Here is a 288,358-nt window from a genome sequence, read left to right on the forward strand (position 1 = left end):
CCCACCGCTGATTTAGGCCTTGGTTTTCACATTCACTGGACACATTGTGAAGTTTTAACTGAATTGCAATTGGTAATACATAAATGACTAGATTTCTCTCTACAGAGTAATAATCTTTATATATCCCGCAGGAATCCGATGAGGTATGAAGCTCTATTTCACAGATGACCAGTAAGGGGCCGTACATAAATGACGTCACGCGCTAACCACTACACCACCGCTCCCCCAACACACGCGCGCACGTGCGCAACGTTTGATGAGCAACACAGAAGCCGTGGTCCATGAGCAGTGCTGGGGTGGTACCCAGAGGAAGACGCCACGCCCCACGTCCACCTCCACACCACCGCCGTGTTTAAGGCGGTCGGTAGGGGCTGTTGTTGTTATGATGCGAGGTGGTCGTTGTGTCGTCCGACGTTCCGCTACGATGCAACTTGCTCCCCTCCGTTCACTTGGTGGCAGCCCGCAAATGGAATAAATCTTACGACGTTACATTCAAAGGGGCCGCGGTGGATTTCGTGAGCGTTGGGGAGTCGGATTTGCCTGTGACATGGGATGACATGGTTATGTTGGTGGCGGCCAGGACAAGTACAATCGCGGTGGGCTACGTAGCGGAGCGAAAGAAGTTCAACACTCGCGTCAAGATAATAATCGACGATCCGGGTCCGTTACCGAGGCCAGATTTTTTGTTTGTTTTTGTGTATGACAACGAAGGCGTTGCGCTACTTGACGAGATAGCAACGTCGCTTGCGGCGGATTTGGCCAAGTTTGCGTGATTTTGTTGTCTGCCTCTCCGTACGGACACTCACGATGCTCAAGCACTTATCTGCGCTCTCGACACCCACGGCAGCATGGTGAGAGCTGACGGTCATACACACACCACACACACCACACACACACACACCACACACACACACCACACACACCACACATACCCCACACACACCACACACACACACCACACACACACCACACACACACACCACACATACACACCACACATACCCCCCACACACACCATACACACCACACACACACACCACACACACATACCACACACACATACCACACACACCACACACACATACCACACACACCACACACACCATACACACACCACACACACACCACACACCACACACACACCACACACACCACACACCCCACACACACACACCACACACCCCACACACACACACCACACACACACCACACACACCACACACACACCACACACACACACACTACACACACACCACACACACACCACACACACACCACACACACACCACACACACCACACACACACCACACACACACTGCACACACCCCACACACACCACACACACACTAAACACCACACACACCACACACACCCCACACACCACACATACCACACACACCACACACCCCCACACCACACACCACACACACACCACACCACACACCACACACACCACACACACACCAAACACCACACACCCTACACACACTACACGCCACACACACACGCTGCACGCCACACACACACTACACATACACACCACACACACTACACACACACCACACACACACCACACACACACACCACACACACACACCACACACACTACACACACACCACACACACCACACACACTACACACACCACACACACTACACACACACCACACACACACCACACGCACACCACACACACACCACACACACCACACACACACCACACACACACTGCACACACCCCACACACACCACACACACACTACACACCACACACACCACACACACCCCACACACCACACATACCGCACACACCACACACCCCCACACCACACACCCCACACACACACCACACACACACACACCACACACACACACCACACATACACACCACACATACCCCCCACACACACCATACACACCACACACACACACCACACACACATACCACACACACATACCACACACACCACACACACATACCACACACACCACACACACCATACACACACCACACACACACCACACACCACACACACACCACACACACCACACACCCCACACACACACACCACACACCCCACACACACACACCACACACACACCACACACACCACACACACACCACACACACACACACCACACACACACCACACACACACCACACACACACCACACACACCACACACACACCACACACACACTGCACACACCCCACACACACCACACACACACTAAACACCACACACACCCCACACACCACACATACCACACACACCACACACCCCCACACCACACACCACACACACACCACACCACACACCACACACACCACACACACACCAAACACCACACACCCTACACACACTACACGCCACACACACACGCTACACGCCACACACACACTACACATACACACCACACACACTACACACACACCACACACACACCACACACACACACCACACACACACACCACACACACTACACACACACCACACACACCACACACACTACACACACCACACACACTACACACACACCACACACACACCACACGCACACCACACACACACCACACACACCACACACACACCACACACACACTGCACACACCCCACACACACCACACACACACTACACACCACACACACCACACACACCCCACACACCACACATACCGCACACACCACACACCCCCACACCACACACCCCACACACACACACCACACACACACACACCACACACACACACCACACACACACCAAACACCACACACCCTACACACACTACACGCCACACACACACACTACACGCCACACACACACACACTACACATACACACCACACACACACACCACACACACACCACACACACACCACACACACTACACACACACCACACACACTACACACACCACACACACTACACACACACCACACACACACCACACACATACACACCACACACACACCACACACCACACACATACACACCACACACACACCACACACCACACACATACACACCACACACACATACACCCCACACACACACCACACACACTACACACCACACACACACCACACATGTTTTTGTTGCGAAGCAGTTTGTCGGTCACCTTCACCCACCCACACAACCTCCCCCCACCCACCCACACAACCACCCACCTACACAACCACACAACCACCCCCCACCCACACAGTGCACACACAGTACACACACAGTATACACACAGTACACACACAGTATACACACAGTACACACACAGTATACACACAGTACACACACACAGTGCACACACACAGTATATACACACACAGTATACACACACAGTACAGGGGTTTAACTCTATGGGTCCGTAGTTTTTGTGTTGCATGACCAGTCGCACTGTGGCTTGTCTTCAATGCATCTTTATGGGGTTTTATGTATCTCTGTGTGTCTCTTGGTATCTCTGAGTATATGGGTCTCTATGAGCCTCTCTGTGTCTATGAGTATCTCTTATGTGGGTCTCTATGTGTCTCAATGCGTCTCTGTCTCTACGGTTTTACTATATGGTCCATAGTTTGTGTTGCGTGACCACAATTGCAGTGTGGCTTGTCTTCTTCAATGGGTCTCTGTATCTCTGTGTCTCTTTGTATTTCAATGAGTATATGAGTCTCTACGTATCTCTATGAGTCTTTCACTCTGTGAGTATGTCTGAGTGGGTCTTTATATATCGCTACGTGGGTCTCTGTATCTCTGTGTGTCTCTACGGGTTTGCTATATTGTGCAAAGTTTGGGGTGCATAACCACAATCGCATTGTGCCTTGTCTTTAATCCATCTCCTTGGGTCTCGATATCTCAATGCGTCTCTGTGTCTCTATGGATCCAGAGTGTTGGTGGTTGGGCATGGCCACAATCGCACTCATGTGGCTGTATCTTTAATTTTCCATTCATGAAGGAGATCTTGCGTTTTGACCTGTTGATGACGGGTACGATGCGGCTGGTGGTCGCAGCAGCATTGTTACTCGCTTTTGAACACATTCCTGCGGAGGGAGCTGGTAGGAACGTCGGGTTGCTCGGTCAATGGCCAGGGTCAACGGCGGCGTGGTGTATTCTGCAAATATGCCCGACTGTGAGGGCGGGCACAAGCCGGCGTGAGTAGGTTAAACGTTGAGTTTTATAAGGGCACCACGGGGTGACCAGCCCCTCCCTACCCAGCCCCACCCCTCCCACCCCCCACCCAGCCCCACCCTCCCCACCCAGCCCCTCCCCACCCTCTCCTCCCCACCCAGCCCCTCCCTCCCCACCCAGCCCCTCCCTGCACGACGGATGGCTGGTGGAACCAGGTGGTTCCTACCACTTAACTCATCACCATAAACATATTTGACGGTACATTAACATTTTCAGTTGTTGTAGACTGTACATGTAAGTCTGTAGAAGTGAAAAAGTTCTGATTTTTAAAAATGCCGTTTTTGTATGAGTTTCCTAAATATTAGCTTGGGGCTACATGGAATTGAATGTGTGGTGGTGGATTGTGTGGATTGTGGAACATGTAGGTGGTAAAACTTTCATGGCGTGGATCAATGTGGGTGAAGTGTATGGATGGTGGAGCATTGCCGATGATGGGTCGTGTAGGTGCACTACAATGCTGGTCGATTGTGATGACTGAATATCGTGTAGATCGGTACATTCCAATCTTTCTGGATCCGTGGACAACAGTTAGCACTCATCATGCACCAAGAACATTTTTCTAAATTAAAACAACTCCAGAACACTGTAAAATGTCAACTAAAGGGCCATGCAACTGAATTGCTTTCTAAAACTATACAACGTGAACAGCGGTGCAATTGCCAGTACAAAATGTTGTGTTTTGTCAAAAGATACCGGAGTATCTATAAAACCTCCGCGAACAGGTCCGACCACTTCCCACGGCCTTACGCAGGTTGGCGTGGCCGGTTGAACGTTCAACCGATGGATCGCGTGGAATGGTCAGTTGTGTGGATGCTGCATCGTTCGTCCGGTGTGATGTTGCCGGCAGGTGTCCTGTACCCAGGCTGGCGCTGGTGGCATGGCGAGGCCTCGCGAACATCTCCGCTGCCGACGTCACCAACGCCCTGCGTCCGTTCTACTTCGCCGTGCATCCAGACTTCTTCTGCCAGCACCCGCGAGAGAGGGCGAGCTCCCCCTTGATCATTTATATTTACGCGTCTGATGTTCGTCTTGAACTCGTAGGACACTACTGGTTAATGTTATACAGTTTCATTTCAGTTTCATTGATTAGGTATAACCCTGTGAGCCATGCGGCTCTTGACTCGGGTGCAATCGCAACAAAACAAAAACATGAACAAGAAACATCTCAAAGTGACTACACGCAACAGAAATATCCTGGAAAAAACGGCAAAGTCTTCCAGAAAAAACACCTTATTTCAACGCTGTGTGCAAAAATCCCAGCGGGATGCACGTCAAACAATAACAACCATAAGACGATGTAGATTAACGTTATCAGGCCAACTCTGTACTACAACAGACAAACATGGCTAAACCAAAACTTTTAAAAAACACAAAAATAAAGCTATAAAAACAATGTAACAGTGATCATAGGAACTGTGATTCAAATTTTACAATACATAACATGTACGACCAAACTTTGCAGCCATAGCTGGCTGCATGAGTCACTCCATAACAGCAGGAGTATCAGTAGCAGAATCAAACATTTTCAATACACCTTTAAAGATCAGCACATTATAATCAAAACTCAAGATCATACTTTGCAGCGGTCATCCGGAACGATACATATGTAGGCTTTTACGACCAGTATTATCATTCATAATTCGTTCCTCTTGGTTTAGGTCGTTTAGAGTAAAATCGTAGTTTTTAACTATTGATGTGAAAAATGTTGCTTGTCTTCAACATTCCAGTTTTGCTGGTAAAGCAAATCAGTTTGCATGTCTGCCCACGTGACACTTCAATTGTTCGGCTTTGTCAGGTGGTCGATGGTGATAGTTCAACATTTTCATTACACCCACACGATGATCTAACCCAAAAAGAACTAATTATGAATAGGGCCATTATATAACTGTTGTATGCAATGCTATATTTGGGATTTATTTCCCAAACTTTATTGTGTTTATGAAGCGTTTAGATGTCTTCATAGCGAGAAAGGCTCCGCTTTTCTCCGGTGTAAAAACTGGGGTGGTAACAGGCTGATCTGAGCACGGCGATGTTATCTTGAATTTTTAAGACGAATTATTTTCCCAAAGTTATTTCTATTGGTGCAATATAGCGGCAAATAAAATGCAAACTAAAATGCCACATGTCAACGTTTAACGTAATGCAACAACATTTATGGAGTCGAGCAGTGGGTGCAGTGGTTATTGCAGTGCCCTGTGAACCCAGTTGACCTTTCTTGGTGACAGCCTGAACCAGTGGCTTATTGTTACCTGAACAAGTCAGTGGTGACTGGTATCTATACCGGTCTTCCCTACACCGACCTGCGCCAACCAGCATTGCGAACAGACTAACGCCCCATGACGGGGGGTGCAGCAACCAAAAATAACAAGAAGAGACATTTTTTTTTCTTCCGAATTTGGTAAACAAAAAAAACCCTAGATATATCAAGAGACGAAGGTGCATGTCAATACGAGATGCGGCGGTCCTTCATAAATAATGTCGCGACGGTGTTAACTAGAACACCTTCACACATTATTACACCCGTTTTGACCTCCCTGCACTGGCTTCCAGTTTCACATAGAATACAGTTTAAAATCCTATGGTTCACTTACAAAGGAGTGAACCATCTTGCCCCAGCCTACATCATTGACATGCTGCACCCATATGTCACCTCAAGGTCCCTAAGATCTGGGCATGATGCAGATCTTCTCTGTATTCCCAGGTCGAGGTTTCGGTCTATGGGAGACCGAGAATTTCCCCGTGTAGCCCCTAGGCTATGGAACGCTCTTCCACGAGATATCAGGATTTCTGAGTTTGTAGATATTAAAAAAATGCACTTTGAAACTGATTTATACGCTTCCGCTTATTAAATGATTAAAAAAATATTTATAATATTTTCATACTGAGTGTCTGCTGCTGCTGTGTCATTTACAGCGCTTTCAGATACTTGATGAAAAGCGCTATATCCATATAATTATTATTACTACGACCAACACTGGCACTGGAGGTCTTCACGCAGTCGTGGAACTCCTGAGGGTTGTAAATGATTCATATGAATAACATTCATCACGTAAATCGGAAGAACTTGAGCACATGCTGTCAATTTGTTTCATTGTATCGTGCACAGGGGAGCGGTGGCGCAGTGGTTAGCCCTTTGTGTTATGAACATCGCAACCTGATTTAGATTCACAGCCACGTCGAACATCAGTGGCACGTGAACATCTGAAGCGGTCCTCCCAACATGCCCAATCCTCCCCTGAACTGACCAGCTTTGTGAAGTATGTTCAAACAATTCCCATGATGGATATGGCGTGTGGGAGGCCTTCATGCAGTCGTAGTACATTGACAAGGGTTGTCCATTATTACTACTACTACTACAGCATTTACATGTCATAATGTAAAGCATCTACTTGGGGGGCACAGAAGCGCACGAAGGGCTGCCTGTGCAGCGGGATAGAGGTGGGTGCAGCCGGTTCTGTAGGCTGACTGACGTTACGTCGCGTGGTGCCTTGTGCAGGCGGTGAACGAGAGCTCCCTGAAGCGGCTCAACGGGTACCTGGAGAGCCTGCAGAGGCCGGACACTCGTGCTCCACACCCGCTGCACGTCACGTTCTACGTGCGCACTACGCAGGCGCCTCCTGCCGCCATCAGCGCCGGTGAGGGACACACGCCTCGGCCGTCACCGCCTGCACCACCACCGCTTGCATCATCGCTGCCTCCGCTATCAATGCCGGCAATGTCACCGTGCTGTACCATCACTCTGGCAGTAATGCTTGCACCATCAATTGTATGCGCCATCATCGTGTGCAATCGCTGCACCATCACCATCACAGCCATCATCTGCGACATCTTTGCTAACATCATGCTGGCCTTCAGCATCACCAACTTCAGCGTCACTGCCTTCTTCGTGACCAGCTCCATCATATCCACCACTGTCCCGTTGGTAGGTCTGGTTAATAGATTTGGCAGCAGAAAACAGACTCGCAATTAAGCAACACAGTACATGGACACTAAAACCACTCTGAGGCAACCAGATAAAGCCTATAATCTAAATCAGAATACCAGTCGGTATTGCAGATCGAAACTTGGTACAACACAAAAGTTTCACGAAAGCCGACCGACCAATGCAAAGATGACAACACACGCACGGAGAAGACGAAGGTTATCCATACGTTCACGTAAGGGTGGCTCGATACAACTTGGCAGCAAGTCGGATTGAAAAATCGCGCCTCTGTTCCCACAAGTGCTGCTGGACGGGAGTTGATCGCCGTGGCTTGGTGATGCCATTGGCACCATCGTACCGGGTGGGGGGGGGCTTGTAAGGGTTTCGTTGTCTTCGTGAGGCAGGGTTTGGGGGGGGGGGATTGGCAGCGCTTTTAAATGATCCAGAATGATCGACCATAATACGATGTCGATCATTATTCATCAACTATTCATCATTTCCCTTACCTCCGATTAGCACAGTTGGCTACGTACGGTGCGAAAGACGTTCAACATACAAAGAACCTTGCTGTTCACAAGCGAGGACAGACGCACTCGCCATGTCGTTCGGTTGCCGATCCCACCCGCCAAGCTCCCCACCCTCCCCACCCTCCCCTCTCCATTGGTCATGGTGCAGTACGGCAGACCCGTCAGCCCCCACCCCCGTCAGCCCCCACCCCCGTCAGCCCCCACCCCCGTCAGCCCCCACCCCCGTCAGCCCCCACCCCCGTCAGCCCCCACCCCCGTCAGCCCCCACCCCCGGTCCACTCAACTGCCTCGGTCACGCATGTGCAGTTTGGCACTCGTTGAAAATGAAACATTATTTTCACGGATTTTGGCGCCACATGATTTCTTAGTGCTCAATAAAATAAGTATTAGCAAGGGATTGTGAATTGTCAGTCAGCTACAACGCATTTCCATCCACCCACCCAGGCCCACAGTGAGTTTTTGGTTTGCTGTGTCGTAGAGATCCAGCAAGCTCGTACGAGAGTGCCTTCGAGAGAAACCGGTAGCAGAGCGCGGCTCTCGAAGTGCCCTGTGGAGGCCCTTTTGCCAGGAGTTACGTTGACAAGCAAGCACATTTTTAAATCCTTTATTAAATCCTTTATATTAAGTTCACTTGCTTGCTTGCTTGCGCGCTTACGACCGTGCAAATCTTTCGGTCGTTTTTTAACCCACTTCCCGTGATCCAATCGAGCTGACATTTTGCACAGAGACTCGTTGTGCGTGACAATTAATTTTCGTGAAAAAATTTTTCCAAAATGTTCCACTTTTTAGGAATTTTTTTTTTTCATATTTAATTTAAAATACCAATGTGATAAAAATGAAACTCTTACTCAAGAAAAACAGAAATGAATAATAAAATAAATCCGATGCCACGCATATAAAGGATTTATAGTGAAAAACTTTGTTTTTACGGGTTAATTTTTTTACAATTTTGAAGAACGTTTCGCTGGAGATTATGATTCTGCTGATACCAGTGATAGTCCAAGTAATGTAATTTATCATGCTAGCAATGTTGTTGATGATGACGCCACTGGTTATGATAAAGATTACCTCGATATTAAACATTAGTATGGTGTTGATGATGCCAGAGAAGATATGGATGATGTTGATGATGCCGTTACTGCTGGTGATGCTAACAGATGACCGAGATGTTGACGATGCTGGTGTAGATGTTCAACAACGAGGATAGCGATGTTTGTGGCGATCCCTGCTGTGGCGCTGCAGGCTTCACACCGGTGAGCTTCACGCTTCTCTCGGGCGACCTCGTGGCCACCGTGCGAGACATCCTGAGCTCATGCCGCCTGCCCACGCAGCACCTAGCCGGCCTCAATGTGCGTCACTCTCCCGCTCCCGACAGGTGAGAGCTGGGCGGTCAGTTTTACTGACAGCAGTGGTTGCCTGATGAAGTTTGATGGGGGGGCCTCGTTGTAAATTAAATTCCTTCCCTTCACTGTGTTAGCCATACCTGTCAACCCCTTATCAGTGCCTACCTTATAACAGACCAATTCCGACCTCATTGGTCACCCCGTGCCCCCTTTAAAAACCCCAACGTTTATCCTACAAAGTCCCATCACAAGGGAGAAGCACAAACAAATAGGCGTTTTTTTTTGCCCGTATTAAAACGGCCGTGTGCCGTATGGACTTCAAAACTCAATTTTGAAGCATAATTGGTAGCAATACTGGCAGTGATGCTAAGGATTGGATTACCTCGTTGCTTGGTTTGCCATGGTATTTGTCACACGACTATATTACATGTCACGACATTACGATTATACTGGTAGGAACTCACTGGTTACACCAGCCCACAGGGGATTATTGTGTCCGTCCATCCATCGTGCAGGGAGGGGCTGGGTGGGGAGGGGAGGGTGCGAAGGGGCTGGGTGGGGAGGGTGGGGCTGGGTGGGGAGGGTGGGGCTGGGTGGGGAGGGGAGGGGAGGGGCTGGGTGGGGAGGGTGGGGAGGGGCTGGGTGGGGAGGGTGGGGCTGGGTAGGGAGGGGAGGGTGCGAAGGGGCTGGGTGTGGAGGGGAGGGTGGGGAGGGGCTGGGTGGGGAGGGTGGGGAGAGGCTGGGTGGGGAGGGGCTGGGTGGGGAGGGGCTGGGTGGGGAGGGGCTGGGTGGGGAGGGGCTGGGTGGGGAGGGGCTGGGTGGGGAGGGGCTGGTCACCCCGTGGTGCCCTTATAAAACTCAACGTTTAACCTACTCACGCCGGCTTGTGCCCGCCCTCACAGTCGGCCATATTTGCGGAATACACCACGCCGCCGTTGACCCTGGCCATTGACCGAGCAACCCAACGTTCCTACCAGCTCCCTCCGCAGGAATGTGTTTGTGATATCAGTTTTGCATAACTTTGTAGTTGTATTTTGCATTATCGTATTGTTTTTGTGTTTTGCTGGACTTCCAATAAGAATAGAACATTTAGTTCCAAGTTCTCCAATTGCAGTTCATTCAAATTAAGCCTATCACAAGGTTTCTCATCACTGCAACTTTCTATCAATGTATGATGCTTATAATAAAGCACATGCTGTTAGTTAAACAAAACTCATCAAATTGAAAGCGCTACGAAAAATGATGACAATCGTATAACCGCAGAGCCGTCAATTCCTTAAAAAGTATTGTAAATTACAGATATGATTGGTAATAACCCCATTATTTAGACATTTAATTAATGTATTTTTGTTATTTAATAAATATCTTGTCAGGGAATAAAATACACATGAGCACTAAATCACGACATCACGATATTTTATGAAAACTGGCAGTGCGTTTATTGCCAATATTACGCCGTACAAATAAATATCGGAGTACAATAGAACTCTTGATAATTTGCTAATCTCGGCATTGCATCTTCATAAATAGTCAATATTTCTGAGAATTAAACAGATGGGGCTAAAGCCTCTTGACGATGGATGGGGTATTTTTTGTTCAATAAATGTAAAAAGCAAGTGGTTGGTTATAAGGACCTGCTCAGGAGGATGACTCATGCAGCTATATTTTTCATACAGCTATTCTATGTGTACAGCTACTGTATATAATTCACACAGCTGCAAGGCACATAATAGGTGCAACATCATTAAACCATTCATACTATGTATAATTCTCACGGCTATATAATTCACACGGCCACGAAGCTATACTACTTATACCGCTATACTTTAACACAGCTGTATACAGGCACCCCTCTACTTACAAACGAGTTAGGTTCCAGAGGTCTGTTCGTAAGTCGATTTGTCCATAAGTTCAACTTTACTCCTGTCGATTCCAAACATATTTTACGGTATCTACACGAAACACGGGGAATGGGTTTAAAAGTTGTATAATCTCCTGTAGATGCCACTTGTTCGTCATGTTCTGCAGATGTAGATGCCACTGATTCTTCATGTTCTGCAGATTTTAGATGCCACTGATTCTTTATGTTCTGCAGATGTAGATGCCACTGATTCTTCATGTTCTGCAGATGTAGATGCCACTGATTCTTCATGTTCTGCAGATGTAGATGCCACTGATTCTTCATGTTCTGCAGATGTAGATGCCACTGATTCTTGACGTTCTGCAGATGTAGATGCCACTGATTCTTCATGTTTTGCAGACGTAGATGCCACTGGTTCTTTATGTTCTGCTGATGTAGATGCTAATTCCCTTTGGTGCTCGTGTTTCCTCTCTACTCTCTTGAAAAACTAACCAAGAAATGCCTGCACAGTTGCTCTCTTCTTATCTTCATAAATCAACTTGTTAACGGGCAACAGCTGCCGACACCTTAGACACCCTTTCAGTGTTTGGGTCCTGAGACTCGAAACAAGCCAGTGGTTGACACCGAACAACCACCGCCATCCATTGCGCGGCGGTTGAACTTACAACTCTTGGTCCGAAGAGGCAATTGGACATACGGACCTGCTTTTGTGCTTTTACCATCTACATGGCAGAGGCTCGGTCTCATTAGCAGCAGTTGCACTTTAACAACTCTGGCACCCCCCCCCCCCTCTCAGCCAGTCTACATAACAAAGGCTCAGTCCTTTGTTATGTAGACTAGCCGTAGTTTCAAGCCACACCAACCTTACCATAATAATAAAAAAGGGGGCCTGTCCTAGCCCACCCCCCCCCTCAACCAGTATATATACGGGGTAGTATCTCTTGGAATCTCTCATTTACTTGATACAGCAAGCGTGCTGTGACGGTTCCACCTGAAGACGGAAGCTTGTGTTGCCTCCGAAACGTCGTGATTTTTATTTTTATTTTATTTTACTTTCATTAATTTAAATTTTTTTACCTACGTGACTTTACCGAAAAAACCTAAGAATATGAATCCTTGCAGTCACGAAAGCTTCAAATCTAGAATTAACGGACAGGTTTGTTCTCTGAAAGTTTGTAAGTCAATCTTTGTAAGTAGAGTCGTCCTTGTAATTTGCACAGTTGTACCAATCGTGCCACGTACTAATCGCGTGGTGACGCTATTCCCACCAGCTCTACTCTTTAGCCAGCGATAACATTAACACAACTATGCTGTTAATTTGACTATACGGTACCATTCACAGAGCAATACTCTTAACACTGCTATGTAATTCATCCATGCTGTTAAGCCCGCTACGCCTATTCCGGTTGAGGCTCAAGACGTTCCGTTTCTCCTCTCTGTCTACGACTGACTGCCTCGTTCTCCACACAAAGCCCACTGCTTCTGTACAGCATCTCAAGACGTGGTCACATTTAGACGCAATGCTCACGGTCATTTTATTACTTTATCTCGTTTAACGAGGTGAGAATTCCAGAGACCACAATGAGTTTCATTTGCACGAGTGACCTGAGGCCGTTAGTCTGCCAGTAGGGGGCGATGATCGCCATTTACGATCCCAATTGAGTAATGTTGGGGTGTAACTTCCGAACGTGGAAAATTTGGACCCTGACGCCGGCATACGATGGCCTACTCTTGCGAATGACGTAATCAATAACTCTTTGTTAATCTACTGCTGGATGAGTGCCTTCCCACTGCCGTGCGATCGTGGAGTTTTTGGTTTTTATCATACTTCACCACACTGGTCATAGACGTGAGAGCATAGTGGTGCAGTACAACATCAATATTTTTCTGTAATCCCCTCTGCTCCCTCCAATGTTTCTCCGCCAGCCATAACACCTATCCATCCGAGCACTGTGCAGTCTCAGCCCTGCGTAGCTTTATTTTAAATGATTATGCTCGTTTCCTCACCGAATCCCAAGACTCTTGGGATATCTGACGAGGTTAGCTTCCGATATCTGAAAAGATCGGGCTCATTCCCCGTGGTATTGTTCATTTCAGTGTCGAGTTTATTTAATTTGTTACGCGGATGATCCCGTTTAGTCATTAGTCAGCATATTTTATAACCGAGATCCACGGTGTGTGAGCAGAGCAGCAGCAACAAAAACAAAAGTAAAAAACATGAATATTGCAGAGAACAAATACAGGGTCCTAGAGAAAATTGCACAACTCACAAACCCAGGTATTTAACGATCACAGACAAAATGCACGAATCGAAAAACAATGCATCGGCTAGGCCAGTTGCTGGCAAAGAAAATAACAGGCAGAGACATTTTTTTCATATTCGGTAAAAAAAAAAAACACCCTCACTACTTCAAGAGCCGCAATGCACATCAATACCTAGACACACACATAACGTCACAAGGCAGTCTGTAAAGCGCCACATGCTGCTCCGGAGCTGCAGGTTGCCGATCCCTGGGCTAGGCGCTGCATGAATCCCAGTGGCGTTGCGTCGCGTAGTATCGCACGTGGCCCGCTCGGCTGAGCTTGGCGCGTGGTCCGTTCGAGCGTTGGTGACGTGGCGGTGTCGTGCGCGCCCCGCGTGCTAGGCCGATCAAGTGGGACAAGACGTTCTACACCTTCACGGGACAGAAGGACCCCGACGAGGAGATGCGGAAGGCCAAGGTGGCTGAGCCAACGCTTGGGTAACGATTTTGCATTGACGTCTCGAGCCGCCAATCTGTGTTCGGCAGCACGTGGAGCTAGGTGACCTGTCTGAGGAGCATTACGCGTTTTATCGCTACTATTACTACGCTTCGTTTACTCAGGAGAGGCTCACCGAATCTCAACTCCTTCAGGAGGGTCCTGCCAATCTTTGCAGTCAGGGGCAATGCTGCAACCATTTAGTAATTTGCGGAGTAATTTTTCAGCTTTGGGATGTTTGGCCAATACCAGTCGCACTATGGGTGTGTGTTTTTTTTTATCTATGGGAGGAAGCTGCTGAAGCCAGATATAACAAATGCAGAACAGGGGGAGAACATTACAAACTGCACGCAGAAAGGCACCCGAGTTGGGAAATAAACACGGGTCCTTAAAGCTGTGAGGCACGAGTGTTTCTACTGCGCCACTCTCGCCGCCCAAATGTCATTGATTGAAACTCCTACCATCACGATGCATGCTTGCCATCGTTTGTGTAAGAATCGGGTACGTCTGATTGCGCGTGATCGGATCGGATCAGACGCGTGGACACTCTGAGCGAGCGAATGGAACGAAGGCTGAAATGTAGCAAAGAAGCATGGAGAGATGCATGCTGGGTATTAGACTTGAGAGAGAGAGGGAAAATAAATGTACGTATTGGAAAAAAACACGAATTCTAGACATCATATTGACTGTTAAGGAAAGTATGTTGTCTTGGGCAGGGACTGAATAAAGAATGCGTGAGAATGAATGAAGCACGTAGGCTTTCGCGACCAATATTGTTCATAATCAACGATTTTTGGGTTTAGATCGCGTTATTTATAAATGTGTCGTAACCCTCCACCACCCGACACGGCCAATCAGTAAAAAAAGTGTCACGTTGACAAAAGACAAATAGTTCACTGCTTTAGCCCACCGGTGTGTTGAAGCGTGAAACCACAACATTTACAATTTGAGTACGACGTTTCGCTGGTAATTGCATCCAGCATCATCGGGCAATTCGCCAGAATGGTGAGGCTCTGCTGTGTCTCCCGTTCTTATATAGAGCAGCAGCAGGGTGACGTCATCATTAACTCATTAACTCATCAGGTGCAAAGATTTGAGGGGGGGGGTTATTGTAATTATATACTTGATTAGTAATAAGGCTATTGTTACGATGCGAGTTGTAGATTAGTAATCATTTGGAATGTGTTCTATTGTGATTATGCTACATTAATAATCAGTTAGTGCTTGTTTCCCTTATAAGGAATTGTAATGCATCTTATTTAATAATACGCTTCCAGGCCGCACTAAGCCTGTAGCTGTCTGAGCGATTAAAGTTATTTCTGTTTCTCTCAATCTCAATGGATTCTCTAATTAGTCTTTGCCAGTAGTAACTAGTTTTACACAACACTTCAACGTTGTCAAAATCAATTGAGTGTCCCTGTTGACAAGCATGTTCTGCCACTGCCGACAGTTGTGTTTGCGATAGTTTAATATTTCTCTGGTGTTCTTTTAGTCTTACACTAACGTTACGCCCTGTCTGTCCAATATAGCATCTGCCACATACACAATTAATCCGATATACACCTTCTGTTGATAATTTAGGTAATTCGTCTTTAGTGCACGTTACTAGTTGTTGAATTTTGTGTACTGTACCAAATCTTACTGTAATGTTTTGCTTTTGCAAAACACGGGCTAATTTGTCAGTTACTCCTGAGATAAATGGTATTTTTATTGTTTTAATAATCTGATCGCTTTCAGCAGTGTTGCTTTGCGATCGTGATTTGGCATTTAGTGCTCTTAACAGAGCATTTAGTGCTCTTAACAGAGCACTAAATGCCAAATCACGATCGCAAAGCAACACTGCTGAAAGCGATCAGATTATTAAAACAATAAAAATACCATTTATCTCAGGAGTAACTGACAAATTAGCCCGTGTTTTGCAAAAGCAAAACATTACAGTAAGATTTGGTACAGTACACAAAATTCAACAACTAGTAACGTGCACTAAAGACGAATTACCTAAATTATCAACAGAAGGTGTATATCGGATTAATTGTGTATGTGGCAGATGCTATATTGGACAGACAGGGCGTAACGTTAGTGTAAGACTAAAAGAACACCAGAGAAATATTAAACTATCGCAAACACAACTGTCGGCAGTGGCAGAACATGCTTGTCAACAGGGACACTCAATTGATTTTGACAACGTTGAAGTGTTGTGTAAAACTAGTTACTACTGGCAAAGACTAATTAGAGAATCCATTGAGATTGAGAGAAACAGAAATAACTTTAATCGCTCAGACAGCTACAGGCTTAGTGCGGCCTGGAAGCGTATTATTAAATAAGATGCATTACAATTCCTTATAAGGGAAACAAGCACTAACTGATTATTAATGTAGCATAATTACAATAGAACACATTCCAAATGATTACTAATCTACAACTCGCATCGTAACAATAGCCTTATTACTAATCAAGTATATAATTACAATAACCCCCCCCCTCAAATCTTTGCACCTGATGAGTTAATGAGTTAATGATGACGTCACCCTGCTGCTGCTCTATATAAGAACGGGAGACACAGCAGAGCCTCACCATTCTGGCGAATTGCCCGATGATGCTGGATGCAATTACCAGCGAAACGTCGTACTCAAATTGTAAATGTTGTGGTTTCACGCTTCAACACACCGGTGGGCTAAAGCAGTGAACTATTTGTCTTTTGTCAACGTGACACTTTTTTTACTGATTGGCCGTGTCGGGTGGTGGAGGGTTACGACACATTTATAAATAACGCGATCTAAACCCAAAAATCGTTGATTATGATGAATGAAGCAGCAGAGCACATGGAGCGAAACTTCGAACATCGTGCCGAACGACGCGCGGTACGAAGCACATTTGAAAACGAATGAATGAGTGAATGAATCGTGCTCGAGCGTTGAGCCGGACCTCCTTGCGGTTCATCGCTGCCCTCCGCGGGGGTTGGGTGGTGATGGTGATGGTTGAGAAGTCACGCGTCGGGGTACGGGGGGCTCCGCGTGCCGCCCTCTCGCCAGGGCGTGGCTCCAGAGGCACGGGCCCACGGCGGCCGAGAGGCTGCAGAAGAGCCTGCCACTCCGCACGGCCGTGCAGAGGCTCAAGGAGGAGCTGTGTCAGCGCATGGGGCTGCAGGACATACGGTGAGTGAGGACACGCGGTCAGTGAAGATGCATGGTAAGGGCGTGCAGTTAGCATAATTGGTAAGGACACGAGATCAGTAAGGATACATGGGAAGGATATGTATTTTGTAAGGATACATGGCAAGGACACATGGTTAGTAGGGAGACGTTAAAAGAATATACGTTAATTCAGAATGTGCGGTGAGTATGCTCCGCACGGTAGGTACACGTCAATAAGCACACCCGGTGGTTGTTCCATAGTAAGGATACGTGGTCAGTGAGGAGCAGTCGCAGGGCACACATTGCATTAAAGCAAACGGCGTGTACGATTACTAACCAAGCAACTTGAGACTTTCCACAACATAAGCTCGGCGCTTATTTATCCGCTTCGTGAGCGTTGAGGCAGCGGCAAACCTCTCCGCCCACGCGCCGTTTGCGACCGCGATGTGTTCCGCCAAACAGAGGCGCAATTCACCTTGGCTTTCAAAATAGTTGCCACCCAATTCCACGTTTCGAAAATTATTTGTCAACCAATTCCACGTTTCCACCCTTCAGTGTGAAGTGGGAAGGCTTGCTGTCGAAGCGCGTGGCACGCGTCGCGTTCGGACGCTGATTCGGCACGGCTCATCACTGCACGCAGAGGGAGCGTTCTGGTCAGGAGTGATGCATGGTCGGGGTAGGGGGGGGGGCGGTTCGGCCGGCCACCCCAGATGGACAGAAAGATGGCCTTTATAACCAGTAAAGAGCTGATCGAAACTCGGCGCTGCCTGTCAAGGGAGGCTTGATTGAAACTACGATATTGCCATATGCTATTTGTTATTAGTCTGCGATCGATGTTTGCTCTTGAGGTATGGAACAGATGTATGATATTGGTTTATGCCATTGTTTGTTGTGCAAAATAGCTGAAGGACTCTGTACTCATTCTCTGCACTGTTGATGTTTTTGTCTTTTGTTGTTGTTGTTGTTGCCGCTCTGCTCATGCAGCATGATGGATCTCCCGTGAAAAATAGTCGGGCAGCTGGCTGAATGGGACCACCATCTGTGTAGCTAATAGAACAAAGGTTTTTTGGGTTAGATCGCGTAAATATATAAATGTGTCGTTAAACCCACCACCACCCGACACAGCCAATTAGTAAGGGTTGTCACGTGAGCAGAACGTGCCAATTCACCACTAGGGAGACAAAGGTGGCTGGGCGTGGTCCTGGCCACCCACCACCTCATGTTGCTGTTCCAAACTTCATAGGTACTCGCCAACAGCACTTGCCCAAAAAGTCTGTTAAGGCTATACAGGGGATCTTTGTCTTTGTACCACATGGTGTGTGGAATAACCTAGAATAAGCGTGAACTTGTGGTGTTGCGCTGTGTGTGCTTTGCCTTGTCTTTGCGTGGCGTGTGCTGCTTTTGGTGTGTTCAGCTGTGCGACGTATGCTTCGTGCCACAGCATGTAGTAGCGCACGGTCGGCCCCACGCGTGCACGGCACTTCCCCGTTATTTGCCGTCGTTATTTGCACGCAGGTGGCAAAGACAGTGGGGTGTGGCACACAAGAACAGCCAGCTGCACAGCCTGAGCCGAATGGGACAGCAGTTCCCGCAGCTGGCACAGCAACTGAAGGGTACGCACGCACACGTACGGGAGCGCATGCGCGCGCGCGCGTGTGGATACACCGGTGAAAAAGTGTTATTGATCATCGCGTGCAAAAACTATTTTTTAAAAATCTGTTACAGGACAATTCCTCTATTCGTTGCCCTATTATCCTATTATCACAATCTGTAAGGTCCATGGAAACTCCTATTAATCACACCTATAAGGTCCATGGAAACTCCTATTATTACAATCTGTAAGGTCCATGGAAACTCCTATTATCACAATCTGTAAGTTCCATGGAAACTCCTATTATCACAATCTGTAAGGTCCATGGAAACTCCTATTATCACAATCTGTAAGGTCCATGGAAACTCCTATTATCACAATCTGTAAGGTCCATGGAAACTCCTATTATCACAATCTGTAAGTTCCATGGAAACTCCTATTATCACAATCGGTAAGTTCCATGGAAACTCCTATTATCACAATCTGTAAGGTCCATGGAAACTCCTATTATCACAATCTGTAAGTTCCATGGAAACTCCTATTATCACAATCTGTAAGTTCCATGGAAACTCCTATTATCACAATCTGTAAGTTCCATGGAAACTCCTATTATCACAATCGGTAAGTTCCATGGAAACTCCTATTATCACAATCTGTAAGTTCCATGGAAACTCTTATTATCAAAATCTGTAAGTTCCATGGAAACTCCTATTATCACAATCTGTAAGTTGCATGGAAACTCCTATTATCCACATCTGTCAGATCCATGGGAACTCCTATTAATCACACCTATAAGGTCCATGGAAACTCCTATTATCCACATCTGTAAGTTCCATGGAAACTCCTATTATCACAATCTGTTATCCGCGGCTCCTATTCCTATTATCAGCAGCATTCCGCAATTTTTACTGACAATGCAGAACGAAGCAGCTGCGTTATGCTTCAGGAAATAATGTGTTGCTTCTATTTCAAGGGGAAATAAGCGAACACAAAGTACTTGGGCACTTAGATTTATTTTTATTTTATTGTATAAAATATTTTATTGTTTTATATTTGTATGAATTTTTTTATTGTTTCATATTTATTGTATTATATATTTTTAATTGTTTTACATTTATTGAATTATATTTTTTATTGTTTTACCCCCATTGCTGATGTTGGGACTGTGCCCTGTGCAGGGTGTATGGGGGCTAATCACTGCTGGAGCAATGTAATTCTCAAGCGTGGCGACACAGATGATTGTATGAGGGTGTAAGATTGCTACGTGCCGTGTCCTTTTTTCGGCCTTTCGTTTCCCTCGCCCCCGCCCCCCCTGGTATGTAGTGTGTCTGTTCTTTGGGTTTTCTACGGGATTCAAATAATGATGGTTGTTATGGCTTGGGTCAAAAAGGTAGTCTTGTGTTTTTCAACAGAAGAAATGTTACGTAATAGTCTTATTATGACTTAAAGCTTTCGTGACTGCAGGAATTCAAATTCTTTGGGTCTTTCGGTAAAGCCACGTAGATAGAATAAATAAATAAATAAATAGATAAATAAATAACTATCACGACGTTTCAATCGCAACACAAGCAATCGTCATCAGGTGAAAATATATATATTTTTTGGGGTATTTCGGTAAAGCCACGTAGATAAAAAAAGAAATATCTCGAGAAAAAAAAAAAATCAAAATATCAGGACCGCTTGTGTTGCGACCGAAACGTCGTGTTTTCTTTTCTTATTTTTTCTATCTACGTGACTTTACCGAAAGCACCAGAGAGTACGTGTGTGTTTATGTGACCGCTTGGCTTCTTCACGTTGCTCTACGTGTCGCCGTGCACATCTGTGCTGTCCGTCCGTTTGCTGTCGACGTCGCAAAAAACACAGTGGAACATTACATAAAAATACGATCTCCTTTACACGAGGGCATAATTTTTAATGTTTCTAGCATCACCAGCAAAGAAATAGATTAATATGATTGGGGTAAAGTGTGGGTACTGTCATCTCTTCCGAGATGGTCTGGCCAGCTTGAACGATGTAACAACAATACACTCTAGAGGGGCTCTTTAGAAGTGCCTCTGGTGGAGGCCCTTCTGCCAGCAGTGGCGTGAGCAAGCAGTTGCAGGGCTGCCCCTTTACATTCATGAAATCCCATACATCTCATCAGTAAACCACGTAATTCACATCCCGTGAAGCGTGACGCTATCGCGAATAGAAAGTGGGTGAGGCTACCTGTGCAGGTCATCAGTAATGCAATATTTAATGATAAGGCTGCTCTCTGCTGGTTAATGCCGCGCGTTATCCCTGCTGCAAATTCATTCTGCCACCCTCTCCTCCGCCGTGTTTGGCTGCGTCCAGGCCAGATGCTGCTGTTCACCGACCAGTCGGGAGTGAACGCCCTGGGGCACATCATGTTGGGCACCACGGACGTGCACCACCACTGGATAAAGGTACTGGGGATGGGGGGGCTGCTGGCACGTTTAGGGGCGCCACAGAGGCGAGATGTTGACACTCAGCTCCCCCACATTGCTGTGCTTCTGTCTCCTGCCCACCTCACAGCCAGCCCCAACTGATCTACGGTGGCGAGTTATTAACTACCTCGCCTGGTATGTAGTAGGAGGTCGGGGGTTTTATCCCGACCCTTGGCGATACCTGTATATTTGGAGTTTGCACGTTCTGCCTGTGGTCGCATGCATTATTCTCCGGGTCCTCCAGTTTTTCCTTCCACATTTTTAATCAACGTGTGCTTAAGAGTGTTTGGCTACTATACATTTCCACGCAATAAGTTACTTTTGTTGAGCTATCATTTGTGACCAGGTCACTGAAAAATAGCTGCATAGCTCAGTGGGCCTTAGCTGGTCAAATTTAAATGGTTTAGTTTAATTCACCGGCACCGCCTTCATCGTCCAGCCAACGCAACTACTCTGCCCTGCTGCACACGAAGACACAAAGATGTCCAGGACAAGACGACTTTCCTTCCCGCAGCGGCCAACGCTCGCTGAAACTTGGGTGTGTCACGTTCCGTGTGTCGCGGGTGTGCTCCGCCCTTTAGAGCTGCCCAGTTTCCAAAACAAGGTGAAACAATGTGATGCGTGCACGTGCACCTGCCTGCACGCGTCTTTGTACTTGTGAAGAGTTGATAGGGGGGGATCTTTGTCTTTTGTGGGGAGCGGCAGTGCAGCGGTTAGCGCATTGTGTTACAAACACCCCCGGTGACCCGAGTTCGATTCCCGCTCACGGCCACCACCGGTGACGATTATCTGAACCGGTTCTGGGCCTCCCGTCACTCGACTCAGTACCCGGTGCGGTGTGTAAACATCGCCACTCGGGAGAAAAAGGCGGCCGGGCATGGTGCGGGAAACCCCCCATCCCTCGTGTACCGTGCCGTCCTTCATAGCTGCTCGCGAACGGAACTTGCCCCCACCGTCTGTTCATGGCTATGGACGGGGTGGTGGGCGTTGGGATCTTTGTCTCGTGCGCGGTCCCAGGCAGTGGAGGAGCGCCCACGCCTGTCCATGGTGCTCGCCCAGCTGCGCGCCGCCGAGGAGCGCGCGCGCCGCATGCTAGGCGGCGCGTCGCTCACCCAGCGCGACCCCCACGTCTCGGGCCTGTCGGCGCAATGGGCCCTAGCTCGCCTCAACCTCATGCGGGAGTCGGCGCTGCGCGGGCCGCCCCTCTTCCTGCCGGGCAGCCTGCGTGACCTGAGGCTCATCCTGGAGGGGTGAGGAGAGAAGAAGGCGGAGCGGCGTTGCCGGCGTGGCGTTGCCGCCTCGGCGTTGCCGGCGCGGTGCCCAGCCTTCGTGGCCTACAGCCAGTCCTCAATCATTTGCCGCATATTCTAAAGCGTTGTAAGACGCACCGGAAAGTAAGATGCAGCCATGGGCGGAGTTTGGGGGGGCAATGCACCCCACATTGGACACCTTCATAAATGTATTTTCAGTAATTTACAATTAAGATAAAAAATAATAATATATGCATCCACGATTCCTAATGTGAAGGACAAAGCGAACCCCTGCCCCACCCCCTAAATATAGAAGTCAAAACTTCGCCTGTGGACCCAGCCCAAACTTGTGCTCGGTGTCAAATAAAGTTACACGAACCCAATCGCGCACACAAAGACACAGATCCCCTGTATAGCCTCGAACAGACTATTGGGTACAAGCACTGTTAGAGAGTTGCATCTATGAAGGCCGGCATGGCACATGAGGGGGTGGGTGGTCAGCAACCACAACCGGCCACCTTCGTCTCCCCAGCGCTGATGTTTTTATACACCACACAAGGTACTGATTTAAGGCCGAGCAGATCTAGGGGAGGCTCCGGACCAGTTTAAATAATCGTCTCACTGGTGTTGGCCGTGAGCGGGAGTCGGAACTCGGGTCGCCGGCTTTGTAGCGCGGTGTGCTACCGCTCCTCATAGACACGTGATCCGGGATAGCAGACGCACCCCCAACATTTGCTTGAAGATAAAGGAGGAAAAATGTGCTTCTTATGATTCAATTAATTTCGCGATGCTGCTACGCTGACATTGGTGTACAGTCGCGTTTTTACAAAAACAATTCAACAGATTCGTCAATAACGCTGCCTTTAAATAAAAATAACTTGTAATCTGTGATGTTACTGGGATTGGCCCCTTTCCATGGCACATAATTGGAAAGCATTTATGTGCTGTGAAGGACTATTGCTTTGAGTTTTTTGTTTCATAACCTGGAGAGTACGGTATAGCGCGGGATTCCGTTCTGTGTCTCCACATATAAATAACAAGACATGTGTTTTAGGCTGTCATAGGCCTCTTGGCTTTCAACACCCGTGTAATCCAGCAACATTAGTTTACAGTCCCCGTAGAGCAGTGGTTCTTAACCTGGGTTGCACGCACCCCCTGGGAGTTGCGAGATGCCCTTTCTGGGGGCGTGAGACGTTGCCAGATTTTTTTAGAATGTAAATCATCGAAACGCAAATTAAGCACGGACACGTAAGTACAACTACTTTGTTTCATCAAACCCTGTGTACTTTATTAGCATACATTTTTTTTACGATTGAGAACCACTGCTGTAGAGGGTACTTTAGCATATCCTTTGACACTGGCCGGTCAGGCTGTGGCACACCCATCTATACAGCTCGTTGAACGAAAGCGGCGAGATTTAAGAAACTTGCACCATTGTTGCACCTGTCATGGCAGGAGACCAAATCTATCCGGTGACCTCTGGGTTTCACCACGACTTTCAAGTGCCTTTTAAAGGCAACAGGTGACTGGAGTGTGCTTAACGTAGACAGAAGCAGATCAAGTGTGCTCACCGTTACACCACAGCATCGGTGGGGCTCATTTGGAGGTGGCTGGGTGGCTCAAGAGGTCAGAGCGCTGAGCTCGCACCACTGCGGTCCTGGGTTCGATTAAAGTGAGTTGATGATCTCAGCCCCGTCGCCAACGATTGAAAAAAAAATCACGGAAAATTTGGTTCCGTACTTAGTTTGGATCATTTACAGCTCTGAGAATTCAAATATGAGTTGGTTACATATTCTTGGTTCTTTCGGTAAAGTCACGTCGAAGGAAAACAATAAGAAAAATATAAAACAAGAAAATTCTCACGACTTTTCGACTGCAACACAAGCAGAGAATTGTATTGTTTTATATTTTTATTATTTTATTGTTTCCCTTCCACGTGACTTTACCTGAAAGAGCCAAGAATATGAATCCCTGCAGTCACGAAAACTTTAAATCTAAATTCATGAGTTGGTTGTCACGCAAAAAACCTCGCTCATCTGCACAGCAAGTGGGAAGTGTTACCATCAATCGCGTAGGTCAGAGGTCACCCGAAGAATCATTTTGTCTCATGACATAACCGCCGATGGCACGATCGGGATAAAAAAAATCTGGGAGAAAACAAAAATATCCCGGAAGAATGCAGGAATTTCATGGGACCTCCTTTGCCAGTACCAAAATATACTAATAGGGTTTTCCCCCTATTAGTATATTTTGGTACTGGTTTTCCCCCTATTAGTATATTTTGGTACTGGCAAAGGAGGTCCCATGATGTAGCTGCTCACCCCAAGCTCTCATTACTCTGGTAGTGCGTTGTCTTTGAACTGTGCGCCTTTTGGCGTCATCTGGTCGAACACCATATGAGACTAGGCTCTAAAGAAAGCTATCTCTGGTGTGGACCAATCAGTTTCAAGGACAATGCATAAATGATCAGAGTATTGTTTTTTGTTTGCATTTGACTGCAAGTATTGTGGTTAATGTAAACATGATTCCTTGCAAAAGGTCTCAGTTTTGTTGCCAGAAAAAAGGGGGAAAACCCTATTAATGCAGGAATTGTTTTGTGCGGCGCGAGCGAGTGAACGGGCATCTGGCTGTGGTTGACCGTGCAGGGCGTGGGTGCACGCTGTGTCCCAGCTCGGAGTGCAGCCTGCGGCTCCTGGAGTCCGGCATGTTCGAGGTCCCAGTCACGAGCTCGGCCGACGCCCTGCAGATGTTCATCGCGGGCAACGCCAGGGAGGCGCGCGCGCGCATGAACGCGACGCAGAGGTGCGCGCCGCGTGGTCGCGCCGGGAAGTCGATGGCATCACGTCTGCTCATTGGGCCCTAATCACCCCCGGCGCACACCGGTGTCATTTTTGTTTTACGATATGAGTGACGAAAATATTAATCAAGCAAGTGTTTTTCGTTATTTTATTTAGCGATAACTACGAGTGGACGACAACACGACGAGACAAAACAAGTCTGAATCGAGGCGCAGACTTAAGATGATTCCGCATCGTATTCGAGACGGGCAGGTGCACCGAGGACTCTCAAACCGCGGCACCGCCTCTCACTTGCCGCCCGCGCTCCTCGCAGGCTGGAGGCCGAGGCACTGGCACTGGCGAAGGAGTGCGCGGAGCGGCTGGGAGCCCACCGATTGCGCGGCGAGGCCGGCCTCCCCCCGGCCGCCCTGGCCGAGTGCTGCCGCCGCTTGCTGCTGCTGCCGCCGCCAACGACGGCGCCCCATCTCTCGGGGCTCCGGGGGATGCGCGTGTGCGTCTCGCGCTACTACGCGGTGTCGCAGGATGGCGAGGTCGTCATCCCGTGGCAGTGGCGCGGATGAGTGCCAGCCTTCTGCTTCGGAGCGCTCCCTCCGTGTCCCCCGTCGGGAGGAGGCGGGGAGGGGCGAATGACCAAGCCGCGCTGGGGCCGTGGCGAAACAGCCCGGCCCGGCGCGGGTCAGGAGTCGCCAGTTTTTTTTTCCCCCCAGTGCAGAACCGAGCTGTGCCGTGCAGTCGATGTCGCGTGCAATGGACGAGTCGAGTCGCGTGCAGACAATGCGCGTGACAAAAAATTCTAAACCGCCCCCATGGCCCTGCTTGGCACCCGAGCCAGATTCAGATGTCTTTTGAGGGCAGCACGTGACGGTTTGGTCCTGGCTCAGCTTGGCAAATAGCCAGTGGGAAACCACCCATGCGTACTGCGACAGCCCCGGACTGGCACTGCTCGTCTGAGCGAGTGGACAAGGGCACGAGAAGTATTCTCTAAACCAGGGACGGTGGAACCCTTTTCCTTCCCCAGGGCTAAACGGGGCATTCGCCTTTCGCGGTGATACTAAACTTTTGTCATGCTAGGACTTGTGCATTGACTGCTCACAACTACTTGAAAGGCAACATGACTTGACGCGGCGTTGTTGTTCAGCCCAGCATATTACCCTCGAGTCCCTGATTAGTGCGGTGAAGATTATGGCAGCGACTGGTAAACGTCGTTTGCTGTTCGTTTCAAAGTGTTAGGCCTCAACGTGGCCATGGGCCACGACTTAAGTCCCATTTTAAACTTTTTTTTGTTTTGTTTACTCCGGCCTATAATTGAGTTGACCTTGGTTTGGGCGTTGTGAGATGCAGTTTTTGCATGAACTACGCTATATGAAATTGTATTATTATGAAATGAAGTCGTGGGCTGTAGGTTTACCACCCCTGCTGTTCAAAGACCGAAAGCACTTCGCTTCCATCGATATTTGTGCTGCTGTACGATGATGATGTTAATGCAGCAGGCTAACGATTCGGACAGTAGACCCTGTTCAGACAGACTACATACGTCCAAGCTGGTATATCGCCATCATTCATAATTTAAAATTTCCTACACTTCTGATGGTTTTTGGCGAGGTCTGGCTTGGTTATTACTAAGTGCAATGGAGTTAGGGGTTTATCGTTGATGTTCTGTTCTCAAAGCCGTCGACGACTCCTTGATTTATGTACACAGACGTACATAATGTCACCTTATGTTTATATTTACTAGGGGAAGGATGTTACTCAGTGTGGCAAAAAGATGAAACGCATTGTGTATATTTGTACGTTGTTTTAATAACAGCGGGAATTTAATACCGTGGCTGTATTAATATAAACCGAATGTGTCAACTACCTAAATGTGATAACCGGATGTCAAAATGCTTCGCACAAAAGTGAGACCTGGATTTTTAGGTCATGGGCAATTTATATTTCCCAGCAACCCTGCGCTTTCCTTAATTTAAATGCTGAGCAAGAGATTTTGACAGATGGAATTGGGTCACTTACAGGCAGAGAAGAGAGCGATCTTAAAAGTCTGGAAGTGAAAAGAGGAATGTTATCGGCCGTGTGGATGACCAGAGTCAAGACTCCGGGAGCAGCAGCAGAGAAGAAGCACGCATTTTCCCCGCGTGTATTTCATACAGGCGAGTTCCCTTGTGTTCTGTCTCCGTCTTTCACTCGGTCGTGCATTACCTGAGGAGTGAAGCTGCACGGGTGCGAGAGACGAGAGGCCTTCCCATAGGGCACAATACAGGACAGACGTCACGGAACTCAAGGTCACTGAGAGTTCACACCGGAGCTGTGGACAAAGCGTTTATTGTCGGTTACAATGTGGTATTAAGACAACACCTTCCAAGGTATAGATCGCATTTAATCCCGAATCGTTCGCTACTTTAGCATTTAGTGGGCGTGTGCTCTTCAAAGTGGATCCTTCCAAAGCGTCCCTTGCCGAGTTTAACAGGTACACGGAGGTTAGCACGTGACCTATTGACTGCAGAATCAATCTCAGCCGAGAAAGTTCGTGATGCTGGCCCATCTCTGCAAATCCATTTTTCCCAATTTGGACAATTTTGATTGGGACAACCCCGACACCGAGGCAAGCGGGCAGGCAGGAGCAAGGAGCACGCCGTTTAACACTTTCCCAGGCGGAAAAAATTGGCGAGGTTAAACTGGCACGTCCGCGGTAGTAAACGGCACGGACGTGGCCTCACCAGTGCTCCCAGAAGTCATCTGCTTGGATCTGACTCGAGTCACGAACCGGCGGAACAGACAACTCCAGATCACGTGCGCACACTCACACTGCTGACAAGGCTGCAGCCTCCCTCCCAATGGGCTCGCGATCCTCTGTACCATCAGGGGGAAACTTTCACTGGGGAACTCTAATAACCTGGTATACCTACCATGGGAAGACATGCCGACCCACAGCCCGCAGCAGAACAATACTGGCCTCAAGTGCTGGCTGGCAATGTCGATCATTCGGAAAATCGTGGCGCAGCCCTTTCAGATTGACAACTAGCACGAGGCGCTGGTACTTGCCTGGGTGGTATTGCAGACGCCGTCATTTCAGGGAAACCTGTCACACGGACGTTGTAAGACGTCTACCGCCCAGCTGCGCTTCTGTCGCAATTGTGCGTGCAATTGGGTTGCCACGATATTGCGTTCTGCGATGTTGCCGTACAACGTGTAAGGTCCTCGATAACCACATCGTATCGCGGTTATAATTTTTTCACTTTATTTCCCGACCAAAATTATTTAAATAACAAGCACAAAAATTGTCGATGTAACCATTTCCCAGACTAATTGACGGCATGATGGTAATATGACAAAGTAACATTCATAGTTTATTTATGAATATTATAGGTTTTTTTGGGGGGGGTTAGATCGCGTAATTATAAATGTGTCGTTAAACCCGACACCACCCGACACAGCCAATTAGTAAGATTTTTCACGTAAACAGAACATGCCAATTAATTACTAGTACAGCACACTGGCGTGTTGGAGAGCAAATCCACAACATTAACACTCTGAGTACGACGTTCTGCCAGTAATTACAACTAGCTTCATCAGGCAACAGCCAGATTTGTGGAGAAATCCTGTTTCGTTCTTTAAATAGAGGGATAAATGTGATTATATGACTTGTGAGCCCTCCACGTGTGAGGGAGGGTGGGATTAATTGGGTATCCATTGGGTTTAACGACACATTTATATTTACGCGATCTAACAAAAAAAAAACCCATATTATGGATGATATTTGTCGCGAAAGCCTACGTGTTAAACTGAGTTTATGTATTAACTGTTCAAACCGACAGCATCTGCGTTACAAGCATTTTAAAATGTATAGTTGCAACGGTCGGATAAGTCTTGTGGCAGGTTTGCTTTGAGTGAAATGTGAGTTGACGTTTGAGTAATCTTTATCCCGACTGAAAGTGCAGCAGAAAAAACCTATAAAATCGTGAAATCTTTATCCCGACTGTAAGTGCAGCACAGCAGAAAAAACCTATAAAATCGTGAAATCTTTATCTCGACTGTAAGTGCAGCACAGCAGAAAAAACCTATAAAATCGTGAAATCTTTATCTCGACTGTAAGTGCAGCACAGCAGAAAAAACCTATAAAATCGTGAAATGCCATGTCGAGAGTTTCGGTTAAGAATGACGATAATCGTCATCTTGTGAAAATCTATTTCGTGTCGGATCGTGAACAACGAATATCGCGTCAATCCCAGTCCGGGTGGATTGCACAGTAACATTCACGGCAGTGAGCGTCAGTTGCCTGGTGGGCACAATGAGATTCCAATATTCGTTCAGTATTAGCCAACGCAGTACTTTGCAAGCTCGCGCTATTAGTCACAATTGAAGATTGCACACGTAGCAATATCAAGCCATGTGTTACGTAGTTAGTTTTTGTCATTTTCACGTTGTTTTTTTGTTATCGTGGTATCCATAATGTATTACTGAAGAAGTGTAAAGCGAAGCCGTAAATGGGGTCATGTTCTCGGTAAATGGAATGGAAGCTGATACCATTTTTTGAAGCTTGGGGTGTGTGTGTGTGGGGAGCGGTAGTGTAGCGGTTAGCACGCTGTGCTATGAACCTGGCGACCCGGGTTCGATTCCCACTCACGGCCAACACCACTGACGATTATCTGAACCGGTCCCGGGCCTCTCCTAGGTCGACTCAACCTCAAATGAGTACCTGGTGCAGTGTGTAAACATCGCCACTGGGGAGACAGGCGGTCGGGCGTGGTGCTGGCCACCCACCCCCTCGTGTACCGTTCCGGCCTTCATAGGTGCTCGCTAACAGCACTTGCCCCTACAGTCTGTTAATGCTATACGGGGGATCTTTGTCTTTGTTTTAGGAACGCAACAGGGCACCTCCAAGTGGGTCGAGCTTGTCCGTGCAATGTGTCACGTGATGGCTGCGGTGGCGGCTTCCTCAAGTTGTGCCCGCACGTGCAATACAAGCCAAGCATGCCACCAAAGACAAAGATCCCCCATATAGCCTTAACAGACAGTTGGGGCAAGTGCTGTTAGCGAGCACCTGTGAAGGCCGGCACGGCATACGAGGAGGCGATTGGCCAACACCACGCACGACCGCCTTTATCTGCCCAGTGGCGATGTTTATACACCACAACAGGTACTCATTTCAGGCTGAGTCGACCTATAAAAAGCTTAGGGCCAGTTCAGATAATCGTCACTGGTTTTGGCCGTGAGCGAGAATCGAACTCGGGCTGCCGGGTTCTCAGCGCAGTGCGTTAACCACTACACTACCGCTTCCCCAGTGTTCCACCACACACACACATATACATCGGCTGCGTGAGCAGGTGTGGAATCGTGGAAAAAAGTAACCCGTAAAAACAAAGTTTTTCACTATAAATCCTTGAGTAAGAGTTTCATTTTTATCACATTGGTATTTTTAATTAAATATGAAAAAAAAATTCCCTAAAAAGTGGAAAATTTTGGAAAAATTTTTTCATGAAAATAAATTGTCACGCACAACGAGTCTGTGTGCAAAATGTCAGCTCGATTGGATCACGGGAAGTGGGTTAAAAAACGACCGAAATATTTGCACGGTCGTAAGCGCGCAAGCAAGCAAGCAAGTGAACTTAATATAAAGGATTTAAAAATAATAGTTGTTCGTCCGGTTGAGAACGCAAGAGACCTTTATAACGGTCTAATTTGCAAGAGTGCCCTGGGTAAATCGAGGCCAAGTCCGCACGAAATAAAAACCTCCGTGAAATATTCTTCTCTCCATTCGTCTGGCTGATGTCGATGCAGATCAACAGCTTACAGTTTCACAAACCGCGTCAGGAGCAAGCGGAGTGCATCGCCGTGATGTCTCTTTCCTATTTGTGGCTTGGCCATTGCGTCGTTATATATGTTGTATATGGTCCGTTTTCCATGACCACAGTCGCACACTGGAGCAATTTTTTTTTCCATTCGTGCAAAAGGTATCCGCTTCTGCCATGGTTTAGGGTGGACCTTGAGCTTCGTGGAAGATAAAAACCCAGGTGGTGTTTTGTTTGTTCTTTTGATCTCCATTCAACTTTCCAAGCTTCATCAAAGTTGAATTCGCATTGTCTAAGGCAGGGGAGGGGAACGTCCGGCCCGCGGGCCGTATAACGCCCACAAAATCATTGGGTCTGGCCCTGTCAAAGCAACCGCAGGCGGGACTCGAAATTCAATTAATCTAGGAGCAAACCTGGAAAAGCAGTTGCGAGTAGCAACATCATCATCATCAATACCAGCTAACATCACACGCCTCGACAAAGAGAAGCAGTTCCAGCCATCACATTAGGGGTGAGTTAATTAAATGTTTGACCAAATATAACAGGCTAATTGTTAAGTTAATAATTTTGTATGACCCGCGAATGATGTTATAAATATCCAAATGGCCCTTGGCAGAAAAAAAGTTCCCCACCCCTGGTCTAAGGGTAAGCGAATGGGTCCAAAAGGGCTTGGCGTGACTTCAAGTGATGACGAGGGCCGTTATTGAGGTCCTGATGAGTGGGAAGGACTTCCCGAAGGGTTGGGGAGAGAGATGTGTGACGTGAAATGAACAGGAGGAAACCCTTTCATCCTTTGCCAAGGTAAACGGGCGGTGGCGGTTTAAATCAAGTGGCCTCCCTGGTTATTACTGTGGGTGTAACAACCGTAGATATACCGGGAAACACTCGCTTGGGGGTCTGCGCACGACATTCATGTCCCCCTCCTGAAAAACTCTTGCAAACGAGACCATCCTGAATTTCGATGTAAAGCTTTCGTGACTGCAGGGATTCATCTTGGTTATTTCGGTAAAGTCACGTAGAATGGGAATAATAAAAATAAAATAAAAAACATAATAAAATAATATAATAAAATAATATAAAAACATAATATTATTTTTGTATTTCCCTTCTACGTGACTTTACCGAAAGAACCAAGAAGATGAGACCATCCTGGTCTAATGGGTTTGCACCCTATTCATATTCTTAGGTTTTTTCGGTAAAGTCACGTAGGTAAAACATCAAAATTAATAAAAATAAAATAAAGATCACGACGTTTCGGAGGCAACACAAGTCTCCGTCATCAGGTGGGACCGTCACAGCCAGATTAGCTGCATCAAGTGAGGCAATGATTCAAGATGTAATCCCTTAAAAGCAAGTTGAGGGGGGAGGAGAGGGGGGGGAGCTCATCAGAATGTGGTAGCCAATGAATGGAACGTATCGGGAGGGAGGGGGGCGGGGCTCAAGGACGGCACGGAGTGCCACGGACAACGCATCGGGAGGGGGAGGGGGGCGGGGCCAAAAGGATGGGCGACGGCTTGGACGCGGTTGAGCGCAAGCGACTACTGCTGTACACGCCAACGCATTGGACAGAGAGGGGGGGAGGGGAGGCCTGATACACATGATAGAAAAGAACGAAAATGCCCATGTTTATACCAACGTAAAATCAACATAACTAAACAAAGTGAGAATGAGGACGAACCTCATCTGTCCCTGTGGAATCGTCGAGCCCGTTTACTCGGCACAATAACACGCCATCAACGTCATCTTAATGTTGTTTTGAACATTTTCTAAAGTTTTCAGTTTCGCGTAAATCCCAAAAACGGACAATCATCGCTCGGCAGAGAAGCAGTGCACCACTTGTTGGTGGTGTCAGCCGTTCCCCCCGCACCTCCGATTAGCAAGGTTGGCTACGTACGGTGCAAAAGGAGTTCAGCATACAAACATAACGAAACGACCGGGTCCACGCCGCTGCGTCGGTGTCTCCGGCCGAGCTGTGTGCGCGCTGCCCGCGTTGTTATCGCTCGCTCTGTCCGGCACGATGTCCCACATTTCTCTCCGCGTCGCACGTGGAGCGAAACGTTGAACATTCGCGCTGGACAGCACGCGGCGGTCTAACCCGGACCGCGTGTCGGCAAACCATCGCGGGGATGTCGCCGTGGCCTGACCGCGTGTCGGTTGCTGGGCGCCGCGAGGCAGAAGCGCGACTTGCAGGAGGCGGTCACGCTCACTCGACAAGCAGCCTCGTTCCCTCGACCCCCCTCCCCTCCCCGCTTGTGCTTATCTTATTTGAACCCGACTCGGTTCAGTTATTACACACCTGCTGCGAAACATACGACTATTTGAGCACCTGGACGGCACGGGTGTGTGCAATTCTGTGCCTTAGTCCCAAGTGTTTTTTTTTTATCGCTGGAGAAACAAAAATGTTGTACACGGAGCGCAAAAAGCACAGCGATAGCGAGCGTAGCGCGGTTGGCATGGCTCTTGGTACAATAAATAAAATTGCCCCCCCTCCCATCTACCCACTCCCCACATCCTTTCTCTGTCGAATTCCGCCCCCCTCCCCTCCCCCCACTTTATAGCCCTTTGCTTGGCCCCTCCAGACCGTGGGTCTCCACGCAATTTCCATCGCACTCGATACGGCTTGCGATGTCCGCCGCGCAAGTAGTGCCGGGGGAGCTCGTGTGTGAATTCAAATTATTCGTTGGCGCCAACGCTTCTCGTTTAAAGTGCGAATTTCCTTCGTGTCTCGCGATGTGTATGGCAACCTGCTTGTTCGGTGAAAAATGTGAACACTGGCTCAATAAAGGCGATCTGATGAAGACCTCTTATCACCAGATACGATTCCGTTACATTCACGTTTTGTGAACCGCGCTGTCAAGGTTCATGCACTTTACAAAAATAGCAGCAAAAAAATAGTTTTGTTAAAGAAGTTAACTTGTTACACGTCAGAGAGAGCAGCAGTTTGATATCACATCATCAACACATTTTCCCATCCCAAGAGATCGAATAGCTATCAGTGCAGTAACAACTCCTGGCATTAGCGCAGAGTCCATGGAAGTGGATCTCACCGAACAACCTCCAAAATCCTTTTGTTCAGCGCGTGGAACGAAACTTGAGTTTCTGCAGACACCCCCAGCACGCGGAGCGAAACGCCGGACAGCTTCACGCCGGACAACACGTGGCACAACCAGAAAACAAACCGGGGAGCTGTTCGAAGCAAACATGCAACAGGCGAGAGAGAGAGACAAAAGATGAGCAACAGCGAAGGATTTTACAGCCTCAAGAAAAGTTCTTACAGAACATCCATCCTGGGCCTTTCTCCTGCCGCCCGCCGCTGTGCCGTGCGGTGCGCAGTGGCGGTGCGGCGGCCGTGCCGTGCCGGTGCTGTGAAGCGGCGGAGGAGCAGGATGGGATCAGCCTGATTCACAACACCAGCTGCGGCACGGCACCAAGCGGCGGGGGCCGGGGGCCCGCTGAGCCGGCGCTTGCCGTGCCCTCCCTGGGCGGGCGGGCGGGCGGCCGCGCTGGAAAAGGCTTTTTGCGACGAGCTGGGGGGACACGAGCGGCGGGCCGTGACTACCGCGTGGGGCTGCTGGCGCCCCCGACGCTGCTGGCGCCCCCGACGCTGCTGGCGCCCCCGACGCTGCTGGCGCCCCCGACGCTGCTGGCGCCGCCGACGCTGCTGTCGCCTCTATGGAGCTACAAAAACAAAAAAAAGACACGGGACATGTCATGGCAAGAAGGAGGGAAAAGGGGGAAAAGGCACAGTCCTGCAAATTTCTTGCTCACGCCACAGCTGGCCTCCACTCTAAAATGGAGCGCAGAGAGAAAGCCCCTCTAACAGGGGTACGTTGGCCTACTCTTCCACGTTGGCCAGCTGTCTCGGAAGAGTTGGGAGTACCCACGCTTGAGCCCGCACCGCACGCAGCGAGCCGACGCGCTGTTCGTGAACCCACTAGCCACTGCTGGGTGGACATAGGCGGCGGAGGAGTTTTTGAAGAGAAAAACGGGCACTGTTATTTTCAACTGCAGCGCCATGGGAATCTAATTGAACGGGTGACTTCTGGGTTACAATTCCAGCGCTGTAACCAACACACCACGGCGGGCATCTGACTTGAGCGGCAGCTGCGACGAATGCCTCCCTCGCTCGCGAGTGCTGTGAACGGCGGCGTTCCTGAAACTCCCCCGGTGCTCCTGGCAACTCATTCCCGCGTTGGCCGACAGTGCCGAGCTGGGCAACGAGTTCATCTGGCACCACCGGACATGCCGAACCACAAGATAACAGTTGGCCTGTCTCCATTCATTGTTACGCTACAGCAGTGGTTCTTAACCTTTACTGCAGCATTGCACCCACCCCCCTTTGGTTCTCAATCGTAAAATCGTTTTAATGGTAATAACTACACAGGGTTTTATGAAACAGAGTAGTTGTATTCTTGGTTCTTTCGGTAAAGTCACGTAGAAGGGAAACAATAAAATAATAAAAATATAAAGCGATAAAATTCTCACGACGTTTCCACTGCAACACAGCAAGAACATTTGAAAAAAGTGGGGTTTTTTTCTTAACGTCAGCACCACTGACAGCGATTTGGCAGTTGGTCAGATGGACGAGTCCATCTATGTTCGGAAAAGAGGATGGGGGAGCAGAAAATGGAATGCGGTCTGAAAGTCACCGTAAGCGTGAACACAATCCATTAAGACCCGAAATGGTTTATAAAATCCTTCCAATGATTGCTAAGCCAGAATCCATCTTCTCGGTTGAAATTGTCTCTGGGTTTGTATATGTGGATAGCCTCATGAACGAGTCTCTCATGGTAGCCAGATGGCTTGCAGAGAACCTTTGTCTTGGAGAAGTCAATGTCATGTGAGCCCACTGAATTATAACAGTGATCTACCACGGCCGAGGTGTTGGTCCTTCCGTGTTTTAGGTCTGTTTTGTGCTCACGGATACGGTCTGAAACATGTCGTTTGGTTTTTCCAATGTAACTACTACCACAGAGGCAACTCAGTTTGTAAACGCCAGGGTACTGTATGTCTGGAATCACATCTTTTACAGACGGAACCAGATCACGGATTTTATGTAATGTGTTGAATCGGACCTGGATCTTGTGTTTATTCAAGATGTTGGAGATATTTTTTGTGATCCCCGCAATGTAGGGTAAGGTGATGGTTTTAAATGGCTCCTCAAGAGGGTATTTCTTCATGGTTGGAGTGATGGCTTTGTGGATTGTGTAGTCGGAGTAACCATTAGCCTTAAGAGCTTGGTGTACGTGCTTGAGTTCACTGGCAATGTGTTTCTGGTCAGGAAAACATTACCAAATCGCTGTCCGTGGTGCTGACGTTAAGAAAAAAACGCCACTTTTTTTCAAATTTTCTTGCTGTGGATTTCACACCTCATGACGATTGCTTGTGTTGCAGTCGAAACGTCGTGAGAATTGTATTGTTTTATATTTTTATTGTTTCCCTTCTACGTGACTTTACCGAAAGAACCAAGAATATGAATCCCTGCAGTGACGAAAGCTTTAAATGAAAATTTTGAGAAGTTGTACTTACGTGCCCGTGCTTAATTTGCGTTTCCATGATTAACCTTCCAAAAAGATCTGCCCGTGTCTCGCACCGCCAGAAAGGGCATCTCGCACCCCCAGGTTAAGAAGAATAACCACTGCGTCACGGCGTACTCGACACGCACGCACACACGCGCGCGCAGTCAGACACAAAGCACAACTCCCTTTCGGTAAGGGCCCTTCTGCCGCGGAGCACTCGAACCGCTCCGACACGTCTACACTGCGAGCTCACGAGATGTGCCGCGTGTGTCAATGTGTGTGGGGTGGAGGAGGCTCACCAAGGACGATCCTGGGCGACCATGGAGGGCGGAGGCGCGAAGCTCAACAGCCAAAGAGCGGAGCGCCGGGGCGGATACAACGCAGCGAGTTGGCACGGTGGGGAGCACAGGCGGTGCATCTGCCAGTCGGTTTAGCCAAGGCACCTTTGTCCGGTGACTTTCTGCCCGCGAGCTCTCGACACTTCACGTGGCCTCAAAAGTGCACCCAGTTTGCGGTGACATCGCCGCGAACTGAGGAATGTACGCGGGTGTCCGAATGTGCGTGCGCGTGCTTCTTAACGTGTGCGCACATACAATACGTGTGTGCCCGCCCCTGCATGAATGTGTGCGTACATTCGTGTGTGCATGTGAATGTGTGCGTCCAAGCAGGAGGAGCAATGGCACAGTGGTTGCAGCGCTGCCCAATCTGGTTTGATTCTCGGCCACGGCTAACATCAGTGGTGATATATCTGAGCCAGTTCCGGGCCTCCCCTATGTTGACTCAGCCTTAAAAGAGCACCTGGTGCAGTGTGTAGACATCGCCACGAGAAAGACAAAATTGGTTTGCCCTGGTGAAGGCCAGACCACCCTCCCATGCGCCGTACCGGCCTCCGTGGGTGCTCGCTCACAGCACTTGCCCCATCAACAGCCTGTGTGGGTTACACGGGGGAATCTTTGTTGTTTTGTCCAAGCAAAATTGATTTCATCGGACGCGATTACATTTTGTTCACCTGGTCGTAGGTGGTACAGAAAATGTGAGCCGCGCCTATTCCGTCTGTATGAGATAGAGCGTTGCCCCCTCGCACGCCCGTGGGTTTCCTCCGGGCGCTCCGGTTTACTCCCGCATGTAAATGCTCATTAATTGGCCGGTAACACCTTCATAGATATGTGTGTGTGTATATATAGAGGACCTCCAAAGCTTGGGGAGGAATTTGACACCGGCTCACCGCCCGGCTGCTTTTCCCGTTTGGGCGTGGGTCCTCGCATCTTTCCGAGTCGAATGCTGTGCACGTTACAAGTTGAGATGATTGTCATTCTCACGAGAAGGCCCCGGGTGCTGCATTGATAGTGTAAAAAAAAAAGAGTCAAGACGTTTCAGCTCACCTACCCAGGGCAGAGTTCAACTCCTTTCTGGCATGATCCTGGCAAAATCATCGGTGCACTTTCTGCATGCTCGTGGTCTTCTTATTTCCATTAAAATAGTGCCAGGTCTCCCTCGCGATGCGTCCATCTCCATTGGTGGGGGCCCTTCATTCTACTTGTTGAATGAAGGTCTAAATGCGCCTCACGTTTAATACTTCACCATTACTACGCAAGTCAAAACCTCGGACATTTTTCTTCAGTGACATTTGACAAATTAGAAAATGGTTTATTTGTAATGTCAATTATTTACCCGGGGGAAACGTCTCAGATTTCAAGACCATTTTTTTTTCAGTAGGGTCTTCCATTTGGCATGTTTTGCCAATTCCGCTAAGTGAGAGGAAACTGGAGTACCCGGAGAAAACCCCGAGACACGCACATCACGAGGGGGTTACACTCAGCACTGGCCAACTACCTGGCCACACCTCGCAGCTCCACGCCTACGCCACCTGGCAAGCCCTGGTGGTGGCAGTGGTCGCCCATCCAAATATGAACCCAGCTCAAACCCGACTTAGCTTCCAGCATCGGCACGATGCGGCGCACTCAGGGTGACTTGGGTTGTCGTAACATATGCTGGCGCATTAATTGGGGGGATGATTATTCCTGTGTATCAGCCGCTGAAAGGAGATAATAGGGAACGAGTGGGAGTGGGAAGAGGGTGGGGGGAGACACTGGATCAAAAAAAAAACAGAGGCAAAGCCATTTGACACGACTCGGCAGTTACGCAATTTACATTAAAATTTGGATGGAAGAGTAGGCCAAATACTCTCGAGGGGCTACACGCCGAGTGGAGGTCATACTGCTAGCAGCGGCGTGAGCAATAAATTGTCGGGCTGCGCGTTTTACCTTTAACACACAGCAACAACAAAAATAAATCAATTCGTTCAACAATTCTCTATTGAATTTGAATCAATGAAAACCATTGGTAAACAACAACAAAAAAGCATCCCGTTTCAAGCGACATCCTGACCGATTCAATCGCGAGCGCCTGTTCCCGCAAGCGCCACAGCGTCGAGGCCACAGCCGGTGTCGAGCATCAAGCTCAAGGCGCGACGGACACGGCTGCATGCTAATGCCATTTTTTTCCCCGCGTCGACGCCCCAGACCGTGGAGCGTTTCATTTTTTTCTTTACCGCGGTGCCATTCAGCGGGTCCGACTGCTGCAGGCGGCGAGCGCGCCGGATGATCCGCCCAACGGCGGCTGGGGCCAGAGGCGAGGGCGGCCCCCCCTTTTGTCTTCGTGGGCGGCCCGGCAAGGCGCGCGTTGACCCCCCTTTAATCAGCAGCTGCCACGCGGCGTCCGCGTAAGACAGTGGAGGATGGTGGGTGGTGGTGGTGGGGGGGATGCAGCGGCGTGGGTGGGTGGGTGGAGGGGAATGCGGCGCGTGGCATCTTTCAAGTGCATCCGAGACGCCCACGGCAGTGAAGGCTGTGACGGCACGCGCGGCGACAGGGACATTAAATTGGCCTTAGCCCCGGGCAGGCGGGCAGGTGATGCAAAAGGCGGCGGTGCCCAAGTTTGTGGGCTGGAACGACTTTTTTTTTTAATATCCCCTTGTTTTGGGGAGGATACTGCCACGGTGTCATCGTCAGGGGGCACTGGGACTTGGAATCCAGCGGTCGCCGATCTGATTCGATCTTCCGCCGCGGCAGTTGATGCCATGGGCAAGTTTCTTAAATCCAGTGTAAATCGGCGCACCGGTCAGCCGATTGGCAGGTGGTACACGGCGGGGTTAAAGCGGGGGTACTCTCACCTCTTTCAAGACGTCTGGCGAGTGGGCAAGAGTTGGCCAAACGCTCTCCCAATAGCGTAAGCGGCTCTCATACACCTCCCCTCCAGGTGAGGCCCATCTTGCCAGCAGTGGCGTGGGGCAAGCGATTGCAGGGCCGCACCTTTACCCTTTATTTTGAGAAGCCCCCCCCCCCCAAACCAAGCGATTGACATCGCCGTCACCACGGTGACACACAACGAGGGTTTACACTGCGTCTCAATCCTGGCGAACGCGGCTCAAGAGAACGCTCCGAACCGGTTGGACGGAGGCAGCTGTGCGAACGTTTAGCGTCGATCAGTCGCTGCCCCGGTAGGGGTCTCGACGCAGAGGCGCCCATCGTCGGGGGGTTTGGGGGGGGGGGCCACGTTCAAACTAACGACACGGCGGCATGGCAAGCGCGGCCGGTAAGGCCGACGGGGCGAGCGATGCGCGCCGAACCTCGATTGCCCCCCGTGATCTCTCTCCCGAGACGTTGCGCGGAGCGATCCGTACCGGGAGATGTTTCGGCGGAGCGAGCGCTGACGGGGGGCGAGAACGCGGCGGCCGCGGCGGTTGTGGGGGGCAACCCCCCCCGCCGTCCAGCTCCGTGGCGACATACACGGCGGCACGCGCAGCGACGGCAAGCGGTCGCGCACGCCCCGGGGTTGCGGGGGCTTTAAACCCCCAAACCCGTCCCAATTTCGCCTCGGGGGTCCCCTTCCTCCACGCGATGAGCCCCCTGTCCACCTGCACCGTTTGCACGCTCAGTGGCGATGCCGTTCGAGCGCACGTTCGTACACCGGTGCAGCGGCAGCACTGATGGGTGCGCCAAGGGCGTGTAATGAGAGCCACCGTTATTCAGCCAACACAGTCACTTTGCGAAAATAAATCAATGAAGCTGCAATCTGCGACTATTTTTGATACCCTAATCGAGATTCAGGATCACCATCTTTGTTCCTAAAAATATCAGATTAAAAAACAAATGTTAGGGTTTCATGTTATAATTTAAATAAGAAAAATATACATTCTCGTGAATATCACTAGCATCAATGCCTCAAATCATGCCATCGTGCAAGCAACCACAATTAATATTTGTGACATCTATATTAAAATTCTTGGTTCTTTCGGTAAAGCCACGTAGAAAGGAAATACTAAAATAATAAAAATAAAACTAAATTCTCACGACATTTCGATTGCAACAAAAGCAATCATTATCAGGTGTGAAAAGCACAGCAAGAAAATTTTACCGCGGTCTGGTTTTCACACCTGATGATGATTGCTTGTGTTGCAATCGAAACGTCGTGAGAATGTATTTGTTTTCTTTTTATTATTTTATTATGTCCCTTCTACGTGACTTTACCGAAAGAACCAAGAATACGAATTCCTGCAGCCACGAAAGCTTTAAATCGAAATCTATATTAAAGACGACGCTGCCATTCCAACGCCAACCGTTGCCGGCCGCGCAGTGCTGCTCAGACCCTCCAAGAGCGAGCCCGCCGACGCGGCCGCTCCCCCTACCTTAGCGCGCCACGACATCGCTTGGGGCCTGGGCCCCTTGCCGGTCCGCGAGCGAGGGCACGCCGGCCGGCAGCTCGAGAGAGAGCGAGCGAGCTGGCCATCGTGAACCTGTCCCTGCAAAAAATACAACCTCGAATGCCCGGTGCACCGGTTAAAGAGAGAAATCAAAGTAAAGAAGTTGAAATAAAAAAAGCAGGTGGTGGCGGGGGGGTGCCATCTCCCGCACCGAAGGGCTCGCACGCCTAGAAGCTCGCCCGCTTGCTCTCGTGCCGCTCTGCGGAGTGCCCGCTGGCACGGCAGTGGCACGAGCGGGAGGTCCACCTTCGTCACTGCAGTGCCGCTTGCTGCATTAGCCGGGCGTTTCCACGCAACACGTCGGCCGGGGCGTAGCCCCCCTTCTCTCCCAGCCCGTCTCGCATTTCCCTCCAAAAAAATAAATCGCCGCCGACTCATTACGGCATTAATTATGTCATTAGCGGGCAGCCGGGCAGTAGCCGAGGAGCCGGGCTTGGGAGGAGCACGGACGCACGGATGGCGGCTGCTGCTGCTGCTGCCTGTCGTGGCGGCTGTGAACGCAGAATGTTGTGGCGCTGACCGGGCGGGCGGGCGGGCGGGCGTACACGGTAGCATGGCGGCGCACCGCGGTTGTGTACAGACGGCGCGAGATCGCATCTCTGGTGACTTTGCGGCCGCTGCGCGGGACACGTACGCTGCGTCCGGCGGTGGCGGGCGGCGTCGTGCGCGCACGCCGCGGTGATGGATGCAGGCGAGCGCGCTCGCACACGGCTCGCTTGTGCGTACACACAAACTCACTCGTGCATGCACACGTGCAAACTGCACAGCACCCTCGCATCAAATGTGTCACTGTCATGACTGCCTTTTTACGATTCCATATTGGAGGGCGGGGGGGGGGGATAGATCCGTGCGTGGGTGAGAGATCTGTAAACTGCAAGGGCAGCATTTTGTCGACTGCTTGCTGCAATTAATGGAACGCATACTAAACTGCAGCGATAGAATTCAGATAATGGGCATTTAAAGGAAAAGCGATGTGGTCACGTCCCCTTTCAAGATGAATATCACACGCGACAGTTTAAAGCCTGTGGCAGAGATTGACGGAATGTAGGTGACGACTGAGAGTCAAGATCATGAATTTTCAAGGCGGTTATGGGAGTGCATCACTGTAAAGGAGTGACCGAGTATACGCTGCCGCACACACAAAGATCGAACAAAAACTGCCATTGCTAGGATAATCACAGTACATGCAGCAATTATAATGTGGCGAATTGCTATATAACTCCGGCTCCGCATATCCTTCAGGTTGCCGGCAAACACGACAATGGGAAAAATTACATCTTTATGCCAGTTACAGAATTTTAAATGCTTTTTCAAACATTAACTCGTTCTCACAAATATCAGCGGGGAACACACGCACACACATATATCTCGAGAGAAAATCGCAAGCTTATACTGCACCACAGAATATCAACGCCATATATATATTTTAAGCGCACTACAAACTCCAATAGTGTTGCATGTGCTCACGAGAGCTCCGAATCAGAATTTCTCTGCATTCAAACCTCGTCCTGCGTAACCAAATGGCGGCTTTTGCCATCGTGGGTTTTGGATATCCTCATGTCGAATTTTTCCCATCGCCACCTCCCTAACTTGCAAGAGTCCCTACACACGCAGAGACCTCTTATATTTCATAGAAAAAAAAATCGCACGTACAAATATTGCGTGCAAACACACCCATGCGTACGACCACACCGCACGTAATGTGTCTGGTGCTGTTCGTTTATTTCTTTTCCGCACACGTATACACACGTGCGTGCCCGACGATGAGCATAAATGCACACGCATCCACTGCAGTCGTCTTCCCATGCGCGCATGCAATGACGTTCTCTCTCGCACACGCAACATATTAGGCACACGCACCGCACGCACACACACATACGTACAGGCACAAAGGAATATATGCACGCGCACGCACACGCACGTACCGCTTGTCAAAATCCCCGTCACATCTGCGTACATTGCACACAGCTCGCGTGCACAGCAGTCGCGTGCACCAATTACCACTGGGCCTGCGATGTACGGCTATTATGCGCGCGCTCACTCGGAGGTACGGCAAACGCGAAGACAATCCGTGTGGGGAAACTGACATGGGCTGTACCAATGAGGCTGCATCCTCGGAGGGGAAATCGCATTATCTGCTCGGCCACCAATGCAATCCTCGAGTAACTAAATGTTTAAACCGCCTGTCCCGCTAACACTGGTGCGGCCCCATGCCAGTTCATCGTTTCGTTTCGCCACCCGGTTTGTCCCATCGACGCGATCGCCGCGCGCGCAACTTAACGCCGAGGGCTGCAGACCTTCGGCAGTGGTGCTGTGACGATGCCAAACCATCTCTCTGCCGCCGTGAGGCCGTTGCGGCTGCTAAAAACGAGCCGACACCTTGCACGGGCCACACTTGATCTTACGGTCGAACATGTTTCCGCCGAACATACTTGCAGGTTCATTTGCGACAGCGGGAGTGACGGGGTAGGGTGGGAAACCCTGACGAAATTAGCAACAACTTACAATCGCCCCCGTTTTCACAAGAAAATATAGAGGGCTCGATTAAAGATGTTGAGAGCACATGGAAAGGTCAGCAGTTTGTGTTTTTTAAATGCACATTTTAACTGCAGCCTATCGATGACACCTTAAGAGCCTAGAGCAGGAATGGGGGTGGCACAAACGAGGCTTTTAAATGGACCTGGGTGAAAATTATCCACATCCAAAGGTGAGGGCCAGGTGGCTCAGAGGTCAGAGCGCTGCGATAAAAACCGGGTACGATTCAATTGAACCGAGTTGATGGTTCTCGTTCCCGATCACTAAACGGCTGGACACACACCCAATGACAAAAAAAAAACCCATCGTAGTAAATTTCGTTCTGCTGCACTTAAATTTGACTAAATTTCATCCGTGAGAATTCACGAAAAAAATATCTGCGAGCCTTCATGCGAGGAGCATTTCCTCTCCGTAGCGGTAAGGGTGTGAAAGTTCTGCCCTCTAACTGTGCAGACCAGAGGTCACGTTAAAAGGACCGTGGTGTCCATTTGCACGGGGCCGTTCTCGTACACACTTTGGGTTTTGCGCTGCTCTGCCATAGTTCAAGGAGCACAACTGAATAATGTGTAAGCAATTTTTCTTCTGCTTCTTCATATAAATGTCTGAAGACAGCAAAGACCCACACGAGGAGCTTAGTTTAGTTCCTGGAAAAGGAAGTTGCGTATCAAAGTCATGTTTAACGGGACCATTTAAACCACCTTGGCTGCAATAATCGACGCGGTTGGCCTGCGTTCCTGGCCGAGTGCAACGCGCGATATGAGTGGAGGGTTTGCGATCATTTACATTTCTGTTTTTTTGTTTGCTTACGTTTTTATTCGCGACTCAACGCGAGCCCGGTACAATACGCCGATCGCCAAATGGAGGGCCGGGAGGTCGGTGGGAACAGAAACCCCGCGAACAACCCTATGTCGGCACGACAGGACGCCTTGCGAAGGCGGAAAATTGGGCTCGCTGCGATCATTTAAGTCTCAAAAATAAAATCGGCCACCACCACATGGCAAGTGAAAGTGCACACATCTTCCTTGTACTGCCTCCTCAACACAAGCTGAAAATAAAACATTCTGAATCCTAATTATAATCGTAGTGGTGGAGGCCTCTTCACCCACAACACCAAAAATACAGGCGATGTTTCTAAATATATCGACGAATATTTTTGAGCCAAATTTAAAGACAACTGAGTGGACAAGCAGGTGTTAGTCACGTACAAGGTGGATGATCGAGTGGGTGAAAGGTACATGCAGGCAATTTTTGCATTATGCAATAACACAGCTGTACGTTCCACACTCCACATTACCCAAATGTCACATTAATACAACGGTTTGATGTACACATTTCACTTGATTTCACTGCTCAGTGGCTACCACACGTGACGCCCCACTGAGGATATTTGACTCGTTCCACGCAACCACCCGCAAATTGAATTAGCTGACAATGTCGCATTTCTCCCGCCAATAAGGTCACGGGCATCACACATTGGTAATCATAGGTCATGAGGTACACGTGGGTCACACGATAGGGGCAGCTACCAGGGTCAGGTGGTACACTGGGGATACAGGTGAAGGGCAGCACAAGTCACGTGTTAGGACAACGGGGGGGGGGGGGGTTAATATGAAAGACGTTCACCGTTTCGCGCACTTTCAGGTGCTTCCGATATTAGGAAGCTATGCGCTTTTACATCATCTAGATCAGGGGTCGGCAACCAAAATAAGAAGAAGAGCCATTTCTTTCCAATTCGGTACAAAATTCAGTATTTGAAGAGCCGCAATGCATCTGAGTACATACTGTACATACGTACATATCGTCAAGAAGCAGCCCGTAAAGAGCCATATGCGGCTCCGGAGCCGTAGGTTGCCGACCCCTGATCTAGATCGAAAACTCATTTCTTTAGAGCAGCTTTTTGTTTCTAGTTTGTCGTTCTTCCCTCCGCATCTCCGATTATCACGGTTGGCTACGTATGGTACAAAAACACATTCCTGCGTTGGGAGCTGGTAGGAACCTGGTTCCAGCAGAACCACCTGGTGGAACCAGGTGGTTCTTACCAGTATAAGTTCAACATACACACACCAGGGGTCACATGGTGACGACAGCTACCAGATGCCACATGGTACACCAGGACGACATGGAAGGGGACTGCACCAGGGTAATTGGGAGGCAATTATTGCATCGTTTAGGAAATGCGTGGCAGTGCAAGGCGATTATTGATCCTGCAGGCGGCTTGTGTTTTAGAGCTGAGCGCTATCGATTCTCTGGGCCTTCCGGCCGGAAGGGATGTCCCACTGCAGTCCTCACGATATCGCCCAAACAAACCGACAAACACGGCAGGATACACAGGGCCTGGCAAATGCCACTTTAAATCACACCACCACAAAACAGTATCAGACAACCCAAACATCGCACGACTCTTATACGACACAATGTACTTTTGGTGTAATAAGAAAATAGAGCCCGTTTAACACGTCGGCTTTTGCGACCAATATCATCCATAATCCAGGCGTTTTCTTCGGTTAGATCCCTCCCCCCCCTCCTTTGCGCACAAGTATTGTCATGGCATCTACGCCTCTATTTAAGGAACGAAACGGGTGGACTTCTCCACAAATCTGGCTGTCGCCTGATGAAGCTAGTTGTAAATACTGGCGAAACGTCGTACTCGGATTGTAAATATTGTGGCTTGGCTCTCCAACACACCGGTTAGTGCTGTACTAGTGCCGAATTGGCCACATTCTGTTTACGTGACAACCCTTAGCTGTGTCGGGTGGTGGCGGGTTTAAAGACACATTTATATATTTACGCGATCTAATCCAAAAAAACCTGCATTAAAGAGCCTGTAAACACAAAAGACAGACCCACCCAGCACCACGCCCGACCACCTTTGTCTCCCCAGTGGCGATGTTTACCCACCGCACCAGGTACTCATGAGGCCGAGTCAACCTAGGGGAGGCCCAGGACCGGTTCAGATAATCGTCACCGACGTTTGCCGTGAGCGGGAATCGAACTCGGGACGCCGGGTTCGTAGAGCAGTGCGCTAACCGCTACACTACCACTCCCCACACACACACAAGTGTGCGATTCAAAACGTCAGCACGCAAGCGGACCGGTGCACGGTCTGGTTACGCAACCAAAATGATTCATCCAGCGGTGTAATTGCGATTGCATGTGGCAGCGGTTCACTCTCTGAAGGAGCCCATTCAAACCGTTGTCATTTTTACGACATTTCAAACCAGACACGCCAAGTTGCCTCTTGCGCGAGCGATACACCCACTGTGCGACGGCTTTTATGGAAGAGGGGCGGACAAGAGCACAATGCACACAAGCATCACGTGCAAACTATGAATTCTCACAGACGAAGAGACACTTAGCTCACACGCCGTATGGAAATGGCCAGAGGATTGACGGCACCTCTATTGCCGGAAGATGCTTTTGTGCAATTCATTGAGAGATTTTTTTCCCCACGACAAAGCATAATTCACACAGGCACTGAACACATGTCTCATGCAACTGCCCCTTGGTTCGCTTGAAATAAAAATTACATTTACCGCATCACGTTCGAGACTCAACCATTCAGCACCAAGACGAAAACATAATCAGAAAACACACACAAAAACAGAGTTGGAAGCTAACAATCCCAGAGGCACAAAAGAAAAAAAAGACACTTGCCACCATGAATGTATAATGCATTTTTGCTATATTTATTGACATGTACAAAATGATGGGGCCACCAAATTTCAAAGACACACAGACTGCCTTAACCAGGCATCACACAGACTCGGCCAGACGTTCGACTATATACACTCACACTACAAATTTTCCATGAAACTCCACGGTTACATGCAATAGATCTTGTTTATATTTCGACAGCCTACATTTGCGTTTAATTAGTTTAAATCTGGGTTTCTGGTCATGAAAATTAATGTGTCAATTGCATTTCCTACAAAACACAAGTTGAAAGTTTTAAAAAGACACACCTGCCCTACTGCCTTAAATTGTAACTACACTTTTTAAAATATATATGTGTGTGTATATTTGCAATATAAAAAAGGTACGTGATAATATTTTGGAAACGCCAGCTATTCAGGTGGAGGGGATTTAATGAAAATACGCCTGAACAACCACGCCACTTTCTCCGCCAACAATAACAACAACAACAAACCCATGTAACCTTTGTTTGCGTGAAAAGTTTTCTTACAAACTGCCTCGAGTCCACATACACAAACACCACTTTCCGTTTGTAGGGGGGGGGGGGATTCTGTTAAAGACGCACAAGACCACAGGACTACCCAGTGCTAGGCGAGGACTCAATAGGCCGACACGTTTTTTTTTTCTCTGTACAAAAATCACGCAGAAGGCCCCCGGCGTGAGGGCCAACGCATCCGTCCGTGTTTCCCCGATTACGTTTTTTTTTCCTACTTACGGCTTAAATAATACAATGGCTACACGTACATACAACGCGACCCCGCCGCCGCACACGCTCGGATAACGTTGCATTTGCGTCTCTGTAAACGTTAAATTATGGGGGGGAATTTTTTTTTGTTAAGAAGGTTAGTGGTAAAGTGTGCAAATCGATCCCTGGCACCAACGCCCCCCTCCCCCCTCTTCTCAGTGTTTTAGAAACAACTTCCAAAGTGACGTCAAGTTTTTTTGTTTGTCTGTTCTAGGTTTAGATTCAAATTATTTAATCGACGTATTTCATTGTACTGTGATGCAAAAGGTTGATAAACTGTGCAAATGCCCACCATTCTACAGAGCACCTATTCCTAGCAGTATAGGGCATATGCATCCTACTGCAGGTGGCTTTAACGTGTCAATTTGAAATGTAAAACATAAAGGCCTCTTATTTTTCTTACAAAGCATTAACGGAGGTAGTTCTACGACCGCCAGACCTGTCGGACCATGCGTAAAGAGCAATGCTTACACGACTGCGACGCAGAATTCACCTACAAGCAACACTCCCGTCTCGTCTCCAAGCAAACACAAAAGTTTAGAAACCAAAAATGTTAATGTTACAGGCTGGAAAAAAACGATAAACATTCTGTTCACGTGAAATAAAATTTGTTCCTGTGTGGCAGATATTTCAAGGTCAAACGCGGCAAAAATTTCAAGCATCTAAATAGGAGTGTGTTATCAATTCGATTGCGTTTTAATTAAATAGAGAGAGAAAAAACCCTCACTGGGAATTTTTACAGTGCGAATTAGCCCACGGAGCAACGCGACACTTTAAAAGGCACAGCCCCATGTAACTGAGTGCACTTTCCTTCTGTAATGTGGCAATTTTATTTCTGTAAATGCTCTCAAAAAAAATGTGTTAGGAAATATATATATTTTTTTCCGGTTCATTATATATTGGATGGTGCAACGTATGTATTTATTCTTCACACATGGAAGGGTAAATGGAGATAAATCATCCCCCGAATTACAGTTTTGGCCTGATTCCTGCATGGTTGTTTCTTCTCCGGCGTGCAATGGACAAGGATATTTAAGCGAAGCCACATCATTGTTGAAGAAAATGTGAAACCAAAAGTTAAAAACACCACCAGCTTCAGGAAATGTTTAGAAAATATCCAAGGGATGGAAATGACGTTCGGGAAAAAATGCATTCGCGACGACGTTGTTTGGTTCAACAGCTCTTTACCTTGATAGATCAAAGCACAAACTTGAAATGAATTTACTTACTTATAGTTTATAATTGTTTTGCCTCAATCCCTTATATTCTGATTATGGTCAGGAAATCTTGACACCGACTATAAATTCAGCTTCTGTATCTACAACGGGCGTCATACTTTCAAAGACTGGAAACAGATTCCCGCTTCAAAAACAACATACTTTACATTTTAAAGTTCAAAAATTTGGCCACAAGGACACCTCGGACAGCTTTTACATTTTCTGCCATTTCACTAAATATTTCGATAACGGACAATTGTCTCCACATGACACGACAGGAACGCGACCGGGGCTTGCTCGCTAGCACACACGCTGACGGGAGCACCCATCCTATATGTCGGTTGCTCATCACACTGCCTCTCGATAAAATCGGGCCCGTATCGGTATGAAAGCTCGATGGATAATAAATTACAGGGGGCAGTTCAGTATATGTCGCTGTCAGTGATGCACCAGCAACAGCCATACGGGGCAAATAGAGCACGTGTCATTTCCAACCGCAACATGGGACACATGGGGACTGGGGGGGGGGGTTTAAGGTAGTCGTGGTTTTGATTGGGGAGAAGTGGAGGGATTGGGGGGGGGGTCTGCCACCCGCCTTCGTGCTCCCCGCCTCGACCCCGCCGCAGAGAGCGGGCGGCAGGGCGGAGGTAAAGTGCGCGGTTAAGGCTCAAGTCGTGATGGAGGGTGGGTGGGGGAGCAAAATACTCAGAAAAAAATCAAAAGCCTCTCGTTTGATTGCTCTCAGGTCGCTCTCCCCGCGGCACGTGGGCTGGTGGTGATCAGGCCGCCACTGCACAGCAAAGCAGAGGTATGAGGTCACCATCGGGGGAGGGGGGGTCAAGACAATCACAGAGACAACTGCCCTCCTAGTATACACAAGCACATCTCGCTGCTGTTACAATAACGTGGATGAAGATTGGGGGTGAAACCAGTGAAGTGGGCGTATGTTGGCATTCCTCATTTTCTCGACAGACACGTGCTTTCAGTTTTAACCATGCTGCCACAAGCCCATGACGTTCAAGTTCAGAAGCACGCCCACATAACTTGCGTGTTTTAAATTATTTAAAGTGGAGGACAAAAAAGTTAAATAAAACTAAACGTAGGCATGGCTACTTTACACAACACAAAGTGTTAGTTTTGGCTCTGTTGCTACGTCTTTCACATGGTAATTATTAGAATTTTACCAGTACTTTTCTTTGGCACTCTCTTGACACACGGAAAAAAAAGTTCACATGCCATCTTCCTGCAGTGTTTGTAAATAATTTAAATAGCCAACAGTTTTGCTCTATTTATCGAGACTGTCAGTGCAGGTTTAAAGTGAGAGAGAATTGTGGCTAATAAACACTCATTGCAACGCACACCACTGACTCCAAGGGATAACAATCACAGAATATCCAACAGCGTTATGCATTCTGCACACATTCGCCGAGCAGATTTAACCCCATTATCAACAAAAACGTACGGGTTCAAAAAACCAGCTGAGCAACGTAACACGAAAGCATCGCCCACCATAGAAAACAAGCACCATGAGAATTAAAATGTATTCACCTGACATTCAACTATAAGCACCAACGTGCATTAACAGCTGCACAGCTGTAAACATCCAACTTATTAGGGGCCTTAGCATGACTTGCAACGACTTTACTTGAACATAAGGTGACATACGAGTTATCTGAGATGGACACACAACACACCTCTCCCCCCCCCCCCGCCCACACTCCTCAAAATGACCGGTCAGAATATGCCAATTCGGTAAGTTACCCGAGAAGCCTGGGTTACAACATCCCCCATGATCGAAAAGATCATGCCAATATGGCAATCATGCCAAGGCCGCCTTGCTCGATGTACTAAATTTACCAAGACTCAATTGCACATGTGCAATGGGACTTCCATCGGTCTAATAAGAAGACAAAAAACTAGAGCACAGGCCCAATGATGGCATGAGACAAAAATATAATTTGCCGTGAATTCGTCAAAACTAAAAATCAACACAGCCATTTGTCAATTCACTGCTGACTAAAGCCCCCGTGCGCCACCCCCCCACCAAACCAACACTGTCTGCCATTGAAGTTGTTCAAGCATAACTCAGTGCAGGTTTGGTGAACCTGGGTTTCTCCAGGACCGGCTGGAATATGACTTTGCCACTGATGCTAGCTGCAGGTGGGAATCGAACTTGTAGCGTCTCCGGGATTCGTAGCGCAATATTCGACAATACACTGCACCACCTGTTGAGCCCGTCAATTCATTTTGAGGCCACGTTTTCACTCAATTCGCTTCCAAGGGCCCCCCCCCCCTCCCCTGGGACCTGGAACTCTACCTGGGGCTGAAAGGTGCCTGTTCAAACGGGCCCAGTCATTATTAATAAAAACGCCGGTTCACTTTAACAAAAAAAAAGCAGCCGCATGTTTTACCTTTCTGGGCGGGTCTAGTCATGTTAGTCAGGCGGGTGCTCAGGACAGGAGCGGTTCACTTTAAACCACGAGTCAATACATCTGCAAGGAACACAGGTGAAGGTCCAAGGTCAGTCACAAGTTGATACACAGCACCGATAGTATTGAGTCACAAGAAAATCCATGTGTGTAGCGCTCAGTGTAGCTGTTTCTACATGCCTGCAATAAATTTACGTAAAAGGTATGCAGACTTTTTGTCAACCAACCAACTTCTGGACAGGGGGGGGGGGGGGGGGCTCCCCATACAGTGCAGGCCACGGGAAGTTTTTGACCTTACTTCACCACACTGGTCTGCGAGCTTCGGTGAATGCGGCGAACGTAGATGAGGGAGCAAAGTAGAGTACAACAATAGATTTTTCTGCACTTTATTCTGCTGCCCACCACGTAGCCCAAGGGAGGGGGAGCCTAAAACACCTGTGTTATGCACAGGTGTTTTAGGCTACTAGCAAAAAAGTCATATTTGTAGATGCTCATCCCCAAGCTAAAAATGCTCTGATAGTGGCAGTCTTTGTACTGTTCGTCTTTTTGCGTTCTCTGGTCTCACACTGGTAGTGAGAGTAGGCCCTAAAGAAGGCTGCCGTCTCTGGTGCAGCCGAATCGGTTTCAAACACAATGCATATCTTATCAGAGCATGTTTGTTTGCATGTTCACCACAAGTACGTGTGGTTAATGCAGACTTGATTCCTTGCAAAAGGTTTATATTTGATGTTTGAACAAATAATAAAGTGGCAACTTTTTTCAAAATTTTCTTGCTGTGGATTTCACACCTGATGATGATTGCTTGTGTTGCAGTCGAAACGTCGTGAGAATTTGTATTGTTTTATATGTGTATTATTTTATTATTTCCCTTCTACGTGACTTTACCGAAAGAACCAAGAATATGAATCCCTGCAGTCACGAAAGCTTTAAATCAAAATCTTAACACCTGTTTTATTGCCAGAAAGGGTAAAACCTATTCTTGTTTTTTTCATACCTAAGTTATGCGTGGTGATCGCCCATCCAATCACTATCTAAGTTGAACTCTTCTTAAGACTCCTGAGATCGGATGGGATCAGCTGCATTCCTGGTCTACTTGTGTATTTACAAATGTAATTAGCATTTTAAATAGATTGCCAACGCTCATTAGTACAATACCCACAAGGGTGTGGCATGGGTGAATCCTGTGCTCAAAAAATACTAATCCTTTGCACGGAATATTATTGTTCAGAAACATGCAAGCATCTTATCACATATGCCTGAACATATACATAAAATTTAAATGAACCAGCAACTTCAAAAGGCAACTTGGAAAATATTTATGAAAGATTAATGTGCTTCCAAGGGTGTCTATCACATCCAAGCTGGAGGTGGTGTCACTTTTTAGGTTGGTGTGGATACATTTCACTTTACATGTCTACCACGCTCTCCTCCGCCATGTGACTCGTGAAACATAATTCCTTAAGACAGTCGTGTAAATAAGTAAGCGGGATAATATGCTGAAGTCAGAGTTTGCAAGGAGACAAAAGTTAAGCTGGTTTAATGTTTACCTTTTTTTTTAGTTTGCAGTTGACAAATTAGCAAATCATAACCATGAACGTGTCAAGGACGACAGCAAGGCTGTGGCAACACAGAACGTCACAGCTGTTTGCTACTTTATGGTGAAACGGCCACCTCCAGTAACATTTTGGCCAAAAAACGCAAACGTCGGTTTCCTTTTAAGCACTGCACTACAAATTTAAAAAAAAAATTGTTTTTTTCCATTGTACCTTCAAAATAAATTAACAGACCGCTATTGAGGCACCACAAGAGCCAATTCACGTTATATTGTCATGACAACAGCAATTGCGCATGATTAGCGGCGTGAACGAGTGTCGAGTGTGCCGTGACACGGAAAACGCACCACAGCGCCGTTACTCACCCCTTATGATAAATACAGAGGCAGGGCAGCCGCGCAATTGTGTCTCCTTGATCCATCTCATCCAGGCAGATGGCACATTCGCCAGCGTCTTTCGTCAGTACGTCCTCTACGCCACCCAGACACAGGTAACCCCCACCCCCATAAACACCAGATGTCGTTCCCACACACAATCGAGGAATTGGGTATTGTGACAAATGCGTCGAATCAAATCTTAAGGCTCTTGATGCGTGCAGGAAATTGCACGAAAAGAGAATTTTGGTTTCGTGAAAATAAGCCTGGAGATTACAATGGGTTAGAGAATAAGTCTGTAACAGATCATTTTGAGAGTTAAGAAAAGTAAGTAGGGGGCTTGGACAGAACATGTCGCTAAAAGGTATGATGACCTGTGGGCGAGAATAACTCCATGCGTAGCAGCCAAAGGAACGTAACGCATCCGAGAGGACGTCCAACAAGTGGACAAGAGTTACGATTTAATCTCTTGTGCAGGTGGCTAGTAGGATTAGTGACATGACAGGATCGCGACGGATGGCGATTGCTCAGCGAGACCTTCGTCCGGCAGTGGTGATGACGAAAAAAGTACCGGAGTACAAACCAATCGCAGGCGGTGGAGGAGGCCTCACCGTTGTAGGAGACGCGAGGCTTGGTGAGACACATTACCAGGTGAACCTCCACCTCATCGGACGGCACGAACTTGGAGCAGATAGGGCACTTGAGCCCTGCGTGGGTTCAGGGATGGGGGTGAGGGACGCATGCAGGCGAGACGGGTCGAGTCAAATCAGGGTGTCGGAGAGCAAGGTAGGTGGTGGGGGTGGGAGAGTGTGAAGATAGGCACAAACTAACGCAAACAGTTTAAATGTAATTCTACGAATGACACTTAACACTGTAACTGCAATTAGTATAAGGCAAAGAGGTTATCACGCTGCACTATGAAGCCGACGGCACGAATGATTCCTGGCCATGGCTGTGAGGGCAGTTCCACAATTTCGGAAGTATGTTTCAGATACTTTAAAGAAAATTAGTACTGTACAATGATAAATTGTTTATTTTTTGCTGGGGCCAAGCTATCACTCAATTAGGACTATTATTCAGATACAAATAAGTTGTCCACCTTTTTAATAAAAGGAGAAATGCTCTTAAAATACCGAGGTGTGAGATGTACTTCGACAAAATAACTTTTTCATGCCTGTTGCCATGATGTTTATGCATGGCAAACCAATGACTTATTCCATAAACAGGCCACATTTTCTAAAACTAGAGATAAATTACCGTCAAAATTACACCATATTATGAGGATGATTTTTTTATTATTCTAATTAGTGAGGTTGTCTAATCAGTGGAAAGTGATATCTGAACCAATCTTAAATCCTCCTCTTTCACCAACAGCAGTAACTAGCATTGTGAATGCGGTCAACAAACAATCTCAAAAAGTGTGCTGAGTGAACGCAGTGGGACTGAGATAAAGGGCTATACAATTATTTGTATTATACTTAATTTCAATTTGCCTAACAGTTACTTATGCAGTCAAGAGCCAGTCTAGACACCCCACAACACAAACCAAATAAACACGACCAGCATGTTTAAATAGTTAACCATTTACTGTACTTTCTAATCACATTAGCCCCTTTGAGTAGTCAAACAGACCCTGAAAGCAAAGTTTGCATGACTAACTTTTCACTAAAAGACATGAAACAGTGAGCTAAAGCTTCCCATCAGTATTTTCTCTGCGCTGGAATGGATTTTTAATACATTGTGTCAACTTCAATTTAAGCTCAGTGTTTGCACAAAGCTGGTTCCACTTTGTCAGGTAATCCACTTTGTTAAACCCGTTACAGTAAAAGCAATGGCAGCAAACCATAGCCTGACGGTACCCGAGGTGAAATATGAAAGGGGGAAGAATGGCCTCCACACGGAAGGAGCTCCTTAGATCCCCTCTAGTATTTCCCCTACTCTTCCATATTGTTGAGACACCTTGGAACAGGTGGGAATTATTCACTTTGCTCCACCACACACGAACCAGCCGATCAACCTAATGTGGTGTGTGCCATATAGAACGATGGAATGACAGAGAACAGGGGGGGGGGGGCATTACAAAAATACCCCCGTGGTTTTAACTGCTGCGTTTGGGGGAAAAAACAGCGACCGGTGAGTTGCAAGTAAAGTGTGGTAACTGTTACACCACACAAGCCATAAGGAAATATTAATTCTATAAGGAAGTATAAACCCCTCCTGCCTGGAATGGCGAGCACGAGTGGTGAAACAAGGGAATGCCTTCAATGTCTGCTGACTTGGGATGCCAAAGCACAAATGAGTGCTGCTGCTCTGAGCAATGTGCCCTTCCGTAGGTTTGAACAAAGTACGCTACGAAATAAAAAAAAACATAAATTGTAGCACTTTCTCAATTCCCCTTATTGGTGAGAGCCACCCTAGGCCTGGCCTGTTGAGGTCACTGTTTGGACACAGTAATGTAGTTGCTGATGTCAATCAAGATACTCTTATATTGCACTGTCCCCCCACTTGAAACAAGTCCTAGTTAAGACAAACACTGACAATGTATAACTGAAAGCAGGACACAATTCTACCTTCTTCAGATAAGAAAAAGTAAATTCCTCTATCAAGGAAGCCTATATCACCAAATCGCCCGGAATGTGCCCAATCTTAAGATCTCAGAAACTATGTAGAAGGGTTGAGCCTGGACAATGTGGGTGACCACAGTGCACACAACAGGTATTATAGGCGGCTGCAATGCTACCTTGTGAGCCGCAGCGTACAGACAAATACATTGTTGTGCTGTACGTCTATGCTCCCCTCTCTTGGCCCACCAACATTGACGAGCGTAACGCAACGGTCAATGAAACAACTCGAAAGCCCCACGGCGCACACAGAAGGCCCTCATTCAGCGGCACCTACTCTCTGTGGAGCTCCTTGCCCCTCGAGGTCAGGGCTCCAAAGAGACACTTACAAAATCTTAAAATCTCGACTAAAAACGTATGCGTTTAAAATGTCTCTCTCTCTCTCTACAGTTATTTTCAAACGTCTTTCTCGCTTCTTCTCTACTTGGTTGCTGATAAACTATGTTCCGCCTTTTCATGCATAGCGCCCTGAGAAGGACTGTTTGAGTGCGATTTCGTTCGTTTTCCCAGGCCGCTTGTCCTGGTGAGGGTGGCGGCGGCAGCGTGTTAAGTAGTGGCGGTCCAGACCTCCCTTTTCCTGGCGACAGACTCTAACTCTTCCTGGGGAATTCCCAGGGGTTCCCAGGCCAAGCCATGCGACAGAGTCCCGCCAGCGTGTCCTGGGCGCTTTATACATTTAAATCATTATTATTACATTTTATCCAGAAAGGCATTCACCAATTCTTGAGACTTTTTTTAACAAGAGGGTGGTGGTTGGTGCTGCTGATGCACTGGGGGGGATATTTAATGGCCAATTCCCCCCCCCCCCCTGATTGTATTTAACCCCATCAGTTTGTGTTGCTTCAATAAAAAGATAAATCCTTGGGCCCTGGCCACGTGGGGTTGGTAATGAGCTCATGAGGCAGGCCCCGAGGATGAGCCTCCCCAATCCATCCCTCTGTATTAAGCGGCTTCCACGTGAGTTTAAACAAACAGCCAATTCAAGAGGCCAGAAACAAAGACATACTCGCAACATTCGTCAATAACACAGCCCTCCCTCTAGTTTGCCTGTTGCTTTTCCAAATGGCCCCGCGAAATAAGACCAATGCTATGTAAGGAATATATATACTGGATATATACAGGGTGCTTATTAAAAAAATGTTTATACTTAGATGGGACTATCGTTTTTTAATGGAAAAAGAACGGATAATACACCGTAACATAACGAATGTATGTTAATAGCTTGAATAAAAATATGAGTCTCCACTTGTTCACCATCGTTGTCAACGCTTGCCTGGAATCTTCTCCAGGTGGTCCCCCAGAGCCCGGAGGGTACACGTCTTGTGGTATTGTTGCAAATTCTCACAAATGTTAACAAAATGTTCAAGCATCCATCCTCTTCACAGGTGACAAAGAAAATATCCAGATTTTTTTTTATTGCTACTTAACGTCCCAAGGATCTAAGCACCCAAATCAGAATAAGCAGCAGGCAGTACCGGAAGTGCGTTGGTTTCGCAGGCAAGCTACTGTACAGATTCTCTATAAGTATACATCTGTGGAAGTATTCAATAGTAATTACATTAAAAAAACTCTCGCCACTACGATGGGCCATTGCCCGAAACGTCGCCTACTATCTCTCTTCCGTTAATGTTTTCTGACGCGTGTGTTGTTTTGTCATCTGCTCACCGCCGTGCCAACCCAGCACCAGCATATTTTTTCCCCGTTTAATTTTAACCGCACAGCAGTTACCCAATGCCACTTAAAATCCTTACACGTTGCCCTTGTCGTCTGCTAAAGCTGTCCGTACGTTGGTTCAACTCCTAGCCATGTACAACTATTTACATCATCACGAGACGGTGCTCGTGGGGGGGGGGGGGGTTCAGCGAGTGGCATCGTCCTGTGGCGTAGTGGACTTAGGTTAGGTAAGGTCAACCATGCCATGCCCACCGCTCACTTGACCATTTGGTGGAAAGCGACCTAATTCATGAAACAAAGAGACACGTGGGCTGACGAACACAGGACCGGAGCGGGATTCCCCACCACTAACGCCAAAAGTCAGCGGGTTTAAACAACCAAACGACACGCATCCCCGGCTGTTTATGACGGCGCACCGAAGATCGTCGTGGAAATTCCACGTTCCCGTGGCGGGGATGTGAGGACACGCGGCCGCGTTACAGTTAATTATTGCGAGCAGAGACAAAGAAAAACACGTGATGGGTGTGTGGGGGGTGGTTTGAGATAGGGCATGGGAAAGGAGAGCAGAGGTTGAGAGAGTGCGCAAGAAGGTAGGGAAAGAGGCAGAAACATATTGAAACGAGAGTGGGGACAGGTGAGAGATGGGAGATAAAAGAATGAGATGGAAGCGAATACAGGCGAGGCGAGCGAGAGGAAATAAAATTGAGCAGGTGAGCTGGGAGACAAAGGAGAACGAACAAGAGGTTTGAGGGATGATGGATACAGGTTAGAGGAAAGACGAAGACAGAAATGATTGAGAGTAAAGACAGACTGAAGATGTTAAGAGGCGGAATGGATGGTGTGGGTAAGAGATACACGTGGGGAGAGAATTCGGCGAGAGACGAAAGAGACAGCCAGAGGTTGCGAAGAGACACGGGGGAAAGGGAGACATTCTCGTGGCGATGGGGTGAAGACGACCACGATGTGTGAGGCGAAGACAAAGGCGGCAGGCTCTAGCTACTGAGGTGTGTGTGGGGTGTGTGGTGTGGGTGTGTGTGGTGTGTGTGTGGTGTGTGTGGGTGTGTGTGTGGTGTATGTGTGTGGTATGTGTGTGGTGTGTGTGTGTGGTGTGTGTGTGGTGTAAAGTGTGTGTGGTGTAAGGTGTGTGTGGTGTAAGGTGTGTGTGGTGTAAGGTGTGTGTGTGGGGTGTGTGTGTGTTGTGTGTGTGGTGTGTGTTGTGCGGTGTGTGTGTGCGGTGTGTGTGTGTTCCGCGTGTGTTCCGCGTGTAATCACCGCCGAAGAGATGCGGGGCGAAGCGCACGGGCAGGGAGCGCGGTATCCCCGCCAGGCCCAGGATGCCTCCCGCCGCTGACGCCGCCCCTGAGGCCGGCGCGTCGCCCTCGTCGGGGCTGCTCCCCTCCGAGTCGCCCGAGCCGCGAGACGAGGCCGGCGAACGTCTCCCGGGGACTCCCCCCAGGGCCCGCTCCCTCTCGCGCTCCCGCTCCCTCAGCCCCGCGGACCCGCGACTCGAGGCGGCGACGCCCGCTCGGTACGAGGCGGAGGCCGCGGCCGCTGCCGCCGTCGTGGGGGTCGCGGGCCCCGAACCTCGGGCTCCAGGGCCCTCAGCGCCGGCGAACGGACCCGCCTCGGCGTCCGAGCTCTGGTTGGCCCCCATTACTCCCCGTGTGTGTGTTTGTGTCTGTATATAGAAACTCGCGGTGCCTGTGATTGTCTTCTCTCTCTCCGGCTCGGTGTCGCTGTCTCGTCCCCCACCGCGGTGGGACCCACACCCCCCCCCCCTCACCAAAGGGCCTCCGTGCACCACCACAACCACCACAACCACCACGACCACCACGAGCTCAGAGTCAAACGCGGCCCTCCAGCGCCGCCGCCGCCGCCATGTCGCGCCGTGCGCGCAGCGACGCGACCCGTGCGACGTCACCGCAGCAACAGCCGTAAACGGAATGACGTCACGCGGGTCTCGGCGCGTGTGCTTGTTTGGGATTCTGTGCGCGGTGACGTCATCGGCGTGTGTTTGGTATTCTGTGCGCGGTGACGTCAGCGGCGCATGTTTGCTTGGGATTCTGTGCACGGTGACGTCATAGGCGCGTGTGTTTGCTTGGGATTCTGTGCGCGGTGACGTCATCGGCGCGTGTGTTTGTTTGGTATTCTGTGCGTGGGGACGTCATCGGCGCGTGTGTTTGTCTTGATACAGTAAATTTAGCTGTGACGGTCCCACCTGATGACGGAGACTTGTGTTGAATCCGAAACGCCGTGATTTATTATTTATTTCTATTATTATTTCTATTATTTTTATTATTTATTTTAAATTTTACCTACGTGACTTTACCGAAAAAACCTAAGAGTATGAATCCTTGCTGTCACGAAAGCTTCAAATCTAGAATGGTTTGGGATTCTGTGCGCGGTGACGTCATCGGCGCGTGTTTGCTTGGGATTCTGTGCGCGGTGACGTCATCGGCGTGTGTGTTTGTTTGGGATTATGTGCGCGGTGACGTCATCGGCGCGTGTTGAAGGTGGGTTATCTCCTGGAGGTGGGTGATGAGACGTCACCGCGCTGTGACGTGATGTTCATGCCGCTGTTTGTATACTAGCGTATAAATAGCAGCTATATAATCCTAGATTCGAAGCTTTCGTGACTGCAGGGATTCATACTCTTAGGTTTTTTCGGTAAAGTCACGTAGGTAAAATAATAATAAAATAAAATAATAAATCACTATTATATTTATTTTATTTTTTACCTCCGTGACTTTACCTAAAAAACTTCAGCTATATAATCATACCTGTCCAACGCCCTACCTTATTGCAGACCAATTCAGACCGTACTGGTCACCCCGCGCCATTATAAATCTTAACGTTCATCCGACAAAGTCCCATCACAAGAGGGAGAAACACAAATATGAAACTAAATGTGCCCGTATTAAAACGGCTGTACGCCGTATGGACCTGAAACACAAACAAAATTTCCCTGTACAATAATGCGGCGGGGGTTTAAACCGTATGTGTCGATGGGCATGGCAACACGTTCAGGAGATAAACGTCGAGGTCTGCTAGCCGCGACTAGGAGGCTGAGTTTGTGTAGTTTGTGTTTTTATTCATCATCCTCCGTCGAGGGAGCCCAGGAGCTCTGCGGTACGTGATTTTGGACCGCGTGTCCACAGCGGTGACTTTGGTGAGCTTTCTGGAGAATGTGTGGCAAAGTGACGTCATTGTGCGAAGGCGAACAGCGTGGGTGACGTAAAACCCGGGATGGTACGAGCGACATGACGTATTTGATGGGGGGGGGGTGTCGCGCCGTGCTGACATGACGTCACGTGCGAGTGTAGATGGAATTGCGTCACTATTCGCTGTTTTCGCCCCCCAACGGCTGGGCGTGATGTCGCCTGCAAGGCTCACGCGGAGATTACGTCATGGATGTCACGTGGTTGACGTCATGTGTGGCAAATTTGAATGACGTCATACTCTTAGGTTTTTTAGGTTAAATAATAATAACAAAATAAAAATAAATGAAAATAACTCAATAAAATCACGACGTTTCGGAGGCAACACAAATCTCCGTCTTCAGGTGGGACCGTCACAGCTAAATTTACTGTATCAAGTGAAGAGAAATCCAAGAGACAAGATCTTAAATACTGGTTAAGGGGAGGGGGGAGTAGCTTATCTGAATGTGGCAGTCAGGGACTTGGAAGATGTGGGGGCGGGTCTAGAAGGGAAGGTGGGTGGGGCTAGAAGGGGGGAGGTGGGCGGGGCTAGAAGAGAGGGTGGGCGGGGCTAGAAGGCAGGGTGGGCGGGACTAAAAGGGGAGGTGGGCGGGGCTAGAAGAGGGAGGTGGGCGGGGCTAGAAGAGGGAGGCGGGCGGGGCTAGAAGGGAGGGTGGGCGGGGCTAGAAGGGAGGGTGGGCGGAGCTAGAAGGGGGAGGTGGGCGGGGCTAGAAGGGAGGGTGGGCGGGGCTAGAAGGGAGGGTGGGCGGGGCTAGAAGGGGGAGGTGGGCGGGGCTAGAAGGGATGGTGAGCGGGGCTAGAAGGGGGAGGTGGGCGGGGCTAGAAGGGGAGGTGGGCGGGGCTAAAAGGGAGGGTAAGCGGGGCTAGAAGGGGTAGGTGGGCGGGGCTAGAAGGGGGAGGTGGGCGGGGCTAGAAGGGAGGGTGAGCGGGGCTAGAAGGGGGAGGTGGGCGGGGCTAGAAGGGGGAGGTGGGCGGGGCTAGAAGGGAGGGTACGGCCGATGTTGGCTGCCTAAACCAAAATAGCAGCACTGTTAAACGCTGGGGATGTCAACAACTCGGTAAAATAGGATGGTACAAATATGCGTAGTTAAATATTTTTTTACACGGTTAATAAGTTATTTTCATTTTTATTGTTTTTATTCATTTATTTTTTATATATTTTTTTTCCTACGTGACTTTACCGAAAAAACCTAAGCGTATGAATCTTTGCAGTCACGAAAGCTTAAAATCTAGAATTGAATGACGTCGTCTCTGAGTGCGAGTTTTTTTTGTCATTTTAAAAAATAAACGCGAGGCTTCTCTTTGCAAGGGTGCCCGTTGCAACGTGCAACATTGGCGAACAACAGTTGTGCTAGTTTAACACGTCGGCTTTCGCAACCGATATCATCCATAATAGAGGTTTTTTGGGAGGTTAGATCGCGAAAATATGTGTCGTTAAACCCGCCACCACCCGACACAGACAATTAGTAAAGTTTGTCACTTAAACAGAACATGCCAATGAGTTACTAGTACAGCACTAGTGTATAATGTAGTAGTGTAGTGTAGTATATAGTGTAGGGTATAATAGTGTAGTGTATAGTGTAGTATATAGTGTAGTAGTACAGCACTAGTGTATACTGTAGTAGTGTATAGTGTAGTAGTTTAGTGTAGTGTATAATAGTGTAGTGTATAGTAGTGTATAGTGTAGTGTATATTGTACTAGTACAGCACTAGTGTATATTGTAGTGTATACTGTAGTAATGTAGTGTATAGTGTAGTATATAGTGTAGTGTATACTGTAGTAGTGTAGTGTATAGTGTAGTGTAGTAGTGTAGTGTATAGTGTAGTATAGAGTGTAGTGTATAGTGTACGAGTACAGCACACCGGTGTGTTGGTGAGCCAAGCCACAACAGTTACAATCTGAGTACGACGTTTCGCCAGTAATCACAACTAGCTTCATCAGGTGACGAATCTGGCCATCGCCTGATGAAGCTGGTTGTAATTACTGGCGAAACGTCGTACTCAGATTGTAAATGTATTATGAACAGTTGTATTAGGAAAGTGAAAACGCGAGAAAAAATATTTAGTCTCTGACGTAATTTATTTATCTTTTGAAAAAAATAGGGAATTCATACACGGCCATCGTCATCATTATCAGCCACGGTCGATCAACAGCATCGGTAGAGAGACATGACGTCAGTAAAGAGACATGACGTCGGTAGAGACATGACGTCGGTAGAGAGCCATGACGTCAGTAGAGAGACATGACGTCAGTAGAGAGCCATGACGTCAGTAGAGAGACATGACGTCGGTGTTGGAGAGGGATGTCATCGCGCCTCCCTCCTCCCCACGTGCTTCCTGGATCCATCCACGGCGTTGAAGAAACACGTGGAGTGTACAGTGCAGTCTGCGTGTGGGCACTACACAGGTAACGAAGGTGTTGTAGAGTTGTGGTTATCTTCAGTCAAACTTAGATAATAACGCCGTTAACCTGGTCGTGTTAACAATTAAAACATGTGTTTTTTAAACGACAACGGCGATCGAATGTGCGGCATTGACGATCACGTTTAGGTGCGTTTAACATGCGAACCATATTCATAATAAGAGTTTTTGGGTTAGATCGCGAAAGTATAAATGCGTTGTAACCCTCCACCACACGACACAGCGGGTAAACGAAACGCGCCAGTAAAGTGACGCCTACAGCCCACCGGTGTGTTTGGAGAGTAAATCCACGACGTTTTACAATTTGAGGCCGACGTTTCGCTGGTAGTGACATCCAGCGTAGTCTTCTTGGTTCTTTCGGTAAAGTCACGTAGAAGGGAAGTAATAAAATAATAAAAATAAAACATAATAAAACAATTCTCACGACGTTTCGGCCACAACGCAAGCAGCCATCCTCAGGCGAAGAATGAAACACCCCAAGCTTGGAGCGTATATTTAAGCTGGGTTAGAGGGGGGGGAGGTGGGAAGAAGAGCGCCTAAACAAAATAATTTGCATATCAAGAGGAATTCAGCATATGGAAAATGCGTAGGAGGTGGGCGGGGGGGGTTCCAAATCAATACTATGCCCGTGCATTATGCAGGATTAGCAGCATCAAAGGGGGGGGGGAGGGGAGCATTAACAAAGGAAAGGAATGTTAATAGTATGTAGCTGTAGTTACTAAACAACCACGTAAAAAACTACAGTATAAACTGCATGACAAACTAAAGTATAAACTACATAGCATCATCAGTAAACTTACTATACTCTACAATAAGCTGAGTTACTAACAGTAAGTAATACATGAAAAATTCTACGTTGTAAAAAATTATATAATATGCTTCCATCTAAACTTTATTCTCTTACATCACACGCGTCTATACCGTACTATATACTTCCATAGGCAAAACCAACATTAAATTACATACTGTATTGCTATAAACCACCCTATACCTTATACATTTTTAATATAACACTATGTATTATTCTACCCACCCTAATGTGTATCAAAATGGTTTATTACGTCCTTCCAGTGATTGCTAAGCCAGAATCCATCTTCTCGGTTAAAATTGTCTCTGTGTTTGTAAATGTGGATCGCCTCATGTACGAATCTCTTATGATAGCCAGATGGCTTGCAGAGAACCTCTGTCTTGGAGAAGTCAATGTCATGTGAGCCCACTGAGTTGTAACAGTGATCTGCCACGGCTGAGGTGTTTGTCCTACAGTGTTTCAGGTCAGCTTTATGTTCACGGATGCGGTCCGAGACATGTCGTTTGGTTTCCCCAATGTAACTGCTACCACAGAGGCAACTTAGTTTGTAGACACCAGGGTACTGTATGTCTGGAACCACATCTTTTACAGACGGTACCAGATCACGGATTTTATGTACTGTGTTGAATCGGACCTGGATCTTGTGTTTAATCAGGATTTTGGAGATCTTTTTTGTGACCCCAGCAATGTAGGGTAAGGTGATGGTCTTGAAAGGCTCCTCAACAGGATCTTTCTTGGTGGTTGGAGTGATGGCTTTGCGGATTGTGTAGTCGGAGTAACCATTAGCCTTAAGAGCTTGGCGTACGTGTTTGAGTTCACTGGAAATGTGTTCATGGTCGGAGATGCATTGGGCTCTATGATATAGAGTCTTGATGAGAGAATTCTTCTGGGATGGATGGTGGTGGGAATCCGGTTTTAGATAAGCATCCGTGTGGGTGGCTTTCCTGTAGACAGAGTGGCTCATTGAACCATCAGGTCTCCTTTTGATTAGGACATCCAAAAAGGGTAGCTTGCCATCATTTTCGACTTCCATGGTGAATCTGATGGCTGGGTGTATGGAATTGATATGGTCGAGAAATTGGTCTAGAGCAGGCCGGCCATGTGGCCAGATGACAAAAGTGTCGTCTACGTACCTCTTCCATAAGGTCGGGCGTAGAGTCGCAGTCTGGATGGCGTCCGTCTCAAATTTCTCCATGAAGATGTTGGCTACAACCGGAGATAAGGGGGAGCCCATTTGAGACGGACGCCATCCAGACTGCGACTCTACGCCCGACCTTATGGAAGAGGTACGTAGACGACACTTTTGTCATCTGGCCACATGGCCGGCCTGCTCTAGACCAATTTCTCGACCATATCAATTCCATACACCCAGCCATCAGATTCACCATGGAAGTCGAAAATGATGGCAAGCTACCCTTTTTGGATGTCCTAATCAAAAGGAGACCTGATGGTTCAATGAGCCACTCTGTCTACAGGAAAGCCACCCACACGGATGCTTATCTAAAACCGGATTCCCACCACCATCCATCCCAGAAGAATTCTCTCATCAAGACTCTATATCATAGAGCCCAATGCATCTCCGACCATGAACACATTTCCAGTGAACTCAAACACGTACGCCAAGCTCTTAAGGCTAATGGTTACTCCGACTACACAATCCGCAAAGCCATCACTCCAACCACCAAGAAAGATCCTGTTGAGGAGCCTTTCAAGACCATCACCTTACCCTACATTGCTGGGGTCACAAAAAAGATCTCCAAAATCCTGATTAAACACAAGATCCAGGTCCGATTCAACACAGTACATAAAATCCGTGATCTGGTACCGTCTGTAAAAGATGTGGTTCCAGACATACAGTACCCTGGTGTCTACAAACTAAGTTGCCTCTGTGGTAGCAGTTACATTGGGGAAACCAAACGACATGTCTCGGACCGCATCCGTGAACATAAAGCTGACCTGAAACACTGTAGGACAAACACCTCAGCCGTGGCAGATCACTGTTACAACTCAGTGGGCTCACATGACATTGACTTCTCCAAGACAGAGGTTCTCTGCAAGCCATCTGGCTATCATGAGAGATTCGTACATGAGGCGATCCACATTTACAAACACAGAGACAATTTTAACCGAGAAGATGGATTCTGGCTTAGCAATCACTGGAAGGACGTAATAAACCATTTTGATACACATTAGGGTGGGTAGAATAATACATAGTGTTATATTAAAAATGTATAAGGTATAGGGTGGTTTATAGCAATACAGTATGTAATTTAATGTTGGTTTTGCCTATGGAAGTATATAGTACGGTATAGACGCGTGTGATGTAAGAGAATAAAGTTTAGATGGAAGCATATTATATAATTTTTTACAACGTAGAATTTTTCATGTATTACTTACTGTTAGTAACTCAGCTTATTGTAGAGTATAGTAAGTTTACTGATGATGCTATGTAGTTTATACTTTAGTTTGTCATGCAGTTTATACTGTAGTTTTTTACGTGGTTGTTTAGTAACTACAGCTACATACTATTAACATTCCTTTCCTTTGTTAATGCTCCCCCCCTTCCCCCCCCCCCCTTTGATGCTGCTAATCCTGCATAATGCACGGGCATAGTATTGATTTGGAACCCCCCCCGCCCACCTCCTACGCATTTTCCATATGCTGAATTCCTCTTGATATGCAAATTATTTTGTTTAGGCGCTCTTCTTCCCACCTCCCCCCCCTCTAACCCAGCTTAAATATACGCTCCAAGCTTGGGGTGTTTCATTCTTCGCCTGAGGATGGCTGCTTGCGTTGTGGCCGAAACGTCGTGAGAATTGTTTTATTATGTTTTATTTTTATTATTTTATTACTTCCCTTCTACGTGACTTTACCGAAAGAACCAAGAAGATGAATCCCTGCAGTCACGAAAGCTTTAAATCGAAATCCAGCGTAGTGTTATGTGCGCGGCGTGCTGTAAGCGAGGCCCGTCTAACGAGGAGGCTTTCATCGGCCATGGATATGCCCTCTCCCATGACTTATAACGATGTAACAATCCACCGAGACTCCCCCCCCCCGCCCACGGCAACACGAATTGGTGTCGCTCAAATGTACGCAGCGGATGGAGGTTTCTTTCACGGGCGCGTTTTCCGTGTCTGCCTGGGCTAGGCTACGGATTTATTCGTGTTAAGTTCGTTATGATCCAGTGGAGATCGCTAAACGGGGTCTAGACGTGATCCTCCCCACCCATACTCTCCTTCAAGACCACATTTCATACGGACCACGCGGCAAATGTCACGAAAATCCTTGCGATGTTTGGATTATGTTTCGGGGAAAATCGGCAAAAATAATTAGTAAATGTAACTAAATACGTCCTCGAGTCTCGACGACGTTACATAACAACGCGTCCTTAATGATCTAGTTAACTTTGACGGATATTCAAATAACGAATGCATCGTACGTTTGATTATCATCGACAATATTACATATTTTGTATTGTATATAATCGAGAACGTGCGAAATCAATCGGTGTCAATCGATAAACACGTTCAACGATCAAACGGAAATATTCTGAATTTTAGATGTTGTCGATTATCAAACGTAGATGCTGCATTTTAACGTGTCGTAGATTTTCAACAGCTGGTGCCGACTGAATGGAAAGCGTAATAAGTAATATTTAAAAAAATACTTTTTAAAAAACACGCTTTAATGAAATGTACCGTACTAGTAAATGGAAGTGTTCTTAATTTGAAGCTTTCGTGACTGCAAGGATTCAATGCTCTTAGGTTTTTTTCGGTGAAGTCACCTAGGTAAAAATAAAAAATAAAATAATAATAAATGAAAATAAATCAATTAAATCACGACGTTGATGAAGGAAGCTTGTGTTGCCTCCGAAACGTCGTGATTTAATAGATTTATTTTCATTTTATTTTTACCTACGTGACTTTACCGAAAAAACTTAGGAGTATGAATCCTTGCAGTCACGAAAGCTTCAAATCTAGAATTTTCTCCATAACCTCCGGGTTTTCCCTCCACGTTTCGAATCAACGTGCGTTTTAAAAACATTTGGCTGTTATTAATGTCCACGATGATAAGTCACTTGGTTGAGCTATCACATTTGTGGCCAAGTCGCTTCTGAAAAAGAGCCGTATAGCTCAGTGGGCCTTTGCCTGGTAAAATAAAAAAAAATAGTTTAATAGTTTGGGCTTTCTATCTGGATCCTAAGAAGAAACTTCCATTTGTGGCAATTTAAAAACAGCTTGGGCTGATTTTGTCAACGTGAGTGTGGGCTGACCAGTGTTAGCACAAATAATGTGACAAATGCTGCTTCCGGGAACGTAAACAGTGAGAATTACCGGCTAAATAAATTAACATGTTAATTAAAAGCATTGTTTTTTATTGTGTCTAATTGTTTTTAACTTGATACTTGTTGCTATGAGATAGCCAAGCTTTGTTCTTATGACCAAATCCTTCCGGAATGCGCGCCTGATCTTGTCAGATCTGCGAAGCCCTAAGCAGGGCTTAGCCTGGATAACGCGCTGTGCCACCAGGCATACGGCAGCAGGTGTTAGGCCCAGGACAGAGCGACGAAATCCATTGGTGGCACTATACTTCTATGCGCCACGTCTACAGTATACACAAGGGGTTGTTTGTTCAACCGGTTGTTTTTCTTAGCATGAGCGGTAACCGCTTTGGGTAAGAACGGTTACCGGTTTTGCAGCTCGTATGTCTGAAATAAATGTCACACATTTCCATTTTATTTACTGAGAAATTATGGCAAATGTACCATGGGGTTATTTTGACCGCCGTGTCGTTTGGGAGTCTCCGTGTGCCAATCGGTGCACTCGTTACTGACACCGCACTGGAAACAGTCCACTGGATAACAAAGAAAATGGTTGCTGGTTTCCCAGTTATCATTTAACGATCCTCATCTACACCCTTCGCCGAAACCAACCGCACGCACCGGCGTGGTGACGTATGGTCAAATAAACTCAGTCCTTGTGAATGTCGTGGGGAGGCCCCTCATCTCGTGGTGGGTTGTCAAAGTGGTTTCATGCGACCACGTACTCGTGTTTGCTACTTGAAGTTGATGCTGTTGACCTTGAGTGTTATTATGTCCGTGGCACAGCGGGCCGGCGAGATGGGCAAGAACAAGAGTCGGCCGCCTTCACAGAAGCAGAATGGCCTCTTCAAAGTGGCCAATTCAAAGCGCCTGAAAGTGAAGAACAAACCCAAAGCCGTGATGACCAACCTGAAAAAGGCAAGGCAGGGATGACATCGATCTGTTGATAACCCCGGAGCAGAGAGTAAACACCACATGTCACCAGCTCCACATGTCTTTCATTGTGAACAACACTGATTCGATTTTAATTGTCTACTCATTTCATGTTAGTCGTAATGATTATAAAGCCACACCTATGACCAAATAATCTGGGACACGACCAGTCTCGTGAGATCTGGGAATCCAAAGCAGGATTTGAGCGTCGATAGTGCGTTTAATGGATGACTGCCATGCATAGCAGGTGTCATAGTCGGCTCCGCTATGTGATGGGCAGCAGAGGGCATGGCAGAAAAACCCATATCCCTGTACAGTAAAACCTTGGATTGCGAGCATAATTCGTTCCGGAAACGTGTTTGTAATCAAAAGCACTCGTATATCAGTTGTGATCACGTGGCGCTCGGCAGACAAAGCGTATACACGTACTACTCGTATTGCAAGACCTCGTTCGTTTATCAAATTAATATTTATTTCAAAAATTTGCTCGTCTTGCAAAACACTCGCAGACCAAGTTACTCGCAATCCAAGGTTTTACTGTACTTTTTTATGCTACCACATCTGTGCTCCCTGCCTTCAACCCACGATCACTAGCCTGGTGAAGTAAGGTCAGATAACACCTGCAGGACCCGCACAGCTTAAGGGATTGACAGAAGAGAGACATGTACGTACGCACGTGCACACACATGGGGTTCGGTTTACATGCACACCGGTGCGGCGCCTGGTTTAGCGTTCGCTTGGGTTGTACTTGAACACCGTTCTTCCTCTTTGTGCTGCGCCGCAGATCAACATCAAAAACAAGGAGAGGGTGAGCGACAGCGACAAGAACTTCAGCGAGGTGCACGCACAGGTGGCCAACCCCGCCGAAAGCGGCACAAAGGTGGCCGAGCCGACAAAGGTAACGCCCCAACGCTTGCGTGCCGTGAAGACTGGGGGACATTATCCAAAACGTCACCTATTGTATACATTTTCCTTTTATGAGGGCAGTGTTAGTGATGGACGTGTTGAGTTGTTTTGTGTTATTTTTATTTGTCCCGAAAAAAATGTGTTTCATTTTGAAAAACGCTTTGGGGCCCTTTGTGCATCAGTTAAGGGATGTGGGGGGGGAGCCACTGTGGTTCAGATAGGTCCACACCCAAGCGTGTCAATCAGTAGGGGGAAACTAAAATCGCTATTGAAATCACGCAACTTAAATCGTTGCCTGCGACTGCTTTGTCCAAATGTGATCCCGGATAGTTGTACAGCAAGGAAATCAAATGGCATATATCGAGTTAAAATCTTGATTTGGTCGTTACTGTGAGGCCAAGACACCTACAGTTGATCATCGATTGTCCGGTTTCCAACATGTGGCAGTCTCGGGCTGATCCGGCGAAACCGTCAAAACAGCTCCAAAGTCTGTACCATTCGTACTATCAGCACCATGTGCGTGACAAAACAGTCGCCATGCCTGATTTCAGTGTTAAATATTACATACAGTATATTGTACACTACATACGTAATGAAAATACTGACGTAGATACATCACCCCATGCAGAGTATTTTTAAAGTAGGATATTTGTTCGTCTCTTTTGTTCGTTTATGCCAATTTCAAAGAGGAAACAAATTTAAAACAGCAAAAATATGTAATACCTAAAAACGTCATACAAGAATGTGCAAAAATAAGCTTTTTAATTATGAAATTATCCGGCGTTTTCGAAAATCTGGATAATTGATTATCTACTGTATTTAAGAATCTGGCTCAGCTGACACCGTGATTCTGATTTTCCGGATTGTTATTCTTCCCGATGAGGTTTGATGTAATTTTGAACGAAAGTCTCCTAATTGCTCATTTTATTCGTGAGAATTTGTCAACCTTCCAGTGAGCCGAAAAACGTTTAACGGGCGATTCATTTATTTGACCGAGTTAGGTGGTGGATGGTTTATGTAACCTTGGCCACATTACGTGACCGAACACACAAAAAAGTCTATTATGAATCAATATTCGCTGCCAAAACCTACGAGATGAATTAAACGGCGTGTTCAGGATTTTAGTAGCGAGTCATAGATTTCAAAGGTCCATGTGACTAAAATGCATCGCTGTCATTCTCCTCTGTAAGCAAACCAGTTATGCAACTGATTGTATAGACGTCCACGTGAAAGCCATTCAATTGCATGTGAATACGTTGCGCAACCGATTGTTCAGTTGTGGACCTGATTTTAGAAGGCCATTCGAGTTAGCTGTTAAAACAGCTTGAGTGGGAAGAGCCAAATGCAACTGTCAGTTTTTACAGATTTTAAAACAAATACTTGTTCCACTGCTGTGTAGGATGGTGTTGGGCCCTTAAAAATTATTATTTAATTGAGTGACCAGCAGACGGCCCATCTGTGAGGCCTGTTATCACTTTTAAATGTAATGAGACTGGCTGCAGGGAAGAGCTTGTGGGCTTTTTTACAGCAAATTTTATCAAAGTGGCCCAATACAGATTGGCTTGGAGTTGTGCCAGCAGTACTGACCACAAGCATGTAACTAACGCGGTGGCTAGGAGATGTTAACTACCACGCCTGGTATACAGGAGGTCGTGGGTTCGATCCCGACCCTGACGCCTGTACATTTGGAGTTTGCATGTTCTGCCGTGGTCTCTTGGATTTTTCTCTGGGTCCTTCGGTTTTTCCTTCCACATTCAGAAACATGTACTTACAGTATTTAGCTGTTATACATTTCCACGTGATAAGCTACTTCTTTCAGCTATTATTTGTGGTCAGGTCTCTTTGGTGAATGATTTGTATAGCTCAGTGGGCCATGCCTGGTAACAAAAAAGTTGTAGTTCATGGTTTTGAAAATAGATGAATAACCAGTGGCAAAATATAGTCATATGTTTTTACCCTTAAAACTGGTACAAAAACTGACACCTTTATACAAGGCATCATGTGTAAATGCTTACCCCGAGCTCTCAATACTCTGATAGTGCGCTGTTTTTGAGTTGTATGCCTTTTGGCGTCATCTGGTCCAACACCAATGGAGACTAGGCTCTAAGAAAAGCTGTCTCGGGTGTGGACCAATCAACTTCAAGGACAGTGCATATCATTATCAGAGTTGTTTATTTTTTTTTGCATTTTGACTGCTTGTGTTGTGGTTATTTCAAACATGCCTTGTATAAAGGTGTCAGTTTTTGTACCAGGTGAAAGGGTAAAAACCTATCACTAGGATATGAATTGTGTGCATGCTCAGCTAACAGCCTCAAGCAGGGACAGGTGTCACCCAGCACCTTCATGAACAGTGTGCACGTGGTGGTGGTGGTTGTTGTTGTAGATCACGCGGCAGAGGGCGGCTCCTGTGCAGGCACCCAATGTGGAGGATGCTGCTCAGCTCTTCTCGCAGCTGTGACGAGGTGGATGTGTGGCCGCGACCACGATGGGACCCGCAGCCCCAATCAGGTTCGTTTGACACACTTGGGAAATAACCCCCGCGATTTGATTCGATGGACATGAAATTAACTCTTAATTTCGAGCAGTTATATCGGTGCAAATATATAAATGTAGTTTGTGGGTGTGTGGCAGATTTGCTAACAAAAAATACAAAAGCTTAATTTTATGCACGTAGGTGCCCAAGCAGTCAAGTTTATTTTGTTTAACTTGGTGAGAATTCAAGAGGCCAGGATAGTCTCATTTGCAAGTAACCTGGAGCGTTTATTTGCCAGTCGGGGAAAATGATTGATGTGTAGTCACAATTTAGTAACTGGCAGTTAAATTGCGAATTTTGACCCTAACGACAACACACGACTCTTGCGAACAACGTCACAGGGTCTGTAACGTCCATTGTGGACGTGGAGTAGACTGAGCGTAATATTAGTGGTTATTACACCCACACAGTAATCAGGGCGGCCGCTGGATCTGAACCGTGAACTTCTGCAACAAACGGTGAACGTGCTACTGCTAGGCCATGTTTAGAATGTAAAGGTTTTTGTTAAAAAGGCATTAGACTAAAGTGGTTTATCAGTCTTTTAAATGACATATATAGAACTTACAGGTATGAAATCTATAAAAAATGTTTCTACTTAAAGTGAAACCTTGTTACATGGTAACAATGGTGCTTATAAAATAAGGATATAAATGTGAAATGTAACCAACTTACAAGTCAAAAGATACAGGGAACGTCAATTAAATTAATCGCACCATCTGCGTTACATTCGAAGTTAAAAGCGGGTTTCATTTTAAGATTCCTTCAGCAAAATAAGAACCTAAATGAATGTGTGCAGTCACCAAGGTAGTGAAACGAACCATCATCAGAGCTACACACGAGTGAGTAACTTAACGCTTTTTAATACTTGTTGACAAAAAGGCAAACAAGAAACACACGAGTCAACAAATATACCGTCACGTAAACAAAAGCAACCGTTATCAGCTGCAGGGAGGGGGCATTGCCTGCGTGCTAGCGAGCGCTGGGCTCGCTATGAGACTGTGTCCAACCACCCTCCACGCCTTACCTCAAGGAGTGAGCTGTTATTAATAAAAGGTACATCAGTGCATCATTAAAAAAAAACCACTCGTACAATTAAAATTATATTCCAAGTAAAATATACATCGAGATGTAGTGGCCACGTGGGTGGTGGGTTCTGTGCTCTCCATTGCCTACAGTGTGAGTGTCAGGGGTCCCCCCCTTCCTGCTCAGGATTTCCATTGAAGGTAATTAATTCTCCAATTTGTATTCAGGTTGTACCTCATGTTGTTTACCCTCGTCTGCACGGTGAACTTTCTCTGGGTAACTGGGTTTCCTCCCAGACGTAGCAAAGGTAACATCAGCTGGCCTCTGTCAGAGAGTTGAGCGAAACGGCGTCAATCGGCTACACCACCAGCAGCCGCCAGCAATGCTGTATCATGGTACGAAAGCGAGCTGCTTGTGTTCCTGAAGCTCCCAGTACGTGGAACAGAATGTTATACAATGCCGAACAACACTCGGTACAATCTGAAAACGTTGGAAAGTTATACAGCATGGCCGTGAAAACCTACAGTGGTATGAGGGATTAAGTTTAGTTGTGAACAGGCACAGAAGTAATTGTGACAGGCAATTGAGTTCCAGTAGCAGGATACAAACACTGGCTTTTTCTTTCACACAACAGGCAAAGTTGTAGGCCAGCAAAAGTCCACGGAATGACTTAAGGTTTAAGTTCAAGGAAAATGTGTGTTACTTCCTTGCCTGGATCACGACATAGTGTGTTCAGGGGTAACTAATACAGCACCAGGTGTGACAAGTCACAGATTTACACTTGCGCAGGTATGTGTAGTGGTGGATGGGTTGGGAGTGGTTGCAGTGTTTAGCACACTGGTGCTACGAACCCGGCCACCCCTGTTTGATTCCCGCTCACCGATATCATCAGTGGCAAATATCTAAACTCATCTTGGTCCCTTCATCACTGCAACATGCCCTGAGTAATGGGGTGGTTGTTTCGCGAGGAGAGGATTTCCCTTACCTCATGTGACCAGCTGTGGCTTGGCAGTAGACATTTCACTACAAACCAGTTGAGCTGGTCCTGGACCTCCCCTAGGTTGACTCGGCCTCAAGTGAATACCTGGTATGTTGTGTAAACAATGGCATTGGGGAGACAAAGGTGGCCGGGGTGTGGTGCGTGCTAAATCACCCCTTCAATGTCAGCCTTCATAGTAGCTCGCTAGCAGCGCACGCCCCAAAAGTTTTGTGCAGGCTTTCAGGTGTAGTGTGGCAGTGTGTGGGACTGTAAATTGGCAGTGTTGTCCATGAGGTGTAAGTGTGTGTGTGTTTGTTTCAGGCAGTCAGCAGCACCCATCACTGCCACCTGTCGACCCAGCTGGCCGACCCTGCCCGCCGCTGGGTGTAGCTCCAAGCTGCTGTGGCCCAATCTTTATCCCGTTTGCCTGAAGCATAGCCAGGTGCAACACGCGCACACACACACAGGCAAGAAGCATATACACACTCTCAAGATGAGGTGCCTACGCTGCACAAGATGTGGCAGTGCTAGGGATGTAATGACAATACGAATTTCAGCTTAAATGGGATCTAAATACCATCACATGTCTAGACATATTAAACAAATGGAAGGAATACTACAGAGTAGGATGTGGGGAGCATGGACATCCGTTTAGCCTGTGGCTGTATTGATACTGTGCAATAGATATGGTTGTGTGACGGACTTGTATCTCGGGCAGTGACTCTACCTCCATAGATGTCAATGTTGCTGCTCACAGCTAGCCACGTTCATATAGCTGTTACTGTACTTTCCAGATTATAAGACACGTTCTTGTAACACAGCCAACCTTGCCAATTGCAGGTGCTGGGGTAAGGAGTAACACCCACACCAAATCTTTGATGTACTTTTATCCTTGAAAAAATTACTGAGTCCTCTACGTTTGACTATACCAGTGCCAACGAATTCGGGGAAAATGGATGAATTCACTCCCAAGGTTGTTTGAGAAATATTTTACGAAAATAACGCAAGAATCTGAGCAGGGCAAGCGACGAGGCGGGGCACCACGGTGTCTACAGCATTACCCCACCCCACAGCAGGCCTCCAAATATCATCTCTGCTATCATTTCTAATGAGTACTGTGTTAACTAATGTAACTTGTTATACAACACCTTCTAGGGTATCTTTTGTCAGATTGTTACTTTTTTTAATTTACCAAATTTTTTTTATCCCCAGGAACGTATCCTAACTTTATATTGTCAAGCCAATTGTAAAATAGGCTTCGATTTAAATTGTTTTGCCTAACATTGCGTTTTCCAGGGATGTATCCCAAACGTAAATAAGAGGACTTGCCCCACATACATTCTAGAACAAAAGCGAGAAAATTGTTTAAATTAGAAATTTACGACAGAGCAGATTCTGGGATACAAACGCTGGTCTTATAATCTCTGGAGGATATAACAGTGGAATTAAAGTTGTTGAATATAACCAATGCCAATTAGGTTATTCAAATCTGGCTTTTCATGTGGAAGTGGAGGCAATAGAATAGAGGATCCGATTCGTGATTATTTTTCTCACAGGAATCGTTCCAATGATGATTACAGGCATGCAACTTGCTCGATATCGTCAGTGGTGTATCCTTTTCTCTAAACACGTTCGCTACATGAAAATCAAAGTTGGTGGCCAAACTTCCGTATCCAGCCTGACCAACACTCGGGCAAATTCAGGCTCGCATGGGGTGATATATAGTAACTGGTGCGTGGTTTAAATCTTCCGGCTGTGAGAAGTCACAAATGCATATGATGGGTAACTAAAAAAAAAGCGGCAATTCTGACCTCAAAAAGTCTAAAAGTTTGAGAGGTTACCTCATTGTTGACGTCAAACACGCCTTCCTGGATCTTCTCGTAGATTTCCCGCGCCGTGTTGATGAAGGCCTGCAGTAACAGGAACACAGGTGCATAAGATTAACTTTGTATTATACTGCGCGTGTTAAAAGATTGTAAGTAATCATTGTTGTTTCCCTTTATGCCGTCAATGACGCTTTACGTCAGGGGTGGGGAAACCTTGTCTATACTGAGGGCTGAATAGGACTTTCAGAGACACCACACACCTCTACTGGTATCCCTACTGATGAGGCAAAAATTAATGCAATCAGTAGGCCCTTTGCGGTGAACTGCTACCTATTGGTGCCGATAAGATGTTTGCTAAATTTCGATTTAAAGCTTTCGTGACTGCAGAGATTCATCTTCTTGGTTCTTTCGGTAAAGTCACGTAGAAGGGAAGTAATAACATAATAAAAATAAAACTTAATAAAATTATTCTCACGACGTTTCGGCCACAACGCAAGCAGGTGAGGACGGCTGCTTGCGTTGTGGCCGAAACGTCGTGAGCATTATTTTATGTTTTATTTCTATTATTTTATTACTTCCCTTCTACTTGACTTTACCAAAAGAACCAAGATGTTTGCTAAATTTAACATGTAGGTTTTCTTGAGCAATATAATTTTTAAGTTATTTTTGTGGGTGCACGTTGATGACATCACACCGCCCCCCGGTCTTAAGTCCCAAGGCTGGAGGACATTTTCACAATTCTGGTTGTAACTAGCAGCGAAACGTCATACCCAGCTGTTAAATGTTGTGTATTGCTTTCCAACATAAGTGTGCTGAAGCAGAAATGATTTGGCATGTCTGGTCAAGTGACAACCTTAATGTGCTGTGTCAGGTGGAGGAAGGTTAACGCCACACATTTTATTGGCGCAATGTGAAGACTGAATATAATTTGTGAGCAGTAGGTTTCCCCACCCTCGTTTTACTTTTCTGTTTGGAGATTTGTTCAAATAAACGCAATTTAAAGCATTTATACACGAGTCAACTGGCATGTGAACACGTGCCTGGCTTGCATGGAAGGAGAGCCTGTGTGTGCGCGTGGGTCCTTCGGTTGACTCAGCCTCATGAGTAGCTGGTGCAGTGTGTAAACATTGCCGCTGCTAGGGAGACAGGCTATGCCGGGCGTGGTGCTGGCCACCCACCCCGTCATGTGCCACAGTGCACAGCCTTCATCGGTGCTACTCGCTAACAGCACTTGCCCCCACAGTCTGTTAAGGCTATAAAGAGGGGGGGATCTTTGTCATTGTGGGTCCTTACCTCCTCAACGTTCGTCGCCGTCTTGGCCGATGTCTCCATGAAGACGAGGCCGTGCTCGCGCGCAAACGCCTCCCCTTCCTCGCGCTTCACCTCGCGGCGCGACTCCAGGTCACTGGGCAAGCAAAGGCGGTGGCGCCGTTAAATGCAGCTCAATCAATGCACATTCATGTAAATTGTTGTCGCTAATGCAAGTTTTTTTTTGTTCTAGCTCAGGGAAGGTACAGTCCCTGCAATTACAAGTTCATGCCACTGCTGGTTCAAAGGCTGCTATAACTGGAAACTTAAGAGAACACCTGTAGATGGTATTTGGCCTACTCTTCCTAGTTGGATAGTTTATTTTTCAAGTACTTAATTACTGAATAGGATCACCTTTTAGCCATGATCAATGCAATGTCTGCTTTATCCAGGCCACAACTTGCTGCCATCACCCCCACATAATTGAGTCGAGTAATTGTGGTAATCAGCTTTCACATGCTAGAGAGTGCAGGTCAAACATGCGGCCCCCCTCCCCCCCACATGTCCTGCCCACGTGCCCCATTCTGCAGTCACCTCTTGTTGCCGATGAGCATGATGACCATGTTGGAGTTGGAGTGCTGCCGGGCGTCCTCCAGCCACGCTGTCAGGTGGTTGAACGTGTCTCTCCTGCACCCCGAAGTAACAGCCGTGGCAAAATAGATTCATAAAAAAACTGTTCGGGGAAAAATGCATAAGCATGGATTGTGTGATACAGCAATCGTGCTGTGACGGTTCCACCTGAAGACGGAAGCTTGTGTTGCCTCCGAAACGTCGTGATTTTTAAATTTATTTATTTTTTATTAATTTTCATTTTTTACAGACGTGACTTCACCAAAAAAACCTAAGAACATGGATTGTGTGTTCCGCTGTCCAACATGCGTTTGTCTGAAGTGGTATTTAATTACCATTAGGGAAGCCAATGGGTAGCTGTTGAGGGAAAATACCTTTGTACATTTCCTTTCTGCTCTGGTTTTGGTGTCAAAACGCTTTCAGCAACCCTGTAATCTATTTAACCAGTTTTCAATTGGGCAAGTTGCAAAAATACTTTATGCTACCGTTTGATATTGGATCATATTTTGAGAATTCTTATGCCTCCCCCGTTTCAAGTGAATGCACATAGCCAATGCATCAACACTTTCTTCCGTAGTTGGAAAGCCTCAAAAAAAGGATCAACAGATAAGCAGTTAGCTCTCACGCGGTCATGAGTGAAGGTTACCCACATGCCTTGAAATGGAAATTTTTTCGAGAAAAAAAGTTAGGCCCTTTCTGGCAGGCCGGGCTGTGTTGGAGTGTCACACCTGGTGATGTCATAGACGAGCAGGGCCCCGGCTGCTCCGCGGTAGTACGAGCGCGTGATGGAGCGGAATGACTCCTGCCCGGCCTACACACCACCACGTGCGCGTCACACAAACAGCTTCATGATTTAAACAGCTTCACGATTCAAGCAGCTGCACGTTACAGCGCAATCAGCAGCTCCTGACTGCCCGCTGCTGCCCATGACAAGAAATGGCTTCTATGGTGTGTGATTGCGTTCAAGTGGACCCCTCGCCATAACCACGGGTTAATATTAACAGTATCTTTAGGAGCTGGGCATACCATGCGCTAGTTTGCCTCTCGCTATGGCTACTAGTTTCATACCTACGTGCCTACTTTGGTAATCCAGGAAAATATTTCCTAGAAAAATTAAGCTGCCCTTAACCATTGAGAATTCCTCTCGTGTGTATCCCGCTACCTTTAAAGTGGTAGATTGCCACGACCGCTGTCGTAATGGCCATAAATGATTTAAGTAAAACCTCTATAGCCGACTTAATGTTGAGCGCCATAGTGGAGGCCGCAGAGAGCACTCTATTCATTAGGCAAACAGAATCGAGAGACATACCGTGTCCCAGATCTGCAGCTTGACTTGCTTGCCGCCGATGGCGATCATGCGGGCCCCAAACTCGACACCTGGCAGGCACATCAACGCACATCACCACCACACGCTGAGAAAAATAGCCACGCCGGTCTTCCGGAGGGACGTTATAAGCCCAGATTTTAATGTTTCCAAACTCCTGGCAAAAAGCATGCGGGGGTGTGTGTGTGTGTGTCTTGCTGTCAAAGATAAAGTGCTTGGCACTTAAAATGAGCGAGGCTTTTTATTTATTCATATAGGCTGTGCAATGAAAGCATCTGTAAATGAAATCAACCCTACAATTGCTGCAATGTTGACAGAATTGTTAATTATAATGTAGATATGGTAGTCTATATCACTCACCAACATTTACAGCAGAGGCTTTATTTCCCAAAATGTTAACTTTGTCCGTTTGTTTTGTGCAAGGTGAATTTAAAGGTAAATGATCAACGTGTTCTGACCAGCGTGGTGAAGTTTGGTCAAACAACCCCCATGATTGGCAAGGAGGCCCTAATCCAGCAATCGATTGACAGGAGATTTTTATGTTTTCATGTTCATGAGGATGGTGTTAAGTATTATGTGCTGCTGTTGCCCTGTGTGAGGAAATAAGCATTTAACAATTGCATTCAAATTGAGTTTAAAGCTTGCATTAATTTGTGCTTTATTTATTTTTCATGCATATTGCATGAAACGTTACCTTTAAGTTAATTGGAATGAGAGGGAACAGAAACTAACATGAGAATAGAAACTAGACAAAACAAGATTCTTAAATCAAATAGTGACCTGGATTGTGCAAATGAATAGTTAAATGCCTATTGTGAACTTTTGACACATTGCATGTTAACTGGCTTGCAACCGCACTAAGTTCGAGCGTGATTGTGCAATCCCATCCTGGGCTTACCGATGGTGAGGTCATGGACCGGCTGAAATCTTTTGTCTGTGAACTGAAGCAACAGGCACGACTTTCCCACCCCTGAAACGAACACACGCATGCACAATGCAGAAACACGCATGCGCAGATTGGATTTAAAACACACAAAACGGTGCAGCCTTTCAGTTTCTAACACATGGACCTCCACTGGAGGGTGCTCAAGCCAGCCCCTGTCATGCAGTGTTCTTCACTCATTTTCAGAGGGGGACACTTTCGCCGATAAGACATCGATGTGAGGGCCGCCACACATTTGAATCCATTGGGTTTGTGACCGCATGATTATGGGGGGGGGGGGGTGTTTTCACTATTTGTGTATTGTTAGGGAGCGCACTAAAGGCTAGTGGCCCACTGGTTTTGCAATGAAGAACACTGGCGTAGAAGGTGTCTTATCTACTCTACCATGCTGGTAAGACATCTTTGAAAAACGAGGATTATCTACACTTACCCCACCCTATGTGACCTGCTGATCATCGACTGTTATGTCCCCATTTATATATACTCCTGATGATTGCTTGTGTTGCAGTCGAAACGTCGTGAGAATTTTTTTATTGTTTTATATGTGTATTATTTTATTATTTCCCTTCTACGTGACTTTATCGAAAGAACCAAGAATATGAATCACTGCTGTCACGAAAGCTTTAAATCAAAACTTTTAAACCTTGTCCATGAAAGGAAATTAAAGCAAAGCCTCAGTGCGATTGTGATCACTCTTTCAACGCAGGAATAGCAAAACTACACGAAATCTCTCCTGAAAGCCCTCTCGTGGCAGACTTTGATATTGGTATTAGCTTCAACATATTGTCATACGCAAAAAATGAAAAAATATCGTGTATTCAAACCAGCCTTTCAACCGAATACATGTGTCTATTTTTGGATGCATTTTAAATGAGTACATCCCACGCGTTTATTGACTTAGCCCTCTCCCAACTCGAAAAGATAATTATGTCCACAATGGCCAACATATTTTTGGTGCAAGTGACAAGAGAAAAACACGGTAAAATTAGCTTGCAGGTCAACAACGTCAAGCTCAATCGACCAACCCACCTGCTGTTGCTTGCCAATCCACAGCTTCTCGCAGTGGGTAATTTCACTTGTTATGTAACGCTCCGTTCAATGGAGAGCGATGGCAAATATGGACGCAATTAGGTTGTAACTGCAGACGTTTTACGAGCCAACGTCACAGATGTTAACTCAGTGGGGGTTACCAATAGGCTTAATTGACTTGTACACTGCAAGACCTTTCGTCAAACCACTGCGACTACGGTTGGCTACGTAGGGTGCGAAAGAAGTTCAACATTCATAGATGAACGTATGAGATAAGGTCACCACATTCATAGCATGGCCCCCCCCCCACTCAAAGACACGAACTGGATTTATAATTCGAAGCACGGTACATTACTCAAGAACATTGTCGCCCTCATTCACTATATGTACAGTGTCGAATTGCGTGTATTGAACATAAAAGGACGGGTGTGTACATTCCATGGCCTTGGTTAAGATGTGATGATACGGTATTTTGAAAGGAATATTTAAATGTGTGTAATCCATTTTTCCCAAACGCCCTTATTCTCTTAAGTAAACACAACAGGTCCGTCAGTGACACTGCCTTCACGACGCCAGATGATGATGTGCTATTAAGGGCAATTGCCCCAAAAACGTCACATCTTAAGATGTATTTTAAAGCAATGCCATTGACGAATGTGTTGAGATTTTGTGTTGTCAACCGCGCAGCACTGATTCATTAACAGTACAGTATTCTCCAAATAGAGCTCAAATTATTCGAGAGAGAAGACCCAGAGACTGTGTCGTCAACAACAACAGCAGCAATCATTCACCACGAAGTGGCGGTGGACGTCACCGCGACTCCCGTGCCAGGCTAGGTGCACTCTTGAAGCCACGTGAAGCGTTGTCGAAGGCTCGCTGGCAGGAGGTCACAGGTCAGACCCAGGTGCCGTGCCCCCCCCTCCCTTAACAAATATAATCGGCGACGTTTCGGGCGATGGCCCTTTTTCAGCGGCCACGTGTGGAATTGTTCACTGCAGACGAACAAAGCCCCAGTCCGTTCAATTGCGTTCCACTCAAAATTCCCACCTCGCATCGACATCGCCATCGCTTATCCGCGCTACGGAATCTGAGGCTTTGTTCATAACAGACGTGGGTTTCATTTGGGGATGGGTGAGATCGCGTAAATATAAACTCGTCGTTAAACCCGCCACCAACATTTACTAAGGTTTGTTAAGTAAAGTAAGTAAAAAAAACATGCTAACGAGGGACTAATTTAGCACACCGGCGCATTGGAGAGTAAAACCACACAGCATTAACAATTCAGAGTACAACGTGGTCGAGTGGTGGCGGGTTAGACGACACAATTACAACATCAAACCCCCTCAAATAAAATCAAATATACCTTTATTGCGAACAACATTAGTGGCGAAAAGCCGACAACGAACCCACGACTCCGCGTGTTAAACACGGGCATTGTTATCGAGGCCGGCACGGGAGCCGCCGTGCCCGCCACGAGGAGAGTGGCTCGCTCGCTCGCTCTTGCTCTCACTCACCCGTGTCCCCGATGATGATGTACTTGAAGAGGTAGGCGTACGACATGACGACGACGACGACGGGGGAAGAGAAAACGACGACGCCGACGCCGAAACTCGAGCCACCGACCACCACGCGGGCAACACGATCAACCACTTCGCCCGATTCCTGCACTGCGCATGCGCAGACTTTTAGAGTGGGAGGAGTTGTTGGGGGGGGAGTCACGTGATCACGCAACTTCCCCGCCCCTCCCCGCAAACTCCTCCCACCCTCCACCCGGAACCACGTGGCAAGTCGTAAAGTAAACGCATGTTTTGTTAATACTGTCCAGTATTCTTTTTGTAATTTTATTGTTGCCATTCTACGTGACTTTAGCGAAAGGACCAATAATATGAATCCCTGCAGTCACGAAAGCTTTAAATCAAAATTCATGTTTTTATTAAAAAAATGTCTTGCTGTGGTTTCACACCTGATGATGATTGCTTGTGTTGCAATCGAAACGTCGTAAGAATTTAATTGTTTTATTTGTATTCTTTTATTAATTTCCTTCTACGTGACTTTACCGAAATAACTTTATTTTATTATTATTTTCTATCTACGTGACTTTATCGAAATAACCATAGAATATGAATTCCTGCAGTCACGAAAGTTTTAAGTCACATTTTATAAAGATTCTTATTGGGCTGAAGTGGAGCTGATGGACGAGTGCCTACGTCACGCCAGTTTGGGATGATGTCACGACACGCGGATGTGGAGGCGGGGATGACGTCACGAGACCTGGGTCGGTTAGATGGGTGATGACGTCACGTCATGGAGCGGATGGGTACGTCACGATAGAGTTGGACGGTCGATGACGTCACGAGAGGTAGGTTTCGTAGGGGTTTGTCAACGCGACTGGAGAATTGGGTCAGACAGGCGATGACGTCACGCGAGATTGCGGTGAGGAGAGGGGAGACGTCACCAGGCACGGGGGGGGGGGGCGCGGGGAGGCTTTGACGTCACGCGACACGGGTGAGATGGAGGAAAGATGACGTTATTTCGTCGTACTCGAATTGTAAATGTGGGTTGTTTCTTCTCCAACACACCGGGTGTTACCGCACTAGTGACGAATTGGCACGTTCTGTTTACGTGACAACCCTTACTAATTGGCTGTGTCGGGTGGTGGCGGATTTAACGATACACATTTACGCTCACCCGAAAACCTCTGATGGATAATCCTGGTCGCGACTGCCTACCACGTGCTAAACTGACGTCGAAAAACGCAGGCGTGGTGAGGAAAGAGGCGGGGCAGAGGGGGGGGGTATTGTGACGTCACGCGACATTGCCCGCAGTGGCACCGAAATGTGAGCGGAATGCAAACGACGTGGACAGGAATTGCCATGCGCGAGAGCAGAAACATGCGGAGTTCAATTCATTATTAATTAGTGTGGACGAGAAAGTGTGGAAACCCTGCAGGAATGTTCACTTAATACTCCACCAAATCGACGCATCCCCCACCCACCGCCGCCCCACCCCCCAACACAATACAACTTGGTCGAAACTTTTCAACGCTCAACATTTCCTGCAAACTACACACGGAACAACTTTTTAAAAAAAAGTCTCGCTAGGCGCTTTCGCGGGTAAAAAAACAAACAAGCTACAGCGTCGAATAACACATATTGATTAAAAACCCAAACGCAATTGAGCACATCATCATTGCGTCGACTTTATTGAGCACGCCAATCCAGTGCAAACAAATATATATAATGTATATCTGACATCTTTATCCAAACGTGGGGGGGGGGGGGGAGAATCAAAACGCAAGCCACTTACTGTCATACAGGGTCCTGGACATACAGTATATATATGGAAACACGGCCTTTTGACGCTTTTCCTATATTTTAAACGAAACGTGGAAATTAAGCTACACAAAACCTGCACGCGCTGAGATGACTTACAAGTATAACCCCAAGGAAAATAATGTAAGACAGAAACAATGAAAGTAAAAAAAGAAAGGTTAAATAAAGGTTAGCTAGCATCTCGGAAAGTATCCATAAGCATTGGTCACAAGAATGTATATTCGCTGGAGTGAGAGAATGGTCCAGGGAACTGTTAAGACTGATAAGACATGACAACATCTGGTGTCTGGGGACATGCACTGCACTTTAGGCAAGTGCAAACCACACAAACTCGAAAGTAACCGTACATTCAAGTTAGCCACGTGGGCAAAACTGCGCCTGCAAAGTGATCATGAGTCTACGAAGCCAAATGGACAGGTTGTCGGTGGGCATGAGGGATCAGGGTAGATTAGCTCACGACCGCCGTTCACCACAAAGCAGCGGTGGACGTCACCACGGCGCATGTGCCATGCTAGGTAGGTGCACTTTGAGGCCACGTGAAGTGTCCAAGGCCCACTGGCAGGAGGTCACGGAATAGACCCAGGTGCCATGGGTTGACTGACCGAGGATGACTGGCAGATGTATTATGCATGCATGTTGAACTTCTTTCGCACTCTACGCAGTCAACCGTGATCATCAGATGCACCAACTGTGCTCACCCACTGTGCCAACTTTTTAGCTGCCCGGCGCTCTGCTCGTTGTGAGCGTCGCTCCTCTGCCCTCCGTTGTTGCTGCAGGGTGACTGCCCTGACAGACGGAGGCACGTGTGTCCGCACCCACACAAACACACGTGCATGTGTAGGTGCTGCAGCATCCATTCTTCTACTTGGGGTTGGGGGGGGGCAGGCGACCATGAGGTGGCTTGTTGTACGGTACGAGTCGGTTGCTATGGCGGAGTGTCACCTCTACTTCTGCTCCTGAGCATAAAGGGTCAAACCCAGACAGCTGCCAACCCGTAGGTAAAGCCACGAGTAAAGCCCCTTTAGAAACAAACAGTCCAAGAAATTGGCATCTGTGTTTGGGTGGCAGGCATTGATTTGTATCGAGAATTTGGTTGTATTGTGACGGTATACTGCAGTTTTGATAGACCTAGGGTGACTGATAAATGTCGGGGGTTTGCGCCAGCTTTACTACCCCAACGCTTTCAAAAGATAATTCATTCAGCAGCACTCCGAGCAACATTCTTGCCCCCCCCCCCCCCGCCTTAGCCAGGATAAAATGTAACAAACAGTCCCATAACATTTAAAGAGGTGGTTGAAATGATAAGGAATCCATTAATAGTTGGAAGGTAACAGTGCATCAATAATTAGTATCACCAGTGTCCCTGTGTGAAAACGATCATTAATTTAGCTTAGTTTTCACAACTATCACAAAACGAGAATACAGTTTTTTGCTAAGCAAAGTTAGTGCTTCTGTGAATTCTTGTTTGAGCCTGCTCATAAATAACGCTGGAGGGTTGAGATGAATCACAATAATGCGCCCAAAAGACTGATCTCGGAGGCACATTATTTTGACAATGGCCAGCGCAATAAGGGCCATATCTCTCAGCTTGCGACTTCAAAAGAGAAAAACAAAGCCGGTGGTGTGAATGTAACAAACTAAACCAATATCATGGAAACTTAAAAAGTGGCCTCGTTGCATGACCCTCTTCACGGGAGTATTCATGCAAGAGACTAACTGGTGGACCCACAGATGTCGCCCCTCCACCCCACCCCCCCTGGTGCCTCTACGTACACGCACGATGATACGGCGCTGCCGGTACTCGAACCGACGTCACGCCATCGGCGCTACGTGGTCACGGTCCCAGCGTTAATGCCCCTCTCAAGCGGTCTAGCCCCAGGTACGGCTGTGAGACCGGGTCACGGTGGACACCTCGCGCACCGTCGCCATCGCCCGAGACGGAACGCGAAGCCGTGTAGGTCAAGTTTAAAGCGCGCAATCTCGGCAAGGGTTTGTGGAATTGCGACCCGCCACCCCCACCACGGAGCCATCGTGACAATACCACACCGCGTGTCTGGGGCTTTAATCCGCAGACGTGATCCCGTAACAGACGCGACAGCTGCTGAGTGTGTGGCGCGGTGCGAAATCATTTTCTCCGAGCCTCACGGTTGATCAGACAACAGATTGCATTTGTCTCGTGCATGACAAAGCGTTGTGGGGTGAGTGCATCACCCGAGGTGGTGGTCAGGGCAGAGTAGAGTGTGCAGGTGCTAGGGCCTGTGTGCTGAAGTGTTGTGCCTCATCAACAGTGCCCTCTCCCGTCTGCGCTCGCCCATTCCCTGCTCCCCAGCACCGACAGCAGCGGTGGACCGTTTTCCCGACAGAATCACATTCTTGAACTTCCGCACTCTTATTCCAAACATTCGTTCCGCGTGCTGCGTGCGTGGATGGGAGGCGCGGCTGGCTCCTCGCTGTGAGCTACGTCATCGGTCACGACGCGTACGCCAAAGCCTATCTCACCCACCCAGATGGATGACACCGAGGTTCTCCGTTTCTACCAGCCACGCCAAAGTCACAGTCCTTTAAAGACGCGCGATGGGAGCGCGGAGGAAAATTCAATGGCAGCCGCCAATCACTTCCACCTCGCCCACCTCTGCTCACGCTCCCTGCCGCTGTTTGTGCTCGGGTGGCTATATCCCAACTTCCTGGAAGAGCGAGGTGTAGAACTCGGGCTCGATGAGCCGGCTGCGGTACTTGGCGACGAGCTCGGCGATCTTGAGCTTGCGCCGCACGTGCGGGTGGCTGTACGCGTCGCTCTCCAGGCGCTTGCGGCGGCACGCATTCACGGCCGTCTGCCGCACCAACGAGCCTGCCCCGGCGAAGAACATGGCGAGAGAATGCGAAGACGGATTATTACGTAAGCGAGTGCATGTTGATTCTTGGTGCTTTCGGTAAAGTCACGTAGAAGGGAAATAATAAAACAATTAAAATGTAAAACAATACAATTCTCACGACGTTTCGACTGCAACACAAGCAATCATTATCAGGTGTGAAATCCACAGCAAGAAAAGTTGAACTTCTTTTGCACCGTACGTAGCCAACTGTGCTAATTGCCAAACGCCGTGTCCCACAAACAGAAGCTGTGCACATAAAGACCCAAGACTTTCCTTCTCTGCTGTGGCTATGATTTACTGCCTCTTTTTTTTGTTCACTATAAAATAAACAGGTCAAGTTTCTGTACATCCCTTTACCCTAACAATGATAATTTTAATTTATATTGCTTACAGCTGCTGAAAAGCATTTCAAGATGCCGTACAGGCAACCATATAAAACATAAAAATAAGGAAGAATAAAATAAAAGTTGGAGACAGTGAGCAGCACTGATGCTTCGCACACAAGCCGTCTCAACCATTACAACTCCACAGACATTGAAGCGTACTGCAATGTACGACGGAACGTCTGCAATTGATCAAACTAGGGAAATAACTGGAGATATGAGGATTAGGATGGAGTTGTGAGTGCAAATCAGCGTTAAAACAACTCGCGATAATGTCTAAGTGCAGTCTTCTTCTTTCGTATGGCTGACGTAGGAAGCAGAGCAGCAACTGCAATTTCACATTCAGGTGGTCAAGCCAGATAACCAGGACAGGAGTAGCAGGGCGTATCGCTGTGACGTCTCCGTCGTGTTTGTGGATCGGGGCATTGCGTCATGATACGTTGTGTGTGATATTGTGGATGACCACAGGTCGCACACGACGGGAGGAGACATGCGCAGTACACGACACGGACAATTACAAAATTGATTTGGCAATAACCAACGGAACACGTGAACGTGCAATACTGGTGCGAGCACACACCGAGGGCCCGGCGGCTGACCACCATGCCGTCCACCAGCGGGATGGCCATCGTGGACTTGCTGGAGGAGGTTTGCAGGCGCACACGGAACAGCCCGGTGCGCAGCGGGTGGATGAAGATCACCGGCACTTCCTTGTCCGGAGACGCAGACCTGGAATACATACACACGGTCGCGCGGTTCAAACCCACAGCCCGGGGCAACTTCTTACAGCATTTTTATTTAAAGCTTTCGTGACTGCAGGGATTCATATTCTTGGTTCTTTTGGTAAAGCCACGTAGAAGGTAAATAACAAAATAATAAAAATATAAAACAATAAAATTATCACGACGTTTCGACTGCAACACAAGCAATCATCATTTATATTTTTATTATTTTGTTATTTACCTTCTTACAGCATCTTTTCAATCTACTGCTTGCTGGATGAAGGTTTCTCATTGGGGCGGGGGGGTGGTGGATCGCTTGAAATATAACTTGTTACCCGTGTCAGCCGTGCCTGGGAATCGAACCCATGTTGCCTGGCTCATAGTGCACAGCGCTAACCACTGCGGCACCGCTTCGCCCAAGGCAATATTTCCGCAAAAAATGACAATGAACAATTGCAAAATGGAAATGAATCTGCCGATCGAACTGACGTCACGCGAGAGAAGTTTTACGAGTATTTTTCATGTCATGCGTCCCTCAATCGCCCCCTTTGCTATTTGTCGTGATTCATTTCAAGAACCGATTATTATTTTCCCCCAATGTGGTCCGTGTAGAATCTTTACAGGCTGCAGGGCCCTATGGGAATACATTTCACACAACGCATATGAATGCAAAATAGCATTTATAATTATTCACGCTTCATTCGACGCATGTGTCACGAGTGTAAGAATTTAATTGAATCTGGAACGTAATCATCGTATGCCTACAAGGGAGGGCTTAAATTGTCACTCGATATTTTGTGGAACTTTGCCAACCTGGCTTGGGTAGCGATTATCGTTGTAAGGCACTATAACTAGAGGACAAGATACTCCATTATATAACCCGATATTCTCGTACTCAAATATTCCTATAATCCTTCAAATAGGAATCTTAAGCCTCTTTTGCCAGTAGCAAAATATGATAATTGTTTTTTTAGCCTTTTATCTGGCAACAAAACTGACACCTTTTGGCGTCATCTGGTCCAACACCATGTGAGACTAGGCTCTAAGAAAAGCTGTCTCGGGTGTGGACCAATCAATTTCCAGGACAGTGCATACATTATCAGAGTTGTGTGTTTTTTGTTTGCATTCCGACCGCAGGTATTGTGGTAAATGCAAACATGACTCCTTGTAAAAAAAGGTGCCAGTTTTGTTGCCAGATAAAAGGGTAAAAAAACAATTATCAGGAATCTTAAGATTATTTTGACAATAAGGCAAGATAGATGTGGCTGCCAAAATAATTCTGGTAAAAAAAAAGCGTTTTGGACTGTTCCAGCTACCAAGTGCTGCTCTTCTAACGCGGTAGTTGCGTTCCTGTTGAACACCGCGTTAGGGAAAAATCGCGTTATAATAAATAATATATACTGTAATACAGGGTAAAGCACAGTCCGCGATAACACGTGAGATGCATATGCAGGCTGCACAAACACCGACAAGGTGCGTGGGTAGCACCTAGAAACATGCAGCAGCATCCCGCCTCGTGCGACGCTACGCCGAGGCATCCGTACAACCGCCTATTCCTACTCGCGCTGCGACGTCGTTCCGTTCGCTCAATAACGCTATATACAGATCGCATACGCGTTATAAAAAAAACCGTGTTCCCCAAAAATATTAATCGCGTTATATCCAATTCGCTTTGTGAAAACACGCCGTCGAGCAGAACGGACTGTACCTTGATTCTGAGCCCGATTCTCTTGCTGATTCTGACTACTCGGACTGGAAGTTGACCAGCTACTCGCGACAGGCAGCCACTGGCTGCATAGTTAATCGGATTGCTCCAAAATAAATATTCTGATTCTGCATGGACCCACCAACTGCCCACGTACACAGACCTGACGGAGGTGCTGCTGTTGACAGGCGCCTCCATCCCCGTTATTGTCTCTTGAAGCAGTTCCGATAGCGGCAAATTCTCTGCAACAAAGTGTCAAGGGGCGGAAGCCAGTTGTTCAAACATCGCTGGGCTGAAATGCGTCCGTCGAACATTTGTGTGTGTGTGCGCGCGAAGATTGGATTAATTATTATTTGTGGCAAAAACAACTGAAAACATCGTTTCCCGTGCAATTAATTAACGGCCATTCAAGTGCACCGATTTACATTATGCGGCAGCATAAGTGGAGGAAACATTAATACAATTAGCGATTTTTTTTACAAACACAATTCAAGCAGCATACGAGCTGGATAAAGTCACGCGGCATGCCGCTTTAATGGATTCTCGCTTAGAGCGGGAACAACAACACGGCGCAGCGCAATTGGTCTAATTTGAGGCTACTCTCTCCTCCATCGCTCACCGATGTCGTCGTAGCTTTCCACCCACACCACCATCACCTTGGTCTCAGGCCCCAGCGGGGGAAGGGGCCGTCCCAATGCGGACTTCTTTATCCGTCCAATCAAACTCCCCTGCAAACCAGAGAGACAGCGCCGCCCGCCCATTAGGTCGCGTGTCAGCACGTGTGGTGCGGGCACGGGTACCCGCCGCCGCCGCCACCCTGCCCCGCTCACGACATCACTTCTCTCCGAAAACGTCTTCATCTGAAGAGCTGTGCAAGCGTAGAACTACCTTTTCACACTCATTACACACACAAACTGCTTTCTACAATTACATTGCCGATCTCGTCAAGGAGCACAAACCATCACGCAAACTGCGGTCATCCTCGCAGCGGCTTTTCCCTCGCCATCGAACAAAGACGGTCACCGGATCGCGCGCTTTCAGATGCGCTTCTACGGCCATCTGGAATGTTCTTCCTTCCAATATTAGGAAGCCACTGGAACTATGCACTTTTAAATCTATCTTGAAAACTAATTTCTTTAGAACTGATTTTTGAGTTTCATTTGTTGTCCTTCCCTCGCACCTCCGATTAGCTAAGTATGGTGCGAAAGAAGTTCAACATACAGACATTCTTATCGATGAAGTAAGAGACCGGCATTTAATTGTCAAGTTAAGCGAGTAACTGCGAACTATTTTTCAGCGTTTCTATTAATAATTTATTTGACAGTACTGAAATCATCATGTGTCTGTCTATGAGCAACTTACATGTCAGGTGCTCGATCTCAAACAGATCTCAGTCTATGCTCATCGCCTTCAACCAATCCGCACTGACCAGCATCTTGGTGAAGGCGGAGGGGAGGGCGTAGATGTGGAATGATAGAATGGGCTTTGCCACATTGCCCTCTACTGCCCACCACATTGTTGTCTCTTCCCCCCAGCCTCCGATTAGCACGGTTGGCTACGTATGGTTGCAAAACAAGTGCAACATACATTGCACCCACAGCCTTACATGGCAAGCTGCTTGTTCGTGGTGATCATCCATCACAGGCAATAACCCCCATTGAAATTCAAATTCTATTGCTACGCAACGTACGCACACATCCCCAAAAGTCTGTGCCGTGGCAGGGCGTGAGATACGGAATATTGAACGCTGGGGTGAATAGCACCTTCGGGCAAGGCAGAATTTTTGACCGTTTCATTTTGCTCTTCCGTCTCCAATGTTAACTACCTCATCTGGTATACAGGAGGTCGTACGTTCGATCCCAACCCTGACGCCTGCTGTATATTTGGAGTTTGCATTATCTCTTTCCCCGTGGATTTTTCTCCCGGTCCCCCGGTTTTTCCTCTCCACATTTGAGAATACAACATGCGGTCAGAGCATTTGGCTGCTATAAATTTCCACGTGATAAGCCACGTTATTGAGCTATCATTTGTGATCACCAGGTTGCTTCTGAAAGAAGAGCTACATAGCTGAGTGGACCTTACCTGGTAAATAAAAAAAAACAGTTTTAGTTTAGAAAGGGCGGTGTGCGAATGGCGGGTGCTGATGATGCCACCTGCTGGTTGGCATTGGGGCCGTCGTTCTGGCTTGGGAAGAGCTCCAGGCTCAGGGAGTGCTGCTTCAGCACCTTCGCCAGAAACTCCTGGTTGGCTTCGTTGTCCAGGGCCAACAGCTGCGGGTCGGCTGCGGGATCTGCACATGATGCAAACACAAACAACCAAGAAGGTCTTCCCCAGTGTAGCGATTCGCGAGCACCTATAGAGGCTGGCACAACGCCAACGTAAGGGGAAGGGGGGGTTGAGTGGCCAGCACCACTCTTGTCTCCCCACTGTTGGTGTGTACACACTACAACGGGTTACTCATGTCAGTGCTCCTTACAGCCACCTGCCATATAAGTCACGAGGAGACACAAAGCCTCCTTTTCCCAGTTGGAGAGGTCACCCTATGAAGGTAAGACAGGGTTAGTGGGTCTTTTGATGTGTCACATGCTTAGAAATGGATGCATTGTTCACAATTTTCCTTTCCTACAACCCAGGGATGGAGAAGCTAGGGCCGGTGACTTCAAATAATAAGGGTCACGTGTGGCCTACCACCTTGAAACGACCCACAAACTATATTTATTCATCACTGCAAGCATCTGGAACACTCGTCGGGTACCAGAGGTGAATGTTTTCAAACTGACAACACAATCGAGATTTGAAGTTTTCGTGGCTGCAGGGATCCCTACTCTTTGGTCACGTAGGTATAAAATAAAAATAAAAAAATCACGACGTTTCGATCGCAACACAAGCAATCGTCATCAGGTGGGAAAACCACAGCAATATTTTTTTTATTTTTATACCTACGTGACTTTACCGAAAGAACCAAAGAGTATGACAACACAGCGTTTCGAATATTAATGTGCTCAGTCACTGCAAGCGCCTTTGCAGGGACAGACGTGACTGAGGTGTGTTTGTGTGAACGTGTGGTCCACCAAAGGGTAATTAACCCTTTCCCGTGCCGAGATGTCTGAAAGTTGAAGTTTGTGGTCCAGTTCACTGCTGATTCTCGAAACGCGCAAGTTGGTTCAACGTATATGTTATTTAGAGAGGCGTAGCGCCGTTGTTTCTAAAGGCATTGTACTCACCGCAAAGAACCATAGTGACAGGACCGCGCTCTATGATAGCTGGTGCCAAAAGCTGTGCCACACGTCCTCCCGCATGGCCTCGTGGGAGCCCCGGTACATCTTCAGGTTGGAAGACGGACCGATAAAGATATTATATTTTCATTTTTCCCCCAATTTCGATGACGTACAATTTACGTCCACGTACGTCATCGGAATGGGGAAAGGGAAATGAAGTCCTAGTTGGCCCTTGGCAATGAAAAGCTTCTCCAACGCTGCTCCAGCCAAACACGCCCACGCCCCACCCACCCCGTCCACCCCCTTGGATCATCCGGCCGCGTTCCCCTGAGCTCACCCGCGGAGGCGGGCAGCGAGGGCACCACGAAGGCCACCTCGGTGAGCGCGTCGGCGTAGTAGAGGACCCTGCGGTCTCCGTTGAAGACGCCCCCGCCGCTGCCCTCCGTCGTGACCGGCTCGTCTGAAAGAACAAGGAGTCAGAGGTCAAAACAGCCGCGTACGGGCATCCACGCGGTGGGTAGGGGGAGGGGGGGGGGAATTTTCAAGCCGGGAAAACCGTGCGTCCTCAAAATTACGCGGTTTGATCTAATTTGTGCCGCATGTAATGAATGGGGGCGGTTTATGGGGGGGGGGGTTCTGTTAAAATACAAAAATATAACATTCCCACTTGAACATCAAAAACTGAAGGGCGATGCTGGCTTGTTGTTAGCTGCGTCTCCACACTGAGCGGATATCTGCGTGCGCCAGTGCAGTGCCAGGTTAGTGTATTTATAAAATATTTTACTTTCTTTTAGATAACTCTTAGAAATCATATGTTTCGCTTACACATAAAAACATTAAAAGCCGGTTAGCATAAATAACATTACACGCTGCAAAATGGGATGCATTTTGCTTCCATGTATATAACGCGGTTTATTTCGTTAATAAAAACAGATAAACCGGGGGTACCCCCCATCCATGAATTATCACAGTATATCGAGGACACTCCCGGAACCTCCCGTCGTGGCTACCGCCGCCGCTCCGCGTACCCATGGGCGGCGTTCCGTCTCCGTCCCCGTCCTCCCCGCCGTAACTGCCGCCGGCGATGTGCCAGCTGGAGGTGACGTGGCCGGTCCAGCCCGGGTGCCGCCCGACCTGCACCGGCCAGCCCAGCGAGCCCAGCAGCTCCAGGAAGTGCGGCTGCACGGAGGTGGCGCTGTCCACGTTGCGTAGGATCTGGCGGCGGGCAGGTGGAACGCACCGTCCATGAACCGTGAGGACAAAGGGGAGCCGCCCATCCCCCCCCCCCCCGTGCAAAAATGTGCGACTTCCTCGTTGAGAGTTTGAAATATATCGAGTGGACTTTCCAACAGATGGTGAATACGTACAACAATGTTTTTCACAAACACGTCAGTCTCTACGCGTAGGATTTTGTTTCGAGGAAGATATGACGCAAAAAAGGGGGAAAAATAAACCTTCGCTCTCTTGCAAATGGTCAATGTCACAGTTATGCAACTCCATCATGCAGAGTGCACAAATGTGATAAAATTAACGAAAGAGGCAGATCTTGGGGAAAGAGAAGAATCTACTGTCATTATTACAGTCAGTCATGTCACCATATATTGACATTCAAACGTAAGCCATGGCAAGCGAGTGCCACAATGACTGCAATCGTTAGTTCCGATCACCACAGCTTCACAGCCGCGAGTCGCACACGGCCGAGACACAAATCCACATGACAATTACACTTTCCTCTGCGGGCTTAATTTTCCTTTGATGGGGGCCAAAAAGGGTTAGGTGTGTGAGCGTGAGGGCACCTCGCGTGGCATGCGCTGGCCCGCGCGCACGTAGAAGATGAAGACCGTGTCGAACGGACGCGAGGGCAGAGCGTCCAGCAAGGCCAGATCCTCGAGGAAGCCGGGCATCGTCTGGTCAAGTGCCATCAGGTGGGGTGGCATCCTGCTTGCGCCCATCTCCTGTCGCGCGCACGCACGCACGCGGATAATGTATATGCGCACACACACGCATGCGCAGATATTTCTTCTCTCTTCCGAAATGTTATCCTCATTGTGCCATCGCTGTGAGGTCATCAGACAAGGAATCTGTTGGGATCTCTCGCAGAGCAGAGCCACCCCCTCAGCAATTGAAGCGGCTCGCAGAAGCGGACGTCACGAGAACCGCTTCTGTGATCTCTTAAAGTTACCTCTGGGGTAAGGGGCAGCACCTGCTCTGCTGCAAAGTAATATTTGTTGCATGGCAGTCACATCCAATATTTAGAATTGTCAGAGCTGGAATTTAGCCAAGTGAACCTTATGGCGGTACCCCGGGGTACCATAGTACCCCGGCTCCGGCATAATGTCCGTGATGCAGTCATTTTTAGTCTGCTGATGGTCGGTGATGCGGCAATCGACTCATCTCGACGAGCTGTACACGATGCACCACTATGGTGCGTACGAGCGTTCAGGGTTTCGGCGCAATCTTCCTCGCCGCGTTTCGACATCGCGGAGTAGCACTGATTTCGGATTGATTGGTACCCCAGTCGCGGAGTTAAGTACACACCTGGACAAAAAATAGTGTCCCAGAAATAAAATATTTCATTGCCTCGGCCATTTTGTATTATTTGGTACCCCGGGTTACCGCCATAAGGATCAAATGCAGAACCAAACTTAATGCGATTTAGTTGTGCTGTAATTGGTAACCTACACTTGACAACCCAAGTGTAGTGAGCACATTTGATGTCAGAATTATCTGGCCACCTATAAACACATACAAATACAGAACGCACACATGTACACGGACGGTTGGGTCAGCAGAGGAAATACCGAACGGTAAACTGATGTGGTTGCTGCCAGGCTGAACAAATAAATAATCCTCAAGATTTACTGCGCACATGATAACCAGGCACGCTGCTATGGAGAAACGCTGTACTTGGGGTTAACGCATTGCACAACTGTTCCCCTGGAGCGAACCTTGAGCGCTTCCGGCGAAAGGAAGCCAAGGTGGGAGAGGAAGAGGCGTGCCGTCTGGAAGTCCTGCGATGGCTGTGGCAGCCGGCACTCTGTGGACGGGTCGGGGAATTCGACAGACGCTTGCGCCCGCTCCCGCGCGTGCGTCACGGCCGCCTCGTACGCCATCTGCTGCTCCATCAGCTTGCGCAGCTTCTCCTGCTGCAGCGCCATCTGCTCCGGCACACACAGGGCGTATCTCCGCGTTAAGAGGTAAAAGCGAGTGATATATATATATGTCTATTAGCTTGTGTTCGGGCTACGGGGATAGAGAAGCGGAGGTGGGAGAGGGTCGAATGGAGCTTTGTGTCACGGCGGTGGCTGCGTTCCCGTGCCGACCTGCTCGTTGATGATGTCGGGCAGGTCGGGGATGCTGCAGTCAGCCTTCACGAAGGGGATCTTGTCCACCTCCTCGGGGAACACGCGGTGCTTCACGTTGTATCGAGTGCCCACGTTGGCCAGCGGCGCAGGTCGGTTCTCCGTCGCGAAGGGCTGCACTTGCACCACAAGGGAACGCGTTCCTGTGCTCCCGATACCTCTTTTCCACTGCACAACCGCGCCACCCCACGACTGTCCCGAGTCAGCATCGGCGCGGCACAGTGAGTGAGCGACCGGGTTGTGTTTCCGCCGCAGAAGCCGAGCCGTTGTTTGTCGCCGACATCACAAACAACGAACGCATCCACACCAGCACCGCGCTAGACCTGCTTGGCCGACAGAGCCAGGGTCAGACGCCTTCTGTGGCCAGCTCGTCGGCGGTTGGTTTTGGCGCGGCACGACAAACAGCCAGTGGAAAGAAAACCACCCGCACGGCGAGGGCCCCACGCTCGGCTCGGAAGTGTCAGTGGAAAATGGGTGTATTGCACAGGAGACGTTGCCAGCAAGTTGCCGTGCGTGCCTGTGGGTGCTTCTTCTTGTAGCCCGAGGCGCTTAAGCTCACACATGCGTCTAGAAACATGTGTTTAGGCAGTGACATGTCAACTACCTCGCCTCGTATGCAGGAGGTCGTGGCTTAGATCCTGACCCTGACAAATGCCTGTATACTTGGAGTCTGCGTGTACTCTCTGTCTCTCCCCGTGGTCGCGAGGATTTTTCTCCGGGTCCTCCGGCTTTTCCCTCCACATCACACATTTAGAGTATTTGGCTGCTATAAATGTCCACATGATAAGCCACTTCGTTGAGCGATCATTCGTGGCCAGATGGCTTCTGAAAAGAAGCTAATAGCTCAGTGGGCTTTGCCTGGTGAGATAAAACATATTTTTTAACAAGTTATTTGTTTACTTTTCCTATACTTTGCACTCTTATCGTGAATTTGCACTGTTTGTTGTTGCAACGTTCTGACCCTGTGCCCCCTGCTGGACATCTGTGAAAAGAGCTTTATAGCTCATCGGATTCCTCCAGTAGAAATAAAGATTCTGATTCTGTAAAGAAATGCACTCATCACAGCACACAGTATCAGCCGTTTCAGCAAAAAAAAACATCTTTCTTAGGAAACCATGAATTATTCGACTTTTATGAATGTACAGTGGTACCTCGGTATACGTTGTTAATTCGAAAATGACGTGTACCAAACTAATTTTTCCCATAAGAAATAAAGGGAAAGGAAATAATCCGTTCCAGAGTATAAGAAATGATATTTTATATGGCATATTATACATTAATGGGGTTGTATTAAATAATTGAGACACTACTTATTACTAAAATGCATACATACATTAAAATAAATGCATAAAAAAATAAAATGAAATCAAAATAACATTTTACATCACTTTACCTTGCTGAGAGGAGTTGATAGCCTACGAGGATGGTGGTGAGGAAGGGGAGGAGTCGTGAACGGGGTCTACGCGGTGACTCATCCCGACCCATACAAGTTCTAGCAAGCGCGTCGTATCCCAAGCAAGACGTCGTATCCCAAGAAATGCTTTTCTCGTCCAAACACGACGCATACCAAAGCGGTCGTATACCGAGGTATGACTGTATTTTGATTCAAGTCATTCTAATAATTATTATAATTGCTTGTTTTGAGTTGGAATCCTACATGACCCGGTGGCGTTTCAGAGTTGCTTTGCAAGCGACAAGCAACTTACATCCCATCTCATAGCTCATCGGATTCCTCCGGTGTGAATAAAACGAATCAGAGTCGTACCTTGAGCACGACAGGGCAGTCCCGGGGCTGCTGTCGCAGCTGCAGGGTCCACGCATGCCGCCCGCCCAGTCCGCGGATCAGCACCGTCACCGTAGGGCAGGGATCTGCTGAGGTCCGAGGCACCCACGTACGTACACGCGCACACACGCTAAAGACAAAGATCCCCCAAATAGTCTTCAACAGACTATTGGAACAAGTGCCGTTTGGGAGCGCCGAAGAGTTTATGGCGTGGTGCACGACGGGGTGGTATGACAAGCACCGCGCCCTAGAAGCCTTCGTCTCTCCAGCTCGGATGATTACACACTACAGCAAGTACGCATTTAAGGCCGAGTCGACTTAGAGGAGGCCCAGGACTGGTTCTGGCTGGGAATCAAACTCTGGTCTCGGGTTTCACAGTGCAGTATACAAACCACTGTGCCATCACCCCTCCACGGGTACGCAAAGACAAAGATCCCCTATATAGCCTTAAGAGATTTGTGGGGCAAGTGCTGTTTGCGAGCACCTATGAAGGCCGGCACGGCACACGAGGGGGTGGGTGGCCAGCACCACGCCCGGCCACCTTTGCCTCCCTAGTGGCGATGTTTACGCACCGCACCAAGTACTCATTTGAAACTGAATCGACCTAGGTGAGGCCCAAGACCTGTTCAGATAATCGTCACACACGCACATTGGCAGACGCATACACAGACGCGTGCGTGCACAGACGCGTACAAACAACAACATCATCCTGCCGAATCCGTCTGCAGACGACGCGAGTGTCACACGCGCACGCCGCTCCACTGTCACGAGGGGGCCTCACTCTGGTGGTTTCCGAGCGGCTGCTCCAGGATGGCGAGCACCACGCTGTTGTCGAGCACGAAGTAGCGGAAGTGAGCGTGCGGGGGCACGGCCTCCACGGCCGCGTTGCTGGGGCTGCCGCTGCCGCCGCCATCGCCCCCCCGTGCCTGCCGCAAAAGCGTCTCCTCCTTGAGCAGGCTGCACAGCGACGCGGCACCGCTCGGAGCCGGGAAGGCGCCCAGGTGCTGCATCACGCTGCAAAGCAAAGACGGACGTACGTATGTATGTAGAACTTCTTTCGCATCGTACAATCGTGCTAGTCCGAGGTGCAGGGGCCCAGACAACAAACTAATCACAAAAAACTGTTCTAAATAAATTAGTTTCCAATCTATGCGAGCCTGTGGGTCTCTATGTATGTATGAATATTGAACTTCTTTTGCACCATACATAGGCAACTGTGCTAATCGAAGGTGTGGGGGAAGAACAACAAATTTAAACAAAAAAAGCAGTTCTAAAGAAATGAATTATTGATGATGATTACGATGCAGTGATAATGATAGTGGTGATGATGACGATGATCATCATGATCAGGATGGCAGTGATGACTATGATCGTGATGATGATAATCAGAGTGGTGGTGACGGTGATTGTGGTGGTGATGATGATGACCATGATGTATGTATATTGAACTTCTTTCGCACCTTACATGGCCAAGCTTGCTAATCGGAGTCGCGAGGGATTAGAGCGCCTGACGGTAGTTTCGTTACAAGCAATACCAAGCAATAGGGGATGCGTTCCGAAAATGTGTGACGACGAATATCAAAACGACGTCAAAGCAATTTACAGGGTAGGGTGGTGGTGGTGGAGGCGGACGCTGAGAGGCGACGGGTAACTAGAAAGGAAGGACGACGATGCTGTCAGCGACGCGAATCTGGTGTTAAGAATAAAGTGATGACGTATTTTACAAGACGACGTGAAAGGGAGATGTAAATCGGGGAATTGACGTTTTCAAAAGCTGCGATCTCCAACTATGAAGCCGGTAAAATGTATCTTTTTTGACAATCCTCTCTCTGCCGTCTTTCCTGTAAAAACAAAAATGCCGACTGCACAAATCATCGGCTGCTTCATCTTCTTCCGTAGCGTTCTGCTTTGTCCTCAAGCACTACTGCGCCAGTGCGGTTCAATAACTTTTTATTATTTAATCACGTACTGGCAAGGCAAGCCCTCTGCGCGACCGCTTGACAGAACGATGGGCGTAATTGCGATTCAATATTGTCAGTACAGTATTTTCCCTCGTCATTCACGAACTCGCCATCCGCGATTTTGGCTATCCGTGAATCGCATCTGGAACTCTACACGACTCCATCGAGAGAGAGGAAGTGATGAGATAAAAACATGTTATTACTATAATTTTCATGTATTTAATAGCTTATTCACATATACATTTACGGTAATTAATTAAAAAGATGGCTTTTTGCAGGCCAGTATCATTATCCGCGAAATTTGCTGTCCACAAGCATCTTTGGAACGTATCCCCCGTAAATAACGAGGAGATATAGCAATGCCTGTTCCAATACCAATTAAATCAATGTAACCCTCAATTCTGCAAACTGGTAAACACGCAGCTTGGATCACAGCCACCACGTCGCCCGGCCACCCAGAGCCCAAGCAGAGAGGGCCGGCCCCTGCAGTACCAGGTGAGCGTGGCCTCTGCTGCTTCCTTGACGCGAAGCGAAGCCGGGTTCTGCTCCTTCTCCGCCTTGCAGGTCACCTCCCCTTCGGACGAGCGAGACTTGCTGCCCGAAATGCCCAATTCCACAATCTCCAGCACCTCCCACAGACATTCCTGCAACAGCAACAACAACAACATTTGGCATCTCACCAATAAATTACGGTGATGTTGCCACGGCGCTTGTACCACGAGAGGTGCATTCTGAGGCTCGCTGGCAGGAGGTCCCGGGACAGACCCATGTGTTTGACTGGCAGATGCCCCAAAAGTGCTCCTGACTGTCTCAACTTGAGCTGCCATGCGCTCTGCTCCTTCTAAGCATCGCTCCTCTGTCCGCCACCATTGCTAAAGAGCAGCTGCCTCCCAACAGCCAAGTAGTGTACTTCACAAGCCTCCTGCACAGACCCATCTTTTCGCTGCAGATACCAGTTATGGGTAAGTAGTGCACTTCGCTCTAAGTCCTCCTGTACCACATCAACCCATCTGCTTTCTCGTCTGCGACGTACCCATTTAGCCCACCCTATCCGGTCAAATAGAAGCTTTTTGACCATGCAGTGGGGGTCACACGTAAACACAGACGCACACTATCGATATGCGCTGTGCAGCCTTATCTCAGCCCTTGCCAACTTCTGAGAATAATTATTGCGAGCGAAACGTGCCTACCAGACAGATGCGATGTAATGTGAAACAACAGAAGTTTGAGGTTGCCTCGTGTGTCGTTTACATGTAGGAACCCAATAGCCAATAAAACCAAGATGTGGCTGCAGGTAGTCGCCCTGCCCCCAGCCCCCCTGCCGTCACTGAAATCAATCATACCCTCATTAGCGCACGCCGACAACTCGTTATTAAGCTTGTGTCAGTGCAAATAATTAATCGCCAAGGCGCAGCGCGCATAAAAGAAAGTTCAGCGTAAAATTGCAGCGGTGATGAATTACAAGACAAAAAGTTGACAAAACTCGTAAAAATGGTAATGAATTTTTACCGTAATTCGTACAAACACAAAGCTTCAAAATGCGTAATTTTTATGACGCCCGTGCACGCTAGTTTACGGGAAATAGCGCAATAAGAAACGCCTAACGATCATATGCTGCACCGTCAACACACGCTCAAGGATGTTCTACGCGATCATTTGTCTTCAGAGTCGCTGCTCGAGAGGCTGGGCCAGGGACTCGAGAACCCAAACGCGGTGTTCCAAACACTTGGCACTTCGTACGGTGTCAGCACCGAGCCGTGCCACCGAGGACTTCTTGAGACAAGATGTTCTGCACTTGCAGCAGCAGCAGCAGCAGCAGCGTCACGCATTCATCAATACTGATTAATCACCCACTCGCAGCCACCCCCTGTTTAACATCAATTAGGCTGTCGGAGAAAGTGAGGAGACTCAGGAGTGCACAGACACACGGAAAAAAAAAAACACATGTGCGAGAGTAAAACTGGAGTGTTTGTAAAAGAAGAGCCTGCCCACCTTGCTAATCCCCAGTACTCGTGTTTACACACCGCACCAGGTACTCATTTAGGACTGAGTCGACCTAGAGGAGCTCGAGTACCGACATTGGTCATGAGCGAAAAATCTAACCCGGTTGCCTGGCTCGTAGCGTCGTGCGTTAACCACTACGCTGCCACACATACACACACTCGTACCAACACACACACTCACTTACCTTTTCGTCGAGCAGCTCCGGGTGCTCGGTGAGCCACACGCACAGGCACTGGAAGGCGGCCACGATCATGGAGTGCAGGTCCCGCGAGTGGAACGGCGCCGGGCGGCTGCACTGGAACACGATGAACTCGCACACCGCGCTCACCGCGCGCCGCCTCTCTGCCATCTCGGGGGTCACGCGCACCTGCCCACGCGTGCACACCCGGGCCAGAGGCGGTGACGACATGTTAGCTACCTCGCCTCGTATGCAGGAGGTCGTGGCTTCGATCCCGACCCTGACAATGCCTGTATACTTGGAGTTTGTGTTCTATCTGTCTCTCCCTGTGGTCACGAGGATTTTTCTCCGGGTCCTCCGGTTTTTCCCTCCACATCACACATTTAGAGTATTTCGCTGCTATAAATGTCCACATAATACGCCACTTCGTTGAGCTATCATTTGTGACCAGATCACTTCTGAAAGAGAGCTATACAGTTCAGTTGGCCTTACCTGGTAAAATATAAATAGTTTCAAAGTTTCGTTTAGTTTTACATTTATTCAGGGCCCAACATTAAAGAGGCCTAATGTTGTTTACATATTGTATTCATGAAAGTTGGACTGTTTATTCAGATTTTTATTTTAAAATAAATACTAGCTCTGCACGGGATATACGGCATTGTAGGAGGGTGGGTGGGGGGAAGAGGCGTGACATCGGCATGAACTCGGCTCAACGCTGTAGAATTCAGGTGACGTCATCAAGCAGAGGAGTGCCCATGCTCCATTCAGCCAGGAAAACTTTTTTTCCCAATATTGTTTTTACAATACAGTATAACACTATCTTCATGAATTATGGATTGATTTGGCTGCTTTGTTTTCACCCATCTGATAAAAAGATTAATCCTTGCCAGTACCATGGCAAAGGAGGTCCCGTGATGTAGATGCTCACCCCAAGATTTGAAGCTTTCGTGACTGCAAGGATTCATATTCTTAAGTTTTTTCGGTAAAGTCACATAGGTAAAATGTTTAAATTAAAATTAATAAAAGTAAAATAAAAATCACGACGTTTCGGAGGCAACACAAGCTTCCGTCTTCAGGTGGAACCGTCACAGCACGATGATTTTTATTTCATTTTTATATTACTTTTATTAATTTAAATTTTTTACCTACGTGACTTTACCGAAAAAACCTAATATGCTCACTCCAAGCTCTCATTACTCTGATAGTGTATTGTCTTTGGGCTGTACGCCTTTTGGTGTCCTCTGGTCTAACACCGTTTGAGATGAGGCTCAAAAGAAAGCTCTCTGGTGTGGACCAATCAGTTTCAAAGACAATGCATATATTATCAGAGTATGTTTTTTTTTGCATTTTGACCACAAGTATTGTGGTTAATGCAGACATGATTCCTTGTAAAAGGTTTCAGTTTGGTGTTTTAACAACTTAACACCTGTTTTGTTGCAGATAAAAGGAGAAAACTTTTTCTCAGATTAATCCTTTTTTAACAAATGTTATCACGGATAATCTTGATTCACCTTCTACAAACAGAATGAGGGTACCCCTATGGGCTCCCCCTTGTCACCAGTTATAGCCAACATGTTCATGGAAAAGTTTGAATCAGACGCCATCCAGACATCCACCCTGCGTCCTTCCTTGTGGAAGAGGTATGTGGACGACACTTTCGTCATCTGGCCACATGGCCTCCCAGCATTGAACCACTTCTTGGACCACATCAATTCTAGACACCCATCCATCAGATTCACCATGGAAGTGGAGAAAGACGGTAAACTACCATTCTTGGATATTCTGTTTGAGAGGAGGCTTGACGGATCCTTGGGACATTCTGTCTACAGAAAAGCCACCCACACAGATTCCTACTTGAAACCGGATTCCCACCACCACCCATCTCAAAAGAATTCTCTCATCAAAACGCTATACCACAGAGCCCATGGCATTGCTGACCAACACCACCTGGCCGGTGAATTAAGACATGTACATCGGGCCCTCAGGATGAACGGATACTCTGACCGCACTATCCGCCAAGCTGTCTCTCCCACCATACAGAAACAGCCACATGAAACTCCGACCAAAACTATCACGTTGCCATACATAGCAGGCGTGACCAAAAAGATCTCCAAAATTCTAAACAAACATAAGATCCAAGTCCAATTCAGTACAGTGCATAAAATCCGTGATTTGATTCCATCTGTGAAGGATGTCGTTCCTGACTTACAGTATCCTGGAGTCTACAAATTGAGTTGCATTTGTGGTGATTGCTACATTGGAGAAACGAAACGTCATGTTTCTGATCGTGTCCGCGAGCACAAGTCAGATCTGAAACACGGCAGAACTGATTCTTCGGCCGTTGCCGATCATTGCTACAACTCGGTGGGCTCTCATGAAATTGTATTTTCCGAGACCAAGGTTCTCTGCAAACCTCCTGGCTACCATCAAAGGTTTGTACACGAAGCCATACAAATATACAAACACAGACATAATTTCAATCGTGATGACGGTTACAAACTGAGTAATCATTGGAAAGATGTGATTAACCATGCAAAAAAGATTTAACTACACTTATTTGCCAATCTTATTTGACAGACAACCATTACTGTTTTACCATGTTTAGTGGTGGTCTCCCTGTTACAGGTTGAGTCACAAACCGCACCTCTCCATAACAAAGGCTCAGCCTTTGTTATAAAGGCTCAGCCTTTGTTATGCAGTCTATTCTTAGTCTCAAGCCTCACCTTACCATATTAATAATAAGTATGCGGCCCTTGCCCCACCACCTTCTCCAACCATTATATAAACGCAGTGGTAACTCCTGCAATCTCTCATTTACTTGATACAGCTGTCGTGGCTGTGACGGTACCACCTGAAGACGGAAGCTTGTGTTGCCTCCGAAACGTCGTGATTTTTATTTTATTTTACTTTTAAATGTTTTTACCTATGTGACTTTACCGAAAAAACCTAAGAATATGAATCATTGCAGTCACGAAAGCTTCAAATCGAGAAAGGGTTCTTAAAATTAGTGAGATCGTTTTTCACCTGAACGTAAAAATCTATTACGAATCATTAACCCTACCGCATCGCACTCGCTATGAACCAGCTCATTCTCCGTCACCCACCCACAGGGCTTGCGAGTAAGTCACACAACAAATCCGCAAAAATATAGGTTTGAGATTTTGTCTTTTAGGTCTGTGTGTGTCTGTGTGTGTAATAGGACATTGGGAGGAGGGAAGGGTCGTCTTTTCTGCTCTGGTACCCCGGGGTGCAAAGATACATAAATCCAGCCCTGGCGTACACACACACGCAACAAACACACCAGTACATGCATACAAAAAAAAACACCGGTATACGGAGGGATCTTACCGCACTGCCTCCAAATCAAAACGATGGACACACACGCGCTTAGGACGAGGGACGTAATTTGAAAGACACGTTCGGTTAAAAAAACTATTCCTTGCAACGATTTGGCCCAGGGGCCGGACCTTGGCGAGGCCGGAGAGCAGCTCCAGCGCGGCGAGAGACACCTTGAGGTCGGCCTTCCACTGCGTGCGCACGCGCTGGGTCACCAGGTGGATGGCGCGCACCAGCAGGCCCAGAGCGCTGTCTGCACGCACGCGCCGATGGTGGTGGGGGTAGGGTAGAGGTTACGAATGAGCACGTGCATATTCGTGTGGATACACGCGTGGGGGAGCATTCACTCGTTGCAGGCGTTACCTGTGTACTCCGCTGAACTTGAAAAAAAAAAAATTCCGCAAATATCCCGATTGCACTATCCGTGTCATGTCACAAGACGACGTATCCCACTCATATCTCTCGCAGAATAGTGCAAAACCTTTGGCCCACAGAAGTGGACACCAAAGAGCTACCTCTGAAATCCATCATGCAATGTTCATCACATGACAGTCAAACAGATATATATGTATTTTTTTTAAATTCTCAGATCTGTAATTTAGCCGAATTAAGTGCAGATTGAATTTTTACAGTCAATATATGACCAGATTGAGACCATCAACTTTATACACTTGAGATCACTTTTTAATCATAGGTGAGTGCCTGGATTTGAAACCAGGATCTCAGCGGTGCCAGTTCATCGCCCTGACCTCTCGGGCCATCCTGCTAGTTCTTAAGAGAGCATCTTAAACGTCTCGAACACAATCCTGAACCATACACAATTGTTATGGATGTAACGATTCATCGATTACAATTCTTACTTATACTGCATGTTGATTCCACTATGAACTCTATAGACTCTTACAATGACAGGTGCTGTAGTTTTATACCATTTATAGGTTCTACGTAATAACTTCAACGGAATAGAAACATTATTTGCGAATAGAATTGTGACACCAAAATCATAACGATTCATCAAACCATGAAAGGGACAAATTGTTACATCCATAATAATTCATGGTATGCAATAGCCAAGATATATACTGGTATATTGACACTTATATAGAAGCGAACTTAAAGGCTAACTTTAAATAGGAAAAACATCTCTAAAATGTTGAAGGCAATTAATCAATTCGCAAAAGTAATTTAAAAATATAAAACAGAGGCCATCAATGCCAACGCAAACTTTAAATGCAGAATTTTTTTTTATCAAGACTGCAAACTTGGGACTTGAAAACCTTTTCTCATTCACTCATGCAAGCGCTGCTCATTTTACAACCTTTACAAGCTAAAAACGACTAATCACAAGCGGTTGTTAAGCTGACACTGGCTAAAAAGACCAACAACCATCACCACCACCACTGAAAACAGTGCAAACCTGTTTAACGTTTTGATAGGTGAGCTAATGATTTTAGAGCCAACCACTGATCATTACCTATGAGTGCAAAAGTCGGTGGAAAAACTGGAAAAAAAGCAAAAAGCCTCCGGGGGAGGGGGGGTTACACAAGCCACATGCAAGCAAAAGCGGTGCGAGCGAGAGAGCGTGCGACGACAGGGGTCGCACAGCAACGACGACCGTCTAGGACCGTGCGGCGATTTTGCAGAAACGGCAGGCAGGCAGTGGGGGGGGCACTGGTGGAAAAAACGTCGCCCGATTACACGAGGCTGTTGTGACGCCGCTGACGACTAATAACGGGAGACCGTGCGCGTACCCTCCGTGCCGCTACCACATGGCAAGGCGATGTGGAGAAATGGCATGAAAGTGGCAAGCGCTTTTTTAAGCGACCATATGAATGGAGTTTGCTTGCACGCAACCACGGGGGGGGGGGGGGGGGGGAGGCGTTCAACTCCTCCCCCAATGTGGCGCAAATTCATTTTGAGTTTTCGTGCATCATGGAGTAAAAGCCAATATAAGCTGAACTTCGATCTGTGTTTCCACATGTGAATATATCGTTTAGTCCATCAGCCTATTGGCTTTCCAGGGCAATATTATTCAATAAAATGTGTTTAAACAAACTCTGGATAGTCAGGCTTGTTAAACAAATGCTGCTGGATTGGCAGATGTTCCTGATGAAGGCGCTCCACATGAAATGTTGGGACCCCGTACCATCGCACAAGGCAATACCGTACATAAACTCATTATGCGCTGCCATGAAGCACCATGGGTAAATGGTGCAAGTCGACACTTAGGGAAATAATAGTCGCCGAGCTGTCTTGTTAACGACGCCAACCGCAATGTCGCGCAAAAGTTCAGCGCGCCAGTGCGACCCCTGTGAGATGTGTGAGCCACTCATCTCTGAACTTTACCTTGGGGTGGGAGGGAGCCTGGGGAGAGAATGGTGGGCGACCCGGGGGGGGGGGGGGGGGGGGACAGGGAGGGAGGGGAGAGGAATACAAGCAGTGAATCACAGCACCGCAATCCCAGGCAGCTGGAGGTGGGGGAGAGGCCGGGCATTAAGGAGCAAGGCTTGGGGAGGAAAGGGAAGGGACCTCAAGAGCTGCTGGGAATAGCACAAAGAATTAGGGTGCATGTTCTTCATTTTATCATCTCATTTATATACGAGAAAAAAATCCAGTGGAATCTGACGGCTTCTTATGCACATACCTGATGCAGACTCGGCCTAATCAGGTGATGTGGCTGTGTCGTGATTTCTCAAAGGGGCATTATTGGTGGTTGTTCCTGGTGCCCGGTGTTGGCTGGGTCAAGAAGCCGCCTCCGTATTCAGTTAATTTCACCAGATAATTATTGTGAGGAGGGCAGTATATGCATCACTTAAAATGTGCACACTGTGTGCCAAATTACACAGCATTAACAGCACAGACAATTAGTACGCCGTTTGTCAAGTCGTAATTACAATGCATAATATTTGTGAGCCAATTGGCCTGGCTGATTTTGTAATGATGGCAATGCTTTGCAAACGTTTAGGAACGTAACAAAATGTTCAAATTGAGAAATTTTCCCGTGAATTATATTAGCTGCAGCGACGCATATGCCCTTACTCCTGATTAAAATTGTAAAGTGTTATTATTCTTTAAAGTGATTTTTTAAAAACTAAATGCAGCTCAGAGGATTCCAAATGCATGCATTTCATTCCAACCCAGCATGCGACGACACAATGCAGTAACTGGGCGCTTAATCTGGTTGCACATAGGGGCTGTGATGTGATCTGCAGCCAGACACAGCCATCGCACAAGCGTTCGTATGCACGTACGCACACACGTACGCACGTACGCACGCACGCCCGCACATACAAGCACATATGCACACACCAGCATGTACACACGACCCAAGAAGAAGCAAACAGCTGAGGCTTGCTATACTCAACCGCAAAATGCTGGCCCAAATATCTGATTGAGAAAAAAAGTTAATGTCATGATGAATGGCATCTACAATGGACTTTTAAAAGGAAAGAGACAGCTATGTACTAGTTTTGAGAGTTAAGCAAGTTAGCAATTTCAGCTGCAATAAGATTAATTTGTTTCCGGGAATGTTACTACTGAATTTGACATAACTACAATGATTAATGGAGAAAACATTACAGCATTTCCTTTTAGCGGCAAAACAAAAACAAAACAAAGCAGATTTCAGCTTTTCAATGACTCCAGCTCCATAACACCCTGCTTTTAACACTCTTCATTAACCTGCGTCTGAACATTCACCAATGTATAAACGCGACACTGGGCCATCCCAAAACCTCTCTATCACGGTGACGGACTGGGAGTGAGAGCAGCACCCTCCTTTGCAAAGAAGTGAGGCAGCCCTGCACCCTGCACCAAGCATAACCGCGCACTGTGCCTCCGTGGTCGGTGGAGCGACGTCACGGGCACCGCTCGGCCCTGCCGTGCTTCGCCCGGGGCTGGGCCGTAGCCAGACCCAAGCCGGGGCTAGCGGAGGCTGGTGCCACCGCCTACCGTAGTCCCGCATCATGGCCTGGGTGGGCCGGTCGCCCTCCGGGGTGGCGGCCTCCGTGCTGCTGCTGCTCGACGCGCTCACGCCGCTGCTGTTGCGACTGTGCGTCCTCTGCGCGTCGTCGACCTGCGGGTGCCCGGGACGCGACACAGCGCGCGATTCAGTGGCGTCGCGTTCTAATAAAACTACAATAACTTTAGGCGATTTTTATTTTAGCAGGTGAGGCCCACTCAGCTATATATAGGTCTTTTTTCAGAAGTGATCTGGCCACATATGATAGCTCAACGAAAGTGGCTTATCACGTGGAAATTCATTGCAGCCAAATACTCTAAAAGCATGTTATTTCTAAATGTGGAGGGAAAAACTGGAGGTTCCGGAGAAAGATCCACACGACCACAGGGAGAGAGACGCGCAAACTCCAAATATACAGGCGTCAGAGACAGGACCGAACCCACGACCTCCTGCATACCAGGCAAGGGAGTTAACATCTCGCCACCACGTTGCGTTCCGAGTGCGCGGGTGGTGCAACCGCACCATGGAAGCACGGGCCGGAGGGGCTGGAGGGGCCAGGCTACGAAGAGTTGGGCTAGGCAGGAGGGTCAATAGCTCTCGCGGCTCGCTTGAGGCCCTGGCAGTGCCGGCTGTAGGCAGAGGCTACAGATTGTTGGGAATTCAGGGGATGGCGGTCATGTCAAGTCTTGTAGGTGGGTGGCTGCGAATGTGAATCCCCCCCCCAGCCTACGTGTGCATGTGAAATGCGCTATCGACATGTGGAGGAGTGAAATGGGAGGACACAGCGACAGAGCATAGGGAGGTGGCCCCGTTTCACTCCCTGCACAAGGGCCCGGGCCAAACCATGCTACACGACTGACGCAATTGCAACACCGAGAGCCGTGGAGTTCCTGCCGCTGCCCAGCAGTGTCTCACCTCCGTCTGTGGGCCCACAGCTTCCAGCAGCGCGGAATCCTGAACCATACTGAGCATGGCGCCTGATACACGGACAGGGGACGGGGAAGGGTGGAGAAGCACACAAGTGGGAACCACAACAATCATGGGGTAAATAGATGAGCACGGCTACAGAATGACACATCGACATGCGAGGCCCTTTTTGTCAATCCACTGCTGGCGAGGGCCTCGCAAAGCCGTAGGGGTTTATTTTGACGATACGTCACCACATTGGTCGGTGGGGATTGGGAAAGACGTGATGGCATAGAAGTGTAGTACAACAATTGAATTTCCTATATTGCGAACAGCTGCCTACGTAATAGCCCCGCAGCAGCCTACAACATGTGTCACCCCGCATGGCGGTCACCAATCCAAGCACTATCCAGGTTCATTTTTTTCCCTGCTTAGCTTCTGAGATTTGACGAGATTGGACGCATTCTGGGATATATGGTCAAAGCCACCATATTCAGATCCTCCTCCTTGAAGATGATGCATCACACACAGGATCATGTATATGCATTCAAACTACTAGTTACTGGAGGACGTGCAATTAGATACAGATGATCAATTAATGATGTTTTGTGTCATTTAGATACCAATTTGGCAATTACTTTGAGGTATCATTCAGATATATGTCTTGATGGGACCCAAATTATTTGGTGCTATTGCATTGGCAGTGGTGTGGAAGCATTCTTCCCCACTCTGCCTCTCTGGACTCTCTATTTCTGTGCCACAAAGAAGGGCCGTTGCCCAAGACGTCACCTGTTATATATTTGTCCCTTTAAGGCCACGGTGTTATTGATGGACGTGTTGGGTTTTTGTCAAGTTACCCAGGTCCACCATCCAAAAGGAGGATGTTTCATGCATGTCACTGCATTTACTTCCTCTCGTTAAATAAAGGACTCAACAAGATACCGATAAAACAAACATAATGAAATTCTGTATTCAAATTAAATGTAATATATACTGCTCATCTCTATTTTATATTTACGCTTAACATTCCTCCCCCCGCCGCTCTCCTCCACAACGTGGCATCCACCAGTGTCAGCTCGCACATAGCACCATGGTGGCTAGGAGATGTTAACTCCCTCGCCTGGTGTACAGGAGGTCGTGGGTTCGAACGCAACTCTAATGCCTTTATATTTTGCATGTTCCCTCTTTATATTTTGCATGGTGGCGTGGATTTTTCTCCGGGTCCTCCGGTTTTTCCCTCCACATTTAGAGTATTTGGCTGCTATCAATTTCCACACGATAAGCCACTTCGTTGAGGTATAATTTGTGATAGCCAGGTCGATTCCAAAATAGAGCTCTATAAGCTCAGTGGGCATAACAGAGTTTAGTTTTGATTTGAAGCTTTCGTGACTGCAAGGATCCATACTCTTTGGTTCTTTCGGTAAAGTCACTATGTTAATGTCTCGCAATATCATAGCTACTTCCGTGCCCAGTTACATGCTAATTTCTCACTTTAACATCACTAGACCCAGCCACTCCCTTATAACCCTTGGGCTACACACATTTCAAACCTTTAAAACAGTCTGCATCAGCAGCAGGCCATGCTTTCCCACCTGATGACGGACGCTTGTGTTGCGCCCAAAACGTCGTGATTTATTTTATTTTATTTTTATACCTACGTGACTTTACCGAAAGAACCAAAGAGTATAGAGTTTAGTTTAAGCCTGCCACCCGCGCGTCGCCAGTGGCGCAGCGCCCCCTGGGCCAACTGACCCAGTATCATCTGCGTGTTGCAGGAGTCAGTCTCCGTCTGCAGCGCTCCAATCAGCAGGTTCACGAGCCGCAGTTTGAGCACCAGGAATGTTCCGGGACGCTCCCCTACGCCGCCACGCTCATCCAGAAAGCGGTTGTCCAGCACCGTCTGGACACACAGGGGGGTGGATCATCGGCTTGTAAGAGGGCACACATCTGGTTGTGTAAAAACACGGGCTTATTCCAAATGGTAGGTCAAGGTCGAAAGGTCATCGTTGCCAGGGATGCCATCTCCTCACCCTACATTATTCGCTTTCGTCCTTCTGCTTGATCTCACAGTTCTTGCAAAGTCAACAGCCGACCTCCAAGGCATCTTGTATTTTTTTTAGTCAAGAAAGCCGGACTGCCATGTTTTGAAACAAAAGCAATAGCTTCAAGCACACTAAAACCCTCTGCTTGGTTTAGATATTTGGATGACACATTGGTGGTCTGGCCACACGACAAAGATACACTTAACAAATTTCTCAATCATCTAAACTCGGAAAACCCATCCATCCCAGTTCACCATGGAAGTGGAAGCTGCCAGAACTCTACAATTTCTGGATATTCTGCTCAGGCGCGGTTGAAAAGCTAAATTAACACACAGCATTTACTGAAAAAAAACCACACACTGACGCCTATCTGAATGCAGTCACACCATCATCCCGCACAGAAATCCTCTCTCATCAAGACGCTTATACATCAGGCTAAGAAAGTGTCAGATGGTGACAGTCTGAGAAGTGAAATTCAACATGTTCAAGAAGCGCTGCAATTGAACGGTTACAATGATGCACAAATCAACAGGGCATTGAATGCCAAAATCAAATCAAATAACACGAGCATTGACCAAGTAATTTAAACTATTAAAATACCGTACATTGCGGAAGTAACTGATAAACTAGCCAGATGTTTGGAAAAACAAAACATCTGAATCAGATTTGGCATGCTACATAAAATACAGAAATTAATATCTGGTACAAAAGATGTATTACCGAAGCTATCAACAGAAGGTGGGTACCAGATTAATTGCACTTGTGGCAAATGCTATGGTGTGCAAACAGGACGAATGATCAGCACGAGACTAAAAGAACACCAAATGAATATTAAATACTCCCAAATACAACTATCGGCAGTGGCAGAACATGCGTGCCAACAAGGACACTCAATTGATTTTGATAATGTTGAAGTTCTGTGCAAAACTAGTGACGACTGACCAAGGCTAATTAGAGAATCTATGAGAAGTAAAAATAATTTTAACCCTTCGGATAGCTAGACTAAGTGCTGCTTGGAAGTGAACCATCAAACAATACATTGTTTAAATGCGTGCCAATATAGGTCACCATACTTCAATAGGGATTACTGTTGAAGCTATATTAGTACACACAATCGACAGGAGGTGCATGCGGAGGTACTTGCATAATGCACATGAAAAATGTATGTTGATTACCATATGAATAACCCAAACGGCAATGGATACCCATAATTATTTATATGCATTAATTAATCCCCCCCCACTTCGCGCAAGAAGGGCACACAAGTGACGTAATCACATCTCACCCACTATTTAAGGAACGAAACAAGACGATTTCTCCACAAATCTGTCTGTTGCCTGATGATGCCGGTTGTAATTACTGGCGAAACATCATACTCAGATTGTAAATGTTGTGGCTTTGGCCTCAAACACACCGGTGTGCTGTACTAGTAACGAATTGCCATGTTCTGTTTATGTGACAACCCTTACTAATTGGCTGCGTCGGGTGGTGGTGGGTTTAACGACACATTTATATCTTTACGCTATCTAACCCAAAGAAACCTATATCATGGATGCCATGTCTCCTTTGCACGAGGATCCCACTATTCCGCGCCTAATAACTTTTGCATTTGCAAGTCCCTACCCTCCTACATGTAAATGTGTACATGTCAGACCTACAATAAGCACAGTTGGCTACGTACGGTACGAAAGAAGTGAAACATACATACATGTTGAGGTACAGCCTTGTTGTCAATCTACTGCAGGATGATGGCCTACCGGCACCGTGCGGGTCATGGAGGTTGCCTGACCACACTTAACCAAGCTTGCCAGTGTGGGTTGGTGAAAGCGGGGAACATAAGACACTGAAGCATAATACATTGCAAAGGATTCCACTGCATTGCCCTCTGCAGGAAATGTAGCTCCGCAGCAGCCTACGACACCTGTGTAATCATGCGTGGTGGTCACCCATTCAAGCTCCCCGTGAACCGGGCGCATCCCAGGTGGCTTGGTCACGGGCCCTACCATCGTAAGAGTGTTTATTCGCACCCCCCCCTCATCATCTGCCGTGTTCCCTGCCAATGCCACTACAATGGCCTCTGCTGGTGTGGGTGGGCCACCTCGGTTCGCAGGGTCCCAAAGTGCAGTGGCAGCGGCAGCATGGAGAGCAGCAGCTGGATGGCGGCGTGCCGCAGGTCGGTGGTGTTCACAAACGGCTTGAACTTCTGCAGATCCCTGGGAGAATCACGTGGACACTCAGCCCCGGCAGCAAACGGAATGCGAAAGCTGCATCGGCTTGGCTCCGTAAATTTAAAATTTTGCGAGAGGAAATACCTTGACAACTCTGTACGACTCTGAAAGGTTTACAAGCAAGGGGGCTGTTAACATCATTTATTGCAAGTGATTTGCTGTACAGGTTCGTGTTTCGAGCCCAGAGGCTGCCCTGGTTAATAATGCAAGTGTATGAACATCCAGTGTGCTTAACAGTGGATCCCGTAATGTTATTCAACAAAGTGCTGGTGTCGTGGTCTGAATTTGCCAAATATCTAAAAATCGAATTACTTAATTGGATAAAACCACTTGAGAAGAATAACCCCCCCCCCCCCCCTCATCTGTGAAGGATAGGACCTTTGCGATAACCTTGGACTATAAGAATGGCGCGAATACCAAACGCACCAACTTATTATTAAATCTGCACCTCCAATGTAGTGATTACTACGTGTACACAATTACAACAACAATATACAGTGCTCTCGTCAATCCACTCGTGGATGATCAGAGGTGGCGTTTACGTCACCGAAGACGAGTTCGATGGGGCGCCGCGGTGGTGAGATGTTAGCTCCCTTGCCTGGTATGCAGGAGGTCGTGGGTTCGATTCTGACCATGACACCTGTATATATGGAGTTTGCATGTTCTCCCTGTGGTCGCGTGGATTTTTCTCCAGGTCTTTTCCCTCCACATTTAGAGTATTTGGCTGCTATAAATTTCCACACGATCAGCCAATTGGTTGAGCTATCATTTGTGGCCAGGTTGCTTCTGAAAAAGAGTTCTAATAGCTCAGTCGGCATATCCTCATATATATATGTCCCACGCCATGAGATGTGGGAGAAAAGGGTGGTCAGGGTGGTGACCCTACCTGTCGGGTAGGATGATCTCGAGGGCGGAGATGAAGTAGGGCACGAGCACGTGGATGCCCTGCAGGTCGGAGCAGAGCAGCGTGGGAGAGTTGAGCAGGATACTGGCGAGGACTGGGCGGCACACGGCGCGCTCCTGGATCTGCAGGCCTTGTATCAGCACCATGTAGAACCTGCGGCGGGCACGGCACCAACGCAAACGGAGCGACGTGTTTCAATGGTTCAATAGAATAAGAACGCTGGCCTGGACATACTTGCTAGCAGGGATGACGGCCGGTGGTAAAGTCTGGCGTCGGAGTGGTAGTGGATTGATTGTGGCTGATGACATGATCAGTAGAGCTAAATGGTACTTTCAAGGGCCAGAAACCCATCGGATTACGTCCTGTACCAAATAAATATGGAAGAATTATCAAGAGCTAAATGTTATTCCCGATCCTGATTCTGGGAGCAAGCGGTCATCATTTTATAAACTCACTCGGATCTGGAAGAACGCTGGCGAATGGTGGAACAACACGAATGTTCGGGATAAACACCTGATTAGAGACCCACACATTGCGCCTCCTGGCTTTGACATTCCTCAAACACACTGGTGGTGTAACCGTGAACCGCATCAACACATCAAAAAGGCTGAAGTGCAAAGATGATCCACCAGTGCGATTGCAACCCCAACTATAGACCATATAGTACACCACTGTAGTCATCACTCCTACAATGGATTATCTCCCGAAGCACTCTCGTGTCTAGCGGACGACGACACTGGGATCTAGCTCCTGAACGAATTGCCATACGCGCGCCAATTAACAATGGAGGCTGCGAGGGGCGGGCAGCGTGAGCGTTCGCAGTACGATCGGGTTCAGCCTCCACGTTCCACCTCGGCCCGCGGAGTGATTAGTGGCGGCGGCGGCGCAGTGCCCTCACCTGGCCAGGTAGACGGGCAGGATCTCCTCGCCCGTCTTCTTACTGCAGAAGATTCTGCAGAGCGTCCCGCACGCCTCCGCGCGCCCCGTGTCGTAGCCCTCGGGGAGATCGGCCGAGTCGAGGGACAGCAATGGAGCGGAACCGGGGCCACCTCCGCCGCCCGCGCCGCCGGGGCCGCCGAGGCCGCCGGGACCGCCGGGACCGCCAAGGCCGGACAGGTCGCCCGCCGTCGGCTGAAAGGCCTTGCTGCGGCGGACGTCCTGAGCAGAGGACGCCGCGGACGAGGGAACCCCGGCGCCGGGGCCAGAGGCGCTGCCTTGCGTTGATAGACCTGCGTGCCGAGGAGGGTCAGGGGCGGTGGGGTTGAGGGTTAGAGTTAGGGCTAGCGGTGGTGGGGTTTGAGGGGTTAGGGTGAGTGTTGTTGAGGGTTAGAGTTAGGGCTAGCGGTGGTGGGGTTTGAGGGGTTAGGGTGAGTGTTGTTGAGGGTTAGAGTTAGGGCTAGCGGTGGTGTGGTGGGGTTTGAGGGGTTAGGGTGAGTGTTGTTGAGGGTTAGAGTTAGGGCTAGTGGTGGTGGGGTTTGAGGGGTTAGGGTGAGTGTTGTTGAGGGTTAGAGTTAGGGCTAGCGGTGGTGGGATTTGAGGGGTTAGGGTGAGTGTTGTTGAGGGTTAGAGTTAGGGCTAGCGGTGGTGGGGTTTGAGGGGTTAGGGTGAGTGTGGTTGAGGGTTAGAGTTAGGACTAGCGGTGGTGGGGTTTGAGGGGTTAGGGTGAGTGTTGTTGAGGGTTAGAGTTAGGACTAGCGGTGGTGGGGTTTGAGGGGTTAGGGTGAGTGTTGTTGAGGGTTAGAGTTAGGGCTAGCGGTGGTGGGGTTTGAGGGGTTAAGGTGAGTGTTGTTGAGGGTTAGAGTTAGGGCTAGCGGTGGTGGGGTTTGAGGGGTTAGGGTGAGTGTTGTTGAGGGTTAGAGTTAGGGCTAGCGGTGGTGGGGTTTGAGGGGTTAGGGTGAGTGTTGTTGAGGGTTAGAGTTAGGGCTAGCGGTGGTGGGGTTTGAGGGGTTAGGGTGAGTGTTGTTGAGGGTTAGAGTTAGGGCTAGCGGTGGTGGGGTTTGAGGGGTTAGGGTGAGTGTTGTTGAGGGTTAGAGTTAGGGCTAGCGGTGGTGGGGTTTGAGGGGTTAGGGTGAGTGTTGTTGAGGGTTAGAGTTAGGGCTAGCGGTGGTGGGGTTTGAGGGGTTAGGGTGAGTGTTGTTGAGGGTTAGAGTTAGGGCTAGCGGTGGTGGGGTTTGAGGGGTTAGGGTGAGTGTTGTTGAGGGTTAGAGTTAGGGCTAGCGGTGGTGGGGTTTGAGGGGTTAGGGTGAGTGTTGTTGAGGGTTAGAGTTAGGGCTAGCGGTGGTGGGGTTTGAGGGGTTAGGGTGAGTGGAATTGAGGGTTAGAGTTAGGGCTAGCTGTGGTGGGGTTTGAGGGGTTAGGGTGAGTGGGGTTGAGGGTTCGAGGTGGTGGGGTTGGGAAGGGTTTGGTTTATGGGCAGCAGTATTGATAAGATACAGAGGGGTTGTGGTTGGGGAAAGGGGATGTGTTAATTTTGTGGGGATCTAAGTAAGTGCTCGTGTTGATAGAAAAGAGTGTTGATATTAAGGTTGGGCTTAGTGTTCAGATTAAAACAATGGTTAACGTTTAAAATTGACGTGTGATGCACATATGTGAGTTTTATAACAAGCAATGAGGTTTGTTTTAGGGTGGAGGTACATTTTAAAGTTATGCGTGACATTATCATCAGGTTAGTATTTTTTTCGTAGTATTTGTCAGTTTTAAGTCCTATCAGGGTCGGTCATCAAAAGGCATTGCAAGGGGGGAAGTTAGAAGGGCCCAAGGTGTGGCCAGGGGGAACAGGTCACATGGCACACAAAGCCACTGTAAAGCAGGCAAGGCCACGTTTACAATGGTTATAATAAAAGCTTGCAAGCGCATGGAATGCACGGCGCTGATTAGTCGGCGACAGCGGCAGCGGCAGCCATGATGTTCTTTCCGAGAAAGTAAATAAACGATCCCGTAAACAACGCAGATACGCGGGGCACGGGGGGGGTGACGGAAGAAGAACAGCGACGGAGCGGCGGGACAAACGCACAGGAGCGAGACGACGCGCTCGGGCACCGCACGGGAAACCAGGGGCTCTGGGAGGACAGCAACGACCACAAAGCGCATCCCCTCCCCCCACCGCCTGCCCAGAGCCTCACGGGCTGCCAAGACACACACAACCTCTAGACCACACCTAGGTACGCGGCTCACCACTGCTACCGCATTTGACTTTGGCAATGTTGTAATAATAATGCTGCTGCCCTTTGTTTATCCGGGAAAGCCTCGCTTAGGCTGCAGACTTATTTTACATGTGAGTCCTACATTGAGATTATTGGCACAATCTCGATATTATGAACTGCACACCTCGAGAAACTTTACATGGACTGACATTTGGATGTGTGACTTGTGCAAGCTTTCGCGGTTGTACTGTACAGCTCTCCGGAGATGTTTTTTGGGCTCCACCGTGTGCTGTTCAACACGATGTTCGACGTTTTGCTCGACGTCCTAGGAGCTTCTTCAGGAACTGAACACATCGAAGAGCTATACGCACATATGCTTGGGCCATACGCAAGTAAAGTTGTTGTTTTTATCATGTCTGTAAAAAACGTAACTTTTTTTTTCTCAGCGAAAACACTGCAAGCGTGTGTTTCATTGCCAGAGGAATGATTTAGCCTTAATCCATTGCTTAAGCGGGACCCAACGGTGGCAGTGACTCAAAAGGGTACTGTGATGAAAAGAAACAAACTGGAATAATAACCAGAGCGACCGTCTCATCCTGCCAAGGTTCAGGGCACAAACAGCAGCAGCAGCAAAGGCAGCCGCACAGAGGCACACACCACAATGGACACCAACCTAGAGTTTTCATGGCAAAAGAACAAAAATACGGTAAATCAAGCATGACTCGCAGAGCTCATGAGTTTGTTGTGGGATGTTATTTAAATATGATTTTTGACTAGCCAACAGTTTAAAGCGTCAACAGTTAAGGATCATTCTTTTAAAACAAACTGTTGAACACACACTCAACATAATTATGCCAAAAAAAACCACGCAACTAATATAATAGCAGTGCACCAGATAGGCGCACACATGCGAGAGAAACACAGGCATGAACACAATCCAGAGACGGCGCAGGAGATGTATAGAGGCTGATAACATCAACCACTGCTTGAGTTTCCTATGAGCACACAGCTGGAGAGCCGGTCAAACTTGCGGTGCTTTAACCTAAACCCTCCTAAAGCACACTCCTCACTCACAACGACGGGAAAGCACTCATCACACCATGAGGTTTGCAATCTGAGTAAGCAAACATCGTCTAGCCCAACGACATGGTCAATGCGATGTTGAGGGGACACCACGAATGTGGAGGGGGGCAGCCAGGGAAAGTGTGTGTGGGGGGGCTGTAGCATCATGCAGTAGAGCCCAAGTGTTAAGCTCACACACCGCTAGAACATGGGCACCTCGCACCGGCCACCGCTCCGCATGGTGGCACCACGGAGCAGTTGTGGGCATGGAGGTGAGTTGTGGGCATGGAGGCGGAGACAAATCGGGTATGCGTGGTTTTAGTGCAGTAAAGTATGAATTATTTTTGAAGGACGATATAAACCCAAAACAACAAAGACCTCGGCTGCCCGACATTATTTTTAAACATCACTGAAAATAATAGACTTTAAAATCATGGTGGGGCGCTCCTGTGCAATTTAATAAAACAGTAATGTAGCAATGTCACTCGGGCACTATAACAAGGCATCTGATCATGATTTTAGTCTCTTTCATCTTGAAGGAAGCTTCAAACTCATATCAGATAGCCTGGAACAGACATCCAAAGCAAGTATCTTCAAGACAAATCACTGTTTGTTGGATTGTATCTTCCGGAAAGAGCTTAATGAGAGCCTGGTCTGGCACGTGGAAACGCACGTCCACGCCCAAACGCAGCCTGACCTCATTCACATTCACCGCAGCTCTGACCTCACATATCCAGCTGCCAAACACTTTGCGAGCTCAGGAATCAAGACTACGGTGGCTCGTGTGGCTTTTCCGATTCCCAATGAACCATCACAAAGTAACGCTAAAACAAACGAGTCTTTATTCGTAGGATTAACTTTAACCGGACACTGCACCGCAACATTGTCGAAGAGCAGGAAGTTAATTGGTTACTAAAAGGAGAGCGTTTATGCCAGCGGCTCTTAACACATGAAGGAGCAGCATGGGTCGTTTTCCGCAACAAGTCCCCGTGCGATAACCACGTGTAGAGTGTGTCCCATTGGACAGAGAGCACCAAACAACGAGTGTCCAAGAACCCGGAGCAGAAGATAACAACACAGAGGGGATGGCACATTTTTCAGAAGTCAATGTCGCAACAACAACAAATCAGGGATTTGAGCAAAATTGTAAAAAAGTAAAGCAATAAAGCCGCGGGAAAAGCAAAGTAATCTAGCGGCTCGCCTGACAAACACGCACGCAAGCAAACTCGCGCACATAAAGGAATACAATGAACCTCACAAGAAAGCATCTTCTAAGGAGAAACAAATCACCCATATTAATTAACTGGGGCTCTCTAGCTCCATCAATCCTCCAGGAAAAAAAAAACTGAATTTGCTGGGTTACACAGTGCAGTAGATCAGATCAAAGTGAAATTCAATTTAGCAAATTCAGCTCACCCAAATTGCATGACCCAAATTCCCAACAAAGACTCTGCGATTTTCCAATAGCCAAAATCAGATATGGACAAAAATGATTGGCATTATTTCTTTCTTCAAAGAAATATTATCTGAATCTCAGCAATGTCGTTGTGCTATTCAAATGAGCTGTTTATTTGGGTTGTTAGAAGTACATGGGGGTACACCTTTCCATTGCTTCCAAACGTTCCAACGTGCGCAATTATAGACACAAGCGCGCACACACACCCACAGTGCACACGCACAAGCAAGCCGCCCCACACAGCGCCAGGCTGGGATGAGATGTAACAGTGCGATTGCAGCAATGGAACCCAGAAAGCAAGGATGTTAAATCCTCGGGGAATGGGACGATGAATACAGAACCCTCTCTGAGTCCAAAGCGGTTCATCGTCATGCCCGTACCATGTGTCCAACCAAACTGACCAAGCGAAACTGCTTGCGAATTATGGAGGATTTTCACACAACCCCAAGATGTCCGAGCTACATCTGAAATTGAGCCATGCCTGTAATTACGTCATGGGCGCACATCCAGCCAAAATGTTCCCCGAGTGAAATAAAGTACGTGAAAGTGCTTTTTGATAGACATTTGACATGTTGTAAATTACCATTTCGGCTATAATTTCAACCACCCCCATGAACGTATTAATTCACGAGCAGTCGACAAACACTGTAAGTGATTTTCACAGCCACTTAAGCATCTGTGCCAATAAGATGCATTTTTTTATTATACATCTGTACGTGAAAGTAAATTTCCATTTCAAGCAGAAAACAGAAGAATCTGCTGAGGATTTTTTACTCATTACCTACACGTATTATCCATGAACGTCATATCTACAGAATCGTGAAAGGAATGGTCGCATTACCTTTCCTGCAGCCGCCCGATAATAACCCAGTGCAGAATTGTTACATTTCACGGTGTGACGTAATGAGGGTGCTGAAGACCCCATGACCCCAGGTGCAAAAGTAGGTCAAATGAGTGTCAAGCGTCACGGTCGCAATCCCTTGCTCGCTCGGCAATGATTGTAAACGGGTTGTTTAATTCAACTCAATTGAATGAAGTGTGTGACGAGATTTTGAAAAACTTGCGACGTGCTCGCGGTTCAGTTTTGAGCGTTGGGCAACGGGTCGCGCCGATGTTCACTCGTGGCAAAAGGTGGCCCCCGCGAGTTTGCTCAGCCGGCCACTGCTTTGATTTCAGAGAGGGCCTGGAGAGGGTAGTTAAAGTGGCAAGCACTGCGAGGCAAGCTACGCCAAGGGGCGGCGGGACAGAAAAGGTCTACTTACAAGAAAGAAGGATTTGGATAAAAGATGCTGCAAGGCAATAGAAATCAAATGAAACGCAAATCATGAGTGTAAATCAATGGGACCACAAACAAACCGACTTCGAAAAATTCAGTGGCGCAAACACAAACACGGAACGAGACACTCGGGATGGCACTCCACAGCCACGGCAAGTCTGCGATGAAAAATTACACAGTAGGTCAAAGGTTGTCGAAAATATCATGCATATTATCATTTGCCATACAATTCAAGGGGAATCGTACAAAAGAATACAAGTTCATTATTTAAGTAAGCGAAATCTTACTTCAAATTTTAATGATGTGGTCTGTCCAATGAGATCTTCACATATCACTTATTGCTCAAAACATTCCTGCTATTTTTCCAAGGTCAGGCTTCATACAGCTCTAAACAAATAATAATAATAATAATAAAAGTCCCCAAAAAAATATGACGATAAAACCAATTACCAAAGACGTCTCGCATTATGAAGTGCTTGAACTTTTTGACAAGGCTAGGATTGGTTTTAATTATTCTGGGTTATGCCTGGTAGGCAAGTTAAGCATTGCACCCATTCCTGGTTTATGACCGTTGCTCCAGCCACATACATCACAGCCACGCTTGTCGCACAGGGCTGAAAATCCTATCGTTCATTCCCTTTGTCGTGAAACGATTGCAAACCGCTTTGTGCCGAGCATGTAAATTTTCCCACACGGCGCGATGCAATTTATTTTATTTTATTCAGGAGGTGCAGAACGCTCCATTTACAATTCACCAGCAGGCTGTGAATTGTAAAGCTCTGTGCATCTGTCCGTAACAAGTATTATATTAAATACACATTTTCTCTTGTAATGAGCCTCCTTAAAATCTGCTGTTGCGGAACACTTATTACACACACCTATAATGAGGCTGCTATTTCTTCAGATAATTGCGATGCTTATGGGAATGCGAGTGCTTACAACACACCAGTCGCAACCAGGAATGATTACTTCCATGGGAGCGGTGTTTTTTTTATATATAACTCAAGGACAGCAATAAACAGTGCATCAATGTTTTTGATTCACGTGTAAGGATCAAGAATCATGTGTCAGAGTTCATATTTTGCGAATTATATTATGTTGTGTATAAAGCGTTCCAGTCACCCTTACAGCCGCAATAGTCTGCTTATATTCATCACATTTAAAAAAAATACAAATTTAATTTTAGAATCGAATCCCTAGCCCGAATCGCACCAATATATCGAAAACGTAAGGGCAGCAAAAAACGTACACGCGTGCTGATTATCGTTCATATAAACGGCCACTCGATTAATCAGAAACTTTGTTGTGTGGATCAACGGAGTGGCTTCACCGTGGCGCTAGAGTCATCCGAGGTGCACGATGACCAGACAGGGGTATGTCGAACGCGTCGTGTGACCGGTACGCTCACAATAGCCGTTCCGCTTGGCCGGGTACACTTACAGTGAGAGGACGCCAACACCCAGCAGAGGACAGTGCAGATATGATCATCTGACACCATTTTTTGGAAGCAGTCAATATACTGACAGGAGCTTTAAGCAAACATTTTGTCCAAACTTACACTGCCCGGGCTGACCACTGTGTAAATATAAGTTAAGTGGATGTGGCAGGGGGGAGGCTCTGACAGTTGTTTTACAGGGGGCTGCCATGCCTCACCATCTAATACAGAGTCCTTCAACTGGTGGGACTGATCTGGCAGACGAATTCTCTTGTAATGGGCTGCAGAGAACTATGGCCCGCAGAACGCTATAAGCTCACCGAGACTTACGGAAATACACACTGGGCGATGTAAAATAGGCGAAAGGCCGAAATGAGAGAGCTGTGGGAAAACAATATGAAGCTTAGCGAGATGAGAGACCTGGAGACAAGAGGCAAAGACGTTATGACGTCACAACAATGCGTGATGTCACGTCTGTACAAACACGAAATAATAGCATTGTGTCGTCACGTGGCGTTTGACATCGTGCTTCTCGCCAACGCTCGCTAGTTTTAACATGTGGTCCGCTGGAACACACCGTTGAACAACCGCAATCTGCTTAGAACAAGAGCGGACGCCGTTGGTAAACTGCGCATTTGTGTTTGGGCAGCAGTATAACGAAACCACAAAGAGCCAACCGGAGGTTCCCTTGAGTGAGACCTCCTAGCTGGTTCTCGTACAACCCTGTGCCTCCGACCCCAATTCAAGCAAAAACCAAATTTTTTGCCGGTTCTTCACCTGAGGATGGCTGCTTGTGTTGTGGCCGAAACGTCGTGAGAATTGTATTCTGTTGTATTTTTATTATTTTATTATTTCCCTTCTACGCGACTTTACCGAAAGATCCAAGAATATGAATCCCTGCAGTCACGAAAGCTTTAAATCGAAATTGAGCCGACGAGTCGATTATATTGCAGGCGACTTCTCAGAAAAACCTGTACAAGCTGTTTGCTTAAAACCTTTGGGGATATCTACTGGCAGGAGTCACACATTACGGTCAACGCATTTCTCAATGTAAATGTTTTGTTTTAAAAGGGGATGTGTTACTTGTTTCAATTAAAGGTTGCTTGGTTTGATTAAGTGACCGAAACACACACTTAGCGTTATCATACACATCCATTCCACCACGCAGTGTTTCCGCTGCCAGCGCGTTACTATGGCGACGTTGTCTGTGCCACTCTCCATCGCAACTCGGCATTGCAAGCCATTTTGGAGTCCGACCAGAGAGAACGAAAGGCGATGGGTTGGACCGCGTCGCAGAATGGTGCATGCAACTTGCAGAGCCAGGCAAACTGGGGCACATTTTACAGGTGGGCACACGTACAAACGGGCCGTGCGTTTGTACAAGCGGGTACACAACTCTGCACTTGCTGGGGTTTACGCAGAATATGAATAGGCATGCACGTGTTTGTGCGTGAGCGTGCGTGCGTAAATCATAAGCTTGTCTTATACGTGCACGTTTAACTTGATATTTTAATCTAATATCGGTTTAATATTACGTCAATAGATGTTTTTGGGTTAGATCGCGTAAATATAAACGTGTCGTTAAACCCGCCAACACCCGACACGGCCAATTAGTAAGGTTTGTCACGTAAACAGAACGTGCCAATTCGTAACTAGTACAGCAAACAGGGTGTCTGGGAGAGTGTCTCATTATGAATATTGGTCACGAAAGCCTACGTGTTGAACCAAAATGTAACTTGTTTGTTACTTAATTTGTGCGCATTTTTCCACTAATATAGGTTGCGTATAATTATCGCAGGTTCTGGGTCAGTTCAATTCTGACGCTGCACAAACATACACAAGGAAACTCGGGCGTGCTGAATTGTTCCGTCCCTTTGGCCACATGCTCGGCAATTTAGACATGCAAATGATGCCTTCACGTATCAATTAAAGGCGATTCTTATGCTCATAATACATTCCAAAATCATTTATACCGAGTCAATAATGTTCTATTTGTCTGTGTTGTGTCAAACAGTTTCATGTGACGCATGCAGCCAGTCGAGGTGCTTCAACCATCACAATATTAATGGAATTGACCACTCAAACTAATCATAACTCAGAATCATGACAATTAATGATGGAACGGTGACCCCGAGTTATGGCAACTCACAAAATCATTACATCATTACATGCCTCCTACTAGGCTATTAAAGTAACAAAACTTGCATTCAGAACCTATCAGCATCTCGCTGAGCCTCACGACTCGTACCTCAGCAGGAGCGGGCGCGCTGGCCGTGCCGTGCCGTGCCGTGGTGGGCGAGGCGTTTGATTCGAGTACTCCGGTGCGCGGGCCCGGAGGCCCGGGGGGACCTTACCCGTCATGCTGCCGTCACGGCTGACGGCGCCGTCCAGCCGGCAGCTCACGAGCGCCGCGTCGAACAGCCACTGGCCGAACAGGTTGAGCACGGAGTTGACGCGCGGGCGGGTCGGCGCCGGCGGGGGCCTTGGCTCGCAGCTGAGCTGCACCAGCGAGGGCGCCGCCTGCTGCAGCATCGCCCCCTGGTCGCGCGGCGCGGGCACCAGCGACGGCGTCGAGGACGGGGCCGAGGACGCGGCCGATGAAGAGGACGACGCAAGCGAGGAGCGGCTGGCATGGGTGCCGCCCGGCACGCCCTGAGAGTGCGACCCCTTTGTGCGGAGAGAGCGGAGGGGGGCAGCGAGGGGGCGTCGAGAACGTGAACAATGGGTTGCGATCAGAGCTTATTTAAATCGATTGGTCTACCAATTGAGCTCTCAGATGTGTTTTTGGTTTATAACGATATTTTCACTCTACATGCTGTGAAATTGTGCTTTCAGAAGAGGTCTTGGGCAGTCCTTCACGAACCCACATTGACCAGCATGGCAAAGTATGCTAGAGAACCCCCTTAATCATTACGTGTGGGAAGACCCCCAATGAAGCAATGCACGACTAAGGACTGTAAATTATTGTCGTAAATGTACGGACACGTTCGGATGACAAGCCGACTGCAAGTCACCTGATCGGTATAACTGTCTACGTGCCAGTTAACCGAGCGGCGGGGGGGGGGGGGTCCGCCAGGCGTGCGTGCAGGCTCACAGCGGACGCTTTGCTCGTGGTCTTGCTGATGGTGACGGCGCGCGCCCTCTTGGTGTGCGGGGATGTGGTGGGCGCCCCGCCTCCGGCACCGCTCATCACCGGCATGCTCAGGCGGCTCGGGTTCACCGGCGTGGCAGGGGCGCTGTCCGAGCGCGCTCGCGAGATCCCTGGCGAAAGAGCGCCAGGCTTCGGCTTCAGACGTGGCGACATTACCACGTCCCGGGTGTTTAACCGTTATCCCGTTTCTACTGGCACACCTGTATCGAGCCGACGTGGGGAACGTCACGGTTACGGGTCGTTTTCTTCTCCTGGCTTATTTGCAGAGCAAAGCCTTGTAAGATATCTGAATCTGGCTTGCAGCCAAGAAGGGCCACGGTGTGGGGTTAAAAACCATTTGATTGTGGGACCTTGTGTGACTTCAGTGGGACAGCTTGGGTTCTGCGGTGGAAACACAACCCGGTGCCTCCTGAGCCTTGCCGGGCTTGCTCAGCACGGCTTTGGCGTGCATCGTCCGTGCAGTGTAAATGCGGGTGGACATAACGCATGCCGCGTGTAATGGGTCTCTTATGGGATTGGGGCCCTAAAGATATAAAAGCGATGCTTTTATATCTTTAGGACTAGTTATTCATTGCATCTCCACACTGCACAGAAACGTCAGGGACCACGCAGTCCTAATTTAGTACTGTATAGCAACCACCATAGCATTCATGACATAATTGTCTTGTTTTCGTAGTGTCGGTGGCAGATTTTTTTTTCACGTAAAAAATGCTTTTTATACATGTGAATAAAGTATAAAGCAACACTGACAATGTTAAAACTCACACTCATCAGCATTCCAGACGTTTCAGGCAATGGCCCAACTTCATTTCGACGATTACAGGAGTAGCACCACCTCTTATCGATGGTAATTGGTTCCACGGAACCGGTCGTTAAGGGATTTGGTCGTTAAGCAAGTATAGAAAATACACGTTAGATAGCATCGTAAGTTACCCTTTATCACCAAAAAATCGTGCTTTATAATATTTAAACATTGGATATTAATACATAAAGATACTAACACCATTGTAAACACATAACATTAAAAGAAACATGGTTAATCAATGTATTAATGAATATTTACTCTACCTACAACAAAATCACCTCGCATTTGTATTTCCTGGATCCAAATTTATAAAAGTCTCTCGTTTCCACAATCACTTCCCTACCTTTGTACACTCTGGTCGAAGCATCCGTCACTTTCATGTCTTTTAATTTGTCCTTTTGTTGAATAATGGTGGAAACAGTCGAATGGGAAAGGCCATATTCACTACTCAACAAACCTATTTTTACACTTTTTTCATGTTTATCATTTATTTCTTTCTTGATTAAAACACTAACGGTCTTCCTCACTTTCTTGTCTTGCTTCGCAAGCACTTTCGAAGCCATAATTATTGATCTAATTATTAAACTTTTAAGTCAAAATACACCAAGAACTCAAAAGAGAAGCTTCCACTTCAAAGCGCAGCAGACACTGAATGTAAACAATGCCCCAACGCTCATGAATGTATGTCGCTGATTGGCCGAGGCCTGGTTAGACCACATTAGCGCTTGCGGATTGGCGGAAATTGGCGGTCACGTGCTCATCGTAAGCCCGTCGTTAACAGGAAAATGGTCGGTAAGCGAACCGCTTTGGCCTCTATGGAGGCCCGTCGTTAAGCGATTAGTTGTTAACACGGGTGATCGTAAAGAGTTATACCACACACGACTATACACTATATTCTTAGGTTTATTCGGTAAAGTCACGTAGGTAAAACATTAAAAAAGTAAAATAAAATAAAAATCACGACGTTTCGGAGGCAACACAAGCTTCCGTCTTCAGGTGGTACCGTCACAGCCACGACAGCTGTATCAAGTAAATGAGAGATTTCAGGAGCTACCACTCCGTTTATATAATGGTTGGAGAAGGTGGACTATACACTACACTGCTATATACTACACTACTATACAAAGACAAAGATCCCCCATATAGCCTTAACAGACTGTTGGGGGGCAAGTGCTGTTAGCGAGCACCTATGAAGGCCGGAACGGTACACAAGGGGGTAGGTGGCCAGCACCACGTCCGACCTTTGTCTCCCCAGTGGCGATGTTTACACACCGCACCAGGCACTCATTTGAGGCTGAGTTTACCTAGGGAAGGCCCAGGACCGGTTAAAATAATCATCACTGGTGTTGGTGGCTGTGAGTGGGAATCGAACCCGGGTCGCTGGGTTTATAGCGCAGCGCGCTAACCACTACACCACTGCTTCCCACACGACTATACACTACACAGGACACATTGGACTCTATGGAGGCCTGTCGTTGAGCGATTAGTCGTTAACAGGGGTTCTACTGGATATACATGTTTTTTTTCTTTGAAGGCAGTGCAGTTGACGAGTGTGTCGAGTTTTCTTGCCAAGGTTGTGCTTGTCCACCACTTGCCAACGCAGCATGGTCTTCGCGGGAATAAGAGGTGGTGTGTGGTTTTTTTCTCTCAAGAAATGATTGCATTCGTGAATTAGCCCGGTATTGAGGAGACATGATACATCGTGTTGTGTACACCCTCCACACTTGACGCATTGTAAACCTGAACCATTTACAGCCTTCGCCGTTGGTCGCAGTGAATCTCACTGCCTGCTGTTCGGATGTAACGACGGACCAGGCGGACAATGAGAGCTTTGTTACAGGTGGCAGAGTTCAATTGAAACTTTGTCAGCGAAGGCCGTATGGAAAAGTCTTTGTGAGTAACATGCTGAACTGCAAAAACCCCATGTGTATACTGCACCACTTGATTTTTTTTACTTTTGCCCACTTCCTGTTGAAAGACGATGTGTTTCTGCACAGGAAATTACACGATTTTTTTTAAACGATACACGGCCCGCAAAGGGGCGGTTTTTCTCCATTACGCAGAATTTTCTTGTTCACCAGCGCCAGTCGATGTCGAGTGCAAAAAGTGAGCTCCGTTCCACCCAACAATGCCCATCTCAGATGCTTTCACGAGGCAATGATAGGGTGACAGAAATAACCATTGCTTTTCAAGCAGAGCAATGTTGCACAAGCCGCTCGTTCTCTCTCTCCCTATCTTTTACTCCGAGAGCAAAGCACACCGAGCTGGGTGAGGTGACAGTGTCTATGCGCATGCGTTTAATCCCTGCTCACAAAACCGACGCTCCTGCGGTTAGCGCAGAAACATTCTAAGGGAGCTGCCGAGGTGTGATGGGCAGGACGCTGGACTTGCAAACCAGAGGTCGCCGGTTCGAGGCCATCTTTCCGACGCGGCGTTTGAAACAACGTAGCAAGTTCATTAAAATCCCCACGCCCCCGTCTACCAAGCAGCATAAAATGGTTATGCCGCAGTTGGTTGCTCGGCAGTACGTGTGCTGTGGGGTAAAGTGTGGGTACTACACTTGCTACAATTTAACTATTTTGATTTTACCAGGTAAGGTCCACTGAGCTGTATAGCTCTTTTACGGAAGCGACCTGGCCACAAATGATTGCTCAACGAAGTGGCTCATCATGTGGAAATGTATAGCATCCCAAAGTATGCTTCTAAATGTGGAGGGAAAAACCGGAGAACCCAGAGAAAAATCCACACGACCACAGGGAGAACATGCAAACTCCAAATATACAGGTGTCAGGGGTCAGGATCGAACCCATGAACCTCTTACCGAGGAAGGCGTCAACGAGGGTTGAGACGCCACGCATGGCACGGAAAAAGATGACCGGGAGCTGGCGCAGACACTGGAACTGTGGCACGTCGTGCAGCACCCCGCCCACCTCTAGCAGCGTCTGCTGGAACCTCGGTGTCGACGCCACAACGCCAGGGTTGCTCAGCTCCACCGGGTTACTGTGGTGAACAAAGACAATGATCTCCCCCCCCCCCACTGCCGTCATAGCCTTAACCGGCTCGTGGGGCAAGCGCTGTTGATAACAACCTTTGAAGGTTCTTTCGGTAAAGTCACGTAGAAGGGAAATAATAAAATAAAAATAAAACAATAAAATAATTCTCACGACGTTTCGGCCACAACGCAAGCAGCCGTCCTCTGGTGAAGAACAGGTCTGTCGGAAAGACATTTCCCTTCTACGTGACTTTACCGAAAGAACCAAGAAGATGAATCCCTGCAGTCACGAAAGCTTTAAATCGAAATTTAACCTTTGAAGGCTGGCACGGCACACGAGGGGGGTGCTCAGGCCAGCACCACCACTTCTTGGCCCAGCGTGATCAAAAAGCCTTCTCAATTATTATTGGCTTTTTAGTGATCGGTTTACTAGGCTTTCAAGAGGGCAATTCCCCAGTCGCAACTTTACAATAAAATTGCAGTTATTTGGACGATTTTTTTCAAGAATGATCGTTCCAGACAGACGGATAGACATATAGAGAGATCTAATGCATGAATGCTTTTTAGTCTCATGGTGGCGAGATGTAAACTACCTCGTCCGGTATACAAAAGGTCGTGGGTTCGATCCCGACCCTGATGCCTGTATATTTGGAGTTCGCTAGTTCTCCCCGTGGTCGCGTGGATTTTTCCTCCGGGTCCTCCGGAGAAAAAATCTATATGTGTTTACAATATTTGGCTGCTATAAATGTCCACGTGATAAGCCAACTTCGTTGAGCTATCATTCATGGCCAAGCCATTTCTGAAAAAGAGCTATATACCTCGGTGGGCATTACCAGGTTAAATAAAAATAGTTCATAGTTTTAAGTCAATCACCACGATGTGGTGATTGCGTGCGTCGCTCAGCACTACCTGAGCATGTGGAGGAAACGGAACCAGGTCTGGGCCACACAGTCGTTCTCCATGTCCGGTGGGATGAGCCCGGCATCCTCCTCCGGCACTTTGAACAGCGGGAACACCGGGCCGTACATGAAGCGCAGGAGCCTGCGGCGCCAGCAAACGTCATCACGATTAGCACGGTTGGGTACGTAAAGCGCGAAAGAAATTCAACATACGTACGTACACGCACACGTGTGGCCAACACCAACGATCGGCAGGGACGTCGTCAATGATCGACAAACAGCCAGCACATTGCACATTTCACGAACACCATAGTTGAAGTAATGTACTCACATTGCAGCGATCAGTTGACCCTACCGTTAGATATTAGAAGTGTTCCAGACAGTATGAAAATCATTTGTAAGATGAGAAACATATAAATTTAAATTCTTCTCTTTAATTGTATACTTAAATATATGTAATGGTTGTTATAGCGATTAGTCAGAGAAATATCTAAATCTGGGCTCTCTGATCTTTATTGTGCCTTCAATGAACATGAGAAGCCAACAGGACTGAATTGTTTCAGCTCGCAAAGCAATAATCTTTACGGCTGGAGATTCAATGCACATTGGCCGATCACCACATCACTTACACGCACTGAGCGGACATGCACAACCCAGCTTGAACCCGCAAAAGCCATCTTTGCCACAGTGTCGTGATGTTTTCTTCTTCGCCTGATATGTAAGAGATCGGGGGTTTTATCCCGACCCTGACGCCTGTATATTTGAAGTTTGAATGCTCTCCCCGTGGTCACGTGGAAATTGTCTCCGGGTCCTCTGGTTTTTCCCTCCACATTTAGAAACATGCGTTTAAGTATTTGGCTGCTATAAATATCTACTTGATAAGCCACTTTGCTGAGCTATAATTTGTGGCCAGGTCGCTTCTGAAACATGAGCTAATAGATCAGTGGGCTTTACCTGGTAAAAACATTTTTTGTGATTAGCTTACCTTTCGTATACTTTGCACTCCTATCGTGTTTTTGTATGGTTGGTCATTGTAACAAAGACCTTGATAGCTCATCGGATTCCTCCGGTACAAGTCAACATTCTGATTGTTTGTCGCTTGCACCTTGAGGTGAGGGCCGACACGACTCGGCTCCACTGGTCCACCACCGCCGTGTGGTGGCGCCAGCAGGCCACCATCTCGCGTGCCGTGCGCCAAAACGGGGGCGTCGGGAAACAGCGCGCACACGCCAGCATCCACGCCTCGAACAACACGGCGATCAGCTTGTCAGCCAGCTGCTCCGCCAGCCCACCTGCAGTGCAGAGACATCGCCGCCGAGGCTTGCAATGGCCAGGCCACGCTCCCCAGGGCAGATACAACAAGTCTGACCTGCCAACTACATTTGTCGGGACAGGTTTCCCTCGCTTTACGCGGTAGTAGATGCGTTCCAACAGAAGGGCGCACAACGCGAAACCGCACGGGACAGCAGCCTGCCCGAGTAGCGCACGAGGTACAAACACGCAATTTGGTCCCACGTCCAACCGTATAGCCGCATGAGTGAATTCAAACAGCATATAGAGAATTTCGGGTAGAAATATGTTAGCCGCATATACAGCGCGAAATCGCACAAACTAAACCCGCATGAAGTAAGGGAAACCTATACTAAAAAGGTATTGATTTTTCATTAATTTCATCCCGAATGTTTTACCTGCGATATGTCACGAGATCAAGCATCCATCCTGATTTCTCGCAAAGCAGAATGAACCACAGAAGGAAATATCACAGCTATTTCTCAAGTCCCTCAAAGTCATCTCTGCTCAATACGGTAGTGGGAGCAGCACTTTCCCACCAGTTATATCACTTTGAGTAAGGTTTGTTACGTAAAAATCCAATCAATATTTATAATTATTCGAGCTGGAATTTAGCCAAAGTGCAGAACTAAATGTAGTGTGGTGGGTCTTTTTTGTGCATTCATTGATGACTGGGCCGAGACCAACAACTTCACTAGACTTAGAGAACCCAACATGATCACTAACGAATACTTGGACTCAAATCGAGGCTCTCTGCGATGCCAGTTCAACAATCTGAACTCAGAGCCATTCGTCAACCTCCGATGAGCACGGATGGATACATACGGTGCGAAAGAAGTTCAACATTAAAGCCAATAATTTCCATTCGCACGTGTACAAATTTTCTGGGCCACAGTCCAGCCATCAATTAAAAAAAGAAAACACCAAAATACCAATTGTGTTTGTGCGTATCTTAACAAATAAACTGTTCTGAGTGTAATTAACTTCGATTTACACAGGTCAGATCATAGATCTTTCACGAAACTAAATAGCCTCTATTATAGATAAGCAATAAAATACGCATTCCAGTGTTGTCCTCTGCTAGGTAGTGTCTCCGTTGCCTTTGCGGAGGTTCCATGTGATGGATTACGGATGCTGGGAGCGGAACCGTTGTGCACGTGTGCACATACTTGCCCTGCTACGTGCCAAAAAACGATGCATCCACAAACACACAGAGCGCGTCCTGTCGATGCTTACCCAAGGTGTACGTCCCATGCGGTCCGACACAAATGTGAATCTCCATCGACGAGCAATCTTTAAAATCGTGGTAACGTAGATCATTCTTGCTCGCTAGTGACATCACTCGAATGGCAATGCAGTGACGGCACTTCAGCGCGCAATGAAGGTATCCCTTTTACAAGTTTAAAGTAATTTTTTCTCATTGATGAAGAGTCAAACTCATGTCAGACAGCTCAAAGCAAACACACCGAGGTATAGTATGCGTGTGTGGAACAAGAGCGAGTTGTTGTTTGTGTAGCCCCTTCCTTTAAGCTCTCTCCATCCTTCACAGTGGCTGTGTGGCTCAGAGGTCAGAGCCAAGATCTCGGATTCAAATCCAGGCACCTATCTCTGATTAAATGGGGTTCTCAAGCATAGTCAGTTGATGCTCTCGGTCTGATCACTAATGACTACAACAAAACAAAAACATTTGGTTCTGCACTGAAATTTCGTTCAATTCCAGCTTGGAGACTTACAAATAAAAGTTTGACTGTCATGCCCAAAAATACTGCCGTCAGTGGCAGAGCCGATAGGAAGGTGCTGACCACGGCTATGTGCTTGAGAGTTCACTACAAACCATCTCAGAGGTAGCTCTGCGACTTATTTTTCCAAAGGTCATTCTCTAACACAAAGGGCTGCCATGGTCTCCGAGAGCGACGCCGATGGCAAAGCGAGCACTCGGGTACCAATGTGCGTCGGAGCGGCGAGCAGTGTGTCGTTGATGTGCAGCAGGAAGAGCAGCAGCTCCTCCCACGTCTCGCGCTCCATGGTCGTGGCGTCGCGCGCCAGCCTCTGCACGGCGTGCAGCACCCCACGGCACAGCTCCGCCTGCTTCTGCGTGCTGCCGTCGCTCCTGCGGAGAGTGAACGTCATCGTCAGCACCATGGTGTGCCGCTGAACGCCACGCTCGTATTTCCATCACAGTAAATTCACTCAGGGAAGTCTTGCTCCGAGGGATGTAAGTTTACAAGCTCGCACGGGGCGTATAATTTTATTTGTGGTGATTTATTACATGCCTTTCCCCCCACTTGTACCCTCCCCTTCCCCTCTCTTTCCTTTAATGTTAGTTATCTTCTCCCTTACCTTCCCCCCCCATATAAACTTTCACTTGTCTGCTTAAGGCTCCCCAACTGGGTGGGGCAGTGAGCCCAATCCGCCCATCTTCACCAAACCCTGCCGCGTCGATCTCAGGCTATTGCTTGCAGGATTCATGCATGCCCCGCTTCTTGTTCTACGATTGGTACGATGTAGCGGGCTCGCGTTGAGTCGAAAATAAAATCGGTTAGAAACGTCATCCTCGTCAGTCCAGGGCACCTGGGCACAAAGAGGTTGTAGAGGTGCTTGAAGATGTTGCGCGAGTAGGCGTTGGGTTCGCGGCGCACAGGCGTCGGGAGGTTGGGCAGCCGCGGCTCGGCCAGCGCCCGCAGCCACTCGGTGTAGACGTCGACGCACAAGCGCACCGCGTCCCCATCCAGCGCCAGCGACAAGCCGAAGCACAGAACCTCCATCGTCCATTTCACCTGCGGCAGGCACGCACAGTGGCGACCCTTTACGCGTGCGTTACCGACCAGTAAGACATACGACCCTTTACTTCCACCAGCGATTCAATGAATTGTAAAAATTGTGGGTCAGAAATTGATTCGACTGTTTTGTTAAATTGAGTTCATAAATGAAGATCCCGCGTGAACTCATCCTTGCCCACCTCTAGTCTCTCTCGTTACTAAGCGCCCGTCCACACACTCGCCGCTCCGGCAACTGAAGCTCTCTATCGAAGCTCCCAGTCAACCGTGGACCATTGGGAGGTTGCTCAATCTCCTCTGCTGTAGTCCAGACCTCCTATCCACCCAGATTTCTCCCTGCCCTGTTCAAGTCCAGGTCTAAGGCTTTATTTGTTTCCTCTGCATATGACTGACTGCATCACACTATAAAATAAATATGCGCACTGTTTCTGAACAGAATTTTGAGGTGTGGTTGTATTCAGATACTGTAAGAATTTTACTGTTTTATTTTCTCAGATTTACAGTAAAAAAAAGTAGCAAACATAAATCATAATTTCACGTTCCAAATTTGAAACAAATATATATTGAGCATAAGAAGACATTTTCATTGTTGAGTATCTATATACAATTACATGTCTACGGGCAGGGATGTAGGTATGTAATGATGCCAGTTTGTGACCAGGAATCAAACTCAGTTCGTTGGGTCACGCTTTCGGGCGAGGATGAGCCGACGACAGAACTGGGATGGGCGCCGTGCGGAGGTGGCACAGGGAAAACGGGGCGTGCCTCCTTGTCCGTGTGCAGGATGGAGTCGGCGGTCGGTTGGCTGAGCGGCCGCACCACCGCCACCACGACATCACGGCCCACGCTCTCGGGGAAGCTGTGCAGCACACTCAGGTGGCCCTGGTCACGCTCAATCAGGTGCTGCAGCGAACGCCACTCCGAGTACATGGCGCCCGCGTTGGCGTGGCACGGGGGCGCACGGAACGGCACGGCCCCTGGTCCTGGCGCGAGCCGCTACGCGGTGCCAGCTTTTTGGCCCTCAATATCTGGGCAGAAAAAAAACAACGACGAAAGGATATTGTTATAAACACAACATTGACATCGATGTCAATACTGTACAAGTAAAATATATATGCACAGTCCTTTGTTAATCCACTGCTGGATGATACTTGCCCACACCACGCAGGTCGTGAGGGTATTATGAGCATACTTCATACAGCTTGTTGAAAGTAGAGAGCATAGATGCAAGAGCAAATAAGTACAGTACAATCAGGGGCTTTTCTGAAATGTCCTATGCTGCCCATCGTTTTTGGCTCTATAGTAAATTAGAGCATAGTTATCAGCAGCATCAGCAAAACAAAAAGTAAATCTTGGCTGATATTTTCAAAGGCATCTACCATTTTAAAAACATGTGTGCCTTAAAAATACTTCTGAGCCCAGTTTAATCTTTTCAAACACTAGAGGGAATCAATTTATCTAAAAGTAAACAATTTATCTCAAACCCTGCAGTCAAATCTACACATCCGTGGCATGACAACAACGATTGTTTTACGTAAACACGTCTTCGTGATCGTATATCACCTTCAGGTTAACACTTCCATACACACACAAAAAATACTTCAGAGTGCTGCATATTTTAGCAATCGTAACAATAACACGTGCCACTGTGTGTACGAACTGTATACACGCAGACGCACGCGACAAAGAACTTACAACTGGGATAACATCAGCAAAATGAGTACACCAAGCAATACATGCTTGGCAACATTACACTCCACCGGTTCATTTGCAATGCAGCAGCTGCTGCTGCATTCTCTCCGATTATAATTATCAATCGCAGTGCACGGCCACTGATGATTGTCACTGTAAGAGTGAGCGCTCAACACAAATCAAATCTGATATCAGGGGCACAGAACATAGAGGGTAAGAGGGGGGGGGGCAACTCAAATGCTAATCAAAGACAAAGATCCCCCGTATAGCCTTAAAACATTGTTGGGGCAAGTGCTGTTAGCGAGCACCTATGAAGGCTGGAACTGTACACGAGGTGGTGGGTAGGCAGCACCACGCCTGACCGCCTTTGTCTCCCTAGTGGCGATGTTTACACACCACACCAGGTCCTCATTTGAGGCTGAGTCGATCTAGGGGAGGGCCCATGACCGGTTCAAATAATCGTCACTGGTGTTGGCCGTGAGCGGGAATCGAACTTGGGTCGCCGGGTTCATAGTGCAGCGTGCTAACCATTACGCTACAGTTCATTGTAAACAAATCGAATTCCCATGTGAAAACAACATTCAGTAACACATTGCACAACCACAACTACATGAACCACTACCGGTCACCACACCAACACCATTACTTGGACGACAACAACAACAACACTCGCGATTCGCCACTAAGTGGCGGCGACGTCACCACGGCGCCTGTGCCAGGCTAGGTGCACTTTGAGACCCAGATACATGCATACGCCTTAGCTCCCGCAATTCAAATGAGAAGTTATTGGGGGCTCCAGGTAAGCGCTGTACCAACACTCCACCACACCATGCGTAAAGCAAGCAAGGGATACCACGTGGAGACACTCACTGAAAGAGACAAACACGAAGAAGATGCAGAAGGCTTCGCGAGACAGAGGCAGACGTAGAGACTCCGGGCACAAAGTCTCACAGAGACACAGACGGGACGGATAATGAACACCGAGACATGGCAAATGCAGTGGCAACGAGATAGAACAAGGAAAGAAACCGAGAACGACATTGACACCGAAAAATGGAAAAAGAGACGCACACACACACAGAGTTCAAGTTAATTTATTAGGTATAGCCCTGTGAGCCATTCGGCTCTTGAATCGGGTGCAACCGCAACAAACAAAAAACGAAAACATAAACAAGAAAACATCTTAAAGTGACTATGTGACTATGCACAAACAGAAAATCCAAGAAAAGACAGCTAAATGTTGCAGAAATAGCACCGTACACCAACGCTGTGTGCAAAAATCCCAGTGGGATGCAAGTCAAACAACAACCACAAGACAACTTAGATTAAAACCATCAGTCTAACTCCGTACTACAACAAACAAACATGGCCAAACCAAATAACTTTTCGAAAACCACCAAAATAAAGCCATAAAAGCAATGAAACAGTGATCTGCCTCTGCAACAGAGGCAGACATCGAAAGCCACAGGAGACAAAGTCAGAGTGCGAAAGACAAATTGCCGAAGCGATAGCGAGAAAGATATAGAATTACACAGTAATAGAGCTAGACACGTCAAGAGAACACGGTGACAGGCAACGTAAAGGGAAGGACGCAAAACGACACGGAGAGCCACAGCGGAACACGAAGACGCACGTAGCGAGAGAGACATAGCAGCAAGAGTGAAGCACTAACATAGGTGCACACAGCGACACGCAAAGCGATAGCGAGATACGGAGACGCGAGTTGTAACCTGGGCCCGGTAACAACAACAACCACCACCACCACCATCGTTGCCCCAAGTCGCGGGCAGCTGCTGCTGCTGCGTCTCATTTACACAAGCAACACCTCGCCCCGCAATAATTACCGTCGATTCCAATCATTGCCGCCGCTTTATAGAAATATATCATCGCGAGCGTCGTCAAAACAAGCGAGCCAGGCAGGTCGGCGTTGTAGCTTTGCGGGTGTCAAAAGCCCGCCCGAGGTAGGCCCCGTCACACCGTGACGACCGCGATCGGGCGCACGGCAGCAAAAGCACTCACGGGTGGGCGACCAAGGGACGAGGTCGGGCGGGTTGGGCGACGACGACGATGATGATGATGATAACGAGACGAGGGTGGTCGAGCACGTTCGGCTTCACCGGAGCCTCACAACCACCACCTCAGCCACCGACTTCTCTGGGCTCACGAGGGACATCGGCAGTGACGTCACGCGAGCCGGAAACAAAACAACGGCGGGGCGGGGACAAGGAGCGCGGGGGGGGGGCCTTCACGGCTAAGTGACACGCCCACATAGGGGCTCCGGTTTACGACGCAGGGTTGCCACCGCGGACTCGATTTACGACGTATCCGACGCGAAATCAAGTTCATTCAAGTTCATTTATTAGGTATAGCCCTGTGAGCCATTCGGCTCTTGAATCGGGTGCAACCGCAACAAACAAAACATGAACAAAAAACATCTTAAAGTTAATATGTGACTAAGTGCAAACAGAAAATCCAAGAAAAGACAGGAAAAGAAAACAAATTCGGAACGCGTTTGAACAGTGAGTCTGTATTCTTGGTTCTTTCGGTAAAGTCACGTAGAAGGGAAATAATAAAATAATGTAAATATAAAACAATAAAAATTCTCACGACTGCAACACAAGCAATTATCATCAGGTGTGAAATCCACAGCAAGAAAATTTGAAAAAAAAATGGTTGAGTCTGGTTTCAGATGTGATTTGATGTGGGTGGTTGTGGTGGTGGTGTTATTCTCAGGTGCGTATTGGGGGATTTTTTTGTTTGACCTCTTAAGCCCCTGTTAAATATTGTATTGCTGGTAAAAATAATAATAAAAAACACATATGCAAGTGATGTTTTTAACTATTTCTAATGTCAATGGGTAAGCAGGGTCCGATTTACGACTGGGGTTCCCAGGAACGTGACCGCCTGATGTAATGTCCAACGAGGGCTCGGCTTGATTGTACGAGCCACGCCTACACTCTTTGGTTCTTGCGGTAAAGTCACGTAGGTATAAAATAAAATAAATAAAATCACGACGTTTCGTGCGCAACACAAGCATCCGTCATCAGGTGTGGGACAGCTACAGCAAGAAACAACTGCTGAAGTGGGCACTTGTGTTGCGCCCGAAACGTCGTGATTTAATTTATTTTATACCTACGTGACTTTACCGAAAGAACCAAAGAGTATGGATCCCTGCAGTCACGAAAACTTCAAATCGAGATTGAGCCACGCCGACTCACAGCCAACTGCCGAGCAGGGTCTTAGCGCGATAAAAGAGCTTTATTGCTCATCGGATTTCTCCATTACCAGTAGCACTCCTCTTAGAGATGGTAATTGGTTCCACAAAACCAGTCGTTAAGCGATTTGGTCGTTAAGCGAGTATAGGAAACACATTCCTGCGGAGGGAGTTGGTAGTGTAGTGTTCTAAGGACGGACTTCTAAACGTCTTTTATGGCACACACCGTTTATTATCTTAATAACACAGTCCCTATCACACTAAGGGGTATATGGTCCCCTCACCCGTTACCCTCAGAAGGTACAAGCCTCCGGACCTTGCAGGCTATCTAATCTCCCTGCTCTCTCAGCATCCTCTGGCTGGACCTAGGGGATCTCTCCCCGACCACTGGTTACTCTGAGCCCTAGCCCTGATAAGGGCTGGAGGGCTTGGTCCAGGGTCCTAGACGTCTTCGGCCGACTTGGGTCTTCGTGTAGCAGAACTCCTCCAGAGCTCTCAGCGCTCTGGCTTTTATACCTGTTCGTGGCCGGGTTGTCCAATCCCCGGCCACCTTGTGAGACCCTCTGATTGGTCCTTCCCAATCTGGGTTTGAATCCTACCTCACCCCATTTGACCCTGACCGTTTGATTGAGTGGGAAAACCTTGTTTACGATCTGCTGTCACAGTTTGCGAACAGCGAGTAGTTAACACCACTACAGTAGGAACGCTGGGCTGCTCGGTCAATGGCCAGGGTCAACGGCGGCGTGGTGTATTCTGCAAATATGGCCGACTGTGAGAGCGGGCACAAGCCGGCGTGAGTAGGTTAAACGTTGAGTTTTATAAGGGCACCACGGGGTGACCAGCCCCTCCCCACCCAGCCCCACCCCTCCCACCCCCCACCTAGCCCCCCCACCCAGCCCCACCCCACTCTCCCCACCCAGCCCCTCCCCACCCAGCCCCCCCACCCTCCCCACCCAGCCCCTCCCCTCCCCACGACCCCACCTTCCCCTCCCCACCCAGCCCCACCCTCCCCACCCAGCCCCTCCCCACTAATTTTTTTTACCTACGTGACTTTACAGAAAAAACCTAAGAATATTAAGCCCCCACGCCCACCCACCGCGACGCCCGTTGTAAAAAAGGGGGCGTGGTCTGACTGCACAAGCCCCGCCCACTGCAGAGGAGGCGTGGTTTAGTGATTGCAGCCACGCACCTGGCCTTACGAAAGGAATGACATCAGTGTCAGTTTAGAATGCACCTTGTGCCCAGGAAAGCGACACTGAGTCTAATTTCCCCCCTTTTTAAGGAGCTTTCTGCCAAGTTAAATGCATTTTTTTCAATTCTAGATTTGAAGCTTTCGTGACTGCAAGGATTCATATTCTTAGGTTTTTTCGGTAAAGTCACGTAGGTAAAAAATTTAAATTAATAAAAGTAAAATAAAAATAAAATAAAAATCACGACGTTTCGGAGGCAACACAAGCTTCCGTCTTCAGGTGGAACCGTCACAGCACGATAGCTGTATCAAGGAAGCTTGTGTTGCCTCCGAAACGTCGTGATTTTTATTTTATTTTTATTTTACTTTTATTTATTCGAATTTTTTACCTACGTGACTTTACCGAAAAAACATAAGAATTTTTTTTCAAATTTAGGCCATGAGGCCGGCACACAATGGGTCTATAATCGCGAATGCCCTCGCGAGATATTTAACGTCTGCTGTGGGTGAAGCGCACGGCACGTGCCATTCATGGTTATTATTCCGCAGCATTAATCAGTGCGGGCTGCTGGAATTCGAACCGTGCACCTAGGCCATGTCACCGCCCGGAAGCGAAGCAGGGATTTGAGCCTGGATAAGCGTTTGGATGGGTGACCACCATGCATGGCAGGTTGTCAAAGGCTAGTGCAGCAAAATACATGCTTTTATTTGATGTTTGATTTACAGTGCTTTATGAATGCACTGTGATAACAAGTCTTCCTTAGCCGTTGTAGTCATGGGGTTTGTTTGACCATACTTCACCACGCTGCTCAGCGCGGGTTGGTGAAAGGAGGGGGGGGAGTGGAACCCAGGACCGGTTGAGATGTGACGACGCCACTGATGTTAGCCGTCAAAGTTCAGGACACGAGGTTTGCAGTGCAGTGCACTCACCACTGTGCCACCACTCCACCCCCAATATAAATGAGCAAAACAAAAACGGTGCTGTGCGGTTGAGTACAAGTCAGATTGTCCACACGTTTCAATGAGCATTGTTTTGGGCTCATTCATCACTGGGGTTCTTACGCTAATAGTATAAATTACATATTCTTACATCCAGAAAATCCACTGACTTCCCACCACCATGTGCTCCATCAAGTAGAACTGGTGGGAAACGATGGCTTGGGGAGGTCTTCATTCAGCAGGGGATTGAACATTTCTCATACATGTTTTAGAGTCATGTCTGCCTCGGTCGGGTGACCCAAGCAACTACTAGTTAATATTTAAAACTCCAGTATACAAACAACCAGGAAAATATTCCGAGGGAATTAAGCCCTACTCATAATTCACACATTTTGGCAATAAGCTTTAGGAAATTGGCAGTATTTGTGACTTACGAAGCTGCATTATTTTGTAGCTACATGAGTATTGCGCATTAAAGGCTATTGCAATCTTCATAGGTGACGGGTATGTTCACAATGTTAATTACAAATAGTCTCAGTAGCAACTGGAGAATCTTGATTGTAATTCATCACATTTGACAGAGCCGAGGAGGGAGGGTTGATGTTTTATGGAAATTTTATTGCAAGCGCGCACAACGAACGACCTGTACAAAATGCGCAAGTTTGTGCATTTTAAATACTGTTTGTAATCTCACACGGTGAAGACAGAAAGAAAACAACCACACTCGAAGAAGCCTTTGGATGCTGCGATGCAAGTCAAAGATGTTATCAAATAAGCCAACCCTAGCAACAATGTGAAATGTACCACTGACAACAGTACTGTATTGTCATTCACTGGGTTTCCAATATGAAGAGGAATATCTCGCTCCTTTTGTTTTTATGGTTGTGCTGTCGAGCTCTGCGACGTGTTTTGGGTTGTACGGCGTGTTATTCGGCACGATTTACAAAAAAAAACTATTTTTTATTTCACCAGGTAAGGCCCACTGAGCTACTTAGCTTCTTTTCAGAAGCGACCTGGCCACAAATGACAACTCAACAAAGTGGCTTGTCACCTGGGAATTTATAGCAGCCAAATACTCTTAAACGCATGATGTTGATTCTAAATGTGGAGAAAAAAACCGGAAGACCTGGAGAAAATCTACTCGACTACGGGGAGAACATGCAAACTCCAAATATACAGGCATCAAGGTCGGGATCGAACCCATGCCTACTGTATACTAGACGAGGTAGTTAACATCTTGCCACCGTTTATACGTGCCAAGAGTCTTCTTCAGGAACTAGATTACGTTATGTGCGCGCGTTTCTTCAGTGCAACGCCAAATCAGTTCCTGAAGAAGCGTCCAGCGTGTGGAGCGAAACGTCGGGACTTCGTGCAGGAAAAAAACACGCGGTACAATCCAAATAATCACATCGGGAGACAATCAACTAAATTGCTACAACTCGTAGCAATCATTGCCCGCCTATTGGCGAACTAATGCCCCCCCACTCGCAGAAACAGGTGAAGTGTCACATCATGTCCAGGAGGGGCAAGCTGCCACTGGAAGTGCCCTTTAAAATGCGTTGAGATGAGATGGGATGTAAGTTGCTTGTCGTTTGTAAAGCAACTCTGAAACGCCCCGGGACATGTAGGGTGCTCTTTCAAAACAAGTCATTGTAATAATACATTTTTAAAATCATTATTTGAATCAAAATGGATTCATATAAGTCGAAAAAATTACGGTTTACCAACAAAAATGTGTTTTTCTGAAACGGCCGATACTGACGTGTGCTGTGATCAATTAATTGTTTTACAGAATCTTTATTTCTATTGGAGGAATGCGATGAGCTAAAAATCTCTTTTTCACAAATGTCCAGTAGGGGCACGGGGTCAGAAAGTTACAACAACAACCTATGTAAAAATACGATAGGACTGCAAAGTATAGGAAAGGTATACGTAAATAAATAATTAACTATTTTTATTTTAACAAGATAAAGCCCACTGAGCTATTAGCTTCTTTTTCATAGGCGGCCTGGCCACAAATAATAACTCAACAAAGTGGCTTATCGTGTGAGCATTTATAGCAGACAAATACTAAAAATAATCTAAACGCACGTTGATTCTAAATGTGGAGGGAAAAACCCAGCCCGAGATCTGAGCGAGGCCCGGCTGCAACCGAGACATACAATCCGTCACGTGTGATTCGTTTAAAAATGTAAATGTATGCTGTCCAACATACATCATGTGCAAAACATGATATGGAGTAGGTTTTAATTTTTTGGAATACCATTTACGTTTTTTATACATTCTATAAATTAATGGCACATTTATAAATGGCATATGCTAGTAAATGGAGATTTGGAAACCCAGTAAATAAGATGATGTAACAGTAAAAAAGTAAAACCTGATTTCAAAACACAGAACACAAAAATATCCCAAAAGCAAACGCAGACGTGGAGCTTTTACATTGCAACGGATTTAATCGCAGTGACCCGAATTAAATTGGTGGGAATTTACTGTTCATACAGGTAAAACGTCTTACCGTGTATACTGCATACGCTGCAAACATGTTAGTAGTCGTTTAATAACTATTATACGTTACTGAATTGTAAGTGATTCTTATCTACAGTTGTGTAGTGTACAGTATGAGCGCAAGCATTGTTGTGCACATCAACAAAAAAACACATTCAAGATCACACACGATGCCGTGGGGCTCTTCGCAGCGACGAGCGTGGTCCGACAACCGCATCACTCACTCTCTCTCTCCATCCTTGTCAGCTCGCGGTGCCACCGTTAATCCCAAGAACCGACTCAAGAATTTACAAAAATGAAATCCGACCGAAATAAATGTCATAAATGCATTCCTTAATAACATTCACATCGATCTTCAGGAGTAAGAGTGGTGCAGCCCTGCAATTGTCTACTCACGCTACCGCTGGCATATAGGGCCTCCAACACGAGGGAGTTACTATTGAGGGCTGGCCATCGAACAAAGACGGTCACTGCATCGCGCATGCGTTCAGATGCGTTTCTGCGGCCGTCTGGAACGCTCTTCATCCCCATATTAGGAAGCCACTGGAGCTATGCACTTTTAAATCAAGATTGAAAACTCATTTATTTAGAACTGCTTTTTGTGTTTAGATTGTTGTCCGTCCTCCTGCACCTCCGATTAGCGCGATTGGCTACGTACGGTGCGAAAGAAGTTCAACGTACGTACGTACATGGAGCCTCTCTAGGGAGTGTATTTGTCCCATTCTTCCATGGACATTCATCTTGGAAGAGGTAGGAGTAGCCCCGTTACCACGCACACCCAGCCCACCCACTAAGCGGTTTCCCCAATTATACTGCTGGGCGGATAGAGACGGGCGGTATTTAAGAAAACTGCATCATTGTTTCAACTGCCGTGCTCAGAGATGAAACCGGTGACCCGTGGACCCGCAAGGCCAGCGTGATAATCATTACACCGCGGCAGCATCCATTCATTTTCAGATGCTCCTCATTTTTTTCTGAATGAATCATGAAATTAAATTAGAATGGCGCCATTGAATAACAAGCTGAGGCTGTCCACTCGTGGTTCGCTCGTGGTTGTTGTCACCTCCTGTCCATCGCTCTCTCGTTTTTATGCAACAAAAAATTCCGACACTGCTGAGCTGACACCACCACGGCCCTTAGGACGCACCGTTGTGGCCGTGCCCGCGCTACCGTGGACTAGGGGTGTCCGCACAGACTGAGTTCGGATCTGTAAAAAAGCTCAAGTGATCCATCACCGGCTTTCCCACGTGGGTACCATTCCCACTGCCTGCCTCTCCGCGCACCTGACAGTTTAACTCCGGGGCCTAGCAGTGCCGGTGCAAGCTCTCCGATCCCGGCGTAACAAAGCGCCGTAAAAAAATGCCCTCCAATTATCTTTTCCTTCCCGCAACCTCAGCGGCAGAATTGATGGAGGAAAATATTTTGTTTCTCTGCAGGGCAGGTGACAATGTGTCTGCCAATGACCCTCTTCTCTGCAAGCCAAATTGGCTCGAATCCATTAAGCGGTAGGTTCCGGAGCAGCAGAGGAATGCAAAAAAAACAATATCCCTTATTGAGGTAATGAAGCCAAGGCAGGTGACCACTTGTGACAGCCGTGGTGGGTGGGTGTCCCAAGGGCCACGCTGATCCAGGCCCAGGGAGCACAGGTTGCTGTGTTTGTGTCTCTAAGGTGCTGCCTAACCAGGAAATCCCTACGCTTGCACTTTTTACACTACAACGTTTCCTAACATTCACTATTACGCGCTAACACGTCCCCTTCTCGTTACCTCTGGTGTTTTCCAGATCGTGTATACATTATATATATATAAAAAGATCAACAAGCACGCGTGGTAAGTATGTTGAACGTCTGCCAACCCACACAAAGTCGCTCCTTCGTAAATAAATGCATCATTTGTTCGACTATATGTACACGCCACTGTGTATATACACATTACATATCTGGTTTAAGTTACCCACGCGCCCCGCCCACGTTGGCACGTGCGCCGCTGCACACGTCGCGCTGTCGCGTCGGTCTAGCGCGCGGGGTTAACGGCGCACAGAAGCTGAGCAGCCAGGAAGATCCACGGCAGGAGGTGGCCAGCCATCGTCTTTGTGCCTACGGACACGAGGACGCAAGGGAGACAGAAACGCAGGCAGCTGAGCGAAGTGAATCCATGAACAGAGCACAACAGCGGGAGCTGCCACGTCAAATTATGAGCAGATTCGCCCGATGCGTGTAAGTCCGGGGAATGGAACACGAAAATGAAAACCGGCGCAAAGAACCGGATTTAACTGGTCTTTTTTTTTAGAAGCAAAAACAGAACCCGATTTTTTTTTTTAAGATGCTGCAATCTCGAAGCCAATTTTGAGAATCGGAATATTTATTGACACTGGAGGAATCCAATGAGCTATAAAGCTCTTTTTCACAGATTGTCCAGGGCACAGTGAATATGCTTTCTCAGTCATGTGGTGAATTGTCAGGCTAGCTGCACTTGTGCCAGGCTAGGTGCACTTTGAGGCCACGTGAAGTGTCGTAAGATGACTAACCTGGCACCTGTTAGGGGACATACCCAGCTGTGAATGGGTTAAACATACATACTCACATAGACACACTCACACGGACAGATAAAAGCAGGATGTGTGCAACTGCTCAACACTGCATTGAACACTACATTGAGATGTTAAAGAGGTTAGCTTTGGAGTTAATTGCAGGTTTCTACACGAACATAAAAATGGTACTAAATTACATTTAATGTATGCTACGCAATATTTATTGCTAGAATATAATACCGGTTCAAGCGGGCTTCCGTGCACACACCCGAACCGCGCAAAGCCAAACGGTTCAATGCCCTGCTCATCACGTCGTCACCATCGTTCCCTTCCCCTCCTTTCCATTTCCCTCCCGTTCGCATTCCGTTAGTCGTGCGTAACTCTGCCGTCTGAGACGCTCGTTACGCTACGGGGCGCATGAGGATGCGATACGTCGCTGTCGGTTGTCTTCAGTGGTTTTTTTCAGCAGGGGGCGATGTCGCTACGTGGCTGTACCCAAGCGTGTAATAAATTAGTAATTTGCTAATTTGAATAAAAATTGGACCGTTACACCGGCAAAAAACACGCGGCCTGCTCGTTTTCAAATAACGCCATGGGATATTTGATGCTCGCGCCGAAGCAGACGGTGCATTCGTATTTAACGGTTCACACGCCCGCGGTATTAACCGGGGGTGGCCGCTCGCTGGGTTTGAACCGCAAGTCTCCGCGAGCAGTGGCAAACGCGCCGCTGCTCCAGCACACATCGCGTGCGACAGTCCCCCGACGACTCCAGCGCCAACTTGCGGATGAGCGGCCTCTGAAACGAGCTCCATAAATCCCATCCTCACCTTCCATTTCAGACACTGTCAACCAAAAAAAAATGAAGAGGGGGGGGGGGGCAACTGCTAGAACAGCGAGCCGTGAACGTGTAATCAATCTCGAGGCCAGTGTTGCAAAGACAAACACAACTCCGCCATTAATAGCTGACAACGACCGCAATGCAGATGCAGTGAATATTGATCGGAGAGGGCTCATGTCCACTTTTTTGTCTGTAATGTTTTGCTGACTTAACATTCCGTGAAAGGAGGGGGTGGGATCCACACGATACATTTTGGCCGAATAACACATCGCTCTGCCCCGCGCGCACGAACACCATTTGTCTCGGTGAATTGATAAACACGGGCTCACCCACCCGCACCACGGAGTGATTTATTCAGTCGGAGTAATGCAAAGGGAGATCCTGCGAAAGTGAGAATGAATGATGATGTTTGTTTATGAGCCAGGTAAGAGTCTGCTGAAACACAGAAACTCCTCCACCCAGGGTGGCTTGGGTGTAAATATTACTGTGATCCAGTGAATTGCAAGTTGGTGTTTTTTTTAAACTTCAACATGTATATTGTTTTGGCAGCCACTCGTAATCCAAATATGCGTGTTGTGGGCAAACTGAGGAATCCATTCTGCTGCTGCGTAGGCTTGCGCGGTTGCGCTGTTTGTCCAGCTCTCCGATGCGTTTTCAGGCCGTAGTGCTTTTGGTTCGGCACCGTGTCCGACGTTTCGCTCTACGGGGCGGGGATGCTGCTCGAGGAACTGAATTCACGAAGAGGCTCGCAGGACGCGCCGAACAGCGCTCAGCGCAAGCCGTGCACTACCGCGGACGCCTGCCGGGAGTGCATGGCGAAAGAAATGCCCAACACGTGGCCTAAGCCGGAAAACCACAACTCGGATTGACATTTTTGTTTAAAACCCAGGAGCCCGATTCAAGTGATACGATGGTGGAAGCTAGGGGAGAAACAATCATTGATTCACAAATTAATATTGATTTTTAAGCTCATGATACATGCATTGAATTACGCGTGTAAAAATTCAACATTTTTCTCTATGCCGTTTACTTTGCATGTCACCACTGTAGTTACTGGACGTGCTACCATTCACCACAATTTCCAAAAAAATATAAATATTCTTGAATCAAGTTGTCAACCTCATGATGGACATTTAATTGCATCTGCAGGGAGGCATGAGGGGGCGGGTGAATGGTTCCACTCTTTTTTTTCTATCAATTCTGGGTGAACAAAAACCGATGAAAGCAAAAAAATACTCGCAGCCGAATTTTCCGCTTTTCCGCCAAATATTCCAGAACACCGCCTTTCCGCCAACAAACTAATCAGGCCATACACATGTCGTGCATGTGGTCTGCTCTGCATTGCTCCTTACCCAGTAATGATCTCAAATCGACTTTTGTTTTGGCACCTCGAGATGTGCTGCATGGGAGGCGTTCTATAAATAATAGTGACGATGATGATGATGAAGTTGACGATGGTGAAACACAAGATAGCTACTTAGGCACGTAAAGCAGCATCAACTCAAATCGATGCTTGCACTCGCGACGCGTGCGTGGAATCGTGAGCGCGAGAATTGATCGTTCAGGATCCACGCGAAATGAAAACGGCGAAAATTAAACAGGACAAACGACATGTTAAAGTGAGATGGGGAAAATTTTAAATAATCGATCGATTTTATTTATTTGTTTCAGCAGAAAGGAGCCAATGAGCCCGTTAGGCTCGATTTCATCGGCGTCCCACGAAGGCACAATTCTTAAAAGTCGATCACGACCTCCGATCGCGAGACTCCGATCGCCACCTCCGATCGCGACACTCCGTTTCGTCGCGATGGGACGCCGCGATCGTGAAGTGAAGTCGTGATGCCCGTGCCGCCCCACCTACCAGCACCGGCCGCCCGCTGCTTCTTTTTCTTCTTCTGCTCCTCTTCCTCCTCTCCTTTCTTCTCGGCCTCCTCCTTTGCGGCTTTGCGTGCGGACGAGGATGTGGACGACGAGGAGGAGGAGGCGGACGACGAGGAGGATGAGGAGGAGGTGTCATTGCGGACGATGGGCTGGGCCTGAGCGGCCTGCATGTCCTCGGGCCGCGGCGTGACGCGCAGCCAGGCGCGGGCCGTGTGCTCCTGCGGCGGCCGCGGGCGGTAGTCCGTGACGCGGCACTCGTACGCGCCCTCGTCGCCGCGACGCACCGACGTCAGGCGCAGGCGGTTCGAGATGTCGCTGCCGAGGACTCTCACCACCTGCGGCGTGGGGGTCACGTGGGTCACGGGGGTCACGGGGGAGGGGTTCAGAGGTAGATGATCCGAGTGGGTTGTTGGTGATGAACCGGCCACAGAAATCCATGTCATATCTGCCCAGCGATGATTGTCCTTAGCCCTAAGTTGTCGCGCTGACCCGAGTCTCAATACCGGCTCGAACAACAGCTGTAATTCATTGCCCTTCCCCCCGCACCTCCGATTAGCATGGTTCGCTATGTACGGTCTGAAAGAAGTTGAGTATACCGACACGCATATGAATATGTCATTTCTACAATGAGTTCAGGAGCTGTAAATGGGGAGTTGAGCACCCCTTTAATACTCATTTCAGTAACAAATACTTCACACTATTAATGTCGTCCTAACACTGGCCGGATAATACACTTTAGACCGTAGCCTTCACGTCAACCATAACCTTTAATCTCAACAATGGCTCTAACCCAAGACGGTTGCCTGGATTCGAGCCCAGGGTCTCAGCTATTGCCGGCTCAGTGCTCTGACGTCTCGAAGCCATCTCGAGGTAACGTTTTCACACACCCCACCATTGTATTTCGGACGATAACCATCAAAAGTAGCTACATATTTAGTAGCTACGCGCCCCGAACTTTCAAGGGCCCCGCGCTAAATGCTTTCAAGCTATCAATTCCGGTTCAGTGATTCTGAACTTGCTCAATTACTATAGTACTATACCGCCTTCAACTTTTATGAACGACTGGGTGTTTAAGGTTAGCGATTCGTCGTATTATCTGGCTGTGTAGCAAATGAAAGCATACAATTACCTTACTATGCAAGTTAAAAATGAGTGTTTTAATATTTTTTTTAAAATGTATGCTACAGGCCCCGCACTAGCTTCGTCCGGCACTGAAGCATCCGCGCACAGAGACGAGTGCGCAAAAGCTCAGAGGCGGCGAGGCAGCGGCGTCACCGACTCGCACGTGGACGCTGAAGGAACGCCAGCCGGTGTGGGGGGGGTGCTCGCTAAGCCACTTACACTGATCTTTGTGCCTTCTTCCTTCATCACCATCTGCGACAGAGGCAAAGGGGGTCATCCCAAACTGATTTCAGCACGTGTGACGATAACACCCGCTTTCAACTTTTTTCAACAATAAGCTTGGTTTATTGAAAAACGGGTGCGCGCGCATGTGTCTGTGTGTGTGCCTGCGTGTGTGTCTGTGTGTGTGTTTGTGTCTGTGTGTGTCTGTGTGTGTGTCTGTGTGTGTGTCTGCGTGTGTGTCTGCGTGTGTGTCTGTGTGTGTGTGTCTGTGTCTTTGTGTGTCTGTGTGTGTGTCTGTGCCTGTGTGGGTGTCTGTGTGTGTGTCTGTGTGTGTGCGTCTGTGTCTTTGTGTGTCTGCGTGTGTGTGTCTGTGTGTGTGTCTGTGTGTGTGTGTCTGTGTGTGTGTCTGTGTGTCTGTGGGGAGCGGCAGCGCAACGGTTCGCGCGCTGCGCTACGAACCCGGCGACACGGGTTCGATTCCCGCTCACGGCCAACACCAGCGTACGATCGCTTGAACCGGTCCTGAGCCTACCCCTAGGTCGACTCAGCCTGAACTGAGTACCTGGTGCGGTGTGTGTTAAACATCGCCACTAGGGAGAGACAAAGGCGACCGGGCATGGTGCCGGCCTCCATCAGGTGCTCTTCGCGAACAGCGCTTGGCCACACGACATAAAGGGAATCTTCATCATTTGGACAGAGAGGGGGTGCCGGTTGACGGACCTGTCTGCGGGGTCCTCCGTCGTCCAGAGCCACTCCCCTGGCCGCCTCTCGCGTCTCGCCTTTCACGAACCACCACTGGATCTCGAGCGAGTAGGCGGGCGCTCCGCCGCCGTGGAAGGCGCACGACATCTCCACGTCTTCGCCTTCGCGCGCCGTCACGTCCTGCGGGACCTGCCGGAACGTGCCTGGCGCGCGCGCGTGCGACAAGGAAGACGACGGATATGAAGACACCTGGAGGGGGGGAGGGGCGATGTTGCACAACTTCGCCTCGAGTGATGATAACTCAAAATAATTTGTAATTTTATTTTTTATTAATTTATAAATTATAAAATAATTTTAATTTTTATTAATTTTAATTTAATGTTTTACCTACGTGACTTTACCGAAAGAACTAAGAGTATGAATCCTTGCAGTCACGAAAGCTTCAAATCTAGAATTGATGATAACTCGGTTCTTTAGAAGCTGCTTCTTGTGTTTGTTGTCCTTCACCCACCCCCACCACCTATTGCACGGTTGGCTATGTACGGTGCCAAAGAAGTTCTACATACATACGAGGACAAAGGATCTATGAAAAATGATAGCTCAACGAAGTGGGTTATCATCATGTGGAAATGTACAGCAGCTCAAATAATCTAAACGCGCGATGTCGATTCTAAATGTGGAGGGAAAACCCGGAGGACCCGGAGAAAAATCCACGCGAACACGGGGAGAGAGAGAGAGAGATGCAAACTCCAAATAGACAGCAGGCGTCAGGGTCGAGATCGAACTCACGACCTCCTGTATACCAGGCGAGGGAGATAACATCTTGCCCCGCGCGACATCCGACGTTGCATCAGCCTGCAATCTATTATCTTAAATTGATTTGTGCAGCGCCTTATTTCTAAGCGCTTTACAGCGATGATACAATTGTGCACCAGACGACAGTGGTTGAGATAAAGAGTGGGGTTGTTGTTATTAAAAGTGGTGGTGGTGTAGTTATGGTGGCATGAGACCAGGGGCAGAGGATAAGGACTCGTTGTTGAGGGCTGACGTTTGTGACGGTGTGCGGTTTAAATTTCGATTTAAAGCTTTCGTGACTGCAGGGATTCATCTTCTTGGTTCTGTCGGTAAAGTCACGTAGAAGGGAAATCATAAAATAATAAAAATAAAACATAATACAATTATTTTAAAGCTTTCGTGACTGCAGGGATTCATCTTCTTGGTTCTGTCGGTAAAGTCACGTAGAAGGGAAATCATAAAATAATAGAAATAAAACATAATACAATTATTTTAAAGCTTTCGTGACTGCAGGGATTCATCTTCTTGGTTCTTTCGGTAAAGTCACGTAGAAGGGAAATCATAAAATAATAAAAATAAAACATAATACAATTATTTTTAAGCTTTCGTGACTGCAGGGATTCATCTTCTTGGTTCTGTCGGTAAAGTCACGTAGAAGGGAAATCATAAAATAATAGAAATAAAACATAATACAATTATTTTAAAGCTTTCGTGACTGCAGGGATTCATCTTCTTGGTTCTTTCGGTAAAGTCACGTAGAAGGGAAATCATAAAATAATAAAAATAAAACATAATACAATTATTTTAAAGCTTTCGTGACTGCAGGGATTCATCTTCTTGGTTCTTTCGGTAAAGTCACGTAGAAGGGAAATCATAAAATAATAAAAATAAAACATAATACAATTATTTTAAAGCTTTCGTGACTGCAGGGATTCATCTTCTTGGTTCTGTCGGTAAAGTCACGTAGAAGGGAAATAATAAAATAATAAAAATAAAACATAATACAATTATTTTAAAGCTTTCGTGACTGCAGGGATTCATCTTCTTGGTTCTGTCGGTAAAGTCACGTAGAAGGGAAATAATAAAATAATAAAAATAAAACATAATACAATTATTTTAAAGCTTTCGTGACTGCAGGGATTAATCTTCTTGGTTCTTTCGGTAAAGTCACGTAGAAGGGAAATCATAAAATGATAAAAATAAAACATAATACAATTATTTTAAAGCTTTCGTGACTGCAGGGATTCATCTTCTTGGTTCTTTCGGTAAAGTCACGTAGAAGGGAAATCATAAAATGATAAAAATAAAACATAATAAAATACAATTCTCACGACGTTTCGGCCACAACGCAAGCAGCCGTCCTCAGGTGAAGAACAGGTCTGTCAGAAAGACAGCATCAGATGCTGTCCGACAGACCTGTTCTTGTATTTTATTATGTTTATTTTTTATTATTTTATTATTTCCCTTCTACGTGACTTTACCGAAAGAACCAAGAAGGTGTGCGGTTTGTCCATTCGTAGGGGGCACCGGTGGTGGTTGTACGGCACACATTTGGTGATTGTACGGGGCACAGGTGGTGCATCAGCCGGTCATCTCAGTCTGTCAACCCATGGCACCTGGGTCTGTCCCGTGGCCTGCCAGTGCGCGTTCGACACTTAACGTGACCTCGATGTGCACATAGCCTGGCACAATCGCCGTGGAGACGTCACCGCCACTGAGTGGGGAATGGCGGTTGTTGTTTGTCCGTCATAACCGAGTAGACGAAGCTTCTAATTTATCAAATTGGTCTCCTGCACGCCCGTTTCCAGGATTCCTTACTTGTTGTAAATGTATTGTTCATCAAGCAGTGGATAGATTATAACTGATAATGATGATGAACTTAGTGAACGTGGCTGTCAATGGCCATGAGACCATCTCGAAAATTAATATGTTGTTGTCCTGCTTGCTTTGTCTCTTGTCGCAGAGAAATTAAGTTTATTGTCCAAACTTACTCTGATAAAAAAAAACACTATTAGAATGTGTTTGTTGTTGTTGATGCATTCTGCTTCCATCGGGGATTTCGCATTCATATTCTGAAGTGCTCACTCAGTAGATGGGCGCGATTATCACGTGCTAATTAACCAAAGACGTTCTAATCACTTTGCGCGATCAAGCGAACTGACCCGGGTTTCACATTAAAAAAATCATAATCTGAATAAGAAGCAGCTTCCCGAAGACAAAATCAACACGTGCAGGTGGAAAAGTTAACCCCAATTTGACACTCGTGGGGAAATGGTTAATGCGCGCACGGAAAAACAAGGACATGTTTCAACTGCTTTGCATTGCAGTAGTTGAAAAATTGCAGCAGTTGAAACATTGTACGTAACATGATGATGGTTGAGATAAAGAGTGGGGGTTGTTGTTGTTGTTATTGAAAGTGGTGGTTTAGTTATGGTGACAGTTGTGAGGATAGGCCGGAGAGGATGAGGGGTTGGGGTAGTGATAGGGGTTGGGGTAGTGATAGGGGTAGTGATAGGGGTTGGGGTAGTGATAGGGGTAGTGATAGGGGTTGGGGTAGTGATAGAGGTGGTGATAGGGGTTGGGGTTGTTATAGGGGTTGGGGCTAGTGCTGTTAGCGAGTACCACCTATGAAGGTCGGCATGGCACACGAGCGGGTGGGTGGCCAGCAGTGATGAGGCGTTGGTTCTGTATGTTGCACGGGTCTCACGATTTCGTCCATCTGGATGGACTCTTGCCGATAACATGTGGTAATTCAGCAGCATTTAAGAAAAACAATGCCCGATTCTGCTGCTGAGACCCAGATGGTCAAAATCAGCCCAGACTTTGCTTGCATTAACAAAGGCCGCTGGACAATATTGATCTGGAACGCCAACACCTTTGAGCTGATGGACTAAAACGCATTGTTATTATGTGGAGACAGAGTGGAGTTGTGCCTATGTTTGTTTTTACACTTGTACGTGCACACCTCGGTTTCAAAAGATACCTCTGCGTTCTGAAGCCATGAAGTTAGTACGGCCATGGAGTTAATACGGCATGAAGTTAGTACGCCTTGGAGTTAGTACGACATGGAGTTAGTACGGCATGGAGTTAATACAGCATGGAGTTATGACGTCATGGAGTTAGTACGGCATGGAGTTAATACGGCATGGAGTTATGACGTCATGGAGTAAGTACGGCATGGAGTTAGTACGTCATGGCGTTAATACGGCATGGAGTTAGTACGGCATGGAGTTATGACGTCATGGAGTTAGCACAGCATGGAGTTATGACGTCATGGAGTAAGTACGGCATGGAGTTAGTACGGCATGGAGTTAATACGGCATGGAGTAAGTACGTCATGGAGTTAATACGTCATGGGGTTAGTACGTCATGGAGTTAGTACGTCATGGAGTTAGTACGGCCATGCAGGGACCACCTGAGCCACGAAGGGCCCTTTTTAAACATTCCTCAACATACAGCCCCCCTCCCCGCCACCCCGGGGCTCGATGGCGAATGCCTCGACACTCCGGCATACCGGAGATCTACCGACAGGGGGAGATGTTGACCACCGGTGCCTGCACGAGGCATGGGGCTTGGTGCCTGGGGCGGTGGTGCAGGAAGGTCAGGGCCGGGTTAAGATTTTGTCGGCACTTGGGTAAATATTTCCAAACGGAAAACAAAGTTCAAACAAATAAAATGTATTTTTTTTACGAGGCTAACAACAAATAAAATTCAGCATTCACAAGTGAAAAAACTGTTCACTTCATCTCTGGAGGCCCTCGAGTTTGGCCCTGAAGCCCGTGGCCGAATTCGGACCTGGCAGTTGCCAGCGAGACGACTTCGATTCCCCGCTCACGGCCACCAACACCGGTGACGATTATATCTGAGCCGGTCCTGGGCCTCCCCTAGGTCGACTCGGCCTCAAATAAGTACCTGGTGCGGTGTGTAGTAAACATCGCCACTGGGGAGACAAAGGCGGCCGAGCGTGGTGCTGGCCACCCACCCCCTCGTGTGCCGTGTCGGCCTTAATTGGTGCTCGCGAACGGCACTTGCCACGAGCATCTGTTGAGGCTATACGGGGGACATTTCTCTTTGGTGGTTGCGGCAGGCAGGGCTGCTGGAAGTGTTCACGTGAATAATTCACAATCATAGGATTTTACGTCTCATGCAGAACATTTTTGTTTGATGTTCTGTTTGTGTTTTGCGATTTAAGGTTGGATTTTTTTGCATTCCATCAGACGTTTGCCACCAAGACGGGAGGCAACGTTGTACAACGGCACCAGCCTAACCTCCACAACATGTTACTGGTAGAAACCTCCTGGTTCCACCAGCCCACAGGGGATTATTGTGTCCGTCCGTCGTGCATCCAAAAATGGGAGGGGTGGGGCTGGGTGGAGAGGGGAGGGTGGGGAGGGGCTGGGTGGGGAGGGGCTGGGTGGGGAGGGGAGGGTGGGGAGGGGCTGGGTGGGGAGGGTGGGGAGGGGCTGGGTGGGGAGGGTGGGGAGGGGCTGGATGGGGAGGGTGGGGCTGGCTGGGGGGTGGGTGGGTGTTGCTGGGTGGGGAGCGGCTGGTCACCCCGTGGTGCCCTTATAAAACTCAACGTTTAACCTACTCACGCTGGCTTGTGCCCGCCCTCACAGTCGGCCATATTTTCGGAATACACTGCGCCGCCGTTGACCCTGGCCATTGACCGAGCAACCCAACGTTCCTACCAGCTCCCTCCGCAGGAATGTGTTAAATCGACAAGGTTTTATCCACTGGTGTACAGATTTCAAACCCCAGATTTGAAAACAATATTCCACATTCATTACATTTGACTCGCCCGTGACGGCACAGGCAACCGATAGCATCACTCAACGCTGTCATTTACAATAGGTAGATGTCCCATGACAACAGTGTTCTCTGGGCAAAGGAGACCTATCAAAGTTTTGCCCTCCCCACCCCCCCACTGTGTTAGCATCACAATTGTGTCATAAGCGGCAAGTCATGAGACCGAGAATCCCTCCGGATCTCTCGCAAAGCAGTGCCGCACCTTGTGTGTGTGTGTCACAGAAACGGTCCGCAGAAGCGGATATCACGGAGCAACCTGCGAGATCCCATCTCATGACATGACCACCGATAACACAATCGGGATGAAACTGGGGAAAATAAATACAGTCTTAGCGGTGACAGATCAATGCCCTGACCTTTGCGCCACCTAGTAACCTCTTGACTGGGCATTGTTATTAGTTTTTATGTTTTTATTACATTGCTGGTAATAACGCCAGCACAATAAAAAAAAACAACTCTCGAAATGATGTGTCCGATGAAGTGAGCCGAGTGCAGAGGCGTGTCGTGCCTGTGGTGTAGTGCTTTGGAGGCAAGGAGGGTCGGTGGATCATATCGAGAATTGTGAAACTCACAAACCGGCTGGTATATACGACGCTAATGCTGTAGAGCACATGCGGTTTGAAGCCACAAATGTGCATCTTTTGAATGTCATCCCCGCACATTCAGGAGTTTCCTCCTACGAGCAAAATAAGTAATATATTATTTTTAAACACGATTTTTATGAAATGTATTAGTAATGGCAGAACTCCACGACTCCAGGAAGTGGCCCCGAAGCTTGCCATAACATAAGGGACCGTGGCCAATTACAGCCAACGTCAGTTGACCGTGGACAATTATACCCAAGCCGAAATATAACATGTAAAAAATAATGCTTAAAAATATGTTTTTTTTTATGATAGAATATAGTATTGTCATGAGTATGACATACATATACCAAGTTTGCAGCCGATAGCACATTAGGAAGTGGGTTAAAATTGAGTTACAAGATTTGAGGATACAACGACAACAACAACAACGACAACAACGACGACAACAACAACAGACAGAGTGAGTTAAAAGAAAGCGTGTAAAAAATTAACCCGTAAAAACAACGTTTTTCACTATAAATCCTTTATATGCGTGGCAGCTAGAGTCCTCTCGTCCTCTGGCTTGAGATGGCTGCCACCTATGGGGCAGATGATTGCATGCAACCATTAAGCAATTGGTAATTAAATATAAAATTTTTGTCCTAAAAAGTGTAACATTTTGGAAAAAATTTTTTACGAAAAGTAATTGTCACGCACAACGAGTCTGTGTGGAAAATGTCAGCTCGATTGGATCACGGGAAGTGGGTTAAAAAACGACCAAAATATTTGCACGGTCGTAAGCAAGCAAGCAAGCGAACTTAATATAAAGGATTTAAAAAAAAGGTTCCACTAATCGGTCAAACGCTTCCCGTGCAGGATCCTCCAGACAAGAGTGGTGGCTTCGCCGAGACTGTCCCCGGTAAATGATCTACAGCCCTTTGTCAATCCAACTTGCTGGATGAAGGCTTTCCCATGCCCCATCGGTCACGGTGACTGTTTTAACCATACTTCGCGCCCGTATATTTGGAGTTTGCATGCCTCTCTCCCCGTGGTCGCGTGGAATTGTCTCTGGGTAATCCGGTTTTCCCTCCACATTTAGAATAATCATGCGTTTCGTTGAGCTATCATTTGTGACTAAGTCGCTTCTGAAAAACAATAGCTATATAGTGGGCCTTACCTGGTAAAAAATTTAAAACAATTTGTTTCGCTTTACAGTTCAATGAAAAGAGAGAGAATGAAAGAAAGGCATCAGGGCGGATCCTCGAGGGACCTCCGCTCGTTCACTCTCTTGCGAAAATGATAATTAGGGGCAGAGCCCCGTGGCGATTTGGCAGGAGTTGTAGGGACGGTGGTGGTGACAGTGGTGGTGGCGGCGGTGGTGGTGGTGGTGGTGACAGTGGTGGTGGTGGTGGTGGCGGTGGTGATGGCAATGGTGGTGGTGGCAGTGGTGGTCGTGGTGGCAGTGGTGTTGGTGGTGGTGGCAGTGGTGGTCGTGGTGGCGGTGGTGGCGGTGGTGGTAGTGGTGGCGGCGGTGGTGGTGGTAGTGGTGGTGGCGGTGGTGATGGCAATGGTGGTGGTGGCAGTGGTGGTCGTGGTGGCAGTGGTGTTGGTGGTGGTGGCAGTGGTGGTCGTGGTGGCGGTGGTGGTGGTAGTGGTGGCGGCGGTGGTGGTGGTAGTGGTGGTGGCGGTGGTGATGGCAATGGTGGTAGCGGTGGCAGTGGTGGTCGTGATGGCAGTGGTGTCGGTGGTGGTTGTAGTAGTGGCGGCGGTGGCAATGGTGGTGGTGGTGGCGGCGGTGGTGGCGATGGTGGTGGTGGCGGTGGTGGCGGCGGTGGTGGTGACGGTGGTGGCGGTGGTGGTTGGTGACGGTGGTGGTGGTGACGGTGGTGGCGGTGACGGTGGTGGTGACAGTGGTGGTGACTGGTGGTGGTGACAGTGGTGTTGGTGGTGGAGGGAAATGGCGTGGGGCGTTAATGCGCGGGGGTTGCTCGGCGTTTCCTTGACATCGGCAACTGCCGCACAGAGTGATGGCAAAAACCACGCGCTCTGATAGCGTCAGTCACCGCCGCGTGAAATCCCTAGCCACTCGCTCCGCGGGACGCAGCGATGAGACGTTAACTCCACCCGGCCCCCTGTCACCTGTCACTGCCGTGCAATTTAACCAGTCTCCCCGAGCGCACGCCGTGCGTGCACGCGCGCACACACGCGCACACATTTAAATCTTGACTTAAAGCTTTCGTGACCGCAGGAATTCATATTATTTGGGTCCTTTCGGTGGCTTTACCGAAAGACCCAAAGAATACGTACGCATTTGTCATTTTCATCCGATTCCTTCCTGGATAAATGCACTAGGTGTATACATATATATGTGTGTGATGTGTTTTGCAGTGGTGTCCCTCAATGCAAGAGTGATGTTTATGAGCGAACTTCAAATGAAAACCAAACAATTTCGCGATGCTGTCCGAGCTGCGGTAGCTGAAGGCGCAGATTACAAACAAAAACTGGATGGATGTGCGGAGTTTTGAAACACGGCAGAGGCTTCGAGGCACACGGAGAAAGATCCACCGTGGCAGACGTTTCTAAAAACCTCGTCATCGCAGCCGATGAAAACGATCTGAAGGAAATGAAGCCGCAAGGTTTTAGATTTACAGCTCCCCCCCTCTCTTTTTTTTAAATCCTCTATCGAAGGAAACATGGTCAAGCATCATCCCATGTCAATCATGCGGCGATGTTTCACCACATGTCACCACGCTGCACAGTGCAGCTTGGTTGGTGGTGAGAGGCCCAGAACTGTTTCCGATATCACCACCGGTGTTAGCCGTAGTTGGGAATCAAACTTAGTAGGAGCTCGGATTCACAAGGCAGTGCGCTAAGCATTGCATCACCACTTCCACCCCCCCCCCCCCGACACACACACAAGACCTCACCTCCCATACTTATTTACGACCACAAATTAAACGGAACATTGAGCCCTAAAATGAAAATACGAGCAGCCATTTGGCTTCGTGGCCCACATGAGCAATCTCTTCTCGTCTTGACTGTGCAAAGCGACGCACGTGGATTGGCGGAACTGTGTCCTCTCATCGAGGAGCATTCTGAGCCACGATACTTTGGTAACCTCGTCAAGGAGCGTGAACCATCATCACGCAAACTCTCCCGGTCATAATTAATCTAGAATTGAAGCTTTCGTGACTGCAGAAATAACTATACTCGTTGTTTTTTTCGGTAAAAAGTCACGTATGTAGAAATAAAATAGAATGTAAATAAATAAAATTAGATGAAAATAAATCGCGACCTTTCGAACGCAAACACAAGCGCTCATCATCAGGTGGAAGTGGGGTAAAGCACATAGCGAGGGAACACACAGAGGGAACCACGTACATGGCACATAGAGGACGGCAAACACAGCAACAAGATGGTCATCGCAGCAGCAGCCGCTTTGGCTCGGCCATCGAACAAAGTCGCTCACCGCATCGCGCGCTCTCAGATGCGCCTTTGCGGCCGGCTGGAACGCCTCCTTCTTTCCGATATCAGGAAGCCAGTGGGGCGATGCACTTTTACGTATCTCGATTGAAAACGAATTTCTGAAGAACTGCGTTTAGTGTTTGGTTTCTTGTCATTCTCCATACAGGCACCTCCGATTATCACGGCGGACGCGTTGAAGCTATCTTTAATCAATTCGACGGGGCAATAATTTGAATCGATTTGTACGCACACTCGCCATACTGCCGCTGCATTCTGTGCGTATAAATACAAAAGATCCTTCCGTATAGCCTTGAACAGATTGTTGGGGCAAGTGCTGTTTATTCGCACCTATTAAGCCTTGTCCAGCACTTGAGGGGTGGGTGGTCATTACCACGCCCGGCCGCCTTTGTCTCCCCAGTGGCGATGTTTACACACCGCAGCAGGTACTCATTTGAGGCTGAGTCGACCTAGGCGAGGCCCAGGACCGATTCAGATCATCGTCACCGGTGTTGGCCGTGAGTGAGAATTGACACCGCTCCCCACCACACACACGTACACACACAGACACGGACACACACGTACACCCACGTACACACACGTACACACGTACACACACAGACACGGACACACACGAACACGGACACACACGTACACCCACGTACACACACGTACACACGTACACACACAGACACGGGCACACACGTACATACACGTACACACACACGGACACACACACGTACACACACAGACACGGACACACACGAACACACACGTACACACACGTACACACACACGTACACACACGTACATACACGTACACACACACGGACACACACACGTACACACACAGACACGGACACACACGGACACACACGTACACACACGTACACACACACACACGGGCACACACGTACATACACGTACACACACACGGATACACACACGTACACACACAGACACGGACACACACGAACACGGACACACACGTACACACACACACAGACACGGGCACACACGTACATACACGTACACACACACACGTACACACACAGACACGGGCACACACGTACACACACACGGCGTATATAGGTTTGGGGGGTGGGTGGCGGAGAGGGGGGGGGAGGTTATCGCCTAATCACTGCGCTCGAGTCGGCGGGGCTTGCCGCGATTGTGAAGGCTGCCTCGACAATGCTGGGGGAGCGATGCTCCCGAATGCTCTTCGCTATCGCGGCGGGATGCTCATTTTAAACATCTCCCCGTCGCCCGCGCTGCCGACTCGCTGCATCTCTCGTCGCCGCGTCGCCCCGGCGATGCCGAGGAGCCCAAAAACAAAACCATCGCACGCTCCAAATAACGCGTCCATGGGCGCGTAGCGATGGCTGCGTTAAAGGCCAGATAGCGCGCGTGCGTGCGTGTGTGTGTCGACGTGTAGCGGTTAGCGCTACGCTGCGCTACGAACCTGGCGACCAGGGTTCGATTCCCGCTCACGGCCAACACCCAGTGACAATTATCTGAACCGGTCGTGGGCCTCCCCTAGGTCGACTCAGCCTCAAATGAGTACCTGGTGCGGTGTTTAAACATCACCACTAGGGAGACAAAGTCGGTCGGGCGTGGTGCTGGCCACCCACCCCCTCGTGTACCGTTACGGCCTTCATAGGTTCTCGCTAACAGCACTTGCCCCTACAGTCTGTTAAGGCTATATGGGGAATCTTTGTGTGTCGACGTGTGTGTTGGCCAACGCCACTCACAATTATATGAACCGGTCCTGGGTCTACCCCTAGGTCCACTCAGCCTCAAAATGAGTACCTGGTGCGAAGTGTAAGCATCGCCACTGGGGAGAAAAAGGCGGGCCCATGTGCTGTGCCGGTCTTCAAAGGTGCTCGCTAACAGCACTTGCCCGAACAGTCTGTTAAGGCTACACGGGGGATCTTTGTCTTTGTGCCGCCGTGCCAAGAGAATCCCACGCGGGGGACCACGTGGCCAGGCATTGTTCTCGTTGGATCGCAACCTCCTGCAAAACGGTGAACACCGCTCCTGAAACGTTCCAGTGGCCAGGTAGGAGGGTGGCGGCATCGGCCACGCTGGGCCACGCGTGCATCTGTCGGGGATGCCGGGTTGAAGGCATCTTGCCTAACCCGTGTTCCTCCAGCAGTGACGGTCTTAAGTAGAAGCCGCCGACGCACAAGGAGCTTGAGGTGCGTCAGATTCATGAATCAAATAGGGGAGCACCAAACAGAGTGCTGTGTATCAGGTGTAATTCAGAACCTGATGAACTTAAAAACGCTCGTATTCCCATTTGTATTATGATTAGTCCATTAGCTTTCGTACACGTGACTGACGTCGTTAAGGCATATAGCTTGCCCAGCGTATGAGGGTCATCGTCACATTGTCCCTTGGGGAGACTCGACCCTGCCATAAGAACATGGAATTTCCACCACTGGCTCGGGGCTGTCAAAAAAAAAGAAAAACAGGAGATGCGCACCAATGCCGCAATTGCTCTCATTTTCAGTTCGAATTTCATCGATACGTTGCCACACGTGAAAATATTAATATTTTATTGGTGGCTCAGCACAACCCAATGGGTTGACACCGCCTCTATTCCCTTACCGGGGCGAGGGGGGGGTGTGGCAGTGACGCCTTCTAACTCCATTTGCGAATTGTGGCCGCAGCCCAGCGGAACGTGTCACGAACGAGGCATCGATTCGACAATATAAAAAAAGATTTGCCGGGCGCAACGACAGAGAGAGAGAGAGCGAGAGAAGGATGCAACTCTTAGCAAAACGACGCAAGGGACCACTGGCAGCTCGCATCGTCCGCACGCAAACGAGGAAAGAAAAACATTGCCTCGGGGTGGCGCGTCAATGTTAGAGAGTTCAGTTAGCACCGCTGGTATGCTGGCATTGAATCCAGGTTTCAGATGCCCCATGATCAAACCGGGGATGCCAAGTGTCTCAGCACGGCCGCTAATGACTGTGTGTGTGTCTGCACGCCGTGCTACGAACCGGGTTCAATTGCTGCTCACGGTCAACACCGGTGACGATTATCTCCACCGGTCCTGGGCCTCCCCTAGGTCGACTCAGCCTAAAATGAGTATCTGGTGCTGCGTGTAAACATCGCCATTGGGGAGACAAAGGCGGCCGTGCGTGGTGCTGGCCACCCACCGCCTCGTGCGCCGTGGCGGCCTTCATAGGTGCTCGCTAACAGCACTTGCCCCTACAGCCCTGTTAAGGCTACGCGGGTGATCTTTGTCTTTGTTTTCACGGTGGCCCGGCCGCTGACTAAATCTGCGCTGTAACTATGGAGCCAGGGGCTGGGGGAGGGGGTAGGTGGGGGTGTTGGACAGGGGGGAGGGGCGGGGGGAGGGGAGGGGGGTAGGTGGGGATGTTGGACATGGGGGAGGGGGCGGGGGGAGGGGGGGAGGGGAGGGGGGAGGGCCCCAGTTTCATTGCCTCGGTAGACTTTGCCTGAGCTCGTCGTGGTGGCGTTCACTTCCACTGTGCAACTCCCTCCTCCTCCTCCTTACTTTCACTTTCGCCAAAATAAAAAGAGAGGCTCCTTGATCGATACGCTGCCACTGAGCTGATGCTCAGAGGCCGAATCAGAACAGAACAAAGGACACGATCACGCCTCGATTTAATACCCCCTCTCTCTCCCCCTATCCACCCCCCTCTCTCCCCCTATCCACCCCCCCTCTCACCCCCTATTCCACCCCCCTCTCACCCCCTATCCACCCCCCTCCCACCCCCTATCCCACCCCCCTCTCACCCCCTATCCACCCCGCTACATCAAGCTGCCCACTCTCACCCGAGGCCGCAAAAATCAAACTTAACAACACACAACTCGTAAAGGTGCGAGACACGGCCGAGCGGACATCTCTAAAAAAGAGCTTCATAGCTCATCGGATTCCTCCGGCACAAGTGAAGATTCTGATTCCAGTGAGTGCTCTGGGAGTGCGCGCTGTGCATCAGGCGCAGAGGCGCTCGCTCGAAACAACAACCAGCGGAGCTCTTCCACTGCGCATTCGTAATGAACGCAGCAGCAGGCAGCAGCAGCAGCAACAGCAGCTGCAGACAGCATCTGCAGGCAGCAGCAGCAGCAAACAGCAGCAGCAGCAAACAGCTACAGCAGCAGCAAACAGCAGCAGCAGCAGCAAACAGCAGCAGCAGCAAACAGCAGCAGCTGCAGGCAGCAGCATCAGACAGCAGCAGCTGCAGGCAGCAGCAGGCAGCAGCAGGCAGCAGCAGACAGCAACAGTCAACAGCAGCAAACAGCAGCAGGCAGCATCAGTCAGCAGCAGGCAACAGCAGCAGCAAACAGCAGCAGCATCAGACAGCAGCAGCTGCAGACAACATCTGCAGGCAGCAGCAGCAGACAGCAACAGTCAACAGCAGCAAACAGCATCAGTCAGCAGCAGACAGCAGCAGACAGCAACAGTCAACAGCAGCAAACAGCATCAGTCAGCAGCAGACAGCAGCAGACAGCAACAGTCAACAGCAGCAAACAGCAGCAGCAGCTGCAGGCAGCATCAGTCAGCTGCAGGCAACAGCAGCAGCAAACAGCAGCAGCATCAGACAGCAGCAGCTGCAGACAACATCTGCAGGCAGCAGCAGCAGACAGCAATAGTCAACAGTAGCAGCTGCAGACAGCAGCAGCAGACAGCAGCAGACAGCAACAGTCAGCAGCAGGCAGCATCAGCAGCAGACAGCAACAGCAGCTGCAGACAGCAGCAGCTGCAGACAGCAAACAGCAGACAGCAACAGTCAACAGCAGCAAACAGCAGCTGCAGACAGCAGCAGCAGGCAGCAGCAGCAGAAGCAGACAGCAACAGTCAACAGCAGCTGCAGGCAGCATCAGTCAGCAGCAGGCAGCATGAGCAGCAGACAGCAAACAGCAGCAGCATCAGACAGCAGCAGACAGCAGCAGCTGACAGCTGCAGGCAGCAACAGCAGACACCAGCAGCATCAGCAGCAGCAGACAGTGCGCGCTGTGCGTGACTCCGCGCCCTCGCCGCTGCAGAGCGCTGTCGGTGGGAATCAGCGTCTCGCCGCGTCTGCCGCCGTGCCTGGGAATCGATACATTATTCAAGCAGCAAAAACATACAAGTGCCCGGGCGCATTCCATAGCTGCACTCTAAGCTTAAAAATAAAGATTCAAGATGTGTTCAATTGTAACAAAAAAATTGTATAAAAATCTCGAGGTACCGACCGATCCCACGAGTTTGAGGTTCTTGGTTGTCAGTAACGCTGAGTTGCAGCCAAAAGGTGACCCACACGAAGTTCAACCCCAGATCGTGTCGTCCTCGTATGGACACGTCTTTATGGACACGTCTTTTAAAGTCGTGTGGTTGTTTCGTGAATATTCCGTCTGCTTTGCTGTTGGGGGATGCTTGGAGTCTCTGTGCGTGTGTTGATGAAGTTCATTTTGTACACAGTGGCGAGATGTTTAATGCCTTGCCTGGTATACAGGAGGTGGTGGGTTCGATCCCAACGCTGACGCCTGTGTACTTGAAGTTGGCGTGTTCTCGCCCGTGGTCGCGTGGATTTTTCTCCGGGTCCTCCGGTTTTCCTCTCCAAATTTTGAAACGTGATTTTAGAGTATTTGGCTGCTATAAATGCCCACACGATATTGCACTTTGTTGAGTTATCATTTGTGACCAGGTCGCTTCGAAACACATTCCTGCGGAGGGAGCTGGTAGGAACGTTGGGTTGCTCGGTCAATGGCCAGGGTCAACGGCGGCGTGGTGTATTCCGCAAATATGGCCGACTGTGAGGGCGGGCACAAGCCGGCGTGAGTAGGTTAAACGTTGAGTTTTATAAGGGCACCACGGGGTGACCAGCCCCTCCCCACCCTTCCCTCCCCACCCAGTCCCTCCCTCCCCTCTCCACCCAGCCCCATCCCTCCCATTTTTGGATGCACGACGGACGGACGGACACAATAATCCCTTGTGGGCTGGTGTAACCAGGAGGTCCCTACCAGTAAAAATATCTACATAGCTCAGTGGGCCTTACCTGGTAAAAAACAACTAAAGTTTATAGTGTTTTTCAGTTGATATAATTTTGAATTACTTGCAGAATCTCTTTCTCTCTCTCGATGTGCCGTGTCCTTTCTCAAAGACGTTGGCGACAGTGGCCTTTCTTCCATTCAGCTCTCTTCATCATATTTACTCAAGAACTTTGCATGAGATATTTCCATTTGCATCCAATTATTCAAATTGCCTTGTGCACTTAATTCGCTCTCTTACAATGATTATTGTTCCTATGATTTTCCCAGACAAAGCGATACATTCAGTCTCTTCTTTTCTAATTACATGTTCAAGAAATATAACTTGTCTTTCTGGAATTATTCTCACTTACGTTCTTGTTGCGGACGCTTCTCCTACCCCTAATAACGTCTCTCATCTTGTGTCTGTCATCTTCTTTAAAATAAAACGAATTTCTTGTGCTTCTAATTTGCCGCTGTAGGGGGTCTCTGCAATTGTCCATCTTTCACATCCGTATCGGACGTGGGTCTCTGTAATTGTCCATCTTTCACATCTGTATAGGACAGGGGTCTTTATAATTGTCCATCTTTCACATCCGTAGAGGACAGGGGTCGGTAACCCGTGGCTCCAGAGCCGCCTGCAGCTCTTTAAGGACTGCTTCGTGGAGTTATTTATTAAGGACCACCATCTCGTATTTACCACACACTCTATGCCGGGTTATACTCGTAGCAAAAGTAGCTACATGTGTAGCTACTACACGTGTAGCTACTACATGTGTAGCTACTACACGTGTAGCTACTACATGTGTAGCTACGGGCCCTGCACTTTCAAGGGCCCCCGCGCTAAATCCTTTCAAGATATCAATTCCGATTCAGTGATTCTGCACTTGCTCTATTACTATGGTACTATACCGCCTTCGACTTTTATGAACGACTGGGTGTTTAAGGTTAGCAATTTGTCTTATTATCTGGCTGTATAGCAAATAAAAAAATACAATTATTTTACTATGCAAGTAAAACATTATGTGTTTTAATATTTACGTGTGTTTTTTTTTACTTAGGACCCCTTTATAACATCTGCTACAGGCCCCGCACTAGCTTAGTCCGGCACTGCACACAGTGCATTGCTGCTCTTAAAATATTGAGAGTTTTTTTTTTTTACCGAATTCTACGAAAATGCCTCTTCTTGTTATTGTTGTTGCCGGTAGAGCAGAACAGACCACATGGAACACTGCACTATTTTAATCATTGTTTATTTCAGGATGCGAGCTCAGTAATACAAACTTAACCAGTAGATTCCAGTAATTAAGCAGTCTTGAGTGAGCACTGTGTTTAGGCAAAGGCGGATATCACTGGCCTTGTGGCTCAGTGGTAGAGTTAGCGGCTTGCAATCGGAACGTTGTAAGTTCAATTCCTGGTTGGGAGTTGACTCACCTATCATTTCGCACCTACCGCCAGCACACACCCCCTGGGGGGTCGGTAAAATACGTACCACTTTGTGTGCAAGTAAACAATGGTTATCCCATGGACAAGTTATTAACTTCTTCACAGCAGCCGAATGAGGGAACGCGTCTGAGAGGACGTCCTGTTGGGAGATGGAGCGAGCGATGAGATCGGCGCGTGTGCTAGGAGCGAGATTGATCGCTGCATCGCGACACTATAAAGAGATGACGACAGCTTGCGAAGGGTTTCATCCAGCAGTGGATATCAAGGCTGACTGATGAGGATGAACCTGTTCTTACCTGGGCCGGGGTTAACTCGGCTCATCATCCCTCCTGGGGTCTATAAAATAGGGAACCACTTTGTGGGTTAGGGTGAACATTGATTATCCCACGGAGAGACTCGCTGCGCGCCGTCATAGCAACGTGGAATTTCCACCGCTGGCTTTGGGGGCTGTAAACAGTAGACTTTCTCCGCCTCCACGTTCACACTCGCACGTGTGATGTTGTGTTTCGTGTTTTTTGTTTGTTTGTTGTTGTCGATGACTTAGCATCCGTTCACCCATCCGCCTGAAATTTGCCACGTACGGCACACGATCCCCGCACACTCGGACTGACGGTCGCACCGTGGGCAGGCGGCCACGCGCGCTGCACCACCGCACGAGTTGTGCATCGCAAGCGCCGCCAATTAGAAAAAAATGCCGCTGTATAAATAAATAAATGTGCAACAAACCCAAGATGCATTACGACAGCGCGGACTGAATATACGGGCGATGTAAAGCCATCGAAAGAGGACGTGTTCATCCCGCCCTCGTACATTAAGTGCGAACGCTGTGTTTTATTTTAAATGCGCCTGCCGTATATCAGACTTTGACGATCGTTCCTGCGGCACCGTTGGGACCCAGCGCTTGTGTCGAGCGGGCGGTCGCATGGGGGATGCGTGCGATGATGCCTCCCCCCCCCCATGCTCGTCTTCTCCACGAGGCAAAGGTCTCGCCCGTAAAGCCTCCAACACACTGTTGGGGGGGGGGGGGGGCAAGTGCTGTTTAGCGAGCACCTATGAAGGCCGGCACGGCACACGAGGGGGTGGGTGGCCAGCACACACAGACAAAGATCCCCCGTGTAGCTTTAACAGATTGCAGGAGCAAGTGCTGTTTAGCGAGCACCTATGAAGGCCGGCACGGCACACGAGGGGGTGGGTGGCCAGCACACACAGACAAAGATCCCCCGTATAGCCTTAACAGATTGTAGGGACAAGTGCTGTTTGCGAGCACCTATGAAGGCCGGCACGGTACACGAGGGGGGTGGGTGGCCAGCACACACAGACAAAGATCCCCCGTATAGCCTTAACAAATTGTAGGAGCAAGTGCTGTTTGCGAGCACCTATGAAGGCCGGCACGGCACACGAGGGGGGCGGGTGGCCAGCACCAAGCCCGGCCGCTTTTGTCTCCCTAGTTGGCGATGTTTACACACCGCACCAGGTACTCATTTGAGGCTGAGTCGACCGAGGGGAGGCTCAGGACCGGTTCAGATATAATCGTCACCGGCATTGGCCGTGAGCGGGAATCGAACTCGGGTCGCCGGGTCCGTAGCGCTAACCCGCTACGCCACCGGCCAGCACGCGCGCGTGCGCCGGGAATATCAATTAGCGCAAGTCACGGCACAAGCCAATTGAGTGGGTGCGCGGCACGCGAGCGAGCGACGACGATGGGTCGTTGCCGACCACGCGAACTCACGCCGCCTCTTCTCGCTTCGACACCCGTCTCGCCACCGAGCAGCAGACGTCGCTTTGTGTTCGGGCGGCGTGGGGGAGAGGGGGGGGTATGTGTGGGGTTCCGCCTGCAGAACGTGAGAATACGGTTCTGTATATCCCGTGTCAAATTGGGACGATCCAATTGTGCGGGGGAGCGGTGGCACGCCATTGAGCGCGCTGCGCCCCTTGAACCCGGTGACCCCGAGGTCGATTACCCCAAACAACGGCAGGTGGGACCGTCACAGCTAAAATTACTGCATCAAAGTGAGGAAAACTAAACTCTAAACTATATTTTACTTTACCAGGTGAGACCCACTGAGCTACGTAGCTGTTTTTGAGAAGCGAGCTGGTCGCCAATGATAGCTCAACGAAGTGGCTTATCACGTGGTAACTTATAGCAGCCAAACACTCTGAACGCACGTTCATTCTAAACGTGGAGGGAAAAACTAGAAGACCTGGATAAAAATCCACGCAACCATCGGGGAGAACATGCAAACTCCATATATGCAGCAGGCGTCCGGTTCGGGATCGAACACGCGACCTCCTGCGTACCAGGCGAGGTAGTTAACATCTCCTGGTCACTGAAGCACAAGTGGTGATGGTGGCGACGTTGTATGATTTGAGAAACGGTGGGTTGATCACACAGAGGGTTGTGAATCTGCCTGGCTAAGAGAAGGCAGTACAGAAGGATGGATTGAATCCATCTGTGTGGAAATGTTGAGTCTCACACCTTTGTGCAAAAACAATCTCCGGAAATCGTCTTGGTTCTTTCGGTAAAGTCACGTAGAATGGAAATAATAAAATAATAAATATAAAACATAATAAAATAATTCTCACGACGTTTCGGCCACAACGCAAGCAGCCGTCCTCAGGTGGAGAACAGGTCTGTCGAGACTGTCTTCTCGCCGTGAGAATTATTTTATTATGTTTTATTTTTATTATTTTATTATTTCCATTCTACGTGACTCTACCGAAAGAACCACGAAAATGAATCCCTGCAGTCACGAAAGCTTTGAATCGAAAATCTCCGGACACTCTGCTCCCCTGGCGCATGGTAACCGCTCGTGAATATGGCCGAAGATTCTAATACAGGACCCTCCTGACAAGAGCCTCAAGACCCCTCGATGCACAAAGGGGGCATTATCATTACAAAGTAACCCGCGACGATCAACGAAGACAATTGCGGCAGTGCTGGTGGTGATGATTGCTCATAATTCATAGCGGCAATCGCGACGAGTGATGACTTCGCTTGCGGCGAAGACCGACCGCCGACAGAGATTGACAGGTTGACGGTGATCGCCGATATAATTCCCGGTGGCGAACACTGCGGTGATTGCGCGACACGTCGCGGGCGGTCGACCGCAGTAGAAAGCGAGGGACCTCACCTGGAGCTGGGCGACAACGTCAGCTGATGTGTTCGCCGTGTCGCTCCCGAGAGCTCACGGCAACGTCCGGACGAAACCAAAAGCCGCAGTCTCGGCTGCCCTCGAATCGGCGCGATGCCGACCGACGCGTCACTGCGGTTACCGTGCAGTCACGGGCGGCGGGACGTCATTCGCTAAATTAATAATAGCAACAATAGAAGCTTCAGCTGAAAAGGTAAAATCCCGGAGATTCCCGCGCCCCAGCGCTTTATTGTTTTAGTCGCCGTGGGATTGGTAAAAGTGCGCGAAGAAGGTGCGTAACGAAAAAATGCGTGCGAGAGCTTCATTCATTCATCAGTACAGATTTGTAACGCTGCGAAATTTTGACTTTAAAAGGACAGAGGCACGGAAGAACAAATTGAAGAGAGAGCGAGCGATCAAAGTTTTCAGCTTCTGACAGAAGTGACGACACAGACATTTGTGTCGTCACTTCCCCCTCCTCCTCTCTGACAGAAGTGACAACGCAGACGTCTGTGTCGTTACTTCTGTCAGACAGGAGGAGGGAGCGCGTTCCAGACGACCGGAGCTTCGACAGAGTGGCGACGACGTTCACCTCGCCTGGTTTGAGAGACTCACGGGGCCTGACAAGGAGGAGGAGGAGGCCGCTTGAGGCAGATTGAAGGTTGGAAACGGGGAACGCACGGCGAGATGGTTGACATTGGTGATTCACCACACCCGCCATATCCGTGCCGACCTTTGACCTTTTAAATTATCAATGCGCATGCTACTCCACTGGGTCATTAAAGACATTCTCAACCCGAACTCAGGTTTGCCACAAAAGACCCAGGACATGTCATGGGAACAGTGGAGGAGAGTACAACGAAATGGGTATGCATCGTCTTGAGTGGTGTGTTGTTGTTGTTATTATTAGTGTCAGTAGTAAGCAAATGACAACAAAACGCGACTTTTAATGTCCTGTGAAGACGTTCAGATTTCTCGGGACAGCCACCTCAACAACAGGCAGAACGTCCTGGGAAAACCAGGACGGGTGGCATCCCAAACCCTAACCACGAGTAGATCCAATTCACAATCCTCGTGCCGAGACGCAGTCGCTCTCTTTACATTGTGATCGTGTCACACGGACTGCTGCTGTTTACTCTGTTCATAACGCACGCGTTGGTTCTGTTGGAAATCTCTGAAAGCGATAACTGCGCTTTCAAAACATGAAAATATGCGGCGCCTGACAGGTCGGCTTGACACATATTTCGCATCTCATTATTATTGCTCTCAAACGCGCATTTAAAAGTGTCGCGCAGAATGTGACAGTGGCATCGTCAGCGCTTCATTCTGATGCGGAATTAACGGTCCCAGTAACATCCCCCTCCCCCCTTTACTGCGACGAATGAGGGCAGCAGTAGCAACAGCAGCAGCAACAGCAGTAGCAGCAACAGCAGCAGCAACAGCAGCAGCAACAGCGGCAGCAACAGCAGCAGCAACAGCAGCAGCAACAGGGGGTAGCAGCAGCAACAGCGGCAGCAGCAGCAACAGCAGCAGCAGCAACAGCAGCAGCAGCAGCAACAGCAGCAGCAACAGCGGCAGCAGCAGCAGCAACAGCAACAGCGGCAGCAACAGCAACAGCAGCAGCAACAGGGGGTAGCAGCAGCAACAGCAGCAGCAACAGCAGTAGCAGCAACAGCAGCAGCAACAGCAGCAACAGCAGCAGCAACAGCGGCAGCAACAGCAGCAGCAACAGCAGCAGCAACAGGGGGTAGCAGCAGCAACAGCGGCAGCAGCAGCAACAGCAGCAGCAACAGCAACAGCAGCAAGCAACAGCAGCAACAGCAGCAGCAGCAACAGCAGCAAGCAACAGCAGCAGCAGCAGCAACAGCGGCAGCAACAGCAGCAACAGCAGCAACAGCAGCAGCAGCGGCAGCGTGACTTGTCACGTTCTGATCCTCTCCGACTGGACTTCTGTACAAAAAGAGCTTCATAGCTCATCGAATTCCTGCAGCATAGATATATTTTCTGATTCTGTGTTTCCAGCTCCTCTTGTGTGCCGTGCCGGCCTCAATAGATGCTCGATGGCCAACCCGAAGCAGCTGCTTGCGAGGATGACCAGGAGTTTGCGTGAACACAGGGGGTGGCTGAAACCCAGATTCAAACCCAGGCTCTTGACAGTCTGGGCTCAGTGCATTCATCCCTGAGCCACTCGGCCACCCAATGCCACTTTTTAATTGACACTTGCAGTGGCAAATACCCAAAAAATAAGAATAATACTGTATATTCTTTGAAAGACAGCTGTTTTTTTAGTTTTCAGAAAACAAAAATTGCTCAAATTTGCAAAGGAATTGTAGAGGTTTAAAAAAAGTTTTTTTTTTGCCAAACATGCGTCTGGTTCTACCTCCTTCAACCGACGGACATTTGAGACATTCGCCATGAGGCCACTTCTCAAAGTTGTCCTCCGGCTCACTCACCATCTTCTACATTAACTTAGAAAAGGAGTTGCCGATCAACTCCTTGGCATACGATAGCAGTGTCCGTTTTAGCCTCAGGATATATGCGCGCTCGAGAGCGGAGACAAATGATTCCCAGTGAGCTCTAGAACAGGGCCACAAAGCCACGCTGTGTAGGTGCCATGGGGTTTTATCCTGTGACCTACACAATATATTATATATATATGTGCAGGTGCTGGGTGGATTATTTAGAGCAGCGGTTCTTCTTAACCTGGGGTGAACGCACGCACCCCCTGGGGGTCTGAGATGCCCTTTCTGGGGGTGCGAGACGTGGCCACATTTTTTAAGAAGGTAAATCATAGAAACGCAAATTAAGCACGGGCACATAAGTACAACTACTCTGTTTCACCAAAACCCTACGTATTTATTTTACATGATAAAACATTTTTACGACTTTTTTTTTTGCGCAAGGCTGCGGTAAAGGTTAAGAACCACTGATTTAGAGTATTTGGCTGCTATGAATTACCACGCGATAAGCCACGTCGTTGAGCCATCATTTGTGGCGAGGCTGCTTCTGAGAAAAAAAGGGTTATGCAGCTCAGTGGGCTTTACCTGGTCAAATAAAATAGCTTTTCTTTTTTTAATCGCAGGCTCGGATTCTTGCTGGCGAAGGTGGGTCGGTGTGGCCTTGATCCAGCAGTGGATTGATGATGGTCTTCACATTTATCTCGCCACCAGAACGTGACAGAGTCGCCGACGACGGGAGTGTTAAATGCTGCAACACAGTATCGCGCGGAAAGTAGGCTCAGGACTGAGCGAGTAGCCAAGTAGTGGCACAGATGAATTATTATCAAAGGGTGGCAGTTCAGTTACGTTTGAGGCGTGTTAAATGGTGGGGTTTGTCAGAACTACGTATGGCGTGGCAACAGTAATTACATTATTGGTCGCATGAGCAAACGATGATCACTGTCCACCTGAATTCATATCAATAACTACAAGAAACCGTCCGCTGGTGGGTTACCGGCAGAGCTGCGAGTACAGATTATTTGGCGTAAATTCTAGATTTGAAGTTTTCGTGACTGCAAGGATTCATACTCTTTGGTTTTTCGGTAAAGTCACGTGGGTAAAAAATAAAATAAATTAAATCATTTGGCGTAAGGCACGACCACTACAACACAAGGCACGCCCATCCATGATAATAAAAATAATACTCCGATATGATGATTATACCCTGTATTCCTTGAATCCGACGGAAACAAGTTTATACAACTTCGCGACCAGGGCACAGCACCCACGCCTCTCTGTGCCCTCCGCCACTCTGTCGGCGCGTGTTCGTGCGCGCCGCAACACAATTTGTGTCGTTCTCTGAATATAATTAATCGGCCTCTCAAGACGCCGTTCTGCGTGAGCAGGAGATGCGTGCCAGCGCGAGTGGGCGGCGGGAGGGTGAGGGGGTGTGAGAGAGATCGCGCGATCACCTCCCCGTTGTGTTTTTCGGGATGTTCCTAGGCATTGTTCGGCAACGTTCTGCGAACTGATTTGCCAGTTCGCCCCGAGAAGCCTCCCTGGGCGCGGAGCGAAATGTCAGAGAGACACTGCCGAACAGCACGCCCGGTACCAGTCGACAACACACACGAGAGAGAGAGAGCGAGAGATGCGGCACAAGTGAGAAACATCTCCGCGGTGCACGCGGTGATTGGTGGTGCGGAGAGGTCGGGGGGTTTGTGTGGCAGAGGGAGGTCGAGAGAGAGCGTGGACCAGTGACAACAGCAACAGCGACAAAGAACAAATTGGTTGGGGAGATGCGGTCAGTCATAGGAGGATAGAAAGACGCCGGAGTGAGTGGGAGGGAGGAACAGGAGCTGGGCTTGAACAGGGGGAGGGAGACCAGGAAAACATTCTATTGCTCGCTCCGGCAAACACGAGCTGCCATTTCAGCAGCAGTGGCAGCAACAGCAGCAGCAGTGGCAGCCTCAACCCGTGCAATGAACTCATTGACTCCAGCAAAGGCCACTGTCACCAATCACTGAGACACACTGCCATGGACAACGATTAATTACGTTTCTTAATAGCGAAATGCTGCATGGATTCCTTAAACATGCACGGCCATCAACTCACATTGACCAGCTTGGTAAAATACGGTCACCCCCCCCCCCACCCCCCATACGCCCGTTCAGCAAGATGATTGGCAAAGGCCTCCAATCTAGCAGTGGATTGCCAAGTCAGGCCAACTTGAGCTATTATTTATTTTTCAGAGGCGACCTGACCACAGGCGATAGCTCAACAAAGCGGCCTGCGTCGTCACCTTCATCGCACGTGGCAATTCATGGTAGCAACCGAACTAACAATCGACACGCACGTGTTCTACATATGGAGGGGAAAGAAAACCCCGAAGCGACCCGGAGAATAGCCACCACTAAGAGAGAGGAGAGAGGGAGAACACGCGGACTCCAAAAACACATCAGGCATCACCATTGGAACCTCATTTGCCAGTAGCAAAATATGATAATTGTTTTTTACCCTTTTATCTGGCAACAAAATGACGCCTTTTGGCGTCACCTGGTCCAACACCATGTGAGACTAGGCTCTAAGGAAAGCTGTCTCGGGTGTGGACCAATCAACTTCAAGGACAGTGCATACATTATCAGAGTTATATTTTTTGTTTGCATTACGACTGCAGGTATTGTGGTCTATGCAAACATGACTCCTTGTAAAAAGGTGTCAGTTTTGTTGCCAGATAAAAGGGTAAAAAACCAATGATCACATCAGGCATCGTCACGGTCGGGGGGGGGGGGAGATGGAGCTCACGACCTCCTGCGTACCAGGCGAGATAGGTAACACCTCCGTTGCAGTCGTAGCAATGTGGGCGGCCACATTGCAGCAGAGGTCGCAAACGGGTTTTGATTCCTTACCCGTACCCGTACCCGGCCGCACCAGGGTCACAAATGGGTACCCGTTCCCTACCCGTACCCTACCCGAAATGAGTGACAAACGGTTACTCACCAGTGACTCACGGCCTACCCGTACCCGTACCCGGCCACACCAGGGTCGCAAACGGGTACCCGTACCTGGCCGGGTACGGGTAGCCGGGTATCGGGTAGGGTACGGGTATCGGGTACCCGGTTGCGACCTCTGCATTTCAGCTACTGCCGGCGGAGGCCATGCATGGGCAGAGTCGTCCACGGTCATCTTGGTACGGGGCTTCCTTCACCGCCTCGAGCGGTAGAGGAGGAGGAGGAGGTGGTGGCATTGCAGCCGGACGGAAGGAGGGGGGAACGGAGGTTTGGTGCTGTGGGAATTGGACGGCGTGCTCCCCGCACGCATCCCTGGACGACTCGGAGTGCGATTGGAGTGATCGCGCTAAGTGCACTGCCGCAGGTTTTTAGATCTTTCAAGTTTTTTTTGTTGTATCCATACGACGGGCTCTTTCGAATGAAGGCAGTACAGCGTGATAATGCGCGTCAAACACAAATGGAAATTTGGACGTGGAGAGGATTTTATTTTTTTATATTCTGCCCCTCCATTAGATTCAAAGTTTTTTTTTCCTTTCGTGAGCCATTGTCTTTAACCACGCTACATCGGTTTGCATCTCACATTCGTACCTTAATATTCTCAGTGGTCATCTCCCCTGCTGTGCGCCCCTCTGTTGATTTCGTGTGATTCGTGACACAAGAAACGCAGCTGGGGGAGAGGGGGAAAGTAGTTGTACCCATAACCCCCCATGTCTTTAATGGCCATTGTATTTCACAGACCATTTTTGAGATGTGTAATGAATTGAACATTAATATTCCATCATTCTTGATGTATATTTAGGTTTGGATGGGGTGGTGACACGGCCCAGCGGTTGCACGTAGCCCGCTTTTTGCAGAGTTTTCGTGGTTAAAATCCGCCAGGCCACCCTGGTAAATAATGCAGGGATATTAACAGAAATATATGCGCCGTCTGCTTCGTCGTGGACGTTTCAAGATATATTGACGTCATTATTAATGAGTAGGACATTGGGTGCTGGTGTCATGGTCCAAACTTTCCATAATTTGAAAAAAAATGACACCGCAAATAACTCAACTTGGATTACATGTAACAATCATCGCCTCCCTCTGCTGGCAGCCTAATGCCCACACGTGGCCTCCCCGGTGCTGAGTCGCCTTGTGCCGCATAGGGACAGCTGCCACTGGGGGTGGCCCTTTAAACGTATATTATTTTTCTATTCTAAAATTGACAACGTCTGAAGAAATTCCACTGAAAATTGTACAAAGGAATCACGTAGAGCGTCGTCGAGAAGACAGAAACGAGAACAAAAAAACCCTTCACACGCACAAGTCAGGCACAACATTCAAAATGTTTGGAAAAGTAAGCGGCCTTTGGCAGGACACTCCACGGCTGGAAGGGGGCGACAATGGGCAGTTGCCATGCCGAGCTACGGAGTGGCAGGCAAAGGAGGGACCGGGCCACGGGGAACGTCCACCACAGAGATGGAGCGATGGGATCAGTGCGTGTGCAGGTGCTCGGTAGATTTGTAGGTTGGGGAGGCCACCATATTGCAGTGGATTGATCATGGCTGATGATGACGATAATGACTTAATTGCATCTCGAACGTTCCGTTCAATAAATGTAGCTCTTTTTAAACTTGATTTGGAGCTTTCGTGACTGCAGGAGTTACTTTTGGTTCTTTCGGTAAAGTCACGTAGAATGAAAATGAATTCAATAATACAATACGACGTGTCGATTGCAACACAAGCAATCATCATCATGATGAATCGAAAAGTCGTATTCTATTATTGAATTTATTTTCTTTCTACGTGACTTTACCGAAAGAACAAAAAGTTAGCTCTTTTTGTAAACTGCTTTATTTTTTAATCACCGTATTGATCGCTGCCAAGGAAATCTGGAAGTTGCACCACCAGTTCAGGAATGTCAAGATATTTTTTGAAAATGTCATTGCTTAAATGGACATTTGATTGTTCGATCGTTCATGCCACAGGTCGGCAGTAGCAGGCAGCCCACTGGAGCAACATCACGTGATCGTGAGATATGGAGACATCATGTGGAGGCCTCCATCTAGCAGTTAATCTATCTTATCCGCTGCTGCTGGTCTTCTTTTGTATGGCGTTTGAAAACAGCAACAGGCCACAAGTGCAGTTGTTGTAAGCCATTCCACGCTACCCGGGGGGGGGGGTGGGGGGCAGCCGAGTGGAGTTTGCTTGTTCCACCAGAATTCGCCCGCTGTGTTGGGCAGTCTTCAGCGATGCACGCTCGGCGGTTTGCACCTCTCTGCTTGGCAGTTTGGTGAATTGCTCTGATCTTACATTAATGGAGGGAATATCCACATTTTGTTTCGTGGGTTGTTGTTTTTGTTGTTGGGACACGGTTGAGAGCGGTCCCCATTGTCGTCTGGGGCAAAGAAAAAACAGGGATGTCCCTTCGCCGAGCCTTACATAATGTCCTTGTGTGTGACAATACTGTTTTCCCCACGTCTCGCGCCATCGGGTGGCGGTTGCTGCTGCTGATGGATTAAAACAGTTGCCTGCGGTAGTGCACTTGCACAGACAATGTATTTCCCCACTATTGGCAACTGAGCATTGTTTTAGCACGGAGGCCAAAATGATCGGGTCAACCAGCTGAAACGTGGCACCTCTTGAATATCTCTATCCTGGCCAAAATACGGGTGAAGTTTTCAAACAAAAATTTCGGTGATGAGACACGGGTGATGAGACACGGGTGATGAGACACGGGTGATGAGACACGAGTGATAAGACACGGGTCACCACACAGATCGGACAGCTTGCGAAGTAGGGTAACTCGCATGTTTCAACATTTAACTTTCATTTTAAATCTCGTGTCATGTATTCTAAATGTACTGTACGGTATTGCCCTTAAAAAAATCCCCTACATGCAAAACCAGATTTTTTTTTAAATGTCATACGTCGCGTATATTTTTTCGAATAAATGAATTTAGGATGCGGATTTTTATATATATAAGTCAAATAAATAATTCACCCCATCTGTAGGCAGGGCTGCTTTCTTTTATCAAGTTACATGTGACGGATTCCATCCAATCGCAGACAGTTATAATCAGGACGCTGTCGTAAAGGCAAATATTTAAATCGCAGCATGTGACACTAACGGTGCATGTTGAAGAAAAACGACTTCGCGTCGCAAAGCGGAGAAGCCACTCAACGCTTTGTCTCTGCGTTAGCCGCTAACGTCCCCACTGTTGGGTCAAGGCCTCTCCTCTCCACGCTCTCTTTTCCACCTCCATCCGTCTCATAGACTCAACACTGCCCATAGACTCGACACTGCCCATAGACTCGACACTGCCCATAGACTCAACACTGCCCATAGACTCAACACTGCCCATAGACTCAACACTGCCCATAGACTCAACACTGCCCATAGACTCTACACTGCCCATAGACTCAACACTGCCCATAGACTCAACACTGCCCACAGACTCAGCACTGCGCTTAGACTCAACACTGCCCATAGACTCAACACTGCGCTTAGACTCAACACTGCCCGTAGACTCTACACTGCCCATAGACTCAACACTGCCCATAGACTCAACACTGCCCATAGACTCAGCACTGCGCTTAGACTCAACACTGCCCATAGACTCAGCACTGCGCTTAGACTCAACACTGCCCATAGACTCAGCACTGCGCTTAGACTCAACACTGCCCGCAGACTCTACACTGCCCATAGACTCAACACTGCCCATAGACTCAACACTGACCATAGACTCAACACTACCCATAGACTCAACACTGCCCACAGACTCAACATTACCCAGACTCAACACTGCCCATAGACTCAACACTGCCCATAGACTCAACTCTGCCCATAGACTCAACACTGCCCATAGACTCAGCACTGCGCTTAGACTCAACACTGCCCATATACTCAACACTGCCCATAGATTCAACACTACCCATAGACTCAACACTACCCATAGACTAACACTACCCATAGACTCAACACTGCCCATAGACTAACACTACCTATAGACTCAACACTCACCATAGACTCAACACTACCCATAGACTCAACACTGCCCATAGACTCAACACTGCCCATAGACTCAACACTGCCCAAAGACTCAACACTGCCCATAGACTAACACTACCCATAGACTCAACACTGCCCATAGACTCAACACTGCCCATAGACTCAACACTACCCATAGACTCAACACTACCCATAGACTCAACACTGCCCATAGACTCAACACTGCCCATAGACTCAACACTTCCCATAGACTCAACTCTACACATAGACTCAACTCTACACATAGACTCAACACTACACATAGACTCAACACTGCCCATAGACTCAACACTGCCCATAGACTCAACACTGCCCATAGACTCAACACTGCCCATAGACTCAACACTGCCCATAGACTCAACACTGCCCATAGACTCAGCACTGCCCATAGACTCAACACTGCCCATAGAATAACACTACCCATAGACTCAACACTGCCCATAGATTCAACACTGCCCATAGACTCAACACTGCCCATAGACTCAACACTGCCCATAGAATAACACTACCCATAGACTCAACACTGCCCATAGACTCAACACTGCCCATAGACTCAACACTGCCCATAGACTCAACACTACCCATAGACTCAACACTGCCCATAGACTCAACACTGCCCATAGACTCAACACTGCCCATAGACTCAACACTGCCCATAGACTCAACACTACCCATAGACTCAACACTACCCATAGACTCAACACTACCCATAGACTAACACTACCCATAGACTCAACACTGCCCATAGACTCAACACTGCCCATAGACTCAACACTGCCCATAGAATAACACTACCCATAGACTCAACACTGCCCATAGACTCAACACTGCCCATAGACTCAACACTGCCCATAGACTCAACACTACCCATAGACTCAACACTGCCCATAGACTCAATACTGCCCATAGACTCAACACTGCCCATAGACTCAACACTGCCCATAGACTCAACATTGCCCATAGACTCAACACTGCCCATAGACTCAACACTGCCCATAGACTCACAACTACCCATAGACTCAACACTGCCCATAGACTCAACACTACCCATAGACTCAACACTGCCCATAGACTCACAACTACCCATAGACTCACCACTGCACCTCTCCCATTAGCACGGTTGGCTATGCACGGCGGGAAAGAGCACACATACACCCCGCCATCTAATTTAATATTTCATCTCTCTTCATCATTCCCTCCATCGGCCTCCACTCCGTCTTAACTTTGCCCATCTGTCCGTCATCTGATGTCCCGGCAGGGATGAGCTGCCGGGTGCGCTGCCAAACTCCATTGCGCATTCGTCCGCTTTTGTAAATTACATTTTGTTGTCCTCGTTCCATTCCTCGAATCTACTTTTCTGATTTTGCCCCACACTCATTATCTTCCAAATCATCCCTTCCGTTACCCCTTTTTGGCAGACTTGTAACCGATTCACTCGTTCTCTCGATCGGGGCCAGCTTTAAACAATTCATACGAATACACTTTGGAGGCGAATACAGCCGGTTTGACTCCTCCTAATTGTCACCCGGGCGATATCACACGCGACACGTGACACAGCGTCTGCATTTTGAGTCAAATACAAAAAAAACTCAGTCGCCCCGTTCCAACATCGAATCCGCCCGTCACTGAGCCCTCGAAAAAGTGCCGAGACACGGCGCGACCAAGAGGATGCTCCGCGTGGCTCAGGCCCGAGTCACAATGAGCGCTGGCAGGCATCCAGACAGCGCGCAACTTGTGCTCATTAACGTGCGTTAGAATTAAACAGCGCTGGCACAAACCGAGGTGGTGTGTGTGTGGGGTGGGTGTGGGGAGTCGGGTTGGCAGGCATGCACAGGAATTAGAATTGCCCCCCCCCTCCCCCTAATGAAGGCGTCAGCGGAATCGTTTCTTCGCTGACTTGGACGTTCCTTCCTCGGAGTCATTGGCTGTAAAAATTCCCTCTTCGCGTGGCTGCCTCCTCGGGCAAATCGGATGCAAATTGTGACGCCAACAAGGCTGGGTGGTGGTGGATGGGGGTGGTGGTGGGTGGTTGGTGGGTGGGTGGTTGGTGGTGAGTGGGTGGGTGGTGGTGGTGGGTGGTGGTGGGTGCGTGGTGGTGGGTGGTGGTGGGTGGTGGTGGTGGTGGTGGGTGGTGGTGGTGGGTGGTGGTGGTGGGTGGGTGGTGATGGGTGGGTGGTGGTGGGTTGGTGGTGGTGGTGGGTGGGTGGTGGTGGGTGGTGGTGGGTGGGTGGTGGTGGGTGCGTGGTGGTGGGTGCGTGGTGGTGGTGGGTGGTGGTGGTGGGTGGGTGGTGGTGGGTGGTGGTGGTGAGTGGGTGGTGGTGGGTGGGTGGTGGTGGGTGGGTGGTGGGTGGGTGGTGGTGGTGGGTGGTGGTGGGTGGGTGCGTGGTGGTGGTGGGTGGTGGTGATGGGTGGTGGTGGTTGGGTGGTGGTGGGTGGGTAGTGGTGGTGGGTGGTGGTGGGTGGTTGGAGGGTGGGTGGGTGGTGGTGGGTGGGTGGGTGGTGGGTGGGTGGTGGGTGGTGGGTGGGTGGTGGTGATGGGTGGTGGGTGGGTGGTGGGTGGTGGTGGGTGGGTGGTTGGTGGTGGTGGGTGGGTGGTGGTGGTGGGTGGTGGTTGTGGGTGGGTGGGTGGTGGTGGTGGGTGGGTGGGTGGTGGTGGGTGGGGGGGCTCAGCTCGGAAGCCGGTGACTTGCGAGCTGGCGGGATGATAGCAGGTGGGGTGGGGGAGGGGTGGGGGTGGGGGAGGGGGCTGTGGTGACTGTAGACATTGAGGATGTAACGATTTGCCCCCCCCCACTCCGTCGCCTCCTCTCCCCCACCCCCCTTGCGATTCAATCGTAAGAAATGAAGGTCGCAATTCGATCTGAGAATTGATTTATTTTGCTAAACCATCGTGCTAAATGTAGCGGCCTCTAGTGGCTATGGAGGGTGGGAGTGGGGGTGGTCACGTGAACCCATAACATGCAACACACGCGAATGAGACAAACCACAACTTGGATGCGAACGCAGCCACCGGTAGCTACGAGCTATGCCTGCACCGGCTCTGCTTGCAGCCCCCCCCCCCCTACCTCTAACTCACTTCTCCAACCTGCACTGACCAGCACGGTGAAGTATGGTGAAACATTGCCCAGGGCTGGCACAACGTGGGGGAGGCCTCCATCTAGCAGTAGATCGACAAAGGGCTGTACACTCGCTTATTCCTTATCATGCACGCACCATCGGCCAATGAATTAATATTAATCGATGCATCGTTGCACTCCCAACAAATATGAATGTAGTAATAGGTTTTTACCTTTTCAACTGGTACAAAAACTGACACCTTTATACAAGGCATCATGTTTGCAATGACCACAACACAAGCAGTCAAAATGCAAACAAAAAGAAACAACTCTGATAATGATAATGATATGCACTGTCCTTGAAGTTGATTGGCCAACACCCGAGACAGCTTTTCTTAGAGCCTAGTCTCCATTGGTGTTGGACCAGATGACGCCAAAAGGCGTACAACTCAAAAACAGCGCACTATCAGAGTATTGAGAGCTCGGGGTAAATTATGAAGGGCCGTCGCCTGAAACGTCGCCCATTATATGCATTTTCCGAGAGCCAGATAGTGTTATTGATGAATGTGATGAGGTTTTTGTTGTTGTTGTTGTAATTTGTACTTACGCACCACTTCCAAAGCAGCATCTCGAGTGGGAATACAACATTCGTTGTCGACGTTCGTAGTCCCATTGAACCGAAGTTTGCAGGAGAGTTCAAACTCAACCAGAACTCTCCGTTCGCACTTAGTTGCATCGCCTTTACAATAACGTACTGAAGTAGAGGCCCACTTTATTTTCGTTTCAATGCCATTGCAGATGCATAAATGCATTCCGAGTGAGAGGGCAACTTCACTCGAGGTTGTATCCTGCGCAAATGCGTGGGCAGTGCTAAGTGCTCAGCGGCACGACTTTGTCGAGATTTGAACTTCCTCGTCTGGTAAGCAGGAGGTCGTGGGTTAGATCCCGACCCTGACGCCTGCTATATATATATATTTGGAGTTTGCATGTCTCTGTCTCCCCGTGGTTGCGTGGATTTTTTTTCTCCGGGCCCTCCGTTTTTCCCCTCCACATTTAGAAATCAACATGCATTTAGAGTGTTCGTCTGCTATACATTTCCACATGATAAGCCACTTCGTTGAGCTATCATTTGTGACCAGGTCGCTCCTGAAAAAAGCAGCTATTTAGCTCAGTGGGCCTTACCTGGTAAAATAATATATATAATAATATATAAGCCATCAAATAATTTGTTGAGATATGAATTAATGACCGCGCAGATAAACCGACCATCGCGGGCAATCGATCGCGCGAGTGGAGATGAGCAGCAGCCGTGCCATGCCCACCGTGTCCCTGCATCCACCATGCAGCTACCCGTATGCATAGCGCCGGCAAAGACCATGCGAGTTTGCAAACCCGGACCAGATGACTGAGCGCCGTGGTCACGTGGGGCGCCGGTCCATGTCCTACAGCAGCACGTGCTCGCTCGTCGGATGCACGCGGGCCACTGCCGGAGATGTATTGATTTTTGGGTCAGACCGTGCAAAGTAAAATGTGTGTCGTAAACCCTCCTTCACTCATACACAGCCAATAAACAAAAGTTGGCACGTGACGGACAAACGTATAACGGCTTCAAAACGCCGCGGTGTGTTGGTGAAACATTGACAACATTGCCCAAAAAGGGGGATATTTCACAACACGGTACGGCGTTTCGCTGCGGGAGTGGTGGCTTCGCTGATTTTTATTCGCCGCCACGGCGGACGTAAGAGATATCGGCACTTGTCCTGGGCCTCCCCCGGCCAGCATCATCAGGCAGTTATATAAATGTCCTCCGGTCTCGGGCACTGTCGTGTCGCTTGCCTGCACCACCGCTGATCTCTCCGTCGGTACGAATTCGCTGCCGTGCCGGCGGCAAGTCGATGGCACGGCAACATTCGGTCAAAAACGAAGACAACTTGGCCCGTGCGAGTTGACGACGAAAAATAGTTTGCAATCGGCGGGTGGGTGGGTGGGGGGGTGGTCTCCCCAAATCGGCCACAGAAGCCACTCCTCATGCACCACCACCGCTGCTGAACGTCGCCTGCCACGTTCGGCGAAGACTCCTCATGCGATGGGCGAGTGGCAGCGTGCCCGGCTGTTGGATTAAATTGAAATTCTGCTACGTGGCCGGTGGCGCCGCTTAAATGGACGTGGGCCCATCCTTATTGACGCGCGCTTCTAAACGGGACGCGTGTTCAGGCCGCGTTTCCTTAATCAGGCGATCGTTATTACTCTGCATTCCCTTTTAATATGCCTCATTAGCAGCGGGCTCCGTACGAACCCCCGCAATTAGGGCGGACATTTGATTTTTTCCCCCTTTGGTTAAATAGCCCTATAGCACGGGGCATTGATCGCCCAGTGTGCCATGACGGAGCGCGTGGAACCGGTTTTGGGGAAAGGAGCCTCGGAGGAGGAACAGCCCCCCGGCAGCGCTTACACAAGCTCACGGTCAACCGATGGAGCAGATGGCTTGCGCACACTCAATCTCGCATCGTGTGCAGCCGTGGCGCAGTGACGCGAACGATCACCCAAACCCGGCGGGCCCGAGTTCGATTCCCTGCCACGGCGAAGATTTCCCGGGTCATCCTCGCAGAGTCTCCGGTCTTCCTCTCAGCAGCAGCGGCTTTTGGCTCACCATCGCACAAAGACGGTCACTGCATCGCGCGCTTCCAGATGCGCTTCTGCGGCCGTCTGGAACGTTCTTCCGTCCAATATTAGGAAACCACTAGGAGCTGTGCACTTTTAAATCTAGATTGAAAACTCATTTTTTTAGAACTGCTTTTTGAGTTTAGTTTGTTTTCCACCCCCCGCACCTCCAATTAGCACGGTTGACTACGTAGGGTGCGAAATAAGTTCAACATGCATACATCATACTCTTTGGTTTTTTCGGTAAAGTCACGTAGGTTTAAAGAAAACAAATAAATTAAATCACGACGTTTCGGAGGCAACACAAGCTTCCGTCTTCACAGGAAAATTGCTGTATCAAGTTGATATACATTTCCAGGTCGCTGCTGAAAAAGAGCTATATAGGTCAGTGGGCCTTACCTGGCAAAATAAAAACATAGTTCATCGTACTGGGGAGACAAAGGTGCCCAGGCAATGGTGCTGCCCACACCGACCCATCGTGCCACCCTCATGTGTGCCAACACCACTTGCCACGGGCCACATGGAGGGACCATTGTCTCAGTGGTAAACACAGAACTCAGTGGAGGCACACTCATTGTCTCTGAGAAGGCATTATGTGACCGCATTAATTTACTTATTCATTCGCTCATTATTGTAATAATTCACGCATTCATCCACCCGTTCATTCAATTATTCACCCATCCATTCACTTACTGATTCATTCACATTACGAGCAGGACACCCAGACTCTACAAGGTTCACTCTGGGGCCCATGTGGAGTCATGATGGGGGCACATGACGGCTATTGAGGGGGTATGCCCCCTCACAACCCCCTCCCCACCCCCGCCCCCCGTTAGAAAGCAGCTCTTACTCTTTGGTTCTGCAGTTCTTCCTCGTCACCAGGGGTCGGCAAACCTGCGGTGCCAGAGCCGCATGCGGTGGCTCTTTAAGGACTGCAGTGTGACTCTTGAAATTTGAAAACAAAGTCTCTACTTGTTATTTTTGTTGTCGATCCCTTACCATTGAAGTCCAGTTCACCGTGGAAGTCCAATTCACCATGGAAGCCCACTTCACCATGGAAGTCCAGTTCACCGTGGAAGGCCAGTTCACCATGGAAGTCCAGTTCACCTTGGAAGTCCAGTTCACCATGGAAGTCCAGTTCACCATGGAAGTCCAGTTCACCGTGGAAGTCCAGTTCACCATGGAAGTCCAGTTCACCATGGAAGTCCAGTTCACCGTGGAAGTCCAAATCACCATGGAAGTCCAGTTCACCATGGAAGTCCAGTTCACCAGGGAAGTCCAGTTCACCGTGGAAGTCCAGTTCACCAGGGAAGTCCAGTTCACCGTGGAAGTCCAGTTGACCATAGAAGTCCAGTTCACCATGGAAGTCCAGTTCACCGTGGAAGTCCAAATCACCATGGAAGTCCAGTTCACCATGGAAGTCCAGTTCACCAGGGAAGTCCAGTTCACCGTGGAAGTCCAGTTCACCAGGGAAGTCCAGTTCACCGTGGAAGTCCAGTTCACCAGGGAAGTCCAGTTCACCGTGGAAGTCCAGTTGACCATGGAAGTCCAGTTCACCGTGGAAGTCCAGTTCACCATTGGCAGGGGTTGGGAAACCTGCTGCTTTGAAGCTGCATGTGGCTCTTCAAGGAGCGCGCTTCGTGACGTCATTTATTTAAGGGCCCTCCGTCTCGTATTTACCATGCGCGTTGCAGCTCCCCAAACATTGACTTTCTTTTATCCGAATTCTAAAAAAATTGTTGTTCGTTATTTTGGTTGCCCACTCCTGCCCTGGATAATAAACAAGCTTCGTGAAATAAATAATAACCCGTGTTCCGTCTGTCTCATTCAGTGTGTCTTGTCTGTACTGCCTGTAGCGTTTCGCCTGCACCAACGCATTTGTACCATCTCGTTAGCTCTGTGTGTGCGTACCATCTGTCCTGTCTGATTCGTCTCCTACATTCCGACCGCCGAGTCCCCGAGTGAACATCTGCATTGCAATTTCGTGCACGTAAAAAATATGCAGGGGCGTTCCTGCGCGAATCAATTGGTTGCAAGCATCCGCGAGAACAGTTTTCGAATCGAATGGATGAATCAAACAGAATCATCACCGCCGTGGAAGAGTAGGCGACAAACTCTTCCGGCAGCAGTGACGTGAGCAAGATATTGCAGGGCTGCGCCATCACCTTGGTGCTGTTAAAGTGCGGCACCCACACTTTACACCGCCACAAATGGCTCTGCTTGTTGTGTCGGTTGCTGACCCCCCCCCTGATCTGCACCCCCATGTCACACATTCACAACGGCAGCACTCACCACCACATCAGCACCTACGCGATTCACAGCAAGAGCATAACATTCGCTCAACGGCTTCATTATATATGGCTGCAGAGTTTGGTGGTACATGTTGTTTACGTCGTTTATTGTGAAAATTCGGTCACAGTTCCCATGACCTGCACTGTTTCATTGCTTTTATGGCTTTATCTTGGTGATTTTCGAAAAGGTTTTCGGTTTGGTCATGTTTGTTTGTTGTGATAGAGAGTTAGACTGATGGCCTTAATCTAAGTTGCCTTGTGGTTGTTGTTGTTGACTTGCATCCCACTGGGATTTTTGCACACAGTGTTGGTGTACGGTGCTTTTTCTGCAATATTTTGCTGTCTTTTCTTGGATTTTCTGTTTGCACATAGTCACTTTAAGATGTTTTCTTGTTCATGTTTTAGTTTTTTTGTTTGTTGCGGTTGCACCCTATTCAAGAGCCGAATGGCTCACAGGGCTATACCTAATAAATGAACTTGAACTTGATATACAGGATGTGTAATTTTTTTTTTAACACTTCCGAGAATTTGCAACAATACCATAAGAGACGTGTCCTCCTGCCTCTGGGGACCACCTGGAGGGGATTCCAGGCACGTGTTGACAATGATGGCGAACGAGTGGAGACTCTTGGACTTTTTGAAGCTATTAACGTGCATTTGTTATCACGTATAAAGTGTATTATCCGTTCTTTCTCCATTAAAAAACGATAGTCCCGTACACGTGTTAACATTATTTTGAAGAACGCTGTATAATGAAGCACCGTTGAAATGACTTGCTCATGCCGTTACCGGCTGAAGGGTCTCCACCAGAGGGAGCTTAGAGAATCCCCCTCGAGGGTGTTTTGGCCTACTCATCGACCCTGGTCAAAACGTCGTGGAAGAGGCGGCGGTTCCCACACTTCACCCCGCCACAAGCGACCGGCAAATCGACTAACTGTGGTTTACGGATGTATCCTGTTGGGCACACAGATGTGGTAAGAGGAGGGGGGGAGGTTCATAATGAAATCATAATTTAGACATTGATTGCAAATCACATTGCATGTAGAGCATCAGAATCGGACTGTGTATCTAAACTGGAGGAATCCGAAGAGCTATAATGCGCTTTTTCACAGATGTCCAGCAGAAGGGAGGAATCCGCGAGGCTAAATAGAGAGATATAAAGAGAAGCTCAAGAGGGCGCTACGGTGGCTAGGAGATGTTGTCTCCCTCGCCAAGTACGCAGGAGGTCGTGTGTTCGATCCCGACCCTGACGCCTGCTGCTGTATATTTGGAGTTTGCGTGTCTCTCTCTCATCATCATCACGGTGGCTAGGAGATGTTAACTACCTCGCCTGGTATGCAGGAGGTCATGGGTTCAATCCCGACCCTGACGACGCCTGCTGCTGTATATTTAGAGTTTGCGTGTCTCTCTCTCATCATCATCACGGTGGCGAAATGTTAACTACCTCGCCTGGTATGCAGGAGGTCATGGGTTCAATCCCGACCCTGACGACGCCTGCTGCTGTATTTTTGGAGTTTGCGTGTCTCTCTCCCGGTGGTCGCGTGGATTTTTCTCCGGATCCTCTGGGGTTTCCCTCCGCATTTGGAAACACGCGTTTAGAGTATTAGGCTGCTATCGATTTTCTACGTGATGATAAGCCCACTTCGTTGAGCTGTCGTTTGTGGCCAGGTCGCTTCTGAAAAAGAGCCATATAGCCCGGTGGGCCTTACCTGGTAAACAATAAATAGTTTTTTTTTTATAGTTTAGATAAGTGGTTCTTAACCTTTACTGCAGCCTTGCACCCTTTTGGTTGTCATTCGTAAAAAAAGTATAATGTTAATAAAAACACAGGGTTTGATGAAACAAATTACTTATGTGCCCATGATTAATTTGTGATTCGACGATTTACCTTCTAAAGAAATCTGCCCATGCCTCGCACCCCCAGAAAGGGTATCTTGAGTCCAAAGGGGGGTACAGCGTGCACCCCAGGTGAAGAACCACTGCAAGGATTCATACTCTTAGTTATTTCGGTAAAGTCACGTAGGTAAAAAATGAAAAATTTTTTAATAAAAAATAAAATAATAAAAATCACGACGTTTCGGAGGCAACACAAGTCTCCGTCGTCAGGTGGGACCGTCACAGCCAGGTTTTCTGTATCAAGTGATACAAGTGATACAGCAAACCTGGCTGTGACGGTCCCACCTGATGACGGAGACTTGTGTTGCCTCCGAAACGTCGTGCATCAAGTGATGTAGCAAATCTGGCTGTGACGGTCCCACCTGATGACGAAGACTTGTGTTGCCTCCGAAACGTCGTGATTTTTATTATTTTATTTTTATTAATTTTTATTTCATTTTTTACCTACGTGACTTTACCGAAATAACTAAGAGTATGAAGAACCACTGGTTTAGACAGAGAGACCGCCTTTTTATACCCGTTGGGGGGGGGTCTTTAAAAGTGCCCACCGACTCCAGAATACCTGCCTCCCCCCCTCCACCACTACAAGGACGGGGTATAATTCCTGAAACCCGGGCGCCGTGCTGACATAAAATCTCCATTGCTCACCCCAGGGTGGCATCCGCCGATGGTTTACCGCCTACTCCGCGGTTCACAGTGGGGCACCATCGGTGGGGTGTGAAAGAGACATCAGGGGAGTAGCGTGCGGCTGAATCAACTCCGACAATGCAAGGGTGGATGGAGCAAGCCCGGAGCAAGCCCCATTTGAAGGAGGGTTGCCCGCATCGAGTGCCGCGCCGGGAGGTCGCATCTAACCGGCGCAGGAATCAGATTTAGATGTGAGAGAAGGCACGGACAGTTTGACGCATATGATCAGCCAAAGGCAACTGATAATGTCTGAATGTAACCGGGATGTTCGAAGCGTAGACGTTAACAGATTCCCGCGGAGGGAGCTGGTAGGAACGTTGGGTTGCTCGGTCAATGGCCAGGGTCAACGGCGGCGTGGTGTATTCTGCAGATATGGCCGACTGTGAGGGCGGGCACAAGCCGGCGTGAGTAGGTTAAACGTTTAGTTTTATAAGAGCACCACGGGGTGACCAGCCCTTCCCCACCCAGCTCCTCCCCACCCTCCTCACCCAGCCCCTCCCCAACCTCCCCTCTCCACCCAGCCCGACCCCTCCCATTTTTGGATGCACGACGGACGGACGGACGGACGGACACAATAATCCCCTGTGGGCTGGTGGAACCAGGTGGTTCCTACCAGTAATATTTATTTCTACTGGAGAGGCATTCTGAGAGGCAGTAAAACTCTTTTTTTACAGATGTCCAGTAGGGGCGGGCTAGAACGTCACAACAACAAACAGGACAACAGCGGGAGTGCAAAGTATAGAAAAGGTAAGCAAATCACACACAAAAATAAATATGCAAATAAAACTAAACTATTTTATTTTACCAGGTAAGGCCCCACTGAGCTATTAGCTTCTTTTCAGAAGCGACCTCGCGATCACAATTGATAGCCCAACGAAGTGGCTTATCGTGTGGAAACGTAAGGCAGCCAAATTATCATCGAAGTAAAGATAGTACCCGAGTTACGATGGTCCGACTTACGATATTTCGATCTTACGATCGCGATACGACAAAATGCATGTTAAACGTTTTTAAAGCAGAATTGATTGTTTCCTGAAAACACTTTCCATTCAATTGCAGTTCATATAGGTAGGCTAAGGATTTACCTTGGTTTTTTTACTTTACATTTTACTGTGCAATACAGTATTGTAATTAATAAATACATACAGTATATAGTTTATACAGTACGGTATTGTAAATTGCTCTGTTTTGCTAAATTATCACCATTCTTGAAGACTCCTGGGTAGGCCAGGCCATCTTCGACTTACGATATTTTTGACTTACGATGGGGTCGTCGTAACGCATCTCCATCGTAAGTAGAGGACTGCCTGTAATCTAAAACTCACGTTGTTTCTCAACGTGGAGTCAACGCGCGCAGCTCACCGTCACACGCCGCCTCTGTGCAAAGGGTTCGCCAGACGGCTTCAAAAAAATAAGCAGCAGCATAATTTGAATATCACGTGGCAACAATTGCAGCACTGATGGAGCAAAATTACATTCACAGCGAACCAAGTGCGATAACGATAATATTTATATTTTTGCTGGAGCCAACACTGTAGTTACTCAACTGCCAGTAAACATTTACGGCTTTTCCCCATGGCTACGTCCTATTAAGCTGACTACACGTTAATAACGTTAGGCTCTTGCCGTAACATCTGGCTGGGCATCATCGCCGACTGCGTGAATGCATGAATGTTGAACTTATTTCGCATCGTACGTAGACAACCCTGCTCGTCGGATTTATCCCGACCGTGAACCCAAGAGCAGCGGAGGAGTTTCAGAAAAAAATCGGAAGAATCGACTCTCGTTCCTTACGAACCGTGAGAATTTTACAAGGCCCAGCTTTGTTGTGCCACAGTTTCCATTGGCTAGTTTTTGACCTTGGACGCACAGCGACAAACCTCGCCATGCTTTCCTTTCAGCTAACGCATTATTTTCTTTGGTACAACAAGCATTGAATTGTACTTTTACACACAAACGTAATAATAGTTCATGTCTTTATTAAAACAAGTATTGAATTGTACGTTTACACACAAACGTAGTAATAGTGGTGGTAGCGCACGCAGGCATTTTGCTGTGGATACTGCTGCTGCTGCTGTTGCCTGCTTAAATCGCTCTTGCTTTTATCTTCGCCAAAGTGATGGGGTAGCCCGACCCCTGCCTATGGTGAACTGGACTTCCATGGTGAACTGGACTTCCACCGTGAACTGGACTTCTATGATGAACGGGACTTCCATGGTGAACTGGACTTCCACTGTGAACTGGACTTCCATGGTGAACTGGACTTCCACGGTGAACTGGACTTCCATGGTGAACTGGACTTCCACGGTGAACTGGACTTCCATGGTGAACTGGACTTCCATGGTGAACTGAACTTCCACGGTGAACTGGACTTCCACGGTGAACTGGACTTCCATGGTGAACTGAACTTCCCTGGTGAATTGGACTTCCACGGTGAACTGGACATCCACGGTAAACTGAACTTCCATGGTGAACTGGACTTCCACGGTGAACTGGACATCCACGGTAAACTGGACTTCCATGGTGAACTGGACTTCCATGGTGAACTAGATTTCCATGGTGAACTGGACTTCCATGGTGAACTGGACTTCCACGGTGAACTGGACTTCAATGGTAAGGGATCGACAACCAAAATAACAAGTAGACCCTTTTATTTCAAATTTCAGGAGTCGCACTGCAGTCCTCAAAGAGCCACCGCATGCGGCTCTGGAGCCGCAGGTTGCCGACCCCTGGTGACGAGGAAGAGCTGCTTTCTAACGGGGGGCGGGGGTGGATGGGGTTGAGAGGGGGCATGCCCCCTCAATAGCCGTCATGTGCCCCCATCGTGACTCCACATGGGCCCCAGAGTGAACCTTGTAGAGTCTGGGTGTCCTGCTCGTAATGTGAATGAATCGGTCAGTGAATGAATAAGCGAATAATTGAACGAATGCGTGAATTATTAAACGAATGAGAGAATGCATGATTGAACGAACGTGTACACGTAATGCCCTCTCAACATTGGGATGATGTTTGGCCAATAGCCGTTACATCGTATTTTTTAACATTTTAAGCTTGCGGAGAAAGCTCATGCATAACGGGGGGGGGGGGGGGCTTTATTGATGTGAGGCTCGAAGTGTGACCACTGCACCACCACCCTGCCGCCCAGAGACAGACGGTGCAGGCACGACACATTGCACAGGACTCACGTACGATTAATCGATTCGTGAATGAAACCTGAAATCCCGAAATTCGCCGCTTCGCGAAGAGAAGGGTCGAAGGAGGAGGGGGATTTTTGCCGGTATGCCGCCTGCATCCTCCCCACACACGACACGAATTGCTTGCAACAAATGAACCACAACACCTTACTGATCTCGTCAAGGAGGATAGACCATCACGTGAACCCCGGTCATTCTCGCAGTAGCGGCGATTGGCTATCTATCGAATAAAGATGGCGGTCACTCCATCGCGCGCATTCAGATGCGCTTCTGCGGCCGTCTGGAACGCTCTTCCTTCCGCTAATGGAGCTATGTCGTTTTCAATCTAGATTGATTTTTTTTTAGAACCGTTTTGTGTTTAGCTTGATGTGCTTCCCCCGCCGCACCTCCGGTTGGCTACGTGCTGTGCGAAAGAAGTTCAACATACACACTTAGAGACCCACAGAATCACACAGATACCCATAGACGCATAGACACCCTTAGACTTACATCGATTGGAAACTAATTTTTTTCGGACTGCTTTTGTGTTTAGTTTGTTGTCCTTCCCCCCCCCCGCACCCCCGCTAAGCACGGCTGGCTACGCACGGTGCGAAAGAAGTTCAACATGCACACACACAACATACACACGTGCAACATACACAAACGCATGCAACATACGTGGAGAGCCGCAGAGCTAACGGAGGGGTGGGGGTGGGGGGACAGGCTCGCATCGAGCGAGGCAGATTTGCACCCACAGTGCTCCCACGCGCATTGGCCATGCATGCGCATTGCGATGAAACCGCTGCCGGGCAGTATTATCGGGCAGCGTTGCTGGACTTTGCAATCCACAGATCGCCGGTTAGATTCAAGCCGCCACGACACAGCAAGTTGCTAACGGCTCGCTCTCACATCGCATCCACTTCGCACCGCGTCTGTCCGCCCAGCGGTTTGCTGAGTGGCTAATTCGATGTGGTGGAGTCAAATTGTGGGTTTACTCCTATGAACTATTCGTCCTGAAAGTTTGACCCGCGTGGAAGAGTAGGCCAGCGTACATGCGGAGAAGCGAACTATAGCTCCCTCGAGTGCGAGACTCTTCCACCAGCAGTGGCATGAACTAGCAATTGCAAGGCTGCGCTATTACGTAACAATTTTTTCCCCAGTTTAACAAGTAGGCTTTCGCGACCAATATTATTCATAATCAAGGTTTTTGGGGTTTTTTTACATTTACAATTTGAGTACGACGTTTCGCTGGCGAATTGCCCGATGATGCTGGATGCAATTACCAGCGAAACGTCGTACTCAAATTGTAAATGTTGTGGTTTCACGCTTCAACACACCGGTGGGCTAAAGCAGTGAACTATTTGTCTTTTGTCAACGAAACACTTTTTTACTGATTGGCCGTGTCGGGTGGTGGAGGGTTACGACACATTTATAAATAACGCGATTTAAACCCAAAAACGTTGATTATGAATGTTTTTCCAATTAACGTAAAGAGGAAAGTAATTGAAGGAGGGGAGGGTTCTTTTGGGGGGGGGGGGCTGCGTTTGGGGAAAAGCGCTGGCAGTGGGGGGGGGATGCTTGGAATTAACGCACTTAAAATGAACGCGTCAAAGGAATAATTAGCTAATTTTATATTTTTTGTTTAAGTTTTTAATGTGTTCCGCCTTCTCCCAGAGTCGTCGTAAGCAGCCGGCTGCTAACGACGAGCAAGGCGAGCCAGAGATGCATTACAAGTCGCTGGGATGCGGCTATTACACGGGATAATCACCGTCGCGCACCCAAAAGGTGCTTCATTAGCATGCGCACGTGAACGCATCTGACGTCTACTCAAGTGGAGAGACAGATCGAGAGAGAGAGAGAGAGAGATGCGCGCGGCTCTGCTAAAACGCGCGCACGGTTTTGCGGATTCGTATTCACCATGAAAACTTCAACATAATGAGATGCGTAAGGGTGACGAGTGCCCCGTGACCAACCTGGCCATCAACGCGCACAATTGCGTTGGGATCTCAGCGAGGGATAAAGACGCACCGGTTAATATTTGGATGTGAAACTGCCCGGTGATACCAGGTGTTTTCTTATCTTATCTTGAAGGAATGAAGGAATGTGTATACCGTCTTAACCAAGGCGCTTCACACAGAATTAACAAAGGTACATGCGGATTTAATGGTTGGGATGAGGTGGGACAGAGAGAGAGAGACAGCGTGGATTGAGTACAAGGAGGAGAAGGAACAGAGAGAGAGAGAGAGCAAAGGTTGAGAACGTCGAGCGCGAGAAGGCGACGGAGAGAGAAACACGCGTGGCAAGACCACGAATGGGGTTGTAGACCATGGGTTGGCTCCAGTGGGCAGCAGATGGAAGTACAACAATGGGTTGTTGAATCCATCTGTGCAGAGCTCTGAGTGTGGTTGGTGGGTTTTTTCCAGGCTCGCCAGTTCTCTCACGCGAAGGCAAACTCTGCAATGATGGAATTGGCAAACGAGCCCCAATGCAGGTGCCATCCTGAAACCAGTCTCAGAAATGCTCGTTGATGATTTCCCATGCAACTCGAGGTCATTATAGGCATCATTAAATCGCCGTTTCTTTAGAATATTTACACTGCGATTTTATTCCTTAAACAACATTACGAATTAGTTGATTAGCCTTACATGGATTTTCGTTCGTGTCACTGGGGATAGCGAAAGACATAACAATAACTCAATCGGGTGATAATAATATTATTAATAATAATAATAACAACAGGAGCACCAATGATGATGAAGGTAGTTGCGGCGGGGAATTGGTAATGTGCTCCCTGCAGAGTTAATGGCAAAGGCTCATCAATTCCAGGTAAATGACGCCAATTAGCAATTAAGGGTCCCCTCATGCTTGGCCAGACTCCCTCCAACTGCACCGAGTGGGACTCGAATACCAAAAATGCAAAGACGCGCAGCCTAGGCCGTATGAAGAGCACATTGCGTGCCAATCGATTGACGCATGCGTTTATTGCCACACACGAATAGTACATGCGCCTCGTACGGGGCGCGTTCAGTTCATAGATTCCGTCACGCAAGTGGCGAGTGAGAAAATACTGCCGAGTAGTAGGAAACAACATTTAATTTGACAGTCTTCTTGGTTCTTTCGGTAAAGTCACGTAGAAGGGAAGTAATAAAATAATAAAAATAAGACCAGGTCTTCACCTGAGGACGGCTGCTTGAGTTGTGGCCGAAACGTCGTGAGAATTATTTTATTATGTTATATTTTTATTATTTTATTACTTCCCTTCTACGTGACTTTACCGAAAGAACCAAGAAGATGAATCCCTGCAGTCACGAAAGCTTTAAATCGAAATTTAATTTGACAGTCTTACAGACGTCTGCCCGCGACTCTCAACAACACATGAAACCGTGTCAATGCTCCACTCTGTAAAACAACAAGGGGGCCCAACGTGTCGGCCCACGTTCAATCATCCGGTCGAGAAGCGTGCAAGAAGAGGGAGGGGGGGTCATTCGAAATCAACGGGATATCTCCCAATTGATCACCATCGCCGCCATAAAATCCGCCACAAACACCTTGAATTTCAGAAGCTCAGCCGCGTTGGGGTCACTCGTTGGATGGGAGACTGCCGGCGAACACCACCACCACGACCACCACCACCACGACCACCACCACCACCACCATCACCACGAGGTGCTGCGAGGCTTGCGGCGTGTCCGTGGTGGCCAGGAGATGGCGTTACGGCAATTTGTGGATTCTCGAATTGATCGGTGCGGGGCTGTTTCCGAGTCACTGTGTGGTGGTGGTGGTGGGGGTATTTTCTCTGGGCATTCTGATTTTTGCCTCGACACAAAGCCAAGCGCTCGTTGATGGAATTTCCAAAACATGCTGCTGTAGCAGGACCTTCCTGAAAAGCAGGCTATGAGCCTCCATGAAGCGTTCCTGGGTGAAACAAAAGGGCTGTTATGTTTAATACGGTGTTGACACGTGACACTCATCTCTGCTGGCAGATCCACATTACTATGCCGTGGGCAACTCGAGGCACGCTCGGCACAAAATATCTCATTAAAGGCACAAGGCATGCGCTGTCTTTATACTGGGAGGAACCTCCTGGTTACACCAGCCCACAGGGAATTATTCTGTCCGTCCGTCGTGCATGGAGGGGCTGGGTGGGGAGGGAGGGGCTGGGTGGGGAGGGGAGGGTAGGGAGGGGCTGGGTGGGGAGGGGAGGGTGGGGAGGGGCTGGGTGGGGAGGGTGGGGAGGGGCTGGGTGGGGAGGGTGGGGCTGGGTGGGGGGTGGGAGGGGTAGGGCTGGGTGGGGAGGGGCTGGTCACCCCGTGGTGCCCTTATAAAACTCAACGTTTAACCTACTCACACCGGCTTGTGCCCGCCCTCACAGTCGGGCATATTTGCGGAATACACCACGCCGCCGTTGACCCTGGCCAACGTTCCTACCAGCTCCCTCCGCAGGAATGTGTTAACGTCTACGCTTCGAACATCCCGGTTACATTCAGACATTATCAGTTGCCTATGACTGATCATATGCGTCAAACTGTCCGTGCTTTCTCTCACATCCAAATCACAATTTGACGCCGAGCTATCGATTCTTCAATGATAACTTCGCCTGCAATTGCATTTGGCTTCACATATCCTTGTCTGTTTACATATTCATGGAATAGTCACCCCTATACATCCGTTGAATGTTTCCGTGACTTAATATTCTGATTGTAAGTCCTTTGATCGGGTAAAAAAAAAATTATCGGCCCGAGCCGATTCATGCTAACGGTGAATTCGTTATTCAACGTTGATTTGTTCGTGCGATGTTTTCGACTGTTCGTTTGACGCAGTTGTTTTTGCGCAGATTTCTATTCGCTGAATGGATGAATGGATGCGCCGTACGTTACATTATTATTGCTTTTGTAAATTGGTTGACCCATGCTACTCTTGAATGAGACTCACCCCTGGTCTCGAAAGGAAACTTAAAAACACAAAGTAGTTATTCTCTCCTGTATTCACTATTACCCTAGACTTGTTATATTCCGGACTCTGTGACTCTGGCGAGGTTCTCGGCCAAGGCTAGCATCAGTGGCTCGCGATATCAAACCCGATTCTGCCCCCCAACCCTCAAATCCTCACCAACCAGCTTGGGGGTGGGTCATGGTAGGCATTTGACCCACACTTCATCTAGCAGTGCATTGACAAAGGGCCGCTGTACATTAATACCGTTACCATTGTATCGCCGAATACTCGCGCGGCCCCGTGTGTCCGAGCGTTATACGAAGGCCGCCGCATTGGTTGAATCCCTCGGCAATTTCGACACGGATCACCAAACGCCACGTGCCGACTCGTAAACGCGCCGCTGCCGCCACTGAATTCGCCTCGCTCTCTCGCGGGGTGGAGAAGGGGGAGGAGGGGAGCATGGAAGCCGCGCGAATTTGCCCGAGCTCCGCTCTCGCCCACGCATATCAAGTTGCCATCGGCCAATCAACGAGCGTTCACGCACGCGGCGAGAAAAGCGGAGCGCTCGGCCCGCGCGTGCGAGGGGGAAACGCTCGATGCCAAGGCGGACGTAAAGAGGTGGGAGGTCACACGAGTGTTGCTGCGCTGCCATCAGCTGGCAGGCTCGGGTATTGGACCTCTTCGACGGCCACGCGGGAGGGCAGTTGAGTCGACGTGTCAGTTTGTGAGCCACCAAACCCTGGCCGCCTACACAGCGCTGGATTACAGACAACGTGCATGGCCGCCACCACCTCCCGGCTCATAATATCTTGTCAGGTTGTTATAGTTGGTGTTGTTGTTAATGCCATACGCGAAACAAAGCGTGCACGTAAAAAAAAAACTAAAAAAAGACAAAGATCCCCGTATAGCCTTAACAGACTATTGGGGCAAGTGCTGTTAGCGAGCACCTATGAAGGCCGGAACGGTACACGATGGGGTGGGTGTCCAGCACCACGCCCGACCGCCTTTGTCTCCCTAGTGGCGATGTTTACACACCAGGTACTCATTTTGAGGCTGAGTCGACCTAGGGTAGGTCTCAGGACCGGTTCAAATATTCGTCACTGGTGGTGTTGGCCGTGAGCGGCGAATCGAACTCGGGTCGCCGGGTTCACAGCGCAGCGCGCTAACCACTACACTGCCTCTCCCCACACACACAGACACACACAGACACACACACGCAGACACACACACACAGACAGACACACACAGACACACACACGCAGACACACACACACAGACAGACACACACAGACACACACACGCAGACACACACACACACACGCAGACACACACACACGGACACACATACACACGCACACACACACACGCAGACACACAGACACACACACGCAGACACACTCCGACAGGCGCGTGCTAACGTCCCCCAACGCCGATAACACCCGATTGAAGTCTGCGGACAATGTTGCCAATTTAATGGGCTTCATAATTCCCCTATCGTTGTGATCATGAGCCGAGGAAAGGAAAAAAAAACACACACAAACCCTCGCTTGGGGTTTTACACGAATGCCGCCAGAGCGCTGCTCGCGACGTGCGGACATGCAGCGGTGGAGGGAGAGAGGCAGGGAGGGGAACGCCTGTTCGCGACATCACAGACGTCGCGACACCCCCGTGTAAACACTCGCCCGCCGGGAGCTAGCTCGGCACACGAGTACTGTTCTTGAAAGAACTCTCGACAAAAACACAAAAAAAAAACAGACGAACGCTCAGCACCCGTCCGACACGGCCCCAACTGAGACACATCTTACAAAATATTAATCAGCAAACAAAAGCGCGTTACGAAGGGCAATTGCCTGCGACGTCGCCTATTTTTTTTCTCTATGCATACACAGCGTAGGCACGTTTCCTTTCAGGGCAGTTTAAACGGCGAATGTGTGGAGTGTTTTTTGCTGTTATCCCACACAAGCGGAGGGTCATTGCCCGGAACGTCGACTATTAGGTATACGTTTCCTTTTCGTGGAGTGTAATTGGCCAACGTGTTGAGTTGCCCTGCGATTCGCGCTTTGTCGAAACCCGCTCCAACGCAGTATCACCACGACCCGCTTGTAAGAGCAATAGTGGGGAGCGGTAGTGTAGCGGTTAGCGCGCTGCCAACACCCAGTGACGATTATCTGAATTTGGTCATGGGCCTCCCCTAGATCGACTCGGCCTCGAATGAGTGCCTGGTGCGGTCGGACGTGGTGCTGGCCACCCACCCCATCCCTTCGCTAACAGCACTGGCCCCAACAGTCTCTTGAGGTTATAGGGGGGGGGGGGGGTTCTTTGTCTTTTTAATAGCGGCACCGTGCGTATTGCACCTGTGTATACTCACGTATACCCAGAACTTACGGACGCATCACACCGATGTGCCGAGGCATATCACATTCATAAACCAACCGCGGGGGCATGGCAATTACGGTACAACAACGTATTATTGTGCCGGTCTGTGCAGATGGACTTCATATAAATGCGATGTAGGCGGATGTGGCATGACTCAAGAGGCACAAGGAGCCGCAGGGAGGCAGCCACGTGGCGAGCCGGCAGCTAACAGCTGCTCCAAGCTCTGCCGTCCTCTATACAGGAAGGGGCTATCGGCCAATGAATGATGAGTGTTTACTTATGGCATGAAATCAGAACACTCAGAGGAGGCCTACGCGTGCGAGGGGGCAGCCCTCTATACGATACAGACGGAATAAGCTTTATGTCCACATTTGCAGCACCTCCTCGAAGCCATAAAAAATTAACCCGTAAAAACAAAGTTTTTCACTATAAATCCTTTATATGCGTGGCGGCTAGAGTCCTCTCGTCCTCTGGCTTGAGATGGCTGCCACCTATGGGTCAGATGAATGGCTGCCACCATTAAGCAATTGGTAATTAAATATAATTTATTTTTTCCTAAAAAGTGTAAAATTTTTGAAATATTTTTTTTCACGAAAATAGATTGTCACGCACAACGAGTCTGTGTGCAAAATGTCAGCTCGATTGGATCACGGGAAGTGGGTTAAAAAACGACCGAAAGATTTTCACGGTCGTAAGCGCGCAAGCAAACAAGCAAGTGAACTTAATATAAAGGATTTAAAAAGTGGCGTTTTTTTCTGAACGTCAGCACCACGGACAGCAACTAGCGGTTGTTCAGACCGACGAGTCCATATATGCTCGGAACAGAGGAGGGGGGAGAAAAGGAGAATGGAGCTTTAAGTTGCTGCAGAAATTAAGCAAGTGCCCTGTCAATGGAAAACATGAAGCCATAAAAAGGGAAGGGAGTTTCACAACATCTGTGTGCGATTCACCAACCCCGGCTGCTGCCTCCACAATGCTGGGTTACAGGCCACGTGCGTGGCCACCACCGCCCAAAAAATGTCTCCATCATGATTGGTGACTATGTCTAATCGCTGGGCCGTGTACGTCCTAGGAGCTTGGAGGACACGTGCAATATTGGGGTTTTAAATGACTTCCTGAGACAATCTGCGTGGATTAGCTCCATAAACGTCTCAAACTGTAATCGACCGATCGATTAACCGAATTAATAACAACAGCAATATATACATTGCCCGAACCTACCGACCCAGGAGCGAAAGTGAGATCTTAAATAGGCCTGCACATGAGGCTCAGAAAAACAACCGGACTTTGTTCTCACGCATCCCGACTCGAGTTGAAAGCGTTAACTGTGCTATTAGCGTTGTGTCTGTAGAGTGGAGGGGGGTGGGGGGCCCCAAACATATCTCCTAAATATCATCCAGTATACACGCAACGTTCGAATAATGTTGTGTTGTTCCGAGTGACTTTCATCATCATCAGCAGCAGCAGCCGCCACGGTCAATCTCACTGCTGGATGAAACCCTCTCTCTCCACAGCCGCCGGGGACAAATTGTGCCGATTCGCATTCAGAAGGTAAACAACAAAAGGTAACCAGAAGGTGATCAATTCTTGCCGAGTGAATGAATTCCTAGGGAGGGCGCCATGCGTGTTGGAAGAGCGTTGCAAAAAAAAGTGGCACGCGTAGGCACGGGTTTTCGTCATTGTTTAAAGACATAAAATAAAAATTACCAGGTAAAGCCCACTGAGCTATGTAACTCTTTTTCAGAAGCGACCCGGCCCCAAATGATAGCTCAAATAAGTGGCTTATCAAGTGGAAATGTATAGCAGCCAAAAAACTCTCAACGCATGTTCCATAAACGTGGAGGGGGGAAAACGGCAGGATCCGGAGAAAATTCCACGCAACCACGGGGCGAGAGACAGAGAAAGAGAGACATACAAACTCCAAATATATAACAGGCGCCAGGGTCGGCATGGAACACGACGACCTCCTGTATACCTAGCGAGGGAATTAACATCTCGCCAGCGCGGCGCCCCAGTTTCGTGTGCCGCTCGCCGTATATCGGTAAACTCCGGTATCCTCAGAACTCGCTCGCTCGCTCGATCGATCCGCGAGTGAATCAACACGCGGAGATTTACATCGACCTCGTCGTGGCTGACATAGACTGCGCTAGCGATAGCCTCGCCCGGCCGAGCATTGTGTGGGCGATGGGCTGCACATGTGGGGCTGCGATTCAGTGCGAGTGCTGTGCACACATTGTACGCGTGGGGTTCGGTAGGGCACGCTCGTTAGCGAACACGTCAACACGAAGACAACGACCGGAAGGAAGAAAAACACAAACCCGCGCACAGAAGAAGTACGGTCAGGGAGACATTTGCTTTGGGGGATCGAAATAGCGATGGAGCAAACGCGCGGAACGGCGATCAGCACACGTAGCTTACTCACTACCAGCATCATCATCACCACCATCACAACCACCACCAGCACCACCATCACCACCACCACTACCATCATCGCCATCACCACCATCATCATCACCACCACCATCATCACCACCACCATCACCACCACCACCACTACCATCATCGCCATCACCACCATCATCATCACCACCACCATCATCACCACCATCACCACCACCACCACCATCATCACCATCACCACCACCACCACCACCATCACCACCACCATCGCCACCATCACCACCACCACCATCACAACCACCACCACCACCATCATCACCACGACCACCATCACTACCGCCACCACCACCATCACAACCACCATCACCACCACCACCATCATCATCATCACCACCACCACCATCATCATCATCACCACCACCACCACCACCACCACCATCACCACCACCACCATCATCATCCAAGCTATTATAAGAGAACAAAGTCAACGGGCTTGGGCAGGACACGTCATGGCGGGAAGAGACGATGGTCGAGTGTAACAACGGAATGGCAGCCAAAAGAACGGAACGCGCTCGGAGGAGAGCGAGAGAGAGAGAGGCAGTGCCTCCACGCACGCGGAGACGGAGCAAACGAGATCAGTTCGTGTGAGGGAGGCGCTCGGTGGATCGGTAACATCACACGATCGTCAGAGGCGAGCGGCAGCTTTGGAGAGGCCTTCATCCAGCAGTGGATTGCCCACGGCCGATGATGGCAATGACGAACGGCAGCGAGGTTTGCTCGATGCTCAACAGCACTTCAAGTTCATGTATTAGGTATAGCCCTGTGAGCCATTCGGCACTTGAATCGGGCGCAACCGCAACAAACAAAAAACAAAAACATGAACAAAAAACATCTTAAAGTGAATATGTGACTAAGTGCAAACAGAAAATCCAAGAAAAGACAGCAAAATATTGCAGAAAAAAAATCACCGTACACCAACGCTGTGTGCAAAAATCCCAGTGGGATGCAAGTCAAACAACAACAACAGCGAGACGCTGACCACGGAGACGGCGGTGGGACAGGCTGGGGGTATTGAACTCCGCCAGTCTGTTAGGTAATTTGTGAGAATATTAAAGTCTTGATGAATGGTTCACACGGTGACGCGGCGAAGCAGTGACATGCTGTCGAATCGTGTGAGGTTGTTGTAGTTGCCTATCTAAGTGTGGAGATATTCAAGTGGGATTCTACCACTCTTACCCTCTCACTCTTACCCTCTCATCTTACTCCCCTCCACACTCGCCCCTCTCATCTCACTCCACTCCCCTCCACACTCGCCCGCATCTCATCTCACTCCACTCCCTTCCACACTCTCACCCTCTCATCTCACTCTACTCCCCTCCACACTCGCCCCATCTCCCCACTCATCTCACTCCACTCCCCTCCCCGTACTCTCCCCTCTCATCTCACTCCACTCCCCTCCGCGCACTTTCTCCTCTCATCTCACTCTACTCCCCTCCACACTCGCCCGCATCTGCCCTCTCATCTCACTCCACTCCCCTCCACACTCGCCCGCATCTGCCCTCTCATCTCACTCTACTCCCCTCCGCGCACTTTCCCCTCTCATCTCACTCCAATCCCCTCCACACTCGCCCCATCTCCCCACTCATCTCACTCCACTCCCCTCCACACTCGCCCCATCTCCCCTCTCATCTCACTCCACTCCCCTCCGCGCACTTACCCCACTCATCTCACTCCACTCCCCTCCACACTCTCACCATCTCCCCTCTCATCTCACTCCACTTCCCTCCACACTCGCCCCATATCCCCTCTCATCTCACTCCACTCCCCTCCACACTCTCACCATCTCCCCTCTCATCTCACTCCACTCTCCTCCACACTCGCCCCATATCCCCTCTCATCTCACTCCACTCCCCTCCACGCTCATCGCCCTCTGTTCTCCTCCACACGCTCCAGCTCTGTCCTGCCATGTCACTCCCTTCACGTTCTCTCCGATTCACATTCGCTCAGTGGGGGATGTCACTCATTCTCCTCTGCCGGTCCCGAAATAGAGAACTCCCTCCCCCGTCTTCCGTGCTGTCGATTCCCTGCCAACCCACCCCCCCTGTTCAAGTCGAGGCAATAGTTCTACCTATGACTGTCTCTTGTCTACAACAGAAACAACGTCTGTGTGTTTGTGTAGGCATCAACAGCATGCGCGTGTCACACTCTCTGTACACGTAGTCTCGCGATGCAGAGTTGTCATGCGCACACGGCCGTATGAATCCACATGGCAATCGGATCCCTAATCACGCTGCGCATCGAAGTGCGGGCTACTAAAAACCGGTGCTGCTGATGAGCAGCGTGTGCGCGGTGACACCGGGGCACACCGATCATCGTGCCCATACCCCCCCCGCCCCCCACCCCCAGTACCGAGAGCGGCGAATCCCAGAGAGAAGCTGCAGCAGCAAGCGACACTCAGCAGGAGCAGCGGCGGCAGCGGCGGCGCGCGGAGCTGCTCCATCCCGGCTCGCTCGCCCCGTCCCCGCGGGGCTGATGTGCCAACACGGGATACCGCCTCGCTGGGCTGCTGCTGATGATGATGATGTTGTTGCTGCTGCTGATGATGATGTTGTTGCTGCTGCTGATGATGATGTTGTTGTTGCTGGTTGACCGCTTCCCCGACCGAGGGAAGAAGGGTCCCGGCCAAGGGGCACGGATCCTCCTCGTCCCCTTCCCCACAAGCCCTGCGCCTCCTCTTCCACCACCACCACCTCCTCCTCCTACTCCCTAGGTCACCTGCATCGCCGCGAGCATGACTCTGTGCAGAGCGCCGTGCGTGGCGCTCCGATCGTGGCCGAGTTGCGAGAGGGAATGAGGAGGAGGGAGGAGGAGGAGAGGCAGAAGGCTGAGAACAGCGCGTGGGAAGGGGGAGGAGGGAGAGCGGGGAAAAGAGAGAGAGGGGGGTGGGTGGGTGGGTGAGAGGGGGGAGAGTGGCAGGGGGGTTGGGAGAGTTAGCGAGAGAGAGACAGAGTGCGATTGGTGAGAGATGGAGGGAGAGGAGAGCGTGAGAGAGTGGGGCAGAGGGTAGCGAGTGGAGAGAGTGGAGAGAGAGCTGAGATGGAGCGGGAGTAGAGAGGCAGAGTGGTGGAGGGTGGGAGAGTTAGCGAGAGAGAGAGAGAGAGTGCGATTGGTGAGAGATGGAGGGAGAGGAGAGCGTGAGAGAGTGAGGAACAGAGTAGCGAGTGGAGAGAGTGGAGAGAGAGTAGGAGGGAGAGCTGAGAGGGAGAGCGGTGGAGGATTGGCGAGTTAGCGAGGCAGGGGAGAGATGGAATGAGAGAGAACGCTGCAAGTAGAACAGAGGGAGCGAGAGACGTAGACAATCTCCTCGCTGCTGCTTCAGGCTGTGAGCGTCTGCACTGAGCAGTGAACAGAGCATGACAAGGGGATGTGGGCAAGCGCAGGGGGTAGGAGGCTGGGCGAAGAGCCGACTCGGGGCTAGCTTGCCAGTATTCAATCTGGAGGCAATTTGCTGCAGTCGATCTACACCGCAGGCAATTATGCTTTTGCAATACATCCAACATTTTTTTTCTTACTCGTGTGATGCGGTTTGCTTTTTGTTCTGATGTTTTTGTTATTTGTGTTTTTTTTCATTTTGACGACCCAAGGTGACTCGATCGTTGACTCTTGAGTTCTCATCTGGTTAAATAAATAAATAAAAACTTGGACTAGCGAGTTGGTTCGGACTTTTATCGCAGTGTCTGATTGACCGGTTGACCATGGTGAGACGTCGGGTGAGTATTGGGGATGGTGATTGTGGGGAGCGGTGGTGTAGCGGTTAGCGCGCTGCGCTACGAACCCGGCCACCCGAGTTCGATTCCCGCTCACGACCAGTGACGATTATCTGAACCGGTCATGGGCCTCCCCTAGGTCGACTCAGCGTCTAATGAGTGCCTAGTGTGGTGTAAACATCACCACTGGGGAGACAAAGACGGCCGGGCGTGGTGTTGGCCACCCATCTCCTCGTGTGCCGTGCCGGCCTTCATAGGTACTCGCTAACAGCACTTGCCCCTACAGTCTGCTAAGGCTACACGGGGCGATCTTTGTCTTTTGTGAGCTGTTGGTGATTGTGGGGGTGTCGGTGATTGCGGGGAGTGGTGGCACAGCGGTTAGCGCGCCACCCCACGAGCCCACTGACAGCTGTGACGATGATCTGGACTAGCCACGAGCCTCCCCTCGGTCGACTCAGCCTCATACAAGTACCTGGTGCAAAGGCTGTTGGGATTGGTGCTGGCTTCCAAGCCCTTGTTCGTGTGCTCACTAAAATTGAATTCTCCAACAGTCTGTGAAGGCTATACGGGGCAACTTTGTCTTTGGTGGTGGTAGTCGGATTACGATAGTGTTGGCGGGCGGGTGATGATGTACGTTGAACTTCTTTCGCACCTTACGTAGCCAACCTTGCTAATGTGGTGGTGGTGGTGGGGGGTGTAATTCTGGCGATGGTGGCGGACGACAACGACGATGATTGTGGTGGCTGCTGCTCTGATAGGGCAGTGCCTCTGCGTGACACGCGAGGATGAATCAAGGGCGCGCCCTCTCTCTCTCTCTCCCTCTCCCTCCGTCTCCTCTCGCGTTTCATCGTCGGCTCCTGTGCAGCGACAGAGGAAGCACCACGCACAGCAGCCAGCGTCGCGTTTCCCAATGCGCGCGCGTGTACACTGCGCGTGTCCACTCTGCGTGCAAGAAGACACAAGACTGCAGCTGGCCAGACTCCACGCAATGCTCAAACATACACCCCACACAGATTTTAATATGAACTCATATTCGTCAATAACAAAAATGAAAAGTATATAATTATTAGACGTTTCAGGCACTGGCCCTTCTTCGTAGCACGTAAACAGCGAGCCCAGAGAGATGGTGGCTGATACGCGTTGGGCACTGCGCGACCATGGTGCCCAGTGACATTTGTAACAACGATTTTTGATGACCTCGTTTTTTTAAATTGGCATATCAATAGTTACACTAACAGTAGATACAGTATTGAGAAATATAAAAAAAACCTTAAGTATATCTAGAAATGCTGCTATGAAATAAACTAATGTTAAATTACATTTTTTTTATTTTGCCGGTACATTGCATCGTGGAATATTTGTTCGTGTGAGTGCAAGGCACAACACGCTGCATAGTTTATATTTACAACCAAATACATCATCCTGATTAATGTACCCGTTCTTGGGACCTTTTTACCAGTAACAAAGTATGAAAAAACTAAAATAGGGTTTTACCATTTCTGGCCATGAAACAGGCGATGTTTAAATGTTCAAACACCAAATAGAAACCTTGGCAAAAAATCAAGTCTGCAATAACCACACGTACTTGCAGGTGAACATGCAAACACACATGCTCTGGTTATTATTATTATACGTACGTTGTCTTTGAAACTGATTGGCCTACACTAAAGACATCTTTCTTTAGGGTCTAGTCTCAGCATGTTTGTTTGCATGTTCATCACAAGTACTGAAAATGTTGATACTCCGACTGATGCTCCTGCTGTTGTGGAGTGACTCATGCAGCCAGCTATGGCTGCAGAGTTTGGTGGTACATGTTGTTTATGTCGTTTATTGTGAAAATTCGGTCACAGTTCCTATGATCACTGTTACATTGCTTTTATGGCTTTATTTTTGTGATTTCGAAAAGTTTTTTGGTTTTGCCATGTTTGTTTGTTGTAGTACGGAGTTAGACTGATGGCCTTAATCTAAGTTGTCCTTTGCTTGTTGTTGTTGTTTGACTTGCATCCCACTGGGATTTTTGCATATAGCGTTGGTGTACGGTGCTTTTGTGGAATATTTTGTCGTCTTTTCCTGGATTTTCTGTTTGCACATAGTCACATAGTCACTTTAAGATGTTTTCTTGTTCATGTTTTTGTTTTTTGTTTGTTGCAGTTTCACCCGATTTAAGAGCCGAATGGCTCACAGGGCTATACCAAATAAATGAAACTGAAAAAAAACTGAAAAAAAACTCTGTGTGGTTAATGCAGACTTGATTCCTTGCAAAAGGTATCCTTTTGGTGTCTGAACATCTGAACGCCTCCTGTTTTATTTAAAGTAAGGGTAAAAGCTAATCTTGTTTTTTTGTCGTACCGGATCTTGTCACATTCTCTGCAGCTAAGCAGAAGTGAGCCTGTGTAGTACGAGGATGGGATTGTTAGAGCCTAACTTTAAGGACATAAACCGCAAATGCCAGGAAACTTACCTTCCCCGAGTCCTTTATTATGATAAATTTCAAACGTTTGTGCGTTAGAATCAAGAAAATAAATGTAATGATGATAATAATACAATAAACGCCACTGCTGTGAATGCATAAACTTGTTTTAAAGTTATTATTACTGAAATAAAGTGTGTTTACACAATTCCAGTCGTTCCCAAAAATTGATTTTACACACGCACACTCATCACCTGGCACCACGCCGGTGTACTTTGCTTTACAGATCACGAACAACCTCAACTCTCTGGTCTCTGCGGCGGCGGCAGCAGCGGCCTTTCTCGAGCTCTGCCACTTTCCTCTGCTCCCCTCTCCCCTTCTTCCTCCATCCTCCCCTTCTTCCTCCATCCTCTCCCCCATTCACAATCAACCACCCCCCACCCCCACACGCCACACACCTGCTCCTTGTTAAAGGACGACTGCCTCCCCTCCACGTGCACCTCGCAAGCCGTCAACAACCGCCGTTAGAGCCACGAGGTGGCGGTGATTCTCACCACGGCGCTCGTGCCAGGCTAGGTGCACTTTAAGGCCCGCTGGCAGCAGGTCACGGAAACAGACCCGGGTACCATGGAGTTGACCGAGATGACTGGCAGATACACCAACTGTGCTCTCCGCTTTGCCAACTTATTGAGCCTCTAAATCCCCGTGTCTCTTGCCATCATTGTCAACCTCATTCTGCCTTGAAGTGCTGCCCCTATCGGCTACGGCACACGTGATACCTCCAAATAAGCGCGCTGACGTCACAACACCCATCAAATCTCATTCCACCGTTACACTTCAAGGCCACCTGAATTAATGAACACATTTGTATACAATTTCTACTGTAGAATTAACTGTGCTGTTAATGCAATGAATATCCACTTGTGTTCATAACAGGAGGATACCACGTGTTGTAGGCTTGGGCTTTGAGGAGCCCAGGAGATGGCGGTACAGCAATGGATTAATGAATCTATCTGTGCGTGACTTTTAGCGTTGCCCGCCTTCAATGAGCAGTGACTCTGACGCGCCTTTCGTGTTCTACGAAGAGCTTCTGCTGTGGACACCAACACTGTCCCTGAGTCCGGTGTTCGATTCTTGACGCTGGAGCTTCGTCCTCTCTCCAACCGCCCCTTCCCTCCTCGTGCTCTCCCCCTTTGATATTCCTCGAGGCCCCCTTTCTCGAAGGTTCGCTCACCCCCATTTCCCTCCGCCAATCCTCGTCCTCCTTCTCTGAGTGTAGGCCAATCAACCGTTACCCCCCCCCCCCCCCCCGAAAAGTCCACCCTCGTTTCCCCGCCTTTGAACTTTGAATTTCTCTTCCAGTCAGCTGAAGTCTCCAGCCGTAACAAATCGTCTTTGAGGTCTGCTAGAGCACGTGGCAATTCCTCGCCATCACTCTTCAAGTGACTCGACCGGTCTCAACGCTGCCGATCTCCCAAGATCCGGCGAGGTGGATGTTGCCATGGTGATTGAGAGGGAAAATGTAAAAAAAAAATTACGAAATGATGAACGAAGCAAAGTGCCGACTACACCGAGCATCTTCTCGTTTCCACTGATCGTAAAAAAGAGAGAAAGGGACTCTTTACTGTTAATGCTCAAAAGGCACATTTTGTTGCAAAATAGGAGCGACAAAAAGTTGTCCGGACCGTTTTTGTTGTTGTTTCTTGACTGACAGACCCAGATTCATACGTCCGTTATTGGTTAGGAATTAATCTTTGCGGAAATTGATCTTAGGAGATGTCTTAATGGGGGCGCTGCAGTCCAAACGCACGGCGGCCGAGCCAAATTCTGCAGTCAGCAGACACGGACGACTCAGCACGATCACCCCAGCCAGCCGGCCTCTCTAACACACGGGAGACCGCGGGTGAAAAAACAAATCACACAAAGACCACGGCCGTAGGTTTTCGCGGTCGACAGCCTCTCCGACGCTGCTTTCGTCCGACGTTTCGCGCCAAGCCCTCTTCGTTCCCGAAGCGCGCTCAGCGGCACGTGCGCGATCGCGTGCCTTGCTGTGCCGCGTTCAGTCTTCAGGTCGTCTCTCTCCCTTCTCCCCCTTTAGCCCCGCGTGCGAGGGGAGGCTTGAGCACGCCAGCCGGCTGCGGCGAGCTGCTAACCCAGGCTCGCGGACTCGCTCGCTGCAGCTCGCAGCGAGAATGCACGGCTGCGCAGCGTTCCATTATCATTAGGCGAGACAGCGGAGTGTTTCTGCTGCGCCCTATATCTATTCTGTGTGCGAGCGAGCGAGCGAGTGCTCGCGCGAGTAAAGAGATGGGGAGCGTCCTAGGCACAGCTATAGGACGATGCACCACCTGCAACCACGCCACAGCGAGGTCACTCGGGGATTGATGGCCCTAATCTTGACGTCCGTTTAAAGCTGAACCTCACGGGCAATACGCGCAATGCCTCTTCCCCCCCCCCATCGCTCTCCCACTTAAAAATCCGCAAGCGGCTTCCTTTCCTATTCATTTTTTTTGTTTCGTATAAATATTCCGCAACCCACCCCCCCCCCGCCCCCCACGGTGTTTGTGTAAATACGAGCGCGTGTGTTAGCGCTGGGAAGTATTTTTTTTTTGCACATGATAGAAAAAATAAATTGGTATCCAGAGACCGTTACGGTCAATTCTTGCGTAATAAGATAAAGCAATTTATCCCGACAACACGACGCAGGGCAAAATAGGCACGCCTCCAGACGAAGGCAGTTCATTTCTCCACTGCCAGCGGTTATGATGGGAGTAGTTATTTCGTTTTGATTATCTCACACTTTGCCTGCTGCTCGTGTCCCTTATAATGTCAACATGTAACCGCCCACCTCCGCCGCTGCTGCTGAAACTCTACGGAACACGAGCTCTGGCTTGACCCCCGTGATCACCACTCGCCCCGCTCTCGCATCGCCTGCCGAGCACTGCCGCAACACGCGTTCACATCGTCGCAAGTCGGTGCTTTAGTACCCCTCCGTGCACCGCCTATCGGCAGTTGCGGAGCGATGAATCGATGTACGTACGCTGCGTGTTGAACTTTCTTTCGCACCGTACGTAGCCAAGCGCGCTAATGGTAGGTGCGGTTAAAGGACATCAAAACTCAACACAAAACGCAGTTCCCTAGTGTACGCGTGTTAAACTTTTTTTTCGCACCGTGCGTAGCCAAGCGTGCTAATCGGAGGTGCGGCGGAAGGACAACAAACTAACACACACAACACATTTTCCGGAGGGTTAGCTGGTGGCCATGGAACTCGATCAACCGCGGGAGCGAGGCTACGGCGTCGTTGACAAGGCGTGGACGAGCGGTGACGTCGCTGCTGCTCGTTGCAGACGTTCGCGGTTCGAACCCAGTAGTCGGCACCTGGTAAACACCGCGTGTGTTCGAACCTTAAACACACACGGTGCTGGCCGCTACTGCGGTGGACATTGGCGATACCCAGCGGAGAGCCAAACGGAATAACAAAAAAACAAATGCACCAGGCATCAACTCGTCAGAAAACACGAAAAACTACAAACTTCGTGCAATAAATTCTCATAGCCGTGAGCTTTTTTGTGTCAAGCGCTGATACACTCCGAGTGTTCACCGGCCGAGAGGGATGGAGACCGCGGCGTAGTCGAGAAGCAGCAAGCACGCCCGTGCCCGTGGGCGCGTTATATTTGGCGCAGATCCCACGTCGTTACTTGAATGAGATTAGGTCACGTGTGCCAGCGCCACGCTCCAAATTTTGGCGAATTTGAGAAATTGCTTGCAAATGACTCGAATGGGAAGCCAAATTACAACACCGCCCCCCCACTCCACTTCCCCCTCCCCGCCGCAGTGGATGAGTGCCCGCTGGCTGGCTTGTGCTGCATGCACCTTGTGCCGAAACGGGGCAGCTCCCACCGGGGGAGGGGGGGTCCCCTGTCTGCTGCAGCAAGCCTCACGAGATGCACCGCATTGGTGGCGGCGTATTGATGTTAAAGTGGCGACGGTAACTGATTATAACGATGATATGATGATGTGTCTGTTGAAACGTTATGCTATTGTATCCACGATCGGAGGGCTTGCACAAACACAAATTAATAACGCGCTCGTATTTCAAGAAGCGGACGCAATGCTCGATCGAATACTCGGAGGCTCGGGGCCAGAGCTCAAAGTCATTCGTACGAGAGCCTGAACAGGTGAGAGAGAGAGCCTGAACCAGGTGACGGCGTGAACCAGATGAGAGCCTGAACCAGGTCAGAGCCTGAACCCGGTGATAGCCTGAACAGGTGAGAGAGAGAGCCTGAACCAGGTGACGGCGTGAACCAGATGAGAGCCTGAACCAGGTCAGAGCCTGAACCCGGTGATAGCCTGAACAGGTGAGAGAGAGAGCCTGAACCAGGTGACGGCGTGAACCAGATGAGAGCCTGAACCAGGTCAGAGCCTGAACCCGGTGATAGCCTGAACAGGTGAGAGAGAGAGCCTGAACCAGGTGACGGCGTGAACCAGATGAGAGCCTGAACCAGGTCAGAGCCTGAACCCGGTGATAGCCTGAACAGGTGAGAGAGAGAGCCTGAACCAGGTGACGGCGTGAACCAGATGAGAGCCTGAACCAGGTCAGAGCCTGAAACCCGGTGATAGCCTGAACAGGTGAGAGAGGGAGCCTGAACCAGGTGACGGCGTGAACCAGATGAGAGCCTGAACCAGGTCAGAGCCTGAACCCGGTGATAGCCTGAACAGGTGAGAGAGAGAGCTTGAACCAGGTGACGGCGTGAACCAGATGAGAGCCTGAACCAGGTCAGAGCCTGAACCCGGTGATAGCCTGAACCAGGTCAGAGCCTGAACCCGGTGATAGCCTGAACAGGTGAGAGAGAGAGCTTGAACCAGGTGACGGCGTGAACCAGATGAGAGCCTGAAGCAGGTCAGAGCCTGAAACCCGGTGATAGCCTGAACAGGTGAGAGAGGGAGCCTGAACCAGGTGACGGCGTGAACCAGATGAGAGCCTGAACCAGGTCAGAGCCTGAACCCTGTGATAGCCTGAACAGGTGAGAGAGAGAGCTTGAACCAGGTGACGGCGTGAACCAGATGAGAGCCTGAACCAGGTCAGAGCCTGAACCCGGTGATAGCCTGAACAGGTGAGAGAGCCTGAACCAGGTGACAGCGTGAACCAGATGAGAGCCTGAACCAGGTCAGAGCCTGAACCCGGTGATAGCCTGAACAGGTGAGAGAGAGAGTCTGAACCAGGTGATAGTTTGAACCAGGTGAGTCCCAGGACAGGTGAGAGCGTGAACCAGGTTAAAGCCTGAACCAGATGAGAGCCAGGACAGGTGAGAGCCTGGGACAGGCGAGACTTGAGCTGTCGCTTGGATGCGGGACGGTGCTTGGATGAACGAGAGGTGCGTGGGCTACCCTCGGACGTGACACCACCGCAAGGTGAGCAGAGATGACGGTGATGGTTTCACGGCTTGGGGGGGGGGGACTTGGCGCGAGTGGGTTGGCTCTCAGGCACCGTTGCCACATTTTCTTGCCGTCTCCCCGAGCTCTGTTGCTTTCCAGAGCGCGGCTCGTGGTTTTGTTGTTGTTGTTGTTGTAGCGACGTTCTCCACAATAACCCTCACAAGAACGCGAGCGGACGTGAGTTTAAGAGGCACTCCGGACAAGACGTCTCGCGCTCTCGTCTGACCGCGTCGACTTTTAAAATCCTTTATATTAAGTTCACTTGCTTGCTTGCTTGCACGCTTAAGACCGTGCAAATCTTTCGGTCGTGTTTTAACCCACTTGCCGTGATCCAATCGAGCTGACATTTTGCACACAGACTCGTTGTGCGTGACAATTTATTTTCGTGAAAAAAAATTTCCAAAATTTTTCCAAAAATTTTCACTTTTTAGGATTCTTTTTTTCATATTTAATTTTAAATACCAATGTGATAAAAATGAAACTCTTACTCAAGAAAAACAGAAATGAATAATAAAATAAAACCGATGCCACGCATATAAAGGATTTATAGTGAAAAACTTAGTTTTTACGGGTTAATTTTTTTGAGTTCACAGGGCAAGCGGGGGGCGTCTGCAGAGAAACGACAAATGGTGTGCGCCGAAGTTGTTTTCAAAGCCGGGCAGCCGGCCGCAGTTAGCCCGAGCCGCAAGAATAAATTGGTACCGCTTTAAGGTGGTTCAAAATATTAACGGCGCCAATTCCTTTATACGGGCCAATGAAAGTGATTTAGTTATCGATAGTAGCCATTTGGAAGTGGTTTCCTATTTCCAAAAAATATCACTTATGGTTAAAAGCCCATTCGAAAGCACAGCGAGGCTTTGCCACCTCGGGTGGTGGCATTACGTGGAATGTCCAGGACCCAGGGATGGATTGCATTGGCAGTGATGCGAGTTCACGCTTATGAGAAAATCTCGCCCTGAATGCACCCGATCGCCATCAGATGTCGAATGCTGAAGTTAGCGGTTCGGCCTTGTTCACACGTGGATGGGGATACCAGATGTTGTAGACTTGTGCTGCGGGGTGGCGAAGAGTTGGCCGTACGGCAATTGTTTAATCTATATGTGCTTAGCGCTGAGTGTTACCCCATGCTGTGCGTGTGGGTTTTCTCCGGGTACTCGCCTTTCTTCCCCACTAATTTATGGAATTGGGTCGACAGCCAAAGCAGGGTTTCCTCCTGAAAAAAGAAGAGTCTTGAGACCAGGATGAGCCTTACCTGTAAACAGTCTTGAGAATCAGGATGAGCCTTACCTGTATAAAGTGTTGAGAGTCAGGATGGGCCTTACCTGTATTAGTCTTGAGACTCAGGATGAGCGTTACCTGTATCAAGGGCATCCTGGAACAGACAGGGATAACTATGCACGCTACAGGTCCCTTCGCACATACAAGCAAGGGTGGCCTTCTGTATTTTTAATTGGAGACCAAAATACCGTGATCAATTAGGGCCCCTTTGTGCCCCTTAATTTGGGCAAAGTGATGGACCACGGATTTTCCAAATTCACCGGCCAACACGTGAACAACACAGGAAATTAAAGAGCGCCCGGGCGCGTGCATGCACGCACACCAATCGATAAACCGAATCAATCCCGTCATTTGGAAGAAGGCGAGGGCCCGGACGGCAATGACCTGGGGAGGCCTTCATCCAGCAGTGAATAAATCATGACTGGATTATACTAATAATGATGATGAAAGGCACATTATGGGGTGGGGGGGAGGGGACACACATATCAATGTTTGCAACAGTGACCTGCATAGCTCTCCGACGCGTTTGTTGGGACGTGTCACGTGATGCTCATCAGTATCTCTCCGCCGCTAGTATATTTTATTTTTGGCTTACCCAGGGTGAGGCCCATTGGGCTAAAAAAAAACAGCTTCTTTTATTTATTTTTCTCCTTCTCAAGGCTCACATTATAGCAGCTCCATCTGGATTAAAATTTCGCAATTTTTACTTTTCAGGATTCCACATTTTCCCAAGAAGCTTCGGGTGCAGTTTCTCCCCGTTGGTTATAGCGTGGTTGGCTGCGTACGGTGCGAAAGAAGTTCAACGTACGTACATACAGCACACCTCCCTGTCCGATAAATGGGATGAAAGCAGGGCATGCCCGTGAGATATTATTATATATATATACACACTGTATATACACAATTTACTTTCGTAACAATGATTCTATTTTTCATTATAAAATACTATGTGTTAGAGAATTGCTACCGTTGGCAGGCGATGTTAAGTTTATTCGTTGTATTTTACCTCCAGGAAAATAGGCACAGACCACTGAGGAAACATCGACAGAGACAATGACAAAGATCCCCCGTGTAGCCTCAACAGACTGTTGGGGGTAAGCTCCGTTCGCGTGCACCTACGAAGGGCGGCACGGTACACGAGGGGGTGGGTGGTCAGCACCACGCCCGCACGCCTTTGTCTCCCCAGTGCCAACACATCGCACCAGGTACTAATTTGAGGTTGAGTCGACCTAGGGGAGGCCCAGGACCGGTCCAGATAATTGTCACTGGTGACGCAAGACACACGCACATGCACAACCACAAGCCGCATGTGCTACTCCATGGGCTTATTTTGTTTGCGCTTGTGCTGGGCAGCTCTCCGACGCGTGCTCGGTACGATGTCAGACGTTTCGCTTCCCGTGCCGGAAGCTGTGTGAGAGACCTCACGCCGAACAACCTCCCGCGTGGCACAACCCCCGAAAATCGCACCTCTGAACTGATCCCACACAAAAGTTCCAGGGCAGGCACATAACTGATGTGCCTTGTGGGATATCCGTGCGATGCATACTTACAATCCGTGTGTGCAAGTATGCGTGTGTGCAGACGGTTCGAACGATTTTAGCTAGGAGGACTCTCTTTAAAAAAAAATCGTATTCGATTAAGGCATTCGCATGTAGTGTCGGTTACAGGGGTTGTTAGATCATACTTCACCGAGGAATCACCAACCAACACTTGAACAAGGGTTCATCAATAATAATAGGGTTTTTCCCCTTTTTTTCTGGCAACAAAACTGAAACCTTTTTACAAGGACTCATGTCTGCATTAACCACAATACTTGCAGTCAAAATGCAAACAAAAACACATTATGATAATATATGCATTGTCCTTGAAACTGATTGGTCCACACCAAGGGACGGCTTTCTTTTGAGCCTCGACCCAATTGGTGCTCGACCAGAGGACGCCAAAAGGCGTACAGCTCAAAGACAATTCACTAACAAAGTAATGAGGGCTCGGGGTGAGTATCTACATCATTAGACCTCCTTTTCCAGTACCAAAATATAATGTTACATCGACTCAGAGAGACCCACATACTCGCATAGATTGAAAACTCTAGACTGGAAACGAATTTCTTTAGAGCGGCTTTTTGTGCTTGGTTTGTTGTCCCTCCCCGGCACCTCCGATTAACACGGTTGGCTTTACGTACGGTGCGAACCAAGTTCAACATGCGTACACGCACGAGGGAACGACAACCTTCGCACCCATCCTGTCGCCACCGCCGCCACGTGCGTAGACGGGCGCTAAATCCGCGTCGCGAAACAACCAGAACAAATACGGCAGCACTCAAATCTGCGCAGCGAGAGAAACACTGGGGAATAACCTCTCCATTTTTCTTTTTTTACAAGGCATTTCCAATGTTAGGATTCGACTGAGATACGGGTGAGAAAAAATAAAAACATTTGAAACGATCTAGAGAGTAAAAACAACAACCAAAAAAAAACCTCACGCAATATTAAACATTATGGGAACCTCATTTGCCAGTAAAAATATGATAATTGGTTTTTTACCCTTCTATCTGGCAACAAAACTTACACCTTTTTACAAGGAGTCATGTTTGCATAGACCGCAATACCTGCAGTCATAAATACAAACAAAAGACATAACTCTGATAATGTGCACTGTCCTTGAAGTTGATTGGTCCACACCCGAGACAGCTTTCCTAAGAGCCTAGTCTCACATGGGTTGGACCAGATGACGCCAAAAGGCGTCATCTGGCGTCATCTGGTCCAACCCATGTGAGACTAGGCTCTTAGGAAATCAATCAACTTTAAGGACAGTGCACATTATCAGAGTTATGTCTTTTGTTTGTATTTATGACTGCAGGTATTGCGGTCTATGCAAACATGACTCCTTGTAAAAAGGTGTCAGTTTTGTTGCCAGATAGAAGGGTAAAAAACCAATTATAATATTAAACATTTCAAAGGGCCCTGCTTTTAGTGCTTTGCAATGATGTGTTTTTTTTGGCAAGGGATGTTGATGAATGTCGACGCGTATTCATTTTATTGTAAAATCGCCACCACCGTCGTGTCCTTATCGAGGTGGGCACAGCGCCCAGGTAATTATGCCGTTGTCTTGACTTTCTGAAGGTGTTTCACGAAGAACGACAAACATAAAACACTCCGGGACCATCAAAATCCCTCCGAGGACATCACCAGAAAATGTTTCCACCAAAGACCCCGGACGTCAATGCATTTTTTTGGGTCCGCTATTCTTTTTTTTATTCATTTGTCCCCCAAATTATGCAAAAAGGTTGAAGTTGCGAGGCGTCCTCTTTATGCTTTGCTTTATATTCGTCCGTTCCAGCGGGAGGAGAGAAACTGCAGCTTTGATCCACGCTGGAGCGAGTTTGATGGGCCGAATGGCCTTTCCACGTCCCATAGCGTCTGTGACACCAGCATGAAGGGAAGCTGATGCTAAAGCGCTCCGTCGTGTGCGCACCACCGGCGAGCGCTTAAAAAAAAGACATTACAGCCAGCGTGGCATGAAAAGGGATGTTTTTTTATTCTTCTAAAAGGTAACGCTAATATGTTGTAATTCCTTTGAAATACGGCAACGTGATTGGAAATGCCAAAGACCCAAGGTCAGAAACGGTAATATTCGGCGGAACGAAATCGAGCGCAATTTGAGCGGACGTCATTGGCAAACGTCGGGCAGAATGAACGTCGGTGCGTGGCCCATCTCCGATGGTCGGTTAAAACCTGTCGCCGTGAAACATTTCTGAAAAAAAAATCGCTGCGGCGGTGGCAACGGGTGGCAAGAGCAACCTCCGCCGTCGACGGCTTTGAACAAAAAGATTTCTGTGCCAAAGGAATTTACTTTTCTGGGGGATAGCGGCCGTGCAGGTGGCACAATCCCTGCCCATGCCACCCACGAGTGGCGTAGCTGAACGTCGACATTTGTATTTTGCATGTATGTTGCATGTATGTTGCATGTATGTTGAACTTCATTGGAACCTCATTTTCCAGTAAAAAATATGATACTTGTTTTTTTACCCTTTTATCTGGCAACAAAACTGACAGCTTTTTTTTACAAGGAGTCATGTTTGCATAGACCACAATACCTTCAGTCATAATGCAAACAAAAAACACAACTCTGATAATGTATGCACTGTCCTTGAAGTTGATTGCCGTCTCGGGTGTGGACCAATCAACTTCAAGGACAGTGCATACATTATCAGAGTTATGTTTTTTTTTTGCATTATGACTGCAGGTATTGTGGTCTATGCAAACATGACTCCTTGTAAAAAAGGTGTCAGTTTTGTTGCCAGATATAAGGGTAAAAAAACAATTATCATATGTTGAACTTCTTTCGCGCCATACGTAGCCAGCCGCGCTAATCATAGGTGCGGGGGACGGACAACAAACCAAACACAACAATCAGTTTTAAGTAAATTAGTTTTCGATCTACGTGAGTCTCTGGGTCTCTATGCGAGTCTTTGGGTCGCGATGAGTCTGTGGGTGTCTGTGTGACTCTGAGTCTCTGGGTCTTTGTATGTATGTATGTTGAACTTCTTTCGCACTGTACAATTTTTCCACGGGTCCTCCGGGTTTCCCCTTTAACTTTAGAAACCTGCGTTTAGAGTATTTGGCTGCTATAAATGTGCACGTGGTAAGCCACCTTGTTGAGCAATCATTTGTGGCCAGGTCAATTCTGAAAAAGAGATATGTAGCTCAGTGGGCCTTACCTGGTAAAATAGTAAATTGTATAATCAATAATTAAAAGTCCTCGTGATACTTTTTTTTTATTCTGCAGCCAGTGTCTGGTACACGGGGCCACGCTGCCACGCGTGATCTTTTCGAACGGATTCTTCACTTCGTGACATGCCACAAATTGCACAATTGGAATTGGTTGGGGAAAAAAGACCAACAAAAACACATAAAAGAGAAAATCCAAGTGGCCTGTGCTCAAAAAACTAAAATAATGACATTAATAAAAGAAGCAATTAGTCTTGATACATTTTTTGCTCAGAGGTTGCAATTAAGCACACGGAGGCTTCTCATGTGCACAGATACCCAAAAACTCAAACGGAATGCATGAGTGATGAAAGGGTGGGCTTATTACTGGTAATTACGGGTGAATTGTTAAAATCCAGGCTCGCTAATTACGCCTACTGGGATAAGAAGCCACCACGTGGTAAATAAACAGAGCCTCTTTAAGCCTCAGAAGCTGTAGGTGCACAACTATTAGCCTCATTAAGTCGGCGCGTTCGCTCTTCCCGTCTGCCCTGTCGGGCCCCTGAGCTCGCCTACGGCAGAGGCGCCACGCGCGGTCGCAGACGTCACCGGCAAGCGACGCAAATTCTAGATTTGAAGCTTTCGTGACTGCAAGGATTCATACTCTTAGGTTTTTTTCGGTAAAGTCACGTAGGTAAAAATAAAATAAAAAATCTAGATTTGAAGCTTTCGTGACTGCAAGGATTCATATTCTAGGTTTTTTTCGGTAAAGTCACGTAGGTAAAAATAAAATTAAAAATCTAGATTTGAAGCTTTCGTGACTGCAAGGATTCATACTCTTAGGTTTTTTTCGGTAAAGTCACGTAGGTAAAAATAAAATTAAAAATCTAGATTTGAAGCTTTCGTGACTGCAAGGATTCATATTCTAGGTTTTTTTCGGTAAAGTCACGTAGGTAAAAAATAAAATTAAAATTCTAGATTTGAAGCTTTCGTGACTGCAAGGATTCATATTCTAGGTTTTTTTCGGTAAAGTCACGTAGGTAAAAAATAAAATAAAAAATCTAGATTTGAAGCTTTCGTGACTGCAAGGATTCATATTCTAGGTTGTTTTCGGTAAAGTCACGTAGGTAAAAAATAAAATTAAAATTCTAGATTTGAAGCTTTCGTGACTGCAAGGATTCATATTCTTAGGTTTTTTTCGGTAAAGTCACGTAGGTAAAAAATTAAAATTGAAATTAATAAAAGTAAAATAAAATAAAAATCACGACGTTTCGGAGGCAACACAAGCTTCCGTCTTCAGGTGGAACCGTCACAGCACGCTTGCTGTAATTTTTTACCTACGTGAGTTTACCGAAAAAACCTAAGAATATAAAATAAAAAATTACTAAAAGTATTTTTATGATTACTTTTAGTAATTTTTAATTTTATTTTTTACCTACGTGACTTTACCGAAAAAAACCTAAGAGTATTGTCACGCAAAGACAAAGATCCCCCCGTTTAGCCTCAAGATACTTTTTTTGGGGGGCAAGTGCCGTGAACGAGTAGCACCTATGTAGCACAGGGCGGCACACGAGAGGGACGAATGGCCAGCACCAGGCCCGGCCGCCTTTGTCTCCCGAGTGGCGATGTTCACGCACTGCACCAGGTACTCGCGAACTTCGGGTCGCCGGGTTCGTAGCGCGCAGCGTGCTAACCGCTACACTGCCGCTCCCCACAGCACAGACACACACAGACACAAAGGGACGCACGGAAATCACGCACACACACACATTCGGCAGTACAGCAAGTTGGTGAACCCGTGTGTTTAGCGGACGTGTGCGTAGCATCGTCACCCGGGCATGCCCTTGGAGTGAGCTCTGCCCGGGTGTCACCTCGTTGTGCCCGAGTGATGAAGATGATGATTCTCGTAAGTGACGAAGCTAATCAGAAGGACCATCGGCCGGCCTACACCAAACACCAACAACAGCAGCAGCAGCAGTCGGCTAGCTCCATACAATCGAGGGAGAAAGCGCAATTCTTCATTAATTTCCTGAAGAGGCTCCCAGCATGTGGAGTGAAACGTCGGACACGGCGCCGAAGGACACGCCGTACGACCGTGAAGACGCGTCGGGGAGCTGGACACAGACGTCGTCCCATCGACTGTCTCCCTCCATTCCTCACCACGAGCCACACTTGGCCATGCACCGCACCAGGGACCTCCCCCCCAACCCCCCCCCCCAATCCCTCCCGAACCCCACCCCCCACTCCTACTCCCAACCCCACTCCCAACCCCAACCCCCCCCGAACCCCACCCCCAACTCCACCACAACCCCCCTAACCCCACCACCCAACCCCAAACCACCCCCAACTCCACCCCCCCAACCCCACCCCCAACTCCACCCCCCCAACCCCACCCCCAACCCCAATCCCCCCAAGCCCACCCCCAACCCCACCCCCAACCCCACCCCCAAACTCCACCCCAACCCCCCAAACTCCACCCGACACCCTTCCCAACCCCACCCCACCCCCTTAATATGAACCCCAAGGGGTGGGTGGGGGGTACCTAAAGAAGCCGATCCTCATGACGAGTCGAGGCGCAGCCCCCCCTCCCCCCCTCGCGTGCGCACGCAGCGCGGAGTCGTTCTCCTCGTAAGCGGAGAACTCCCTCGTGGCGGCAAGTCTAACGAGGATAATGAAGGAGGCAATGAAAAATAGATCATACGTGCATCACGAGCCGCCTCCACCCTCCCACCACCACCACCAGCACCGCATCGCATTAAACAACGGACTGTTGGGGCAAGTGCTGTTCGCGAGTAGGGCCTGTGAAGGCCGGCACGGTGCCACTGACGGGGTGGGTGTGTCCAGCACCACCCGCCCGGCCACCTTTGTCTCCCCAATGCTGATGTTTACTCACCGCGCCGGGTACTCGTTTAAGGCCGAGTCCGACCTGGGGGGGGTGGGGGGCGTGGCAGGTACCGGTTCAAATTGTCTTATGGTGCATGCACATGACTTTAAACCCCTCGCCAAACCTCCTACGCATTTCACAAGTAGTACTAATCGCATATCTGCATTTCCCATAAATATGCTAAAATCCTCTTGATTTGCAAATTATTTTGTCAAGGCGCTCTTCGCCCCTCCATCCCAGCTTAAATAGTCGCTCCAAGCCTGGGGCTTGTCATTCAGACTCTGTCTCCTCGACAGACCTGTTCTCCACCTGAGGACGGCTACTTGCGTTGTGGCCGAAACGTCGTGAGAATTATTTTATTATGTTTTATTATTTTTATTATTTCCATTCTACGTGACTTTACCGAAAGAACCAAGATGTCTTATGGTTGTTATTATTTTACTTGCATCCCAATGGGATTTTTGCACACAGCGTTGAATTGCGGTGTTTTTTCTGGAAAACTTTGATGTTTTTCCTGGATTTTTCTGTTGCGTGTAGTCACTTTGAGATGTTTCTTGTTCGTGTTTTTGTTTGTTGCGGTTGCACCCGAGTCAAGAGCCGCATGGCTCACAGGGCTATACCTAATAAATGACACTGAAAACTGAAAAGCTGAAAATATTCGCCACTGGTGTTGGTCGTGAGCCGGTATTGAATTCGGGTCGCCGGGTACGTAGCAAAGTGCGGTAACCACGACGTTGCTGCTACCCTATATACCGTTTGCATGCACACCCGCAGAGGCGCAGACTTAGTACGCATGCACATGCGCGCGCGCAAGGGGCAGCTGTAAAGTTTTGCGATAGCAATATGGGAGGAACAATGAGATTGCGATGCGGTATAAACAATGAGATAGCAATACGGTATTCACAATGCTGCAGCGGCCTAACAGACCCTGCTTAAGTTCCCAATCGAGGCACCGATTGGTAAGTAGTGATTGGAGTTCAAAGGCAAGACAACATTAACCGCCGTGACCTTTGGTGCCACGATGGTTGCGTTAGTTCTAAAACGCAGCACGCTGTGGCTCGTTCAAGACCACGGCGGCGTCGTTGCTAGAAAATCCATCACTCGTACGGCATTTCGATTTGCACGAATGCAAATTGAGTGGTGGAGGAGCGGTTGACACAGTGGTGATCGCACTGCGCTCTGAAGCTGGATGAGCCGAGTGAAGTTTCCGGCCACGGATAAAATATTTGTGCAGGAGGTCGGCAATGAAGATGACAATAAGAGGCATTCTTTTTCGAATTCTGTGGAAAAACCCAACAACAACCCCGCAATATTTCAAGAGCCGCAATGCCACTGTGTGGTGAAAACGATGTCAAGAAGCGGTCCTTTAAAGAGCCGCCGCATGCGGCCATGGAGCCGTAAGTTTGCCGAGTCCTGCTCGAGTAGCATGTGACTTGTGAACCCACCCAACCGGTCCAAAAAACAAAACCCACACGGTCGATATGGCTTGGAGAGGGCCTTTATCCAGTGGTGTATTGACAAAAGGCGTTAAATTATTACGAACATCGATAAAGATGGTGTTTCAACTGAATGTTAGGTTAGAGCATCACCTGGCTCAACTGAACTTGGACTAGTGGTCATCTGACAGGGCCCTAAAGCCAGCAGTGGAAATTCCACATTTCCAGTACGTTGCTGGGCCGTGCCTGAAGGGTAATTGGTCCACGAAACAGGGCAGCGGAGTTAAATTCCCGCTCGGGAGGGTGCAAACAAATAACGTTGGAAGAAAACAAAGAGCAATTTGCGATTGTGAGCCGCGCTATCCAGTATCGCCTGTGTGTAGACTCCCAGCTCAAGCACTCCGCTGTGAGACCATGCGTGAGCGTGTGTGTCCTCGTCTTGCCTGGTAAACGAACAATCACACTGGCGCAGTGGACAAGAGTCCGCACGCATTCAAAGCGCAAGGCAAATACAGCGACTGAAATGTACATTTATCAACGGACTCTTTTACCCAGTGGCTTCTGCCACAAGAGGCCAGGCACGCGACAACAAAGAAAAACTCACCTTTTGCCCGTCCAAGAACGACGGGTGTATTGCAGTAAATCTGAAACTTGCAAGCGAAGAGCAGACCGCGACGTGATATATTCATTGCATCTATTCGCGTGCAATTTGTAAGGGCGCGGTGACACAGAGCTATTTCATTTTAAGGTTATAATCCCTTGTTCATCATGACGTCCTTTTTACTTTGATGTCTCAACAGCGTGACGGAGATCGCGTGACGTGAGGATTCTGCCTTTGTAGTGAGGGCTGTGAGTTGACGCCGAGGAGGGGGGAGGAGGCGCCTCGCCCCCCCATGTGGAATGACGTCACCTGCTCATGATTATTAATGAGGGGGGCTGGTCGACGTGGAGTGACGTCACGCGCGGGACACACAGACATTCTTGGCTCATTGTAGTAGTAAATATCCCCTGTGCAGTCTTGGACAGACTATTGGGGCACGTGCTGCTAGCAAGCAACTATTAAGACTGGCCCAGCACACAATGGGGGCTGGGTGGCCATTGTCACGCCCGGCCGCCTTTGTCTCCCCAGTGCTGAAGTTTACACACCACGCCAGGTACTCATTTAAGGCTGAGTCGACCTCACGGAGGCCCAGGATCGATGCAGATATTTGTCACCGAACTCGGGTCATCGGGTTCAGAGGGCAGCACGCTGACCACTGCACTGCCGCTGCTCCCCACACGTACGAAAGACAAGGAAAAAGATCCCCCGTATAGCCTTAAAAGCATTACTCTTTGGTTCTTTCGGTAAAGTCACGTATAAAGAGAAAATAATAAATTAAATACTAGCATACGACGTTTCGATTGCAACACAAGCAATCATCATCAGGTATAAATGAAATAGAAACACAAATCTAGTGTACTTAGAAATGTAATGCAATACAACAGAGAGTCGGATAAGATGACAGTCATCACCTTACCTGGTTGATTACGTTCTTCCTGAGAATGCTAAATTTGAGAGAGAGATAAAACACAGAACCAGAGACATATAGACAGACATATAAGTAGAGACAGATATCACAGAGATACATAGAGAGAGACGTACATACGCACACAGAGAAACCACGCCTCTGTGTCGAGGCCTGGTTGATTACGTTCTTAAAAGCATGTTGGGGCAAGGGCTGTTAGCGAGCACCTATGAATGCCAACACTGCACACGAGGGGGTGGGTGACCAGCACTGCTGTTGGCCGCGAGCGGGAATCGAACTCGGGTAGCCGTGATCGTACCGCGGTGCGCTAACCAATACACGACTACACATCCAACAACACAAACAAAGATAGATGTAAAACAGGAGTAAAACAGAAGACCTTTTTTTTTATCGCAGTACGCGTGTGCGAGGGTGGCTTGTGGGAATTGGTCGTGCACGCTGATGGAAATGGGATTGGCGTTAAAGTGAAGTTCACAGAGCAGCCCTTTACATTTGGGCTCTGCATTCTTCTAACAAGATGATCTTCACCTGGGATAAATCATGTTATCGTCCAATAACCCAGGACAAATAGACAACAGCAGCCGCCATTCGCCACCAAGTGGTGGTGACGTCACAGCTGGGCCTGTGCCAGCCCAGGTGCACTCCGAGGCCACGTGAAGTGTCGAAGGCTCGGTGACAGGGGGTCACGGGACAGACCCTGGTGCCATCAACTGACTGACTGAGATGGCTGGCAGATGCACTACCTGTGCCCCCTACTGTGCCAACTCGCTACATTTTAGCCACCCGGCGCTCCGCTCGTTGTTGTGAGCGTCGCTCCTCTGCTCTCCGTTGTTGTTGGAGGGCGACTGCCTCCAACTGCCCAGTAGCAGCGTCCTTCACGAGCCTCCTCCATAGAGGCCGAACTTGACACCGCTGGTACCAGTCATCGGCAAGTCCACTGAGCTCCACGTCCTCCCGAACCGCATCAGTCGATTTCTTCTCCAGCCCGTGTCGCACCCTTGTAGGCCCCATCTATCCGGCCAAACAGAAGCGGCTTGGGGCATGCTGTGGTTGTGCATGCGCGCACTACATGATTCTGCCAACGCAGCCTCGCCTGCCGGAGGAGCTCACCGATTGGAGTGTACCCACATGCGCACGCACCCGCGCTCACACATACACAGACGCACACAGAGACACACACAGACACACACAGAGACACACACACAGACGCACACAGAGACACACACACAGACACACAGAGACACACACAGACGCACACAGAGACACATACACAGACGCACACAGAGACACACACACAGACACACACAGAGACACACACAGACACACACAGAAACACACACACAGACACACACAGAGACACACACAGACGCACACAGAAACACACACACAGACGCACCCGATTATCCGGGCGCGAGTCCCTCGGGAGGAACATCAAAGCAAACAGCTCTTTATACTATTTTGTTCTTTCGTTAAAGCCACGTAGATAGAAAAAAATAGATCACGACGTTTCGATCGCAACACAAGCAATCTTCATCAGGTGAGACAAACAGCAGGAGAAACTGCTGAGCGGTTTCTCCTGCTGACTTTAACCGAAAGAACCAAAGAGTATGGATTCCTGCAGTCACGAAAGCATCAAATCAAGATCGAACAGCTCTTCTTCTCCGATCCGAGGGCTGTGGAGTCATCGACTGTGACTAACCCTCCACCCGCCTCTGTAGATGAGTGTTTGCTCACGAGAGCGCTCGTTTTGCTTTCTAGCAATAAGTCGAACGCGTGGCAGCGTGTGTCAGTCTCTGAGCCGTGTTCGGACCGCATTCTCCTCGTTTCTGATCTTTGATCAAGCATCACACCCCCCACCCCCTTGCCCCCACCCCGCCCCTCCACGAGTCATTCCCTCCAATTCCTAAACGTCCGCTCTCTCTGTTAGCAACACCACCGCCGTGTTTTTGCCGTTTGCTTCAAAACCACCTGGTCGCCTTGAAGGCAACGCTCCCCAAGTCACTCAATATAAATAAATAAGTAATATTCTTTATATTTTCTAAGCAGGGGTTTGCCACCCCACGCACGCCCCCCGCCCCCCCACATTTAATATGTGGCTATTGACCGAGCAATTTTAACTTGAAAACAAAACGAAATCAGCAACAACATTGGTTTAAATCAAAACCACAAAATGAAATATATCTGACACTTCTGGAGCAATTTGGGTTCCGTGGCCCAAGCGTCTGTGGCACCGCAGTGGTCCCTGTGAGCCTGAGTTTGAATCCCGCCCGCGGCTGCTAATATCGGTCGCGACTGATTAGGCTAAATGGGTCCTGAACCCCACCACGCTCCGCCCTTCACCAACCTCCCCCCCCCCCCCGCATGATTGACACAGCGTGGGGTGGCCTTCACCCAGCAGTGAATTGCCAAAGCGCCGCACATTTTATTGAAATGTGGGTGGAGCAGAATTGAATGGGCATTTTTTTGGAACCACCTATGGACATAAAAGGCAATAATAATAATAATGAAAAAAAAGTACGAGAGATAGAGAGAGAGAGGGAGGGCAATGAAGAATCAAATAATGCGCTAATTATATTCTTAGGTTTTTTTCGGTAAAGTCACGTAGGTAAAACATCAAAATTAATACAAATAAAATAAAATAAAAATCACGACGTTTCGGAGGCAACACAAGTCTCCGCCTCCGAAACGTCGTGATTTTTATTTTATTTTATTTTTATTAATTTTGATGTTTTACCTACGTGACTTTACCGAAAAAAAACCTAAGAATATGAATCCTTGCAGTCACGAAAGCTTCAAATCTAGAATTAATGCGCTAATTCCCTAGCGGGCTTTGCGAGGCTGGATGCCGGGCGTACGGCAGAGGCTGCGCCTGCTAAACGACTGCGCTCCCGAGGATTCCCGTGGAGAGAAGGGGGGGGGGTACGGATAGGGGCTTGGCCGTCCCTCTCCCGCTGGCGAGGAAAGCCGGGGTCAAAGAATTCGCACATCACAACAAAATTAAAAAGTCGATATCAAATAGGCCGATCACTCACGCAGCCGGTCGGGCAGTCTTCCAACCCTCCCACTCCTCGCCCCTCCCCCCCCCTTTCTGCCCCTTCACCCTCCAAAAAAAGACACGGGCACACACGCACCCGTCAAAACCCTGGCGTTGGCCCACAAATGTTTCGTTTGCCCTCGAGTGACCACGGAAGGCGAGCGCGCCACGGACGATGCATTAGCGGGAGCGCGGTGGAAATCGTTCATTAAAAATGAAAGCCGGCGATGGTGGGAGGGCCGGGCAGGCTGGCGGGGGGGGGGCAAGAGAGACTGGGGGTGGGGGGGGCAAGGGAGACTGGGGGGGGGGCTTGCCAGACGAACAAAACATCGCAACGCTGCGTTTGTCCTCCGCTCTCTCCGTCTCTTGAATCACAGTTCCTATGATCACTGTTACATTCACTATGAGACCTCCTTTACCAGTGGCAAAATGTAGGTTTTTACCCTTTAAACTGGTACAAAACTGACACCTTTATACAAGGCATCATGTTTGCAATAACCGCAACACAAGCAGTCAAAATACAAACAAAAAGAAACAACTCTGATAATGGTAATGATATGCACTGTCCTTGAAGTTGATTGGCTTGTGTTGCGGTTATTGCAAACATGATGCCTTGTATAAAGGTGTCAGTTTTGTACCAGTTTAAAAGGTAAAAACCTACTACCACTGTTACATTGTTTTTAAAGCTTAATTTTGGTGATTTTGAAAACGTTTTGGTTTAGCCATGTTTATTTGTTGTAGTACAGAGTTAACCTGACAACGTTAATCTACATTGTCTTATGGTCGTTATTGTTTGACTTGCATCCCACTGGGATTTTTGCACACAGCGTTGAAATACGGTGTTTTTTTCTGGAAGACTTTGCTGTTTTTTCCAGGATGTTTCTGTTGCGTGTAGTCACTTTGAGATGTTTCTTGTTCATGTTTTTGTTTTGTTGCGGTTGCATCCGAGTCAAGAGCCGCATGGCTCACAGGGTTATACCTAATCAATGAAACTGAAAAAACTCTTGGCCCAGTTCCCTGACGTGTCGCTCGTTTTCTCCCCCCGCCCCGCCCCGCCCGCCCAGCCCTCTCTCCGCCGCATTCTCCCCGACAGCCTCTTCTCTAGGAAGTATGTATCTACGTTGAAGTTCATTCGCACCGTACGTAACCGACCATTGCTTGTCGGAGGTACGGCGAAATGCGTGCCTCGTGTACTGCGGCGTCACGTGTCGTAGTCGTGGTCACGTGGCCCTCCCGACGCGTTCTCGGTGTCTGCCACGTGTTGTTGGACGTGATATCCGACGTTTCACCCCTCCCCCCCTCCATGCAGGGAACTTCTTCTGGACATTTATTTTTCAGCTCCTTTCTTGGGGAAAGACTTGAATTCTTCCAGAAATGCAATTGCCTTCCTGCAATGACTGTCGGCACGTGGACCCGAGTATCGGACGCCGTCAATGCCATAGCCACCTTTCCTGGTTCCATCACTTTTGTTTCTCAACCCTTCCTCATCTCTCGGTGTGTCTTGCCGTGTCACTCCACAAGCCTGCGCGTCTCGTACCAGCTCACACCTCTGCATTCTCTCCCACTGCCAAGCAATCTGTGCTGTCATCGGAACCAGCAATTAGCCACCTTTCTTCCCCACTAATTTGGCTTCCAGACACCAGAATCCCATCCTCCCCTTCGTCCAAACAAAACACAGCACTACGTGCGCTTGTGTGTAATTGCAGCCGGTAATGGAAGCGGCGGTTATTAAGCCTCCGTTTACGGCAGTTATTCTTAAGCGAGCCATTATGCAGTATCATTAGACAAGTTTTCACTTCCCACATCTATTTTGTAAGGCTCTGCTTTTATTTCAATTATGCTGCCGCTGTTGCTGCTGTTGTTGTCGTCGTCGTTGTTGTTGTTGTTTTTGCGCGTGTCATTTGTTTTAATTTTCATTTCTGATCTCGTTTCACAGACGATCGGGGTGGGGTGGGGTGGGGGGTGCACGCGATTCTCAATAAAAAATGAAACGTGGTCGGTGACGCGGCCATCAATCGCGACGCCGTAATTTGTGCATAATTCACCAGCTCCGAGCTCTCGCACGCCGGCGCCATATGCCGCCAAACACCCGAAAGCCAGGCTAATCGAATCTTGCGACAGGGATTTCGGCACGCTGATTTAGTATTAAAAACAACAACAGCAACAGAACGTCACAAAACACAAACAACATCAAAGGCGCCCATTGGCTGTGAAGTGCAACCCAAACTCTACCAAGTGCGCTGGGGCAGTGCGCAAATTTTAATGATGATTAAATGACTGTAGGAGCCTGAGTCAGGCGAATTAACCGTTTCGTGGGGTAGCTCCTGGTAGGGCAGTCCTCGATTTACGAAAGCGATTCGTTCCTGAGACCCGTTCGTAAGTCTAACGGTTCGTAAGTAGGAACACAGTGATCTCCTGTATATTTAAATCCCCCCACAGACACACAAACACTGACTCCCAGCACGTGGCTGGATCATTTACATCTCGTGCAGGATCGCTCAGCCGACCAAAATAGTGCCGCGGTTCAATTTGCAAGTGCGAGTTTGCGCTTTAGGTCGATGTAATTAATAAATAAATATTCAATGGAAGCTGGTCCGTAAGTGCGGGTATTCGTTAGTCGGGTGTTTGTAAGTCGATCACTATCTGTACTGGGTTATTAAAGCTGCCAAATGGGACGCATGTGGAGTAATCTGGCAACTTCTCCCTGTCGGGCCCGCCCACAATTTCATAGCCACGCCCACTCAGCCACTAGCCCCCTGCCGCACAGTGTCTCAGGTAGCTCCACCCTCTGCCTGCATCATGGGTCCAAAACATGGTGTCAGAATTCTAGATTTGAAGCTTTCGTGACTGCAAGGATTCATATTCTTAGGTTTTTTTGGTAAAGTCACGTAGGTAAAATTTTTTAATTAATAATAGTAAAATAAAAATAAAATACAAATCACGACGTTTCGAAACGTCGTGATTTTTATTTTATTTTTTATTTTACTTTTATGGAACCGACACAGCACGATAGCTGTATCACTTGATACAGCTATCGTGCTGTGACGGTTCCACCTGAAGACGGAAGCTTGTGTTGCCTCCGAAACGTCGTGATTTTTTTATTTTTTTTATTTTACTTTTATTAATTTTAATTTTTTACCTACGTGACTTTACCGAAAAAACCTAAGAATATGGTGTCAGAACATTTCATATTGAGGATAATATCCCGGGTTTCACAACGCTTCTGCTGACACCCACACTGGGAATACATGTATTCATCATCATCAGCCACGGTCAATCCACTGCTGGATGAAGGTCTCCACAATCCACCACCATGTCTCATTATTCTATATCATAATAATGCAGTGGGTCTTCAATTGTCGGGCGCACGATTATCCGGCTTCCAACATTGTCCGGCGGTCACGGGCCGATCTTGCGAAACCGGCAAACCCGCTCCAAAGGCTGACGCACTACATCGAATGACTGAAACAATGAAAATCCTGCACGATGTAAAATTCCCATGACTAAGAACGCCAGTAAATGTAATAGTAATCCACCCAGCGCTTGCACGCAAGCTGATTTCATTGCTCAATCTCCCTACGTGGACTTCCTCCGGGCACGTTGAGTTCCTTGGCCGCCACTCCATCATTATTCCCGACCCTCTGCCATCATTCATCTGGCGACATGTCCTGTCTTAGCCCACTTATACTCCGTGTTATTAGCTAACAGCACCGTACCGACATGCCCACGGCGTCAGCGCGTGCTGCCTACTGCGACGCAGGAAGAACACGGTCATTAACAAAATAATCGAGAGAGAAAGCGAGAAAACATGCGCACAGCGTAAGCACAGCGAAGAAGACGCAGACTCGGAATCTATCTTCTCAGTACCTGCAAATGGCAATGTGAAATTCGCAACAAAATGTACGTTTGCATTATATTTAATTCCACATTAACGGCGCGGCCTCTCACGCGGCGCTCCTGTTAAAGTGTCTCTCTCTCTCGGATCCGGGCAAATTTTGCGAGTCAGTCGACGCAGCGAACTTCGTGAGCCGGTTGCCGGACATCGGCCCGTCTTGTGCTCACGGCGAATAGCAAACGCCACGCGTGGGAATGGCCGCTCATCGGCTTCCGGGGTTTCGTGGGGAAACGAAAATGGAGGAGGCAGCTTGGATTGTGGAGCGCACGCTGGTTTAGGGCAAAATTCAAACTTAACACGTAGGCTTTCGCGACCAATATTATTCATGAGAAAGTTTTTTTTAGTTAGATGGCGTTAGTATAAATGTGTCGAAACCCTCCACCACCCGACGCGGCCAATCAGTAAGGGATTTGATAATTGGTTCTTTACCCTTCTATCTGGCAACAAAACTGACACCTTTTTACAAGGAGTCATGTTTGCATAGACCGCAATACCTGCAGTCATAATACAAACAAAAGAACATAACTCTGATAACGTGCACTGTCCTTATAGTTGATTGATCCACACCCGAGATGGAGACTAGGCTCTAAGGAAAGCTGTCTCGGGTGTGGATCAATCAACTATAAGGACAGTGCACGTTATCAGAGTTATGTTCTTTTGTTTGTATTATGACTGCAGGTATTGCGGTCTATGCAAACATGACTCCTTGTAAAAAGGTGTCAGTTTTGTTGCCAGATAGAAGGGTAAAGAACCAATTATCATATTTTTACTGGCAAATGAGGTTCCCATAGTAAGGGATTTGTCACGTAAACAAAAGGCCAAACAGTTACTGCTTCAGCCCACCGGTGTGTTGAAGAGTGAATCCACAACATTTACAATCTGAGTACGACGCTTCGCTGGTAATTTACCAAACCCAAAAACCTTTATGATCATTCAAACTGTTACTAACTATAACGCCGTGTAATGGCACAGAAGCAACGCATCGAGGTGCCTTTAGTCGATTAAAAAAAGAAACCGGCACGGTTGTGTACGCTGACATATTTTACTTTGCCGCGTTATCTTGAAAAAAAAAAAAACGGGTCGAGCAAAAGGAGATGAATATGGCCTTTGATGAAGGATGCAAATTTTGCTTTGTAAAAACAAGAGGCACGCGTCTCACTTGAAATGCTCTCACGGTGCACTTTGTTTCTCGCGCGTACACAATATGCATTACGTAATATTTAATGCTGCATCCATTAGTTTGAATAAAACAAGTTGTTTCATGTAAAGTCTATCACCGACATGCCAAATGCACTCTAATGTGAGAATAACCTTTATGTGCTGGAATTGACTCGTGTGGGTCTCTCTATGAATTGTTTTTACATTCACCTATTGTGTAAGATCATCTCGATTCCCCCTTTCTCATCCATAAATGCAACATTAAGGACAAGCTATGCAACCCAGGCTATGGATAATTCATCAAAAACCCACCGTGGCAGTCTGCGCCCCTTCTACAGGGTTTGGCTACAGGGTTTAGTGGTACATGTTGTTTATGTCGTTTATTGTGAAATTTCGGTCACAGTTCCTATGATCACTGTTACATTGCTTTTATGGCTTTATTTTGGTGATTTCGAAAACACTTTTTTGGTTTGGCCATGTTTGTTTGTTGTAGTACGGAGTTGGACTGATGGCTTTATTCTAAGTTGTCTTGTGGTTGTTGTTGTTGTTTGACTTGCATCCCACTGGGATCTTTGCACACAACGTTGGTGTACGGTGCTTTTTCTGGAAGATTTTGCTGTTTTTTCCTGAATTTTTCTGTTTGCGCATAGTCACTTTAAGATGTTTCTTGTTCATGTTTTTGTTTTTTTGTTTGTTGCGGTTGCACCCGATGCAAGAGCCGAATGGCTCACAGGGCTCTACCAAAAAAAGAAAAAAAATTAAACTTCAACGGAGAACGAAGAGGAACAGCGAAACGACACAAATTCGCTCTCTCTCCTGAAGCCCCCTCGTGGCTAGCAGACCTCGATATTGGCATTTAGCTGCGGAAGATATTGTCAAATGCAACAATAGAACAGGATTCCCTCTCTGGCCAGCGGAAATGTACCCTTCGTTCCCTACTATAACAAAAAAACCTCCTTATACTCTCGAGATCCTACAAATCAAAATGTGTTTTGTTATATATATAAAAATCAGCAAAATAAACAATACGTGCAAGACACCAATCCAACACCAAACCTACCGTGCAAACAATACACAAGTACGTGTCCACATATGTTGTCAATCCACTGCTGAATGATGGTCTCCACACACCGGGCAGGTTGCGTTTTTTTGTTTGTTTGACCATACTTCACCACGCGAGTCAGTGCGGCATTGGCGAAGGAAGTGAGCGTAGGCGCGGGCACATGTAAGTACAGTACAACAGCTGAATTTGTCGCATTGCCCTCTGCTGTCCGGGCACATGTCCTCCTGTCACGCCTTGTGGCTGCCCCCCCCCCCCCCCCCATTCAAGTGTTGAACCAGAGACGTAACTCTGCTCAGCTTCCAAGATCATTGCTCAAATTCATCCCTCCACAGCACGTATATATATTCCGTATACATAAAAAACGAAAATCTGTGCCGTGTGTCTTCATTTGTGACAACGCTTTGAGCACTCTGCCATAATAACTCGGTTGGCAGGATCGCGGGGAGCTGATATGCAGGGCGCGTGCCAGTCACTTGGTGTCCCGTAGACGGCACGTGACTTAGGCGAATGCCCATTCCCATTAGCGAGTGGGTGGGGATGGAGTGGGGGGAGGGGGGTGCCTTTACGGAATGAAGATTCCCTCTCTCTCCGTCGCAGTACCCGGGGGGATGCATCGATTGATAGCAACATTCTCTTTCGTATGGTATTTGAAAAGTACATTGGTACATTGTACAGTCGTGTGTTGAGTCTGGGAATCCATTCATCGGCGTCAGGAGTTGCTTGATGAGTTGCGTCCGCGGCCCACCTCGTGTTGTGTAAGCGGGTTAATGGGAGAGCGGTCGGTCACGGAACGAACGGATCACACCTCACCGTATTATTTCATCCGCCCTGCACAGCAGACCATTGATTTGCTACGCGGCCTGAGGCCATGCGGCTCATCGGCGGATCTCGATGAATTCCTTGTTCGGGATGTCGCAGGCCATGCAGCTTTGACGCCACTGATCTCTGGCTATCAGAATAGTAATATTGGTAGTAATAATGATAGTGAACACGATTGCTATGCGTTCAGAAAGTGACATGATAGACGGAATTGGGGGGGGGGGGGGCTCTCCGGTTAATTAAGTAATCGCTTCCTCTGCCGGTTCAATTTAAATCTACTAATTTACAGAGGTGGGACAAAGTCATTGTTATGCAAGTCCAAGTCGAGTCGCAAGTCATCAAATTCATGACTCGAGTCTGACTCGAGTCCAAGTCACATGACTCGAGTCCACATCTCATAGGTGGGACAAAGTCATTGTTATGCAAGTCCAAGTCGAGTCGCAAGTCATCAAATTCATGACTCGAGTCTGACTCGAGTCCAAGTCACATGACTCGAGTCCACACCTCTGCTAATTTATAAACAAAGTAATCGCTGAGAGAAACAAAACAACGACAAAAGGTTCACGCGTGACGCTAGACAGGAAGTGACGAGCGGGGCCTTGTGACGTCATAGACATCGTCGGCCGTGGCCACGCTGGGCGCGTCTTGTACGAGGCGCGGTGTCGGAGGAGGCCATCGATTTCAAAAGTACACAACTGTAATTGATCACGTGACCAAGTAATCGATTAGGAGTTTGAGTCACTTAACCGACCGCTGTACTCGTCCCAGCTCGAAAATTAAACCTATTTTCCTAGCTGCGGCCTGGGACAAAAAGCATAAATACATAGGTTTGATTAAAAAAAAGTAGTTGTACTTTTATTCTTGGTTTTTTCGGTAAAGTCACGTGGAAGGGAAATAATAAAATAATATAAATATAAAACAATTAAAAAAAATATTTATATTACTTGATTATTTCCCTTCTACGTGACTTTACCGAAAAAACCAAGAATATTAATCCCTGCAGTCACGAAAGCTTCAAATCAAAAATTTGTCGTACTTACTTGTCCGTGCTATTTGTGCGTTTCGATGCTTTACCTTCTGGCCATGTCTCGCACCCCCGCCTCGCACCTGCACGGGGTGCAGCGTGCACCCCAGGTTAAGAAGAAGAAGGCGAAAGACCCCTGCTTTAGACGTCAGCGAAAGCCAGAGCGGTAGAGCGTAGGCGACGCGGAGGCTTCGGCGCCCCGTTTGGCGATGCGGGCCGCGCCGCGCACCGCCACATAGAGGCAGCCACTTACACGCATGGACACTTACGCACGTGATGCACTTGCTATTCATTTAGGACGGCGGTTTTTCAACGTATTTATTTTTTATTTGTACCAGGACAAAGACGACGAAAATCTTTGGCCGAAACGTCGTGAGAATTATTTTATTATGTTTTATTTTTGTTCTTTTATTACTTCCCTTGTACGTGACTTTACCGAAAGAACCAAGAAGACGACGAAGATCCCCGTATAGCCTTCGTAGACTGTTGGGGCAAGGGCGGTTAGCGAGTAGCACCTATGAAGACAGGCACGGCACACGAGGGGGGGGGGGGTGGGTGGCCAGCAGCACGCCCGGCCGCCTTTGTCTCCCCAGTGGCGGTGTTTACACACCGTACCAGGTATTCATTTGAGGTTGATACACACACACGCGGTGACAGGAGCCCCATCAAGCGTGCTTAGCAGACGAACATTGCACGATTCACAAAGCTACCATTTGTTTAATTAGGGGCTTCCAAATGCAGCCGCTTCTCAAGATGCCATACAAAAATGGCCGGACACTGCGGCATCGCTAGAAAAATAAAATAAAACAACAACAACAACCCAAGGGGATATATTACAGCAACAACAATAGAAAACAACGAATTCCTTAGTTGGCTTTGCCTGGTAGGATGGGGATGGTTATGTTGTATTTGGGGTGATATGTTTACCTTTCGTGTACTTTGCACTATGATCATGCTTTGTACTGTTTGTTGTGCTAACGTTCTCACCCTGCCCCTACTTGACATCTGTGAAAAGGAGCTTTACATCTTATTTGATTCCTCCAGTACAAATAAACATATTCTGATTCTGAAAAAGGGACAATGGCAGCCCTGCAGTTGCTCGCTCACGCTGCTGCTGACGAGAGGGCCCAGGCTGGACGGAGCCCCTCGAGACGTACCTGGTACGGTGTGTAAACATCGCCACTGGGGAGACAAAGGCGGTCGGGCGTGGTTGCTGGCCACCCATTCCCTCGTGTGCCTTGCCGGCCCTTACAGATGCTCACTAACAGAACTTGCTCCAACTGCCCTCTGTCTTTGGAGTCAACCGCTATATGTAGCCGGGTTCGTGGGCATTTTAAACTTTTGTCCGTGTTGAAGCTGGAGCAGATTTTTCCAAGCGCAAGGAGGTTCATTCAGAAGAGCAGTGGGACAAGGATGGAGGTTCGTGAACATTGCAAGGGCTGTTAAACAAACCAAGTAATACAGCGTTATAGAACATATAACTTGAGCTTATATCCGCACACGTTACACTCGGGTGGGCACGATCATAATTTGTTATGAAGCCGTCTTGAAGGCTCTCTGCTTGAACCTTCGAGGTGACATGGGATTTAGCAGCACGGGGATTATGGGGCTGTTGCGACAGAGTGCGGCGTGATTAGTTAACGAGCGCGTGAAATACACGGCCAGGTCATTATCCCAATTAATAATGAGCTCTGTTGGGACCTCGTTAACTTTGCGTTGGGGGAAGGGGGGGGGGGAAACGTGTTAAATTAGGGGCACGTGGAATTCTTGAGGGCTTTGCTGCGATAGCCAGGTTGACAGGTGGTCACTGAAGACTGCCCGATAGACCTGTTAATGATTTGCGATTCAATTCAACGTGGGACTATTTTTGGGAACAATATATTCTACTATATATTAATTAAACAATATTTATAGTTCTTTTTCAGAAGCTACAAATGATAGCTCCACGAAGTGGCTTGTCACGTGGAAATGCATCGCAGCCAAATACCATAGACGCGTGTTTATAAATGTGGAGGGGAACAAAAACCGGAAGACCCGGAGAAAAATACACGCCACCACGAGGGAGAGACACGCAAATCTCCAAATATACAGTGGCCGTCAGCGTCGGCATTGAACCCACGACCTCCTGTATACCAAGCGAGGAAGTTAACATATCCTAGCCATCGTGGCGCCCCATATCCCAGCCTCCCCTCCCAATCCCGCGCAAGTGGCTGTAGGTTCCACATGTGAACCAATGACAATTATGCACCCTGATCGAAAATTATCGATTCACACAAGGCACGACCCAGGTCGATTTTTATTGTTTTTTTTTACAGTACAGGGTGGTTCATACGACTTGTAAGCCCCATTTAAATCTCTAAAACTCAACATTTTGCAAGTACGGATATTTTAAACAGAAATTAATATGTAAAGGGAATAAAACATGTTGGAGTTCAATTAATTGGGGGGGTGACAATACATCTGGACCACCATTTCCAGTCCAGTGCATTGTGGGTGTTTTGTGGCGCCCTCTAGTGGTTGCTAGAGTCACGTGGACCAGATACAAGTAAAAAAACCGAAAGATTCTTGGAAGCATGATTCGATACATGTATCAATGGGCGTTTGTGATTTGTTTACCTTTCCTATGCACAGCACGCCCATCGTGTGTGTTTGTATTGTTCTTTGTTGTAACGTTCTGACCCGCCCACTATTGGACATCTGTGAAAAAGAGTTTTAGAGCTCATCGGATTCCTCCAGTATAAACACACATTCTGATTGTGATTCTGATTTCAATTAAATTAATCTATCCAGTTACTGCTGCCTCGTTACACTGCCATACTTGTCAACCCCTTATCAGTGCCCTCCCCCCCCCCCGTTATTGCAGACCAATTGAAACGGCTGCATCCCCGTATGGACCTGAAAACTCAATTTCCCTCGACAAGCATACAGGTAAACCGCATGGGTTGACAGGTGTGCACGCCTACCGCCTGTGAACGGACCGAGCGGCGCTCATCATCGCTGTTCCAAGTTGAAACTCGGCAATGAGCAAAGGTCCACGCTCTTATCCTTAACTTGTGAAGCTGGTTACCCGTTAATTGCTCAAAGAAAGTCCTTTCCGCTCGCCAATCATTCAGCCCCACAAACACGTCTCACCGCAATGCCAGCGTTCATATGATTTTATAAAAAAAAACGACTTGACTGCTTTCTTAATTCATACTCTTTGGTTCTTTCGGTAAAGTCACATAGGTAGAAATACATTTATTTATTTTATTTTATTTCTACCTACGTGATTAACCCAAAGAGCCAACGAGTATGGATTCCTGCAGTCACGAAATCTTCAAATCAAGATTGCTTTCTTAATTGTTCCGTCTAAGAAACCGTGAAGGGATAAGTGAAGATGGGACTGCCTTCATGCAGCAGTGAATTAATCACGTCCGATGTTGACTTTATTATTATTGTTGATTGAGTGACCCATAAAAAAAAAACCTTCCAGTGTCTCCTACTGACATAACCTGCTGCAGGCAAGTCATCGTGCAATTAACCTGAGCTGTTTCCATTTGCCTCGTTAATGAGGGTTAAGATAATAGCCGCAGGGGAGTGGTGGCGCAGTGCTTAGCGCGCTGCGCTATCAACCAACGACGACCTGATTGGGATACCCAGCCCAGGGCGAACATCAGTGGCATCTGAACCAGTTTAGGGGGGGAGGGGGGCGTCATCTGCATTTACCGGCCCAATGAAGTATGGTCAAACAACCGCCACGACTGACACAGCCTTAAACATGCAGTGGATTGACAAAGGAGTGGTGGTGGGGTGGGGCGGCTGAAATATATTATTTGTTGTTGTTGTTAAATCATTCATAATTCATGTTATCGTGACGATAACCATCTCGAGGCCGCTGCGATGGGGTTAACTTGAAAAAAGCAAAGCTTGTGGAGGAGTCTGCGTCTCCCTGGGTTGGCCCACCAGTTGATGGCCGTACCTCATTTGCCGAGCTTTTAAGCTGCCTCGCGTGAGTAATAACACCTCCCCGAGCCGCCAAGACTCTGCCCCGCGCAAGCCCCACCGCTGTGTCCATTCATTAAGCCGCACTCCATCCATTGCAGCTCCCGGGCGCTGAGGGTTTTCATTGGCAAGAATTCAGCCAAGAGGAGGGGTTGGCGGGGTTGGGGGTTGGGGGTTTGGGTTGGGGGGGAGGGGAGGGGAGTTGGTTGCGCGGTAGCACGGCGCAAGGGGGGCTGGCTCCTCGCTCTGGGGCCAGCCACAAAAACCGTGGGCGACTCAGGCCGTCACCAAAGACAAAGATCCCCCGTCTAGCCTTAACAGACTGTAGGGGCAAGTGCTGTTAGCGAGCACCTGTGAAGGCCGGCACGGCACCACAAGGGGGTGGGTGGCCAACACCACGATGTTTACACACCGCACCAGGTACTCATTTGAGGCTGAGTCGACCTAAGGGAGGCCCAGGACCGGTTCAGACAATCATCAATGATGTTGGCCGTGAGCGGGAATCGAACCCGGGTCGCCAGATTCGTAGCGCAGCGTCGCGCTAACCACTACACTGCCGCCACCACACACACAAACCAGGTGTGCGTTAACCCTTCACCTGCACGCAGTTGTCGAGGGGACATGTCACACCGAAAATGGATACGAGTTAATCGCACGGGCTTTACTGACAAATCCTCTCGCCTCATAGAGTCCCCGGCGTCTTGACACGCAGTGGGATTTAGACGCCAGAAATAAGTTAACAGGTAAAGGTGCAGCCAGGCAATAGCTTGCTCACGTCACTGCCGATGGATGGGCCTCCAATAGGAGGGGGGGGGGCTCCAGAGAGCTATTCGAGAGGGTCAAGTTCTACTCCACGCTGTTCAAGGTCTACTCCACGCTGTTCAAGGCGTTCTTTGAAGAGGTGGGATTAGCCACACTTCACCCCACCACACGCGACCCTGCTGATTCAAAACAAGCGTGCGATGGATCTCACAATCTCTCTTGACAGCCCTTAGCCAGTGATGGCAACTCCACATTCCCATGAAGGGAGCTTGTTTCTCTCTCTCTCTTCTTCTCTAAAGGACCACCACTTTTAATTGACCACAAAGGCGGGAATGTAGACACGCGTACGTCCCCTCAAGGTCCCTAAGATGTGGGCACGATGCAGGTCTTCTTTGTATTCCCAGGTCGAGGTTTCGGTCTATGGGTGACCGATAATTTTCCCGTGTAGCCCCCAGGCTATGGAACGCTCTTCCACGATGTATCAGCGATCTCTCTGAGTTTGTGGACATTTTAAAAAATGCGCGTTAAAACCTATTTAAACGCATCCGCTTAGTCCATTTAGTAAATTATTTGTAACGTGTATTTAGAATGTTATTTTATGCTGAGTGTCTGCTGCTGATGCTGTGTGCAGTACAGCGCTTTGAGATCCTTGATGAAAAGTGCTACAATACATGGCATTATTAGAAATACAAAAAATTGTATTGTATAAACACGTAGGTTTCGCAGACAATATTACAATTCACAATTGATTTTAGTGTTAGGTCACTAATGTATTCCATTGAACATCGTCTCGTCATTAAACAAAAATAATATCCGAGAGGAAAGATGCTTGGCAGGTGAAACAACGCCGAAGAACGTTTGCCCACCCGGTCTTAAACACGATCGCAAAAAAAACAAAAATAAATACGAGGCAATTTTAAAACGACACAGGGGCAGAATAAAAACAAATACTGCACTTTCAGGTTTTAGGGTTAGGGGGTAGGGTCAGGCGATTGAATTGCATTCAACCCGATTCCATGAACTCGCGTGCTCCAACTGCAAAAGCACCGCGTGGCCTCAGTGGGAAAACAGCGAAACATTTTACATGAAATATTTTTCTTCTCGTCAGCTTCATCCTTCCCGCTCGCCCGCCCGCCCGCTCCCCGTAGTGAGTTCCAACACGAGGGCCACGTGATTGCGAGGAGACCCTAGGTTTGCGCCCCTACCACTCTCTGCCCTCGCCCGCCCGATGCCTCCTCTCGGAGAGGCTTCTGACGCCAAAAACGCTACCTCAGGGTCCGCTTACACACACACACACCAAAACACACACACACACCAAAACACACACACACACCAAAACACACACACACCAAAACACACACACCAAAACACACACACACAACTAATAATAAGAAAACAACGTTTACGCAAACCGTGGCCCTGACAGGCAGTCTCTTCACCTTTGACCCCAATACGGTGGCGAGATGTTAAGTACCTCACCAGGTATATAGGAGGTCGTGGGTTCGATCTCGACCCTGACCCCTGCTGCTGTATATTTGGAATTTGCGTGTCTCTCTCCCCGTGGTCGCGTGGATTTTTATTACGGCCTTCCCGTGGTTGTGACGCATCGACGAGGACTGTGACGCGTCACAACCAAAGTTTTGTCTCCACTTAGTTTAGTTTTTCCTGGCATCCGCCATTTCTGTCCTCGTTTAAACTGACTCCATAACTGACTCCATTAAAATCACTCAAGTTGAAGTGTGATGTCATTTTACAACACTATTGATTTTATTAAGCGTTTTTTGTTTTTGTTCAAACCTGTAATCGTCGTGTTGTCTGCCGGACGAGTTGCCCTTTCAAAAGAGCTTCTTAGCTCAATGGGCTTTACCTCAGTGGGAAATAACACTTCTGATTCTGAAATCAAATTGCTCAACGCGGTTGTGAGGATGGTTCTTTTCCTCCTTACCGGCTGGGCTGGAACTCCAAACACATTCCTGCGGAGGGAGCTGGTAAGAACCTTGGGTTGCTCGGTCAATGGCCAGGGTCAACGGCGGCGTGGTGTATTCTGCAAATATGCCCGACTGTGAGGGCGGAAACAAGCCGGCGTGAGTAGGTTAAACGTTGAGTTTTATAAGGGCACCACGGGGTGACCAGCCCCTCCCCACCCAGCCCAGCCCCACCCCTCCCACCCAGCCCCACCCTCCCCACCCAGCCCCTCCCCACCGTCCCCTCCCCACCCAGCCCCTTCCCACCCTCCCTACCCAGCCCCTCCCCACCCGGCCCCTCCCCTCTCATTTTTGGATGCACGATGGACGGACGGACACAATAATCCCCTGTGGGCTGGTGGAACCAGGTGGTTCTTACCAGTATAATTGGCGCGTACATTGCTTGTACCGTGACGATAAAATTGATCGGCCGTTTCAGTTGGTCGAGTGTTCTTAGTGATGCATATTTTCGGTCAGTTTTATAACGTGGCCTCACAAAAATGAATCATTGCATTCTCTATATATGCACGATATAAAGTGCCTACATGAGTGTGCACATCTTTTTACTGCTGATGAAAATCGCTCTGCTGGTAAGGTTGCGATGGTGTCGTTTTCTAGGAAACGTCTGTCCGCTGTCCAGAGATTTATTTACAATCCCCGTGGGAATTCGTGGCAAAATGGACGGTAATCCCGGACCTCGACAATCAGTGATATAGCGGTAGGGGCCAGAGAGAGAGAGAGAAGCACACTCACTTTCTTCCCACGAGAGAACACAAGGAGTAAACAAACAAAACCCCCCAAACACACAAAAAAAATCTTAAAACGTAAAACCGAAAATTTGAAATAGAAAATCGTCAACGCAAAGCAAAATTGGCGAACCATAAAAACATATATTAAAAGGGAAGCAGACCGTAAAGTATAATGTGAATTTAAGCAAGTGTTCATTAGTATTTAAGGCGAAATTAAATGTTTTTTTTTTAAGAGGCGTCATTGGCAGTCTGGTCGGTGGGACGAAGCTCTCTGGGCGACTCGGCAGCGCATCAGGGAAGCCTTCCTCGGCAGCGGCAGATGGTGGATTAGAAGTGGCCGTGCGGGATGGAGAATCCATCCTAGAGATCGCTCGGCTCACCCGGGTAGCTTCACATTCTTAAGCAATCGCCGCTCACTCTCGCCCGTGCGATTGAGCAAAATCAGCTCATGGGCATGCGCGCGGAGCGTCAAGCGACACAAACCGGCACGCGAATGGCAAAGTCCGTGGGTCTGTCCCCGCCTATCCCTTGGCAGCAGCCGCTTTGGGTCTGTGCAACTTCGAGAGCGGCGTTGAGTGGGACCTTGTGCCGTCTTTGCTCGTCCAGTGAATCGGTGGAAAACGCCACAATGGTTGTACAACGGGATGGATCAATGATCGGCACCGTCACGATTCAACGAAACTCTTCCCCTCTCATCGCGAGGAGGAGCTCTCCGGATGTGTTTCTGGGTTCGGGGTTGTTACCGATGCATGATGTTTTATTTATCAATCAGGAATGTTGGTTTCTGATTCTGTATATTGTAAAGGAACTAAAGTTGCCGAATAAAATGCCGAAGCTCTTGAAACGTCGAACATGCTGATCAACACGCGGTACAAATGGAAAGGCACGTTGGGAAGATGTACTGGTTAACTGTGAAGAACAAGCACAGGGATAGATTCAGGAACGCCTCGCCGAGTCTTAAGAATTAAATCTTTGTTTCCCAAGGTGGCCTTTTAGCGTCCTCTGGTCTAACACTCTTTGAGGCGAGGCTCTTAGAAAGCTGTCTCTGGTGTGGACCAATCAGTTTCAAAGACAATGCACATATTACCAGAGCATGTTTCTGTTTGCATGTTCACCACATGTATATGTTGTTAATACAGACATGATTCCTAGCAAAATATTTCTGTTTGGTGTTTTAACATCTTAACACAACTGTTTTATTTCCAGCAAGGGTAAACCCCCTTCTAATATTTTGATACTGGCAAGGGAGGTCCAATGATGGTACATACTGCGACTCGTTTGGCCAACAACGTTTAAAGATATTTAGTTTTGCATCTGGAGAAAAACCAGCATGCCAGGAGAAAACCAATGCATGGTAGGGGAATACAAATGAAACGCTCCATGGATTTTGTCAGAATCCCACTGGCAATACTGCCTCCTCCAGTTTGCTTTTAAATGGAACCCTTCATTAATTTAATGGCGCCATGGTAGCGAGATGTTAACTACCGCGCCTGGTAAATAAGAGGTTGTAGGTTCGATTCCGACCCTGACACATCATCATCATTTATTATAATAAAAAACAGTGTAATGGGATTGGCCAAAACATCCCACTGCTGTAAAATTACCGGAAAATCACTCAACTGTGATTACACACGGCAACAACTACGACCGCTAACTTGGCAGGACCCTCTTGAAACAAGAATTGAGACTCAGTGAGACGTTCCTGGGCAAACAACAACAATAACAACAGTCATCTCCTTCTCCCACGCAGCATGTCTCGGGGAGTCAGAACGACGGAGTTGTTCCAGACAATAGAATCGCTGGCTAAAGGAAGTGATGACGGACACATGCAAATGAGGCAATGGAGATTGAACATTAAATGTAGATATATTTAGATCATGGTTGCTGAGCACAGGCCGAACGGCCCAAACGCACCCAAGTGGCTCGGAAACAAAAAGCAGTGTTGAAGGTGTAAGAGACCGCAGTTAATGCGTTTCTGCAATTTTAGCAAAGGTTGCAAGATGTTGGGGGGGGGGGGGGGGGGACAGGTGACGGTGGAAGGGAATTCCAAAGTAGAGCAAAAGCGGCGAGGCAAGACGCAGAACGAGAAGGGTTTTTAAATCCTTTATATTAAGTTCGCTTGCTTGCTTGCTTGCGTGCTTGTATGCTTGCTTGCTTGCTTAGGACCGTGCAAATCTTTCGGTCGTTTTTTAACCCACTTCTCGTGATCCAATCGAGCTGACATTTTCCACACAGACTCGTTGTGCGTGACAATACATTTTCGTGAAAAATGTTTTCCAAAATTTTACACTGTTTAGGGAAAAACATTTAAATATTTAATTACCAATTGCTTAATGCTGGCAGACAATCATCTGACCCATAGGTGGCAGCCATCTCAAGCCAGAGGACGAGAGGACTCTAGCCGCCCCGATGCCACGCATATAAAGGATTTATAGTGAAAAAATTTTTACGGGTAAATTTTTTTTGAGCTGTGGTGGTGCTGGTGGTGTTTGAACACAGGATGGATGAGATCAAACAGTGAGTGTCTGGTAGACCGAATCCTTGACACGGGCGGGGGAATCAACGAGTCAAGTTGACAGGAAGAGAAGACGATGACGATATCCACAGACAGTCGTGAATCAACGACGTTCCAAATCCAAGCTGCTGTTACCCTTGCAGGAGGGTGCATCAAACAGGCACCATCTCTGCTCCACGATACCCCACCTCTCATGTCACCTCATTAACTGGCACAACGCAACCAAAGCCAATTCGGCCAGTGGTCACCGTTGAGGCGTTGAGAGCGGATTTGCTTGTAGACGTTGACTACAGATTGTCCGTATCTTGGTGCACGGTGCGAGCGTGAGTTTGGTCAGCTGGCTGGCTGAGTTAGCTGACACAATACTGCACGGCACGCCCATTCATAGCCAGGAGGTGCTGAAGATTGAGCGCTTAACTGACAATTGAATAACTTGATTTGAAGCTTTCGTGACTGCAGTAATTACTCTTTGGTTCCTTCGGTAAAGTCAAGTGGAAAGAAATATATTAAACAATAGAATACGATGTGTTTCGATTGCAACACAAGCAGTCGTCATCAGGTAGAACTTAATTTGAGAGAGAGAGACAAAACACAGACACGGAGACACACAGACAGACACACAAGCAGAGAGAGACAACACAGAGACACAGGGAGACACACACAGAGACACACAGAGAGAGAGACACACAGAGACACACAGAGAGAGACACACACAGAGAGACAAACACAGAGAGAGAGACACACACACAGAGAGACACACACAGAGAAAGAGACACACACAAAGAGACACACACAGGGAGAGACCCACAAGCAGAGAGAGACAACACAGATATACACAGACAGACACACAAGCAGATGAAGAAAACACAGAGACACAGAGAGAGAGAAACACACACAGAGACACACAGAGAAAGACCCACACGCAGAGAGAGACAACACGGAGACACACAGACAGACATACAAGCAGAGAGAGACAACACAGAGACACAGAGAGAGATAGACACACACACAGAGACACAGAGAGACACAGAGAGACCCACAAGCAGAGAGAGACAACACAGAGACACAGAGAGAGAGAGAGAGGTCTCGTGTCTGTGTTGTTGTCTCTCTCTCTCAAATGTAGTTCTACCTGATGACGACTGCTTGTGTTGCAATCGAAACGTCGTATTCTATTATTGCATTTATTTTCTTTCTACGTGACTTTACCGAAAGAACCACAGAGTGACAATTGAATAGCCTGGTGGTGGTGGTGGCGCACACCGCTGCAATCCAGCACTGTGGAGGGCAACGCGATGATTCATGGATCGAACAAACGCTGCGAAACTCCCTTGCCCGTGGGCATCATCTAGGACCGATTCAGATACTCGTCACCGGTGTTGGCCCTGAGCGGGAATCGAACTCGGGTGGCCGGGTGGGTTCCGTAGCGCAGCTGCACACATGACGTGTCACACCCCCGTGCCAGCGGGCACTGCCACGCAGGTGCCACGCTCTCGTTCCAGTTTTGTGGACAGCTCGGGATTCTGGGTGGGGGTGAGGGTTTGGGAGAGATGACATTTGGCGGTGAACTCTCTCTCGCCCGTCACCGTTCCACCCCCAAAGCCCCCCACGCCCACCCCTGTCAAGGGAGAGGCCGCGGTGGCCATGTGATTTCCAGCTGGAATTGATCTGGCGCGCGAGGTTTCAAACTTAAAATAATTGGCCAGCCCGCCGCGCTCACAGAGAGAATGGGCACGAGACTGGAGCCTCGCTGTCCGGGGCAGGCTGAGCCGCACTGCTCTCTCTCTCTGTTAACCCTTTGCCACATCGGTGTAGTGTGGCTGGTATGCTAGTGTGGTTGGCATGGTAGTGTGGCTGGCATGCTAGTGTGGTTGGCATGGGCCCCTCCCTACTTGGTCGCCAAATGCTGGAGGAACCCCCCCCCCCGGGTTCAGCGGTACCACCTGCAAGTCTCAGGCCTCGCGGGCGACTCGACGAAGTTTCATCTCGGCCCTCGTCCTTGACCCGCGGTGTCGGGGGGGGGCGTGGTCCGAGGCCTTGACGCTGGCGTCAACCCAGAGGAGCCGCCGCTGTTATCCGGATCAAAGTTCACATTGCGACTGCGGAGGACAATGAAGCCGCCACTAAAGAAACACACGGGCCGCGTCGTCCCACAATGCCCAACGTGACAGTTCTCAGTCCATGTCACAGCCACCCACGCCGATGATCACCCCCTCTCCTCCTGCCCCAACGCCGCACTCGGGTTTTATGAATTGAAAGGGGAGCCCCCCACCCCCCCCCCCCCCCAAGGGCAAATAATGTTCGGGCTCAAGGCCCTAAGCCGGCGAGAAGGCGACCATCACCACCACCACCACGATGGCCGCTCCGGCTCTCGCTTTACCCCGGCGGTGAATGGACGTGGAGTGGCCATAAATCACGCGATCGGCTTTCCATGGGCGCGCCGCCGCCACCGCTCCGTACAAAACCACTTTCTGCGTTCAATTTCCAAAGTCCTTTAGCGAGAGAACGTGGCGGGGAGGGGGGGTGTCCGCTCGCGATGACATAAAATCTAACATTTATCCGATCTGACTGCGTGTCCATTTGTCTCGATTTTTGATCCGAAGCGAACGACAGAATAATGGATGACATAAAGCAGGAATCCATTTTTTAGGGCGACCCATTTAAAACAAAAAAGGCAAAAAAAAAACCTTTCCGTATTATCCATATGCACAAAGCTCTGAGACGGCGCGGGATCATCCGTACGGTACAGCGCGCGCACGTGGGTCCATCGTTTAAGCGGCAGTGAGCCTCCCTCCACCACCCCACCCCCCACCTCCCACCGCAGCAGAATTGACTGAACATTTTTTTTTCCATTTTCATTTTTGAACAAAAGGTCGGCTCGGCGGGAGGACGTTAATTGAGCTCGCGGGCCGTGGCCAGGTGGGATTGGGTTAGGGCCACGCCACAGCGCCGCTCACAGAAATAATTTGAACCGCGCTGCCAGCGGAGTGTCCACGGCTGCCCAGGTAGCCGAGGCAGTTGAGCAGAGGTTGTACCTCACCAGCTGGTGACATTTAGAATCGTGGCTTGTATTTGCAATTCTTAGGTTTTTTTTCGGTAAAGTCACGTAAAAAAAAACCTAAGAATATGAATTCTTGCAGTCACGAAAGCTTCAAATCTAGAATGTATTTGCAATGTTTTTTTTTATTTTCAATCCACTGCTGGTAAGTCCAGGGGGGGTGGGGGTGGATGGGTTTGCTTGACCATACTTTACCACGTTGACTCGAGTGGGTTTGTGGCAGGTTAGCCCTGGATGTTTAACCGTCTCGCATCGTGATAACCGCTGCACCACCACTTCGCCCGGTATCGTGATGAACGTTCAGCTTCGCAGGCACTCCCGACCGGTTCACCGTGATTTTGGCCGGCGCGTGCGAGATCAAAACGGGTGGTTGGTGGGGGGGTGGGGCAGAGAAGCGAAGATTGGTATTTAATTATTCACGTATTGCAGAAAAGTAATTGAGTGCGCGAATGATTGACAATTTATTAACTTGAGCGTTGGTTTCATTCACTACAAGCAATAACCCCGAGCTCTAAGTCTCATGTCAGTAAAGATCTCCAAAAATCTGCATCAGATTAGCGCGTTGTCGTTTCTGGGATTTGCAGGTATGAGCTGCGAATGTGCAGCCGTCCGCGATATTTGTTCGAATGTGCAAAGTGTGGGGCGATGGAGTCGGGGGAGGGGTGGGGGGGGGCTACTCTGCTTTCCCATAAACTCATTTCAGACCCAGCTGACCTAGGGGAAGCTTCCCCCCCTCTCCCCACCACTGCTCACCCCCCCCCCCATACCCACCCTTCCACACACGGCGACTGCTTCAAATTGTCAGAATTGTTTACCCCCCCGCCCCGCCCCGCCCCCCACATCGGGAGCCCGAAATAAAACATGCTTCACCGAGACAGGGCCCTGAATGCCAGGACTCTCCAATGTGCCCAACACTGCGGCACTAAATTCAAATTACACGTGGCACTTTTAACGCCGCAGCAAACACGCTCTCAATCTTCAGTGCCCGGTCATCTTCCTCGCCGACTTCAACTGGCCCACGGCGCGCCACTTGAATAGCCGCCCTTCTGGAGCAAAGCGTCCAGCCTGTGAGCTGCACTCAGAGTCTCTGCTTCATATCACCCCCCCCCCACACACACAGGGGAGAAGACAAAGCACCGCCACCTTCTGTAAACCCGCACGGGGGGAGGTGGTGGCAGGATGGGGGTGGGAGGGGGGTTATTCATTGGTGGCCCTGGGGGAAAATCCAACCAAGAAAAAAGTTTAGGGCCACCGCTAAAGCGTCTCAAGGTGCGCCACCCGCCCCAGCCTCCCGCGCCACCGTATTCATGAACCAAAAAAAAAAGCCGGTGCGTAAAATATCAGTTCCAATTTTAATCCTATTAATGATAACAAGCTATTTTACAATGACCCACCTCTCTCTTTATCTCTACAGTTGTCTGCAGCCTCATGGCTCTCAATGTCCCGCTTTCATTCGCCTCGCCCGCGACGCTCTCCTCTCATCTCGTTCCACATTTCCCATTTGTCCACATTTCTCTCATCTCGCTCTAAAAAAAAGAAAAAAAAATCTCTCTCCTTTGTCTCATACCTCTTCTGGCATCTCACTCGGATTTTAAACATCGTTGAAAGTCGTTGGGGGAAGAGATAAGCAGGGGAGAGCGGTGGCGTGGGAGGGAGGGAGTTCCCAAAATAATTTCTGTTCACGACCCCCACCACCCCCATGGGGCAGCAGCAGCAGCAGCCTCCTCGTGGCTCCGCCTCGTGGGGCAGCTGTTTTGTAGCCCACGGGGTCGACAACCTGCGGCTCTGGAGCCGCATGCGGTGGGGCTTTAAGGAGCCTCTTCGCGGCCGTTATTTATGAAGGTCCCGCACCGTCTCGTATATTCACCACACGCGTTGCGGCTCTTGAAATATTGAAGTCTTTTGTGTTTGTTTTCTACCGAAATCGAAACAAACGGCCCCTCTGGTTACTGTTGGTTTTTGCCGCACCCGCGTCGCACGCCGAGGTTGAACTCGGAGCAAGCCACAATTGGGGGTGCACCATCTCTAGACAGGGACACTCGGTAGAGGGGGGGGGGTCGCGTCCTTGGCATCCGGTGCATCTATTCCTGGCGCAGCCGGTGGGATCCAGCGGTTGGTCGCAGATGGCCGACCGGTGGTTGTCGTGATTATACAACCCGTGCCGTGGGGATCGGTGGGGGGGGGGGGGGTAGTGGGGGGGGTGTGGTGGGGGGCATCGAGGTCGGGGCCGATGTGCCGCATGCCCCAGGCCCTCTCCTCTCGAGACGGCCGATCACTTCCAGCGCCGACTGCCGGCTGGACGGGCGGCCGCTGTGGTTTCACACCCATCGCCCCCCCCCCCCCGCGCGTAGTAGCCTGATAGATGTAAACACAGTTGTCGTCCCGAGGATAGACTTTCCCCCGGCCAAGAGAGAAGTGGGGATTTTTCCACCTCTGGTTCGGTGTGTGCTCGTACGTATGCTCAACTTCTTTCCCGTGCTCATCGGAGGTAGGGGGGGAAGGAACAAACGAAACACGATTCTAGATTTGAAGTTTTTGTGACTGCAAGGATCCATATTCTTTGGTTCTTTCGGTAAAGTCACGTAGGTGAAAATAAAATAAAATCACGACGTTTCGGGCGCAACACAAGCGACGGACGCTTGTGTGATTTTTATTTTATTTTATTTTCACCGACGTGACTTTACCGAAAGGACGAAAACGAAACACGGTCAGGGATTCAAACGGACCCGCCCTTGCTGGACATCTCATCGGATTCCCCCAGCCGAAATGCAGATTCTGATTCTGATGAGCACCAAATGCCCCAGACCTTCGGCGTAGTTTTGCAAACCTTGGCGCGATCTCGCAGCCTGTGCCTCCACTGAGTGCCGGGTCGCAGGAGTGTACCGCTAGGCCAGCGTAAGGCGCCAAAAAGGCCTCGCGTGCAAAACGTCTGACAGATTAATCAATGGCCATCAAACAATGGCCGAAACAGGTGAAAGGCATTATTGCATGCCTTTATAAATGTATATGTCGTCGAACGAGTGTGTACCGTACAAATTGTGGCTTTTTTAATTGTTAGGTGCGCTCGTGATTACGTGTTTTCCGCGTGTGAGTGTGTGTCACCTGACACACAACATATATAGGGGCCGTCCATAAATGACGTCACACGGCGTCACAAAAAGTCTGACCCCCCCTCAAATATGACGTCACAAAGCTCTGCCCCCCCCCCCAAATAAAATATGCTTCAAATCGCGTTAAACTATTGTCATTGTAGTGCGTATTTCATGTGGCGCTGCACTCTGATGTTGTAGGAGAAAACATTTATTAAAAAGTCTATTTAATTAAGTAGAACGTGTTGCCTATATTTACTTAAAGTTGCGCATTTTGACGTGACGTCACATTTCTCAACCCCCCCCCCCCCCTCGTCACACATCGTCACAAATGTCTGACCCCCCCCTAGGTGCGTGACGTCATTTATGGACGGCCCCATAGAACAAGAAGGCTTCTGTGATACCCATACTTGATCCAATAGGGGAACGTAAGCAACACGTGGAGTTTAAAGGTGCTCACTGTATGAATAGCAAGACTACGCCAATAAACTACTTGACAGTCAAATATTTAACTAAATTAAATAAGAGCACACCAGGCAGATAATAATAATAATACTTTCACCTCTATGTTACAAGGCGCCTTTCATATTGAAGTATATCAACGCACTGTGCTTAAATATAAAACTATACTCACAAGCATAGATAGAATCTAAGCGAAATAGAAAGCTGATAATGACATCAATAACTGCATTCGAAATTCCAATAAAATGAAGAACTATGATAAAAGCGAATGATAATAATCACACAGTAATCCAATCAGACAACCACATTGGCTTTCAAAGCTTAAGTTACGGCGAAAACCTGCAAGTGCAAATGGGTGCGCTTTAAGACCGATTGAAAAAGTTAAACAGACTCAGAATCCCAAATGGACCAAGGTAAGGGATTTCACAATCTCGGGGCTTTGCTGCAGAGGGCTTCATCTCTCGTGGAACATCACTGCGGTCTCGTCTTTGGAACGATGCGTAGACAAAACTCAGCAGATCAAACGAATATTTGCACACGTTCGTATAATCACGGATTGTTTCATGAGCACACAAGTGGGGAAAGAATTAAACCAACTCCTCAAACACGCCTCTCACCACAAAGACAAAGATCCCCCGTATAGCCTTAACATACTGGTGGGGCAAGTGCTGTTAGCGAGCACCAATGAAGGCCGTAACGGTACACGAGGGGGTGGGTGGCCAGCACAACGCCCGACCGTCTTTGTCTCCCCAGTGGCGATGTTTACACGCCGCACCATGTACTCATTTGAGGCTGAGTCGACCTAGAGGAGGCCCGAGACCGGTTCAGATAATCGTCACTGGTGTTGGCCGTGAGCGGGAATCGAACCCGGGTCGCCGGGTTCATAGCGCAGCGTGCTAACCGCTGCACCACCGCTCCCCGTACCCCCTCATACACACACGCACACACACACTTTGTAAAAAGCAATATTTGTTTTGGATACTCCGGATCACAAGATATTTCTTTCTGACACCCTCTGTATTTTAAATCAAAGGTTTGGGGGTGCCATGCCATGAATCTGTAAAAATTCATCCTTCTTGCTCGAAACGTGATTTTTTCCCAAAAGTATTTTACTAACAAGACGCTTCAAGCACACACAGATAATATAAAAGGAGGCTGACACCAAATCTGGCTGTTGCCTGATGTTGCTGGTTGTAGTTCCTGGTGAAACGTCGCACTCGAATTGTAAATATTGTGGGTTTACTCTCCACACCGGTGTGCTGTACTAGTAATGAATTAGCATGTTCTGTTTACGTAACAACCCTTACTCGTTGGCTGTGTCCGGTGGTGGCGGGTTTAAAGACACCAGCACAAAGACATCGCGAATTAAAGTGCAATGGACGCCCGTCTAAAACCGCGTGTTTCAATAAACTGTTTCAATAAACTCTCTAACATCCTGGTGTCTTCCTAAGCTCTGATACCCTTGCAGGAAAAGGGGAAACAGAGAGGGGAAGGGGCAGGGAGTACCTCAATGCCCTAAGGGGCCGTCCATAAATGACGTCACGCACCTAGGGGGGGGGGTCAGACATAGAGGCGAAAGTATTATTATCTGCCTGGTATGCTCTTATTTAATTTACTTAAATATTTGACTGTGAAGCAGTTTATTGGCGTAGTCTTGCTATTCAAACAGTGACCACCTTTAAACTCCACGTGTTGCTTACGGTCCCCTATTGGATCAAGTATGGGTATCGCAGAGGCCTTCTTGTGCTATAGGGGGGGGGGTCAGACATAGAGAGCGGTCTCCATAAGTACCACAATCTCCCGATTAAGAGCCACTACGTCTTCCACAGGACGGTGGCTCTCCGCAAAGTGCCGCATTCTCCCCGACTATATCGCGCACAGACTTTTATTCAGAACGGCCCCACACTTTTTGGAGCATATTTAAATCCGGAGAAAGGGTCCATCAACTCACCCGCCTCAAGAAAGCAGTTGGTCAACTTTGGGTTTGCTATATTTCATCATCATTGCCGGTATTATTAATCTTGTTGTGGTTGCTGGCTGCAGGATTGATGAGCGTATTCTCAGCACCAAGTGTCCCCCCCCCCCTTTTCCACAGAGTGTTCAGATTATTCACGCATTTTTTTTTTACCCAGATGGAGTTTTGAAATTACCTGACAATTTGATGCATAAAGGGGGCGCATTTCACCCCACAAGCGAAACCATCGGGGGGAGGGCGGTTGTGGTGGGGTAGCTGCGTGGGATGTTGCACGACTGCCAGAAGGCGTGGGCTTTGCACGGCTGCCATGACGCGGTTGATGTACGAGACTGAGCTTAACGCACATCGAAAAAAAAAAACCTCGGTACATCCACCATCACCAACCACCACCACCCCAGCCCCTGGACCAGAGCGGCCGTCAATGACCACGGCTCATTGAAGGCCCGCATGGCCTAGCCATGAGGCAATCTAAGGTCCCCCAAGGGCAGAGCAAAGGGGGCTCTGCATTCATTAAAACAACAACAACAACAAAAGAACGGGTGAACCTTAAACATCAGCTCGCTTTCAAATCCTAATAAACGAAGCAAAGCTAATTCGAATTAGATAAATGTAATGAACATTCCATTGCTATTTTGGTCTGTAATCTTTCTTCTCAAAATTATCCTGGCCTTAAACTGAGGAAACCCAGTGACTTACGCACTACTGTGTTTGTTGTTTTGAATACTGAATGTTGTTATTAACAGCTTGCTATTTCATCTATATCTGTGAGTGTAGTTTTATTTTTACGTACAGCACTTTGAGATACTTCAATACGAAAGGCGCTATATAAAAATAGAGGTTATTATTCTTAACATTGAACCACAACTGTGATAAATAAGTCGCAAGTTACTGAATCGGAAAGGCACGGAGCAAAATCACCGCACTGTCGGAAGACTGATTCCTACTTCTAGATTTGAAGCTTTCGTGACTGCAAGGATTCATATTCTTAGGTTTTTTTCGGTAAAGTCACGTAGGTAAAAAAATAAAATTAATAAAAGTAAAATAAAAATAAAATAAAAATCACGACGTTTCGGAGGCAACACAAGCTTCCGTCTTCAGGTGGAACCGTCACAGCACGATAACCGTCACAGCACGATAGCTGTATCAAGTGATACACTTGATACAGCTATCGTGCTGTGACTGTTCCACCTGAAGACGGAAGCTTGTGTTGCCTCCGAAACGTCGTGATTTTTATTTTTATTTTATTTTATTTTCATTTTACTTTTATTAATTTTCATTTTTTACCTACGTGACTTCACCGAGAAAACCTAAGAATGTGATTCCTACTTGGCGACTTCACTTTGTGCCACACAGAGACAGCTGCCACCGGGGGTTCCCTGCTGCAGAGCACCACGAGATGCATTGCAGATGGGAGGCGTCACACGAAACAAAGATGATAATGATGATGACGACATCATTGTTTTCAGCAATGCAAGCCACGGTTATACAACTACATGATACATTCATCGAGTGCTGGCGGGCCACGTGACCTCATAAATGCTGTCACATTGCGCCATGCGTCACGACGTCACATGGCATGATGTGTGATGTCACAACGTCAACATGTGATAAGCAATGTGTACCTCTCGTTTCGATTTCTTTCACCTCTCGCTTATCTCTCTGTCATCTCACCCGTCTGTAAATGTTGTCAGCAGCTCTCTCATATATATCTCGCGTGTTCAGCTCTTTCATCTCACTAATCTGTGTCTTGTGTATTGGCAAGCCTTGTCTCTAACAAAGCGGGGCTGTAGCTCGGTAGAGAGGAGGTCGGGGGTTTGATCTCGATCTCCCACGCCTGTATATTTGGAGTTTGCATGTCTCTCTCTCCCTATGGTCGCGTGGATTTTTTTCCTCCGGGTCCTCTGAGTTTCCCCCCCTCCATATTTAGAAACGTGCGTTTAGATCATTTCGATTATTTTGCCGCGATAAATCTGCACGTGCTGATGAGCCACTTCGTTGAGCTATCATTTGTGGCCAAGTCGCTTCTGAAAAAGCTCAATATGAAACAAAACAACAGTTTGGTTTTATGTGTACATACCTTTAAGCGATTTGTTTACCTTTCCAATACTTTATACTCATATCGTTTGTTTGTACATCTTTTTGTCGTTTTGATTTAAAGCTTTCGTGACTCAAGGGATTAATCTTCTTGGTTTTGTCGGCAAAGTCACGTAGAAGGGAAATAATAAAATAATAAACATTATAAAATACAATTCTCACGACGTTTCGGTTGCTTGCGTTGTGGCCGAAACGTAGTGAGAATTGTATGTTATTACGTTTAATTTGTATTATTCTATTATTTCCCTTCTACGTGACTTTACCGAAAAAACCAAGGAATATTTGTTTGTCGTTGTAACGTTCTGAGCCGCCCCTACTGTTGTGAAATGTATCATCTTCGTCATCTCTCCGTGAATCGACGGATGGGGTTAAGCGGAGGGCTTCGAAATCCCCCGGGGTTCGCGCTCTCATCCAGCATCGCGCTTCACGTTTACACACGCGGCAGAAGAATGGGGAGATGCCCCGGTTAGCGTAGAGAGGGAAATACGCTGGGTGCAATCGAAAACAATTTGTCGCTTGCGCTGAGATTCGTCGCATTGCAAACAACTGCAACCTGGGACATCCGTTACGTTGCAAGAGGAAGCCAAAAAAAAAATCCCTTCCCACCCACATTCAATTGTAATGCCGCGCGTCTCATCAATATCAATTAAGGTTCTTCACGACACATTCTCGCTCGCGGAAAATCAAATTGCACAAGGACATTACTTACACGTAATCCCTTAAGGTGGAGATAACGTTTGGTGTGCACGCACGATCAGAGGAATCGCTCGACCCTCGCCAGCGCCGCACGAGGGAGAGAACGAGGTTAGGGTGACACGGCGGGATGCGACGTTCTTCATCGAGACATGTCCGTATGGACATGTATGCTGAACTTCCTTCGCACCGTACGTAGCCAAACGTGCTAATCGGAGTTGCGGGTGGAAGAACAACACACTGAACAGAAAGAGCAGTTAAATTTCGATTTAAAGCTTTCGTGACTGCAGGGATTCATCTTCTTGGTTCTTTCGGTAAAGTCACGTAGAATGAAAATAATAAAAGAATAAAAATTATATTATATTATTTTATAATGTTTTCTTTTTATTATTTTATTATTTCCATTCTACGTGACTTTACCGAAAGAACCAAGAAGAAGAAAGAGCAGTTGTAAAGAAATTAGTTTTTAATCGCGACGATTTAAACGTGCGCAGCTCCAGTGGCTTCCGAATACGAGCAGGAAGAGCGTTCCAGACGGTCGCAGAAGCGCGTCTGGCCACCGTATTTGTTCGACGGTCAGCCGAAAGCCGCCGCCGCTGCTGCTGTTGCTGCTGCGAGGATGATGACCGGGGTGCGCGTGACGGTGGTTTGTGTGTCCCTTCACGATACCAGCGAGGCATTGACGTTCGCGTGCACGTGGAGTGCGACCGAATCACATCGCGGTTTGCTGAGCAGAGGCTCGACGTCGCCACAACGACGTCACGTGGCCACGCGCCGTTGAGAAGGACGGGCACTACGTGAATTGCGCCGGGTCACTTTGAGCACTTAGGGGCCGTCCATAAATGACGTCACGCACCTAGGGGGCGGGGGGGGGGGTCAGACATTTGTGACGATGTGTGACGAGGGGGGAGGGGAGTTGAGAAATGTGACGTCACGTAAAAATGCGCAACTTTAAGTAAATATAGACAACACGTTCTACTTAATTAAATATACTTTTGAATACACGTTTTCTCCTACAACATCAGAGTGCAGCGGCACATTAAATACGCACTACAATGACAATAGTTTAAAGCGATTTGAAGCATGTTTTATTTTTGGGGGCCGCGGGGGACAGAGCTTTGTGACGTCATATTTGAGGTGGGGATCTGACTTTTTGTGACGCCGTGTGACGATGGGGGAGGGGTGGGAGTCAAACATCGTCCAAAATTGCGTGACGTCATTTATGGACGGCACCTTAGGAAAGCAGACATTGGGATGGAATGTTCAACATTGAGCGGTGTGAGGGATGGAAGCGGAGAGGCACAAATGATTTGACCTGCAGCGCAGTGAGTGGGCGAGCGAGTGGGCGAGCGAGGTACGTGAGTGAGTTCGTGGATGGGCGAGTGTGAGTGCTTTGTGCCAACGGTGTGAAGATCGCGGGACTCTGTGGAGGCGGCTGGCGACGGAGGGTTGGAGGCGGTCGCCCCTCCAGCAACAGCGGTGGGCGGAGGATAGACGCTCACAACAGTGAGCGGAGCGCCGGGCAGATAAAATACAGCGAAATGGCACGGTTGGGGGTTAATCATTATACAAGATTAAACATAGAGACAAAGATTCCCTGTATAGCCTTGAACAGATGCCGGGGCAAGTGCTGTTAGTGAGTACCTATGATAGCCGGCGCGGCACGTGGGGGTGGCACGTCAACAAAACCCGACCGCCTTTGTCTCCCTAGTGGCGATGTTTTACACATCACACCAGATACTCATTTGAGGCTGAGTCGACCTAGGGGAGGAACCACTTCAGATAATCGTCACTGGTGTTGGCTCGCCACGGGAATCAATCTACAAATCCCCACAATCATTATCCGATCACATACACATCTAAGATGTGAACCTAATTGCTTTATTTGCCATAGTGCATGTCTGTGATATGTGTTTTGCAATGCATTGTGGATACATTTTTTGCTAGGGGTTGTAAAATTTTCCACGAGACGTAATTCTATTTTGGTTTCAGAGGAAGGGCTTTTAGAAGCACGAAGGCTCTTTTAAATCTCTACAGCAGTCATGGAATGATGAGCATTAGAAACGGATTATACGGTTACATATCCTAACGTAACAATGCTTGTATACATTATTTGTGCACTACAAACACACACGCACACATAACACGTGTTCTGTGTTTGGGGAATTAAATATTCAAGGAGTTGAGCGGAACTAATATCAATCACGGAAACGAGACGGAAAGACGAACAAAGACGGGCAGCAGTGGAGTTGTGACAACACTCGAGCCCTCGCAGCAAGAAAGGCCCTGGGTTGGATTCCTGACTCGGGTGTCTCTCTGTGCGAAGTTTGCATCCACAGTAGAGGTGTTTTTTTGGGTTAGATCAGGGGTCGGCAACCAAAATAACAAGAAGAGCCATTTCTTTCCAATTCGGTACAAAATTCAGTATTTCAAGAGCCGCAATGCATCTATGTACATACGTACATATCGTCAAGAAGCAGCCCGTAAAGAGCCGCATGCGGCTCCGGAGCCGTAGGTTGCCGACCCCTGGGTTAGATTGTGTAAATATAAACGTGTCGTTAAATCCGCCAACCAGCCCGGCACAGCCAATTAGTAAAGGTTGTCGCGTAAACAGCACGTGCCAAATTAGTTGCTAAGTTCAGCACTAACCAGTGTGTTGGAGAGTAAACCCACAAAATTTACAATTCGAGTACGACGTTACTACTGGATAATTACAACCCGCCTTATCAGGCGATCTAACCAAAGCACCTCTATGATGGATAATGTGGGTCGCGAAAGCTGACGACGTGACCAACTGAAGTTTGTATGTTCTACCCCCGGCTCGGCATGGGGTTTTTCCAGGTTCTCCGGTTTCCTGCCATGGCCACAGAGATGTACAATGTTACTGGTATCGCCCCCCGCCCCTCCGATTCAAAAGGTTAGTTAATGTACGGTGCGACAGAAGTTCAACGGTCATAAATACGTACGCACGTGGACAAACAACGCAATGCTGTAGAGCCAGGGGTAGGGAACCTTTTGTCCTGCCAAGGGCCATTTGGATATTCATAACATCATTCGCGGGCCATACAAAATTATAAACTTAAAAATTCGCCTGTTATATTTGGTCAAACATTTAATTAACTCACCCCTAATGCGATGGCTGGAACTGCTTCTCTTTGGCAAGGCGTGTGATGTTAGCTGGTATTGATGATGTTGCTACTCACAACTGCTTTTCAAGGTTTGCTCCTAGATTTATTGAATTTCGAGTCCCGCCTGCTTGCCTTGGCAGGGCCACACCAAATGATTTTGCGGGCCTCATACGGCCAGCGGGCCGGACGTTACCCACCCCTGTTGTAAAGTGTACCCGCAACTTACTCAGTTGGGACTACACACAACCAACATCGCTCCCTGCTGTGGATTTAGCAAGACCCTCCCTGAAAAAGACACTTGAGACTCAGTGAAACTTATCTGGGTCAATAATAATGATAAAGCACAGTTGAGCAAATTAGTTTATTCGCAAATGCGTTTGTACATTTGTCTATACACTGCACTGCTGTATTGTGTTGAACATTCAATTATTTAGTCTGCAATCACTTCCTGCCTGAGTAATTATCTCAAATACCCTTTAATTTTGGCACCTCTAATATACCGCCCCACGGGAGGAGCAGTATCAATCATGGATGATGGTGTTGCAAAGAGCCATACGGATATGCTAAGCACCAACAAATTATGCGTTAATGTTAAGGGATTTCACGCTGAAACAATGAATCATGAAATACGTGCGTGTGTGTGTGCACGCCGAAGGAGATGGAGCGATCAAATCGACCGGTGCGCAGGTGCTATGTGGATTGTCGCAAATAATCGTGCGTGAGAGATGGTGGTGGATTCAGGGAGGCCTTCATCCGGGAGCGGTTTTTTATTTGATTTTATTCTGATCCGTCCTCGCGGTTGACTCAATCCATTCAGGGATCCAAATGCCAATGTCGAGGTCTGCCAGCTGTGAGCGGGCTACAGGGGAGAGTTCGTGCACGGTTGATAAGCCTCCATTGACCACAGTGGTTTATTACATGGTCCATAGTTTGGGTTGCATGGCCACAAGCGCACGACCAGGGGCTCGTGTCTTTAATGTCCCATTCACGAAGCAGGTGTGCGCATCGGCCCGGCGATGTTCTGATGCGGCCGATGGCTACACCAAGTGTCTCCGAGCAGTGCCGGACTAAGCTAGTATGGGGCCTGTAGCATTTGTTATAAAGGGGCCCTAAATTAAAAAAAAACTCCGCAAATATTAAAATACAAACTTTGTACTTGCATAGTAAAGTAATGGTATTTGTTCATTTGCTATACAGCCAGATAATACGACAAATCGCAGTATAGTACTATAGTAATAGAGCATACTCTTTGGTTCTTTCGGTAAAGTCACGTAGGAATAAAATTAAATAAATTAAATCACGACGTTTCGGGCGCAACAGAAGCGTCCGTCATCAGGTGGGACAACCACAGCAAGAAACAATTGCTGAAGTGGGAAAAAGGATCTGCTGCAACAAGAGGTCATATAGGTAAGAGAGGGGGGAGGCAGGAAGGAGAGACAGGGAGGGTGGGGGTGTGGGGTAGGGGCAGTGAATGCTACAAGTAAGACTCATGCACGGCAGCAAGTGCAGAATCGCTGAACCGGAATTGATAGCTTGAAAGCATTTAGCGCGGGGCCCTTGAAAGTGTGGGGCCCATAGCATATGTAGTTACATTTGCTCTTAGGATAATCCGGCATTGTCTCCGAGGAGGAACGTCATCCAAAATGAGGTCTTTCGAGACCCAAACACAATTGATCGGTCGCGTTTGATGATGATGTCTGTGAACACTTTCAACATTCCAGAGACATTTTTTTAAAAACAAACTATAAACGATGTACGTGTTACGGTTTACATGCATGAACTCTCAGAGCACTCGTAGACTCTTTCAAATGTGTTCCTGCCCATCAAAACCAATGCAGTGAAAAAACACGGAATGAGGGTGTGCGGGTAAATTGCGGCAAAGGTGCAGCGCTGCAATTGCTTTGCTGACACCGCTGCTGCCAGAAGGGGGAGCTCTAGAGATCACCACCTCCAGAGGGCATTTGGCTGATCGTTCAATGCTGGACAGAATTCAAGGAGAAGTTGGGAGGACCCACACTTTACCCCACCACACGTGGCCTGTCCACCTATGTACGGCTGTGCGAACGGAATCGCGGGGGGGGGGATTTGGGGAATCTGTTCCATTGACTCAACTGCCGCGCCGGGAAATTAAATCGACCCGGGTGACCTCCGGACTACGGACTACGAGTGGAAATGTGTGCTGACCGCCACACTGCAGCGGCAGCATAAATAAAAAAAACAAAAAAAACACTGATGATAAAAAAGAAAACTGCAATTGGAAATGATGTAAAAAAATACTGTAAACACAGGAATTCAATTTGAGAGGCAAACACAATTAAAAGTGCGAATCTCGTGCTTTTTAATCAACCGTCAACCATCGCGAGTCCCACGGCAGAGCCATCCGTGCATAATTGCCAGTAACGATTTGCACATTCGCCGCGAGCCAGGGTAGAACATTACACGAGCGATTTGCGATTGTGAGCACACTTCTGCGTCCACTTAAAAAGTGGAGAGCCACGCTTTCATGCCCATTGAACAAATATGCATATTATGTCGCATTGTCGTTTGTTCGGTTTTTTTCTGGTTTTATCAAACGAGCAGCTGCTACCGGCACGAGGTCTCCGTGCCCTCTCGAGTAGCACGTGTAAGTGTTGTGGATTTTACTCTCCAACACACAAGCGGTGTGCTGAACTAGTAACGAATTGGCAAGTTTAGTTTACGTGACAAACCTTACTAATTGGCTGTGTCGGATGGTGGCGGGTTTAACGACAAATTCATATTTACGCGATCTCACCTAAAAAAAAAAATCTCTTATGGCACGTGTACTTTAAATATATTTTAGGGTAAAAAAAAGAAAAAGTATTGTTATTATTATTATAATTGCTGTTGCTGTTGTTGTTGCGATTGTGTACCCATGGCTCCATCGTTGCCGGTGAAGGTGGAGGCGGGATGAATGATTACAATTTTTCGTTTCAAACTAAGGCTCGCTGAGCTCTGTAGCGCTTTTTCAGAAGTAACCTGGCCACAAATGATAGCTCAACGGAAGTGGCCCAACATACATGCATACCAACACGATCAAGACTCTCGGCTTGAACGTTCTGCTATACGGTAGGTTGCGTATGGCAGAACGTGGTGAATCAAGCATCGCAAAGAGTCCCCAAGGCAACCGGACAACATCTGTGTTGGTGGGCATTGCGTGTCAGGTAGGGCCTGGAAGTTGGGGGGGGTGAGGGGGCGATCGGTAGGTCACCCCATCTGACCCCGGGCCGGCTCGGCGCGTTCGAGTGCATTACAGCAGCGGGTCGATACGCGCCCATTTAGCCATCTGAAGCTGTAGCCAATCAATGGCTGGGCCTTTGATCCATCAATTACAAGCACAGCGGCCATCCCAATATCTCAAATAGGGCATCGGATATTCATTTTCTTTACCTTTCAACTTTAGTTTAAAGGGCAGTCACGCTCAGTGGCATATGATTCAGTCCTGCTCTGTGGGACAGTGGGGGGGGGGGGGGGGTAAGGGCATGCTGTGTCCCAAGTTGGATTGTGGTTCAGGTGTATGAAGATTTGATCTCATGGCGTGCGTGGCACTGATTAATCATCACAGCTACCGCGAACTCTGGCCATGTCAATTCGCCACAAGGCGCATGCGGCAACCGAGGTGTTTGCCTACGCGGCTGCGCTGTGCGTGTGTTGTCAGCCCTCTAAGGGATTTTTTTTTGGGGGGGGGGGCTGAAGGGGATATGCTCTTCCAATACCTGTCGATGGCCCCCCTTCTAAATTCGTATACGGTACGAGAACCTCGAGATCGGCGTCGCCTGCCTATCGTCTTACACACAGGAGGGCAAGAGTTCAAGCGGCATGCATGATAGACATAAAGCCCATATCGCATCTTGCGCGTTTATCACGTCTGTAACGAGTTGGCCTGGGGCCGCATCTGCGGCACTGAAGCTATGCTGCCTGCTGTAGGTATTAGATTTCTATGCTTTTATATTGCCTTCATTCAACAGGGAAGTTCAAGCTCACATAGGCACTGCTCTTTACACTTAGGCCCCACTCCTTCCTGATGAGGCCCTGCCTCTTCCGCTTTTAGCTCTCAGGCTCCGCCTCCTCCCGGACAGAGGGTGGGGCTGTTTGGGGTTGTGGTGGGCGTCGTGGAAGGGGGTGAGTGCACGCCCAGCAGTGTGTGTGCGCGTGTGTGCATGTTGAACTTCTTTCGCACCGTACGTAGCCAACCGTGCTAATCGGAGGTGCTGGACGGGTAGTGTTGGGACGTCTTCACAATGACAACCAAAATCCCACTAAGATCAATAATAATCAGTATCGTTACTTAACGTATTGGAGTACATGATATGCTAATGTTAGGTTTAGGTTTCAATTGAAAAAAAGGATGAAGAATGCAAACGACTAAAAAATATTGATTTATAAAATCTAATTATGTGCCTGAATCGTAACAATTGAATCGGGGTGAGGGGGGGGAAGACGTTAACAACCCAAACTAAAAGCAACGAGCACCACCAATTCCCACGAATCAAAACAGAGGAACAAATGTAAAAAACCTAAAGCCTTCGTAAACCGTGGCCACGGGCTCCTAAAAGTCATCAAGACAATTTATGTAGCAGCAGCAGTGGCGGCAGTAGCGGCAAGCAATGGGGGCCCTCATGCTGAGCGGGTTTGCAGGTGGGAGGGCACGGCGTGGCGCCCGCTCGCTGGTAAAATTGTTCCCCGCTAACCGCTCCCGTTAACCTCACGCGGAGCGCGTATTAGCGGCGACACGGCGGTAATAACGACCGCCACGTTAATGCCTTCCGTGGAGATGAGACTTTCACCGGGACACGGCAGTGGGGGCTGCAAACCCGCGATATTTCGCACGCTTCGAGAACGCGCAACAGCAGATTCCCACTGCAGGATTGAACCTTGATGGACTCTTGGGGCAAACGCTATTATTACCGCCACCTTTTTGACAAGGAAAGTAAAAGCAGAACTTTCCACTCGGTGTCTCCGCGCTTACAAATGAACGTGTCTGAGTCTTTCGGCTCGTCTGGGTTTCAGACCAATTTTGTTTGAGCGCCATTTTGTCCGAGCTAAGGGCAAACACTCCGGACCTCTTTCAACCTTCTCGTATCTCGTCGGTAGAATTGAGGCTTGTTAAATGAATGCTGCTGGATTTCTAGACGGTGTTTCTTATATATGACGCTTATTTAGCCAGGAAATGCTCGCCCAGTCTCATGGTGATTTTTTTTTCTTCCAGGAAGGATCCTGCCAACTTTTCTCAGAGGGGGCGATGTTGCTTTGTCGATCATCCCAATTGCCAAATTGCCCAAATTTGGACCGTGACGCCGGCACACTAATGGAATACCCTTGCCAATGACATCACGGGATCGTTATTGTCCACTTTGAAGCAGATGGCCAGTAACCATTATTACGGATATGATTAATATTGTAACGGATATTATTAATATTGTTACGAATATTACACCATGGCAGCCTCTTGCATCATGAAGCCAATCGGGCCGCGTTATTGGCGTGAGCGCCGCATGCAAAACACTGGAGCCCTGTTCAATGCAATGGACACAAACGGAAACGGTTTAATGTCGGCGCATCTCGGACAGGATTCGTGCGGCGAGTTGCGAACACGGGTCATCGCGCGCGGAGTCCACGCAGTTTTTGGGTTCGCACTTTTTGTTTGTCATTTTGGTGACCACGGTTGCTCTTGCGAATGGGGCATTTTGATGACGATGCCATTCATATGTCTTTGTCACAAAAAAACACGTACGTCCGTGTTTTTTGTGACTTGTATTGAAAGTTGCTTTATTATGACTGTACCGCGCTGTGAAACCTTCTTTGGGGGGAGGTCTGTTGTGCTTCGTAAAATTGTGTTCTCACCTGGTTCAATGAAATAAACTTGATCTTATTTGAACTGTGTGTGTGGGAGGGTCAAAATGGGATCAGACACAATTTTGCCACTGATATTATCTACGGCCGAGAGTTGAACCCAAATCAGTGGTAGCAGTGCACGGTACATCGATACGTAAACAAAGATATAGATCCCCCCTCCCAATGTAGCCTTTACAGGCTGTTGGGCCAAGTGCATTTAGCCAGTAACCATTCAGGCCAGCATATAATGCCAGAGCGGGTGAAGTGGTAATCACATTCTCGATTGCCGTTGTGTCTCCAGTGCTGATGTTTACACACGGCACCAGGGGCTGATCTAAGGCTGAGTTGACCTATTTCCCTTGCCACTCATGTCAGCCATGGTCAGGAATCGAACTCGGGTGACTGGGGTTCGCAGCGAACCGATGCACCACTGCTCCCCAAAAACAACAACGACAGCCGCCATGTGGTGGTGACATCACCATGGCGCTTGTGCCAGGAGAGGTGAACTTTGAGGCCACGTAAAGTATGGGAGGCACACGCACACATGGACGGGGACATATGTGCTTGCGTTGCGTGCGTCCATAATCATGCACACGGACACGGCGTTAAATGTGCTGTTTACATATATATGTACATACGCCAAATGTTGAAAATACTATAGGGGGGTACTATGAAAAAAAATATATAAAATGCATTGGCTTACATGCAGCAGTTTCGTAAGGGGTAAGGCTATTTAAAGTCCATCTCATTTTCAAAGAATTACGCCTGCTGGCCAAAATATTCTTGGGAGCTTTTTAATAACAAAATCTTATTAACGACAGAAAAACAAAAACGTAGGAACAAAACCCCCCCACATTTCTTGCAGACCATCGCAAATGGATCAGCTGTAAAGAAATCACAGGCACAAGCCATCTCCGAGCAGAGCCTGATTCAACCCCGCGTGATGTACCCGCGTGCCCTGGGCGGTTAATTACCCGGCCACCGTTGACGTGCGGGAAGGGCCACCATCGGTGCCGTCATCGTCACGAATGGCGTCTGCGTTGGCCCTGACGAATGTTGAAGCACCGAGCAAAGAACGTCGCACGTGGATGGGATGCTCGGCGTGTTGATGGCCGCCAATGTGCACGTGCGCGCGTGATTTGTGCAGTAGAATAGCGAGTGCTGACTCACTGAGCAGTAGCGTAGTGGTTAGCGCGCTGCGCTACGAACCCGGCGACCCGAGTTTCATTCCCGCTCCCGGCCACCGGCACCAATGACGATTATCTGAACCGGTCCTGGGTCTCCCCTAGGTCGACTTAGCCTCAAATGACTACCTGGTGCTATGTGTGAACATCGCCACGAGGGAGACAAAAGCGGGCGGGCGCGGTGATAGCCACACTACCCCCCTTGCGTCGGCCATCACGGGTGCTACTCGCTAACAGCACTTGCCCCAACACTCTGTTATGGCTACACGTGCTTTTGTCTTTTGCGCAGTGAGCGTGGCTCTGCTGCCTCCATGACTGTCAGCCTGCAAGTCGGTTGGCATCGAAGCCTCTTTCAGAGACGGGAGGGGGTCACATTGTGCTAGACATTGATTATAAAACCGCAAGCCACTTGTACAGAACACAAAAAAACATTCCAGATTGATGCTAATTAATGTAATGCGGGGTTTTGTTGTTGTTGTTGTTGTTGTTGTTGTTCAATCGCCCCACGTTTACTCACATACCAGCGCAAGCTGAACACGTAGTAGGGCTTTCTCGACCAATATCATCCATAATATAGGTTTTGTTTGGGTTAGATCACGTAAATATATAAATGCGTCGTTAATCCCGCCACCACCTGATACAGCCAACTAGTAAGGTCTGTCACGTCAACAGAACATTCCAATTCGTCACTAGTACAGCACACCGGTGTGTTGGAGAGCAAATCCACAACATTTTCAATCTGAGTACGACGTTTCGCCAGTGATTACAACTCGTTTCATCAGGCGACAGCCGGATTTGTGGATAAAACTTCCTATTTCGTTCCTTAAATAGAGGGGGTCGATGTGATACCCACACAAGCCACACGACAATAGACCACCACGCCTGTGAGTGGTTATCGAAGTTACATTTTGAGCGTTCTTTAGCCCACGCGCCGATCAGCGTCGGTGGGCGAATGTGGCTAGGAGAGCGACAGACGTGGGAGCATTGGTGGATTGCCCCCAGCACGCAGCCACACAGCCTAATGCCACTCGTGCAGCAATAACGCGGTAGTCACCCAACCAAGGCACGAATCCGGGCCAAATCCTACCCGAGCCCTGATGAATGAGATCGAGTGAAATCCAGGTGATTCGGTGAAATAAATATCATAACCATTCTACTTCGAAAACATAAAACACCCACAATTATGCAGAGCATGTGTATATATATTTTATGGTGCTTATTCTCTGTATCTCTACAAAGCCACGTATAAATATTCGAGTGGAGTGAATAATCAATATCATGAGCTATTATTTATTCACTGCTGAAGGAAGCCCCTCACCTCTTTATCCAGAATCAGAATATGTATTCATACTGCAGGAATCCGATGAGCTATGAAGCTCTTTAGTCACAGATTCCTGCTCGTTTTTTTCTCTTCGTCCCCTTCTGCTTATTATGACTCTGATTCCTCTTCTTCTCCATCACATTAAGCAAGCGCCCTCCCTCATCATGGGTACTCCCTGTCGAGTTTCCGCTCCTCCCTCAAGAGCCTCACCTCATCTGCCTGGCCCCATCCTCCCCTTCATCGCGAGGCACTTCCATAATTCTCGCTCCCACGAACCTCGCTCCCCATGCCCCAACCCTATTCACCGTATCACTTTCAGCTACCCTCATTGTACCACTTTATAACTCTTGTAAAGTGCCTTGGGGTAGCTGAGTGGGGTAGCCCGCTTGTTCCACCAGAGCACAGCATGGTTGTATTGGGGTAGCTGAGCGGGGTAGTCTGCTTGTTCCACCAGAACACAGCATGGTTGTATTGGGGTAGCTGAGCGGGGTAGCCCGCTTGTTCCACCAGAACACGGTATGGTTGTATTGGGGTAGCTGAGCGGGGTAGCCCGCTTGTTCCACCAGAACACGGTATGGTTGTATTGGGGTAGCTGAGTGGAGTAGTCGGCTTGATCCACTTTAATAGAGCGTGGTGTATTGGGGTAGCTGAGCGGGGTAGCCCGCTTGTTCCACCAGAACACGGATTGGTTGTATTGGGGTAGCTGAGTGGAGTAGTCGGCTTGATCCACTTTAATAGAGCGTGGTGTATTGGGGTAGCTGAGCGGGGTAGCCCGCTTGTTCCACCAGAGCACCGCGTGGTTGTACTGGGGCAGTCATCAGTGATGTACGCCTGATGGTTGGCACCTCACCCCATCCACAGCGTGTAACGCTGTAACATCACGCCGGTATGCTGAAGTAATACTGCAAGATGGTACAGCAATTCACCAAGTTCCCACGGCGCGCAATTACGCTGTCTTTGCCCGGCGTCTGTTCTCGTGCGGCCACAACTTTGCGACGATTCGCAGACACACGCCTGCTTTTTAATTTCATTTTTTATTTTATCGAGCCGTTAAAATGGCACCCCGCGCATTTCGTACGCTCCGACAAGGCGCTAAAACTTGTTTTTTTATCCTCGGCGGCCGATCTACGCGAGAGACAAATCGAGGCCGCGTTTGTGGCGCAGACGTCAAGGCAAATCGCGTTTTTGTTTGTGCGCGAGCGGGCGCGCGCGTTCGATTTGCGCGCGCGTTTGATTTGCGTTATAAATGCTGTGAGCCCCGTGCGGCAGCTTCGTCTCGCCTCGCTGTTTTAATTGCCCCCCCCCCCCGTGAAATCCGCGTTGTGGACGTTATAATGTCTGCGGAATTAATAAATCGATAAGAAAAAAATTTGTGTTCATGTATAATCGATTTACTAATTGATTTATTAGATAACACTTTTTGGACAGAGATTGAATTAGATATGGAGTCTCTGCAATTGTACGACAGCAAACAGGGCCTCGGCGGACTTCTGGTCGTGTTTCGGGTTGCTTAAAGTTTGATTTTAAAGCGTAAGACTCTTCTTTGGCACGTGGATCAAAACGTCGGACACCATGCCACGCGGTGCAGCCTGAAGACACACGTCGGAGAGAGCTGCGCTTGAATGTTCAAGCCGAGCAAAGGAACGGCAATGGATTGTGAACGTTATCGAATGGGTGTCCGATCCATTCTCGCTGCGTGTGGCCTGCTAACAAAAGGATGTCACAGCAGCACGGTTTAACTTAAAGTCTTGTTTGTTACACGGAACGGTCCCATTTAGCCAGTTCACCGGCTATGTGTTTTTTTTGACAAGGGAGATGTGTGGTGCCGTGAGTGCAGTAACAATTAAACAAAGGGTAAAATGTCAATATCGCAGAGAACGAGTACATGGGTGCTTAAGGAATGCTACGCGACTAACACACGAGGTATTTAACGGTCACAAACGATTAGGTCAAATGGACAATTTAATTGAACACTTGCAAGTTTATAGCTACAATAACACTGGTGGCTACATTTTTTGTCGTTTTTATACAGCTCACTGGGCACACGACTCAACGGCCCCAACACTGTCAAGCGACAAGCAACAAACAGCACTATTACAGCAGACTTGAGTCCCAATCCTTCGATCTGGGATTGCGTTGTCACTACCCAGTGGGAAAAACGTGGACGTCCAGAAACACATTCCTGCGGAGGGAGCTGGAAGGAATGTTGGGTTGCTCGGTCAATGGCCAGGGTGAACGGCGGCGTGGTGTATTCCGCAAATGTGGCCGACTGTGAAGGCAGGCACAAGCCGGCGTGAGTAGGTTAAACGTTGAGTTTTATAAGGGCACCACGGGGTGACCAGCCCCTCCCCACCCAGCCTCTCCCCTCCCACCCCCCACCCAGCCCCACCCTCCCCACCCAGTCCATCCCCACCCTCCCCTCGACACCCAACCCCTTCCCACCCTCCCCACCCAGCCCCTCCCCACCCTCCCCTCCCCACCCAGCCCCTCCCTCCCCACCCAGCCCCTCCCTTCACGACGGACGGACACAATAATCTCCTGTGGGCTGGTGTAACCTGGAGGTTCCTACCAGTATAAACACTCTCCCTCATTCGCGACCCAGGCATTGACCATCGTGGCTTCGACATTCCTCGAAGACACTGCCTGTGTGACCATCAACTTGCATCAGAACAACATCAACAAGTCGACACGCAACATCTCCTTCATAAATGGGAAATCAAAGATACAGCCAGATGAGTGCGATTGTGGCCATGCCCAACCGAAATTATGGACCCATTTAGTTAAATCCGTAGAGACACAGAGGCTCGTTGAAATACATGGAGACCCACATAGAGCCCCATAGAGACAGAGAGATTGACTCGTATACATAGAGACTCACAGACTCAGGCATATACCCATAGGCTCACAGAGATACGAAGAGACTCATAGAGATGCAAACACACTCACAGATATGCATAGAGGATAAAAAGAGGTAGTAAGCATCACTCAAGATAAGAGTGAACCGATTTTTTTTTTATCGAGCAAGTTGTATCATTGAACTTGTAAAAAAAAAACGATTGGAAGGGTTAAAAATAAAAGTTATTTCTTATCTTATCGAGATTTATAGAGCGCCTTTACCAAGACGCTTTACAGTAAACTGTAAAGTTGCACATTAGATGATACTGGTTGCGATAAAGAGCGGCGTTATTCAAAGTGGTGGTGTAGTTTTAATGAGAGTAGAACACGATGGATTGATAAGGAGGGGTTGGTTGGGATAGGCCTGGTCGTAGCTGGGGTGGTGGGGGGGGGGCAGAAAGCTGGGGGGCTGAAGAGTAACGAGGCATCGTTGCATTGGGAAGACAAAGGGGGTCGAGCAGGGGTAGGAGGCAGGAGGGCCCCCCACACCGCCGTTAACCGCCATCGTTGCTTGTAGACTCTTACCCCGCCTGGACTTAGCGCCTTGACTGAGGCGCTTTACAGCAATCATGCAAAATGTACGTCTTGACGATAATGAATTGAAATGAGTAATTGTGGTTATTGTAAGTGGCGGTGTAGTTTCAATCGGAGTAGAAGACGAGGGAGTGATAAGCTGGGGTTGGTTGGGACACTCCTGGTTGTAGAGGGGGGGGGCGACAGAAAGCTGGGGGGGGGGTGCTGAAGAGTAAGGAGGCATCGTTGCATTGGGAAGACAAAGAGGGTCGGGAAGGGGCCGGGGCCAGGATGGCGGTGTCGAGTCCTGGCCGGGCCCGTGACGAGGAAGGAAATCGCTCTGCGCTGGGCCGGCTCGCTCGCTGAATGACCACTGCCACGGGGAATGATGAGATCAGTAAGGCCTCGGACAAGGGTGGAAGGGGGTTGTTACAGGTGATGTTCACAGGAAGAGGTGGACGCGTGGTGGTGGAGATGGAGAGGACTGCACCACCGGTGGGCGAGCGGAGTGTGTCGGTGAGTGACCGGCTCGTCCATCACCCCGACTGCTTGAGCATCTGCTTTGTCTTCTTCGCCGTGTGGCTGATGATGATGATGTTGTTGTTGTTGCTGTAGAGCGGTGGTTCTCAGAGTGGTGGTCCCCAGAACCTCAGTGTGGTTCCGTGACGGTCCTCCAGGTGGTAACGAGGGGGCTGTGATGCAAATGCGGGTTGACTCGGAAACAATGGCAATGTTTATTAAACCTTTTGTTTCGGACATTCATATTTTACTTGTGGCATTTCATGAAAAATAAGTAAGTTAGATAGACTACCCTGATTAAACTACCATAACCCTGAGCTCTAAATGTCCTCCTTAAAAAAAAAACCTTTAGCTCCGTTTAAAAACGTGTTTGATGGTTCCGCTAATATGAACAAGTGCGTATGACTGGCATTGAGAGGTAGAGAGAGAGAGGGGTAAGTGGATGCGGGGCGCTGTGCTGGGAGGTCCCGCGGAAAAGTTTCAATCGGCTGAGTGCTCCGCAGGCCAAAATCAGCGTTCGAGAGGCCACGCGTTCTCGAACATGTGGCTGTGATTTTTTCTTCTCTTTGGTTCTTTCGGTAAAGTCACGTAGAAAGAAAATAAATTAAATAATAAAGTACGACGTTTCGATTGCAACACAAGCAACCGTCGTCAGGTAGAACTACATTTGAGAGAGAGACAACACACAGACACGGAGACACACAGAGAGAGAGACAACACAGACACACAGAGGACAACATATCATGTGTGTCTCTCTTTGTGTCTGTGTGTCTTTCTCTGTATGTCTCTGTGTTGTCTCTCTCCCTGCTTGTGTCTCTGTGTTGTCTCTCTTTGTTTGTGTGTCTGTCTGTGTGTCTCTGTGTGTGTCTCTCTCTGCTTGTGCGTCTGTCTGTATGTCTCCGTGTCTGTGTTTTCTCTCTCTCTCTAAAATGTAGTTCTACCTGATGACGACTGCTTGTGTTGCAATCGAAACGTCGTACTCTATTATTTAATTTATTTTCTTTCTACGTGACTTTACCCAAAGAACCACAGAGTAATTCCTGCAGTCACGAAAGCTTCAAATCAAGTTTTTTTTACTTCTTTTTTAACGTTGAGGCGGCTGAGCCGGACGATTGAAGGAGGAGTAGCCAGGGGTGGGGGGGTGGGGGGGTGGGGGGGTGGGGGGGTGGGGGGGGTGGGGGGGTGGGGGGGTGGGGAGCGGACGTTGCCTCCCTGCTCCGTGTTTGCGAATCGTAGCCCTTGGTGCAGGTAATACTGGTAGGAACATCCTGGTTACACCTGCCCACAGGGGATTATTGTGTCCGTCCGTCCGTCGTGCAGGGAGGGGCTGGGTGGGGAAGGGAGGGGCTGGGTGGGGGTTGGGAGGGGTGGGGCTGGGTGGGGAGGGTGGGGAGGGGCTGGGTGGGGCTGGGTGGAGAGGGTGGGAGGGGTAGGGCTGGTCACCCCGTGGTGCCCTTATAAAACGCAACGTTTAACCTACTCACGCCGGCTTGTGCCCGCCCTCACAGTCGGCCATATTTGCGGAATACACCACGCCGCCGTTGACCCTGGCCATTGACCGAGCAACCCAACGTTCCTACCAGCTCCTTCTGCAGGAATGTGCTAATTAGCGGAAAACCACGGGCAGGGCCATGGAGGGAGAAACCGGTGGAGACCTGGGGGTGGGGATACGAGCACAGCAATGAACACATGCGACGCGTACGCATTACACAAAGACCCCCCCCGTGTAGCCTTAACAGACTGTTGGGGCAAGTGCTGTTAGCCAGTAGCACCTGCGAAGGCCGGTAGGGGTGGGTAGGTGGCCAGCACCACGACCGGCCGCCTTTGTCTCCCTAGTGGCGATGTTTTACACACCGCACCGGGTACTCATTTGAGGCTGAGTCGACCTAGGGGAGGCCCAGGTCCGGTTCAGATAATCGTCACTGGTGTTGGGCCGTGAGCGGGAATCGAACCCGGGTGGCCGGGTTCGTAGCGCAGCGCGCTAACCGCTACACCACCGGCAACCCCACATTATGCTCGCGCATTGCCACACGCGAGCCAGGCAGGGCTCTTGTGGCCAATTACAATTAGCGAGCGGCTATTAAAAGCCGGCACGCCACGTGATGGGTGGTACCGCCAGCATCGTGCCAACCTCGGCACAGCCACCTCCGTGTCTCCACAGGTGGTGGTGGTGATGTCCTTGTCCATTTAACACGAAGTCAATTCAGGGATGGGGCACGGAAACCCAGGAGAGTTTCAGATTTCGCATTCGCAGATTTCACATCTGAAGTAACAGCTTACTCCCCTCCCCCCACCACCACCACCACCAAAGCCGCAACGCAATTCAGACGAACGCTGCTGTGCGTGGTGCCGTCTGTGTTGTCTCGTTCGTATCGCGTGTCACGCGTTGATCTGCCTCGCTTGCGCAGTCTCGCTCGCTCCGTTTATCCTGAATGCAGCATTAGCATGGCATGGGGCAAGCTAATGTTGCACATACTGTCATCGCAAGTATATGCGGTTAATAATGCAGACATCACTCATTGCAAAAAGTTTAAGTTTGGCGTTTAAACATCCTAACGCAACTGTTTTATTGCCAGAAAGGGGAGAAAACCTATTCTGAAATTAGCGTATTATTTGCACCGGCAACACTTGATTCTGACAGGCACGGCTTTTTATTTTACGGATGCAAGTGTCGTGAGCCTAGGAATCGATTCTAATCTATCAATCGATGCATGAGTGCACGCCTGCTTACTACTTACTGCGCCACTACGAGCCCACAATAATCCCGACACACGCTTTCACCGGACAGATTTCTCTCTAGCAGCGCTCCACTCCCACGACCACCCACACCCCCCTCTCTATCTCTCCTCCCTGGCTCCTCCTCCCTCTCTTACCTATATGGCCTCTTGTCACGGCAGCCCCTTTTTGCCCACTTCAGCAATTGTTTCTTGCTGTGGTTGTCCCACCTGATGATTTAATTTATTTTATTTTCTACCTACGTGACTTTACCGAAAGAACCAAATAGTTTGGATCCCTGCAGTCAGGAAAACTTCAAATCTAGATCGTCTATTGCAAGCTACTATTAGTCCAAGGTTTGCGACAATGCACCGTACAGCTACTCATTTGAGGTTGCATTGACCTAGGGCACGCTTTCATAAATTCCTCGCCACCGTTCGCCAGGTCCGTAGCGCGGTTAGGGGCCGTCCATAAATGACGTCACGCGCCTAGGGGGGGAGGGGGGGTCAGACATTTGTGACGCCGTGTGACGAGGGGGGAGGGGGTTTGAGAAATGTGACGTCACATCAAAATGCGCAGCTTTTAATAAATATAGACAACACGTTTTACTTAATTAAATCGACTTTTTAATAAATGTTCTCTCCTACAACATCAAAGTGCAGCGCCACATTAAATACGCACTACAATGACAATAGTTTCAAGCGATTTGAAGCATATTTAATTTTTTTGGGGTGTCTTCATTGAATGAGTCAGTGTAGCGCGTGCCGCTGGGAGATTGGTGGACAATGCGATTGGGGGTAGCAGCCCGTTCTACCCAGTTCGACCTGTGGGCGAAGCACGGAGCCTCGTGGTTTTCGTCCTCTTCAAGCTGTGGGTCTGGAAGCATGTTGGCTGTCCTGACCCCGTATGGAGTAATCTCCTATGGCTGTGAAGGCCGGAAGAAACAAGAGATAGAGAGAGAGAGTGTGCCTCCTACTCGTGTCTCTGAATTAGTACCCTACAAAATGTATAAATACTGAAATCGACTGTCAAAAAAAACATGACAGCCGAATGCGATTCTACGCTGAAATTCGCTGACGCGTAATGTTGCTGGATAAGGAGATGCAAGAGACGGTGAGGTTTGGGGGAGGGGGTAATCTCTTTAATGAGCACCGTGCAGTCTGAATGTGCACTTAATGTAATCATTCATATTGCAAGTACAGCCTCGAGGTAGTTTTGGCCAGGGGCTGGGTGGTTGATTGGAGGGTGTGTTTAGCCTCCGCACTAATACCCTACCTAACACAGTGAAGAATTACAATAAAATGTTCGGGGTTTTTGTTGTGGTTGTTTAATTCCTCTCCCTGCTGGAATGCCGTGAGCCGTTGCTCACGGCATTCCATCATCCGTCTCCCCACCACGCACGCGTTTGGGAATATCAATGATGGCAGTGGAATTATGCACGGGCACTGAACCCCTGATGACATCTGTCACCCGTGCCCTCGTGTTTACAATCCCAACCGCCACGGTCGTACGTTAGAGACGGCCGTGGTGTGTTCCGTTACAAGCGCGGTGCAAAACTGATGGGGGGGGGGGAGATACGACGTTTACAAGTGGAGAAAAATTTACCCGTAAAAACAAAGTTTTTCACTATAAATCTTTTATATGCGTGGCATCGGTTTTATTTTATTATTCATTTCTGTTTTTTTGTAAGAGTTTCATTTTTATCACATTGGTATTTTAAATGAAATATGAAAAAAAAAATTCCCTAAAAAGTGGAAAATTTAAAAAAAAAAAGTTCACGAAAATAAATTGTCACGCACAACGAGTATGTGTGCAAAATGTCAGCTCGATTGGATCACGGGAAGTGGGTTAAAAAACGACCGAAAGATTTGCACGGTCGTAAGCAAGCAAGCAAGTGAACTTAATATAAAGGATTTAAAAATACCATTCTGCATTAATTCCCTTGGCTCCATGTGTGGTGTAAGCAACTTTACTCTCCCTTCAACCACAGCGAGTTGCCGGTACTGCACCCACAGCATGGTGACATCCAGCGCTGTCACTACACGTGTGTGCGATGAACTTCTTTCGCACCGTACGCATCCAACCATGCTAAGCGGAGGTGAAAATTCAGAAACGCGACCCTCCCACTTCAAAGTCAGAGTACTGATGAGCACTTCTGAAATGTCAATATGTTTTAAAACAGGCCCCTATATTCGTAACAAAACAAAAACGATATTCAATGTATTTTCACTTGGTGTTATCAAGGGGGGAGGGGGGGGGCGATCACCCTTGCAGCGCCCTCCGAGGATCCGTCACAATGCAATAATGTGATGATTTTTTTTTTAATTCAATGATTGGAGACCCGGGCAGAGACCAATCAATTCATGAGCCTTGAGGATGCAACTCAATCAGCGGGCGGCTGTCTGGAATTGAACCCATGTCCTCCACGGTGCCAGATAACGTGAGGGGGGGCGGGGGTTATTGTTAAACCCAGCTGAGATGCGTCTCATTAACACAATCCCGTTTCTCCTTTGTCGGGGTGCCGACAACAAGGTTGTTGGAAATGATTATATAAAAAAAATTCCACATCTTCACTGAGAACAACCCCGGTAATGACGATACAGTAATAATCTTCATTTATTTAGTTGCACAGGAAACAATGTTCCCGCACCAATATGGATAATTTGCCCGTGGCCATTGTGTTCCAAGTCTTCTCGCAGCCTAATGAACGGCCCTGGTTAAGGCAATAACCCGCACACGACTAATAAGGCTGTGTAGTCTGCAGTGGAAACAAAAAAATGCAAGCTCGTTTGTTCGGGGATGCTTCGTACAAAGTTTTTTTTTAATATATAAAGTGGAGGACCTGTTGCTCTGCAACGTAGGATAGAGGCAGCTGTAATTGTGAATAGTCTTAACACAATCCTGTACTCGGAGCGAGACACGTAATCGGGTTTTTTTATGCGATAATAAAATGCCACAATAAAATGTATGATGATGTTTTTTGTTACACATTGTCAAGGACGTCAATAATTTTCTGTCGAGAAAATTGACATAAATATGAGCGCAAATTAAAAAGGTTAGAGTCATTTTAAATGTACCATTGCCATTCTTTTGGATTGGCTACTCACGCCTTTTTTATTTCACGTCTTCCAAACTTCTTCTGCCATTTCGATTAAACTCGGTGGTGAATTTGTCCCAAGGACTATCCGAAATGAGTGAGTTACCCACTTAGTTTCCGTGGCAACGGCACGAAGCCACCAACAACAACAGAGTTAAATCATATTCTTGGATCTTTCGGTAAAGTCACGTAGAAGGGAAATAATAAAATAATAAAAATAAAACATAATAAAATTATCACGACGTTTCGGCCACAACACAAGCAGCCGTCCTCAGGTGAAGAACAGAGTCGTCGGAAAGACAGCGTCCTAATGAACACTGCTAAGCTTGGCAGCGTATTCTAAGCTGGGTGTGAGGAGCAGAGCGCCTTGACGAAGGAGTTTACATATCAACAGAGGAATTTAGCATATTGATGCTAAAGAACTGCTTCTACCCTACTACCATACAATAAACCGATGTGAAAAAACTAGGTATAAACTACAGCAATATAATCTTGGAGCTTTCGTGACTGCAGGAATTATTCTTTGGTTCTTTCGGTAAAGTCACGTATAAAGATAAAATAATAAATTAAATAATAGCATACTACGACGTTTCGATTGCAACACAAGCAATCATCATTGCTTGTGTTGCAATCGAAGCAATCATCATTGCTTGTGTTGCAGTCGAAACGTCGTAGTATGCTATTATTTAATTTATTATTTTATCTTTATATGTGACTTTACCGAAAGAACCAAAGAATACATCAATATAATCAAGAGTCAAACAACAGAAGAGTTATTGTTGGGGTGGAGAGTAGCCCAGTCAGCAGCCAGCCGAGCTAAACTTGAGGCATAGATTCTTTTTTTAAATCCTTTATATTAAGTTCGCTTGCTTGCTTAGGACTGTGCAAATCTTTCGGTCGTTTTTTAACCCACTTCCCGTGATCCAATCGAGCTGACATTTTCCACACAGACTCGTTGTGCGTGACAATGCATTTCCGTGAAAAAATTTTTCCCAAATTTTACACTGTTTAGGGAAATTTTTTAAAATATTTAATTACCAATTGTTTAATGCTGCCAGACAATCATTTGACCCATAGGTGGCAGCCATCTCAAGCCAGAGGACGAGAGGACTCTAGCCGCCCCGATGCCACGAATATAAAGGATTTATAGTGAAAAACTTTGTTTTTACGGGTTAATTTTTAAATCCTTTTTATTAAGTTCGCTTGCTTGCTTAGGACCGTGCAAATCTTTCCGTCGTTTTTTAACCCACTTCCCGTGATCCAATCGAGCTGACATTTTCCACACAGACTTGTTGTGCGTGACAATTAATGTTCGTGAAAAAAAAATCCCAAAATGTTACACTTTTAGGACAAAAATATATTTAATTACCAATTGCTTAATGGTGCAATGCAATCATCTGACCCATAGGTGGCAGCCATCTCAAGCCAGAGGACGAGAGGACTCTAGCCGCCACGCATATAAAGGATTTATAGTGAAAAACTTTGTTTTTACGGGTTATACCTATTAAGTAGTAGGATACAAATAAGTCCCGAAAAGCCAACCAACAGGGATGATTGGCTGTGATGATGAACACACACTTAAGGGGTTTGTTGGAAAAGTATTTATTGGAAAATAAAAGTATTTATTGGAAAATAAATACTTTTATTTATTTTGTTGGAAAAGTATTTGTTGGAAAAGTATTTGAAAAGGTTTGTTGGAAAAGTGTTTACTCAAAATAAATGGATTCAACGTTTCGTTCGTGTCAGATTTCGAGGGAGGGAAGAAGTTGAGATACTGAAGTGCGTTTTTTTGTGGAACTGGTGAAGATGCGTAATTACGATTTTAATTAAATTTGGTTATGTTTTAAACAACGCATTAATCGTATTTCTTAGTGACCAAGCAATCGTCTATTTATTCTCCATGAATTCCAGAACAAGCTCAAATGGCTCCAGACTTGAGTTTTAACAACTTACTCAGTTAAGCTTGCATGATTTCGCCAACATTCAGTACATAGTTGTTTAAAAACTAAGCATGCAAACTTTACATTACAATATTTCTGCTTTTAATTTTGAGTTTCACCTTGCTTTACTTATTTATGTACGTGTATGTATGTATCAGAGGTGGGACAAAGTCATTGTAATGCAAGTCCAAGTCGAGTCGCAAGTCATCAAATTCATGACTCGAGTCTGACTCGAGTCCAAGTCACATGACTCGAGTCCACATCTCATAGGTGAGACAAAGTCATTGTTATGCAAGTCCAAGTCGAGTCGCAAGTCATCAAATTCATGACTCGAGTCTGACTCGAGTCCAAGTCACATGACTCGAGTCCACACCTCTGGTATGTATATTGAACTCCTTTCGCACCGTACGTAACCAACCGTGCTAATCAGAGGTGCAGGGGAAGGATAACAACCAAAGACAACAAACTGTCCTAAAGAAATCAATTTGTCAATCTAGTCGATTTAAAAGTGCGTAGCTCCAATGGCTTCCTAACATCGCAAGGGAGAGCGTTCCAGACAGCCACAGAAGCGCATCTGAAGGTGTGCGATGCGGTGACCACCGACTTTGTTTGATGGTTAGCCAAAATCGGCTATTGTTGCGAGGATGACCGGAACTCGCGCGTTGGTTCATTCTCCGTGACGAGATCGGCAAGGTATTGTGGTTCATTTATGGCAAGAACTTTGTGTGTAATTAGTGCGACCGTCTAATGGATTTGTTCGGCAACCGGAATCCAATTGCAGCATGGGGGACCATAGACCCAGCCTATGAGGAAGGAGGCAGCAGTTTTGCTGTGCCGACTTGCTAACACGTAGCAAGTTGGCACAGTAGAGGGCACAGCTGGTGCATCTGGCAGTCATCTCAGTCAGTGGCACCTGGGTCTGTCCCGGAGACCTCCCGTCAGCAAGCCTTCGACACTTCACGTGGCCTTAAAGTGCACCTAGTCTGGCACAGGTGCCGTGGTGACGTCACCGCCACTTCGTGTCGAATGGCGGCTGCTGTTGAGTTGTTGTGTTGAGTAGATTACCACCAAAGTGAGCGGCAGAAGCATGACCTTGTGTCTCGTTTGTTGTTCTGAAGATTAACACTTTAAATTAGTTTCACCGAAGACTTCTGAGTGATGGAAATCATCGCTGAAAGTTGGAAATCTTTGTTTTCTGATGTCAGAAAATATGGCCCCAATCTTAGAAATAGCAAACTACTTTTTTGCCAGGGGAAAACATCCCACCAGTGCATTATCAGCGAAAATGTCGGGAGACCGTTCACAATGAAGACACTTCTTGATTCTATTTCAGCCAGAGGAAAAATGTCACCGATGGAATTGCCCCTTTCAGAATGTCCCAGGAAGTCATCTAAACAATGCTCCAAGAGTATACGAGCC

The 288,358-nt window shown here is 48.4% G+C and overlaps 6 protein-coding genes across 20 annotated transcripts; 2 read left to right on the forward strand and 4 right to left on the reverse strand.

The window, feature by feature from the left end:
- Positions 1-312: 312 nt before the first annotated feature.
- TCAIM (T cell activation inhibitor, mitochondrial) lies at positions 313-32,893 on the forward strand. 8 transcript variants are annotated; one of them, XR_013639923.1, is made up of 13 exons: positions 313-851; positions 5,023-5,158; positions 7,672-7,810; positions 9,867-9,999; positions 14,474-14,569; positions 17,600-17,722; positions 19,217-19,314; positions 21,627-21,718; positions 22,757-22,989; positions 25,635-25,791; positions 26,101-26,277; positions 27,800-27,934; positions 30,644-32,893. XR_013639923.1 is itself a non-coding variant. In XM_078875683.1 (12 exons), exons 1-12 carry the CDS (start codon positions 808-810, stop codon positions 27,833-27,835), a joined length of 1,464 nt encoding a protein of 487 aa, XP_078731809.1. In that variant the 5' UTR covers positions 313-807; the 3' UTR covers positions 27,836-32,892. The 8 variants fall into 8 exon arrangements, 6 of the variants coding, with proteins under 6 accessions (XP_078731809.1, XP_078731810.1, XP_078731807.1 ...); XR_013639924.1 differs by having other exon boundaries at positions 25,660-25,791; XM_078875683.1 differs by having other exon boundaries at positions 27,800-32,892.
- A 15,157-nt stretch (positions 32,894-48,050) lies between these two features.
- LOC144946641 (uncharacterized) lies at positions 48,051-60,623 on the reverse strand. The gene is made up of 5 exons (XM_078875687.1): positions 59,968-60,623; positions 55,012-55,107; positions 54,392-54,497; positions 52,456-52,536; positions 48,051-50,834 (listed from the first exon to the last, which is right to left on the reverse strand). The coding sequence occupies exons 1-4, from the start codon at positions 60,347-60,349 to the stop codon at positions 52,479-52,481; spliced, it is 642 nt and encodes a 213-aa protein (XP_078731813.1). The 5' UTR covers positions 60,350-60,623; the 3' UTR covers positions 48,051-50,834; positions 52,456-52,478.
- Positions 60,624-64,185: 3,562 nt separating this feature from the next.
- On the forward strand, positions 64,186-76,298 carry RBIS (ribosomal biogenesis factor). 2 transcript variants are annotated; one of them, XM_078875691.1, is made up of 5 exons: positions 64,186-64,320; positions 70,250-70,381; positions 71,181-71,294; positions 73,686-73,810; positions 76,163-76,298. In XM_078875691.1, exons 2-4 carry the CDS (start codon positions 70,262-70,264, stop codon positions 73,758-73,760), a joined length of 309 nt encoding a protein of 102 aa, XP_078731817.1. In that variant the 5' UTR covers positions 64,186-64,320; positions 70,250-70,261; the 3' UTR covers positions 73,761-73,810; positions 76,163-76,298. The 2 variants fall into 2 exon arrangements, with proteins under 2 accessions (XP_078731817.1, XP_078731816.1); XM_078875690.1 differs by having other exon boundaries at positions 76,159-76,294.
- Positions 74,676-84,521, reverse strand: LOC144946642 (ras-related protein Rab-2A-like). Its single transcript, XM_078875688.1, has 8 exons — positions 84,352-84,521; positions 81,764-81,835; positions 80,851-80,918; positions 80,270-80,352; positions 79,506-79,598; positions 78,957-79,068; positions 77,679-77,747; positions 74,676-76,264 (listed from the first exon to the last, which is right to left on the reverse strand). The coding sequence occupies exons 1-8, from the start codon at positions 84,395-84,397 to the stop codon at positions 76,163-76,165; spliced, it is 645 nt and encodes a 214-aa protein (XP_078731814.1). The 5' UTR covers positions 84,398-84,521; the 3' UTR covers positions 74,676-76,162.
- A 1,459-nt stretch (positions 84,522-85,980) lies between these two features.
- RALGAPB (Ral GTPase activating protein non-catalytic subunit beta) lies at positions 85,981-141,895 on the reverse strand. Of its 7 annotated transcripts, none has more exons than XM_078875695.1 (32): positions 141,733-141,895; positions 138,787-139,049; positions 137,816-138,021; positions 137,188-137,354; positions 135,060-135,246; positions 133,965-134,096; positions 132,885-133,063; positions 129,202-129,368; positions 128,462-128,774; positions 124,659-124,685; positions 118,634-118,964; positions 117,718-117,888; positions 116,702-116,816; positions 114,314-114,461; positions 112,571-112,632; positions 111,646-111,769; positions 110,041-110,058; positions 107,826-107,947; positions 104,365-104,547; positions 102,669-102,820; positions 100,997-101,229; positions 100,198-100,301; positions 98,394-98,546; positions 98,019-98,228; positions 96,867-97,025; positions 96,099-96,285; positions 95,408-95,530; positions 94,006-94,142; positions 92,472-92,580; positions 92,016-92,094; positions 90,006-90,154; positions 85,981-89,017 (listed from the first exon to the last, which is right to left on the reverse strand). In XM_078875695.1, exons 2-32 carry the CDS (start codon positions 138,949-138,951, stop codon positions 88,839-88,841), a joined length of 4,791 nt encoding a protein of 1,596 aa, XP_078731821.1. In that variant the 5' UTR covers positions 138,952-139,049; positions 141,733-141,895; the 3' UTR covers positions 85,981-88,838. The 7 variants fall into 7 exon arrangements, with proteins under 7 accessions (XP_078731821.1, XP_078731819.1, XP_078731820.1 ...); XM_078875693.1 differs by having other exon boundaries at positions 92,010-92,094; XM_078875694.1 differs by having other exon boundaries at positions 100,198-100,304.
- A 3,768-nt stretch (positions 141,896-145,663) lies between these two features.
- VSTM2L (V-set and transmembrane domain containing 2 like) lies at positions 145,664-210,852 on the reverse strand. The gene is made up of 5 exons (XM_078875715.1): positions 210,406-210,852; positions 154,876-155,060; positions 154,153-154,185; positions 152,792-153,146; positions 145,664-149,658 (listed from the first exon to the last, which is right to left on the reverse strand). The coding sequence occupies exons 1-5, from the start codon at positions 210,494-210,496 to the stop codon at positions 149,576-149,578; spliced, it is 747 nt and encodes a 248-aa protein (XP_078731841.1). The 5' UTR covers positions 210,497-210,852; the 3' UTR covers positions 145,664-149,575.
- Positions 210,853-288,358: the final 77,506 nt, after the last annotated feature.

Source organism: Lampetra fluviatilis, chromosome 42 (genome assembly GCF_964198595.1).
Source record: "Lampetra fluviatilis chromosome 42, kcLamFluv1.1, whole genome shotgun sequence".
Classification (NCBI taxonomy): Eukaryota; Metazoa; Chordata; class Hyperoartia; order Petromyzontiformes; family Petromyzontidae; genus Lampetra; species Lampetra fluviatilis.

Excerpts from the sequence above, each read along its gene's own strand:
- TCAIM (XM_078875681.1), top strand. The coding sequence starts at position 808 with ATGCTCAAGCACTTATCTGCGCTCTCGACACCCACGGCAGCATG. Across the intron at positions 5,159-7,671 it reads GCCAGCACCCGCGAGAGAGG|GCGGTGAACGAGAGCTCCCT; the intron begins GCGAGCTCCCCC and ends TGCCTTGTGCAG. Across the intron at positions 7,811-9,866 it reads TCCTGCCGCCATCAGCGCCG|GCTTCACACCGGTGAGCTTC; the intron begins GTGAGGGACACA and ends GTGGCGCTGCAG.
- LOC144946641 (XM_078875687.1), bottom strand. The coding sequence starts at position 60,349 with ATGGGGGCCAACCAGAGCTCGGACGCCGAGGCGGGTCCGTTCGCCGGC. Across the intron at positions 55,108-59,967 it reads CGCCCCGCATCTCTTCGGCG|GGCTCAAGTGCCCTATCTGC; the intron begins GTGATTACACGC and ends GAACCCACGCAG. Across the intron at positions 52,537-54,391 it reads CTCTGTATTTATCATAAGGG|ATGTATTGACTCGTGGTTTA; the intron begins GTGAGTAACGGC and ends TGTTCCTTGCAG.
- RBIS (XM_078875691.1), top strand. The coding sequence starts at position 70,262 with ATGGGCAAGAACAAGAGTCGGCCGCCTTCACAGAAGCAGAATGGCCTC. Across the intron at positions 70,382-71,180 it reads TGATGACCAACCTGAAAAAG|ATCAACATCAAAAACAAGGA; the intron begins GCAAGGCAGGGA and ends GCTGCGCCGCAG. Across the intron at positions 71,295-73,685 it reads AGGTGGCCGAGCCGACAAAG|ATCACGCGGCAGAGGGCGGC; the intron begins GTAACGCCCCAA and ends TTGTTGTTGTAG.
- LOC144946642 (XM_078875688.1), bottom strand. The coding sequence starts at position 84,397 with ATGTCGTACGCCTACCTCTTCAAGTACATCATCATCGGGGACACGG. Across the intron at positions 80,919-81,763 it reads GGTCCATGACCTCACCATCG|GTGTCGAGTTTGGGGCCCGC; the intron begins GTAAGCCCAGGA and ends TGTGCCTGCCAG. Across the intron at positions 76,265-77,678 it reads TGTTTGACGTCAACAATGAG|GCAAACGGGATAAAGATTGG; the intron begins GTAACCTCTCAA and ends GCTATGCTTCAG.
- RALGAPB (XM_078875692.1), bottom strand. The coding sequence starts at position 138,951 with ATGTACTCGGAGTGGCGTTCGCTGCAGCACCTGATTGAGCGTGACCAG. Across the intron at positions 129,369-132,884 it reads CCTCGTTGACGCCTTCCTCG|GGATCTCGCGAGCGCGCTCG; the intron begins GTAAGAGGTTCA and ends CTCTTTCGCCAG. Across the intron at positions 124,686-128,461 it reads CCGTGACGGCAGCATGACGG|CATCTTTTATCCAAATCCTT; the intron begins GTAAGGTCCCCC and ends ATTGCCTTGCAG.
- VSTM2L (XM_078875715.1), bottom strand. The coding sequence starts at position 210,496 with ATGGAGCAGCTCCGCGCGCCGCCGCTGCCGCCGCTGCTCCTGCTGAGT. Across the intron at positions 154,186-154,875 it reads ACGGAGGACCCCGCAGACAG|ATGGTGATGAAGGAAGAAGG; the intron begins GTCCGTCAACCG and ends CCTCTGTCGCAG. Across the intron at positions 149,659-152,791 it reads GCAGCGGGCGGCCGGTGCTG|GCACAAAGACGATGGCTGGC; the intron begins GTAGGTGGGGCG and ends TCGTGTCCGTAG.